The 288358-nt window shown below is 37.5% G+C and overlaps 2 protein-coding genes and 2 long non-coding RNA genes across 9 annotated transcripts; 2 read left to right on the top strand and 2 right to left on the bottom strand.

The window, feature by feature from the left end:
- Positions 1–17994: 17994 nt before the first annotated feature.
- Positions 17995–27422, bottom strand: GJA1 (gap junction protein alpha 1). Its single transcript, XM_040552058.1, has 2 exons — positions 27177–27422; positions 17995–21071 (listed from the first exon to the last, which is right to left on the bottom strand). Exon 2 carries the CDS (start codon positions 21053–21055, stop codon positions 19910–19912), a length of 1146 nt encoding a protein of 381 aa, XP_040407992.1. The 5' UTR covers positions 21056–21071; positions 27177–27422; the 3' UTR covers positions 17995–19909.
- Positions 22420–31643, top strand: LOC121067497. 2 transcript variants are annotated; one of them, XR_005818318.1, is made up of 5 exons: positions 22420–24931; positions 26343–26402; positions 28475–28555; positions 28648–28840; positions 29023–31643. It is a non-coding gene; the product is annotated as an uncharacterized LOC121067497 (long non-coding RNA). The 2 variants fall into 2 exon arrangements; XR_005818317.1 differs by having other exon boundaries at positions 22420–26402.
- A 44962-nt stretch (positions 31644–76605) lies between these two features.
- On the top strand, positions 76606–163365 carry TBC1D32 (TBC1 domain family member 32). The gene is given in 39 exon segments (XM_040552477.1): positions 76606–76684; positions 78619–78773; positions 81446–81607; positions 83619–83796; positions 84433–84504; positions 85714–85839; positions 86735–86813; positions 86953–86964; positions 86967–87052; positions 87139–87200; positions 87650–87794; positions 88526–88556; positions 88559–88584; positions 90313–90412; positions 90685–90822; positions 92390–92482; positions 92738–92799; positions 92801–92880; positions 97814–97913; positions 97915–97940; positions 99164–99267; positions 99270–99364; positions 103122–103204; positions 104737–104875; positions 105515–105602; positions 107122–107240; positions 108000–108116; positions 110586–110674; positions 122212–122334; positions 124106–124214; positions 124999–125092; positions 135488–135613; positions 143954–144037; positions 153852–153921; positions 154779–154894; positions 155812–155966; positions 157639–157779; positions 159627–159815; positions 162685–163365. Coding segments are annotated over 38 exon segments (3894 nt in total). The 5' UTR covers positions 76606–76684; the 3' UTR covers positions 162805–163365.
- LOC121067674 lies at positions 157787–270401 on the bottom strand. Of its 5 annotated transcripts, XR_005818378.1 has the most exons (5): positions 270134–270401; positions 267171–267461; positions 235592–235644; positions 235077–235132; positions 219967–221380 (listed from the first exon to the last, which is right to left on the bottom strand). It is a non-coding gene; the product is annotated as an uncharacterized LOC121067674 (long non-coding RNA). The 5 variants fall into 5 exon arrangements; XR_005818377.1 differs by lacking the exons at positions 235077–235132; positions 235592–235644 and adding an exon at positions 157787–157895 and having other exon boundaries at positions 221275–221380; positions 270134–270397; XR_005818379.1 differs by lacking the exon at positions 235077–235132 and having other exon boundaries at positions 270134–270397.
- Between the last annotated feature and the right edge of the window lie 17957 nt (positions 270402–288358).

Raw genomic sequence — 288358 nt, 5'->3', positions numbered from 1 at the left:
ATTCTGTCCAGGCTCTGGTTCCTCATCTCTAAATGGAAATAAATCCAATTTATTTCACAGCAGTTTGACAAATATAAATATTAGTGTCTAAAGCTACCATAAGCACTGCAGCAAAGCCTGTGAGGAAATTAATATTCCTAATTTCAGAAGGCAATGCAGTAAATAAGGTACCCAGCCACATGTTGAACAAGGAGAATACAGCTGAACATTGCTTAGTATATTACATGAGCATAGCCCATCAAACTCACTAAATCAGGCATGGATCCTCTTAAAAAGATGATATGTAATAATGTAATCAAGAATAAAATAATAATGTATATATACAATAAATGCATTAACTCAGCCCTATTTCCTGGCATGAGTGTTTCATTTGGCAGCCTTAGTAATCTACCTCCTTTAACATAGGTTTCATTTTTAAACACTGATGCTACTGAGTGAAAAAGGAGAAGGCTGAATCTGGCTCAGGGAGCACCCATTCATCTATCACTCAGTGAGTAATGAAAACCTCCTGATACTCCTTCCCACCTGTTTGGGGGGAGAATGGTATTCACTTTATCAGGACAGGTTTCACATAGCGTATATTGGGTGGCTTTAATTCCTATGTGGTGGGGGTGAAAAAGGTAAGGGATAATCATTTGTAGTTATTTATCACACACAACCAATAGAAGCTGAAGAAGGTTTCAAACTCCTTGCCCCATGTCTCAGCTTCCCCTCCTTGCACCACTCTGACTCCCCACAGATGGGAATCTCCCAGTTACACTGTGTCTTACTCTTGCCATGCTCAATCAGAGGTAGCCTTTGGTCTTCTTAATTTAGTACTGAAGAACTTGATATAAATTGTGAACGTGACTTACTAGACTCCTTCCTGTGCGATAAGAAGGCTCAGGGGAGACCTTATTGCACTTTACAATTACTTTAAAGGAGGCTAGAGAGAGGCTCTTCTCCCAAGCACCAAGTGACAAGACAAGGGGAAATGGCCTCAAGTTTCAACAGGGGAGGTTTAGGTTGGATATTAGGAGAAATTTCTTCACTGAAAGGGTTGTGCAGCATTGGAAAAGGCTGCCCAGGGAAGTGGTTGAGTCACCATCCCTGGAGGTCTTCAAGAAATGTGCAGATGTAGAACTTCGTAGTATGGTTTAAAGGTCGGACTAGATGAACTTAGAGGTCTTTCCCAACCTGAATGAATCTATGATTCCATGATTTTTCATTTTGAAATAAAACATTTTACCATCAATTCAATGCTACTTTATTTGTATCCAGTTGAAAGTTGCCTCATATCTTGTAAATCCAAGGCAAGCCAAGAGAAAGCAGATGGAGCAGGCTTAGAACGATGAACACAGGATAGAGAACTGGACTTTGGTTTAGAAGAATAGGGTTGACAGGCTGATAGGTATTGGAAAAATGTTCACCAGCCTTAAAAAAAAAAAAAAAAGTCCATCTGAACATACATTTAATTTTTGTTCTGGATCTAATACTATTTTGCTGTTCTCTAACTGCTGCCCCAGCTGAACACCACCTTTGTAATCTCCACATGGGATTCCGTTTCAGTGTGAGAGTTTCTAGATCACAAAATTTATAAATAAACAGATTATTTTTAAAGAATCTGAATGGCCATGTGCTCCATTCCAAGGACCATTTCAACAAATACCTTTTGTACTTAACTTTAAACTCATTAATACTCTTATCATCCCAACTCCAACCTGAGATTAAAACACTTACTATAAATGAAAAGTTCTTTCTGTGACAGACATGAAACTAAAATGAAAAATAGAAATATAGAGATGACATACTAAGATAAAATGTCCATTCCATTTTCAGGGAAGGATTACCCCTCATTTTTTTAACAATGATTTTAATGGTTTTCTTACCTGCTTTAAAGTATGCCCAATGTTGATTAAAAAGAAAGATTATGTTTCTGGAAAAAAAAAAAAAAAAAAAAAAGACTAACATCCTTACTGAAGAATTAGACCTTGGTAGTGTAGACTTTTCCACATTTTTTCTGTGAAAATTAAAGTTCTACAAAAGAAGGAAAACTGTATCTGCTCCAGCACATTGCTGAATGTAGGAATTTTGTCTGCATAAGGAGTAGAATGGTTGACAAGGAAGAATTAAATCAGCTAAGATAATCATTCTGCTTGCTTCCTACCTCAACCATGACCATATCAGATAGTTTCTATAGGACAGTTCAACATTCTCTAGAGAGTGCAAAGCTCCACAAACATCATCCTTAACATTCATAAGAACCACACACTGTCACATGTGCTCCTGTTCCAGTGGTGCCTGCCATTACAGTGCTTCTAAGTTCCTTCCCATCTCTAAATCATTCAGTGTCAGCTACGTGTAGATTGTCTCAGAACCTCTCAGTAGGTTTCCTTTCTGGATTCTGCAAGTCTCCATTGCTCTGGCCATGGTTGCTGGCCTTGTCATTCCAGTGACAGGGAGTAGTTAAGGGATGGTTTAATAAAGTCAGTAGGTAAGTTATCATTTTCTGTCTCTTTCCTTCTTTACCTCATAGACCCTGTAGTCTCCTCCATCCCTCTGGCCCTAGAATGGTGTAGAGGGTGAAAGAGTCTCTGGTCTCCTCCCAGAGACTTATACCCCTCCCCTTGGGACAGATAATGGTATTTCTACTGAATTGCTGCTGATACCTTACTATCCCCTTCCCTCTATCTATTGTCATCAAGCATCCTGGCCCTCCTATTCAGGTCTGCTGGGGTGTGACTTGCTTTATCACAGAGAAGACTGTATAAGATCTTACTTATTAACACCAATAAAAACATTATTTGCTTATTTCAAAAACTTCTGAATTGTATTTGAAGCTTTTCATATACTTCAGTTGGTGTGTTTGGTGAGGATTGAAAACAGTGACCAATGAAAGTACAATATTGAAAAAAAAAAAAAGCAAAATCCAAACTGAAAATTTTCACAGACTTTTTTCACATCAACTTTGGATGTTGGTATTCATTCTCTTGAATATTGCATGTCCTCTGGAAAATATATTTTATTCCCATACCACTATAGGTGAAATATAGAGATAAAGAAGAAAGAAAAATATTTTAAATGGCTTCTTTTCTCGACATTAAATATAGACAGCAAACTTGAAGTACAGAAGAATAATTAGTCAATAAGATCATGAAAACTGCACCAAAAATCCTCAATACCTGCCTGTCCCCAGAGGAGCATGGTGCTATCAAGTTTTCTGTCCTGTATAAGACAGAGGTTTTATTGTTTCTGATCTTCTGCTGTCTGCAGGGAACAATGTGGTTAAGATATTACCCTTAACGGGCAGCTTTCCTAGTCACACTCCTCACCCTGGAAAAGTGCTCTGTGATACAAGGAGAGACAGTGAAGGGGTAAACCATTGTGTATTTCTGTTATTGTTCTTTCTTTTATTTTTATTTTTTATTTTTTATTTTTTATTTTTGATAATATATTTTAATTAGTTAGTTGGCTGATTGGGCTGAGTATCTGCCAAAGGAGATGCATGTCATCTATTATACAACACAGGGACTACCATCCTTCGCTATTAAACACATTGAAAAACATCATGTGCAATATAAATATCAACAGGCTAAATTAATAGGTTAAACTTATCTATTTTTTAACAGCTTCAGTACATAACATGTCATTGCACTAGAGCTTGGGAAGCCAAAATTCAATTCTATTGATTCCCCTGGGAATGGGGGGGTGGGAAAAAGACAATATTTTTTCCCAATCTAGGTTACCAGAAGGCTGCAGTACATGCTGTACTCTAGAGCTTGAGCACACACTAAATACCTTTCTTCCTATTCCATCACCTGGTTCCCTAACAACAGAAGAAGAAACAGGATTTTGAAAATAGAAAAGAAAGAAAACCAAACACACATCCAGTGCACACACACATATATAAAAAATATCGTGCACATGTATACTTACAGCCAATATAAATTAATGTATTTGCATACTCATAAACATTTATGATACAAAGAAAGGTCAGATGAAGTTTCAAACAGTCAAACACATAATTCATTAACTTTATAAAATAGCCAAATATATAATTAATCAATTTACCTCACTAATATTAAAATGATGTATTTTCCATACAGTCTTCCACAAGCTCCCTTAAATGATATGCTGTTGATGCAACATCTGCCCTTATCACCTACTGTTTTTCCTACCATTTAGAGTTATATTTGGGGGCATTGCTGATAAGGATTTGTACAAAGAATGCACAGTAATAATCTGTGGTGATTGCCGCTTGACTTAAAACAAAGAGGAGCAGCCTTTTAAGGTCAACATCAGTCCCATGTTTGGATTGTTCCTACTATTTGGAAGGGGTTGACATGTTTTAAATTACTAAGTAATGTGAAAATACATTACTAGCACAAGACTGTTGTCTATGTAAATATTTTATGGGTAGAGTCACTCTCCATTGGTTAATAAGGTAACATAGATTCAAAGCTATTTATGTTGACTCATATTTTTAAGATGAGGAATTTAAAAACAAGAAAATGTGACAGAGTTGATCAGGACATAAGACAGTGGCTCACAGACAGACTGTTTATGTCTTGCATGTCATGAAAAGCTCTTTCAAACTACTTCTTGAACAGAAATGTAACATTGTCCATGTGAAATATATTAAATGCATAACACAATGAGTCACCTAATGATCTTAACTTAAATAGCTAAGATGAGCAAAATGAGCAATTTTTGCAGAGATAAAAGAAAACGATCCTGATAGACTTAGCTTCTCCTGGGTCATGTTTTCTCATTAAAATGGAAACTACCATCTCCAATGTGTGCATGACAACAAATACAGTAGCAAACATACATCAATTGGTGCATAAACATACATGAATGCCATCTTCCTGAGGTTAACTGTATGATTAGGGAGTGAGTGCAGCTCTCAGGCTCAACCTAGAACAGCCACCCCCTTGCTGCTCCCTGATCGCCTTCATTCACAGGGTCCATCAGGGTCTCCATGCTGACTTGCTCTGTTTGGACTTATTTGCTGCCTAGGCTCGTGCAGGTGGTCTTTCTTTCTGCTCTTGCCTGACCTTCATTGTGCAAGATCAAACAGAAGTGCAGCTACGGGAGCTGCTTGCACTGTTCCACTTCCACTACAGGAGGGTCCTACAGTCCATGAAACCGGAAGACAGGGGATGCAACGATGTCAGGCAGGGTCTGCAACACAAGATCTTGCCTTGTGCAGAGCTCATCAGAGACATCCAGTGGCTGGCAGGCTTTGGGAAACCTTCTTCCTCCATATGCCTGCTTCAACAGAGAGAAATCCTGTACCACCCTTTCTTCTGGGCAACGCCTCACAAGCCTGCCTTGGTCTTTTGCAAGGGAATTGGGGGTAACAAAACATGTACAGGCATTGCAGCTGATTTTACGGAGCTGCCCAACAATGAACTCCTGTGTGTCATTACTATGCAGGACAGCCTTTCAAGTTTCCTGTTTTCCTGATTTCAATCAGCCGATCATGAATTTCATCAGGTCATGAAGGCTTTGTTCTAACGTCTGTCCCAAACACTCTGTACAAACATATATACCTTTGTTTAAATACTGGACCATATGGTCCAATTAATATGCATTTGAGTTGTCTATAACTTAGCTAGTTCCAGAGAGGTCCTCAGCTAGCATTTTAATTTCATTTTACAAGTCAGTCTCCTACAGTTTTACTGTGTTCCATTACTTTTTGGACCAAAAAAAAAGTCTTATGTTCAACATCCATTGTGTGTACTAGGGAAGGATGACAGCTATTCAAGAAGAAGCTGCCTGGTAGTATTGGTTGATTCACAGTGGTAAGTATACAGGGGCAGAAAATATTCTTTTCTAGAAGTTTGAATAACCTGGTAACCTTATACACTAGGATTTAAGCCACAGGATATCAAGACACTGTCCAGACCTAGAGCTGGACTAGAAATTCCTGTTCTTCTACCACTGGGAGCTCATCTCTGAATGTCCTCACTTTGGTATAGTTTATACCAAGGTGATTTGCTAGTACCTGAAGGGGGCTCAAGTAGTTCATTCAGTCCTGGCTTACAGCCAGGAAAACATCTTTAGTATGTGCTGATGTTTCCAAAACCCTTACCACTCAAATTCAGCTGTCAGAACTCTGTCTTTAGATGACCCTTCTAGCAGGCTCCATTGTTCATCCACACTTACAGAGCCAAATTGTTACCCTGTTATTCTTAGAAGAACAGGAAGGTGTGAAGGACACTCTTCTTTTTGAAAGAAAATGGCTATAAAGCCACAATTCCACTCTGGAGAATACAACTAAGTAGGAGCTGTGGAGAGTTAAAAGTTTGGTAGCTATACAAGAGCAATTATAATGAAAGGGCTTCTAAACCTGTGCAGAGGGAGACTACATGTGTTTTCCTGAGAGGTCAGGGTAGGCCCTGGTAATGTCCTCACTGACCTGTTCCTAGGAAGAGAAATCAGACAGCAGGGAGAAGACATCTAGCTGTGCTGGGTGACACCATGTCAGGTCAGAGCTGCATAAACAATGAAATTATTTTCATTAAAGTTTAGGCAGATGGTTTAGCATTTATGATAGGCATCCTCACACCCTTATACATGACTATCATACATGCACAAATTTCAAAGGCACAGACACACCCACCTACCCTGAATCATTTGAAGATGAAAACAAAATACCCCCCCCCCAAAAAAAAAAAAAACAAAACACCTTATGTTCACAGTTTGTTGCTGTGAAACCTCACATGGGAACAATCTGTTTCTGGCCTGCTAAAATAAAATCCCTGAGAAATGAAGTTTATGATGTGTGAAATAATGTACATGGACAACACCTCCTTCTCATCCCCCCCTCCCTCCTGATCCTCAAAATAACCCTATACACCCCATGCACAGCCAATCGATCTTTGCTTCTGAGGCCACAGCCCGGTGGAGCCTCATGTCTTCTACCCCTCATTCCCCCTTTGGTTTATTCAATAGATTATATGCAATGCGTGATATTTGGAAGCCACATCCTGCTGTAGGCAGGGCTGGCTGTACTCCTTAACACAACACTTGGGGATGACTCTGCTTCCAGCAAGTAGAGTCAATGTGCTGGACGTGGTTTAATTGGTGCCAGCTTTGTCCTGTTAACAAGTGTCGGCTTTCTTCACTTGATGCATCAAACAGTGATGTTCTGCAGGTTATAGCGCCCTTATGCATTAAAGCCCTTTGTATACATTGCTGCCTGATTAGACAGGAAATAGTGCATGGCACCAGGGGATAATTCACATGAGTAAAGTTACTTGCATGCATATGTATGTGCAAAACTGGGGCTCCAGATGCAAAATACATCTTTTTCTAATCCCTGAGCTATTCACTCTGAGTATGTCTATATACACATTGCATGCTTATTCCTTTTTATTACTTTTAAAACTTAAAAATAAAATTGGCATGAATTTAGTAGGAGGACTGGCAACAATCCAGGGCAATTCTTGTTTTAACTAAAGCAGTTTGCCCACTGCTAATTTTGACACAAGCAATTTATTTTATTAACATGGATGCAAATGGTAAGCGCTCTCTCCCTTCCTACCAGGCTGTAGCACAAGGCCCTGGAAACAATGGCAACACAGATCAGGGGAGATGCTCTCTTTGTCTGGAAAAAAAAAAAAAAAAAGGGGGGGGGGGGTTTAAAACGCCTTATTTTCATACCTGTTTTTGCTATCTGAGCAGGAAGGTAGGAGCTAAAAGCCTCACACTCCAGACGGCCCCAAGGAAATAACTGAGTGAGACACCGGGTGTAATTATCCCAAGCTTTTCATTCCCTTTAACTTCAGTGTAGATGTAAAAGCCCTGGCTCCATTATGGTAGATGATGAGACTGCAAGCACTACAACTTCAACTAGGAGAGGGGGAAAGCCATGGGTAATTGCTATGTATAGACACTGCAACTAGTGAGAGACCTTTCACCTGTTTATCTTTTCTTAATAAAGTTTTTGCAATCTATGAAAGAATGACTCTGTTATTCCTCACCAAGCTTCACCACATGACCCAGCTTTTTCTACCATTCAAGGAATGCAATTTAAAATAGATTTAGACTCCTCTGCGTAGCCGAGCGTGATGCCTACTGGAATGTTCAGCTTATGCCGAACTGTTTGCTTCAGTTTAAATAAATAAATAGCATTAAAATCTAATAATGGAAAGTGTAGCTCTTAAAAATAGATTGAGGTAGCGCTCACCCAAAGCTTCAAAGAAAGGTATGTGCAGGAGGGAATCTGAAAACCAATTCATCAAGCACAGGAGCAACCAGACAACCAAAGCTGGCGAAGTTTCAGACACGTAAGCATCACCACGGAGTCTCCCCACCCCATTGCAGGAGTTCCCAGCAGGAGTTAGACCTGTTTCCCTTTTTTGGCACTTCAGCCACCTGCTTTCCCTTCAATCAGATTCTTCAGGGGACACAAGAACCTCATCAAGCTATCTGTGGTGAGCCTGGCATCCAGGATGAAAATTACGACATGTTATATTTCTCCACCTGTGAGGCAGCTGTTTAAAAATGCAGCAATAATAGAAAGAATTTTAGGCTTTTTGTTTGTTTGTTTATAACTTTTGATGCTGAGTTTTGTTTGTTTGTCACCATTAAACATCAGTATGCAAAAGATCTAGTGAATCCAGATGGCAAAGACAGTTTCTGTCTGAAACTGTTTCACCTCATGCCTCTTTCTGCTTTCTTTCAGTCGTTATCCTTGAACATAAAACTATAATTTTTAATCAGGACATATAAGTTAATTATGACTCTTAATGAAAAACAAAACAAAACAAAACAACAAAAAAAACCACAACCAAACAACCTTACAGATGTTTTACATATCAAGTTACTTGACCAAGTTGAGTTTTAAATAATTGTGAATATTCATAAATAGAAAAGAATATTCCCTCCAGTGCAACATTTTTGGATTTTCCAAAATGCACCATGGGACACATAATGGCTGACCATGATGCTTCATGGAACTTTTAAAATAGCTTGGAACCCATCCAGGAGAGCCTAGTCCAAACAACAGCTGCTACGAAGACCTGAGGTAACTTTTCCAAATGAGCATGCTGGAATTCCACCGAATTCCACTTGCCTTTTTGCTCCTGTAAAATTAAATGCATGTGGGAAACAGAAAATTTCTGATCAACTGTACTCAATTGCACTTTTTTTTTTTTTTTTTAGTTGAATTTCCATTTATATGCTTTTGGCAGACAAATGATGGTGCTGCCTGTTGGCATGGCAGACAAGGTGCCCCACCACCTGTTCCACCTGCTCTGCAGAGAGGACAGACCTATTCATGCATCTGCTCCTTTTAGACTTTAGAAAATGTATGTCAAATTTAAGATTTTCAGGAGTGAATAAAGGAATTAAAATACCTATAGGAATGGGAAGTAAAAGATGTACATTCATGATGAACATATCCCACAGAAAGCAACATAAAAATTCCATCTCTTTCTCTTGTAAATTTATTAAAGTGCCCAGGAGCATGCAGGTGACATAAGAATGATTTCTCAGATACCCTGGTTCTAAAAACCTACACAATGAATCTTCCTCCTTTGCCCAAAACATCTAACAGCAGATCAGTTACTTAATTTGCATGCTTCTACAAATGGCCTATTTACATTTGATAGGGACTTCCTGAAAAGCTTACAGTTTGAAAAGCTTGTCTGAGTATGGCCCAGAGCAATGGAAAACAGAACAAAGAAAAGAGCTAGTGGTATTTAGAGGTGGGATGACACAGAGTGCAGGTGGGATACAAAAACCTAAGAGAAGGAGCAGCATGAAGGAAGATGCAGGACAGCCTGGTGCAGTTCTCCGAGATCTGCCCGTCTCTGAGCCAGCAGCAGCCTGGGCCAGTGTCTCCTGGTGACTCACTGCAGCAGGGTGTGACAAACCCAGAAGCAGTGCAAGCCACACTGTTGTGGCTCTCAACCCCAGCTACTAATAGCACCTTCTCTTGGTTGGGCTCAATGAGTCAGTCACAGCGCTGATAGGATGTGGAAATATCATTTCCAGTCCTAGGGCTGGCTGTGCCTCTGGATAGTTTTATCATCTCTGTACCATATCTGACCACTGAGTGAAGTGAAAAAATGCAAGCAAAGACAGATAAATAGCAAACAAATCTGGGCCAAACAGGGATCCAACAGGGAGCAGCAATGCGAAAATACAGCTGTTCAAATGGTTTTGAAAAATAGAAATCTGAATCTGGGGGAGGGGTGGGGAGTAGCAAAAAAAGTTTCCTCCTCATACCTTTGTACTGGACAGTGTGCCTCAAGCATGGCTGTATACTGCTCAGCAGTACTGTGAAGTAAACCGTATTTATCTGCTGAGATATGTATTCATCATTTGTTTCAAAAGAGTGCACTGTTGGGCCCAAACAAAATCCATGACTTTTTGGAGACTCTTAAGACCTGAGTTTCTCACCTCCAATGCTTTCAACACCCTCATCTCAGATTTGAAGTTCCATTTTTGTTATATATGTGAAGATCACAGAACACTTACTACAGAGCCACTCTTTCTTTTCAAACATCCGTTTCCCGGTTGTCAACTTTTTTCCTACACCACCTTTCATATAGCTGTGACTAGTCACTCCCTTTCCTTCCTCCTGCTCTGAGACCTGCAGCTCTACCACTGTAAAAATAGCTGGCATGGAATGCTAACTTCTCTTGCTGGACAACTGAGACAGCCGTGGTTGCTCAAAATGTGGAAGGACTGCCCAAATGATTCATCTTGCTGTTCTTCCCCAGCTCTATTCTTGCTTTGCTGCTTTTTCAGAACATTATTTCTTATTTGCAGATGACTGTTTGTTGTGGCCCTACTGATGAAACTGCCCTGATGCACCATGAGAAAATGAAAAGGAATCTTTAGGATGTACCTCTGATATGCTTGAGGTCATCTGTAGACTCTTCCTTAAATATTACAGGAGTAGCTAAAAATATGCTGAATATTACGTTTAGAGAGAATATATCTCACCTAAAGCAAATGGAATGAGCAGTAAAAATAAAAGCAAAGAAACTGAGTCCAAACCATCACTTGTCGCTAAAAACCTCATTCAGACATATGGTTATGTTTATGATTTTGTGTGATATTTAAATATAAGAGGGAAGAGCATCATTTTAAAAATAAAACACACACATATCTTAAAATGGAGCAAAAATCACAGCATGTGGACGCATGTGTTCATTGACTGCATGGGAAGCAAATTATTTCCGCATGATCACACCTTTTGAAATTTAGGCTCAAGATTATTCTTCAGATGACTGTTCGTATATATTATGGTTTTAAAAGGGCATCCACTTGCCCTATTAAATCTCTATCAGAAAAGTTTATTTGAAAAAACAAACAAACAAACAAACAAACAAAACCACCACCAACAAATAAAGCACATTAGCCCTTCTGCTGAGAAAATAGAGGATAATTACTGTATAAGTCTGGGGAAGATGGAAATGATAAAAGTTCAGAAGTGTTCCATATTTACTTTATCCAAAATATTCTGTTCCTCTGTGGTGTTATATTCCCCAGACTGAATGGGCTACTATTGCTCTTTTTTCTTCTCCTTCGTTAACGGTGCAGTTTTGAGAAGACTGTTTGCAAACGCATGTTGGGATGATAAACTCCAGCAAATACTCAGCTTGCTTTAAGAGTGAGTGAACTTCTCAATATTCACAAGCAGCTGTTGTAGACATGCTGAAAATGCTTGGAAAATTCTACAATTAGATTATGCTCAGTTGGATTGTCAATTTCCGATGGTATACTATGGAAAAGTTGTTCCCCGGGAGTCTCACTAAAGTCTGTAGAAACATATATAATTTTCTATTTATGATGTCTGCACCCCTTTTGACTTCTTCATATTAAAGCTTTTTTAATAAAAGAAGGATAGATATATTCAAGTCACATGAAGATGAAGACTCCCTGTAATGAGATAATCTACCTGTGATCTGTTGCCAGCTTGACTGAGACAAAGTTCAAGGTAAAATGTGTTTAGAGATCTGAAGTAGTAGATTACCAGCAAAGAAAACTTTCCTGTTTCCTTATCTTAGGGAGACTGGCTTCCTCCTAGTTGTGGATACTCCTCCTTCATGGAGTACTGAAATATCCTTGTTCAGCATTTTCTATTTAATCTTTTAGTGATAATGGAGGTTATATATAATTTCTGTGGCTGTTCAGATTCCTTTTTTGGCTCCCACAGTGGGTAGAACTGGAGTTTGTGCAGTATCATACAAGATGACTCTGTAGCATGCTAATTACACAAGGTTTTCAAAGTTCTTTGAAGATGAAAAGTGCTGTATCAGTGCAATTCCAGGTATTATTATTATTATTTATACAGTGTTCACAATCATTACAGTAAGCCTAGCTTTAAGTTCCTTTGGGACTGAGGTTGGAGGAAGATTTGGAGAAACTCCATGTCCTTGCACTTTCACTGCATCTGTGCAGCTGGGTAAGGTAAGTAAGTAGCGCCCTCAGCTCCTCTACTGTCTTCCTTAATTATAAAATAATATCAAAAAGAAAGTGATTGAAGCAAGTGTGGACTGCTATAAGGGAAGATATAAAATGACTTTTTAAGCTGTCAGCCAAAACTTAGTTATAGTTGTTAACACCTGTGAGATTCATTCTGAACAAAATGTTGTGAAATAAGAGAAACACAAATTTGTAAATTAATTAATATTTAATTAAGCAGGGTGTTCTAAGACATTGGAGTGCTCATTACCACATGATGCAAGAGGAAAATAATCACTACAGAGAGCATTTTCAGTACAAAACACTAAATACCTGTTGCATAAGTGATATGCAAATAGGATGTGGGTGGTGGGAGAAGATGGCTGCATGGGAGGAGTGTAGAAGACAAAGGAAATTAACAGGATATTACAGTTCCCAGCTGAAGCCACAGCTAAAATGGAAGACGGATGAATTTCTATAGTTTTCACTAGCATTCATGTAGAAATCCCTTCACACTTTTACAGCTATTCATGGCAAGGAACAGTGGTTGACTATTTTGCTTTGATTCTTTCAAATCCTACAGGAAATAATCCAGACTCACACTGCCAACATGCACACACTTTGATAGCACTGATTGAATATCCAACCTCAAACTCAAGGATGGAGCTCTATAGCCAGGTCAAAAGCCACAGGATTGGTGGGTACCAACAACCAAAATGGAAGCTGCAGAAATTCCTGAGATCGTTTTAGACCTCAGCAATTTGCACAACGCCCATGGATTCATGTTTGGATCTTCTGTCTGCTCCTGAAATAAAACTACAAGGACTTCAATAAAAGAAGAAGGTACAAAGTAAAGCTCAGAGCAGGGTTTTCACCTCATGTCACTCAACAGAACCTCCTTGGCCTCAACAGAAGTATGCCAGGTTGGACCAGGTAGGATTCTCGCCTGAGTGATACCTCTTTGCCTACACACACAAAAGCCAGGTGACAATCTCACAGGTGGCTAAATACTCAGGTTTCAAACAACCACGATGTGTCTCCCAAATATATGGCAGAGTACTTGCAGCAAAACACTTTGAAGTAATGATGCACAGATAAAAACTGGGAAAATTCAAAGTGTAAGCAGAGCCTGTGTTTTGAAGAGGCCTCCCTGTGGAGGGTATCCTATTATATGTAAATGCCACTGAGAATAGCATGCAAATATGGTCATTAGCAAAGGTTTGAACTTTTCCAGAACAACTTCAGTTTTGAGCCAAGATACTTCAGTCTTCAAAGGCAGTGAACTTTATGACTCAGCAAAAGCTGAGACTGAAAATGGCTGGCTCAACAAGGACTGGTGGTTTTAAGATGCCAAAGTATCCAAAGGCTTTTCTAATCCCCTAAGAAATTTTCTGTTCTGTTTTCCTACTCAGTTAGTTGTAGATGTGTAAAAGAGAATCAAATATTCCATGTCTGCACTGTTTTGGTATTGGTTATCATTATATTTCTTTACATATTTGGGGTTGCTCATGCTTTCCCCTACACAGCTGGATGGAAAAAGAAGGAAAAAGAGGAGGATACAAAGACTCCCATCCAAGCAAAGCTCACAGAAGAGCTAGTGAGAACAGAGGCACACTCAGCAGCATGGAAAAACTGCTCAGGTGTCTGGAATATGAAAACCTTTCCAAAAAGGATGAGAGGCAAAGTGAAGATTTCATTCCTCAGCCCAAATGAGTTAGACACGTTATACAATACTCTACACTCCCTTATGAATTTCATTACATTTACAGAATTTGTCTGCTTGTTAAAAAAAGGAAACCCTTAGATTATTTTTTCATAAACTTGCCTCTACACTGAGTTACAGTAAAAAGAAAGTTGTGAGGAAATAGTATGATTGCACACATTCAAGTGGTCATTCATTCAAGACATAATAGCTTATACCTATATGCTTTCCCTTAACAGCTATATTAATGAAAATTAGAAGTCATAATTACATCTTTATGGATCCAATCTGTTTATTTCTGAAATTGAAATGAACTTTTACATTGATTTAAATGAGCGAAACACAGTAACTCGTGAATATTTTCTTAGGTTTCATGTCAATTCTAATGGGAAGTATGCAACTGTGGTCTAGGCTTGCTTCAAGGAGCAATTTAAATGTCTGAACATTTTCCCTTTTACATGAGTCTAAGCTCACGTCTCATTTTATTATTCACATCTTTTCAACATAGTAGCAGAGACTTAGTCTTTTGAAATGACAGGAGAGTCCACAGTCACGAGAAAGCCTTTACTTGTGATTGATTGACTCCACTTACTGTCTATTACTAACCCAGTACAGCCTGTCCCGGAATCTCTGCCTCTAGCTTCTAGCATTATGCTTCTTCAGCACTTAAAAGGAACCCTGTGAAAACATGTCTGTCTTTGCCCAGGGTGTCTTTGCATTGCAAATTCCAGCATGCCAGTAAACTGGATGCAGCATTTTGGCTACCATGAGAAAAGAGTGAGGGCAGCCATTTTGGAGGCTGTTAATCTTACCAGATCACTGAGCAGCTGCGTCTATTTAAATAACTTCTAGACATAGTACGCATAGATAATGCTTAGGGTGCATACATGCAGAGTGTTTGTATGGCTTCACAGAGTCTCCTCATAGTGCTATATGTTAGGAAGCATTTAGGACAAGTTTAAAACAAGCATTCTTTTTTTGTGTGTCTACCAAAATACCTTTGAAATAAGTAGATGGACCAATGAGTTCTTCCTGTTTTAATCTAGTGATGCACTAGCATCATGTAATTTTCATCTGACACACTTTCCAGGATGGACAGAGTCTGGGTGTGAATATGTCCTTGGGCATAGTCAAAAGCATGTGGTTTAAGTCAGAGAAAGGCGGTCATGCCTTCGTAGAGCTAATCCTGTAGTCCTCTCTTTCTGGAGCTATTATGTGCAAAACTAGTCTTGCTCATAAATTACAATAAAATAGAGGACCCTCAAATAGTTCAAGGGACTGGGACAGAGAATACGTCTAGGTAGTGGTTTCTCAGGTGTGGCTTACGCTTCCGATCTTATTGCCTATGTTGGCAGTAGAAATGAAAGTAATAAAGGAGTAGCTTCAACAACTCTGTGCTGTCTGAGCATTTTGTTTTGTTTGTTTGTTTGCTTGTTTGGCAGAGAAATCCTCAAGGGCCATTCATCCCACCTCGGTCATCTGAATCCTTTGGTAGATTCAGTTGCAAATATCTGGAGTTAATAGCATGAGAAGGAAAGGAAGACATCTTCAAGGAGATTATGGTCAATATGACTAATAGTATAATACACCGCATTTTAAAAATACTGTATATTAGAGGGGTTCATGAGCTCAGTAGAAAGCCAGGTACTGCCAGGTCTTGATTAGCAGTAAACAGAGAAAATAAAATTATACAGAAGACAGGTAAATCCTATTCCCTGCTTTATTTTGTTTGAATTCTGGAAAATGGAGCAGTAGTAATCACTGAGGAATTACAAGAAGAGTTAAAAGAAGCCCTGACCTAGTGAGTTAGAAACAGCCATAATCAATACTGGAAGAGGTTTTGACCTGACATACTCAGAACTCCACACGAACCAGTCAGGGTAAGTTCAGATATGGATCAACTGCCAGATCCGAGTTCCAAGAGTCAAATATTTACATCACGATTACTATTATTATTATTATTCTATTGGATCAATACCAAGTTACAGAGAAAGTTGGAGGGAAATGCCAGCATGATGGCAATACGCAAGGGAGCTGGTCATCCTGTGTAACATAGCAGCATTGCTAACAGCCTTATGTCTGAAACAGTAAGATGACTACATCATTTAAAAATGACTGGTTTCAGAGGGTGTGACAGGTACACTCAGAAAGTTTGTCCTGGTTCTCAAACTACTACTGCAGGCCATAATAGTTTCCACTTTAAATATGGAAATTTCATTTCTAAAATAGGAAAGAACCTCCAGTGTGTGCTCACTGTATTTAAAACATCTTGAAATTACATGATCTGCATATAGATTTCAGGCTGTCTTTAACTTTTATCCTTCTAACTTTACTCTTTACAGACTTTTCAAATTACTGGGGCAGGGTGGAGGCCTTAGGGTTAATTTGCCTTTTTTTTCAAAATACTTCTACACAAAACATCAACCCAAGCTTTTAGTACTTAACAGGTTTTGAATTTTGTTTTTCTTGCTGTTTATTTGTTCATAATCCTTTTTTTTTTATATATTTTCTGAAATGTGTATTTTTACAACACCTTTTCCAGTCTGAATTCAGTATCTAACATATCCTTCTAGAGAGGTTTGGCAATATGCGCTAGAATCATATCACACAATATTTTACGTCATTTGCAGAGAGAATGCAACTGCTGCTACACAGATGCACTGGGAGAAAGTTTATAAAGAATTGGACCAGTGGCACACAACATTATATCTCTGTGATGACTTTTAAGTGTACAAGAAATATACTCCACAAAAATAAACCTAGGTGAGAGAATTGGCCCTAAGCACACTTACCACCAAAAATGACTCAGAGAGCCTTGGCACTGCAGTGGTAATTTATATCAGCTGTCCAAGATGCCTGAAGGAACTGAGTCCATAGTTTGGGATGTACCTGACAATCAGCCTGTCTAAGAGACACTAGATTTTGTCTCAGGGTGAGCCCTTCTCTGGATGTTTCTGAACCCACCTTCCCAAGGGGATGATCCTCACAAAATGCTTGGAATGTTCTTCCCTTTGTACAGATGAACTAGGACAAGCCAGCTTAAAATGACTCATTGTTACTATTTAAGAAACACTTCAAGGAGTCATTCCTTGTGCTTGTGCTTGTATAGTATCTCTCCTAGCTGTGAATCCACTAGCATTGTCCTGCTTATTTTCCCCCTCTTTACTAGTAGGAAATTTGGACTTAAAACACCAAACAAATTTTAAAGTTGAAAACTGTGTGATAACTGCATGACCATTATATTTTGATTTTTCACATAAAAAATGAGTTGAACCATCTTTCTTTCAGAGTCCAATGCAGGAAAGCAAAGCACTGGGCATCTTCATTAGTGACAGGGACCAAAAAGGTGAAGCAGTAACCATTACACAAAATCCCGGCCTTATCAAAATCAGTACCTTGCTCCCACTGAGTCTGAAAGGCTGAGGATTTTATTCCAGAAATTCAAACTGACTGTCAGTCAAACAGTCTGATTGCATGCAGAAATGTAAATCTGGGGCAATGATTTCATAATCTACAATCTAGGCTGCATAAGAAAAATGCTTTAAAAATTGTGTGACAGTGTCTTACTGTTATATTTTTTATAATAGTTTGGAAATAATTATATATATTCTGAAGCTCATGGCAAGACTTGCATTACAGTAGTTCATGCTGAGCCTGACTTTTTTCCAGGAGTGTCACAAACAATGCTTATTTTTCCAGTGTTGTGAGGGTATCTGAATTTGTTCCTGTGAAATTTCAATGCAAAGTAAATCCAGATGGATTAAATCAAGACTACTGCTGAAAGGCAGGGGGAAAATGAAGAGGGAAGGAAGGAGTTTGGATTATAATACTGAAACGAAAGATATATGGACATATAAAACAGTAAAAGACAATTAGAAGATATATTTATACTAAATTAAAACTTTATTGACTAATGTTCTCCAGACAACATGATCTGATGGACTAAGGTTGCAAACATGCAATGAAGTTGAACACAACAGTAGTTTAACATGGAATGTCAAACAAATTAATATATTGTAGTAAATGAAACCACTTATCTGTGTTGCTGCAAAATGAAACCAAGCTATGTATTTCCTTGGTCAATCTGTGTTCAGCTAAGAGGCAATGCATTTGAAGAAACTGGTAGATTTCTTTAGCATATATTTCAAATAAATTAGCTAGAATTGTACTCTTTTAAAATCAACTTCTCTTGCATTTCAAACAAAACCTAAGTGTAAACACTAAAGTTGCTAGAGCCATCTAGAAAGACCTAACTGTCAAACTTAGAGTGGACATTACAGTTCAGTAAATGTGAATATTTAGTACAAGAAAAATACCAGTTACTGCAAAAGTCATGTAGGCATATTTTATTATTAATCCAGCACAAAGCATTTCTTCTAAGTTTCTCACATAAGACTAAAGCTTGCTTACAGTACTACAACTTCTATCATTCAAGCATCATTATTACCTATCAGGGAGATTGGCTAGATGACCTAATGAGTCTTTTCCATCCCTAACTTCTACAAAAGAAAATCATTCATGCCAGCAAGAACATGTTTCGCTACATCTTGGGCTTGATCCTGTAGACTTTGTTCAGGCAAAACTCCCACTGACTTAAAAGAGAGATTTTCCAGAGCAAGACATCCAGGATTAGGCCCTTTTTTATTTTTTATTTTTTAAAAAGCATCCATTTAGGATACATGGAAAATATTATATAGAATTAAAAAAATATATGACGTGCTTCACTTGCATTGAAGGAATCAGAGAATGTAAACACCATAGTGGCCCATATCTTCACAATATCCACGAGAAAGTGTCAACTGCAAGTAAAGTGTGTGCGTATGCTTCTCAACATATGCTTCTGAGCGTGTTTTGTGTATACCTTTACCTCCATGTCCACACACATATGTACACCCTTAAAATACATAAAGCTGTGACAAAATTCACTAAAGTCAGTTACTTGCCTGTTTTAATGCTTAAATCTGCAAGTGGCAGCAAACTGGGTTTTATATGATGCTAATTAGACTGTGCGTGAGCAGCAGGACATGAATATTACTGTGGACAAGAGTGTGTGGTTGCTGGTTCTATGAGCGTGGAGCCAACCCACTTACGCACATCACAAAATCTACCTGCATGAAGGGCTGGAAAAGCAGGTGACTAAAGTACTTCCTGGCGGGCCATGTCTGAAATTTGAGTTGTAGACTGTCCTCACAGAAGCCTTTCAACAACCTGGAGGACCATGCAGGAAAGTTTACCTTCAAAGTGCACTTTTAAAGAATGGAATGTTCTTGACAGGGAAATGATCAGAGGCAATCCTGGATTTTTTGCTTGTTGAATAGGAAAAACGTTTTCATCTTCAGACAGCACTTCACCCTGACAAATGTGAGTTCAGTTATTATTGGGTTTTAGAAGATTCTTTAGAAACAAACACAATAGTACGCACATACACATACACTCAGATATTTACAGCCTTTCTAGAAAAACAACCCCCTACCTTAGTAATGACTACTTATCTTTTTCCTTTTTTTTTCTTTTTTAGTATTTAAATTCTTTAAACCAGCTACATTAAATACCAATGTGTATTGTACCACCCCACACCAACCCCACATTCCCCCCAAAAAAACAGCAAGAATTTTAAAAGTTTGTTTGCTTGTTTGTTTTTGTTGTTGTTTTTTTTTTTTCCTTTCTTTTTTTAAACATGATTGTTAAAATCTCCTGCTTGAGACTGTTAAGTACCACCTCCACTGGAACAAGATCAGCACTGACTGCATCTTCCAATGCATGTCGTTTCATAGTCGAGCAAGTACTGCAGCAAGAAGCTTAGATCTCCAGGTCATCAGGTCGGGGCCTGCTGCTGGCTCGGCTGCTGGCTCTGCTGGGAGGCCTCTGGTCCACAATGGTGAGGGGTTGCAGCTCGTGTCCTGATGCCAGTTTTTTAGTGTTCTGGTGCTCATCGGGGAAGTCAAAGGGCTGGGCATGCGAGTTGGAGATGGTGCTGCCAGCCTGCCCCATCCTGTTCTGCTCCGCACTGTAGTTGGCCCAGTTTTGCTCACTAGCTTGCTTATTGTAGTTACGACAGGAGGAATTGTTCCTGTCTCCGGTAACCAGCTTGTACCCTGGGGGAGACATGGGAGACAAGGGGGCGGTCGGTGAGGAACATCCATTGTAATAAGCATATTTGGGGGAGCCACAGTCCTTGGAAGGGCTCATGGTGCCGCTATGGGAGTAGGGGTCAGTTTTCCCTTTCACACGATCCTTGACACCCTTGAAGAACACGTAGAAAAGCTCGATGATGTTCAACGCAAGAGACACCAAAGACACTACCAGCATGAAGACGATGAAGATGGTTTTCTCAGTTGGACGGGAGAGGAAACAGTCCACTCTATGTGGGCATGGATCTCGCTCACAGGTGTAGATGGCGCTCAGGCTGAACCCATAAATGTACCACTGTATCAGCAAGAAAGCCACCTCGAAGACAGATTTAAAAAGGATGCTGATAATGTATGTACGGAGCAGTCCCCCACGCATCTTCACCTTGCCATGCTCTTCAATGCCATACTTGAATTTCTTAATTTCTATTTGTTTGAGGTGCATATCCACATTGACACCATCATTCTGGACCACCTTGAGCTCTTCTTCTCTTTTGTTCAGCTTCTCTTCTTTCCTCATCACGTAGAACACATGTGCCAGGTACAAGAGTGTTGGTACAGACACAAATATGATCTGCAGAACCCAGAAGCGCACATGGGAGATAGGAAAGGACTTGTCATAGCAGACGTTCTCGCAACCAGGCTGTTGAGTGTTGCACCGAAAAGCAGACTGTTCATCTCCCCAAGCAGACTCGACTGCTGTCCCCAGTAGCAGGATTCGGAAAATAAAGAGGACAGACAGCCATACTTTCCCTCCTGCAGTAGAATAAGCTTGAACCTTATCAAGAAGTTTTCCCAAGGCACTCCAATCACCCATCTTCACGGGATGCTGGCTAAAGAACGAAACAAAGAAAAAAAGTAGTGATGGTTGAGACAGCTCTTTAATACTTTTGATGCACTGAATCACACAGATCAATGCTAACAGTGCAGTGGTGCAGTTTTGTTTTAATTCATGTGTTTTAGTTAAGTTGCTGGCAGAGTGGGAACTAAGGGAAACTTCAAAGATAAATATTATATTATGTCTCAGAACACAGTGAAAAAAGGTTTCTAATTTCACTTCAATTTTCAAGAAGTCCATGAAAACCCTTGGCTGCCACTGTGGTTTGCTCAAACCAGCCTTCTTGGTGGCAGCCTCAGTTCAATGACCAGTACCTGCCTCAGGCAGAAAACAGCTGTGACACACTACTGAAGCAGGATGTGGAAATACTTAATGGCACTGCCTGAATATGTTAAGAATAAATGAAAGATTTCTCTTGCTCATGTGTAGCTCATTCATGGTGATTTTTATATTCACTCTTCAAGTGAATAGAAAAGCAAAACATAGTATAACCTAAATACAAAATGTACTAAGTCTATACTATGGTCAGATACCAAAAATTTAATCATTGCAAATGTGTGCTAAATTTCCTATGGCAACATTAAACTCAGCTATTGCACAAGTTACTGTGTGTGATACATTTACGAGTATAGTTCTTAATGATGCAAAGTTTTTACTATACTTAACTTCAGAAAAAAAGCTATCTAAAGCTATCTAAACTAAATGTATGCATTAGTATTTGCAGCACAAAGATCAACATCAGTATTCTTTACCCATATTTTTATGAAGGAACCAAAAATATTAAATACATCAGGTGCAGATAAGCTCATGTCACTACATTGGAAGAACTGGTTTCCTAGCTATCTGTGTCTTGCCTAATTTATTGTCGTTTCAGCTTTGTATTTGCATCATTTTACATTTAAATTCCTTCACTTTGCTTTGAAAGGAAAAAAGATCTAGCCAGAAAAAAAAAAAAAAAAAAAAAGGTAAACGAGCACTTTCTGTTTTTAAGGCAACTCCTGGCGTGCAGTTTGCATTCCAAATGTTGAACACTGCAAGTTTAAATTGTCTCTCTCAACTTGAGTTTAAAGTGTGCATTCTGGGACACGCAGCTTCTTGGGCATATCTGGAAATACACAGGGTGACATAAAAAAAGTGAAGTATTCTAACTTGACGTTCTAGATTCCTAGGAAAAACAAAGTTCACTGCAGGGATTTTATGAACTTGAAAATGGTAATCTTTTCTGGACAAAAGCTTACATTATAGCTTGCCCCACATGAATAAGCATGTGAAATTGGGCACCTAAAAGGAAAAAAATAAGCAAAAAGCTTCCCTTTTAAAGTAAATGTTGCTCGGCAGAGGTATTTGTTCAGTGCATGCTGAGTAATCTCTTCCCAGTATTAATAGTTTTGACAATGTTCAAATGATTTCCTTCCCATCACATCATGCATATATTCCCTAGTGAAGGTCATTTATAGAAGAAGAGAAAAAAAAAAAAAAAAAAGACAATAAAACCTTTTCTGGATAATTCATAAAATAGGAAATTTTAGCATCAAGGAGATTTTCTTTCAAGAAGTGGTGAGTCACTGGAAACACAAGATTATAAATTTGGCAAACTCAATCATAATAATCTATGCCAAATAAAAATAAATAAATAAATAAACATACACCGTCTTTTTTGCCATCGGAAAGAGTCTGAGAGAATAATGGGAGACAAGTGTTTAAAGTACTTGCTCTGAGAGCTCAGAGATGACAATTATCTTTGAACTCCTGCAAAATATCCCAGGGCCATTTCTCCATTTAGTCAGCTTGCTCTGAAGTGTAGAGGAAGTTTACCTACTGGGGTGTTCAGACCCTTCCTCACATAATTAGTTCTTCACATGACTGAAGTCTCATCAACAGATGAGGTCTTCTTCAGACTTTTAAATCTGGAAGCCTCACTGGGAGAGATATACAATGTGTTTCTCTCTGACATATTCTTTTAGTCTTTCCAAGGTTTAGTCATTCCCCGGAAAGATTAGTTTGTCTTTATTGGTTCAGGCTGGTAGGAAAGGAGTCAGCACATGAGCATGGAGGTCTCTGAAAAGGCTGGAATGCAATGTTACCACGTTCCTCCTCAAGCTGAGATTGTTAAAACAGAGAACAGTCTGTAACTATACAACATGTGAAGTTTGTTTTAAAGGCAAACTATTTTCTCCATGTCCTAAAAGTGGGAAGTGGACAGAAGGAGCCTTTTTCAAGTAACAGCTTCTTGATTTAATTAGTCAGCTTTCTGATGATTTGAAACTACTGCACTGACAGACTTTCCTCAGACTCTATGTATTTTTTTACTGCCTAAATGTTATTTCAGATTGAAAGTTTGATTAAGAAAACAGAGGACGTGTTATTTCTAGGCAGCTATATGTTGTTTGTTTTTTAATTATACTCTACTCTGGTCCATTAAAGTAACATGATTTACTTCAGTTTTGACCTACTTAATCCCACACCTGCGATATTTTGAGAATTTACTACCTATTTTTTAATTTGCTTCAGCATGCAAAATTGCTAAGCTTCATTTATATCCTCTGGCAATATAAACTCCAGGAGGAAACATACCATGCTTGAATTACTCACACATAGTTTTGAAAAAAAAAACACACTTTTTTTTTTTTTTTAAGAGATCAGTTACACACTAGCCTTGCCAGTGATAACCCACATCAATTCAAAACATTGTGCTGTTAGTCAGATAACCTTGTGGTGGCACAAATATATTATTCCTCTGCTTAAATGGATTCTGTTGCTTTATGAAACACAGTACTTTATTTTGCTTTAGAGAAAACTCATTCATCGGATCTAACTTGTTCAATTTCAGAACACTGAAATAACATTTTTATTAACTGATTACAAAATATTTTTACTAGGTATAAAAAGATGTTCTTCATCAAACAAATATTTAAGTATTTTAGTTTTGTAAATAGTTTGAAATTGATGGAAGATTACCTTTAAAACTATTTATTCGGCCTTCAGGTCTCTTTTTAACAATTAAACTTCTTTTAACAGTTCCACTAAATAACACAGATTGACCCGATCTACTGGTACAATTTCGGCACTTCAGGAATTTAAGGATATGGGTGATGATGCGTATGTGCATTCCATGAGTTCTTACTGATTATTACTTACAGGATTATTTATTTATTTATTTATTTGAGTTGGACTAATGCAGGCCTATTAACCTTTTTAAAAGTGGATTTCTGCCAGCTTCTACTGTGTGTGGGTAAAGACAGGGAAAGAAAGGGAAAAAAACAAAACAAAAAAAAAAACAGAGCAGCAGGAGATATGACAGCATTCATCTGTAAAGGGTTTTGGATGACCACATATATAAGAAATTTGATTTGTAAGCCACAATTAAGAAATTCTAGAACTATTTTTTGTGGACAACATTCATCATGCCATCTGGTTCATATTTTTCAGGAAGAATAATATAAACTCAGTGCTGTGGTAACACGTCCAGGTCTGACTACAGTGTTAGAAGGTCACATGCTAGTGGACAGAAGAGCAGTAAGGGTTTAGAGTGGGATCTAAAACAGGATTGTGCAGCTGAAGCAGTCAGAAACAGAACAAAGTTTGTTTTCCTACAAAAATTCAAGCACACTTAAAAATTAAGTAGTCAGCAAAAGAGAAGCTTCTGGACCTTGAACATCAACCAACTTGAGCATTTCCCAAAAGTAACCAGCACTGGAGAGAAAGCAGCTGAGATGTACAACTGAAGGTGTTTAGATGGATTGGAATAGGGGAAGACAGTTTCCTGAAACCTCACAAAAATTAGCAAATGTCTTTTAAAGGAAAGGTGCTGTTCATTTAATCTTCTGGACAAAGATTACGCTCTAAATGGCTGCAGTAAGTAGAATTTCAAGTGTCTCAGCTGTCTGCTTTTTTCATTGTCTGTTGGTATTGTTGGTGGTCAGACACCAGTGGATCTTCCCCATAGACTTTGCCTCTCCCATGTAGTATTCTCTACAGCCAATTCACTTCTAAAACATAGTTGCAAAAGGACCCAAAGCAGCCAGAAGCAGTTTCTTGAAAACTCTCTAATGGTACAGCTCATGTCTACCCTCTACGTTATTGCCCAAATTCATCCCTCTTCTGACTCATGCTGGAACTAAAAGAAATGCCGAATTCCTTGAGGGGGCCTCGGGCCCTCTGACGTTCATACTTGCAGATTTTGAAATTTGGAACTCTAACAAGTACGTGTATAGAATAAGCAACAGACCAGATGCCTCCACAAGAGATATATTCTGTGGGTAACATCTGGGGGGGATGGGGGGGGGGGGGGGGTGTACCAGAGACTGGGGAAGGAGAGAAATGTATCTGATGAAACAGATATTGCTCAACGTCATCTAACCTTCCCCATGCCCACAAGAATCCTTGGTCTAAACTGGCGTTCATTTCAGAGACAAATAAAACTAATCTTGTAGGCTTGCATTATGTGGAAGCTGAGATAACTTTACAATGTTGAATCTGTTTGCGCTCCTGAGCGTATAAGCATTCAGATTTATGTCACAAATCAAATCACTTGTGTCCCTCTCTTCCTCCTCCTGAACTCAGCCTGCCGCTCACCCTTCTCCCATTTGTATGCTTGTTAGGTATCATGGGTCAGCGCCAATGTTTGGCTTTGAAGTTTTTGAAGGAAACACTTCAGTAAACATCTCAAAGACTAGAGGCTTAAATTCTCCAGTGTAGTGTGCTGTCCAGATGTTAAAATGGCAGGATGAAAGCTTCACACCAGTCCTCCAACTTGCTCCCTATATACTAACGCACATGCAAGCACACACAGAAGTCAGGCACAAGGTGTTCGTAGGACATTTTTATCCCCATTACCATACGCTTTCAGGAATTTCATGTACAAAAGTTTAAAGGAGTTCCTCAGACAAAATATGCCCCTACACATGGCTTGCTGGTTATCATGAGGCAAAACGTAAGGACGGACATAAGCACACAATATTCTTGTTTAAAGAGTAGAGCGTGCTACTTGATAAGATAGATCCCGCGCTTTGTATTTCAGCTGAAGGTCCTTTCTCCTGCTGTTTCCTTTTTCATGTTGTTCTTTCACTGCTAGCAAGCAGCAAGCAACAACTGCAATATGAAATCACTCCAAGTCTTGCAATTTAAAAAGCTTGTGAGTTCTCCAAGAGATGCTGCTCAAGCATTCCTCTTCCCCACGTTTTGAAAGTATTTAAGCCTTCAAGGTAATATAAAAGGAATGTGTCATATTGGGATTATGACACATATTGTGTATATTCTTTCACAGCTCTTCCTAGACAACTTTCATTTATATCCACCCAAGACTTTCACAGACATTGCCAACGTGGTAAGGCATATCATGATATCTCACATTCCTTCTCTAAAATCCCTTTACTGAGGTTGCTAAAACAGAGTAACTATATACAAACTAGGTTAAAACTCCGTAACCCACGTCTGGCTTTTATCACATCTGTTTTCAAAGAAAAGGGGAAAAGTCATCAGAAAGACCACGTGAAAGTCACCACGTTTGGTAGCTGCAGCATTTAACAAAGCACCTAATTAAGAACCTTGCTCTGCACAAGCAAGTCGGCATCAGTCGGGGCTGCCATAGGGAAGCCAAATGTGTTGGGCGTAAGTGGGGCGCACTGGGGACAAGGTCTCACTGCTACAAACTTCTGGTGGGATTTCAGTGCAACAGAAGAGAGTGAAGAGCACCTAAGGTTTTTTTTTTTTCTTTTTTTTTTTTTCCTTCCCCTTTAAAGGAGCTCATTTAGGCAGAGACAAGTACACAGCAGCGATTTCACTGAAACATGAGCAACAAGTCTGCGTCCCAGCTGTGCAGGCATAACTTCACCGCAGTTCCTCTCTCAATGGAGCATGGTTAGAAGTTGCAGTCGGGTCGTATTTTCAGAAGTGTATAAAAATATGACAAAAGGAAGCAAAGAATAATCCCTGTAAGTTTAAACCTTTAGGAGAACGCACGCTTTGTTTTGTTTTGTTCTGTATTCCCCAACAAGTTCAACCATCAGCGAAATAACACGAAGTTCTTAGAGTGGAAAGAAAGTTTTTAGAAAAAAAAAGGTATATATAAAAAGATGAGAAAGGAAAACTTTCAACTTACCCTTGCTGATCAGCAGTGAAGCTGGATCAGGATACTTCTCTGGAGGGTTAAAGTAAAATGGAAGAGCACGTTCAGGCACTCAGACCTGTCTATTTAAACTTTAAAAGTCTACTGCTGTTTTGTATTTTTCATCCTTCCTTCCCCACTAGTGAAAGAAAAGTGCTGATACCTCGTAAAAGTTTTTTCTAACTTGGAACACTGGGAGAGCTTTTAACAAGTTTTCAAGCCTCTGACTGTGAAAGAGGAGGGGAAAAGGAGGGGTAGCAGCCCAGGAGGAGGGGCACTCTGCAAATGGAGAGGAGGAAGGTGGGGGGAGGAGGGAGAGAACTGACGGCACAGCAAAAACGAGGACGGCCAGAAGGAGAGCGTGAGCTCCTTCAGGTCGGCTCCTGCTGATGCAACAAAACCGCGGCCAGGGCAGGCCCCCGGCCCCCAGCCCCCAGCCTCCGGTCCCCGGCCCGCCCTGGCCCAAACCTGGCCCTGAGAGGGAAGATGCTGCGGGTGGGGGACCGGCGTCAACCTCCCGGGTGCTAGGGCTGGGCTGCCCGGCTGCTGTCGCTGTCTCCTGATCACTGTGTAGAGAGAAAGCCCTCTCAAGTCCCCTTACGTTTTGTTGTTAGTATCGCTTTGTTTACGCGGGTCCATTTCCTTTACGTGCACACATGAAAGTACATGCAAGGACCGGTGTGTTTGTTTCAACAGGATATATCCATCACACATTTTTTAACTGTTGCTTGTGTGTCTGTGTGTGCATGCATCCCATGGGAGAAATGAAGAAATGATCTCACATTCCAGGAAACTCTTTCCAGGAAATTTCAGAAAATAAAGCACAGTTCAGAAATTCAGAGTTAAACAGTGAGAAGAAATGCTCCTGATAATTTTTCAACTCATTTTTACAGAATAAAAGCATTCTCCAAAGCTGGGCTATTCAGTCAGAATGAAGCTGGTTTGGCTTTGCTCCTGACCAGTCCATGATTAAATGCTCCCTGCAAAACGCCTCTTCTGCAGAAGAGAGATTAATTTATTTTGGTGTGTGTGCTAAGTTCCTCGCACATGGAGTCCAAACTACGTTAGGAATTGGTCCTGTACTTTGTGTGTCATGGGGCATTAGCTCCTCTGCAGGGTTGCTTAAGAGCTTCTCTAGACGCAGTCAGTGGTTTGATAGTTCTTAATGAAGTTTTGCATTTCGGATCATACCAGCCTTGTCTGAGTTTCAGTTCCTCTTATTCTAATGGGATATTTCTGGGATCATCCATGTTAACTAGTATGGAAGAGTGTTTTTTGTTTTCTTTTTAAAGGTTATAAGAAAGATGAGAAGTCCAGTAGTGGCCATTGAGAGGTTCCCAAGTAAAGCTCCTCATTTACAATTTATTCTTGAGGTAAAGAACACTACACTCTGTAACACAACATAGATATTCCTGCTCATTTTTTGCAGCTTGTGCCTAATCTTTTTCCACCCTGAACTCACTAGATGAGAGAACTAAGACAAGACCTTTGTAGAAAGGCACTCAGCAGGGAGCTTTGAAGCTGCGAAAGACGCACACAATCATTATTCTTGCTCTGGAGTCATTTGCAGCAGACCACACTGCCTCCTGTTTGAGAAGAAGAGCCAGTACACCAGAAGTGTCCACCCTCCGTTCTCCTTCCTCCAGCTACAGACAAAGGTGGTTGTTTCCCCAGCTTGCCCCCTTTTACTTTGATTCTGGCTGTTAGTTTCGACAGCTTTTTTTTCCTTTTTACACAAAAAAAAGTGTAAAAGTTTATGGCTTGGCCAAGCCATATGGCAGAAAAACTTTTTCTTCATCTTCTCTGAGTGTTGCTTTAAGGTTGCTTTTTCTCTTTACAGCTTGAGGAAAAGGAAAGCGGAAAGGAAGAAATTGAGCTCTGTTCTTAAAAGGTGGTGGGACCTTCTTCAGAATTAAAACGTTGTAATATACAAACCATAGTGCCACACTGTCTTCATGACTGTGGAATAGGTAGTGAGTGGAGTACACATAATGCTCCTGCTACTGCTCCCTAAAACTCTGGTTATTCTAGTGCAAAGTATAAAGTGCCAACGACATGGAAACATGCATGCTGATGCAGAGACGAGATTTGAGGTGTCCAATGTGTTTGTGCTGAAAAAGCCGCCCCTTAGGAAAGCAGTGCTTTTTCGGGGGGTGGGGGGTGGGAACCACACACTAAAAACAGAAAAACCAGCAGAACAAAACACTCCCTTCCCCCCAAACCCCTTAAATTATAGCATGCAACCACACAATGCTATCATTCCCTCTCAAAGATCACAGGGTCCAGCTTGCCTGATCTTGCATTTTTCCCTGCACGTTCCTGTATTGGCTTTGCAATTATTCAAGCATTCTGTTTTTAAAAGAAACACCTAGAAGTATTTCTCCACTTAAATAAACAAACAGTATTAGCAAGAAGCCCAACACTCACAAAGTCCACTTTAAAAAAGTAAAACACGTATGTTAGGGATGAATAATTTTGCAGCAATAATAAACATAATACTTGGCTCTGATACAGCATTATCCACATGAAAAGAGAAAGTATTTCAAGCCTCCACTGTGATACAGTGAAGAATTAGGAAGAATTATGAGTCCTGACAAAAATGCCTTGAAGATGTCTTTAAGAGTTTGGAAGTATGTCTCCATGATCACGTTTCACAGCCTTTTATCAGAACATATTCAGCTTCAGAAACAGCAGTGATCCACAATTTCACAAGTTGACCAAAAAGTCTTGCACTCATTTGCATCGCAAATGGAAAGAAGCTTTTCAGACTGAAGAAATGGTTTCTCACACAAACCCCTCTTCAGCTGAAACTGTGTTCAAGAGAAAAGCATGGAGGTGTCAGACCTGAGATATTTGCAAGTCTGTTTTTAATTAAGAGACGGGTAAAATAATTGCACTTTGATTTGAAGCCTTATATTTCAGAATACAGACTCTTTAGACACCACAGAACTGAAGATTTGGGAGCCCAGAGCTCTCTGGGGCCAGTAATGCCCTCCATTGACATTCTGCCTTTTGGAGCAAATGGCACTGTCTTGTGAAGCAATCTTTTAGCGTGGCAATCCTAGGACTGCAGAACCTGTTTGTGTTTGGTTTGGCAGGCTACGGCAATGTCAGTAAGGGCATGTTCGCACTGCGACCCAGAGGCTGCACCAGAGCCCAGGTTCCTTCCCGTGCCCCCCGTGACTAAACCTTCGAGGGGACTTTCACAGGATTTCTGTCCACTCCATCACAAATCCCCAGCTCAATCAATGAAACAGTTCAGAGCCCGTAGTACTGCTGCTGCTTTTCTACACAGACTTATCAGAAGGGACTATAAATTCCAGTGGATTATTTAGTATTTACAGCCTTTGACACAGATTCATGGTTAATTCACAACTCGGTCCATTGTTTTCTATCTATTACCTGAACATAAATACAGAATTCTATACAGAAACATTTTTCCTTGTCTTTCCTCCAAATATTTGCTCAGAAATATTTCAGTAACCTGGATAACCCAGAAAGCCCTAGTGAATGTTTCATTTGGAAGACTCTCCAGTCCTTTGACCATTACAAAATTTCCCACCAATACCACTGGGTTCAAAATCTACTCCCAGTTAATGATGTCTGTGACTTACGGAGCTCTTAATACATACAGCACGTCTTCACTTGTTTGCAATTTGTTTGCAAAATTTACTTCCCAGCACTCCCATGCACGTCACTGTCCTCATCATGTGCAATTTCAGAGATGAGTCCATGAACTGTACGGTAAACTGAAATGAACATACACATGCAATACAGATTTTCTTGTGTGCCTTTCAAGGCAGCTGTGCAGTCACCCACGTCCCTGGATGGCACATAAGCTTCAGCACGTTTTCACCGATATCCCTTCTCACACATTTGGCTTTCAAGACAGGCTTGTGAATAATGCGTGGCCCTGTTTCATGTCTTATTGAGGTAAAGCTTCTCGGAATGTCCAAGGAACAATAATGTGGTATTTCTTGATTACATAAGCATATAAATGTGCAGACTAATGATGTTTTTTAAAGCAGACAGTGGTTTTCGCTTGTTTAAGAAACTTACATCACATAGAAATATAATATAGCTTGGAAGTTGCTGGCCACAGCACTTGCATCTCCTGTCAGCTCGAGAGGCTGGGCTGGAGCCCGCTGGAAGCTGCTATGCCCGGCGCTGCTGACTCTGCAAAACAGTTTCAAAGGGTCATCGGTTCTTCAAAGCAAAGGCAACTGTCACCCATGAAGGCAGTAGCTACTTCCACGTTGTGGCACAGCCCATGATATATAAGATGATGTTTTCTGACAATAGTAAGGATATTAGTAATAAAAAGTAGGATAATCACAGGATTTTCTCTCGGTGAGCACGCTTGCCATTCCTTGTTGAAACCGGTCTCTCAGATTCAGTGGCTATGGGGCTATTTCCCCAGGGAAAAAGGAGGCTTAGTCAGCACAAGACAGATCCTGCTCTTACCAGTCTGCTTGCAAAAGAAAGAAAGAAAGAAAGAAAGAAAGAAAGAAAGAAAGAAAGAAAGAAAGAAAGAAAGAAAAGGAAGGAAGGAAGGAAGAAGGAAGAAAGAGAAAGAAAGAGAAAGAAAGAAAGAGAAAGAAAGAAAGAAGGAAAGAGAGAAAGAAAGAAAGAAAGAAAAAGAAAGAAAGAAAGAGGAAGGAAGGAAGGAAGGAAGGAAGGAAGGAAGGAAGGAAGGAAGGAAGGAAGGAAGGAAGGAAGGAAAGAAAAGAGAAAAAGGAAGGAAGGAAGGAAGAAAGAAAGAGAGAGAAAGAGAGAGAGAGAAAGAAAGAGAAAGAGAGAGAGAAAGAAAAAAAGAAAGAAAGAAAGAGAAAAAGGAAGGAAGGAAGGAAGGAAGGAAGGAAGGAAGGAAGGAAGGAAGGAAGGAAGGAAGGAAGGAAGGAAGGAAGGAAGGAAGGAAGGAAGGAAGGAAGGAAGGAAGGAAAGAGAGAAAAAAGAGAAAGAAAGAAAGAAAGAAAGAAAGAAAGAAAAAGAAAGAAAGAAAGAAAGAAAGAAAAAAGAAAGAAAGAAAGAAAGAAAGTAGGAAAGAAAGAAAAGAAAGAAAGAAAGAAAGAAGGAAAGAAGGAAAGAAAGAAAGAAAAGAAAGAAAGAAAGAAAGAAAGAAAGAAAGAAAGAAAGAAAGAAAGAGAAAGAAAGAAAGAAAGAAAGAAAGAAAGAAAGAAAGAAAGAAAGAGAACGAAAAAAGAAAGAAAGAAAGAAAGAAAGAAAGAAAGAAAGAAAGTGCTATTTTAAGAGACCATGCTGGAAACACATCAAGACTGAAGCACCTCAGATGAAATTGTGGAGAAGTAACAGATGCCATCAGACCTGAGTCCAGTACACAGCATTAAGCCTAGCAAATAGTCACTAGTCTTTCAAAATATTTTGCCCTGCTATGCAGTCATCTGTCTAGAATCTGAGTGCTTTATAAACGTTAACACAGAACAAGTTAAGTTATATTAACCTCTTTTACAGATACGGAAGTTTGTCATGGAGAATATCAGCAGCTCTTCTGAGTCATAGACAGCTTATGACACAAACAGGAGTAGGAGTCAAGTTTCTTAATACCTGGTTCTGTCCTTTAAGCACAAAATTATTCTGCCTGCCCTTCTTTATTATTATTATTATTTTAAATATAAACTAGCAGTGAAAAAAGCAAAATGAATGTTTCTTTTTAAAAATTATGAGAATCACAGAGAAGGGAGATTCAGTGTCTGAAGTTTGGGGTAACTCTCTCCTTTCTGTCCTTTGTGCTACTGTCTGCCACTTCATACCAGTAAGATGTCACCACCACTTCTTCACGGTACTCACTCGCTTTCTCTTACTACCTTTAGAAATATCAATTCACTCCTGATTCACTGTTGGCTGATGGACAGAAAGGGAGAAAGGTAATAATAATTGGAGGCTTGGAAGCTCTTCACCTGTGCCACGGAACTTCTAAAGCTCCTTACAGGCAGCTTAGACACCAGAAAGGTTGGTCTTAAAGGATTTATTCCAACATTGTAACTGATTCCAATCAATATCTCCTCAGAGCAAGCTGCTCCTCTAAAAAGACAGTAGAAAACCGTACAAACAAAGAATGAAGTATGAGCTCACAGATCTTTATGAATTTGGCTCCACCTTCTGTACACAGTGAAAATAAACGTGTTATATTGTATCTTGAATGTCAGTTAAGCTTTTTGTTTATTTCATTTTGCATTTCTTAAATCCTGCACAGAGATGGTGTTGTGGTATTTTGTGATCTATTATTTCTGTCTATTGATGTTGTGGTTTTCCCGTCATTTGGTTCCAAAGGATGGGAGTATTTTTTAAAAAAAACGAATATGGATGGTTCAGGTTTCCAAAGCATAGAGTAACGTGATGTGGAAGTAATGGAGTCTTTCAAAAAATAGTCTTTAAATTTCTTCAGGGGGTCTTGACATAATCAAATACGTTAGCAGTGAAATTAAACAAAAGTTCAGAATATGTATTGACACCATCTGCTACTTACTCTGATGAGTAATCTCACTGGATTCAATAAATCTGCCTAACCCAGCAATGTGAATAAAGGCTATACAGCCAAATGTAAACGTTGAAGCCTATATGAATAAAAGAAAACCAGAGTAGGTAAATCCCCCAAATTCCTACCCAGCTGAAAACACTTTTGCACCTTCACTATTGAAAAATAATTTCTTTATTACTAAACAGAAAATCAGCCATACAATAATTATTGTGCTTTTGACGTTTAGAAAAAAATGAGTGATTTTGGTGTAAAATGTAATACTTTTTATTTAGATTTTATAAACAGCAACTGACTAGCTGTGATAGTCTTTGAAATCTTGGAGAGATTGATGAATTTTCCACATGTGGCTGAACTGTGGGACAGAAAGTTTGTCTGTCTATTTTGGCCATATTGGAAGAGCAACAGTGAAATAGGGGAGTTCCTTCTCCTCAAGAAAACTCACTTTTTCCATCCTGTATTCAGAAAATCCTCAGTTTTTTTTTTTTTTTTTTCTTTTGATCTTCTCATTTAAATCATCCCAGAGTTTCACTTAACACTTAAATTAATTTGATAATGGGAGTCACTGTGTTTTAGTCATACAGCCGTATTTTTATGTTTATTTGGGCTACTTTGTTGGCTACAGTGAAATAAATTGAGCTGCTTTAATACTTAAATAAACACTGAAGTCTAACCAAAAGTAGTTTTTATCCAGGAGATCAAAATCAGCATTTTATTTATGGTGGTCTACAAATCATTTAATGTATGGAAATAAGTCCTTTTTTTCTACCTCTTTCTACATAAAACAAAACAACAATAAAACCAAAACACACATACACACACAAAAAGAATACAAAACCAAAGCTATAATCAATTATTTATAGGCTCTAGTTTGTTATTTCATACATTTGAATTTACTTTTATTTTTCTATTCATTACCAGATTAATAAATGCTTGTGGGCAGCCTTTTTCTGTAGATACAATAATTTTCAGATTAATCCGTTCATACACATTTAGCTGAGTGAACATGTTCACTCACCTGCAGACAGTTTATGCTGGATATTTGAACATCCTCTCCCCACGCAACTGCCACAGAAACAAAAAGGATTAGTTATTCTCTCAATTTAAGCTTTTTGGGCAGCAGATGAGAAATTTAATATCACCTAATAGAATGGGCCTGAAATACACTATTTTGACAGATTTCTGAAAGACAGAGGCAGGGTGCCTGAGATGTTCCTGCCTGAAAGGCAGAGGCTCACCTGGTCAGTTTCTTGATAGCATCACAGGGATGTCTGAGGGTATCAACATTTCAAGGCTTCCCTTTCGTTTTCCTTATACCACTCAGTCTCCATTTTTTGTACAGATGCTTATATACTTGCCAGAATCAATCAAGGCACATAATTGCTCCTTTCATTTGGCAAGTCTGCAGGATTAACAGTGTTGTAGACATGAAAGAGTCTGCAAAGAACTGAACATCAAGAAACTTTACATAAAATTGAATAAAAGTCATTAATAGAGTTGACAGCTTGTACAATCACAAATTGCTTAAAAAATACTACTAATTAATGGGTTCCCAGAAGAACAGCTTGGGGAAAACAACTGGAAAATTCATGTACTGAAATTAGCAGTTTCTGTTATTTATAAGATTTTCCCAGAAAAGAATCTCCCAGTATAATCCATGGGTCCTTTTCCCAGGCAGCAAAGAACATCAACGTGTAGTATGATGTATGTACTTTCATTTGTTTAAATTCTCAGAAATTTTAAAATGAAATGAACTTCAATAATAACAACAATAATAACACTAACAATAATAATAATGTAGTCATTACACAGTGTATCTACAGTTTAATGACATGTACAAACTAGACATAAAGAATGTAAAAATCCCTGACTCGACAATTTGGGCTAGGAAATTCTTGTTAGTTATTGCTAACACTGTTCAACAAGTATGAACGATGCATAAGGGAAAACATCACATAAGAGAGAACAATATCGTTCCATTATTAAACTTTAATACTAACTACATTATATCAAGATCATTCTAAAAGCATACAAATAAAAATCAGTTCAATAAACTGAGAAAAAGTGGTTATAATGTACTGAGAAGTTAATGTACCTTAACTAAGGGTTAACTTTTACATATAGACCTTGAATAATAAAACACAGCAGCTTTACAACTGTCTGAGCCTGCCTTCGAAAACAAACAAACAAAAACACCAACTAACTTTCATTTACCTGTCCTCAACACTAATACTGGTATATTATCCATAAGAGTAGTTCTTATAAACTTGATTACAATGAAAACCAAAATGGGTACCAATAATCTCAAGCTGTTCCATATTTACAAAATATTTTCAAAGGACAGGAACGTAAGAATTAATTTGGGGTTCTCATAGACAATCAAGGTTATATCTTGCAAATTAATCTAAAACCTAAGCAGAAATTCATAGGCAAAGCCAGTCAGATATTAAAACCTATGTGAAACACAGAAGTGTCCTTATGTGAGTGAGTGTTTCTTAAGGGTGATTAGTGTATGCATTAAGGATGAGACTGACTGACTGCAGGGTGTAGATCCTACTGCACACATGTGGAGATGAGGCACACAGCTCCTAGTTTCTAGCCCACAGCCTTCCCCCCATTATTACCGAGATCTGGAAAAGCTCCGAACCCCTGCAAGGTTCAGGCAGCACCCACAGTGTGGGGCTCAATGTGCCAAGATCCACACCTTGATGTGCTTCCCAGAGCCCACCTCCCATGCTTTCTTTGGCCAAAACTGGAGGCTCACCCACCTCCCTTCCTACAGAGGCCTCATTTTGCCATATTTTTAGAACAAGTCCATGCTATGAGCTTCTTCCCAGCTGAGGCCAATTGTGATTCAGCTTCTGCCACTGCTGAGAATTTTGCTAATTATTCAGTGAGCAGTACACTTGCCCCTAGAGTGATCAACTTGTTTGCAATTCCTGCTGAGGTTGTAAGTGTCAAAACTGTATCTTCAGATTTCCAAGCCACTGCTTTATTTATCAAGACAGAGGACAGCTGAAGGAAAACGGATGGATCTTTTAATCCTGTAGAGAAAGTTGTGTTATTTTGGAAAAAGAATTGAAAAGTTAATCAATCTGAGAAATAATTAATATATATATATATATATATATATATATATATTTTTTTACAGAGTACTAACAGACTTCTGTCTGAACCAGAATTTAAGCCCTATACTGTGTTTAACAACCTCCTAATTTTGTTCTGGTTTTCTTTGACTATGCCCAGAAACCCCAGGAGCAGAATGACATCTCTCCCAGGGGAACTCTCCTTCACGCAGAGAAAGACAAGCCAAAGAAACTCTGTCTAATGACTGAGAGGTGGTATTGTATTAGTGCTGCTGGTAGTTTCACACCACACACAGAAGCAATCCCCATGGGAAGAACCAAGACTCTGACTTCTCTTCACCCAGCTAAGCACTGAAACCACTAAGGCAGAAAGTAAGCATTTTAACCTTGCAAGTATCTGTTTTCCCACTGTTTTCATTAGGCCTCAATTTCACTGCAGAAGGTCACATTTTCAGGAAGTAAAGATGATGTATAAATAACCTTTGATATATACAAATATATCTTTGATTAAACGTATTTTTGAAGCTCTGTAACAGGAATTTATGTTGTGGCCAATACAAAGCTCACATCATAATAATTTGCCAATGTAGTTTTATGATCTTGGGAAAGTATTGATCTTTTTCAGTTTTGCATTTTTTTGGAACATATTTAAAAAAAAAAAAAAGAGAGAGAGAGAGAGAGGTGTGACACACCAAGGTTCTTCTCTTGCCTATTTCACAAAAGAAAGGAAGATAAAAACTGGTTGTCCATCTCTCTTCATGCGCGTACTCTAAGCAGTGAACATGAACTTGTATGCAAGAACAGTATTCCTTCATGTAAAATATTGTTAGAAGTTCTTTGTTGCCACTCAATGAAAAAGTAATTCAATAATGAAATTCAAGGAAATCTGGGTAATCAGTATAATATATTTAACCCTTTTTAAAATTTTCACTAGCTGAAAAAATACAAGGCAGAAATCCAAAGATTTTCACAACTCACTGTGTAATAAAGCTACTTTTATGTTTTTTGAAAATTTAGAATCCAGAACACTGATAACTTGCTTTTTTGACATCTTTTCCAAAAACACTCTTAAAAATGGGGTAAGTATTCATAGCATGGTGTTGAAGAAAACATACTTCTGACAATTTCCAATGGGCAAAGCACAAGCTGATACAATCTATGTGAGCCCAAGAACTCTTTTTGCTGCCCATTGTACATTGTTCCATGGAAATTGTGAGAGATTTCTCCATTTCAGAACAATTTTTAGTTCCTCTTTATACTTCTCTGAGTAAATTCCTTTTTTTTTTTTTTTTTGAAACCTGAAAAGTAGTCACAGGTAGGAAGCCAGTTAAGCTGATACATGTAGAAGAAACTGTCAGAAATGTTTACTGATCAAGGAAGATCATCATTAGATGAATAAACTAGCAAATGAGGGGTAATCCTAGGTACAGAAAAGGGAAACACAATAAAAACTGCAAGTTTGCAAATGCTAAAACTGGAGTAAGATCTCTGGATTACTTCATGAAACTGTTACAGAAAGCACAGATAATTTTATGATTTCATGCAGAGTCAAGTGATACCAATGCACCTTGCATGACTTTTTGTTTCTATGACACATAAATAGATCTTCATTACTTATTCAACTTTTGTTCCCTGCCCTCAATACCATTTGATTTCAGTAGGAATTTTACATCAAGAACAAATAGAGTCTCTACTAGCCTTTGAAATGGAAATGTAGAAGTCTTAGTGAGAAACTGTAAAAGTCCTTGACATGCAATCTTCTTGACCCACAGACTACATTTGAAAACTGCTGGCACGTGTGTTAGAAGCTCTGGTGTTATATACCACCATAAAAAAGCTCACTTCTACCACTGATCTCTGCTGTAACAACTCACCATGAGTTTTTTTTTTTTTTTTTTTTTAAAAAAAAAGAGTTTTGCCCTGATGGTGGATATGTGTACATCTAAAAAAGGACAGGTGATTGAGAATTAAGTATATATTGCATATAATTACTCTGAATATTCATGAAATCTAGGGAAGTGCATTTAAGACAATACTATGCACTTAAAAATGTGTGGAATGTCTTTTGGCTCCCCTGCAAAGTAGGTAAAAACATTTCATTTCTTTTATTCTGGAAGTTGTCCTGAGGAAGTTTTATTCCCATATACCTAATATTGGTTGCCAGTGTTTTCAGCTTAGGGGTGAAAGCAAAAACAATGAAAGAATGAACAAATATAGCCTTATTCTTGAAGATACTAAGAATATGAAGGAAAGCAGGATAGCAATGAGCTTTGCAGATCAGATCCATAAAAGGATCCTAGCACTGCACTGCTAATCAGTGAAATCATACTGATGATTGCCACAAAACAAATAAACAAAAAACCTATTCTAATTCCTATTCTAGCTTAGAAGGATGCTTTCCTCACACAGACTCCACAGGCAGAGGCATCAAGCAGCTTCATGCTCTCAAGACTGGCATGCTTGTATGAATTCACAGCAGGAAGCAATTAAGGAACTTCTCAGAAAATTAGGTGCCTCCAGATACAGCAACTGCTGACTTGGAGCTTCCAGACTATTACAACAGTTCAAAAAGACCTAAAACATAATTCAGCACCAGAAATCTTCCAGCCAAATTTTTATCTTAGTTCTATATGTTATGCAGAAATTTAATCTTTCTTTACATCACTGTTAATTACTGGTTTTACTACATGCTTGTATTTCTGTGCAGCTCTGCAAATGAAGTTTTCGAACAGATATTAGACACATTTTTCAGTTTGTGCCAAGAAGAATAACTGGTACTGGGCAAAATGCCTGACAGATTGTTTAACATCCCAGTCCTAAGCTGGGTTTTCAGTTTTGGTGGCTAGAAATAGTGTCATCTGCAGTCACAGCAAATTAACCTGGAAGACACTGAAGGACAGCACATAGGGGCCTCCATGTCATCCTTACTCAGCTTTGGACCACATCTAAAGACGCTCTGTACTCGGAAAACATATGAAAGCATACCTTAAGCATACCTTACTAATAAAATGTTCAAAAATTAGATCTTTTTCATTTTAAAAATGTTTTCTTCGTGGCCATATTATTGAAGAATGACAGACAATGCATGATTTTACTCAACAATAAGGCTTAGCAAGAAAATATTTGTTTAAAGACATGAGGATTATAAAAGGAGGGATTTGGATGCTCACTCTTCCCACCAGGTCCCGCTAGGGGGAGGTGTGAGATAAAGGAGCATCCCTGGATGCCAGGAGGACAGGCGCTGGCGCTGCTGCCAGTGCCACTGCTGTGAATAGGCTTTGCTACAAAAGGCTAGAGGCAGTTGCAGCTGGCATTCAGGGATCGGATTTAGTCGGGGTGAAGGCGAAGTGTGAGTCGAAGAAGGGGGCAGACCTGTAGTAGTAGTGCCTGTGGTGGTGCATCCATTGTGGCTGCAACGGTGAATCGCCTGTATATTAACCCACATCAAACTGAAAGGAACCTCCACAGCCTTTCTGTTTCATTGATTCCTTACACCTCCATCAGCATATGCCCCCACACAACCACAAATAAGCACTTTTTATATTACATGTTAAAACCAAGATGCATATTTTGTGGATCTACCAGCAACAAAGAGGTTCATGGAAGCAAGAATTAACTGTAAAAGTAAAAAATGTCACTTGGACATCAGAAGTTTTTGGTTCATTCTGGTTATTCTTCTTTTCTTTCAGGAGTGAATACCCAAGAATTTGAAACTAGTGAGTTTGAAAGGCTTCCACCTGAAACAGTAATGAATCTTGAAATACATTTCAAGGTTTTTTATATCATGGTCTATAATATATACTTGCCATAACATTTTCAGACTTTGACAAACTGATTAACTACTTGTGTTTGGTTTTATTTTTCTAGTGAAAGACAAGATATGTCACAGAAATGTTCACTTAGCTATCTATCAGCTTGGAACATCTGCACAATCAATCATCTTTCACCAAGAGCAAGCATATCTCAGAAGGTCAGTCCTTACTTTTTCCTCTTTTACCAGGATTTCTGTATCATATATGAAGTACCAAATGTACATAGTGTAGTAATTTGGTTAGCACCCCAGAGGTCTATTAGTACAAGTAATTAATTGTCATTAACTGTCTTCCAGATTCTTTATTATCATTCTTATTACTCTATCCAAATGTCCTGGCTCTTTTGGGAGCAATATATTGCATTCTTTTGTCAATAAACGTACAACATAGACATTTTTCATAAAAGGTGTCAATCAGCTCTATCTGAAGTGAGCACTTATTTATAACTGAATTGGTCAATTCCTTCTAGGTAACATTATAGAACAACTATTGTAACAACAATTTCAACTTCAGAACATGTATTTCAAGCCATAATGTTTTTGTTTGGGGATTGTGTTCACCTGCAGTAAAACTAGGTACTTAGATCACCCGAGATCTAATTGTATTTAAAAGCATTGTAATTCCCTTAAAGTAAATAGAAAAGGTATAGATTAATAATGATACTTAAGGACATGCTGTCACACGCTGTCACTTCCAGAAAAGGGACTGTATGTGTTTGGGACAGAGAAATACTGCTGAGGCCAGTCATGAGTGGCATTCCCCAGGGCTCAGTACTGTTGCGGGTTTTGTTTAACATTTTTATCAGTGAGGGGATGAGGGGATTGAGTCCACCCTCAGTAAGTTTGCAGATGATAACAAGTTAGGTGGGACTATAGGTCTGCTTGAGGGTAGGAAGGCTTTGCGGAGGGATCCGGATAGGCTGGATCAATGGGCCACGTCCAGTCGCATGACATTCAACAAGGTTAAGCACCAGGTCCTGCGCTTGGGTCGTAACAACTCCAGGCAGTGGTATAGGCCTGGCAAAGAAAGCAGAAAAGGACCTGGGGATTGCTGGTTTACAGCCGACTGAAGAAGAGCCAGCAGTGTGCCTAGGTGGGCAATAAGGCCAATGGCAACCTGGCCTGCATCAGAAACAGTGTGGCCAGCAGGACTAGAGAGATTGTCCCCTTGTACATGGCATTGTTGAGACTACACCTCAAATACTGTGTTCACTCTTGTAATTGTTTGGACTGTTGTATTCCCGCCTCAGGAAAGCTCCTGATATTCATCATTCCAACTCTAAATTCCCACGAGTTATTAGTAGGCTATGGTTTGTGCTGCTAGTGTTTTTTACTGCTTCATTGATTTCATCTTAAACCCACAATGGACTTTCTAGAAGATCATGTGATGTACCCTAGTTCATCCCTAATAAAAATGTATTTTAAAAAGCACATTCATTTGATTCTAGTATATGTCTTTCAGCAAAAAATGCCTGTAAATAAAGTTTATCCTGCTTCACTCTATTTAAAAAAAACAACATAGAATACAGTGGATGTGTTTTAGCTCAGTTAAAAAAAAAAAAAAAAAAAGGATACAAACAAAACAAAACAAAACAAACAAAAGGAGCATAACAGGTACAGTGCTTAAGAAGCCAAGATAATCCTATCTCCTCTGTCGGCCATAAACTACATGACTCCACTGATGCTCATGAAGGAGATATGGGTTTTAATTAAAAAACACTCTCTTACAGAATTTTTCCTTTTTTAAATCTATGTTTTTCATATCTATGATATATCTTCTAATGCTGGCTGCATCTGAATTACATAAAGGCAAATCAAGACAGTAGGCAAAACAGTATAATTTACAATCCAAACTAGTAATACACAAATGGGAAATGAATTGCGTAATGGCAAAGTTCAGGATTTTCCTATTTGTCTAATTATTTGATTTTCTCTAGAGAAGAAGAGGAAAAAAAAAAAAAGGATTTGAAAAAGAATTGAAAATAGAAGGCAGACTACTAAAGATGCTCTCAAATGAAGGAAAACCTTTAGCAATAATCAGAGAGTAGAAACTAAAAGTTCATGTCTTTTGTTCTCTGCCTCCTCAGTCTTTGTATGGCCTGAGTTGTTTATAACTCACTTGGACAAAAGTCCTTGAAAGACAGCAATTCTGAAATGGCAAAATCGTAGATGATCTAATGAAAGCTACTTCCACCTCTTAATATTCTAGTTTTGACAGTTGAGGTCTACTCTTTTATTGTAGCGGGGAAAGCTGAAATATAGTCAGAGGAAAATCAGAGATGTCTGTTTCTTTTGTCCTCTTTGAAGGCTGTGGAGATTAATCTCCATGAACTGAACAGTATAAAGAGATATTGTCAAAGTCATTGGTGATTTTTATACATCAAATCAAAGAAGATGAAGCAATCTGAAAAAGAAATATATTACATAAAGATTAAAACCTCTTATTGAAACCCATGCACTGTAGGATGAATGTGCATGAACTTGTTCAAAGCACACTTTTCCATGGCAATTCTTAGCTAACTATTGTCACAGAAAAGATAGCATGATATTTGAGAATTTCCAGTAGTTGGAGAGATCTGTCAAACAGGCAGGTCTTACAAGATTGTAAGAGATTTTCGTGGAAGAAAAATACATATAGGTCTGTATGAAATATTAACGATACAAAATAGACAGGGGTATGATTAATGTAGTCTGACTTTGTGCTCACAGCAACCAGATTAAGGCATTTGCTTCATTGTGATTACCATGCTACCCACATACAAAGTTGTACCTTTGTACCAATGAATGTGTTAATACGATTTGACAAATGATCAACAGGTCTGTATCTTAGTATCAGTAGTTTAAAATTAAAAGCTTTTTACTGTGTAAGAGCAATTTTAGGTAAAACAGTTTCACAACAACACAATTTCATGGTGACAGGGATTTTCCTAAGAGTTTATCTCAGTTTCTGAGGAGCTGGTTGCCTTACTCACATTTTTTTCCCTGGTTGTAAACAAAGAGAAATTCCTCTCAGATGGTTTTATAACTTGGTTAAAGTAACTTGGCTATCAGATTAACCTTCAATTTCTGTTCTTTAGTGTTCTAGCCTCCAAAGAATGATTTGCCAAAAAGTAAGACTTGAATTTTCTTTCTACTTTGAATTTGGGCATAAGAAAACGGCTACCCTCAGTAAGTTTGCAGATGACACCAAGCTAAGTGCGTGTGTCGATCTGCTCGAGGGCAGGAAGGCTCTGCAGGAGGATCTGGATAGGCTGGAGCGATGGGCTGAGGTCAACTGTATGAAGTTCAACGAGGCCAAGTGCCGGGTCCTGCACCTGGGGCGCAACAACCCCAAGCAGAGCTACAGGCTGGGAGATGAGTGGCTGGAAAGCTGCCTGGCCGAGAAGGACCTGGGAGTATTGGTTGATAGTCGGCTGAATATGACCAGCAGTGTGCTCAGGTGGCCAAGAAGGCCAACAGCATCCTGGCCTGTATAAGAAGCAGTGTGGCCAGCAGGTCTAGGGAAGTGATTGTGCCCCTGTACTCGGCTCTGGTGAGGCCGCACCTTGAGTACTGTGTTCAGTTTTGGGCCCCTCGCTACAGGAAGGACATGGACGTGCTCGAGCGAGTCCAGAGAAGGGTGACCAAGCTGGTGAGGGGTCTGGAGAACAAGTCTTACGAGGAGCGGCTGAGGGAGCTGGGCTTGTTCAGCCTGGAGAAGAGGAGGCTCAGGGGCGACCTTATCGCTCTCTACAGTTACCTTAAAGGAGGCTGTAGAGAGGTGGGGGTTGGTCTGTTCTCCCACGTGCCTGGTGACAGGACGAGGGGGAATGGGCGAAAGTTGTGACAGGGGAGTTTTAGGTTGGATGTTAGGAAGTACTTCTTTACCGAAAGGGTTATTAAGCATTGGAACGGGCTGCCCAGGGAGGTGGTGGAGTCACCATCCCTGGAGGTCTTTAAAAGACGTTTAGATGTAGAGCTTAGCGATATGGTTTAGTGGAGTACTTAGTGTTAGGTCGGAGGTTGGACTCGATGATCTTGAGGTCTCTTCCAACCTAGAAATCTGTGTCTGTGTCTGTGTCTGTGTCTGGCTTACACAGTGAGCTTCATTTTGGAGTTTTGTTACCAATTTCTCAAGATTCCTGTGTATTTGAATGTTTCTGAATTATTAAATAATGCAGTTGTTTACGTTCTGTTCATTTGAAACAATTTTCAATGCTTTCAAAGCAATTTTATCAATGCTTCTAATGGAAATTCATATTGAGACCAAGTAGCCAGCTAGTAATCTGAACAATTTCTGTCAAAATAAGCCAAGAATATCAATAGCTATGTATGTGTAGAACAAAATAATATGAATCTTAATAAAAGGCACTGCTTCCCCTTCAGCAGGATTTTAGTTGACGTTTGTTTCCATTATTCATTTGAATCATTTAATAATCTGTTGCAGTCCCATTAAAAAGTGAGATTCTTCTGAATCAGGGCATATCACTTTCATTTGCTGTCAAAATTCTGTTTAATTAGCACTGAAATTTGCAGCACCTACCTTTCCACCTAAATTACTCTAGCCAGCTAAAATGCAATGTCTCCATACCTGTAAAATCTTCAAGTTAATCTGGAGAAAGCAAGTTGTTCCTTAGCTCAGAGTTTTCACATTCTCCTACATATCCAGCTGAATACACTCACAAAAAAAATCTTTACCACTAGCAAAGAAGCAGATCATAGACCTGGCAACACATTCTGATCTACTCCAAGGAAATGAAGCTATTCAATAATTCTGGTGAGTTGAATCCATTACTGTCCTGGTCTGAAAGCAAATCTGTTATTTTAATGTTCAGTGTGCTCAGTAGAGCCAGGCTGGTGTGTGTGTTTGTATAGAAGGAAGAGCAAAAGGAAGAATCACTAACCACAGAAACATTAAAGCCCATATGTTCCCAACAGCTGCACAAGCTGGAAAATTGTCAGAAGCCAGGCAATATTGGTCTAACAGTGTCATCTGCCTGGGTGTGCAGGGTGCATGGTTTTAATGTCACAGCCAAATTGCTGCGTATGGTTCTGTCTCAATAATAGTTGTGGAGCTTTACCCTACTCCACAAGTACCCTTCATCTTTTAAACGGTTTTAGTGAAATAAATAGGATCTTTCTGCATAGGAACTCCTACTGAGTTTCAGTGAGATGACTTCCAGGATAAGAGACTGCTCTACTGAGAAGGCATTTTGGTGTGGTGAGGAGCAGTCTTGCTCTACAGTTAATAATTTCTTTTTCTTTTCAATAACTTGCCTTCATCAGTAGTTGGAATTTCTATCTGGGCACCAGGAATTTTAGTAAGGGCAGAGCTGCATTGAAGCAGTTTGCTGCACAAGCATTATGGTCTATATTGGAGGTTCTTGTCTCATATTTTTCGCCACCACTAACTTTTACTTTTTGTGTGGATGAAAGCTGCAGCTGCAGAGCATGGGTTTATTCTTACTGAATAAACAGCTCAGGAACCTCAGTGGAAGGAGTATGATGCCTAATTTTCAAGTACCAGTCACTTCCAGATTCTTAAGAATAACATGAAACAAAAATAATTCCTATTTTGTTGCTAGAATATTATCTTTTTTATTGTTATTATTATTTTTTTTCTCCTCCACTGACACATCCTAAAGCTGTTGCCAAGGTTTGTCCTTGAGAATATCGAACTAAATTCTGTGTTTCCACTATGAAACTCCCACCATTTTGATCTGCGTTGAACCAGAGCTCTTTCTAGGACTAGGTAAGGAGTTCTTCAAGGTGAATTGAACTGTGCAGCTTTGAAATATGTTTTTGTATTAGGAAGCTGACAAGTATCAGATTTCTACCTTGTGCATTCATTTTTTGAAATATAACTACAGTCAGCTTCTAATATGCCAAACACCTAAGCCTCTTTTTCCTGTCATCTGTGAAGGAGTATTTTCTTGATATAGAAAACTAGATGTCTTTTGTGTGTGTGTGTGTGTGTGTGTGTGTGTCACTGGAAAACAAAAACTATGAGTTCTAATTTAAGTGACAACATCACTTCAAAATGATGGATTGTCACTCTACTTTGAAAAATTCCAAATTGCTAAGAATAACATACTACAATAGAGATGTAACTTTGATGAAAATCTTCTATGACAGCACGGTTGCGGTTTTTGTGTGTGCTAAAAAGTGCATTAAACAAGACAGTGCTAAGACTACATTGATCTTCAGGTAAGAAATCTTAAGATCATATATTTTATTTCAAACATAAAGAAAAGGAGTTGATTGTCTTCAATTTTCATTCATCTAATAACTTCTGTGTTCATGGCTTTGATCCCACATGCATTTCCACATGTGCCTTAATGTTAGGGGGGAAGATTGTATTACTGAAAAGCAAATAGACTGGACTACCATGTTATACTTAAATGACAAGGCACTGTTTCATACACAGGATGTAGGAGCCTAAAAGCCTAAACAGGAGCTAAGGAGACATTAAATATGAAATTTAGTTGTATGAATTGCAGGTAGTGAAACTGTGTATATTTAAAATGTGGCTAGTGCCGTTTGATAGGTACACTTAGGATATCCAAGACATCTACATGGGGCTGGGAGAAAATCACAGAGATACGGGAGATTCTCAGCTCTCTAGCAAGAGGTGCCTGTAAGTTCACCTTAAGTTCATTGAAACCCACCTTCAATTTAAGCTCACATGAAAGAAACACACATGGCTTGACTCAGTGGACTCAAACAGGCATCTAGTGCCATTTGAGATGCTCTAGGGCATTTAAGATGACTGTATGTGTCTGTTAGATGTGACACAGGACAAACAGGATGCCTACACACTTCTGGAGCAGCTGGATACCAAACACTGTGCCTAGAACATCTCAAATGGCACTAGATACCTGTTTTAGACAACTGATTTTGCTGCTTATTGACTGGTCAGCCTCTTTACTCTCTAGGCACCACTGGTTGTGTTGTCTTGTTCACTATGGACAAATATGTGAATCTAAGAAAATTGAGATGCATCTAAACACCAACATGTAGACTTCTAAATTTATATTTCTCAAGTTGCCACATACCCTTAAAGCATGAATCAATTGCACATTATGTTTGGGTATCCACCTCACCTCCAGGTGCTGTCCCAGGAGTGCATGGATCTTACACAGATCCATGTGACATCTTTACTCATACCATGTGCATGTCTCAAGCTTCCTAGCACATTTCAAATGCACTAGACATCTATGTTTGTGCAGTTAAGTTAAATTTAGAGCTTAAAAAATGCCCATGTAGCAGACTCTTAAACTCAGCAAACTCATTTCTGAGTTTGCTCTAGATTTCCTAGGCATCCACATTTTGGCTACTGTGAATTTTTCTCTACTTATTCAAGTAATTTTTAATGGTACATGTCCTCATGGTTTAGGATAATAGTATTTGGGAAAGGTGTGTGTGTGGGGCAGGAAGAGAATCAGCTGAACTGCTAGAAAGAGGCTACAGGATATATAGAAATTCCCTGCCCCCTATGAAATTTTCAAAGCCTATAGCCACAATAGTATATTGCAGTATAACAAAAGAAACCTATACTTAACCAAGGCATTTAAATGTAAATTAATTCTGAATAAGAACTGATTTTATTAACAGACAGATTATTTTTCCATTGTTATCTTAATATTGTTCCAAAGCATTCTCAGTACATCTTCAGGGTACTTTACAGTTCTCACTGCCAATGACAACTTGCAAATACCATGCAATGTGGCTTTGCATTGCTCAGTCCTGCACAGCAGCATGTCTCACATAGCCAACAGATTAGCACTTGCCCGTACTCCATCACTAATAATGTAGGTAGGGATGGAAATGATTTTATGAGACTCTTTTGAGTTCACTAAACAGAATGGTTTCATTAATTGTTAATTGTACTTTAATTCTCTGCATTGATGATGGGAAAATTAATGACCCAGATGTAGACAGAGTGGAAATAAAGGCTAGTGATTGCTGCAAGAGCCTCTGAGCTCTTGTGCTTTTCTGTTGCAGAGTCTGTCAGGGGAAAAGGCTAAGCAGTTACATACCAAAAGAGGTCTATCAGAAAAACTATTTAACTTGAAGTTTATGAATCCATAACTTGACATGGACCACACCTGAATTAATTCAGTTTGTGTTTTCTTTTGGCTCATGGTTATGTGATTCATACTTACGGAGATTTTGAAAATTAATTTTAGCCAGTTATTTTAGCCAGAACTCCCATCAGTTCCAATATTGTAAATGAAGGATGATTTCCAATGGACTAATTTACTAATGTAAAGTAAACAAAACCAAGAAAAACAATAAAATATTTTTAGATTGCCGACATGTCTTGTATCCATTTACCAGTGTGCCACTAATCCCTTCTGAATCTGTTTTGTTTATTCTTCTAGTTAGCAGCTACTCCATTAAATAAAGTATTTTTTGTCTTGTTTGTTGTTCTTAGACCCCTAGAATCATCTCGAGGAACTGGCTTCAGTATTTTATAAACTAGCTGGTTTATAAAATACTTCCATTTAGCTGTTTTAATTAATGTAAATACTTTAAACAAATTAAGGTTTCTGCCTTTATCAGGTTTGAGATTTACAGTTCTAAATGCCTTAAGTTTTACCTAGCAGGATACTTAAAGTTCTTGTTGATATGGTAAGAAAGAATAGATGTAGTGGAGGGATGCAAATCAGTGAGTTTACAGAGCTAAAACAGGTAAATTAAAAAACCTTGAGCATTGAGAAAGTCATGGTAAAATATTAAACTGGAAAAGCTCAATACTGTCAGTGTGACACTTTTGAAGAGATGTGCTAAGTGTATGCAAACATTTAGAGGGTAAAATATCTGCTATAGAGACAGCTGTTCTATAGCAGTGCCAAGCTGAAAAGCATAGGGCAAAGTCTGAGAGTGTGGGGACAAAGCATTCCTTGTAGGAATCCAGCTATGGAAAAGAAAACAATCAGAAGAGATTATTATCTGACTTCCTTTAGGAAACACAGTAAAACCTTAAACTTTCTGCTCCTTCTAAGAACCACCCTGCTTTGTGCTGAGAAAGAGCAATTCTCCCCAATTTCTTCTTATCCCACCTAAATCCTCCTGGCCCAAATTGCAAAATGGAAAAATATAATTCTTAAAATAAACAATTTGAATCACAACAGCTAAAAATCACACACCTTAGCATGAGCAAAGGTCTATAATAAAAAAAATAATAATAATAAAAAAAAGAAATATGACAGACTCTTTGAATTCCTTTAGGGACTTCATTGTTGTAGTTGTTTGGCTTGAAAGATGATCAGATACTATGATAATGAATTGCAGTATAAAACTACATTGGGAGTTATTTTTGAGATAGGAGCAGTGAGACTGGATAAACAAAATGTAAATATGATTATCTGGCCTCCCTCGAACAACGGTTGTTGTTTCTGCCACAGGAAAAACAAAAACCAAACCAAACTAAACCACAAAAAAAAAAAAAAGGAAAAAAAAAAGGAAAAAAAAAGAAAACCCACCAAACAACAAACAAAATTGGACAAGCATGCACTAGAAAAAAATCTGAAATAACCTCTAGGGGAAAAATCCTTGACAGACATGAGGACAGAGGGTATGACCTTAAGGGCCAACTTTCAAAGGGCTTTCAGCTTTGGCTGTAAATTGAGTACACTGCCTGCAGGCACAAACAGGATCTATGCTTGCAGATAAGATTTTGCAATGCTCTCAGATCACTGCTGGGTCAGTCACTTACTTGCCTGCAGTGGATCTGCATAGAGTTTAATGGTCTCTTGTAAAGTTGGTATGACAGGTCATTTCCTTCTCTAATTCAAGTGTTTCTGTGACAGCAAATGTTAATCTATGAACAGTTTATAGCATTAATGTATTCAGGAACGTTCCATGCTCTACATCCAGCAAGACACAGTTCCCATCAGCAAATGCAGATCGCACCAAGCAATGAGTTTACTCCATCAGTAGGCTCACAGCTTTGCATTTCTGGGAAAAATGATGATATTATTTATTTTTAAGGGTAACTTAAATTTCTTTGTGGCTCTTTCTTCAATTTACTTCTTTCACTATAGTTCCTCCAAACTTTTTCCTCTTTTTCTCCTGGTTTTTTCTCCCGGTTTTTCTTTCTCCCCTCCTACTCCAACCAACAGCATCTGTTCTGAGTCTGCAAGAGGCTGCAGGTTTTACTGGGCTTTCTGACATCCCTAAAGCTGTGGCTTAATTTTCAAAATTAGTTAAACTGGAAGCATGGAAGCTGTTAATCCAGCTTCCTTAAAAAGAAAATTCAACATTCAATTTGCTGTTTTTATGGACAAGCACCACAGGATATACTGGTGCACTCACAGAACAAATGCCATTAATTGGAGATGTTGGGTATGAAAAAAAGGAAGTTGGAGAGTTTTATTCATAAGGCATGTTTTTTCTTGCAATGCCACAATGGCTTTTTTAATTAGTTACTTTGGCGAGGCTTCTCTCATCTCCCAGAGTTGATGCCAGTATCAGTGAGAAACAGAAGAGCAAATATATAGCCCTGAGATTTTCAGAAGTGGTTGGCAATGATGTGTGCAAAAGAGACATGCAGGGAGCTAGCTGCAGGGCATGGATACACAGTGCTTCGGTGTGCTCAGAGGGAGCTCTGAACGACTGTCCCCTGTCTCATGCTAGTGGAACCTTGTTCCAAACACGGCCTCTTTGGAGTTATTTGTAATATGATCAAAGTGGGCAGAAGAACCACTCTGTGGCTTGCTACATTAAAGGAGCCACCTCTCTCACTTTAAATAACTGATACCAGGTGGTGCTTTATTTCATGCCACTGCAACCACTGCAAAATCCACATGACAGAAATGATCTCACCAGCTGAGCACAAGTTCTGCCTCTCTGCCTCTCTGTCCTCGATGAATTCACCACTGTCATGTTATTCAGGTCATAGACTGTGCTTTCTTCATATCTAGTCTTGTCATTAAAATGTATTGAGACATCACTGTGTATCCACAATTCATTTCTGGTTCTTCTTGCCCTCCAAAGACATGGCCAGGGCGCAGTGAGGGCTGGCTGTTCCCTGGGGGTTAGAATTGCAGTGAACAATACAGAAAGCTCAGAATTAAGAGAAAATCTTAGCTAGAAGCAACATGTATAAGTGAAGTAAATGTAGCAAAGACCATCAAGCAGCTGTGTTGGAGGAGGCCAAACAGTAACTGCACTGTCTGTATAGCATTTTTTGAATGGGCAAAGAAAATGTATTTTCTCACATTGCATTTTATTATACATAACCTATCTGTAATACACTGGTGATTTTTAAAAGCAAATACACGGCCGCATCAGTGCTTTGCATTTGTTTACATCATTACAATGGAAGCTGTACAGTGGGAAAGAAAAGCAGTCTCAGTGGGCAGATGCAAGGATACCGTGACTTTTCACTAAATCCACTACCCAGGCATAGCAAGCTTGTATCAGCACGATACCTTTCAGCCAGTGCTCAGCTCACACAGCTGCTGAATCAGCTGAGTCAATATGCAGCATTGGCCAAGCACTGCCCTCTTGGTGGGAGAAGTGCAGGCTTCACAGTTGGCTCATGCTCTCAGTCTCTTTCTCTCATCTGACAGAGGGTCTTATAGCTCACCGCAACCTAGCTGCCTGGTTGTTTTCTTTGATGGACCATGGCTTCCTGTTCTTCATAGCAATCAGGCATGGGCTGAATGTTTCACAGCAGGAAGGGTTATACATTAATTTCTGGTGTAAGTGTTATTTCTAATACACATCATGAGAAATTTAAATGTTTGTAGTATATTTGCATAGTGTCAGTAGGAATGTGGGGCAGTGCAGTGGTGTGCTGAAAGAAAAGCCTAAAGTGATGGAAACACCTACTTTTCCCTAAGTATTTTTACCACCACCACAGCTTCACACCATGGAGCAGCTGCTGTTGCCTTCATGGTAATTTCCTAGCCAGTACACTCATACTCACAGTGGGCCGAATGGCTGGTGCTTGTGCCCAGATCAATGGCTACAGGCATTGGCATCAATGTAGAAGCATGAGATTTGTTGTACTGTCCACACAACAGGGCAGAGCTTATCATTACCAATGGAGAAGCCCTCTAGCCCTGGCAAAATCCTGCCCCTCGTTCCTGGGAGCAGATTTCCATTCAATGCCATTTTTTAAAAAGTACACCCATCCATTGTTCTTTAAATGACTGTAAAGAATTAATAAATTAATAAACTTTATTATTATTATTTTTTTTCCAGTGCAGTTTTCACCTTTTAAGAAAGACTTGCAGTCAGTGAGGCACCTTGCCACTACAGCACAGCCCCATTGCTGCTCGGTGCCTGCAGACACATCTGTCTTGCTAATTTTCATGTTTTTCTGTTCTCCCTCACTTCAGCAGACCACCAGACCACAACCACAGGCACAGTGGGGAAATGCTCCTGTGATGCGGTTTCTGAAATTTGGCTCAGTTTTTCTTTCCTTGGCAAGGGTTTATTCATTTTCATGCTCTGAGCCAATCCTGTCCCAAATCAATGATAGCTGTGTGAATGCATTTGAGTGCTGCACTTGACTTTTTGTGTTCAGCTGGTTTCACAATGAATTTTTCTAACTCAATGTTCATTCAGGCAAATAAATTCAATTTTTAGTAAGTAGAATTGCTACGTAGCAAGTGTTCTTTTTAAATTAATAAATAGGTGAATTTCTAATTCACTTTGATTTTATCTTCTTTTTTTCTTAAATAAGAAAAAAAATGGACCTTATTTTTAAGAACTGTTCAGAGTACACAGTAGATTAAATTTTCAGATGTAAGTAACATATTGTTCAGCATTAATAGATTTTAGCGACATCTGGTGTCTCATGTAAGTAGTTTAAAAGTTGCTTACATAATAAGAAAAGCCTTTCAATAGCAAAAACCTAGCATCATTTCTAAACGTGTCTTTTTCAGAATGCAGCAAGTGACAGTTGTACAAAAGATAACCATCAAAATGCTTCAAAAATCACCAATTTTTGGGGGGGATACCATACCCTGGCCAAGGAAAAAAAAAAAAATAAAAAAATTAAGATCTGTGGTCTCTAACATCTTTTATGCAGTTTAGGACTAACCCCATTTTATCAAAAATCTCAAGAAAAGCTACAGAAGCACAGAGTCACAAACAGCAGAGGTTGGACAGACACTCGAGATGTCCCTGGCCTAGGCCCAGCACTGAGACCAGGCTGGGCTACTCGGGGCTGTGTGGGGCCAGGGCTGGAAACCCCGAGGATGGAGCTGGCACAGCTTTTCTGGACAGCTAACCCCTCAGGGAGGAAGTTTCTCCCCATATACATTCTGAAACTCTCTTGGTTGGTTTAGCAGATGACCCTTGTTGCTCATCCTCACGCCTTTCACCACTGTGAAAAGCCTCACTCACTCTTAACCAACTCCCTGTAGGTACTGGGGGGTGCTGCAAACTTGATGGGAGTGTTGTCCATCATCTCCTCCAGGCTGTTAGCAGTGATGATCAACAGAATGGGTCCCCAGGTAGATCCTGGCAGTAATCCACTGTTACCAGCCTGCAGATAAGTATGATCCATTAACTACTGTCCGAGACCAGCCACCCAACCAGCTTTTTACCCATCTAGTTGTCCACTCATTTGCACTGTAACGCCTCAGCTTAGATACAACATTATTGTAGGAGATAGTACTGGAAGCCTTGCTAAATCATGGTAAATGGCATCCTTTGCTCTCACCTGTTCCACAAAATTAGCCATTTTAAGATAGAAGGCAATCAGGTTGGTCAGACAAAATTTTATAAAAAAAAAAAAAAGAAAAAAAAATGAAAAAAAAAAAGGTAAATCCATCCTAGTTGTTGCCAGTCACTTCCTGCTCCTTCATGTGCCCAGAAATGTGTTCCAGGGGGACTCACTCCATGATTTTTCCAGGGATCAGTGTCCTGGAGACTATTATGTTCACAGATCATTTCATCTTCTCCATAAAATATATTGTCTTACATTTCCTCTTACTTTACTAGATGAATTGGAAAACTTATGAGTGGATACAGCATTTAGTTAATCATTCAACTGCATTTTAATTTGATGTCTTCGGGAATCCAATTCATTAAATTCCACTGCTTTCGTGATCTCTTTCTCCCATTGCCTGACAATGGAATTTAAGGCTTGGGCTATAATATCTCACCAAAGCTGCTGAAATCTGTACATGGATCTGAGGGATCTGGGGGAAGCCTTTTTTTTTTTTTTTTCCCACCAACAAAAGACAACGATGAGCATAGTTCATTAAAATTAATTCATTATCAAAAGAATGCTTTTAGTTTCATTCATTATTAGAATTGTACATATACATTTGTTTGCATATTTTTAACCATGATAAGCAAATCTGATTTATGGCTTGAAATATTAAATATGAAAAAGAAATTTTACCTTTAACATGTCTTTGTATATTAAGCCTGTGTTTAAGGTATATGCCCAATCCTAGTATACATAAATGTCTACTGAGATGTCTGAAAGGCAGTTTTACAGGAAATGCTTATGTGATATTTCCAAATTTCAGACTCAGGTCTATATATTTTTTTTAATGTATATGGCTTCTTGTTTGCTCCTGTTATTTGTATGCTGTGATTGTAAACCAGGCCAAGGCCTGTCTTTCTGTTTTGTGTTTAGACAGCACCTGGGGCAATGCAGTTCGGGTGAATGACCGAGTTTCCTACCAACAGCAAAATGGAGGGATATACAACAGATGGGTAGCTGCTAAGTTCTGAGACACTTCTAAGTTATGTTTCACTGCCCAAACTGATTTTGCCACGCCTTTGTTCCCTTCTTCATCCCCATATATCTTCATGTGATGAAGATAGGGATGCTAGTTATCTGGTCTACCCATCCGAGGGCCTGGGAGATAATTAAGAACATGGATTTTTTTTCTCTCCTCCTCTCTATCTGCATCATACATGGATCTTGGTGGGTCCTGCAGCAGATTTGGAGTAGATCTCATTCTACTGTCTTAACAGAGTATTTTAGCATCATACACAGGTTGCATTGGAAAGAGAAACTGTTTTCTGTTTTGGCTTCTGAATCAGCTGAGCATATAGCTTCGTGGTTCATGAATATTTCAGCTTGCTGCCATAATTTTTTCATGTGGTGCATGGATGAAATAAAGGAAATGGCAATATCAAGCATTTATATCTCAGTAGAAGCCAGCCAGAATTTAACAGGACAAAGAAGGAATATTTCTTTAAGCATGATTTTCCTGTCAAAATCCTCCTGCAAATAATATGAAAAGAAAATGTGTCAGAAAGACCTGCATGAATGTTATTAATGGAAAGTGTTAAAAAGCTAAGATCATCCCCACTTCACTTTCTGTCCTTTTAGGGATAAAGGTGGGCAGATCCTAATACTCTGGAGATGGAAAGATTTCAGTTTAAATATAGGAAAAGGAGAGTAACTAATTATTACTCTAAAATATGTTTCCAAAGGTTATTTTTTAACTGTGCCATTAGCCAACACAAATGAGAATGTGCTTCAGCACCATATTCACGACTGCGTTCACTAAGCCAAATGAAGACTGTTTTTAAAGTCCACCAGGATTTTCATAAGACAACATGAGACAACAGGTTAATTTCCATGCCTGGAATAACATAATTGAGCCAAATTCAATGATGTGGTCTCCAAAGATACTTTTGCTCAACAACCTTTGAAACAAAATGGACACAGTTGCAAAAGATGCTGTTTTACAGCATTTTATTTAAAATCAATATGACCTCCCCCCCCTCAAAAAAAAAGTAAAAAAAAAAAAAAAAATCAGGAGCACCAAGTGACTACAATCACAACAGACACTTCCAGAGAACATACTTTTTTTAACCCCACAAAATAACTTCTTATTTTCCATTCCATTCAAATCCCCATTGCTCCACAATTTTTTTTTTTTCCATGTAATGTTAATCATTTTTCAAGAAGAGAGTTTTAACAAAAATAAATAAAGAGAGAGAGAGAGGGGCAAAAATCCTGCATTCCTTTACCTTCTGCCTGTGGGTAAACCACCTGTGCTGATCATTCAGCATGCTTTGTGTTTGAACACCTTCTGGCTTTCATGGCCTTGAAATGATTTTTATCATCTCCCTTGTACGCTTCAGTGCTGTCTTCTTTTCACCTATAAAACACTGCTGCAGACCACCACACACACACATTGTCAGAATATTTGGACTTCAAGGAAGATGGTAATTTAGCTTCCCAGTTTTTAAAGCCTTGGATTTAGTAGGGACCCTTTCTTCAAATATTGGTTCTCAGAGTGATTTCCAAACCCAAGGCTACTGCTGAAAAGATATCCAACAGGGATATCGATAAGCAGATTAAAAACAAAAATGAACAAACAAACAAAAACAAACAAACAAAAAACACAAAGCAAGCAACCGACCAAAAAAAACCAAACAAACAAAACAGTAAAATAATGAGAGGCTGCTAATTAGGCTCATTACTCTCAAAGGAATTTCAGAATGAATTTGCCCTAAATTAAGAAAGGCAGATTGCTGAAGGGGAAGGAAAAAAAAAAAAAAAGGAACTTTCCTCTACTTTCATAAGGCAATATCTAGCTCTGCATTTTGTACACACTATTCTTGTCAAGCTATCACAGAAAGCTTGGGGATACTGCAAAAAGATACATCAAAGAAAAATCAGAATTCAGAATTAAAATTGCTAAAAAAATGAAAGCAGTAACAGGCCGTCAGGGTGACGGAAAGACTAAGGAATCAGTTCTTAGACTGGCAATCTGATCCAAGCTATACTAAGGTTCTCACCAACATTTGGATGTGCATCTTTGATTAAGAAAACATCCACTCAATCTTGTTATTAACAGACAGCATTCTCCAGAGAGCATCACATCAGCAGATTCTCCTCGTGAGAACAAGAGAGAAGGCTCAATGCACACACAGAGAAACCTAGATAGAAATGAAGGACCAAGTGTTCTAGTGTTTTCCTTTCCATGAGGCTTCATAGTGTTACTTCCTTATTTGGTGTATGGCAACAACAGCAAAGGCTGTCCTGTGTCTTTTCTCAGCTTCAAGTGATAGATGTCTGAGTGTGTCTTAAAAGAAGACCTGCAGGAATCCCCTCCAAGCCTGATATTAAGAAGCAGAGGGACAATTCACCATTTACTTACCTGAATGAGAAAACATCAGAGATCTCTCCACAACGTTTAATCATTTTCTTTGTCTTATCCTATTTTAAATTCTCTTGGACTATAAACTAGATGTGATAAATTGTTTGAGAGTTTGGTTTTGACACGAGTGATATTGTCTTCTCTCCTGGCTCCAATTCACAGTCATCACTGAACAAACAGCTTATCTGGTGCACAGTATGATTTTTTGACAGTGTGACTTCTGGCTGTTTAAAGTAGCAAAACTATCATTGTTACAGTCACCCCTTTTCTCCTTGATGAGGGATATTTTTTTCCTAATCTAAATTGCTTTGAACATATAAGTTGGCAGATATACAATAGAAAAAAAATCAGGTTGAGAAATCTTAATAAAATGAGAGGAAAGGGCTGTAAATATCAACAATGAAAACATCATCTGTGGACCTGCTTACCTAAAGTTTGTACTGTATTAACTGAACATAACTTTAAAGCACAAATCCAGCACGTGACACACACAAGGATTTAAAAACATACGCAATTCTAATTATTAGGAAGAAATAAAAGACCCCAGAGACTATTCTGATTTAGTCTGAAAGCCTTGTAAAATTTTAAAATTGCATTGCAGAGTCAAAAGTAACTGGCAAGATAGGTTTACAGAGGAAAAAAATCTTCTTATAATAGTGATAGTTAAGCTAAGAACTCATGAATACCCAGGTGCACACAGTTACATGTGGCAAGAAGAAACTCCAAGCTTTGCACAGTAATTTCTTGAATGGTTCATTAAAAACATAAATGTCAGATGCTCATCTTGCTGCATCAATTTATCTGTCAAATGATGAAGTTTGAATGGGGTAACTCGGCTAAGAGATTGAAAGTTTTTAAATTCACTTCAATAAGCAGAAAAACATCACTGAATGAAGAAGAGATTCAGAGAGGAGCAACAAAAATGGTCAGAAGCCTAGGACTAATCATAAACTAGAATTAAAAGTCCTAAATACATCAAGCTTAGGAAAAGTTTGACTAAGGGGTAATGTAACCATAGCCACAGATATTAAAAAAAAAAAAAAAAAAAAAAAAAAGGATAAAGTAATGCTGGAAAAAAATGGCTAAACATCAGTAAAAATTGAGAACGAATGTTTTCTGTTTTTTCTGATGAAAATTAAAGGAAGTTGCATAGCCTGGAAATACTTGGTATGTAAGGCAGCACTGTAAATTTATAGATGGACTATATGAATTGGTTGGCTGCTGCACTAAATATATAAACTTCATGAAAAAAGAGCGAAAGTTCTTGATATTACCATCACTGAGAAGGCAATTAGTTTTCATAAAGCTCAAGGCACAAGTCAAGAAAGAGCTCCTCGCTGTAACTCTAGCTGACACTACCTATAACAGCACACAAATGTACAGGGAAATTAGGGTGAGCATTCCTCTGACTTGCTGGATGAGGTTACTACCGTGCACAGAAACAAATCCTATGCAGTGGCACCAGTCCTATGGTATGATGGCCTTTATCCAAACCTCCCAAATCATCAGGACTCTTTCCACTGACTTAAATACACTCTGACGTCCTCTCGTAATGAAGTGAACTTAAGGCTAGCACCCAAAGTTCAGGAAAGTTCAGAGGACAAGGGGCTGACTTTCTACGCCTAACATTGGGAAAATGCTTGGAAGAAAGAAAATGTAAGGGAGAAGACTAGGCAAGCCTTATAATAGCAGCTTTGGGGCTTTCTTCTCTGAGACATGTATAATGTAATGATACATGCTGGGGCTCTTTTCCAAACTGATAGGAAATCACAGAATGGTTGGAGGTCATCTGGTCCAACCACCTGCTCAAGCATAGCCACCCAGAGCAGGTTGCCTAGGAACACATCCAGGTGGCTTTTGAAGATTTCCAAGAAGGGAGACTTCACAACCTCACTGGGTAAACTGTGCTAGTGCTCACTCACCCTCACAGTAAAGAGGTACTTCTTGATATTCAGTTGGCACTTCCTGCATTCCAGTTTACGCCCATCGCCCCTTGCCTGTCAGTGGGCAACACTGAAAAGAGCCTGGCTCTGTCTTCTTTGCACTCTCATTTCACATATTGATATTCGTCTATGAGATGCCCCCTGAGCCTTCTCTTCTCCAGGCTAAACAGCCCCAGCTCTCTCAGCTTCTCCTCATAGGAGAGGTGCTCCAGACCCTTGACCTACATTAGAAGGGAAGAGGGACTGTAAGAGGCTGGGTCAAGGAAAAGGAAAGAAGATCCTGGCAGAACTTCCATGAAGCTCAGGTAGCTGCAGGGATTTAAAATAATCCAGGTACTTTAGGAATCTACCCTGCTCTCCTATTCCTACGACAAAAATCAAGTGAAACTGTACAGCAGAAGAGACAAAGAGAAAGAGATTTGCTTTGGTGGCGAACAGAAAGAAATAGGCTGATACTGAGGGAAAAAAAATTACAGACATAAATTGCAATGTCTTGTGTTTTACTACTATAGTAGTATATACTGAAATATTGTGAACTTCAGGGTTGTTAAGAACCCAAAGCTTCTGTGAACTACATGCAGATTGGAAAGATCAGGAAATGTATATGACAAAATAAATGGAGATGAAAGTTACACTCTCAGGTTTGATCTTTTTCAGCAGATAATGACATTTGGTTCTTTCTTTTATTCAAGCATTGAAAGCACTAACTGCTAGGTGTCAAAATGAGATATATGTCTGGCTTTTGCCCTAGCAATCTGTTTGAAAGCAGCTCTGGATGTTAACCAGGGAAGGTACTTTAATACTTTCTTTAAGGTTCCCTGCCTTAGAGAAGACTGTTCTGAACACACAAAGAATTGCATTTGTATCAGCTGAGCAGAGTTCATGGCTTCACTTTTCCTAAGAAAAGGTGTAAGGACTAAATAAGCACACAAAGAAAAGAAAACACACTGCAGGAAAGGCAGCATCTTTTCAGTAGTGATTCAAAAGGACACAGGAGAGCAGAGATTCCCTGAGTTACTCCTGCCTTCAATTCATTAGAAGATGAAGAACAAAGTGCAGCTTAATCCCAAAGATTCTCGATGCTCTGATCAGTAAAAGAAATGAGTGAATGGCAAGTGGTGTGTGCCCAGTGTAGATTTATCATAAGCAGTGAAACAGAGGACAAGCAAACACTTGAGAAGGTCCCATCTAAAAGCAGCAGCTTTGTGTGCCTCGACATGCCCCACCGACTTCAAGTGGTGGAAATGAAAATCTGAAGCATGTCACACATCCATGTCATCCTGTTGTTTTAGAGATTTTAATATTGTTCCCTGGCATGGAGCTTGTGCCTTATATAAGCAGAGACAGAAGTCTGAAACTGAATCTGCCACTGAAAAAAATCACATACCACATGTCACAGGCCCTTGGACACACTGGACAACTGAAGGCACAGAGCAACCATGGACTACAAGCATTTCCAGTAAGTTCAGTAAAAATTATTTTTCGTATTCACTGGGATAGAGAGGTTTATTTATTTATTTTTCCCAGATGCATGTATCTACTGGCCTACTGGTAGATGAGAGACAAAGCTTAAAAAAGGAAAAATTTCCTTCCCTTCAGCAAGCAAATATATTCACCAGAAGGTGAAAAACAAAAGGGACCTGAGTTATTAATGAAAGCCAGCTTTTTTGTTAGTTACACAGAATCACAGGATGGCTGAGGTTGGAAGGGACCTCTAGAGATCATCTGGTCCAACCCCCTGCCAAGCAGGCCCACCTAGAGCACGCTGCACAGGATGGCATCCAGGTGGGGTCTGAATGTCTCCACACAAGGAGACTCCACAGCCTCTCTGGGCAACCTGTTCCAGTGCTCTGTTACCCCCACAGTAAAGAAGTGCCCTCTCATATTCAGCTGGGCCTTCCTCTGTTTCAGGTTGTGCCTGTTGCCTCTTGTCCTGTTGCTCGGCACCACTGAAAAGAGTCTGGCCCAATCCTCTTGACACCCTCCCTTCAGATATTTATACACATTGATAAGATCCCCTCTCAGCCTTCTCTTCTCCAAGCTACACAAGCCTAGATCTCCCAACTCCTCTTTGTATGAGGAAGTTTGATGAAATCAGGAAATATTATTATAATTAAAAGCTATTCTTCCTACAGCCATAGGTATACCTGAGTATGTTTACAAGTTTACACAGAAGAGAAGGTTTTTGCTCAGAAAAAGACCTTGTGGTTACAGCAAAAGACTCATAATCAGAAAAGATGATTAAAAATGGGCATGGAATAAATAGGCCTGTATTACTCAAGAGATTCCACCAGCATGGATGAAGTAGAATGGATGACCTTCAAAAGGAATTATGAGAAGAAATGGGAAGAAACACAACATCCGCATTAGAAATCTGTTGACATCAACAATAATCTAGCAGCGTAAGTGAAACAACAGAATAAGCAGTTAGACTGACTCTGTAGCTTCTTCAGCTCGTGGAACAAAAGTGACTCTAGACTACACATCCAAACTAACGGATATCCAAGGGAAGTAGTGTATCTAAAAATAATCTATTGTACCTCAGCTTTCTCTTCCTACTCATGTTCTCTACAGTTTATTTGATAAATTAATATTAGAAAATAGCTTAACCTACCCATTTTACAAGGCTAGCAAAAAGTCTGAGGCTAATTACCTACAGCTGAGACAAACTTAGAAAGTTTCCTTCAGCAGAACATATACCTCTCTGAAACTGTCCATACTTACCAAGTTTAGAAATCCTTAAGAAAAAGTCAAGACTACCCTGTAGTTATAGTGTCCTTAACAGTAAGAATGACTATTCCACTCACTAAAAACACCCCCAAAACTAAAAAAAAAAACAATAAAAGACTCAACAACCCAAAACCTTTCATCTGCTCTGCTGAAGGTGTTGCCTGCAGCAATGTATTCATTGGCATATTTCTGAGATGGAGCTTGTGTTAATAATGTTTTAACCTAAGAGTATATCAAGATCTTCCTTATAATGCACAAGAGATAGCTTTAAAATATGTCTTACTGGCATGTGGCAAGTCACAAACCAACTCTGTAACTCCTGGTGAGGGTACAGTCCTTCATTAGGGCAGGAGTCATCTTCCATGTGGCAGGTGACGTACAGGGTTTTCACCAGCAGCAACTGGAGTGGAAGGGTTTTTCCTGCCTTCCCCTGCCAGCCAGTGCAGCACAAACATTTAGTCAAGTAGGAAAACAGCAGAAAAAAATAAAATAAAAGGAAAAAATAGAAAATCAGTTTGTTAGGACAATGGAAACATTGCCAGACATTTAAAAGTATAATAAAGCCACTTAAGTCAGCCATAATGTTTAGATTTTATTTAATCCTAACATATTATTGTAACTTATTTTTGATGAATCAGACTTTTAAAAATCTTCACGTAAACTGTTCTTTGGATTTATATGCAAATACTACCCTTTGTAAACCTAAAGTGCTGGAATAGTTTATTAACATAGTTTACAAGTAGCCTAAGTATTTACCTTGCAGATTATTCCTAGGTCTTTTGATGGTAAATAGCACCTAAAATAAGTAAAGTGTTACCTTTTGGTACATCACTAAAACAAACAAGCTTGGGAATCATGAGAGTCCCTCTGCTAACAAGCTGACAATAAGGCTAATCTGAACAAGACTGGTTAGCTCGATTTCACTCATATTATTTGCTTAGTATACACAGTAAGAACAGTTCAGGCAGTTATCTGCATTATAAATGAGCTACTTCAAAGACCGCTAGAGTGTGTCAAAAGTCATTTTATCTTCTGATGTTCCTAGCTTGCCAAAATGGTACTCATGAGCCTGAAACTGAAGTGAAATCTCTGCTTATGAAAGAAGGATTTCCTATTCTCTTCTGTTCTATGAAAGGGGAAAAAGCTCTTTAAACTCCAGCCATACTAGAAACATATTTCTACTCATTCTTATGGAAGTTTCCACACTTACATAAATTTCCCTTGTGCTACAAGTATCATCATCCCTCTCCAGTAGCCTGGAGAGATCCAAAAGATCAATAAAGCTAAAGTCGCAGTCTGAGTTAACAGGGTGAGCAGTGACATAAAAATTGAGTATACACAGCTCTAGCCATACACATAGTAAAGGGACCAGAGACAGCCAGTTAGATCAAGAAGTCCCTACCCTCAGCTTTTAAGAGGAACAGGATGCAAACTTCAGTTTACGTCACTTCAGATTTCCAAGAGATTTTTCTACACCCTATATTGCAGGTGAGAGTCAGAGCTATTATTTCACTAAAATGCCCGTAATATTCATATTGCATTTTGATGCAGTCTATAACTGGGTGCTCATATGGAGGGTGCCAGGTCTGCTTAGCTTCATTCATGTATTTTGCATAAGAAAGATTTGCAAAACACTCTGTATAAAACCTGTTTAGCATACAGAAACATATAAAACCCCTCCAACAACACATTGCTACATTATGCATACCTCTGCAGGCCTAACATCAACTTGCACCATTTTCTGATAGTAATCCTATATAAGCACCTTCAAACAATATATTTAAAATGCAAATAAACAGGATAAGATATAATGAAATAATACACCATATCTCTCTATAATGTAATTTAATATCACTTAGAGACAAAATATCACTTTCTCCTTCTTATCAACAAATTAAGCCTCATTTAAATAGGTACTAAAATATTTAAGATTTAAAAAATCAGACATTTTAAAGAGTTAAGACAAAGCTCTAAACAATAGTAAAAAAGCTAACAAATGTAACAAGGTTTACCTGGGGAGAGTTTTAGCTCATTCCCACATATGTTGTTTAAATCTACTTTGTCCCTTGGTGGTGCAGAAGCAAATTAGCAGTATGTGAAAAGTACTAGGGAAAACAGAAGGTGTACATTAATTTCACACCTAATTATTAATTAATTTGCTCAGGCTCTGCTGCAGTAATCAGCACTTGGAACAGCTTCACTTGTTCCCAGTAAGCCACTGCAGTGTCCCTGTTTAAAATTCCAGAGGGGGCACAGCTGCAGCAGGCTGAATAGTAATGACTGTAGAGAACCTGGTCTTAGTCCTCCTTCTATGGGACCTGCACTACATGCTTTTTGCACTACCAAGTACGACTAGATCACTAATGCAGATAGATATGATTTACTCCTGGTGGTTGAGTTATACATGTGTAAAACTGAAGTAAAAGGGGATTCAGGTGATGTAGCTCCATTCTTCTTGCGTTCCTGTTAAATCATAAGAGGGTTAAGACAAAGGCAGGGTTATTGACATTGGAAAAATTATCCAGAACAAGTGAATTTCCATAATGTATTATCAACAAAGGCTTTAGTGCTTTGATATAAGCAATACACAATGTTAAGAGATGACAGGTTCTATTAACATGTAAGTAACACACAAATCATCTTTGACAAACAGATGATGTGTGAAGCTAGATGGAATTTTCTTACATGCTGCTCCTCTTTCAGATTAAAACTTCTAGAATACAGCACAGATAAGAAGTTCATTGTGCATTTGATCCAATTTGCATTTTATTCCCTTTTGTATACCATATAGGTTGTAAATTGCTATAACATCTGTCATATAAAAAGCCTTTCATTTATACAAAATAAGCGACAAATTGAAAAAGATCACTTTACTTACATGAAGATATAATACATTCTTTACATCTTATCCTTATTATGTTATATTCTTGGTATCAGAAATTGGTATAAGAACTGTAATTGACCTAGAGAGAATTGAGCAGAGAAGCAGGTGCATGTGATACGTGGAAAACCAGATTCAACACGAAGTCTGGTATAAATGGGATTAAGTAAACTTTATAAGCCAAAATGAAAATTAGGATGCACCCTCCTCTCTGGTTATGAAGATCCCAAATGCCCCCCTACCTCTTTCTGTTTGTCTCAAAGTGCCCCCTGACACTGTCCCCCATGATATCTTTGTCTCTGATTTGGAGAGACATGGATTTGATGGATGGACCACTTGGTGGGTGTACTGGGTCCGTCTGGGATGGAGTTAACTTTCCCGGCAGCGACCCATATAGTGTTGTGCTCTGCACTTGCAACTACAACAGCCCTGATATCACACCAGTTTTGTCTATTGTTGAGCACTGCTGGCACAGTATCAAGTCTCTCTCCAACCTCCCCCTGGCCCCCAAGCCAGTAGGCTGGGGTAGGCAAGATGTGGGGAGGGGACATTGCCGGGGACCTAAACTGACCAAAGGGATATTCCATGCCATATGGTGTCACACTCAGCAATAAAAGGTGGGAAAGGGGAAGGAGAGGGAGTGGCTCTCATTATGAAGATATCTGTCCTCCAACTGGTATGAGTATTATCCAACTGGTATGCATATTGAGGTCTGGCTTTGCAGGATGTGGCTGAACATTGCTCATTGATGGGAAGTAGAGAATAATATATTTTTTTCTTCCAACTGTGCTTCTGTGCAGGCTTTTTTTTTTTTTTTTTTTTCCTTTCCAGCATACATTCTTCTCTTCATCTCTTCTTTTGAGCAGGGGGAGTGAGAGATTGGTTGTGGTGGAGTTTGGCTGCCCAGCAGGGTAAAACCACCACAAGGAATTGGCTGCATGGTCACACTCAAAGAGTTGTGGTCAACAGCTCAATATCCAAGTGGAGATCAGTAATGAGTGGTGTTCCTCAGAGGTCAGTATTGGGACCGGCACTGTTTAACATCTTCGTCCGTGACGTGGACAGTGAAATTGAGTGCACCCTCAGCAAGACTGCCGATGACACCAAGCTGTGTGTTATGGTTAACACACTGGAGGGAAGAGATGCCATCCAGAGGGGTCTGGACAGGCTCAAGAGGTGGGCCTGTGCGAACCTGTTCAACAAGGCCAAGTGCAAGTTCCTGCATATGGGCTAGGGCAATCCCCAGCACAAATACAGTCTGGGTGGAGAATGGATTGAGAACAGCCCTGAGGAGAAGGACCTGGGGGTGTTGGATGATGAAAAGCTCAACATGAGCCGGCAATGTGTGCTTGTAGCCCAGAAAGCCAGCCATATCCTGGGCTGCATCAGAAGAAGCGTGGCCAGCAGGCCAAGGGAGGTTATTCTCCCTCTCTGCTCTGCTCTCGTGAGACCCCACCTGGAGCACTATGTTCAGCTCTGGGGCCCCCAGCACAAAAAGGACATGGAAGTATTAGAATGAGTCCAGACGAGGGCCATAAAGATGATCAAGGGGCTGGAGCACCTCTCCTATAAGGACAGGCTGAGGGATTTGGGGTTGTTCAGCCTGGAAAAGAGAGGGCTCCAGGGAGACCTTATAGAGGCCTTACAGTGAAAGAGGCCTACATAAGAGGCCTACAGGAAGGCTGGGGAGGGACTCTTTGTCGGGGAGTGTAGTGATAAAACAAGGGGGAATGGTTTTAAAGTAAAAAACGGGAGATTTAGATTAGATATAAGGAAGAAGTTATTTTCTATGAGAGTGAGGCCCTGGCCCAGGTTGCCCAGAGAAGCTGTGGATGCCCCATCCCTGGAGGTGTTGAAGGCCAGGCTGGATGGGGCTTTGGGCAACCTGGTCTGGTGGGAGGTGTCCCTGCCCATGGCAGGGGGTTGGAAGTGGATGAGCTTTAAGGTCCCTTCCAACCCAAACCATTTCATGATTCTGTGATTCTGTGTTTATCCACCAGTCTTAGAAACTAGGAATTCAACACAATCACACTCCTAGAAGAATGTTACAGTCGATGAAGAGAAGGCTGGGCTGAGCAGGACTTTCCCTTTCCCCTGTTGAGGATTTGCAAAGGAGTTCAGGATCCACCAGAGAGGGATGGAAAGCCCATATAGGGGAGCTTGGCCCTGCATAATCACTAGGCTTCGTGGGTAGGAATGAAACGATGGGACAGACTGTGCATTTTATATTAAACAGTCATTGGATTTAAGAGCAGCAACAGGAAAAGTACTGATGCTCCCACATCAGTACTTAACCATAACAGAGTCAAGCTCCATCCTGCTACAGGAATTTAGCAATTGCTTTAGGCTACTTCCTTCCCCTCCCTGTGGTGCTCACATTAAGACAGCTGACAGGGGCTTTGCTGACAGGAAGGTTTGGGTTCTCTCACATTGGAGGATGCTTCATATGTATCTACCACTGCAAATATCTCCTCAGACAGAGCTAGGCCATACCAGGAGTTTTGCCTCATTTATTCAAGCCCATCTTCATGGGCACTTACCCTGAGGAGAGAATGTGGACTCTTGATGCCAATAGCAGAGAGAGATGCATACCTGCAGCCCTGAACAAGGCACCTAAGCTCCACAGTAGGGTTTGATGGACAGTGCCTCACTTTATATTTTCTACCTGCATCTTGCTTATTCGGTATGTTGGGGGAAGGCAAAAGAACAAGCTGAGGACTGTGGGTCTCTGGACCTTCCCATGCACTGCCTAACAAAATGCTATTTCATTGTCCCTTCTGCATATCAGGTCCTACTCTGGAATCAAGTCCACAACGTTAGAGACATGCAGGGTATTTCTCTAAGTGATTACACCACCTGCAGTGGAAAACTCATCTCGGTAAGCTTAGCTAAGAATTTGAACCGCTGATGGATAGGCATTGGAGTGTTCTATTTAAATTGGAAAAAAATCTACACATGGATATAAAAGAAAGAATAAATGTTTCAATTCTGAAAAGTGAGATTCTTGGCATTCATTACCTTCAGAAAAAAATGAGAATGTGCAATAAGCCTCAGGACTGTTCTTCAAGTAACCTCTGAGGAAAAGCATTACAAACATAAGCTAATTTTAAAAAGCAAGTGTAAAAACCATAAAATTCTTGCAGAGCTTATTTAGTACTTTATACCAAGATCTATGTTTGTATAAAATTTCATGAAAATTGCACCTAATTTACCATGGGTTATTTCTTGAATAAAAAGTAGGAAGAAAGGGAATAATAATTTGCCTATATTTTTATATTATTTTCGTCACAGTAGGCAACCTACCTGTAATAAAAAAAATGCAGCAACTCTGTTTTGTAATGCGATGTTTATTGTATTGAGTTATATGCAATATAACACACATCAATACCATATGGTGCATAAACAGTAAAATAAAGAGTATGAAACACAATGGCATTACAATTATTTAGTGCTATAAACACTATAAAGCATCAAAGAAGCTAGTGAAATTATGCTGAAAACTAAGCAGATATGTATTTTTAAAGTTTTGGAATAATTTTGCCAAGAACGGCTCAGCAGTAAGTACATCCTACTTAAAACTGGGGGTGAATCCTCCACTGGCAAAAATAATCATAGATCCACCAGCACAAATCAAGTCAACCAACATACAGCAGCTTAGAGACTGTATCCACACAGATTCTTCCTGTGAGCTGCTGCATTGCTCTCCAGTGCAATCCCAGGAACCACTGTTAAGCAGAAAGCACACACCAAATGGGAAACAAACTTTAAAATAGTAATTAACACATTATTAACATACTTTGCATTGCTACTGGAGCTCTCCAAGAATTCCAAACAGATTAATCAGTCTTCAATCAAGTCATCACAAGTTCACCAAACCAATGCTACAGATGAGATATTAATTATGTGAAAGGACTGAAGGTTTGACAGCCTTATCGGAACAGTACGTGCTTGTATTTTTTTTGTCTTTAAAGCCAGGTGGTGATGGGGGTTCCTGATTCCCGTCAGTAGCTGACTTCTTGCATCCCACAATCAGATCTCTTTTCCCCCTCAGTAGTACACTGCAAGTCTGGTAAGGTAACCAAGACGACTCAACACTGGAAAATAAGCTGCCTCCTAAATCAAGGGACCTGAATCCCACCATGTGGATTTAAATAAACTTCTGACCCAGGAAAACAGGGAGCTGGTGTGTTTTTTTCAGGTAGTTGTCCTAAATGGGTACGCATAAGTGCAATTGCCTAGATGGATGAGCCTCCCTTGAAGGAATTGAAGAGATGAATCTTCTGACTTGAAGAAGAGGCAGAGAAGAAATACACTCTGCATTTTTTTTCCAATTTTCTTCTGAGTTTACAAACAGATATTAAAAACTCAAGAAATTTCATGTCTGACAAGCTGAATATTCAAAGTTGTGGTTGGCGGGAGACTAGATCTGTCCACCTGACTGTACATTTGCACTTTTCCTAAATCACTAGCAGAGAGCCCTAATAATCTCTGTCATACCTAGTCTGTAGATAAATTTCCTCATTTTGCTCTAAGCCATACGGCTTCCATTAAATTGCATTTTTTTCTCAAAATACTAAAATAAAGTAAAACATAACTAGTATTTTATTTCCTTGCCAACATCTTTTGGGGACAATGATTTAGTCTGGGATAAAATATGCATTACAAAATCTGTCATAGTTACTGCAGAGGTATATAGAAATATAGAGGTATGTGTCTTATTCCTTGCTGAAATGAGTTTGACCAATAAACCATGTCTCTATTGGAATTTTAATCATGTCATGAGAGCACTAAAATAAATGTTAATGAAAATATTAACTATTCTGTTTGTTACTTAGATATTATTATTTATGTCAGAGAAATAGATTTGTAGGTTTACTGTTTAAATTTTTCCTTAACACTAACATTCACGGGAATTATACCAGAGAAAAGTGTGGCCTATTGACTGGAACAATACAGAACTATAACACATATTTTTTTTTATTTCTCAAAAAAAAAAAAAAAAAAAAAGAGAGAGATTCATTATCTTAAGGGATGTCTGTGCTTTGCCAGCTAGATTCCATTCATTGCACAACAGATTCTGTTACACAACAATTGTAAAGTAGGATTTCTTTAAAAGCAAAACAAAACATTTTTTTTGTGTGTGAAAGCATTCAGAACTGATGTTTTTCTTCATCAGTCTTTCTTTACTACAGATACTGTATTTGTTCAGAGAAGCTCCAAAAGCTTTTCTCAGATGTAAAACTCTGTTAGAATCCCAGATGTTATAATATAACTGAAATAAAAGTAAAAAAAGCGTTTTCCAGAATTTAAATAAACAGTGTCGTTACTAAGCAATGCTTGCACTTTTTCTATAGAACATCATTTTGATGACTGATGAGGTCACAATTTGCTAGGACACAAAATATTTGAAAAACAAAGCACATATTGCTGAAAGTTCACAGAGGAATACAGCAAGGCAAAGCAAACGCCAAATTCTGTCTTCCTAGGCAAGACTTATAAAAGGGTATACCTACAAATAGGCAGTGAAGAGCACAACTGACTTATTTTTCAAGCATTTATCAGCATTCCAAAAATGAAGAGAACAAACTTTTCTGTGTGTCATATTCTGCTAGATTAATCTGTGCTTCTGGAAGAAGAAACCCTGAAAAACATGACTGTAAGTTGTATTAACTACATAATATAAAGCAAATGTTTACATAGTAAATGTCTCAAGTATTTTGCTCCCTGCAAATATTAGGATTACAGAAAGCACTTGATGTGATGGTGCAGAGAGGAAATTCTATTTTGGTTGACAGCGTTATTCAGAGCTGTAGAAGGATAAACCATTGGACAAGGTAAACTGTAGAGTTAATCTGGAGGGATGCAATTTTTAGAAGGATGGGAAACAGAGGATAGAGGAGGTGTAGTGGCTCATTACAGTTTTCTATAGTACAGTTAGAATAACAAAGGAAATGACAGCGATGCTACATTTTAAGTAAACCTAAGAAAGGTAGAAATCCAAAAAGGAATAAAAGTAGGTGTCTGCAACAGAATCACCACATCAGCAACTAAGAAGAGCTGATGAATAAATTCTAAAATGTCACTGTGGTGGGTGCAAGAATTAATGCTAAGCTTTTGAGAAAATCTGAAGGAAGCTACTATTGATCAGTGATACTGTAAAAAAGATGAGCATGAAGTCAGGCAATTATAAAAATATCCAACTTCAGGATATTAAAGTACCATTTTGCAAGGCAGCAAATACAACTGAGAAGGAGAAGAAGAAAGGCTATAGGAATCCTCATGTACAGCAACAGAAAAGGCCACCACGTTTGCTGAGCTGACTCCTTAGGAAACACAGTGCAAAAAACGCTGTTAATATTATTTAAAATAGCAGCTTTTATGTTGCATAAACCTCGATGTGGGAAGATTACATTTAGAACCAATGGAGTTTTTTCTTTAATTTTCCTTCAGGATGAGACATTCAGCTCTGAAAGTATAAGAGGATTTGGGAAATCCACTTGAACCAGTGAAGAACCACTGGGAAGCCTCTGCCTCTGTTTTGCAACAGCCCGGGCAGCACAGCCATTGGCAGCTATGCCGTTCCCTTCCTCGAGTGGACTTTCTGGGACAGCAGCACCTGAGCTTGGGCCGCTGTGTTGGACACATTGTGAGAGCAGATCTGGAGCTGACAGAAGACTTGCAGGCATGCGAGTCACCTAGTATCCTGCAGTCCTGGGGTGACAAGGGAAGGGAGGAGAGCCCTGCTGCAGGGGCATCATTGCTGGCTTCGTGATTCCCCACTGAAGCTGCATCTCGAATATGCAAGCTCCACACCAGGCAACTGCTCACAAATTGGAAGGAGAACAGTTTTCTAATTGGTTTCCTATTTCTAAAGTCGATGTTATTGCCTTGCCTCAGTAGCAAACATATTTCATGATTATGCGAACTGTATTGAGTCTACGGCAAAAGGTGAAGTGGGGTAGCTAGTATTAAAGACTATTTCTGAATTAAAATCATGTGTTGCTGCTATGAGATACAGTTGGCCTGAGTGACTCTAACAGTGATTACAAATAATTCAGATCAAACAGAGGAATGGCACTGAAAGAAACCCTATAGACAGGCTATCTTCCAGTGATCACAGATAACATTCGTAGTGTTTTGAAGTGCTAATGCAGTGCCCACAAACTAGCTAACAGTTCACTTCATAAAATGTACACGAACCAAACTTCACAGAAGTCCATGGAATGGATAACTTTAACTGCAAGCAAAGTAAAATGATAATTGAAAATATTTAATACTTAAACACATTCCTTTAGCTTCTTAATTTTTACCAGACAAAAGAAGAAGCAACCCATCAGCCCCACCCCAAGTAAACATATTTTCTTTAGTCTGTGATGATACTGCACATAGTAACTACAATATCTATTCCAGTGAAATTTGACTATAGTATATCATAAATAAAAATAAATACAAATACATGTACATTGAAAGAAACACCATATAGGTCAATAGGTTAAAAAGTCAGACATGCGTGCAACTCTTGAGTATTGCTGCCACCTTCAGGAAGCATGATAAAAAAAAAAAGCTGGAAATATTAATTAGAAAAGAGATGGTAAATAAATCAGAGATTTAAAATGATGCCTGTTAATTATTTTGTACTTCTGTGACATTAATTTTCACAATGGTATATAACACTCATTTTATTATTCTCAAATTCCAATGAAGTAAGTCCAGTGCTAAGAGATTTGCCCAAGGCCATTCAGAGTCAGTGACACATATACCCTTAGCTTCTTGAAGTTTCACCATGAAAGATTTGTGGATCAGAAAATAATTTTATTGGCATTTGGATCTCAGTTCCAGTAGTTACTTTAACAATCACATGCAGAGTATCTGTTGCAAACCGCTTCATAAAATCGGGATGGAAAAATCAGACTCTATATATTCACTAAGTTAATTTTTTAATCAATAACATTCCTTGTTATTATTGGATAGGATGTTTCTGAGTTGTTGCTTTACAATGTTATGTGAGAGTCGTATTGATTTTCTGCCAGTTTTCTACTTCTTTTTCTCAGACAAAAGAAATCAGGAATAGCAATGTAAGATCTTCAGTCTTTAGTCAGTATAAGCATTATTGAAATGCAATTACTGCAAATAAGTAAATAAGTGTAAATAAGTAAACTGTAAACTGACCCAATTTTATTTTTTGATTGTTGTAAGAACTTACATGTGGCGTATATTGGCTTAGCTCTCACTAGGAAGATACAAACTCATCGGATGTAACTTTACACTAAAATCTTGGTAGTTTAGTTCTTTTTTTTTTGTAATTGAACTGATGTAAATTCTGAATAGACATTTTAACAAAAATCTTCCAAGTTGAGTTGGAAATACTAAATGACTATATCTACTATAATCCTGCCCATTTATCCACTGTTTCCTTATTGTTTGTTTTAGAAGGAAACATCTAGCAATGGGTTAGCATTTCCCCAGAGCGCAGGGAGGAAAGGACAGATAGTCTCTGAAATAGAAAATTTCCTTTGGAGATTATTTAAAAAGACTTTCCCATCAGCAGTAATATTTTAAGCCATTTCCTTTTTGATATTTATGATTAGATTATGATCTAATGAATTCTCAAAACACGCTCATTGTTCCTCTAGATTTGGGAAACTTCCATGAATAGCGATGTGAGAGGGCAACAAATGCCACGTTGGTCATAAAAGGGTTGATGAAGTGTCATCGTTTTTGTGGGGCTCAAGAACTGCTTAAAGGATGTCAAAGTATTTAGAAAGGTGGGGTAGGCTTCTTGTGTTATCTGCAGAGACAAATTTCACACTTACTTCTCCTTTCCTGACATCTATCTTAGTCTTAGTTTGCAAAATCTAAAGTGGGGATATCCTGGCTCCACATGGTCTTGATTTAGCTCTGGAATGGAGTATAGAAAGTTGCTTTTTTATTTTTTATTTTTTCCCCTCAAGTGTTGTTTTCCCTCCCCTTTAGCTTTTCTTTGGTATATGCTCCTTTGAAAACCTTATCAGGCAAACAAAAGCATGCAGTTGGATTTCAATACATATTGGTTATGATAAGTTATTCTACCAGATACTCAAAAAGCAACTCCTTTAGTTTTCTAAAGTTCGTATCTATTTTGTTGCTGAAATTCTTAATTAAACATTCTTGGAGATGCTAATGGCTGTGTATCAACTACCTAAAACTTAAATCTCTACAGACCTTTGTGTGCTATACACAAAAGAGTTGTCTTTTGGACAGTTACAATGAAAGACAAGAGAAGAGAACAGGGCACAGCAGAGCAGAACAGAAAGAGAGGAAAGAAGATAACATAACTGGTATAATGTCATTAGCACTAAGACCAGCTGTTTCTACCCACTACTATTAGCTGTAAAGAAGATTCCTTTGTTGTCTGTGGTTCCTCCTTTCTGAACAGCTACACTGCAGACACTGCAGGAATATTTTATACTTACAGAAATTTGGAATAAACTGGTTCTGAAAACAGTCATTCAAATTTTGAGGTATGAGGAGAGAATCTTATTAATCAACAGGTATAAGAACTAAACATATCTGTAGCACTTAAATGACTCATATCCCTGTAATATTTCACATTTTGAAACTTTGCTTGCCTTACATGCTACGTATTTGAAGAACTGGTGCATTTGTGTGTTCCTCTAAGTTCCTAAAATCATTGAAGTCAGCACTAAGAACCTGGAAATCCTAAGAAGACTTGTTTGTATTGCTTGTCTTCCTGAGCTAGGAGAGGTCTTCCTGTTTGTACTGCTGGGAGAGAACATCTGGAGTATTTTTTGCCATTGAGAAGGATGCCTCGGCTACAAGAGACAGTGGAATTTCACCAGTGTGAAATCACTGAAATCAATCAGCATGATCAATTTCAGTGACTGCAACCTCTCTCATGTGATTGATACCCATCCATGTAAACATAATGCACTTCAGAATAGTGTTGCTCAGTGTGGAGTATCACCCTCAGAAGGTATCTGCCTGGATGCACACTAATGATCATGCCAAACAGCACTTGAGATCTGCCAACTCTGCTCAGGAAGAAAGACTCCAGGTTCCAGTAGCGGCTAACATGTGGCATAAGCAGCTGGATGAAACACAGAAAGTGGAAGAGAATAGAAAGGAATAGAAAGGTTCCAGAAGCACAGCAAGTAGAATGACAACAACCTCCTATGAAGCCGCTATGGATGCAATTTGTTAAGGTGTTTTGTAAGATAGCAAAGGCATACTAAAATGGAGCGTCTTTCTTTAAGGACCGGGAATCCTCAATATTAACTTTATTGTTTCTTTATTCCATACCAGCCAAGAAATTGAGATGCTGTCACTTGAAAGGGCACTTGTGAAGTGATATGTACAAAGGGAGAAATCAGAAGTGATATACCACAATAAAGTAAGTCCCAGTTGTTATCTGGACAAAAAATAATCCAAAACTCTCTCTTCTCCATGAAAGAGGAGTACAACATAGACCAAGTATAAGTTGCTGTTGATTGTAGCCAAAATTGTGAATTTATGGCATCTGGAGAGTGCATGGCTTAGCTAGAAAGACTCAAGATCCTTGCAAGCAGCAGTCAGCAAAGAATTGTTCTGCTGTCTGTTTTGTGAATAGCACTGTCCACTGCCAACAGGTGAAGAGACTCCATTGCAGCTGACCACAGCCTTGTTTCTGAGGAGCTAACAATAAAGTAGGTGTATGTTTTAATTCCTGAACCATCACTCTTCAACAGAAATACTGCATTTTTCATGTTTGCACCCAACTTGGCGGTAGCTCTACTGTAAGACAGCAGACCCAACACTTCTGTAGAGCTCTATTAACGGGAAGGACTACAGATGCCCTTACAGATATATCTCATCATGGAAGATTAGCAATATTGACATGATCAAAATCATTAGCGAACAGTGAAAGATAAAAACGTAGCATGTCACTTTACATGCAAGAGCTGTCAAAGACTGAGTGCTCACTATAGCTCATTTTGGGCTTGTTATAGCTAAGCTAATGGTAAATGATTTCAGGTCAAAATGATTTTTCTCTTTTTGGTTTTGCATTTATTCGCAGAGCATAAAAAAATATTTCTGACCACTTTGTAGTATTCCCACCATTCCATGCTACCAGTTATAGCGCACTAGAAAATAGAAATGTCGACGTAAATTGGGATAACGTTAGCAAACGTGATTTCGACAGAAAACCTGCAGGGCACAAACGGAGCAGAGCTGCCAGGGACTTGCAGCGGGGGCTTGGCAGCGGGGACTGGCAGCGGTGCCCGGCAGCGGTGCCCGGCAAATGGGGCCCGGCAAATGGTGCCGGCCCCGGCCCCGGCCCCGGCCCGGGACCCACTGCCGCGACTTTCCCGGGGCGGACAGGGAGGAGCCGGCCGCGGCCCGGCCCTCGTCGTCCCGGCGGCCTCTCGCGATGTCGCTGCGGGCCCTGCGAGAGCCGGCAGCGGGCGCTGCCGGTTGCTAAGGGCCGCCGCCGCCGCAAGGTGATCGGTCTCCGGCGGGCCGGGGGCGCCGGGCGGGCCGGGGGGCGCGGGGGCCCGGGCACGGCTCTTTCCCGTAGGGGTGGCGGGTGAGGGAGGGCTCTCGGGTGTTGTCGTGTGCAATCTGCTTCGTGCCGAAAGCTGCGAGCTGCTGAAATGACAGGCGGTGGGAATTGGGAGAGGTGGGAATTTCGGCCCGATTGCTGCTGTCTAGATTCGGTGGTTGGCTGCTAAAATTGTCCAGCACCTTGCCCAGGCAAAGGCTCGTGTGAAATGCCTCCTGGGGTGGGTAAATAGGGCCACTACAGGGCTCTTCCTCGGTCGTCCCGTAGGATTTGGGGCAGGCTTTCAGCTGGGGGCCGATTGCACCGAAATGAATTTTTGAGCTTGAAAAGGCTGCACAAACCAGGCAGCCGTAAGGTTTCCCGGAGAGAAAAATATCACTTAAAAATTTCAGGGAAACTTAGTGAGTGATATGCATGGTGAAATAAACCAAAGCACAAGCCATTACAAATGAATTTTAAGATAAGCAAGTTAGTGATTATTTAAGTCAAATGAGACTTTTCAAAGGGAGCTATAGATGAAACCGATATTTCCATAATATGCCTCTCTGAGTAATTTGAATGGTGTTTTGCATGGCTTGCAAACTTGCTAACCAGTGCAATTTACACTTTAACAATGCCTAGCTGTGTCAAGTTTTTTTTTTTTTTTTTTTTTTTTGGGGGGGTGCACGGGGAGTGAAGGGGGCAACTCTTGAGAGCTGAACTGGTAAGACACTGTCTTCTGTACTTGATAGATATTTCCAGTTTCTCACTGCTGCTGCTCCTAGTTTTTCCTAGTAGCCGTAGTGTTGAAATGGGAGGACTCTGTCAAGTCACTTTGCTGTTGATACTACAGGAAAATAAAAAAAAAATCTGACATTTCCACATGGCCCATGTTGCTTGCAAAAGCTGCCAACACCTTCTACCACAGGCACTGCAATAGCTCTGAACAGAGGGATCCAAAAAATCAGGATGGGGCACCAAAACTATCCGAGAAGAAGGTGAGAGACTCTTAGAGGTTTCTCATCAAGGTAGTTGTTACATCTCTGAAACCTTTTTTTTTTTTTTTGTAGTTATGGTATAGTTTTTGCCTATTCGATGGACTGTTCTTCAAGCAACTACACACAGAACTGTAGGATTTTTTAATACAATATTCTCATTAAGAATATTGCTCTAAGATGACAGGAGGTCCATTAAAACTGATTTAATTATATTGATTCCAGTTTGTCTGAAATAGGCCCTATCGAATACTTCATAACTGTGGTCATGTGTTTTGACACCATAATCTCATGCTGTGTGTAACAGGAAAAAAGTGACCATTTGAAGATTTCATGCTTTTCATGCTTTTGAACCTGTTAGAGCGAGTCCAGAGGAGGGCAACAAAGATGATCAGAGGGCTGGAGCACCTCTCCTATGTAGAAAATCTGGGAGAGCTGGGGCTGTTCAGCCTAGAGAAGAGAAGGATCTGGGGAGACCTCATTGTGGCCTTTCAATACTTAAAGGGGTCTTATAAAAAGGATGGAGAAGGACTTTTTACTTAGGTAGATAATGATAGGACAAGGGGGAATGGTCTTAAAGTAAAAGCGGATAAATTTAGATTAGACATTAGGATGAAATTCTTCACTGTAAGGGTATTGGGGCAATGGCACAGGTTGCCCAGAGAGGTTGTGGATGCTCTATCCCTGGAGGTGTTCAAGACAAGGTTAGATGAGGCCCTGAGCAACCTGATCTACTGGGTGGCGTCCCAGACTATGGCAGGAGGGTTATAACTAGATGATCTTAAAGGTCTCTTTCCAACCCAAGCTATTCAATGATTCTATGATTTTCCTCATCTTAAGGTGAGGAAAGAAAAAAGAAACTGTGAAAGCATGTTATTTTTGTATTTGCTTCATACAGATGTCTCAATTTACAAGTGAAGATGAAGCTCTGTTGCAGTCTATGCTTAGACAGTTGCTGCAAAGCGTGAAGGAAAAAATCACTGGAGCCCCGTCAGTGGAATGTGCAGAAGAGATCCTCTTGCATTTGGAGGAAACTGATGAAAACTTCCACAAGTAAAACTACTTTGCTATTTTTAATATTTTGAAGGAGATGAAATGTGTTGAGCTATGTTATTCATGGGAAATGTTTGCAATTTATATTGATGTGTGAGTGCGTATGTATGTTTTTATATATGGATTCTCGACACTAATGAAATTGCAAAAGATTTCAAAAGAGAATACAATGAATTTTGCCATTTTCGTGATTTTTTCCCCCCACTATTGGCAACACACTATTTTTACTGTAATTGTTTTGTAAGTTTCTCTCTTATAAACAGCTCAACAATTCCTGCTAAACATTGTCAACAGTAATGCACATGTACACGTAATCAGATCTTCAAAAAACATGTAGATGTAGAGCTTAGTGACATGGTTTAATGGTAGACTTGGCAGTGCTAGGTTAAAGGTTGGACAAGATGATCTTAGTGGTCTTTTCCAACCTAAATGTTTCTATGATAATGTACTAAATGCAAACAGAATTTGGAAAAAATCCTGACTGAAGACTGTCAGGGAGTATTTTTGAGACTCCCTGCAAGACACTATCATTTTGTTTGTCAGGTACCCTTTTAAAAATTTACCTTATTCTGGCTTCCATTTTTGATTGTTCTGTCTAGCATATATTGCTGAACTCTTGTATGCCTCATCAGTAAGTTCTTTAATTTATGTTTTGAATAAAGCAGAAATGCATCACATTTTTTTCTTAAATCAGATTTGACAGTGTGGCCTCTCTTACATGCTACCCTAGATTTCTGGAGCCCATACTCCTCTTTTCCTTTCCATGGTACTCCATGACATGCTTGTTTTTTACTACATGGAGGATTTTCAGGATGCATCTGTGACTAGTCAAGAGAATACCAAGCTTAAATGACCTTGAAGACATTTTCATTACCAGAGTTCTGTGACTTGATTTCTCTTGAGAAAGCTGGTTACCTGCCAGGTTTTGAGACCTATCTACTCTATTTTTTGTTCCCACTGTGATGTAGAAAAGAGAGACACAGGGACCTCAGAAAGTAACAAAAAGGAAATTTGAATCTAATTTGAAATTTATATGCAGTAGTAAAAATCAGATTTTTTTTTACACTATATAATTAACACTTTTTTTTAAAATTTAAATCTTAAAGTGTTCTTAACATTTTTTTTTCCTGGAGCATCTTTTGTAAGCCTAACAAGAACAGTCTGATGTGCTTTTGCATGTTAAGAAGTAGTTTTGAAATGTCTGAAACACTCACAAAATGTTTTTAAACTGGAAGAATGATGCAGAAGATAGCTGTAGGACATCAAGCAGACATAGACTTTGTGGCATGAATAATGATGTAATTGTTGTATATTTCAGAGTGAAGCAGTCCCTGCAAAAATGTATACCACAGAAATGATGGAAATGTTACTGTCATAAAAAAAAAGGAAGAAAGTTTTATGAAAGCTTTCATTCAGTGGAGATTCATGCAGTTTCATTAGTGCAGAAGTATAAAGCTAGCCTTGAAGACAAATGAAAATGCAAATAGATGTGTTTGTATCTTTCTTGAAATGTATTTCCATTACTTTCATTGAGAACAAAAGTGATATGGGAAAGGAAATAAGCGGGGGAAAAATATAGGGCTGTTACACCTGATGGAACTTGAGGTAGGCAATTCAGTGAGAAAGTATGTATCACGACAGAAGACAAGATTTCCTGTGACTTTTTTTTTTGTATCTTGGGTATAATTTTTTTTTTAATATAGAAAAGCAAAAGCTGCTAATTTATAACAGTTACTTTTGTTTACTTCTACATTTTTTAGCTTTAGACTCTATATTTACATGGTCAACTGACTTTTTTTTAAATTTTCTTACTACTAATTTATTGTAATTAATGAAAGTAGTTGCAGATCGCATTTGATAAAATGAAAATACAATGATGCACCTAGTGGTGAATATGATTATTTTTTTCATGTGATTCTGTTTGCCTGTCTTTTATGCAAATCAGAAGGTTAACAAAAAAAACACAAAATTTTATATATTCTGAAAATTATTCTTTATCGGTTTCTTTAGTGAAGATGGGTTCTGAGGAGTATGTCCAGTGATTTTTTTTTAATGTTATGTTTGTGTAAGTATCTAATAATAAGAATGCAAAGTGCCAGTTTGTTTACATTTAACACGTCCATATCACAGACAGGAAGTCTATGAGTTTGGGTGAGACTTTTGGCATATCATCATGACACAGTTTTAAAGTCTTATACATGCCTCTATGTTGGATGAATTTATAAGCCGAATTTTCTGTGTTTCTTTTCCTTTTGTGTGTTCACTTTGAAATGAATAATACCAGATGAGGATAACATAAGACAGCGTTATATTCAGGATGCTGAAAGTAATATTTCTTTTAGAATTTTAAATTTGAGATTTCTTGTTATTTTGTTTTTGTCTGTAAAACATTAATCTTCTGTCCGAGTAGACTTTTACATTAGTCTTAGAAGAAGCACAACAGGAAATTAGAAACTATTTGATATTGTTCCTTCCTAGAATATGCTGAGAAGGACTGTATTGAAGAAAATCAAACGTTATTGTGTGTTTTCATAGTTGAAGTTTATTTCTCTGAAAGTCATAAACCCTTACTTTAAAGTCACGAAAGGAGATGGCTAATATTAATGCAACGTTGAAAATGTTTGAGGGTAAATTTAAAGTAATGTTACATTTTAATTCTACGTTTGTTTCAGCTATGAATTTGTGAAATACCTTAGACAATATATAAATAATACTCTGGGCTCTGTGATTGAAGAAGAAACAGAAAAATGTACTGCTGCTCAAACTCAAGGTGAAGTATCTGGCTATGACACTTTTGTCCAACATGTTACTAAGAAGACTCGTGAATCAAAAGAGTAAGTATGTGCATGTAATTCACATTTTTGTTACTTCTTGGTCTTTGTCTTACTTTTTTCTTTCCAGAATGTGTTTTGAAAAACATAAATTCTGAAACATAATGGTAACAAATGTGATTCTTTGCATTCAAAAATCAGTGCTAAGCAATTCAGATATTCCCACTCTTTACATTTCAGTTTGTCATGCTTCAGCTCACTCCAGAATGAAGAGTGTGAACCATTGCATAAAATGATCAGTAGCAAATCTATGAAGCTTTTGAGATATCTGAGATTGGAGTTAGGTAGGAGTAAGATTTGAAAGACAGGAGTCGCTATTTCATGTTAGTTCATTATATGCATATGAAATTCAGTTGTGATATGGAAGATGGCCTAAGTGAAATATTGTATTCTTATCAAGTATTACAGTATGGTAATTTCCTTAGATATAAATGGAGATTCTGCATGGCAAGCATTAGAATACAGGTGTGTTTTGAAGATTGCTTCGTTGAGATCTAGCGAGGTGTCTCTTGAGAGTAGTATGTTTAGATCTGCTGTCACTGGCGAGTTTAGAAATTGATGTTTGAGCTTTCTTCCTTGGATTCAAAGATACCTCTGCAATGCTGTCTGTATGTGGTACAATTGTTACGTATATCAACTGTGTAGAATTATCCAAGATTTTCTGTATGTTTGACTCAGACAGTCAGCCAAGCAGAGATTAGTAGGTTAGTGCGGAAAACTACCTCAGCATATTACAGTGTCTGTGGTCCAGATTCATTGGCTTTGAACACCATATTTAGTAAAGAAACCTTAAATAGACAAACCTCTGTGAGCACCAGTTATTTTCTTATTCATCTCTTCCAACTTCCCCTTGGAATACATGGGCTTGTAGCTCCTTTACTGAAATTTCAGACACCAAATTTGAACAGGGAGGTAGTTTCTGTGGTTCTTTAAAGCATTAGTGAGTAGTACTTATAAAACGGATTTTAGTATATACAGCTGTTTGTGCCAGAAAGAATGTGAAATTTCAAAGTTTAATCTATGTATGACATTATTTTTGGAATTCCTGTACAAAATCTGCCTACATAATAATGCTGAAAGCAGTTCTAAAAGTATGGTTTTCCTAATGAAAAGCAGACAGTATACTTTTGTCATCATGGTGAATCAGATCTGTGCCTTTTATTTATTAGCTGTCATTGAGAAACATGATAAGGACTTCATTCAAGTTAAACTAGTACAATGTGAAAACAGTGAAATTAAAAGCAGAGAGAAAAAAACAATAAAGATAATTTTTGTCCTTTGTATGTTTTAACCACTAAAATGATTTTATGCAGTTCTTCAGTTCTACTTTATAATATCCTTGATGACCTTAAAATTAGTAGTAACAGCCTTAAAGTAAGAAATAACTTGAAATAAAATACCAGTTTTAAAATAGGATGTTTTTCTGAAGCACCAAAGATTTTTATTTTGAATTGCTGTTTATTTTGAATTGCTTCTGCATGGATGTTATTATTCATTTGTTTTGTAATTTAGAAAAATCATGGTTTTGTTGTTTCTAAAAAGTTTTGTGTACATGGCCTGTACTCAAGAGTCAGGATTGACATGTTCTCTTCTGCTGGGTTCTGTTCAAGGCTTACAGCAAAAGAAAAAATGGGGAAACATAAACAGTAACAATGAACTGATCTGTTCTGTCAGGGACACATTCTCCCTTTGGGTGGGTTCACATCGTTCCAACTTAAAAAAACTCTCAGTACAGGGTTATATTAGTGATGATTTCATTGAATGGTTTTAGAAGGGCAAAAGAGAGTTTTATTACAATTTTAAATTGTAGTGTCCTGAAAGATCTAGATACCTGCATGTTCTGTTGCTCGTTTTGGATTTGCATTTGTTTTTTGTTCATTTCTGTTCATTCAATTAGTTTGGATCTAAGTAGCGTTATGCCATATTCAGTTATTCATGACTTAATTAGTGACTTTTTTTTTTTTAATTCATGATTTTTATGCTCTTTAATATTAAAATCCTCTTTACTTTGAAGATACAGAGAAATGATGCATGCCTTGAAGAACATCATGATGGTTGTGGTAGAGTCTTTAATTAATAAGTTTGAAGAAGATCAAATGCGTAATAAGGAGATGGATAGTAAAACAAAGAAAGAATGTCAGAGTGGCTATTATACAGACAACTGTTCTGACAGTGACTCTTCGTTCAATCAAGTAAATGTATTTTCTCTCTACATTATGAAATAAGCATGACACTGCACAACTGTTAAGTTTCTGCTAGCAGAAATTGAGAAGCAGCCCTAGAAAACGATTCATCCTTCCTATCTTTGATATATTCTAAAATGAATGAATTGCCTTTCTTGCAAATTGAACTACTGAGTTTATACTAGCTGTCTAACCTTTAGACAGCACTTACTAGATGAGGTGAGTCCTCTGCATATACTCTAAAGTGCCTATGCAAGTACTGAAAATAATGGAAAGTAAGCAAGAGAAGATAATGGTAAAAGCTACGTCTCATCCAACTTTTTGTGATTTTTAGGAGCCAAATACTGTGTAGTTCATTTCCAGAGTACTGCACTGTACTGTATTACTTAATGAGTTCTTATAAGGCATTTTCTGAAGATTAAGGAAACTTCTAAGTAAAACAAAGAACAATGCATAAGGGAGAATTTTGTTGCTTCGGCCAAACCTCAGACAATATTCAGAATGTTGACTTTAATTTAAATTAGTATAAATGATGAAGTCCAAATTATTAAAAGTAAATTAGATATCAAATGACTGACGATTTTAATCTTCTGCTCTTCAGTTTAATAAAATACACTAATGATCATTTTATAATTTGTATTACAGAGTTATACATTCATGAGTCAAGAACAATTGCAGCTGCTTGTAGAAAGACTTGACCCTATTCAGCCTAAGGAAGTAAGTTTAAAAGAAGAAATTTTAATACAGATGATTGTTTATGGCGTATTGGAGAACAGACTATATGCATGTAATTGTTCTTACGTACATAAGTGGAATCTCGTGTCAGTTCATATATCTTGGCTTCAGTGTGGTAAGTGCACTGCAGTGCAATATTTTATTCTTTATAACCATTTGGCTCAAAACTGTAGTTGCAGCAAGTATCTTATTTTTTTTGGTCGGGAGTTTGTGTTATAGATGGGAATTTTAGTTATGTGAGAAGTAAAGTTATTCAGCCTTGGTTTCGTGCACACATATCCTCTGCCCTTCTTGATACCTTCCCTGTTGTCCTTTGAGTTACTCCTATCAGAAGAGAGGGGTGCCTGCTGTTTCATCAACAAGCTGCTGCCAGGTGGAATATATAATGTCCAAGTTAGGTTTGCCTTTCTGTCAGTGTCAGTACTAATTTGGGTCTCTGACCACCAGTCAGCTTTTAATATTTTTGAAGCTTGGAAAATCAGTATTGTTTTGATCAATCTGTCTTGCTCTCTCTCATTAAGATTTGCTTGTGATTGTCTAGCAATTGAAAAAGTCCTGGTAGATTGGAACTGGTATAAATGTGATCATATACGCCACGTTTTCTTAGAAAACTAGGTAAAAAGTCTGATGCTATTAAATATGCTTAAAATTTCCTACAGTTGGTTTCAGCAATATGAAATAAAGGGCTAGCGATTAGTTGTCTACAAATAGAACAACAACAAAAAAGTTATTTTAAATTACTTAGGTTATGAAGGTGATGAAAGTTCTGCAGTAAAATATAGAGTGTTTTATTTCCAGTTTTCCTTATAGACTTTTTAATGAACTGCTAGGTGCAATTGTAGCATTCAGTGATAAGGTAGTTTTCCTATAATCCTTGATAACAAAATAATTGATTACAAGCAGAAAGTAAACCAGAAATGAATATAGTACTATATAATACTTGCATGCAGTATTGAAACCTAATATTTTGAAATGGTTTTGTTGCTTCTTAAAATGTATTTTTTTCCTCTTCTCACTGATGCATTGTTTTGTCCAAATCACCATGACAATGTAGCAGAAGATAAGTATTTTGGGACTCCTTATCTGATGTACAACCAAGTCATATTTCTTCCTACAAATTATATTGTAAATTATTTATTTGAGAGGTTGCTCTGAACAGATTTATATTGTTTGTCTTTTTGACCACTTCAGGTTCGGCAAGAAGCATTGCAGACACTATGCTTTGCCCCTCCCTCGAATGTACTCAACTCTGCGGGTTGGCCAAATCTGCGTAAGCATCTAACGATGTCTCTATCAGATCCTGATGCAACATTCAGTGTAAGCTGATGTTCTATGTTTAGTTATCAGTTGTGTAGCTGTAGTAAACAGTACTGAGGAGGAGCAAGAAGTCGTATATGTGTTATGATTATTTTAGCAGGATCCAAAGGCACTTCTTGCGTGCATGTGTATCAGATAGTTTTTTTGTTTGTTGTTTTTTGTTTTTTTTTTTCATTTCAAAACTTTGTTTGATTCCAACAGGTCTTGATTTAAAAGATTACATCAGGGCTTCAATAGAATTTTAGAGGCTGCTGTACTCCATTATGATTTAATGGGGAGTGATGAGGTTTGAATGGTTTAAAAAAAACAACAACAAAACACACGTTGCCAAAACTCATGTAAAACATATCATGTTAATATTTCCTATTTAGGTTAGGTGTATACTCCATGATGATAAGAAAATGATACATATTAATATTACACAGGCACTGATGAGGAAAAAATGTGGTAGCTTCTTAAACTACTTTCGGATTATTTATTATGTCAATTAAGCCTTTTCTTCTTTTTTTCTCCCAATTTTAAAGCGATTTTCAGAGAAATGAATGCTGTCTCAGCTGCTGTCATGTATTACTCTTTCAGTTTAGAAAGTCTCCAGTTATTTTTAAAATAATGCTAGTTACAAGTCATTGGCATGTTAATGACATAAAAACATTAACGTTAATGGAAAAGTATAGTAATATTACCTGATCTGCTTCTTTGTATCTCAGTGAGGCTTTACACTGGTGCTGTCAGTTGAAGTATTCAAGAAAAATGTCTTCCATACTGTGTGCTCCTGTGGTCCCAAACTATATATTTATAAAATGAGCTTCACGTATTGGTTATTGTGCAGTACTAATATACAGTTCCATGGTTACATAATACATTTAATACATTGTTTTTTTTTTTTTCTCCTTAGGAGAAAATTCTTAGGTTTTATGCAAGAACATTTTCTTCATCCCCATTTAATATGACAAGAGAAGTCTATACAAGTTTAGGTATGTGCATTAAAGTATATTTAAGACTCCAAGAGTCATGTACTTCCTGAAATTCGACTACCTTTTACTGTGAAACTGTATAATATGGTCTGTTTTGCCACTCTTGTCATCAAGGTGGGTTTTATTTCTTCTTTTTTAGCACAACACTTGGAATTTACTTTCTTTCTGGAGAATATTCACTTCGTATTTCAGCAGGTCTGGATGTATCTAATGCAGACATAAATCGTTTACTTAAAAAGGTATAAATTAACTTCCCATATCTTTTATATTTTTTGTTGTTACTGAAACATCATGTAATCTTTTTTAATTATACTAATATTAACAGGTCCGTCTTTTAAACGAGTACCAAAAGGAAGCTCCTTCTTCCTGGATTCGTCATCCTGAAAAGTATGTCACCTTCAATAGTCACTGTCTCTTAGCTTAGTGTTTTTTTTTTAAATGTATTTTGCTAAAATTACATGTATCTAATTATATTTTCACAGGGTCCACACATGACTGGTCAGTGCTAAGGAAAAGTGGAATAGGGAAGTTATATAGGAGTGGTCATGGACCCTATTAGGCTGCATATTTAGCTTTCAAAGCATTTTACAGTGTCATAAGTGTAACATTTAGTGCTTACGAAATATGTAATCATATAAGAGAATATACATGTATGTTGCTGTTCATTTTATTTATGGTAACAAAAAGAATTAATATCCTTACAAGACCAAATTAAAGATAACGTGGTTGATATTTAAGATATGCATGAACAACAAGGATTTACAATAAATTTTGGGTATGAATATTACTGATGGAAAGTGAATTTTGTTTTAATTTTTTCTTATTTGTATCATAAGGTATATGGAAGAAATAGTGGAGAGTACCTTGTCACTGTTGTCAGTAAAACACGATCCTTATTATCCTGACTTTCAAGACTTTTTGAGTCCAGTCTACTTCTTGGCTCTGCTAGATATCAAAGCTGTATGGTTTAAAAAGTGGACGGTAAGCAAAAAGAAAGCAAAGGGGAAAAAAAGTAAACAAACTTGTTGATGTCAGATGTATTTTCAAAAGCTTGATTTATAACTACTGTTATCAGAGACCTATTGTGACCTTGATAACAACCTATAATAAGAACTATAATTAAGGAAGTGTATTGTTTTAGGCATTTATGTCCTTTGCCCCTTAACACTGCTTCGTCCCTTTCTGTTTGGTTACTAATCTACATAAATTTTGGGGAACTTGCTGCTTTTCAGGTCATTTTTTTTCTGTCCATTTGTTGTAATTGATTGATATCTGCCAAAAGACTCAATATTTCTTTGGAAGAGGTGCTGAGCATGAGGGTACAGTTATGTTATCTTACACAAATTGTCTGCTGTAGTGGATGTTAGAGATTTTTGCAGACTACCATGTATAAATTTATAATTTACAATTTACATGACAGTGTGAAACATGTAGTCTAGCATTTCAACGTTATTACTAATTTTTCTGTTTTAGTGAATGTTCTGCACATTTCAGAATTTTTCTAATGACCTTTTTTTTAATCTTAATCTACCGCAAAAAAAAAGGCCCAGTTGGGTATAATACTGGTTTACATGAGCCGGAGTTTAATACGTTGAATATGTACTGTGCACAGGATTCCTAATGGAACAGAATTGGAGGTAATTTTGACTTTTTGATTCAAAAGTAAAATTTATATGTTTGGAGTTGACAGTAGTTTTTCTTTGTGATTTTAGCATGCGTATTACAGCAGAACAGTGGTACTTAGGCTTTGGAAAAGAAATATAAATCTTTGGTAAGTATTTCCCAAGGAAATTTTACTTGGAACTTGTTTTGGCTTTGTCCTTTTTGTCAGAGCTGTTCCATGTTATTTATCTAGATTAGCCTTTTTTTTTTTTTTTCTTTCCTAATTTTATCTCTGATTAAATTATGAAGAAGGGTATGTGTTCTGTTTTGGGTAAGTAGAAATTTGAATGTTTTATAGCAAGTATTTAATTAGGATTATTAGCTTAATTCCTTATGTTGCATCCATATTTAGAATTATTTCTATCAGTGTATAAAATAGAAAATGAAAAAATGCAAAAACTCAACGCTGAATTTGGATTTTTGATGGAAAGAGACTCAGAAAAAACATTGGATGCGTTCCTTATGTTGCATGCATATTAGGATTATTTCTATCAGTGTATAAAAATAGAAATGTTGCGTGAAAAAATGCAAAAACTCAATGCTGAATTTGGATTTTTGATTGAAAGAGACTCAGAAAACATTGTATTCTTTAAGTTGTGTTATGAAACATTATGAGTTCAAAGTGTCAGCAAAGTAAAATCAAACTCCATGAAACAAAAAGTTTATGATAGGAAGTTCATTAGCAGAGTAGTAGTCTAATATAATGAGTAAGCATGGAGTAAAAGTGTGTTTTTTTTAGTGCATGTCTGTATGCTTTACCTTTTCAGTGTGTAAAAAATTTAGCAGCTCCAAAATGAACAAAGACGTATGTTTAAATTTATTGCATATGCTGTATTGTGATTTGTTTCTAAATACACTCTCCTGGAAAAGAGTCCAGCGGAGGGCCACAAAGATGATACGGGGCCTGGAGCATCTTCCCTATGAAGAAAGGCTGAGAGACCTGGGTCTGTTCAGCCTGGAGAAAAGAAGACTCAGAGGGGATCTCATCAATGTGTATAAATACCTGAGGTGTGGGAGACAGAGGGATTTGGCCAACCTCTTTTCAGTGGTTTGTGGGGACAGGGCAAGGGGTAATGGCCGCAAGATAGAGCACAGGAAGTTCCGCACCAACATGAGAAAGAGCTTCTTCACAGTGAGGGTGACGGAGCACTGGAACAGGCTGCCCAGGGAGGTTGTGAAGTCTCCTTCTCTGGAGATATTCAAGGCCTGTCTGGACGCCTACCTGGGCAGCCTGCTCTAAGGAGCCTGCTTTGGCAGGGGGGTTGGACCAGATGATCTTTCGAGGTCCCTTCCAACCCCTACAATTCTGTGATTCTGTGATACACAATGATACAATTTCAACTTGTATATACAGTGATTACCTTATGTAAATATATGGTGTTATGTTAATGATGCAACAGTTTTGCAAAGGTCAGTAATAACACTGGCAGCACCCAGTAACCAAACTTACAATTTAGTACTTGTAGTGTAGACTGAGGTTTTTTTCCATGTGAATAATGAAAATCTTCCATATTAACCATATGGTAATCACAGATTGTTATTAACTTCTCAGACTACTTGCATGTTCTCTGTACTCTTTTTTGTAGATTGATTGTCTTAATGCTTATATAGCTGAAGTTTGTGTTAATGTGTTTTAGTAGCTGTGTAAAATTTTGTATCCTCTCTGATGGTTACCCCAACCAAGGCACTGAAACATGAGGTAGTTGCAGTGATGTGAAAGTTTACATTCTTGTGTTAATGGGCAATACTAGAATACAAAAGTAAACGCATTTCGTGTAAAATGCCAGACATTTTATATTTATTTTATTTTATTTTATTATTTTTTTTTTCCCCACAGATTAACGCAGCTGTCCAGCAATGTTTTGATTATTTTGAATTTTGCAAGGCAGCAGTTAATACAACTTCTAGAGTCAGTGACTTTTCCCAGCAGTATTCTAGTGAGTATCTTTGCATGTATTGCATTGTTTGCACGTGTATTCACATTCTCTATGTCTTCGAGCATGCTACCTCAAGATAAAGAAATCCTATACAATTTTCTTCTTTCAAAATATTTTGTCTGTCTTTTGAGAAGGTACTAATAACAGTGATTAACTACTTATGCTCTCTGCTTTTATATACAAAATGACTCATATATATTACAGGTAGTAGCCAACTACTGGCAAGTAAATTAATAAAGACAAGTTCTAATTTTTTGGTTTTATTGTTGTAGGTGATAAGCAGAAATTTTCTTACACTGGACCAGAATTGCAGTATGTCTATTTTGTTCATTCGCTGTGCCTTTTAGGCAGATTGTTGATCTATAAGCAAGGCCGAAGTCTCTTTCCAGTACAGCTGAAAAATAAAAAAGGTAAGAGGGAGGGGTGAGGAAAATGGAACCTGTTGAGCAACAGTATGCCTATACCTGATATGTTTCCACTTCAATGTTGTGAACATTGTAGGATGATGTTCTGTTTTAGTGATTCTGTGCCTGCAAAGCTTTGTTAAAAGATGGCATGGGAAATTTTCAGCATCATCACTGTTTTTTAATCTTTAATGGATATGGTTGAATAGACCACTTTTTTCCTTATGTTTAATATATAATTTCAGGTTGAAGGAGATGGGCTCAGTATGTAAGTGCTTCTTCAGTCTTTTTAGGTACGAGTAATATATTTTGTCAAGGCAGTTGATATAATTGGTTGGAGAAGAGGCATGTTCAGGCACCCAGGAGTTTTTCAGATGTGAAACAAAATCAGTACTTCAAGCTAAATGTAAATTGAAAGCAATTGCACTGAGTTTGACTTATTAACTAATTAAGATAAAGCAGTGTGGAAGAAACTATCAGTACCTGTGGAACAGAGGTGTTAATAAGGACAGGGGAGCTGAGATGTAAAAGCCCTTGCAAGTCCAGAGAAATCTGCATGTAGTGATACATTGTGTGGTAACAATTGTAGCTTTCCATTCTATTAATATCTCTATTAATCCAATATAGAATTCATACATTTCTGGATAGTAATTCTTTTGTCTTTTGAAGGTAATTTGTACCTCTGGTTTGAGGGTCAGAACTTCACACCCTGTATAGAACAGTGGTGAGGAAGAAACATCCGCTGATCAAGTCCTTTTGTCATTTATGGATTATCTGTATAACTCCATTTAAGCAGTGATCCGTTGATGATGCTTACTTTTTCTCTCCCCTGCAAAAGTAATGATCTTATCATCTGTCTTCTCTGCTCCTTCTCTGCTCCATGGATACCAATCCTTTCCTCACAAATTGTCTGATTTATTAACATAATTGCATTAAACTTGGAGCAATACTTCCCAACATGCATTTGGCTGTGTTGTTTGTTTTTTGTTTGAGACCTGAGGAAGGGTTGTATCTGACAGCTTGTCTCTTTTCCATCTGTATCACTTAATCTAGTGGCAAGGTAATGCATTTTCCAACAGCCATGTACATTCAGTTTTTTCAAACTCTGGCTGCCATCTGCTTCAATGAAAGACATGGTGAAAATGCAATTGGCTAAACTGGGAGCAAGATTAAGCCTTAAAAGTTGATCATGAATTAGCCCAGTAGATTCCCTGGGAAATGCATGTCCTTTGATGTATCAGTTGTACATGTACCTGTGTTTACTATGAAGGCGTAGTTAGTTGCTCCGAGAAGTTGGTAGATGCCCCATCCCTGGAAGTGTTCAAGGCCAGGTTGGATGAGGCTTTGGGCAACCTGATCAAGTGGAAGATGTTGCTGCCCACATGGCAGGGGTTTGGAATTAGATGATCTTTAAGGTCCCTTCCAACCCAAACCATTCTTATTCTATGCATAATATTGATTTTTCTCAACAAAACAAACTGTTGCATACATATTTACATAATTCATTTTATTTATAAATTAAAGTCACACTTTAATTTCAAGAGTGCGTTCTTCTTTTGATTTTTTTTAATAGATTGTGTATCCCTAACCGATCTGTTGGTGTTATTTACTCAGCTTATTTATTGCTCTCCAAGTTATTCAAAGACAACTTTGGCAGTGCATACAGGTAAATGTTTGTTTTTAATATATGCTAGTATGTATAATAGTAATGAGACCTTTGGTAACTTTTTTTTTTTTCAATTTTTAATTTTGGGTCTGTTACTTGTGAAGATTTTTATCTTTCCTTCCTCTCCTACCTTTTCTTCATCTCTCTGTTAAATCAGTGCTTTAATGAAATTATGATTCAAAAACATTTGCATATGCTATATAGATATGTTTTGTGTAAGTTGAAATATAAATTAATACTTCTTGTGTTTGACAGACAATTATTCTCCAGCAAGTCTTGTTATGGAGATTCTGCAAGTTTTTTGTGATCAACCAGGTTTGTGCTGCTGAATGTTTATATACAGATGCAGTGATAGATGCCCTACTTCATCCCATTCAAAGTTTACTGAGTGGTACAGAGGTTTGTAGTAGTCTTCAAAATAATTTTTAAATCTGTAGAATATTATCATTTTAATATATTTTCTACATTGAAGATTTATGTAATCATGTGGTAACTTCTGTAGTGTTTTCTGCATTAGCTATTACAGTATTCCTTAAGTAGTGCATGCTGTCATTATGATTTGTCTGACAAAAATGGTTTTCTTCAAATCTTGTGAATAGTAGCAAAAATTGAATTGTAGAGAGACTATTCCCTTTGGAAATTTACTTGATTTTTTTCCTATGTTCACATGTATATTTTGTATATTACCTTTCTTATCAGCTCTGTCTGCTGTTTAAAAGGAAACTTCTATTAATTTTGAAATTCAGCCGGCAACTTGAAATAAAATTGTTTCAGCAGTTATTATGGGTAAAATATGTAATTCCTTGTAGAAATTGTAGTTTTCTGAAATGTTAGATGAAAGAGCTTTTTTTTTTTTTTTTAAATCTCTATTAAAATTGTAAAAATCTTGTGTAATGTTATCTACCTTTAAGTACTTGAAAGCCTAGTTGCACTTGCCTGCAAAGTGGTTTAAGTTTCAGACCATCCTATTTTTTTTTGTTTTGATGGAGATGCTTACATTGATCTAGGTGACTGTTAGTCTCGAGACAGAAATCGAGGACCTGAACTGCAAATGGCATGCACTAGCTGCCTGAGCTGTCTTATTTAGAGAGAAGTTAATAACTGAGAAGTTTTTAATTTCCTGAGACCGAAGCTTGTAAAGACAGTTTAGGTTCCTAACTTAAATACCTCATCCAGATTCGTAAATTTTTTTCAACATTCTCCTGATTTTTTTTTCAGTGCAGTTTGTTTATTTTTCAGAAAAGGTTCTTCATATTAATGCCTGTAAATATTTCAATCCATCAAAAATATGCCAGTGCTTTTTGAAAAAATGTAAACAGTATTTCCCAATAAATGTTTTAAAGTATATATTTATTTAATGTTTTAAACCATAGTCTTGGAAAAGCTAAATCATGTCAATACTTCTTTACTTCTTTACTGTGAGGGTGACAGAGCACTGGAACAGGTTGCCCAGAGAGGTTGTGGAGTCTCCTTCTCTGGAGATATTCAAACTCCGCCTGGATGCCATCCTCCAAAATGTGCTCTAGGTGGGCCTGCTCGGCAGGGGTTGGACTAGATGGTCTTCAGAGGTCCCTTCCAACCTTGGCCATTCTGTGATTCTGTGATACTCTTAACTCCTTTGTGAGTATCTGTACTGAGTTTAGTAGTGTTGCTTACGCATTTTATTTAAGGCTATCTATGAATATTTTTGCAGGGTTAACACATCAAGTTGTCTTGATCTTATTGTAGGCTGCAGAAATGTACCACAGATTTTTTAAAAGACAAGAAGTCACTGAGCCTGCATATAGCTTGGACACTGATAATCAAATTTTAGAGATAGTACTGAGGTAATAAGGCATTGACTGGCTGTGATGGAAGCCTGTGTAATACCCCAATCAATATTTATGTTTTGCATTTTATTGTAAAACATAATATACAGTAGAGAGACAGTTGTATACATTAGTAGTTTTTAGTTAGTAAAACAATGAATCCAACCTCTAACAGTTATTCCTTTTTTTTTTCTTTTTCTTTGTTCCATGTCCAGCTGTCACTCATAGGTAGCATAACTTTCACCAATTGTAAGCACTCCTGCAATTTAGTAACTGGTGTTTTGTTTTGTTTGTTTTCTTTCTTTAAAAAAAAAAAAAAAACAACAACAACAACAACAAAAGAAAACAAAAGAGGTCGTATTCAGGAATATTTACTGCACAGTGGCTGTAGTAGGCTGTATATGTGTTGTGAATCTAGAACGTGCCATATTTGTTCCAATGAAAGTACAAATTGTTTTTATATCAGTTCTGGCAAACCAATAGCTGGAAAAGACAGGAAAAGTCAGGGTAACCCCTGTTCCTCCTTTACAAAAAGTGGGATTGGTTTTGTTTCCCAGCCAAAGCACTGGCACTTCTTAGACACCTAAGAATCGCGCATCCCTAGGAAGGATCTATTGTCTGTCTCTCCAGTGCTGGATTGTGGGTATAGGGCTCCTCAGTTGCAGAATAGGCCTAATGAAAAAGTTCTGCTGTTTTTTTTTTTGTTGTTGTTGTTTTTTGTTTTTACGTTTGGGCTGTGAATCCACTCCAGTTAAGTGCTAGCCTACTTTGTCTTTTAAGCAGAGTAGTATCCATATGTGCAGTAGAGAGGGAAGAAGAAACTTGGTGGCTATGAGCAGGAGTAGTCAGAAGGATTGGTTTGTGGGCAGTAGTGTTGACTTTGGGGGCTCTGTAGTCTCTAAGTTGCTGCTGAAGCTAGCTGGTACAGAACATAGTATTCACATTGTAAGTAAACAAAGTACTATGTGTATTTTTGTCTTGCACAGGGAAAACAAAATAATAATACTCTTTTGAAGAGACAATGACAGCACAGTATGTTCCTTTCTTAAAATTCTGAACAATTATACCGGTACTCTAAAATAAATAGTCAGAGAGAGTTTTTTAACCCTCTGTGTAACAGGAAAATTTAACAAAAAAAACCACAAAGCCCGACTAAGAAAAAAATAAATTCTAAAGAGAAAAAAGAAACCTATTCTATGCTTTTCTACACTCTTGCTCCGTGACCTTTTTCACAAGAAGAATCAGGATATTAAATGATTTCCCATTTACCTAATAATATAGTATCTATATGTACTCCTGCAACTAGGTCAAGTTTTGAAATAAAGTTATATTTTTCTCTGATTACCTTGACCACTGGCAATAATAGTAAATTCCTTAAATTGTAAAGTAAATACCATTATTTTTCCTTGGTGCACTATATAAAATATAGAGCTACCTGTGAGGGAAGAAGCAGGAGCTGGATTGCATAGCATTGTAAAATCCCTGCTCCCATGAGTCCAGCTTTCCTTGATGAATAACAGAAGAGTGGAGAGGATTAAGCAGTGGACTTCAACTTCAGGATAGCGGTGCCTTATTCCCTGCTCTGATGTACAAAGTATTTAACAGGCATTACTGGGAACAGTAATCTTCCTTAGCTCATCTTTGCCTAAAAGTCATCTCACTGTTGACTCCATTCTGTTTTTTCTGGGTGTATATAGGGGGAAATTACCAAAGGGTATTTTTTTCTTGCTTTGAAAACTGTCATTCTTTTGTGTAAGTACAACATCTGTTTATAAATTCTGGTAATTCAGAGTGTTTCTCAGTTTCTGGGTGAAAACAGCTCCGGTTATTTCATGACCGTGTATTCATTCTGTATATTCACAGAATCACAGAACGGTTGAGGTTAGAAGGGACCTCTGGAGGTCATCTGGTCCATGCCCTCCCACTCAAGCCACTTGCACAGGACCATGTCCAGACAGCTTCTGAATATTTCCAAGGAGGGAGACTCTGCAAACTTTCTGGGCAATCTATGCCAGTGCTCAGTCACCCTCATAATAATAATAATAATAATTAAAAAAAAATGTTTCCCTCATGTTTCAGATTGAGGCATACTGACAGGAACAGAGTTTTTGTGACCACTTTAGGACCCTGGAATAAGTTCTGCAGAATTATAGCTGCTGTGTACTGGCAGGCCCTGGGCACATCTCCCTCCCTAATTATCCCACCCCTGGGCTTAGTTGCCTGGGCTCAGGGCCAACTTAGGTAGCGGTATGGATGTCAAACCTTGAAGACAGCTGTTTGATAAAGCTCTGTGAGGAAGCCTCATCAGAGATCCCCCACAGAAATGTCTCTTCTAATGTCTCAGCGTGGACTCACTCCATCTCAGGAGTGGGTTTTAAGCTGGGGTTCTCACCCTCATTTTGTGCCTGTACTTTGTAGTAGCAGCATTGAGGCAAGGCATCTCATTGATCTGAACCCCATCCCACAGACAAGACTTGTTTGCTTGTTTTACCTCAGACTTGCCTTGTTACTGTAGAGTTGCATGGTGATCACTGGTCTGTCTGACCCTGATTGCTCACTGATTCAGCTTCCTGACTTAACCTCAGACCTCTCTCATCTCCATGGAAGGGATCTGAATTGTTGAGTGAACCTGGTTACCATCATGGACCTGGTCTGCTCAACTGCTTGGGTACGGTGGGACTAACTGCCCATCAGATGGAGAGCCACTGCCTCTGGCTCCCTTGTTATTACTCTTGGCTCCTGACTTCCCTCTCTTGCAGAGCAACTTGTCCTTTCTGCTCCCTGACAGGTCCTTCATGGAGTACATGTATTTTGCTGTCTACTACTGAAATAATGAGTTTAATACTAACGAGCAATAGCAATTTAGCCTTTATTCAGGTAGGACATTCACTAGTGATAGTACTAGTACTAAACAGTCTGAATCCAATGTTAAGTGTTCAGGTCCTCTGATTACAGCTCCGAGGTTCAGTGCTCTGAAGTGAATAAGGAATTAGCAGATGACTTCTCTCTTGCTCCAGGGGAAGGCTTCCCTATGGTTCCAAGCAAGGGGCTGTTTAGACCTACTGCTGCCAAGAAATGAGGTGGACACACAAGATTTTCCTGTGAAATTGGAATTCCATATCTTGCCAAAGAGTTGCCAGGCATATACAGCAAAGAGGGAGTTAGCATGTATTTACCTTGATTCAGATACTGTTCTTGCATCCCTAAGTGGCTTTATCAAGAGTCCTTCACGTTCATTGTGGGAAAAGAGAAGAGAGTTTAGAAATGTGTGTTCTCTGTGTCTGTGTAGTCATTAGATTTCTGCCGTAATCATTAAAAGTGCAATTACAACCTTCTGTGATGAAGTGTTTTTATATGATGGCATTTGAACGTAGGCTGCCTTACTTTTTGTTTAAACCATTAAGCAGATATCAGAAAGGTGACCTTCATTCAGGTTCTGCATAGATAAGCCAGACTGAATAAACAGCTTTCACAAAAGCATTGAATTAAAAAATAATTTTATTTTTTTTTTGGCTTCCAACACGGTCTATATAAATTGCCTTGAAACCACTTAATGATGTAGCTGATATTTGGCAAGGTTTGCTGCTGTAGAAGAAGGTCTTTCTATTCTTCTTTATGGAGGAAAATAAAAACGCTGCGAAAGAAGATAGGTAAGAGAACATAATGAATAACATTAGTGAGTAATGAATTGCATTAGTCTTATGAAGCAGTAGACCTCATTTTAATTTTTTTTTTGTGTAGCCATGATATGTTTTCTTTATGTTTGGAGTAAAAGTATGGTCATTATCAATTAAATGTAGGAAGTGTTTTGGCGAATGTGTAAGGGAATATTTATGTGTATATACCAGGTAAAATACACTTTTAAAATACTTTTATTAAGGAGATTCCTCCATGATTTACTTGGTTTTCTTATTCATTTGAGAGCTTTCTTTTTCTCTCACATGTAGTTCCCCAGTATATTCATAGTGCTGCCGTTCAGGCCCAAAGTCCTTACATTGTCTATTTGCTTGTTTTCTAGTAATAATATTAAAATACTTCAACCTGTAATTTACTGAAACAATAGATTTAATGTAAATCGGTTCACTTAATAATTCTATGTAGTACAAGCCATTATTTGTATCAGATGGCTACATTTGTAACCAGCATGCCTAATTTAGTTCGTGTAATCCTGTAATCCTGTGTGTAGTACATTCTTAGCTGATGCTAAAGTATGAAATGGGCAGTAAAAATTGAGACTAGCATTTAAAGTATCTAAGCTACAGGTCATGAAAATAACCCTACGTCTGTGACTGTCAAATTATTGGAATGTATGTCTTCTGAGAGGGGAAAGCTCAGAAGTTGTGTACGTTTTTATGGGAGTATGGACCCGTAAAGCTTTTTGGAGGAAAATGGGTGAAACTGATCATCTTTTGGGCAAAGAGTTGTATTTGGCATTTCTAACCTAGAAGACTTCAGAATGTAGTTCTCAGATAGGAAAGAGGAAGAACAAAGATAAATTTTGCCTGATGTGCTTCAAGAATGCTGATAGCCTTTTTTGAATTAATGTAAAAGCTAAAATGATTGTCTGGTACTTTTCCCAACTGGACTCATATAAAAGACACGAGTTGTGTAGTTCGTAGTCATGTGGACTAGATGGAAGGTTGTGACTGCATTTTTGTTTTATGTGAACCCGTAACCAAAGTAAAATCACTTGCTGTGCATTTCTTTTATTCTGACTGCTGTTGCACGTATTAATATAGTTGGTCCCTCCGTAGTGGGTCATAGTTTCTTTCCATTAACCCTAGAACAATTTTTATAAGCTCTGTCAAAGGATTTGTTTCAAGGCTCACTGATGACTACAAACCAACATTTAAAAATGTTATTTTATTTCTAGTCCTACAGCTGTTCATGTAATTGTTCAGTTTACAAAGAAACTTCTTCATGACGACGTTTCTCTTTTATCTGGATCCGAGCTTTTGCCAGTTGTTAAAGGAGCTTTCATTTTGTATGTCGTCAGATGTACAGAACATGTGAAGGCCTGCAGATGCTAATTCCTTATGGCTTGCATGAATCTATTGGAGAGGCCTGGAAAAAGGTAAATCTTGCTTTGGATTGGGGAAGATCAGAAAAATCTTACTGTAAGAGGTTCAGGTTATGTAATAGCTGTTCTTTGCTTAAGATTCCCTATACTTAAATAGTGAGATAAGAGTACTTGGAATTGATCTAAAAATGAAGTTCTACTTTTCAAAATTTCCTTCTACGTGTGAACCTAGCAGACGCTTATTTTAAGATTTACGTGCTTGAAGATTAAACCAGGATCTCTGAGGATGTATGGGTAGACCTGTCATTCATTGATCAGTTTTTTTTTTAACACTGTCCTTGATACTAGAGGTCATCTGATGTTCACAATTTGTCTACTTATCATAGGATTTTAGTAAAAATTTTCCCAAAGTATTCTCCTGGAGAAACTGGCTACTCATGGCTTGGACAGGTGCATAGTTTGCTGGGTGAAGAGCAGCTGGATGGTCAGGCTCAAAGAGTTGTAGTGCATGAAGTTCAATCCAGCTGACTGCTGGTCACCAGCGGTGTTCCCCAGTGATCAGTACTGGTGTAGGTTTTGTTTGACATTTTTATCAGTGATCTGGATGAGGGGATCGAGTGCACTCTCAGTAAGTTTGCAGACAATACTGTTAGTGGACTGTAGGTCGCTTGAGGGTAGTAAGGCTTTGCAGACAGATCTGGATAGGCTGGACTGATGAGCTGAGTTCAAACACTAACATTCAGTAAGGGTAAATGCCAGGTCCTGCACTTGGTTCATAACAACCCCATGCAGTGGTATAGGCTAGAAGAGTGGCTGGTCAGCAGCTGGTTAAACATGAGCCAGCAGTGTGCCCAGGTCGGCAAGAAGGCCGATTGCACCATGGCCTGCATCAGAAAGTGTGGCTGGCAGGACTCTGGAAACAATTGTCTCCTTGTATGCAACATTGTTGAGACTGCACCTCAAATACTGTGTTCAGTTTTGGGCCCCTCACTACAAGAAGGATATTAATAGAGCTGCTCAGGCATATCCAGAGAAGAGTGATGAAGCTGGTGAAGGTACGAGAAAACAAGAGTTATGAAGAATGACTAAAGGCATTGGGGTTGTTTAGTCTGGAGGAGGCTGAGGGAGAGACCTTATCACTCTCTACAACTACCTGAAAGAAGGTTGCAGTGAGGAGGATATCCATCTCCTTTCTCAGGTGACAAGTGATAGGACATGAAGAAATGGTCTCAAGCTGCACCAGGGGAGGTTTAGATTGTGTTAGGAATAATTTCTGGTTAGGTTTGGTGGAAGATACAAAGAAAAAGGAGATTACAAATATTGGACTTAAATGCTTAGATGCCATTGAAATATTCTCAAGAGACCATAATGAGATGTGCAAGCAGGTGTTCTTGTCATACTTGTACATGGATATCTTATGAAGTATAGAGATTGCACTTTAACTTCTGTCTGATGCTAGTCTAGTGTTTTTTCTGTCTGAGAGAAATTGGGTCCAACAGTTCTGCCAATTTTGCTTTCTATTATAAATTTACTGAACAAAATATGTAGATCCTTGCTTTATTGAATAAACTTTACTATTTTCATTGTTCCTGTAGCAGAGTTCCTATGTGCAGTGTGAAAATTCTTATCAATTATTGTTATTGTTAATATGGAAAATGGCAGCAGATGCTGCAAGAGCAGTTTTCAAAAAGTTCACAGTGAAGTAAAATTCAAACAAAGGTTGGAATCATTAAAATTACATTGTCAATATTTAGATAAGGGTAGTGTATAAAACTTCAATTTTGGCTTCCAGCAAAACTGAAACAGTATATTTAAACTAGAGATACTAGAACTCTTTGTGGAAAGACAAGCTGTGCTACACTACTTTATTCTGAAAAATTGAAACTTTTTTTTTTCCCCTCTCCAGTGTTTGTAAAATACTTTCTTAGAGGAGAAGGATCAGACCAAGCTGGAAAAAAAATGTTTAAAATAGTAAAGCTTTTTTTTGAAGTCAAGGAATCAGGAAGAGATTGAATGCAAGGGAAACAAAATGGAACATCTGTTCTACTTGTCAAATGCTGTATGCTTTTATAATGCTTAGAAACATAGTCACAATGTAAACTAAGGCAGAAAATATCAGAAAGATAAAGCATGAGAGAAGACTTGAATCGTTACCCTGTGGATATTTTTCACTGCTTTCGTATACAAGTATTATCACAAAAGCACAAATCTTGATTGAAAGTAAAACGTTACAACCGTAATTATATCACAGTAAACTCTATTTCCCATCAGAAAATGTTGGTTTTGAAATGTTCTTCCTTGCATTGAGAACTCTGGAGTTTAGTTCAATTTAATCATGCTGTAATTCACATAACTCAAAAATCTGTCAATCTTTTTGTGCTTTCCTGGTATGTAAATAGTCAGTCTTACTTGAACTAACTTGTTGCTCTTTATAACATTTATCAGTCAGACTGTCATATGCTTTTGATGGGTATTTCCATTTATTTGCTCTAGAGTACCATAGCATCTACACATACACAAAAAAAAACTTTGCACATCAAAAGATTTTATTATGATATACATCATTTAGACAAATTGTTTTGACACATAAAGGATAAATAGCATGATGTGTGGAATTGAATCATGAAACATTTAACTGACAAAATTCTATTTCTTCATATTGCTTTGGAGGTCAAGGGGAATCAGGGCTTCAGGAATCAACAGTTTAGGACAGCGAAGTGATGTTTTCAACTCTGCCATCTTGATTTTTTTTTAAAGTATTTTTCTGTTGTTCAATTTCAAACATCTGCAGTTTAAAATTCTACCATTTATTGTTTATCAGAAATGGCGGACCATGAATAAAATAAAAATAAAATTATATCCGAGCATTAGTTACAAAGATTTACTTCCACCTGTCTTACATGGCAGATCTTGCTGGAATTCTGAGGGCGAAGCTGGCATTTTTGTACAGATGATGATAAAAGGGAAACTTAACGGGGCCAAGTTAACTAATTAGTTTAATTCAGGAATCTTTTGTGGATGTCTTAGATCACATTTATAAGAGGGTAACTTTACTATGTTCACTGAAATTAACAACTGCTCACTTACATTATAGTATAATATGGTCCTTTTAAGTTATTTTAAAATATGGTCCTTTTAAGTTATTTAAAACATCTTTTTAATTAAAACGCCATCAAATATGTTTTTATGTGTGCATGCACACACACATATATAAAATCTTTATCTCTCTGTAGCTTTATGTATATTCATACCTATACATAAATCATATAAAATAATATTATAAATAAAATATTATAAATAATGTATGTAAATACATAAACTATATAAATATTATAAATAAAGGAATATTATAAATAAAATAAAAATTGGCAGAATTGCTTAATAATTTGGCATTGAGTCATTGGTTCCAGGGGTTGTTTTCCATTACCTGTGGCAAAAGTAGAATTAAAACGTTGTTCTTGTTTTTTTGTTTTTGCATGAAAATTTTGGCTAAAAAAATCTGATTAAAATACAAATACATATTTTAAAAATTTCAAAAATTAAAGAATAAAAACTTAAAAAAAAAAGTAATAGCTTTAAAATGTTTATGCCTGAGTTAAATGTGGAAAATGAGCTTTCCTGGAATAAAAAATGTAGTAGAATGATATATTCCATACCAAAGGCTGGACTCAGAATCTGATCACTGTTTTTTTTTTTTTTTTTTTTTTTTTTTAAGTAAAACAAGAGCAAGATCTGGAGCTTAAAAATGGTGTAAATAAACAAACAGTAAGAAGGGTTATTTATTACTATTATTATTATTTTAATTTCACAGATGAGCTTGCTTTCAGAAAGAGTACCCACTCCTGTAACCGGTGCAGACTCTACTTCATCAATAAGTCTAGAGTCAAAAAATGTGTAAGTGTTGATGCTTAATTTATGCATGTGCGCAAGCATGAATGGACATTGCTATTTTATTCACAATTCAACATTTTATAACCCTGCATTTTTTGGGGCTTTTGCCAGGAGCACGGTCATCCTAGCACGAGTCTCATTTGAGTGGCTCTGATGGGTTATTAATTTAAAACTCTTCTGCTGAATGGTATCTACACCCTCATAATACTGCATAGCAAGATTGCCTACATTCTGGCTGAAAGTCAGAATGTAGGCCATCTTACATGTTAAGACAAAGACATCCTGTCTTTTATATTGAAATTTAACGTCCCTTATATTCAGGTATATATGTATACCTGTATATTTCTTATCTGGAAGCATGCAGACCTGTGAGCCTTAAAATCGAGATTTATGTTCGTGTTAGTACAGACCCAGTTATTTAAGCAGATTTTTGATTATACTTTAACATAGATTTCATGTATAATTTGCAAACATACCACAACAGTTTTGACTCAAGCCTGTAGTGGTGGCATGTGAACTGGATAGCAATTCCAAACTAGTGGTAAAAAGAAATTCAGAGATGCAGAGCTCTTACTGAGGAGGCTATCACTAATCAGTACCATTGGCATAAGCTACAATTTCCTTCTATCATCTAGATTTTCTATTTCATTACAGAACGAGAGAAACTGATATATTTCTGGGTGAAATTTTTGCTTCAGAACACAACATGGCAAGGATTCTGCAGAAGTGATTAAAGTTTGGGGTAATGGTTGACTGCTATGAGAAAAGCTGCCAGCTGCACAAGGATAGGATTCTTAGTGATAGGAATCAAAAGGGAAATGAGAACTAGAAGCGAGAATCCACTAAGCAAGTGCTTTTAGGGAAGCAGAATCGTATGAGTCTAGTGATGCCTGAAGTGGTCGGTAGTACCTTGTCAAAGGTCATGGAATTAATTCACTTTTATTTTGGGGGACAGAATATTTTATAGGGCAGAAGGCATCATCATACTTGCTTCTTGTAATTGCTGTTCTCCCTGCCATGTTGGTAGAAAGTATTACTGCTCTTAAACAAAAAAAAAGAAACTGTTGTATATATGCACCTTATTTTCATAATTCTGTACTAATTTTCTAGCAGGAGTCTTTCTCTCTTCAAACATGGGTTTTTATTAGTTCCTCAAAGTGTTTTTACATCAGTGAGAAATTCTCTGCCAGCTTTGCCACTTTGCAACTGCCACATTAATGCCTTAAAAGTCTTGTCCAGAGTTAAACGGTAGATCATAGGTACATGTATGGATGACACAGGTCTTCTCAGTTCCCTGTTGCATCATCTGTCTGTTCTGTGCTCCTTCCTTACCATGTAACCTAATCCTTCTGCCAGGATGAGTTTGGATGTTTGCACATTATTATTATTATTTTTTTTTTTAAAGATAACATAGCCTACATGTAGTCAGGTGAATGAAACCTTTTGCTTTTTAAAGTTAATTTATCGTTTTTTTTTTTTTTTTTTTCACGATTTATTTTTATATATATGTAATGATTATTTTGCTATTCTTACAGTTTATTATGGGAAGAAACTTTGCTAGATGCCTTGTTAAATTTTTCTGCCACACCGAAAGGACTTTTTCTGCTTCATAGTACAGGGGCCATGAATGACTGTGTGAGCTTTATGTTCAACAGTTTATCAAAAAAACTCCAGGTAAGCGTTACAGAGCAGTTACAGTATTTCTTTCCTTTAATGGTTACAATAAATAAAGAAGAAATAATAAGAAAATAAATCCAGAAGCACTTTTGTCATTTATACTGCACAGAAAATTAATTTTAAATGTAGATAATGATCTTTGATGTTAGTGTCCCATAGATTTAATTTTGTTGGATGTTAACCATCTTTAGAATGCCATATATATAATGAGTTTTTATGACTTTTTACTGGGAAGTTCAAAGTGAAATCTTGTTGGTAGGCATTGTTGAAATCTAGATAAAATGTTAGCATGTAACCAAAAATCAGCTTATATGCATTTTAGGAGAAAAAATGTTATGGACATCCTACTGAAAGTGTGCAAAGAACATTGTAATACCAATGTTTTTAATTTGCTGATGTTGCATCTCCCAAACATAGTATTTAGCATTTAAATTTTGGTAAGATACTTTACTTGATGTTTTGTTTGGAATCTGACCCTGGCAAGTCTGTACAAGATCTGTTAACTGTTCAAGTCTAATATTACAGTGGATTAAATTCTATAAACATGTGTAAGAAATATCAATATTTAAGAGATCTTTTGAGAGTTTCATGTCCTCTGCCATACTAAATCTGTGCTTTTATATTTGTTACTAACAGACAAACAAATGTGAAGAGTTTGGTAATGGAGTGATTATTGCACAACTGGCAACAACACCAACAGGTGCAGTAGCTGTACAGAGTTCAGGTAATTTTAAGAAGGATGTTACAAGAATAGTTATGTGCTGTTGTCTTGCACAGTAGAAAAAAATGGTGGGAAAGATATTAAAAAGATGAACAGACTGGAATAATTATGCATTATTATCAAAGGCTCTTTAAATGCCTATTGTTTTATTATTATTATTATTATTATTCAGGGAAATTTATTCTTTCAGACTTCAAAGTCATTCACTTATCTTGATGAAGGTTTTTCCCCCCCCCTACGTTACACAAATTTTTATTTCATTGTTTTTGATTTCCAGAAATTTCCTGTTTCTGCATTTATGACTGTTAATATAATAATAATAATAAAAAGCTGTTAATAATTTGCAAGTACTTATTGATTGGCAGATCAGAATTATTAAGTGTTGATTTCTGTAATTTATATGCACTTTTCCATGGCTACTGACAGCTCAGAGTGAGAAGCTTCATAGACCTGAATGTCGTTTATGCTCTGGTGCAACAATGAGACAGAATTGAGATTTTTTTTGAATTCATGTTCAGAGAAATTAACTGTTGTAATACCACACAGGTGTCTAGATAGTCGTTGTGTTAATTAGAATCTTAGCAATAAAGTAAAGCTATCCTTGAGTTGCTAAGGAATTCAGTGAGGTACAGAAGTTGCATATATTCTCTTTGAGTATCTAGAAATGGTTGGTGTGTAATTAAAGTGACTTGGCTGAAAGATTATTACAAAGGCAGGGAAATTCTGCCAGTCAAGGAAACTGATTGTTATTTGTTTATTATTTATGCCTCTGGTATTTTTCAGAGAGCAGGGAGCAGACTTACTTGAGTAAATCCATCTGTCCTATTTAAGGTTCTCTTGCTTCTTATGGCCTTCAGCATCAAAGAAAAATGGTAGATCAAAAATAATCAGCATTGATTTTCAGCCCTTAGAGCAGGTTGTGTAATGTCTGTGAAGTTTATATTAAGTTTGTAATTTACACTTGGAGATTTCAAATGTAGATGGCTATTTTTCCTTTTTTTAAAAATATTATTGTTATTACTAAACTATTTAAATTCAGCTCATAGTGTTTCCCTTAAAAATATTTTTTCAGTCATTATGGTATGTTTTATACCATTTTCGTACTATAACTCATCAATAAATTGTGCGTATATACAAATTTACAATAACTCACCAATAAAACCCAGAGCCAATGTTAGCTAAGTCTTGAGAAGTTAACTTGTTAAGAAACATCAGCAGCTCATTTACATGAAACATGCAATTTATATAAATATCATCCTACTGTAGTACAATATTCTTTGTGAACTGCTACTGTAAAATTGAATATAAGCACACTGCTGTAGAAAGGTGATTTGACCAAAGGATTGAGAATAGAAGGGAGAGAGTAAGACTCAGGCAGTCTGTCTTGTGAAATTTTAGTCCACAATGTAGAAAATTTTGAGAATCTGGGTTAAAATTGTGGTGTAAAATGTTTTTTTTAATATGAAAATTGTTTTTCTGGTGTTCTTACCATTCTCACGATTAAAACAAAAAAATGTTTTAGGGTTTATAAAGGCCCTTGTAACTGAATTATGGACTCTTTTGGAGTGCGGAAAAGATGATGTGAGGATAACTCAACCCAAATCTACTCCAGTTGACCCTATTGACCAAAGCTGTCAGAAGGTGAGAAGTTAATTAATAATCTTCTTTACTGGCATGGAAAAAAACAGTACTGTATTTCAGATATTATGTTACATAACTTTCACTAGTCTTTTATTGCAACTATACCTGCTTTCTCTCATATGAGGCAAAATTGATATAATATGCTAGTCAAATAATGGTTAATTGAAAAAATTCTTCTGTTACATGGCGGATCACAATGCCAAGGTTCCATTAAAGGTGATATAACAGTAAATAGGCATGAGAGAAGTGAAATTCTCAAAATACTAGCTATCAGTTCAAGTCTTAAGTTACTGTAGTAAGATCAGGGAGAAAAATTTTGGGTTGCCAGGAGTTGGACTTGATGATCCTTGTGGGTCCCTTCCAACTCGGGATATTCTATGATTCTATGAAAAATGTGTTTTAGAGCATGCTGTGTCTCTAAAATTTAGAATTGCATGGTAGTACAAGTGTTAGGATTTTCAAAACAATTCTGAAGTTATTTCCAGAATTAAATTTCATTTATTCCATTGGAAAATGTTCAACTTTACTAAGCCACCACTTATAAAATTTGATTGCTTGTACATACTTCACAGAGACTAGTGAACTTTTTGATTGTATATACACCTGCCAGGTTTGCAGTGATTTTGGTAGCTCTATGTCAATTCCAGCCTACAAAGAAGGATAAGAACAAACTTAAAGTAAATAATTTTGAACATACATTTGGTTATACTTAGCTGACTAACAATACCTTTTGTCATCCTTTTTATTTTCTTTCTCTAGTCTTTTCTGTCTCTGATAAACTTGCTCACTTATCCTGCAGTTCTTGAGCTCCTGAGTAAACAGGATATACCAAATAAACCAATGTATTCACTCCGTGAAGTACCTACAGATATTATTGTAAGTAGAGTTTTATAGATTTTAAAGAAAAATAATAGTTACATGAGGATATTTTTATTGAGAATTATTACTGTAATAAAAAGTAAGTTATTTCTTCTCCTTTGAAATTTTCTGCCTTTTGTATTATATACAGCATGAGGGCAGTATATGCACGTATCAATTCATGTTAACCAAAATTTTCATTTTGAAATCCTAAAGATAATAAAAAAATTGGTGCCTAATTTAAAGATCCCATTTACTGGCTTGTATGAGAATGTGTTTTCCACAGAAAAAGTGACATACTTAGTTATCTCTGTGTGTGCATACATGCTAGCAAATGCTGGAAAACACCTATATTTGTATTTATATAATATTGCTTTATTACACTGTGGATTCAAAAATAAAAATAGAAGCACCTCAGGCTTACTTAATAGCACAGATGATTCATGCAAACAAAAAATCACTAACCGGAAAATTACTGATCAAGGCATATTTTAGTCTTAAGAAAAATAGTATTCTGTTAGTATCATTTGGTATTACTTCTTCCAGCCACAATCCATTTCTTTTTTTCTCATCTGTGAAGCACAGGCAAATTTAATCTGTGACCTTGAGTGGCAGTTAAAATTAGATCTTTGCTAATGAGCTAGCACTTTGAATGAATTGCTGTTGCATTAAAGTGTTTGCTTAGTGTAAGCTCTGGATTGGTGATAGTTTAAGTTGTTGTTTAGACTGTGTATGTCATAATAGTGTACATTATGTTTGGAAAGTATTCTCATAGGTTTTTTTTTTTTTGTTAACACTGTTTTGTTGATTTCAGGAGTGAATGGTGTGAAAAGTTTCTTTTTTTTTTCAATCCACTCAGTGTTGGTATGTCCACCGATAGATACTACTGCTCAGTCATAAAGTTACCTGAGGTACTGGAAGCAGGGGAGATGTATGCTGAAGATGATAAATATTTCAGAGTTTTCAGACTGGTGTAGATCTTTTTTTGTAGATCTTTTTTGTAGATTTTTTTTTATGACTTTTGAAAGCGTATGTTACTTTGGCTTTTGTGGAACTTGCAACAGTTTTCTGGAATTCTCTAGGTTTCCAGAAATAGCAATACTGATACGATTGTTTGAAATTCATAGGCTCGTAGAACGACTTGGCTTGGAAGGGACCTTAAAGATCATCTAGTTCCAACAACCCTGCCATGGGCAGGGATGCCATCCACTAGATGAGGTTGCCCAGGGCCTCACCCAACATGGTCTTGAGCACCTTCAGGGATGGGGCATCCACAGTCTCTCTGGGCAACCTGTTCCAGTGCCTCACCACCCTCTGAGTGAAGAATTTCCTCTTAACCTCTAATCTAAATCTTCCCACTTTTAGTTTAAAGTCATTCTCCCTTGTCCTGGCATTGTCTGCCCGATAAAAAAGTTGCACTCCATCTTTTTTTTAACCCCTTCTTTAAGTATTGAAAAGCTGCAATTAGGCCACTCCAGAATCTTCTCCAAGCTGAACATCCTCAGCTCTCTCAGCATTTCTTCATAGGAGAGGTGCTCCAACCCTCTGATGAACTTCGTGGCCCTCCTTTGGACCCATTCTAACAACCCCACATCCTTCTTGTGCTGGGGGCCCCAGACCTGGACACAGGACTCCAAGTGAGGCCTCACCAGGGTAGAGCAGAGGGGGACAATCCCTGCCCTCTCTCTGCTTATTACTCCTGTGTTGATGCAGCCCAGGATGCAGTTGGCCTTCTGGGCTGCAAGTGCACACTGCTGGGTCATGTCAAGCTTTTCATCCACCAGAACCCCCAAGTCCTTCTTCCCTGAATTTCCCTGAAGAGTTACAGATAAATATATTTTGGATGGGGTTTTCTCACCCAAGTAGTGTGCAAAAGTGGGTTGTGCAAGTCCAAGTTAGACACACAAGACTGTGTAGTTAACAGAAGGGAAATAGGCAGTTAAAGGGGGGTGTTCATCTAACATTAACATATAATGGTTGAGTCTGAGTACTCAGAAAACTCTATTACATTAGACGATATCCTCAACATTCAAGCCTAGTCATGGATGGCCTTGGATGCTGGCCTCTGAAAATAAGTGGCTGTGTTCTGAACCAGTGTTAGAGAGGGTGTTATACTAAAGAATTTGCTGTTCTTTTCATTAAATTAGATGTATACACATTTAAAACATTTCAAAAAAAACACAACAAAAAAACAGTTTAGCATTTGTCTCATGGTTTAATACTGAATAAGAACTCAAATACATGCCATGCCAGGATCTTTTTGTATATTCAGTGATTGTTTAAATCTAATTACTAAGTTATTTTCCAAACCTTCTCAATGGTTTCTTCTTGCCATTGACTTTATTTGGTGGAAAGCACCTCGTATTACAGAAATAATTTAAATATTTATTTTTTAATAATAGGTTTCATTTTATAGTAAACATCCTTAAAGAACTGTTATCTGTGTGAAATACAGAGGGTTTTTTTACATTTGTCTTTCTTTGGCAGGATATCATTGACAGGCTTATTATTTTGAATTCAGAAGCTAAAATTCATTCCTTATTCAGTTATGAACAATCACATATCTTTGGTTTGAGGTAAGATGCTCTTTTTTTATTCTCTGGTCACATTAACAAAATAGGATATAACATGCTTGGATGTGTTGCTTCTGATAAGATAATATTTGTTTTTTATTATTCATGAAGGTGAAATTCTACCACCCCCCCTTTTTTAACATAAGAAGATTGAATGAAAAATGTTCTACAAAATGAAAATAGCAATGAATCTAATCTTATTACCTGTAAATGGATATGTTGTAATATGATAAGCAATAATAGAAATTGCATGGTGTTATTTTGTCTAGCTGATTGAAAAGAACGTGTTACATCCATTGTAGTGCATGTAGTGCATAAAACAAAAATCATACTGAAGTACTAAAATAAGCTTTTTAAACTATATTTTAAACTATATGAGGTTTTATTATATCTAGTCTCCCTCTACTTAGAATTATTTTTTTAGTACATTGGTTTAATTATCACCAATTTCACCCATACTTATTTTGAAAATAGTACTATTAGATCACAATTATTTCTAGAACCTGAAGGAACATTAATGTTAGAAAACATGAACATGACAGTGTCAGCATATTTTAAGTGTTTTACAATATTTTAACATACTAATTAGATTTTCTGCATTTTTTGTGCTTTTTTCCCCCGTTTTCCAAAGATGTATATATAAATCCTTTAACTGACATATTTATTAGTAACATGTTTTGTGCAATTAAAATAAAAACTGTCTTGGATTGTACTTCATAGTATGGAAAATTTTGATAATCTTGCTTGGGCAGGGTATAGCCCAGTTGGTTAAGGACAACAACATTAGCTTTCTGCAACTGTATCTTTACTTTAATATCAAAGTAAAATTATTTTATACTATGTATGACTAACAATAAGATGTAGTGTAATTTGCTGATAAGTATGAACATGGAAGATACGAACAGTGGCAGAATTTATAGGTGGGAGATAAGATGATTTTGTCTTCTAAATCGGGAGTTATAAATGTTGTTTGGGGGAAATCAGTGGTTGGATAGGAATGAGAAATCCTAAGATATTATTTGAAAATTAACGTGTTATGAGGCATTTAGGTTTATCCTGACTCCATAAAAAGCTTGACAGAATCCCCATTGACATAAATAAAGGTGAGGGAAAGTGAGCTGTTTTAAAGTTTAAAATAATAATTTGCTTTTAGATTGTGTTCTAGACTTATAAGGTAAAAGAACGCACTTCTTGTACCGTGATATTGGAATGCTTTTCTTTGTAGGCAAAAATGATTTACTGAATCTGAGCACATAAGCAGTTGACTCCCATGCTGTAAGGCAAAGGCTGTTATACAAATCCATGAATCGTGGTGAAGTTGTGTTTAATGCTTACAACATTTTTAACACAGCCTCTACTCTGTGAGGTAACAGAACTACCCGTAACTACACATACGAGCAATGTAAAAAACTCATCCATAATCAGTCAAAAGAAGCCATATGGTTGAGCAGATAAGATGGGCTTTAGAGTTCACTGTGGAAATGGCATTTTCTGCTGAAAACAAAGTCAAAAAACAAGCAGAAATCCAGAAGATGTCTGATATTCCTCTTTTCACTTCATATGCAGAGCCAAATTGCCAGATTCTTTTTTTTTTAAATTTTTATTTTTGTTGTTGTTCAAAAGTCCTGTTACCTTCTTACCCCTTCATTGCCTTTCCTATAAAAGAAGGGATGATTCAAGTCTAGGGATTATAATACAGGCCTGTGTACACCAAAAAAAAAAAAAAAGAAAGAAAAAAAAAGTAATGAACTATTTTGTTATTGATTAAATAGCCTTTTATGAGCATGTGGGGCTTGCTGTTATTTTTTTTTTCCAAATAATTGAGAATTGGCACATACAAGCCTTTTATTATCGCAAATTCAAATGCCTGCACAAAACAAATATATACTATTATGTAGTTACTCAAAATTTTCTATTGCAATAATACTGGAATTCTGAATGAATCTGGTATTTGCCGTGCTTATGGTATTGTTTACAGTATTATGCCTTGCAAGAAACCCTAGTCTATATTATTTTAATATGAGAGGTATACAGTTACTGTTAAATACATTTTGAAAGTGAGTTCCATGAGCTTTTCTGTGAACCCTGCTGACTACAGACATCTGTGTTCTGAAAAGTAAACCTTGTCTTGTGTACTTGGTATGCTCCTTGACCAAATCCCATCAAGAATATCAAGCTTAGCAGCAGTTAGATCAAATACAGTATCAGATGTTGAACAGATCTGAAAATGTAGACAGTTCATTAAAAGGAGCAAAAGAGCTGTATTTCTCTGCTGCTATGTAGAAATAAAACACTTAAATTTTTGTGATAACTGCGATATTGAAAAACTGAACTGTTTTGTGACAGTAGGATTTTGGTGAAATGTTTACCTAGATTATGTTTTCCCACTGAATTTAATACCAGTAAACAGCCCAAACCACTTTCTCTAATTTTTAACAGCATCTGCACAGCCATGTACTTTGATATTTGGTCAGGTACCATTGTACTGTGGCTTGCCTAGAGCCGAGTGCTGAAGTTTGATCTGTTTACTTATGCTCTGAGGTCCTGTAAAACCTTTCTATTGCTCAAAAGTATTACCAAATTGTTTATTTAAATGTTAAGCAACTTCTGCCATTTACAACTATATTTTCTTCATGTGTGTACTGTGCTTCAGTGATTTAAAATTGTTTAGTTTATTAACTGTTTAACTATATGCAATTTAAAATATATAGGTGTTTCCATGGTTTATTTAATCAAAAAAAGTATAGGTGTATCCATTTATCTCTTCAGTGTTATTATTATATTTTCTGGTGGCTGATTGTTTTAATTTTGAGTAAGTATGAATTCTGAACTATTACACTGATGGACAGCTCTGCAGAGACTCTACTGACAACTTTCCTTTTCACGCTTTCCTCCTCTGAGAAGTAGTGTTCATGCAGAAGAAATCAAAGGGAAATTGTAGGGAAGCTTGATATGGTTTTGCATAGCCAGTATCTTTTAGCCTATAAAGAATGTTCCTGAGAGTGCATTTGTACAGACAAGTAAATATCAGTTCCACAGCAAGTCATCCTAGTGGGAGGCTCCTTTTTGTAACTCTCAGCTCGGAAGTGGTTTGGCCTAAGAACTTTCTTCAGTAGGCACGGATGGTTCATTGTTCCTGGACTTTTGGCAGATCATTTCTGATTTGATCCAGAGAGATCCAAAGGCTCTTGGATCTTGATTTTTTGAAGCCCCTTGAGTCTTAACGTTTCAGGTGCTCTCAAGTGTAGTTTTCTGAGGACATTTCTAGGTGTCCGCTTTCTAGTCAGCGATTAAACAGGTAATTTCTTGACCCACAAAGGTGAATGACATAAATCCCATACATTATTTGGTGATGGAGCACTGGAATATGTTGCCCAGAAAGGCAGTGGAGTCTCCTTCCTTCGACATCTTCAAAAACCACTTGAACATGGTACTCGGCAACCTGCTTTCTAGGTATCTGACCTCCAGATGTCCCTTCCAAACTTAATCATTTTGTGATTTTCCAATTAAATCCGTTTTTTTTTTTTTTGTTTGTTTTTTTCTGATCTGGTTTTCTTTTATTGCAGCTATTGCATACTTCCAGGATAAGATCTATTCACCTGAAGGCACTTTTCGTATTTTTTTATATTATTATTATTCAAAGAGGGAAACTTTAGACAAGAAATTGGAGATAAGAATAGAAAAATGAAAGTACATAGTTCCTAATGTATATATAGAATGATTTTCAAACTGTCAGTTCAACTTCAAGGCAGATTTGGACTTATTTAGAAGCAGGAGGAAGTTTTTCAAGCAGCCAATATTGGCTGATAAAAGAACATTGAAGACTGTTTCAGCCACTGTTTTGTACAGCCTGAAAACCTGGGTGCATAGGAACCCATACAAAAATTCTTCGCAGACTTTCTATTTTAGAAGATTCTTAACTTAAATTGCCATCAGAGCACAAATCCTAGGAAAAGGGAATTCACAGCAGTAATCAAAGTAATAAATTTTAATGTTATATTTATGGAGAGAATTTTGTTAATTTAATGATCAACTTAATTTCTTTGATATAAACACATACATTGATTGTATCTTAAAAGTTACTGGATGTGAGAGAGAACAATTTTCATAAAGGTGTGACAGTAGATATCTTAACCACCTCCCTTTTAAGGCTGATCTCTTTGAATCACTGTAATTTTATTAACAAAGGAGTTGAGTAAACAGTGGTAACATACTTTTTCTTTCAGACCAATGAATATCCGGCATCAAGGCAACTTATATAGTATTTCAGTAGAGTGAATACATCTGTGAGTTGAGTTTTTTCTCATGCTGAAAAAATATATGCATTATATATGTATTTTCAAAGCCTCTGCCTAAAGCATTATTCAGGCATTAACATATAGCAGTGCTCTCTATTCAGAAATCCAGTTTTCTGTGAATTTTGGAGTTATACTGTATTGTTAACTGGATTAAAGCATGGCAAAGTACCAATTTTTTACCTTAGATAACCAACCCCCAGTCTCTAAAAATATCAAGACTCCAAAACAAGTTCAAAGGTATCCAGTCAGTTCTGACTTGCATAAAACAGAAGAGGAACAGCGTTACTGAGAGTAGACATAAACATGGTTTCCTGTTTCTTTTTTTTCTTATCAATCTTACATTCTTACATACATATACCACTACCCCACCCCCTTTTTTTTCCCATAGGGGATTTTTTTGGTTATAAGTCGGTAAAGCTCCTAAATGTTATGAAGTCAAAAGATCTTTTGTATGTACTTTCAGAATGAGAAGAATATTTGTTGTTAGCCCTGCACTTTTCATTGAAACACCTCGTGCTAGTAGGCATTAAGCAAAAATAACAGTACTCTGTTCAAGAGTTTGAATTCCTGCAGGAAAGTACCTGGAGAACTCAGAGAATCAAATCCTCTTCCTTCAGATAGGCAAACTGGAGCTGTTTAATTTTAAAGACGAAATGTGCTTGCTTAGCATTACAGACTTCTGAAGACAGTCTGTTTTGTAGAATCATAATTTGAACTGCAATGAAAAGTAGATTAATTTCAGGCATGTGTAAGGTAAGGCTGAAAAAAGAGTGTTTGTTACAGTGCTCTGTATGGTTCTTTTAAATTTATATATGTTTATGCAAAATTAGAAAAAACTGGAAATATTAGTCTAAGTCACATGTTCGTTGGTATCAGCTTCAAGTTGTAGAGCTATAGAGCTTGCCACAGTAGAAAGTGGGTATTGGATTATTATTGGATTAGTGTAATAAATATTCTGACATAGTTAAGTTGCATTTTTTTTGTTGTTTCATAGTATATCACAGTGAATACATTTTTTTCTTCTAATGCTCTTTTTTTATTTGCTGAATGGGTGCAGAAGATTATAAAAATGCATTGTATCTATTTCTATTGTTCTACAAAATTAGTAAGTGAAAGATTAGGAAAGAAAATTTTAATGGCTTATACTATATTGACATCAAAATCAATCAGCTTCTTGAAATTTGCCTCAAAACAGAATGTATTAGTCAAAATTTCCTCTAGTGCACTCGAGTGAAATCCAAGTGAATGAATTAAATCCTACAGGAGCTGGGAGACGAACAAATATATGATTGTTAGGCAAGAGATAACTTTGCATGTTTAGGAAAAATAGATAATAAACACTCCTGCATTCTTTTACTATTTTCATCAGCATTGTAAACATGCCACCATAAATATAATTGCATTTTAATAATGAGGTAGCTGCTGCATATGAAATAATTTGTTTCTTTTGTACTTATGTGTATTGTTAATTAAGAGCATTTGACTGTAATGCTTGTAACACAACAGAACGGGTATTGATTATCATGTTTTATAAAGGTAAAATGTATGAATCGTTATAATTCTTTTTCCTTAGGTCAACATGCTATTTAGATTGACCTCTTTTTATTAAAAAGCCTTATGATTAGCAGAAGGTTTTCTTATAATTCTTCAAGATCTCATGCATTTCAAATTGAAGGAAGACTTTTTATTTAAAACTGTTTTCTTTATATGTCTTATATCTTCTATTTAAACAAATTAAACTTCCCATTTAGAAAACGCAGTATTCTTTTACCAGTTTCATTTTTTTTCCCACCTTCCTTGTTGTAACTCTTGTCTTCCACATATCTGTCTTCTGAATATACTTCCCATGAGCCCATGAACACTGTTGTCTAATGTGTCTGATAAATCTTTTGATCACTAGCATTTGAATGACAGGGCTAGGACATCAAGTCCTGCAACAAAATTTGTGATGCTATTGGCTGGATGTACTGATGAAATTCTTCGCATGACACATCCTATGTCATTCAACATCATTATGTATTTGGGAATGAAAGCAAGACATGTTCCTTGAGTTCCTTCTCTCAAGGGGAGAAAAGGGTATGGTGAGAGGGGGGGGAATTGTGTCCAACATTATTTCTTTTTTCCTCTGATTCTACCAGATTCAAATTCAAATCTTATGTTGGAAACACGAAGGACTGTGTAATCCTCCATTTATTTTATACCAAGCCTTTTAAAGTTGAATAAGGAGAAGTGTTTAATAATTAGCGAGCCATTTTTACTATTTTAATTGAGTTTTCAGTTTAGCAAGTGATATGCAATTCTTTGGAAACCAGCCTCTTCCCACTGGAAGTGCATGCTGTGTGTGTGTGTATGGGGAAGACTTGATCAGTAATGGTCACTGGAGAGTGCACATACGTCCTGTAAATCTGACCCCTGTTTAATAATCTAAAAGTACAAGAGGACAGAGTCTACATTACTAGTGATGGGGAGCTACAACAAGATTATGTTCATCTGCTTCCACATTACATAGTTAGTTTGTATGCTAATATATTTGTTAAGTGTATTAATGTAGAACAACTTATACTGAATGGAATGGGAACAGCAGATTCTGTGATTGGATTCTATCACTTTTTTTTTTTTTCCTTCATACATGCTGGGGGAAATTAAAACACTTCACTTCCTGAAGTTTACAATCAGCTTCACTTTGAGTCCTCTAGGCTGGCAAGTGAGGCTCATGAAAAGCATTTCTGTTTGTCTAGGGAGACTCTTACCATTAGCAATCACATTACATGTGATTTGTAAATACATTGGGTTGCTGAAGTGCTCTTTTGAAAATCTTTTCATGAGGAAAACATTATAAGAAATACATAAGTCCCTGAGCTCCCTTACTGGGAAAAACGTGACTACCCGAAGGTAGTAGCTTCCAATGGCCCAGGCATCAGAGGCGTAACTCAGGGTATTGATAAATACTCTGTACCCACATCATCTCGTATTTTTTCAATACCCCTATCAGCTTTGCTTTCAGTGGGACAATTAAAAGCCTTGATTCTTTGAAAAGACGATGTGTGGAGGCATGCTCTCTCTGCTCATTATTACTGACTTCTGTTCAGTCTGTAAAGGCAGCTTGTGAAGCTTCCAAGTGCCCATTGTGCTCTAAAGCCAACTAGGTGGATTTTGGTTTCTTTTTGCTAGCCTTTTGTACTGGTCTGGCACACATGATAGTAACTGCAACTCACTTTTTAGATCAGTGTTCTCACTGGAGCTCAGGCAGTTACTCAAGAGTAATAAAAAATAAATCAAATTGGTAATGTAAGCTTCGATGTTAAACATTTTAATGTTAATCACCTATGATGATGACATTGGAATTATTTAATGAAAATTTTGCTTTGGGTTTCTATGTTGGTATCCATATTCATTAGCAAGAAGGAAATTCTGCTACTGCAAAGAGGTCCCAATCCTCATTTTCCCCTCATGTTTTTAATATTGATTTCTGGGAGAGAAACAAAGACCCATACTCTCTATAAAAGTTATGCTGTATATTTACACTGAGCTGAATCTTCCATGCCTGTGTTTAGAGCAGGCAGTAACTGCAAGCCAAAATAAAACCTTTTTCTGAAGACCAATTTTAGCTCACCATTTTGGGGTCACATCACTGGAATGACTTACAGAAATGTACATGTCAATGTACATGTTTCAGGTTTGGCTAACCATTGTTCCCTGCCTGAACAGACACGTTATTGATATAGCAGTATAGATTACTTCGGATGTGCCAGATTCTTTTTTCCCTATGGTGCATGGACTGCTTCTGTTTATGCCATATTTTTTTTTATATTATTTTGCTTGGACAATGTACTGTGTCTGGCTGCAATGGAGGTAATTTTCTTCACAGACACCTATGTGGTGCTGTGTTTTGGATTTGTGCCTAAAATGGTGTCGATAACACCCCAGTGTTTTGGCTGACTCTGTGTGAGTACTGCTCAGGAGCAGGGCTTTCTCTTTATCCCACTTCCCAGCAAGTAGGCTGGTACGCAGGAAGATAGGAATGAACACAGCCAGAACAGCTGACCCAGACTGGCCAAAGGGGATATACTGTATAATGTCATACTCAGCAATAAAAACTGAGGTGAGGTGGGATGGGAAGTTGGTCTTGAAGACAGCTGTTGCTGCGAGACTGGCTGGGAGTTAGTCTGCTTTTGGGAAGTGGTGTGTGATTGCCTTTGCATCACCGTTTTTTTCTTCTCTGCCCCCCCCCCCCCCCCCCCCCCCCCACCCCCCCCCCACCCCCCCCCCCCCCCCCCCAATCTTTCCTTTGCTTTTTAAATTGCCTGTATTTACCCATGAGTTTTCTCACTTCAACTCTTCTGTTTTTCTCTCCAGTCCATTGGGGAGTGAGCAAGAACTGTGTCGGTGCGTAGTTGCTGGTGAGGTTCAACCCACCACAGACAGTACAACTACCGTATCCTACTTTATCCAACAGTATATCTTACATGTTTTGCTGCCAAGGGAGTACTTGCAGATATCCCCGAAGTGAGAACAGAGTATCAGATTGGGATTGGAAAGAACGTGTTAGGAAAGTAAGGACGAATAGTCTACGGGGTGTAGTGAGAGCTGGAGAAAACCAGAATTGGGTTTATCCATAATAAAATACTGTGTGAGAAAAGTATCACTTGAAGTTGGGAAAAAATAGACAACTGAGAAAATGGGAGTACAAAGAATATATATACATATATTTTTTAAAGGAAACTCGCAGGAGAAAAGTGAGAAGAATAAGATATCTTCAAAATGTGTGCTTTTTAGTAAATCAGAAATTTATGTGTGGTTTTATTATTTTGTTATTTTTAGGTGAAAAAATAGGTAACTTATTTTTTTTATTATTTTTTTTTTATTTTTTTTTAGCAGCTAGATTTCTATTTCCCATGAAGGACTGACTGTTCTGCTATAATTCTAGAAATCATTATGATTCCATCTACCAAAACCAAGGGGATAGCCAGTTTACATAGTTACACAAGTACCAGTTAGCATGCTTTCTTTCAGACTAGAAATTGCTACTCTGAAGTAGCAGTTGTGATTGTAAGTTGAAGGGGAAGAATTCAGGAAGCACCCTCCAAGAAAGACAGCAATGACATGGGACAGGAAATGCAGAATTCAGAAACCAAATTATTTATCATTGCCATATTTTCACAACTATGATACATATTTTGCCTTTCTCTGAATTTCTTTAAAAATCACTGTTCTATAAAAGACTGCCCTCAGATGATGTTTTGTTTTATCTGTACTGCGTTTTCTTCCTGGGAGTATGGTATATCTTACTAATCATTTTCACATAATTATACAATCATTTGGGATTGGAAGGGACATTGGAGATTGTCTAGTCCAACTGCTCTGCTCAAAGTATGTTCAACTAGAGACATTGCTCAGGGCTGTGAACAGGCTGATGTACAGTATCTCCAAAGCTGGAAATTCTGCAACATCTCTAGGTAACCTATTACAGTGTTTCACCACCATCACAGTATGTTAAAATGGAATTTCCTATATTTTGCTTCATGCCCATGGCCTCTCTCCCTTTCAGTGGGTACCACTGAGAAGGGTCTGGCTCCATCTTCTTCATACTCTCTAATCAGCTTTTTATGTACATTGTTAAGAACCCTGCAAAGCCTTCTCTTTTCCAGACTGAACAATCACAGCTTTCTCAGCCACTCTCTGTGTTAGATGGCCTAAACCTCTAAAACCTCATTTGAATGCTCAAGCAGAGGCAGTTCATGTTAGTCTCTTACATTTTGTCATTTATCCTACCACTATCCCTTCTGTTTGGCTATGGTTTGTTTTGTTTTTCTGCTCTGCCTTGTGTACCAAAGATATTCTAAGCATTCTTAGCCATCAGTATTCTCCTGGCTGTTTTTGACTGCTGGAAACCTCAAACAGGTTCTTTACCATTTAAAGTCATCATACTTAATGGGAGAAATGGTCCATCTTCATAATGGTTCCAATGCTCTTTTTGTGGATTTTTCTCCTATATAGCAATAAAAAAATATAGTTGAACTATCATTTCTTCTTTTGTGATTTAGAGAAGTACTGAGAATGAATCAATGGCAGGAAGTAGTTCATGTAAAATAAGTAGAACATGAAGAAATTTGAAATTGAATGGTTTAAAGTAATGCTAAAAAAGCAGCAACAACAAAAAAGACATACTGTCATCATGTCTATTTACTCCTTGGTCACAATTGTTTGAATTTGCAGGTGTTAAATTATTTATGGATGGCCCAAGAATTTTTGCTATTGTCAGTAGAAGCATATTGGGAACTACATGGAAGAAATGAGCATTGACTAACAGATGAAAAATTTCAAACAATATGTATTCTCTAGTTCATACAAAGTCTTAATGTGAATGCAAAATATAATGCTGATCAGACAATTTATGATGAGTTTTATGATTGTGATAAAACAATATAAGAGTAACAACAAGAATAACATAGTTGTATCATTTTCCATGAACAGGAAGCCTTCAATCCAATTACTTTGTTTCTGTGTTATAGTGAACAGGTTAGTTAAAAATAAATAAAAAAAATTTGGAATTGACCTGGCTCAGATTTATATGAAATATGTTGGATTAGTTTCACTGTTAATTTACTTTGAAGTTACAAAACAAAATTGTATGTAATGTGCTGTCATGCTATTGTGATTATTGACTTAATTTACCATTTTTTTTGCTTTTCTGAAATAAAAAAGTAGATTTGTTGGTTCTGTTGCATGTTAAATCTTTTATTGCTTTTGAGCTGTGTTAAATTTGATAGTACAGAAGTGTTTAAGAACCTATTTTCTAAAGGAAAGATGTATTTTTATCTTGTCTCTCCCTGATGCCTGCACTGCCCATGGTAACCCAATTTTGAGTTACCTTACCTATTATATAATTTCTTCACATGTCCTATGGAATGTCTTATTAAGTCTGTGTCACTTCTGTGTTCTGTGATAGAAATTCAAAACCAGACTGAGGTGACCAGTGATTATTTCTATGGTTGTTCAGTGCACATGTAATATCTATTGAGAACCCGTTCCCTGTTTGTTCAAGGCTGTGACACTTGAGTGGCTAAAGAGGATACAGAGTTGTTCCTGACCCAGTTCTGTCTGGGTATTTTTCAGATACTCAAAGTCCTCCCCCCCACCTCCCTCACCCCATTTTGAGATCTCATAAACATGTTCACCTTTGTCTTATCCTGCATTACTGGAATTCTGACTGATGCGCTATCACTTCGATGTGTCCTGCAGGTTGTTAAATGTGCTTTGCTGTGAGCTTAATACCCTTTTGTTCTTGGAGACTCGCTATAAAGTGTCACAAGTTTTACTAACTGCTCAGGAAGAAAATGTCACAGAAACTTCAGAAGGACCAGGGTAAGAACTGACCAATGTAAATGTTATTTTAATTGTCAGACTTTTCTCCTGAGTATGTATGAATACCTCAGTGACTTTAAACATACAGATGCTCTCACTGTAGTTGACATCTAATGTATAAAAGTTTACTTACATGCATGTTTATCATCAGTCTTAAATTATCAGAAGATATTTTGTTCTTTTTCCTACTTCCAACTCAACTGTGTAAAAGTGAAAGGCATGTATTTTCCTCTTTTTAATTTGCATTAATCTTAAGTTATTTTTTTGATTTTAAAAAGGGAGTGCAAAATTTATGGGTGTAATTATGCCTTTTAAAATTACTTGATATATAAAATTACTTGATATGTAATTATGCCTTTTAAAATTACTTGATATACATACTTTTATGTATATAATATAAAGTAAATAAAATAAATAAAGTAAATATAAAGGCATATTAAAGGCATCATCAGTACTTTGATTTTTTTTTTTTTTATTTGTACCTTTGTCAGCTCTCCAACTTCTGTGAGATTCTATTGCTCACTTTTAAGTAAAATTGCACAATTTATCTTTTAAAAAGTGAAAGTGTATTTTGGGGACTGAAGTGGATGGTCATTTAGTCCCAAACACTTTGTCCTTTCTCTCAGCATATTTAATGTTAAGAACTTAACTCTTTCTGTTTGCTGTATGGGACCAGTACAGAGCTTGAATCAAACAGTATGGGCTAAATCTCAGCAGATAAACATTATTGTTATATACTATTTGAACAGGAGACCTATTGTTTCCTTAAACAATAGATACTGTATTCTAAGAAACTTGGTGTATAAAAATTGATTTTAAGTCCTTTAAAAAAAATTTGCACCCTGAGCTACACATTGATTTAAGATGGCAAGTTAGGTGTGCATAAGTTCTGAATAACTGCTTATTTGGGAAAGCAGAAATTGCTGATAGGCCAAAAAAGGAACAGATTTTGATGCTGTCAACTGTTTCTGCCCTAGTTACTGAGCATGTGGGCATAACAAAGCTTGAAGTTTTAGAATCATAGAATATCACAAGTTAAAAGGGACCAACGAGGATCATTGAGTCCAACTCCTGGGTCCCCAAAGGACCACCCAAAAAATCAGACCATGCGTTTGAGAGCAATGTACAAATGCTTCTTGAACTCCGGCAGGCTTGGTGCCATGACCATTTCCCTGGGGAGCTTGTTCCAGTACCCAACCATCCTCTCGGTGAAGAACCTTTTCCTGATATCCAGCCCGAACTGCCCCTGTCCCAGCTCCATGCCATTCCCTCAGGTCCTGTCGCTGTCCCCAGAGAGCAGAGCTCAGCGCCTGCCCCTCCGCTCCCCTCGTGAGGGAGCTGCAGGCCGCCATGAGGCCTCCCCTCAGCCTGCTCTGCTGTGGCTGAACATACCAAGGGACCTCAGCCACTCCTCACGTGTCTTGCCCTCCAGACCCTGTACCATCTTCATAGCCCTCCTTTGGACAGTAGACCCTTCATCATCTTCGGAATCCTCCTTTCTACTCTTGTTTCCCCTAATTGCTTAGATGTTTCCAGTCAGTATTAGGTAGAGGAGTACAAAATTAGAGTAATACTTGCAGACCACTCAAAACACTTCATGTTTCTGTTTATTTCTTTATGCCTATTTATTGCCCAAGTCATGTTTTAACTCTGCGCTGTGCATCTCTGAGATTATTCTTGTTCATCACAGTTTTCTGAATTAAACAGTCATTGGTAAATCAAAGTGATAGTGATTTTTTAAATTTTTTTTGTGTGTTGTTTTGTTTTCCAGAGATATTATAATTGATGGCCTATCAGTTGAGAGAAACCATGTTCTTGTTAGGGTATATCTTATTGGAGGACCACAGGAAAGGATTTTGCCTCAGAGAGTACTAGATAAGGTTAGAATTTAAAGTTTATTAATTTGTTTCTTTAACTCTTACCCTCATTAACTGAAAATTTTGTTGATAATTTAGCACATGGAAAATTATTTAACATTATAAAATAGCAGTCCACCGTTAGCTTTATAAAGGGCTAACACTGACACTGAAAAAAATACATTGTTTTTACTGTATGCACTGTTGGCATGTGCCTAGGACACTCCACAATCAGATGAAGTTTTTGTATTGTTGCATTTTAATAATACTTTTCTCACTATAAAAATGAATGCAATTTGTCTATTTTTTTACTTTTGTATTTCTGTTTTTTTCTTTATTACCTTTCCATTTGTTATATCATGTTTTTTCCATGGTTGGGTTTTCATTTGTGGTACTTAATACCTGGAGCTTTCATCAATATTCTAACAATACAGTGTTTGTTAAACAGTTCCTTTAAATGTTCTGTTTCTTATAAAGTAACTCTTATAAAGATGAAACACAAATTACTGTCAGCACAGGAAAGACAGCTAGATCAATGCATAAAATTGGAAGTACAAGGTTCTTTTGTTTGTTTTTTTGAAAACTTCAATTTCCCTTTTGGTTGAAAAAAGAATTGTAACATCAGAACTGTCAGTGGTACATACTGGAACAAGTTTTGGCTTAAAGGCTTTGTGGATTTTGTGTCCTTTAACTTTTATTTTAGTTATGAAGTATATCATCTTGAATTATATATCAAGCCTATTTTCTTATATAAGCAATAGTTCTGGGAACTTGACCTAATTTAATTTCTTTTTGGTCCTGTTTCTAGGGCAGTGATCCATATCCTTGGCCAATGTTTTCATCGTTCCCTTTGCCAAAGTGCTATCTTGCAGAAATTCCTAGGAAAGCTGAATTCAGACAAGGTATGTACAAAGGATTCAAATAGTGTAGATGGCGAACAAACATCTGTCGTTTTATTTTTTATTTTTTTCCTTAGATTATGATCTCATAAATACCTAAGGATTTTTCATTGTTGGCTGCATTTGTTGCTAAGTAAGTTGGTTTTGTTTTCCTTGTCTGGCTTTGTGCAACTGTCAATCTGCAAAGCTCTGTTTACTAATCTAATTCCTATGCAAACTTAAAGATTAACCTTTTGGCTTGTCTCAGGTGGGTGAGTCATGAGATATATCATCTCTCCAGTAACTGAAGCAAGACATTATGGTTAAGCTACATTTTTTTTTGTACATTATTTTCTTGATTCAGATCCCCATGTTTACAAAACTTGTTGGTGTGTGAAATAGACAGCGTTTAGGATAGTTGGTTTCCACATTGAACATCAATTTGGAATGTGGGTAGACTAAAGAATCCTTTGAAGAACTATCTAAGGAAAGCAGTTTAATTCATACAGAGAAAACATTTTAAGATTTTAATTTTCATAGACGATGCAAAAGAACCTGGTGAATGAGTTATAATAAGTAAATCATCCTTTGTATTTGTTCATCTTCACTATATCCTTGAGATGTTCTTATTAAACTTACTTGTGAATTTCTTCAGCCAATGTAGATTTTCAAAAGTGATAGAAGTTCTACATCAAATGAAGTTTAGAAACTATTCTGTTTATAAATATCTAGAAAAAAAAAAAAGCAGTTGACAAAATTTGTAAAGAATAGATTACTCTGATTCCTTTCTCTGATAAGAGAAAAGGCAGTGTAGTTATAAAAGAAGGGAATTTTCTTTACTTTAGTAATACTGTTCAGGTTTCCCATGGTAATTTTCATAAGACACTAAATTTTTAGATCAAATCAGTGTAAAGTGGGTGCCCAGCTCTTTTAAAAATGTCTTCAGGAAGGCAGGTGGTCTTACTCTTCGATATTTGCTGTATCTCTCAGAACTTCTCTCTTCTCTTGTTCAGAGCAATTCTGTTGCTTGTCATTAACAAGTGGCCTAATGGAATGGGGTTGGTGTTTGTCACTTTGGGGGATGACAACCAGTTAGGAACTTTTGGTTGGAACTTTTTGACTAACAGTAAATTTACTAGAATTAAGTTTCAAAGATACGCAAGTATGTTAGATAGAGGTATGGAAATATATTTTATTTCAAATGGCATTTTTATATTATAAAATACTATATAACTCAAAAATGAACAGTGCATTTGGTTTCGTAGTCAAACAAAACATTTCATGCTTTTTATTTGGGAAAAAAAGACACTGCTGAAAGTGTTCTGTTTCAAATCTAATTTTTTAAAATGAATTATTCTTCATCAGACTGTGAATCTCTGATGTGTTGGGCTGAAGCTTTCAGGATGTGTAAGTTCTTGTGAAAGAAAGCGTGAGAATGAATAGATCAAATATGAAAAGAATTATATTCATAAATTACGGATTCCTGTAATTGGAAAAAAGAAATCAAGAGCAAGATTAGAAGATGGGGTATATCTGGACTCAATTTTTCAACACTATAATATGACAGTGATATGAGGATAGGAAAAAGTTATGATTAATATCTGTGAGTAATATTTGTACAGGACAGAAGATAATTGTTTGACAGTTGAAGCTGGTGAGTCGTTAGGTGGAGTGCCTCTAGCATGGGTACGGCAGTCTAAGGAAAACAGGTATATTAGAGGGATTCTAGAGCAGAGCTACAAATCGCGCCTTTGAGATGTTATGTATAAATATAGACTGAAATCACAGAATCACATAATATCTTGAGCTGGAAAGAACCACAAGTATCCTTGAGTTCAACTCCTCTCTCCACACAGGACTACCTAAAAGTTAAACCATTGTCAAACACTTCTTGAACTCCAGTAGGCTTGGTGCCATTATCACTGCACTGGGGAGACTGTTGCAGTGCGTGACCACCCTCTCAATGATGAACCTTTTCCTAACATCCAGGATGAACCTCCCTTTACACAGCCTCATGCTGTTCCATTAGCGCCTAGTAATAAGGAATAATTGCAACTGGCTGATGCTGAAAAGGCAAAGGCAAGTCTCTCAGTATATAAAAAGCAATTTTAAGGAGGACAGTTAGATTTTCCATGTCCCTGTGCAGAAAAAGTAGTTGGTTTATTTGGCAATGAAGATTTGTTACAAATTAACTTAAAACAATTTAGTAGGATACATCTGGAAGTCATGAAATCATTATTGGAGGTTTTAAGAGCAACCTCTTTGGAGTTGCGTTTGTTCAGCATTCATGTTGTATAGTTGTTACACAGCTTGCTAGGAAGTTTTAAGACATTTTTGTTAGACATTACTTCTTTTCAGTGCAAGTAGCTGGACAGGGCTCACACAGACTTCATCTGTATGGCAAGAGTTCCGCAGCCATTTAAAAAATTGTACATTGTATGAGTGGGGATGTGTAAATGCTTGTTATATCTATCACTAAAGAGCGAAGGCTAGTGCAGTTCTTCTGTGATTCCCTGAAGTTGTTGATGTTCAGATTTCATGCTGTGATGTTATGTTATGTAACTTGTATGGTATCATTTCTGTCCTCTTCTTGGGGTGCTTATATTACATGAATAATTAAAACTACTAGATTCTTAGCACTGTTAAAGAATGTACAATTTCTTTGGCTGAAGTGGAAAAGGTTATAACTGTAGGTTTTATTCTGACTATCCTGACCTCTTTTTAACCTCCCCTCTTCTTATTCAGGTGACATGGACACCTGAAGAGAAGTTTACCTTTCTTTTTTCCTTTCAAAATTGGTTCTTGTCTTATAATTGTGGTGTCAGTTGTAAAAAAAAAAAAAAAAAAAAAAAAAAAAGAGTTGAATAATTTTTTTTCTACATCTATAGAACAGATATTGAAGATAACTGTGAAGGGTTTAAAAACAAACAAACAAAAAACAGGTTACAAACTCAGATACGATATTGCTGTCTCTGGACATGTTTTTCTTCTAACTCTCCCTTCAGATGCTGTTAAAGGAAAGGTACAATAACAGAACCTTTATTGGAGAGAGCCTAGGTGTCTCTCTCTGCAGATGGAAGTTGCCTTTTTGAGTGCAAGCTGAAATTAGAGTGAATATTTCAGAACTAGTATGGCTGTTGCTTTCTGTAAAGATTATGTACTACTGAAGTCAGGGAACCGTAGAGCTTCATTTTCACAGTCCCAGACCTGAAGTAGCTTATGAAAGTAGCAAATGCAATGGAAGTCATAGATAAAAATTGAAGTAGAATATTGATGGGTGGTCATTGAAAAGAACGTACACTGTGTTTATGATGAAGAAAATCCAAGAAATAGTTTTTTCTTCCATCTCTCAATTCTTTTGAAGTATACGTGCAGCAGTGGTACCTTTCTGGTTGTACATTTTGGGTGTGGGGAGGTGAGGACTGGCACCTGGATATTTTGCCTCACTGGATCAAAAATGAAGCTATCATAATTTATGCTGGTAAAATTACATTCCTCCATTTCATGATGATATTTTCAATGACTCAACATCTGGGATGTTTGTGAAGGGTGTGGACTGTGTGTGTGTTTGAGGAAAATCTGTAGTGCTTCATTCTGTACAAATATCTGCCCTGGTTTAGCAGGTGTTAGTTAGGCACTTGCTTGAATGATGTACATAGCTGTAGGAAAGGATATATGGAAAAATCAACTTGATGAGTTGTGTTTTAATGTGCATTAATTGTTTCAGCCGGTATTTAAAGTTGCAAAACTGTTGGATAGCAGTGTATTAATGGCTCACTTCTGTCAAATACAATTTATAATGAAGCTTCAAATTATTTATACAGATCATTATTTAAGTGTGGAAATTAATTATGCCATTTCCACCTGTTTACACTGCAGCAAGATATCCTGTTGCTTTTCTTCTGTCATAATTGTTCAGTCACAATTTCAGTAATGTAATTCAGTAAAAGAATTGTCAAGAGCTTTTCAGAGTGATATAATTCTTTGTTATTCAGGTTACAACTATTAAAAATAATGTTTTTTTTTTTTTTTTTTTACTTGTAATATTAACTACACTGTGGGTTATTAAAAGTTAAACTTTTAAAATGATATTCCACTGTAATATCCATTCTTCTGTTAGCACAGATCTGTTGTCCTTTTCTTCTCCTAGCTCTGCAGTTGTGACAGTTGGTGATGAGTGTGACTGAAGAATTGTGTCCATAATTTTCCTGCAATTACAGTCACTGCTTAGAATTTTCTATGTACATATGCACTCCATCATACATTTTGTCTCTTCGTGACTGTTAGAATTCAGAATCGCTACCAAAAATCTTCTGTAATCATGTTCTTAAAGCCTTTTAATGTTTTATGTTATCCATTGTTCTGCCTTTACCTTATACTCTAATGTGAATGGAAACGTGCTGCCATGTTTCTGTGTCTTTAATCAGATTTGTTTTCAGGCTTTTTTTTTTTTTAAATATATATATATATCTGCTTCAACCTAGTGCAGTCCCTCTACCCCCTGCACCCCCAACTTCTGGTCCTCTGTCAGAGAACCAGCTGTGATAGCTTTCCTGTTACTTTCATCACCTGCACTTCTGCGCTTTGTGACTTGTCCTCCATTTTATTTTTGGCACGGTCTTCATGTATGAGCTGCTTTTTTCCACTTGAAGAAATTCTACTCCATTAATGAAAGGTGAAAGAGTAAGCATACAGGCAAATCTGAAATGAACACAGACTTTCCTAAAATAAGGAATTCCTAATAACCCTTGCAAGGATTTGTTTTCATGTAATAGTGCAATATGATATGGTCAGGTTATTCATTATCTCTTACTTCAGATTTTGAATAAGATACACATGGCTTTACAGATCTGAATTTCTTAGCAACAGAAAACCACTTTTGTTGTGAACATAATCAAATGAGAATGGGCTTGTGGCATTTCTGATGTTTTGTAAAGCATTTATGAATTTTCCTCTGCCTTGTCTGCTTTAGACACAAGAATAATTTAAAGAATTATAAAGCAGCATGTTTCAGGGAATTAAATCAGTTTAAACTTGCAGGAAGTTATGGTGTGGTGGTTCAAATCTCACACATGCAGCTGTAGATTTGTTGTAGTTAAAACCCAGCAGGCAGCTAAGCACCACACAGCTGTTCACTCACTGCTGCCACCAGTGGGATGGGGCAGAGAATCGGAAAAAAAGGTAAATCTCGTGGGTTCAGGTAAAGACAGTTTAATAGCTCTCCTAGAGACAGAATGACAGAAAAGGAAGGAAAAATATTAGTAATGGTAAAAAAATAATACAAAGCAAGTGATGCACAATGCAATTGCTCACCACCCACTGGCTGATATCCAGCCGGTCCCCAAGCAGCAGCTGCCTTCCCTGGCCAACCCCTCCAATTTTATTGTTCAGCACGGCACCACCTGGTGTGGGACAGCCCTTTGGGCAGCCTGGGCCAGCTGTCCTGGCCGTGTCCCCTCCCAGCTCCTGGGGCACCCCCAGCCTCCTCGCTGGCCGGGCAGCACCAGGAGCAGGAAAGGCCTTGGCTCTGTGTGAGCAGTGCTCTGCAGCAACTGAAACATCCCTCTGGTATCAGCATTGTTCTCATCCTAAATCCAAAGCACTGCACCATACCAACAGCTAGGAAGAACATTAACTATCCCAGCAAAAACCTCATGAACATGTGGTTATTCTTTTAATAAGGCTACATAAAACAACCAGTGCTAGCACAAAGGTAGGGAAGGGGTGGGAAAACAACCACATACAAGGAAAAAGGCAGGACTGCAGCATATGAATTAAATTGAGATAAGCTTCGCTTCTACTACCCTGTTAAGGTATGATTTCTTGTTATTGTTGGGCCTATTTAATAGGTCACTATCATTGGGAAAGGAAGGACTCACTTATTTCCTTCCTCACCTTTTCTTTCCTTTTTCTTGTTTATTTTCTTCCTCTGCCTCCCTTACTTTCTGTCTTTCCCATCTTTTAGCAGTTCTGGAATTTCTTACAGAATAAACCTATTCGTGTCATTTATCTAGGATAACTAGTGAACCCATTTAGTAACATACCAGAAGAGAGGTAAAAGAAGATCAGGACTTGGCATCAGTATGTTTTAGAACGCTTCTAGCAATAATGTGAAACTGCACCCTTAGTAACGTGCAGTAGGCATTGCTGAGGACTGTGGTGATTGGACTTCCAGCTACTCACTGCTGGGCAAGTTACAGTTACCTACTAACTCATGAAATTGGGTTGGCGTTTATTTGGTATAAGTTTGTTGGAAGAAATTTGCATTCAAAAATAAAATCAAGATGCTCTTAGACACAGTTTTTTGCACAACAATGACCTGTTGGAGGAGGTGATAGTCCATGTTTAATGACAAATGGAGAAGCAAATGCTTTGGCTGGAAGAAAATACAGTGCTGAGAGTTGCCACAATGTAATACCCGTTACAATCTGTAATGGGTATATTAAATACATGGTTATGTTAGTATCCTGGTTGAATGGATCTTAAGCTAGTTTCTCTGTCAGAAATGAAAAATAAGTGTTGACTTGGCAGGGGTGAGTGGGTATTGAATACTTTACTGAGAGTATTTATTCTTGGATTTTGTTACTTCTGCAGACCTTTAGTAGATACATACATACATATCTATGTTTCTTATATTTGGTACATATTTGAAGTTGCATAAGTTCCTTTTTGTTGTTGTTTTTAATTAGCAAGTATTACCTTCCAAAAGAAACCTTAAGGCAAATACAGTGGTCCATGGTCTCTAGCAAAGTTTCAGAAAAGACTGTAGTACAGTAATTTTTATTTCCTTATTCTGTTGTTGGAGCATAAATTGGCATTGCAAAAGAGCAATTTAAAGAGCATTTAAACAGTATAGTTTTAGACACATTGATGCTGCTAGCTATTAGCTTGAGGGCTTTTCAGCAATCACAAAATAAAATAAAGATTTAATTTTGTATAACTTGCAGGAGAGGAAGAATATGATAGAGACTAACTGCAAAGAAAAATAGGGGTCAAATCAAGAAGCCAAGAAGAAGCAGCAAAGATGGATGGGCCATGGTCTTGAAATACTACTTTATTGAAATTATTGGGTTTTTTTTTAGTAGTTTTATTTCCTTCAGTGGAATCAAAATTTCACCCTGGTCTGTTTGGTGAGTTGACTGCTTAAATCTCAGCTTGTTTTTTCTGATCCTCAGCTGCCAAACTGAATTACTACAGTCCTTTAGGAAGTGAAAACCTGTTTAACTTGTAGAGGTGTGTTGCTTTGCAGTTCTGTGATTTTCTTCAACCTTCACCTGTTACAGAAATGGCAGAGGAGGAGAGAAAATAATCCTATTGATAATACTGTAAGAGTAAATCCTTCTTTGCATTAAATTTTTATACTCACATAAGCTGTTCTAAGCATCAGTGCCATGTTATTTGGAAAGATACTGAGGATTTAGTTATTTGAGGATAACAAAGGAATTTCATGTTAATTAGTTTGGAAGAATTATTAATGATAATTAAGTTACTGTAATCAGCTTTTAAAAAATACTATGTATTGTTTTAATAAATTCCAGTGACAGGGTGACAATTTGCTGATTATACATCATTAAGGTCTTTAAACCAGCTTAAAATAAATTATATGCAATATAGTAATTCTGTTGAAAATCCTTTAATCAGCTTAAAAGAATAAGATCATTTGAAAAAATGTATTTTGATTGTAGAAACAATTAAGTTGTAGTGGAAAACTGAATACTGAAACACTACGAAAGTGTGAAATCATAGAATCATAGAATCACTAAGGTTGGTATAAGACCTCCAAGATCATTTGGTCCAACCGTACCCCCCCACCTATGTCACCCACTAAACCATATCCGTAAGCACCTGGTCCAGCCTTTCCTTAATTACCCCCAGGGATAGTGACTCCACCACCTCCTTGGGCAACCCGTTCCAATGCCCAATCACTGTTGTTACTCTTTGAAAGTAACAGCAAGATTTGTAAATAACCATAGACTGGCTCAAATGCTTTTTCAATCTTTAATCAGAACTCCCCTTTCATGACAGAATTCGTTTCTGTAGTGGTTGGTTTTTTTTTTTTTTGGTGTGTGTTTTGTTTTGTTTTGTTTTACCCCAAACATAAAAACAGAGCAAAGGAAAGTTTGAAACATATGAAGAAACTTCATCATCATAGTGGATGCTTAGTGGTAGTGCAGGCTATGATCTTTCATAACAATAGGAACTGCATGATCCTATCATGCAAAGGGAACAGCAAAGGGATTGCGCACGGTTGGAGTGAATTCATGTGCATTTACCCTGCTGCAGGATACCAACATTTTTCTTCCCTCTAGTTGACTGCAAAATATTTCATAGCACTCTCAAGTGCTCTGGGAACCAAGTAGCTTGAGGAGAGATGGTCTTACTGATTGTTTCCATTTTGTAGGGCCAGTATTTTATGCTAGAAAACTGGGTTTGATCAGTCTTATCTTACATATAATTACTTTATAAAATTAGTTTGCATTTTAACTTAAAATTTGTTCTGCCTTCAGGGGAAAAAAAAAGAGTAGAAGAGTAAGTCTTTCACATTAATATTAGCATTTTTCTTTTTTAACAAATCTTGGATATGGGAAGAAAATATTTCCTCTTTGATTAACCAAAGCATATGTGTGCATTCTTTTAATCACTACTTTGTATGCATTATTCAGTGTGCAGTCTCATGTGTCAAGAGATGGCTTGCCAGTATTCATTGTTCAGTCTGAATTCCAAGATAGAAATTTTGGTTGCTGAAGATGTTTCATTTAAAGAAAAATATATTCAGACTTTAAGTACAGATATCGTATTGTTGAAAGTCAACATTTTCATGTATGATTATACAAGCTGGTTTTGCATTTGTCACTGTGGTTCTTCTGTTTTCAAACCTCTGTTAGACTCAGCCAGTTGTGAAACTTACTGGCTCAGTCTGAGATATTTTGTTCTAGAAAAATGATAGAGTATGTGTAATTTCCTCCAACTTACTAGAAAATAGAGAAAAAAACAAAACAAAACAAAAACAAAACACAAACTTTTTAACCAAAAGGAAAAAAGTACATACTTACTGTTCTTTTGTCATTTGCATCAATGGCAATATTAATATTGAAGATGTGTTCCTATGGTAAAGAAAGAGAGAATATGGCTTTAATAACAAGGTGAGAATAACAGTACGGAGCAATCTCTGAAGTTCTATCTTTGCATTAAAAAGGATTCTTTCATAAAAATCTTTTTGTAAACTATTCCACGAGTTTGTTTTATAAGCAGGCTGAACTTATAATGAAAAATGTTATCTGATATTTTTGAGCCTCATATATAACAGAATTATATACTGTGTTTAATGGTGCTCAGGTAAAATTCAAGCATTCAGAAGTCAGAAAATTCCTGGGTTATATTCTTGTATCCTGACAGCACCAATGAAGAGCCTATGGCCCTTGGCTGTGGAGCATGCTGGGTGCACCTAGATTCTTCAGAGAACTGAGTGTGGCATTCTAAATTTCTCTAAATATTAACATAAATTTGCAAGGTGGCTATTAGGGCATGTTTCAGTGACAGCAAACGTATACATTCAGAGTAGTCTTTTGCAGAGTTTTTGCTCTTTGTGCTAAAGTTGGGAGACACTGAAGATAGGAATTCTCATACCATTGGCAGTACAGTATATTTTCACAAAATTTACTTGATAGGTATGCCTATCAGTCTGAAGGCATACACATATATGCCTTTATATCCACCCATAGCAGAAGCATCTGAAGGAAACCTGCTCGCTGAAAGAAGCAGAAATTTTCTGAGAAGCAGTGTTACTTTGCTGTCTATCTAGCATGCTCCATTTTGTGTTCAACAAAATAGTGCTGCCACCTCACATTATTAATCCACGTATGTATAGTAAAGGTTCTTTGCCCATTTTTTCTCTTGTAGTTTCTGTGATGAAATTTTAAGTTTCAGTGGTGAAATAACATAGAAATACCCAACTTCTATCTTTAAAATAAGTTTCCAATTCTTATCATTTTGGGACAAAGGAGTAATAAATATAGTGGAGTTATAAAATGTGCTTCAAGAACATCTTAAATGTTCAAAACCCTTCAGTAATTAAAATGAATATTTCTGTTCTGTGTAAAGCAGAACATCATCAGCTTTAAGACTAGCTGTTTCTCCAGTTTAATTGTCACAGATAGGGGATATTTAGTTAGTCTTTTCTTTCTTATGTGTGAGGTCTGCCAAAAATACCAGGCAATGATAAAGCTCTTATCTGTGTCTGACTTCCCTGTTACTTGATATAGTTTCGTGCTTCCGAATGCATCTACTTTGTCTCTGTGGTACTTTGTATCTAGTAGCTGCTTATTACTTACCAAAGTTAAATTTTAAACAAGAAAGAAAAATGAACAAAAAGAACCCAAGGTTGTCATTAAAAAATAACTCTGATTTCATTTCTTCTAGATAAAGACCTTGACAAGCTGTTATCACTCTTAAAAAATCCAGATAAACAAAGTGGGTGGGCAGATATTTGTAGAAGACAGTTCTGCAAAGTCATGAAAGCCAGACCGGATATGATCAGTGGAACAAGTAAGTATGACTTACAGAGTTGAAAAAAGCAAGTAAACAGAAAGCCATTGGTCAGCAACGGTTCTTTAAAGTTTTATTGAGGATTATGTTATCTATAGTTGATTTTGTGTCAATTGGGAAAACTATTTAAATATGATTTTCCTGAGAAAACAGGAATGACCAATTTCATTAAAAGTCCCCAGACTTCAGCCTTCCTAAACAGGGAATCCACTCATTCAGGTTTTTCTTCATTTTAGTGCATATTTTCTAATGAAGAATAAGCTCATACTGGTGTGTTGATATGGAAAGTTAAAACAGCAAACTAGCCAAACGAAAAAGAGGAATTACCCATATAGAATAAATCATCAGAAATAAGACTTAATAACTCACTTGTATTATAATGCATACTTGTATAGCAATAAAGAAGCTAGGTGTTTTCAGAAATTGCTGATCTCTAATTCTTTAAGAATTCTGATTATGTTCAGAATAGTTTAATCTTTTGTTTACAGATGTCAAAAGAATTCCCTTTAAATTCTTTATGAAAGCAACTAATACAACTGACAGTGAATGTAGAAGACATTTTTTGTATGGGATCAAAGTAACCCAGCAAATGTGTTTTACATAAAAGACATGAGTTTATCATAATTTACATAGCTATATGAAAGTTACAGAGCAGTTTCAGAATTCTTAAGGAAGTCATTAATACCGGAACCTATTGAGATTTAAAATATTATGAAACTTGTCATTTGTAGTAAAATTTACATTTAAAGTAAAGATAAAAAATGAATGTTTCTAAATTCGCAGAGGCTTCCATTCTTATTACTTGTTTGAAACAAGTTTGAGTCTGTAGTCTGTAGGTGATTATAATTTAGTCAAAGCTTTTACCTTCCATTTGGAAGAATGTGTATGTAGACAATACATATGTATTGTATTATGTATACATTTGTATATACAGTTGTTTCAGCTGAAAACAGTTAACCAGAAGTAACCCTAATCTTCTGAATTATAAGCATATATGCATGTTATATTGTGTTATGTATATATAATACAAATATATGCTTATATTGTACATGTCCACAAATACATGCATTCAGAAGGCTTTGTGAAACAGGTAAACAGAGATTCATAACCATTCAGAAAGAACTGCACATCTTTTACGTACTTCTGCTAGTATAGTAAAAATAAATGGAAGAATAACAATTAAAGCCCAGATTTTTCTGACAAAAAAAAAAAAGGTATGTATTCCTTTCTTGCATCTTTCTCAGATCTAGTAGATCAGTGTATTTTTAATGTTATATATTGTGGAGCACAAATTATTTAGTCATTGTAAAATCAATGTTATTTGAATACAGCGTATTTTCTAGACTGATCTCTTCTCGGATTTTATGAAATTTATGTTGAAAATTGTTAGTCTGTCTTCCTGCATCTAAAAGTAATTATTTGTTGAGAAACATAATTTTATAAAAAAAAAACAACAACAACACATAGACATACATTTAAAGTAGCTTATTTACAAAGAAAAAAAAAGAGAATTCTAGCCTTTTGTGCTTTGTATTAGTCTATATATAACTTCAAAACCTGTGTAGGTTGTTTTCTGTAACTTTGTCGGAGGTACTGGAAGCTAGAATTAGGAATTAGAGAGTCATTCTAACAAAGCAGGATTCATTACCAGAAGATTAGGGTTACTTCTGAGTAACTGTTTCCAGCTGAGATAGAACTGGGAGTAAAAGTCAGCAAGAAGTATCCACGGACTTGTTAAGCCTCACAGGGACTTCTGCAAGTGTTTTCACATACAGCACGAAAAAATAAAGTATGAAAATAGAAACAGAAACTCTTAAAAAAACACACACACAAAAAATTACCAATTTTTAACAAAGACCAATAACAAGACCAATGTTAATATTATTAACTAAGTGTAAATGCTGTTCATCTAAGGTGAATTCAAAGCTGTTGTTTAAATTTTGCAGATCTTCTTGGAGATAGTTTGGAAGCAGCAAAATTTCTGCTAGCTGTATGGTTTGAGACACCATCATGCTCATTGAGACTACTTTATGAGAGAGAGCTGTGCTGCTAGGCATGTGTTTTTGCAGAATGTGATGCTCTTCCAAATTTCAGAGGACTGAGAGGCTTCAACCCAGATCTCAAGAAATCAAAGCTTTCTCTTTAGTCACAGATGGAGCAAATTTTGATTGTAGAACAAAGATGCATAGTTATGGTTCCTCTACTGGTCCCCTCCTATAGCAAGAGGGATTTAACAATAAAAGAAATTGAATGAAAACGTAACCAGCAAACACAACATTGGATTCAATGAGTGTATAGTGTTGACTTTAAAATATTTTGGGATCTGATGTTAGGATTATCAGATGCTGAATCTGTAGAACCTGCTTGAATTCTGTCAGAACATCCTTGACAAACTGTACAGTAGCAATACCTGTAATTCAGTCTCCTGGTATTGATTACCATTGCATTGACCAAGTCAATGCATTTGTGCTAAATGCTCTGGTATTGCATTACTTTGGGGAATGGCCATCTTTATCCCTATACAGGCATTTTCTCTGTTAAAGCATTATCTCTGGCTGTAGCTTTTAAGTCATTTCCATGGTCAAACATCACGATCCACTTTTGAATGGCTTTCTTGAATTGCTAAAAGGAGATACGAACCTTCCTCAGACTCGTATGTCTTCTGGTGCAGCAGGACTGAAAGTGCAGAATTTCTCTTGATCTTCTAAAAGAAAATCATATTGTAGAGAAGCAGCTTCAACATTCTACAGCTCTAAGCACACTAAGCTCAGACAGAAGCATTCTAGTCATTACTTCTGTAAATGCGCCACAGATTTGTGCATGCTCGGGAAATGGCTGCTTATTGTGCAGTTTTGCATGTCTCTGGGTTGCTCAGATCAGCTAGAGGACCACTGATACAGTCCTTAGTCAAGCTAAGTCTTGGCCTCTTTTGGAATAGTCTTTGCAGCCTCCCTGAAGCATCTTTAGCACATCTAGACAAGGGCTTTCTCTGTATTTGAACCTAGCTTTGGCAGGAAGAGAAACGGGCAAATCAACTCCTTCACGAAAAAGGTTAATTTAAGTGGAAATTGCAGGCTGTGTCAATCTGAGGCTTAGTATATTCAATGTCAAATCATTTGTGTGATAGGAAACTATTTTTTGGGCCTGTTTCAAAAAACCCTTCTCATCCCTTATCCATCAGGATTTGCAAAAGTTTGTTGTTGTTGTTGCTGACGTTGTTGTTGTTTTTCAGCCCAAGAAATCTCTCTTATCTTTTCCCAGTTAGTGTTGTATCAGCAGCTGACTTCTCATCTGTCTGGGGGCAATCCAATATCCTTAGTCCACTCTTATCTTAGGAAACTTTAAACCCTACATAAGAAATTGAGGGTGTTGCAAGGATCATGTAATTATATATTAACATTCTTTCATTTATAATGAGAGGTAATCCATCCCCAAATCCTACTCATTTTCCTCAAGCTTTATATCTGTATGTGGATATGGATAGGGATAACAAGCTCAGCTACAATGACTTCATCGTTGGGGGGCATTCAGTTACCATGGCATGATTTCCTCAGGAATCTGGACTTAGATCAGGAGTATTCTTTAGGACCTATCCATCTACCTCCAAAATGTTCTCTCTTAAAAAGTGAACAAACAAACAAAAATACATGTGGGAACGCTATTTCTTTTTTGGAGCAATTTTCATCTTCAGGCAGTTACTCTTTTAGTCTGAGCAACGATTGATTGGCTTCAAAGATACAAAAAACATAATCAGAAGCTCTTGAAATCACATCTGAAATCTTACTGGAAAACACAGGATTTTTTTTATCTTTTACAATGAGTTGAATGTTTAATGACAATAGAATCGTTACAATCAACACTGTTTTGGAATCCATGAAAAGTCATTGTTTGTGGTGTTTGTGTGCTACAGCCTTTAGCAGTCACTGCAAAAAGTTGAAAGTAACATCAGATCTTACTCCATGGGATGGACAATGAAAAAGATGAATATTTTCAGTAGGTATGACTATTTTTTTCTCTTCAGGATCAGAAGACAATAGACTTGGTTATTTTCAAATAACCCAGTCAAGGGTTTGAAATGTGCTTATACCAAGACACACTTGACAGCTATCTGAATCTCAGCAAAAGAGAGTATTTCAGTTGTCAGCACTCTGCTGTAGAAGGTGAAGATAATAGTTACAGACTTTCGTTTTTGATGAAAGGGTCTTGTGGATTCAAAGACATGAAATACTACGTTTCTTACCATTATTAGAAACATGTTGCTACTTTTGGGGGTTGAAAATTGTTTAAATTTCAGCCTTCAGTTGGTCCTACTAAAGAAGACTTAACTATAGTCTGCAGAGTAATATTCCATAGATTCTCTCTTTAAGTGTGTGAGAGAAAATTTTCTAGGCTATGATTTCAAAAAGACAAATCAGAGTAAGTGCATTAGATTTCCCTCTGAATTGATCTCCAGAGGAGCCTATTGTTATAAGAAGAACCTAGATTCTCTAAGCTGAGCTTAGTCTTTTAAAATGGACCAAATCTACTGCCTCAAAGATCATGCAGTCAGATCTTGATTCTGTCTGTGGTCTGGCTCTCATTTTCTGTATGACCAATTTCAAAATACTGGATTTGCAGCAGAGGGGTTTGGAATAATACAAAAAAATATTTTTATCTTTTTATGTCTTTACTTGATTTTTCAAGGGGGCTTGCTTCAGAATTAGAGTGAAACAGTAGGTATTCCATGTCACACAGGAAGAACAATAGTGGATCTAAACTTCTGCCCCCAAAACAGTTTGAAAACATCCAAAGGAATATACAGTAAGTGGTGTAAATGCATGTGAACATTCATGCTTGTGTGAAAGATGACACCGTTGATGAAGTGTAGGATTTGATAGTCTTGTTTTTCTGTGATAAAGAAGATACAAGTATATTGATAAAAGATATGCAACCATCATCTCTAATGGAGACACTGTCAGAATTTTTATTGCCTCGTTTTGTTCTATTCAAACAAAATGCAAGTTGTGATTTTGCCATTTCAGTGTACAATAACTGAAGTCTCTCCATTGTCCTGGGAATTCAGAAAAGTCCTCCTTGTTGCCTTTAGGAATGGAGTTGCTGACTGTGTTTTCATAGATTTATTGGACTGATCTATGGTTGATGGAGCTGAAAATTTCTGATGCTACTTATAAAGAAGTAAACTGTCCAAGGTTTTCATTCTTGAATGTTAACCTTTAACACAAGTCAAGAAGGACTACTGTTGATTCTTAAGAGAGTTATTTTTCTTCTAAATTCCTTTGAAGTATCTGTGAATTGGTATAGAATATGATCCGCTAATACTAGTTACATTAGAGGATCAAAAATTTTCTAATATGTGCTATGGTTTTTGACCTTTTTGGCTTAAACCCCTCAGAGAAGTAATTAAATAACCTCTTCTGGTTGTCACCTAACAAAACAGTTGGAATCATAATTTTTTAAATCAGTGTTCTTATTCAGTTTAGAAACAATTTGAATTACCTTTCTTTTGTACATTAATTCTTCAAGAAAAAATAACAATAAATAAATAAATAAATAAATAAAACGTCCTGCAGGAATACAACCGTTCTATGGCATACTGAAATAGTTCAGTAGATTTTAAAGTTCTTCCATTTATTTTATATATGATTACACACTCCCAAGCTACAATTCTCTGTATTTTGGATGTGTGGATTCAATTTACATGAGGTAATTGTCAGTCTCTTAAAAACTTTAATATTTATACTGCCAAGCTACCATAATTTAAGAAAATTAACATTGTCAACAAATTGGTAGGCCTTGACACTAATTTTTGTATATGGACATAATCTCTGCATGAGATGTGGGCTATTGCAACAATACTGACTGTGTTGTACAATGAACTTTTCTAAATTTCAGTTGGCTCCTTTTCCAATTAAATGAAAAATCATTGAGCCAGTCTCCATCTTTGTAAAGGTTCCATGATTATGTCTACGTGGCAGCTAAATGACTTAGTATTAAAAGATAAAAATTAAAATAACTACTTGTCATTTCACTTGAACATTCTTGTGGAAGAGAAAATGTCCTGTGAAAACCCTCTATTTCCATATTAGCCAAATTTGTTTTGATAAACTCTTATGCATCTTTTCTTCTCTCAAACTTGATTAAAAGCTTTTCAAAGATCCTGATAGGCACTTAGATAAATACTTTCAAATGGTGGAAATCAATTTTGTGCTTGAGTTTCAAAAAATTGCTTAGTAGTTGTTGAGCTGTCACTTCTATTAACTCAAGCGCTGAACTGAAATATTTGACTGTTAGGTCAAGCGTGTGGATGGCTTCCAACAAAAAAGGGAAGAAAAACACAGTGTTCTGACTTGACTTACATTGAATTATGCAATACTTTATTCTTTTAACATAGGTCCTCTTTGCTATTTTTTTTTCTTGCTTTACTTACGCAAATGTTTGTTACATTGTTTGTGGACCAAATTTCACTAAGCCTATTAGTGAAGATGTGAGATTATTTACTCTCACAAAATAAATAAACCATTGCTCTTCTACAAATATTTTTTTTGCTAGCCCTATGTGGTTTCTTAAAGGTGTGATTCAAATAGTTCTTTTCATAAAAATGCATAACAATATAAATTATACGTGTAATATTTTTTCATTTTGATTTGCTAATCCTTTGCAATGCAAAATTTTTTTTTTTTTACTGTTGGACCTGGTTACTCTAACTGTAAATCTGTGTTTAGCTGTTGTAGTGAAGCTTCTTTTTCCCATATAGGGGAATACCCAAACTCAGCCTTTAAAAAAACTTTTTCTGGATTACTTCTAGATAAATTTCCTTAAATGTTTTATACAGTTAATCACAAAAAACAAACAAACAAACAAAAAACACACACGATTTAATGTCAGTAAATTAGCTTAAAATATGGTTGTTAGCTTCCAAATGGTTGGAATAAGAGTTAATTATTGTCTTTGAGATTCTTTTCTTCATTATTTTTCTGGCATAACAAGCATCAGACTGTGCATGGAGGTTCTGTTTTTCTCCTCTCTTCATGCACTGCAAGCTTGCACTCCTTCTCTGTCAGTTTTCCTACCAGCAAGGCTAGTTCAAGAGTTTTCTGCTTTTCTCCATTGCCATCTCCACCACAGACTGTTATGCTTCGCTTGTGTTGCTATGACTGTTCATACAGCTACATGCTAAAATGTTTTATCGGAATTATTCAGCTTAAAAATGACAAGGCCTGTGCATGCATGGAGTTTTATGGGGCTAGAGGCTGAAGCTTCAATGATGTTGAGTTGCATTTGAGGTGATGTCAAGGAAATTGTAATGTGCAGACTTAAAACGGGAAATCCCAACTCTTTTTACTCTGTAAGAACACTCCCTTTGCTTTTGCAAAAAGTTATATCACTATTCTTTAAAACCAGCTTATCATAACAGTAGCATTTACTTATCAAAAATGTTCATCATTGCTATATCAAGTTCTTAATATGGCTAATCTCAATAGGGGTATCCTCCATGCAGTATGTATAAAGACTTCCTTGTATCCTTTAGTTTAACTCTGTAGGGTTAACTCTGTAGGCTAGTGTGTTCAATTGCAGGAGTCTCAAACTTGCAGAATTGAAGAATCTGAAACTTTTTTTTTTTTTTTAATGTCATTGAAAGTTGTCACTAACTTCCTGGCTAACATTCTGTTAAGGTGGGAGATGTAATTTCTTATGTGGTGAGCAGATTTCAGCATTGGGCTTGTCTGTGCAGTATGTGCGGACTCAAAATTCCACAGAAAGAACTGAATAACAACATTCCAGCCATCATCTTATATTACAGATCTTCCAAATGGAAATACTCTAGTCACTTAACTTTCAGTGTATAGCTTTTATAATTAAGTGTATAGTTTTTATCTTGTGGTGTCATAGGTCATGTTGGAAACAGCCCTTAAAACTTTATTCACTTTTGTTGGCATCGTTTTGGGGTATTTTTTTGCTTTCTTTCATGTTTTTTTGGTCTACATAAACAGAAAAAAAGATAAAATATTGTAGTTTAATTATAGTTAATTTTCATTTTATATTGAAATAATGTAGCAAATTCTGAAGTAATCCTTGGAGGATACAAAGATAATAGGGAATTCTCTTTCAGCTTACACTGAATATATTTTCAATAAAGCTATTTAAAATCTAATTTAAGCTAGGAATGGTGGTAGGAATGCAAAAGCACTAAGTATGCCTTGAATTGTTCCCCCATAAAAACATGAATAAACATGCAGAAATTCAAATAGCTTTAGTTATGTATTGTCATCTTGTTAGGCAATATAGTTCCCCACTTTGTTCATTGCCTTTAACATTTAAATATTTTTATTCTTTTTGCAGTTTTGGCAGAATTAATTGAAAAGTTCGTGTCACATCTTTCTGAAAGCCGATCAGATTGTTATTTCAGCATGGAAAGCTATAAAGGTCAGTTTCCTAATAATTTATTGCTGTGAAGCCTCTTCATATTCAAATTACTTTTCTTTTAAATATTTCTGTAGTGGTTTGGGGATTGTTGAAAATTTTCCTTAACAACTCAGAAATTCATTACTTAACTGATGGGAAGTCCTCAGTTTGGAGCAAAAGATGATGTACTTGAGGAAGCAGTACAGACAATTATTAGTCATATTTTCACATTTCTAGTGTGCAGTGGAAAGGAGATGCGGAACAGGCGAGGGTGTCATTCAAAGTATTTGTTGAAACCTATTTCAGGATGATTTGCAGACCTGGTGGCATAAATATTTAAGCAAGCTTAAGCAATCTGGTTTACCTTTTGAAAGCCCTTTATTATGTAATCAACCCCTAAGTATGCCATTTATATTGCATTAGTAGAATTGTTATTGTTGGCAGAGCAATCTGAGTGTTAGGTTTCATACAGATGTCATGCTTACAGCCAGGAACAAAGGAGGAATGATAAAGTTAATTTATTCTGAATGTAAAGTAATATGTTTTAATATTTTGAAATACTTATAAAATCAGAAGATACAAAAGCATTGTTAATATCTGCTGGAAAATGCAGTTTCATTCTTTAATATCTGTAAAGACTTCTTTCCTAGGTTGCAGTTTACTCATTTGGAGTACTAGAGAACCAAACCTTCTTTGGGGAGGACCTATTATTTATACTTCTGTTTTGTTCTCACATCCATAGGATGAAAATATAATGTCTATGGAGACTTCAGACTTGCCTTTGAAATTTCAAAGCATAAAACCCCTTTAGTAATTTAGATCTCTTTCTTTTATGTAGTGGCTTTGCCATTTAGCCATCTATCTTCTAATACTTTAACAGAATACTCTATTTTATTTGAGAATCTTTCTCTTTGCTTAAGGAAGAGAGGTGCTAAGTGCCAGTTCTGTCATTTTTTTATTCCTCCTTAAAAGATCAGTTCTCAAAAACTTTCACTGAAAGATTCTTCTGAACCCTATTGTCCTGAATCAGTTTGTTACTTACTTTTTGACTTCTCAAGAGGCATAATGAGCAACAAAAATCTTTTCATTAACTCGTAAAACATGCTATTTGCATATATCTGTCTCAATTCAAATCATGATTTCAGCTACTCTGTTAAAAGCATAACATCTTCACGACTTAAAAGATTTGACACCTAGACTTCCCAACTTGCTCCTCTCTGTACATTTTTCTTTTTAGGTCAAAGTTTAAGGTATTGTACAATCTCCAATGATATTGAAGGCTCAGGTGCAGTTTCTTTTCCTGCCTTGGGGGCTGCCTATCTCTTGGTTCTTTAGAGGATAGTACAGCCTACAGACTATAACAGTTTTTCCTGTTAGAGGGTGTCTGTTTGATTTGAATAAGGCAAAAACTTAACTGAAGGAGGAACAGAGGAGGAACTGTGCAACTTCCAAGTGGGTATCTTGCCCAGCAATGTAGAGCATTCCTGCTGTTTCTTAATCATAACGGTTAAGTGTTCCCATCTAATGTGGAAAAACTCTAATGAGAGGACACAGTAGTCTGTACCCTCTGCACTTAGAAGTGGAGTACCTTATTTTCAATCCACTCTTGTCCACCTGTTGTTCAAAGTGAGTATTTAAAACAAGTTCAGGAAGGTTGAACCTGGATCTTCTACTTCATTAACCTATGATTTCAACATGAATCATTGATCAGATGGAGCTGTCAACAATAACATATTGTTCATCTAAAATTTAATGCCAACTTGAAAGAAACCAAGATTGAAAATCCTATGACAATCACATACGTAAAATTATACCTTGTGATTATCTGTTCTTAAAAGATAGATACAAAGACAAAACAAATATAACAAATTAAAAGCTCTTAAAAATCTTGGGCTGGACAGATTTTCAACAAACCAACCCATTTTTAAAAATTCTTTTTTTTTTTTTATTTTTCAGAAAACCAGTCCAGTCTGTATAACATTCCTTTCTGTATTGTATGAATCACTTTTTCGTGCATAATTATACTGGCAGTATTGGACATGAATTCTGGAAAGAAGTTTATGTATACAGGTCTCAAAGTGAAGTTCCATGATGCATTATGACCTCACTGCTTTAGCTGCAAAGAGAAAAAAAGTGAATCTAAGAATTCAGCAATATGCAAAGTCCTCCTTCTTTTCTACAGGAAGATTTGTTGTATCTCACAAATAATTTAAAATGACTGGTGTTATCAGATATCTCATTCTCTCTAAAATATACTCATTTGCTCTGATTATGAGGAACTTATTCCTTCAGAACTGCTAAATGCTAAATTAAATCCTAACATGACCCAAAATAAAATAACAGGAGTTTGAAGCTAGAGTAAATACATTTAAGATCAGAAATTAAAGATGGCACTTTCTCCTTCACAATAAAAAAAAAAAAAAATCAGGTTGGCTGATGAACAATTTTCTTTCACAAATGTTTTCATATTCCCAATCTTAATAACTACAAGGTTAGAAATGGGATAGCGAGACACCTTCTGAAGGATTGTCAGTAGTCTGGAGATAAGACACTGATGTGAACTGTAGGCAAAGGGCAGGTATTCTCTTAATGTTTTCCTCCCGGTCAGCAATGCCATTATCACACACTCTTTTTGTGAAGAGTTCTCCAGTCCAGGAAAGTGTGTTGCTCAGTCAAACAGTGTGATTCATCAAAGGTTTATTTTATGTTTTACAGGAAGTCAGTTAATAAAATTTCATAACACATTTTTCAGACAGGTGTAGCAATGAGTATCGTCCAGTAAAACCAGCTAAGACCAGTAAACTCATGCTGATTGGCAAGAAGGTGAAACAAAAATTTGGTTCCAAAATTGAATCTAGGATTATACAGCACTCTGCTACAGTAAAAAGGCTTGACTGTATGAATCAGTTGTGTAGCTAAATTTACACTCATTTCACTCTTTCTTGCCCAATAAAATATACGGTGTGGCATTCCTATGAAGACAAGGAATGTGCTGAGAGACCCCTATTCTGTATTACGCTTCCAGTATTTCCACAGAAGGGAGAAATGGAACACCGTAAAATCTTTATAACACTTTATTTACTTAAAAGTACTTTTTTTATTCTCTCACTGACTGAATAATGATCAATCAGTTTTATATATATTTCCTAGGATTTTGTGCTAAAGTATATGAAGGGTTGGAATTTCTCAAAGGAGAACAATACATTCTTGAATGCCATGTTATTTTGCAGTATCTTTATACATATGCCTAAGTGTTATCTGAGCTAAAACCTAAAACTGTTGTTACAGTAGAGATATCATTTTGAATTACATAGAGCTAATGAGTTGTTATTAAACTGTATTCCAGATGCATCTTCCTAGCTCAGTATCTAAGTAAGCATTTTTGGCACTTTGCAATTGCATGTGTCCCCCATTCACTCTCTTCAATAAATCGGGATTTGGGGAAACAGTTTCTAACCAATGTTTAGTTTTAATGAAGAGAAGCCACAATTTTCATGAAACTGGATCCAGTATAGTCCATAGATATTCAATGTTTATCATGTTCCTTGAAATGAGAAAAGGATTATCTTAAAAAAATGACAGCTTTCTAAACCTGTAGGTAGTTGTAATTAGAATAACACAGTTATCCATCTGCTGTGGAATCCCTCAGGATTTCAGTCCATTATAAAATCTGCAAATATGGAAAAATCAAATCAGTTTGGGTTGTTATCATTTTGAAGATAAGGGATAAGAAAAAATAACTGATAAACCACTATGCATTTGCAGTGCTTAATTATAAACAGTAATACAAATCTTACTTGAAGTGTACTTTTTGCTAACAACGATACTGCTGTGATGTGGATTCAGATGAGGAAAATAATATACAGTACATATGTTAAATGTTAATGAACTCTGTCCATCCCCTTTCCCAAGATTAATACTTTACAGTTTGCTTTTATTTGATCATTGAAAGCCAATCCTCGATGCCTAGCTGTCAGAGGCAATAGGATGGCAATAGGATGCAGGAGGCAAGGAATTGAAATTTGCTATAGCAGAAAAACTGGCGCTATGCATTGAAGTTACTAAAATAGCTACTTCATCTTCCTGTTACCAGCAAATTCCGATTCATTGAAACAGAAACGTTTTGTGTAAATGTATTAGTTTTCTCAAGGTTCCAGCAAGCCTATTTCTCAAAGAACTCCACTTGCAGAGTTATCTTTTTCTTTACTGTGAGGGTAACAGAGCACTGGTGCAGGTTGCCCAGAGAGGCTGTGGAGTCTCCTTCTCTGGAGATATTGAAAACCTGCCTGGATGCCATCCTGCACAATGTGCTCTAGGTGATCCTGCGCAGCAGGGGGGCTTGAACTAGATATCTTCAGAGGTCCCTACCAACCTTGGCGATTCCTGTCATGGTCTCCACCACGTGTTGCAAACTTCCCAAACTCAGGAATACTGTGACCTTTCATGGTTAACTGTTCTTTTGGGTAGCTCTGTTGGTGCAGATGACCTTGCAGTTGAGTTTTCTATTTCCACTGACCTCTATCTCTGAAACAGCTGAAGCAACTGAATCTCGGGTATTCAGGCCTTAGCCATAAAATTGAAATATCCTGCTCTGGTCCTTCTCTAGTTGAGGCTAGAGTTCTCCAGATGAACAAAATCTCATAGGAACTTTCTACCATTTAATAAGCTTAGTCTTGTAAGGGTCAGGTGGATTGGATGATGAACAGAAATTTTTAAAATGCCAATGGGAAGCTTCTTAGAGGGAGTAATGAATCAGAAATACAGGCCTACATCACAAATTGGGCTGAGAGGGAAGGGCGGAAGTAGGGGCATTCTTCCCTTCCTCCTGCATCATTTGTTGAATGCACATCTTTAAAGATAGGTGCTATCAGCAAAAAGCATTTTGCCCTTTGCTAGTTGTTATGTAACTGGACTGAAAATGTAGTTTATTCTTAATGATGTTACTGCCAAAAACAGCCTGAGTATTTGTGATGACCAATACTCAGAAGTTCTAGATAGGAATATTTTGATCTTCTACTGTTATGGAATCTTTCAGGAATCTTTCTGATGACCTAGCAGATACTTTCAGTAATTAAAGTGGAATTGCACTTGAGATTACATACCTTAGTTTAGGAGCCATTGTCTGTCTTCATTTGCAGTTTAAAAACAACAATAATAATATATTTCTTTGAAATGGGATTTTTTAGAGACAATTCAAACAATGAATACAAGATTCAGACTGTCAGAAGTGTTATAGATGAATGATTTTGTGGAAGAGATGATGTTTTGATGTTCATTAAAGAACAGTAGCAAAATGGCAGAAGAGAATATGGTGAGAAAAGTATGACTTCCACTCTTCCCCAACTCCAAAAAAAATGTTTTAAAATAGATAATTTTCATAAGGATATCACACAGTGTTTTATACCGACTCCTTGGGTACCTTGACAGTGCCAATGTTTAGACACATATTAAAGAAGAAAAATAAAAAGAAAAGCTGATTTTTATTTAAATAAAAGATTTGGTCAGTTTCACAATTGTAGTTTGCATGGACAAAGCCAAAGACTAGAGATCTGATAGGAAAAATAACTACGTATTGTAAAGTCCTTGAAGCTCCTACAAGAATTATGCAGGTGCCTCTGACCATCATGGGATATTCAGTAACTGTTTGCAGTTTTATTACTTACCTTTGATTAAAGGAACCATGTAATTTCTATCTATACAAAGAAAACTAATATTTCTTACCTGAAAATAGACTGAGTTAAAATTTAGCATTTTGTGAAGATTATTTGTGTTGCCATAAAAAGATTTGGCCTTAACACCAAGAAGTAAAAAAAGGTAAGTCAACACTGTAAGTACAGCTTTAGTAATTTTTCCTACTTACCACAAAAGGAAAGCCAATAGTTTCTGTGGGGTAACAGCAGTGAAATGGGAATAAATTATTACCCAAAGACCATACAAGTTGTATGAAATAAACTGTAAAGCTGTTTCAGCTTGGCATCCAGTCATTTCATTGTGAATGCAATGTAGCCCATCTTCTGACTTAACCACATAAAAGTTTCTTTGTGGTAAGAGGAAAAATGAATAAGAAAACCTTTCAGATGAGTCGTAAAGTTGATGCATTGAAGTTTAGCCTGATCAGAAAGAATACTATTGGATTGTGTGTGCCACTTAACTCACTTTGAAATATCTGCAGCTACAGATTGACTTTAATAGTACTATTTACTTGCCTTTGCAAGTCATGCTTTTCAGAATGTCTGTTTTTATGCTGCTGAATGTTACAAAACTTTTGCAAAGTGCTGTCCATTGAAGCACTTGAAATGGGCATTACCGTAGGTAGTTCAACTGATCAATCATAACCTCAAAGCAAGAAAACAATGAGATTGCATAAAGAATTTCTCCTTGTCTTCCCTTTTTCCTGTTCTTCCTGCTCCCCCTAATCTTTTGGAAAGTAATGAAAACCAAGGAAAGGAATTTGCAATGAAACAAGAAGACAAGGAAGGGTTGGAAACAAGGGAAGATCACAAAATGATAAAAATAAATACTTCTTTATTGTAGAAAAACTTAGTATTTTACATTTTTTCATATGTAGTGTTCATATTTTCATGTTTAAAGTTATCACTGGCAATTAAGAGTTTGCAGTCATTGGTGTTTCAAAGGAATCCTTTTCTCTTTTGAATTAATAAGATTGTACTACATAATGGATTTCTAAAACAGTTTTGAGAGCAGCCATACTGATATTTTTTTTTATGATTATCTTCTTAGGAGAGCGCATGGTAGGTTGCTAATGTTAAGAGCAGTTGCAGGGCTAAACAAAATGTATTGTTTACATCCTAAAGTGGTCCATACCTACTGCTGTGGAGTCTTACGCATTTTAGAATGAGAGATGAAGTCAACTTCCCATTGTTACTATTTTAATTGTAAATCTTTACAGCTCCTAAAGGAACATGTGGAATATCTTTCAAGTTATCCTTCAAGTTTCGATTCAGGTTAATTTCCATTTTACCATATTTTTGATTTTTAAAATAAGAAGTATAAAATACCTATTTGGCATAGATTTTTCTTTTATTAGATAAATAAAAAGGAAGTTCCTAAAGCATGTTGTTCATTCCATTTAATAATAGTCACAGTGCAGTATCACGTTCTTATCTAATTCACAGTTCAGAGAGGTATTCTGTCATTTGGCTGAGGGTAAATGGCGTTCTTGTTTAGAAAATTGTTCCATCAATGCCTTCTGTTTTTCAAGAGAGTTAGTTTTCAGATATATTGATAAATAATTGTCAAATGAGTTTTGTAGAATATTAAATTGTGTATTAAATCCACAGAGTCATAAGCATCATTATAATAGTACAGTCACAGCATACGACTGCAAGCTTGCTAGTAAGCTTTTTATCCATGGATTGCAATATGCAATATCTTCATACCCAACTTATTCTTAATAATAATTCTCTAGCTTAATGGAACATTAAAGGTTTCTAGGTCCAGTTTTTAATCACTAGGAAGTGGTCCTTTGTGTATTCTAAATGGCTTTATAGTTTTCTAAAGCCTAGTGTTCCCAGTTTGTTAATTGGAAAAGCAAAATGGAAATCAAAAATATTGATAAAGAACCACAATTTCTGTGTTTGTAGTGTGAGTTGTGGATTGGTAGTAACTCAACTGCGTAGTGTACAGAGCTATGATTATATCAAATACACTGGTGTAAAAAAGCATGAGTTTTTGCCTTGATGAGATACTATATAATAGAATTATTCAGTCCAAACTCTATGTTAATTTTATCTTCTTTCATAATACAGGGGAAAATATCAAAGGGAAAACTGATAAGGAGAAAATCCTTTTCAGCAACTAAGAATTATTGTACCAGAAAAGAAAAGGCAATGAGGATGAATGAAATCAGTTGTACTCTTGTAATGTTGGTAGGAAGTAAGCATTCAGTTCTTGCTTTAAGCTGTTACAGAGTGGAAACTGGCTCAGATGGTGTGCTGTCATATGGCTGTTTCTCACGGCACCCTTGTTGGACTCTGAGACCAGCTCCAGATTTCCACCCACAGGAGGCTCACCTTGAAAAGGAAGCAGAGCTTCCTTGGTGTAGAGATTGTTAGGCTGTTTCCTTCTCTCCTGCTATTCAATACAGTCATGCCATTTTTGACTGAATTAACCATTAGTCATAGTCAACTCATTCAAATTCTCCCTGGCTTGTCTTCCAACATGGCTTCTATGATATAGTATAGCTCTGGCCTGCACAATTGCAAATAAGAACCTGGAAATGAATGCACTGTTTGGATGGTATTTGCAGCTTGAGAAAACAGGTAGCTTGGAATAGTAGCTGTAAAAAGTTAGCAACTGTTTCACGCATCTCCATGGCTTTGTAACTGAAATGCCCTGTGATTTTATATGTATTCTTTCAAATACTGAGCAGGACACTTTTTTCTTTCTTTCTTTCTTTCTTTCTTTCTTTCCTTCTTTCTTTCTTTCTTTCCTTCCTCCTTTTCTTTCCTTCCTTCTTTATTTACTTTCCCTCTTTCTTTCCCTTTCTCTTTCCCTCCTTCCCTCCTTCCCTCCTTCCTTCCTTTCTTTCTTTCTTTCCTTTTCTCTTTCCTTTTCCTTCTTTCTTTCTCTCTTTCTCTCTTTCTCTCTTTCTCTCTCTCTCTTTCTCTTTCTCTCTCTCTTTCTCTCTTTCTTTCTCTCTCTGTCTTTCTCTCTCTCTTTCTCTCTCTTTCTCTCTTTCTCTTTCTTTCCCTCCCTCCCTCCCTTCCTTCCTTCCTTCCTTCCTTCCTTCCTTCCTTCCTTCCTTCCTTCCTTTCTTTCCTTTCTTTTCTTTCTCTCCCTCCCCTTGAACTTCATAACCAGAGGCATTTCCTCTCTTAACCTTAGTCACTGTTCACTTACCAGGAACATAGTGTTTACCTAAATGGAGAGCCAGGGAATCCTTCCATTTAATTTCTCTATCTGACTGAAAAGATACAGAAAAAATTCATATCATCTGCAATCTGCTTAATAATAATCAGACTTTTACATTTATGACTTACATGAATATATTTTTTTACTTCTGCTGCCATATATATTTACATTTTTAACAGACAATTTTTTTATTTAAGTTCAATTTTTTTTTATTAGCACTTTGTCTCAAAGAAGCATATTAAAGGCTTAAGCCCTCAGCTTTTAGCTCATAGTATTACTGGAGTGATTTTTTTTGAGGTGTCATTATCTCAGATGAGATGAGAACACGAAATAGACAGAACTTCATCTTTTGCATTTAAAATTTAACATTTTGAGAATATATTACCAACGGGGTTGTTTTAATTCATGATTTATTAATTTGTTTATCTAACTTGGATTTTTCATTGAAATAAATGCAAAAGAATGGTGGTATATATTACTGTGTGAAAGAAAGAATCATGGAAATACAGGATATTTAAAAATCAATCAATTATAAAATGTTCAATGAGATTAATATCAAAATAGAATTTTTGTTAGCAAGGTTGGCTTTACAGCTTGGAGACTTTAAGGCCACTGGAATGGAAGAAAGTAAACAAGAAAATGCGGCTTTGATTTCTTGGCAAGAAGGGATGAAGCTCTGCCAAGAAATGGGTCTGAAGATGATGTTTGTTCTCATGCTTTAAAACTAACGATAACCGTATTAAAAGTGAACATTTTCCTGTAAAGAAAGTGATTTTAATTAAAAAAAAATAAAAGTGTACGAGGAATACAGGTTCTTGATGTTTCTTTGCAAATACTGCTAAACTCACTTAAATGTGAAACAGATCTCCAAAATTAGTATCTGCACATAGAAGCTTTACATTAGTATTCAGTTTAAATCATATTTTTCATAATACTTTATTATATTTTTCTTTTGTTTTAGCCATGGATGCAGATGTGAAGAAGGAAAGCCTTTCATCTGTGCAGCAGCTTGGTGTTGAAATGACAGTCAGGTACATGGTATTAAAATATTTCCCTAGTGTATTTCTAGAATTTGTTTTATTTCACAGAATGACTTTAATGATATTTAATCCATTAACTCAGTGTTTTATGCCATCTAAATCTAAAGATAATCTTTTGAGAAAATGAATTCTAACTTTCAAAATGAAAAAGGTATACTAATACCTAGTACGTAATTAAATTATCTTTACAAATTATATAGGTTATTGTCCTTGATTGTTGCAAAGGCTAATTGTAACTTGTTAGTAAGATTTACCGCTTAAATTACATTATCCTGAGTTATGTTTCTTTTCCTTCTCACATTACTTCTCTAAATGGTTCTGTTTAGCTAAGCTTAGTTATATGCCATTAACACATTTTATTTTGCTCATAATTTGCAGAGCTATGATGAAAGAAAAGTTAATGTGGCTGTACTTCCACAGATTGTTTTCTTTAGCGTTAATATTTGGATTCTGATGCCAATAGTTACAAATAAAATACATATAAAATATACTTTAATTATATATAAAAAAAATATACTTAGATGGAATTCTAAACAATGTACATGAAGAAAATGAGTCACGTATCATTAGGAGTTCTTGCTCCTTCCCATCACAGTTGCTAAAACTTTGAATTACAAGGAATTTCGGTAAGAAATTGTAACACTGAGTAGAATAGTCTGTCATTCCCAAATGAAGAACCATAGCTTTTATTAAACCATTTTTTATATATCTACAACATTGTGGTTTTGGTTATCAATGCTATGACTGCTTAACTTTTATAGGCCTATTAAGTATGAGTTCTTGCTTTTTAGTTTTTTTTTTTTTTTTAACGTACTTAAGCAATTTCAGTTTTTAACTTCCTGTGTTAGATATGGAAAATACCTGAACTTGCTAAAAGAACATGCTGAAAATGATCTGTTCTTCATCTTAATGAATTGTGAGCAATTTCTGAAACAACAGCAGACAACTGTGGCATCCTCACTTCGTATCCTTCTTGACTGCAAGTTGTACGGCCTAAGAATGCCAGCGGAATTTGAGCTCCTAATTTGGGTTTTTGATGGTGGTGTTATATGTGTGATATATACTGAAAGAAGAAGAAAAAAGCACTTTCTTTGAAATTTTGTTAAGTTAAAATGCACACCCAATACACTCCATAAAATATTTGTCATTCTGTTCCATATTTTGTTAAAATTGTGTCTCATTCATTTTTGTCATAAAATTTTTTGGTGTAGGGTCAATATCTCTGTATATGCTAAAGAGTCTGAAGCAATGTACCTTTGAGCATTAATAAATATTTGTGGTATTCCGACAGTACCAATGTTCTGACTTCTGACTCTTTTAGACATACTATGGAACATTATTTTTTTTTTAATATAACAACGATTAACTTTTCCAACAAGCTTTTTTCTTCAAGCATTAGACTTAATGTATCTCTATTAAAATATACTTCAGGTATATTAGTCAGAATATACTTTAACTCTTTTTTTGAAAGCTTTTATTTTACTTTTTTTTTTCCTTAATCTTCACAACTCTTGTTTTCCTCCTCTTCCCCTACCATTCTCTGTTCCTGTACTGTAGACACACTTGTTTTGGTGTGAGGGTTTTGTATTTACATATTTCTCTAGGGTTTTGATGGTTTTTTCCTGTTTTGGATCATTTACTTATGGGCTGGAAAAGAGTAGACTACAGGGAAAACAGCTTAAATCGTTTTTCTTAATTCAGTTGTAGAGACAGGTGTGTCTCTAGAAAGCTGCTTTCTGTGCAGCTATATCCCTTTGTCCCATCTGTAACAAACAAGCTCTTAACTCTGTATGTTTGGACCTGGGGAGTGAGGAAGGCTGCAATTCCTGCATGGCAGTACAAAGAAGTTTTTTGCCCAAGTTCCTTAACTTTTTTATGCAGACTGCTTGCAGGGACGCTATGCTGGCTATGACTGGTTTGCATCTTCTGTGTTCCTCATAATGTCCGGGGACAGGGAGAAGACTCTAACGTTTCTTCAGCAATTTTCTCGTCTTCTTGTTTCTGCATTTCTCTGGCTACCAAGACTGCATGTGTCTGTAAGAATTTAAAATCTGATTCTTTCTGAAAGACAACTTTGAAAGTTAAAATACATGTTATCAATTTCCCCCTTTTTTAAATTGCATTAAGTTTTCATTAAAGCCCTCTAACTGAATGCATAACCCTGATTTTTTTTCTTTTTTTTTTTTTTTTTCAGAAAAATACAGATTTGCTCAAATGGTTGTTTAAAAGTAGTGAAATAACAGGTGGACTGATGGTAAAGACAATGTTACCAAGTTTTAAAATTGACAGTAAAATAAACCTTGTTAGTGGCATCAAATTCTGCATAAAGGTTGCAATACTGTTGCAAGACCTTTTATTATTAGTAGTATTATTACAATGTGAAGTTTATCCTTCTGATTTTCAGTAAAACTCAGTTTTATGGTTAAAAACACTAAAATGGATATATTAAATTTGAAGAATTACGAAGAATTATTACTGAATTCTGAATGCCCAAATTCTGAATGCTTTGCCATTTGAAATTATTAGTATTTTGATCAAGTTTGTAGTATAGGCAGCATGATTTCCATCTTTGATTGCATATGGAATCATCTATGTAAAACAAAAATCTTTCATCTTTCAGTTTGACTTCATACATTTTCACATTGTCTTGAATGTTTTGACCACAAATTATCAAACAACTTTTTTCTTTACTACAGAATTCTGGGGCATAGGATGCACCATTTAGATTTTGTGCCTCTTCTGTATGCAAGCCTCTGTTAAGTTGGTCTGTCTTTTCACCTGCAATGACTGTATTGCTCCACTCACAACGCCAAGGCCAGCCCTGAGGCTGTTCCGACACAATTAAATTTTGTTCCATTATGTGAATATAATTGTGCTGAACATCATCAGTGCTGAGAATTTAAGTGTCTTCTTCCATACAAGAGCTAGACAGCATTGCAAAGTTGCTGCAGTACTAATGTTCATTCTAAATACCTAAATGATTTCTCTTTCACAATATATCTTGAAGAAGCAAAGAAAAAACTGAATAATTAACCTATTTGCATAATTTCCACAATGTAAACTAAAATAAAATGTCAAAACATAAATGAGGAATTATCCAGCCATTAGACTGTAATGCTTACTGCCTCAGGAAGGTGGAAAATTCCAAAGGATGCGCACTAACCTTCTAGCACTAAGTCAAAGATTCATTACCTAGAAACCAAACACCAACACCGAAAGCTTTCCATAATGATAACCTCTGTTCCTTTTGCAGCACAAAACAAAATTTCACTCATACTCACCACACATACTGCAAAGAAACATGCACGTAGAAAACAACTTTAAATACAGCAGAAGTTCCACTTTTTATCCACTAGTAAAAGGGAAAAAAATCCAACAAAAATGAGTTGTTGTTTGTTTAAAATGCAGCAACATTTTCTCCCTCCCCGCTTTGAGAATTAAAGCATACATGCAATAAAGACTTAGATTGTTAATGCAAAGGATTAGTCAAGATATGTTTTATAACAGTTTCTAGCTTTGGATTTTCTTTAGTTTAACTACATGTTTCGCAAGACGTCAATGCAATTTTTTTCCATATTTGCTTATTTTATTTCCTATCTAAAATAATTGTGATGACTTATCTTACAAGTGTATATATTTTTATATATTATTCTCAGAAAAAAGTAACACACTTCTGTAACCATTTTCCCCAATTTTTTTGTTAATCAGGTGCACCTGCCTATTAGCACAGTGGAATCTGGCATCCATCCAGTCTATTTCTGCAGTGCACACTATGTTGAGATGTTGATGAAAGCTGAGTTACCACTTGTCTCCTCTGCCTTCCATATGGCTGGTTTTGCTCCGTCCCAGGTAACTGATGAAATATCAAAGTATCATCAACTTCCTGGTTTAAATCCACAAAATCAAAGATGTTCAGAATTGAAGTTGGAACTACTATGGTTTTTCTATACACATGCATGGTGGTTCTGAAACAGCATAAGAGATTGTTGAATGCATAGTGACTTACTTAGGGCATTTTAACGTAAATATTAACCGTCTTCTGTAGAGTAATGACAGTATACTGCAACTGATGATCTTCCATTACAAGTTCATGCAGAAAATCTGATAAAAGTGAGATGCTAAAAACTCAGATTTATCATTTAAAAAAATTAGAGTATATTATTCCCCAGAATAATTTTCAATGTTTTCCATGGGGAGGAAATGAGAAATTTGGGACAGGTATGTAACAGAAAGCAGTTCAGTTGATATCAGAACAAAAAAATACTTTTTAAGGACTACCATAACTATTACAATCAGGTAAAAAAGATAAAACAAAAACTTTTATAATAATGAAATGTTACTAGAGAAGAATATTCTCTAGTTAGTTTTTATTTAGTTAGTTTTTATTTTACATACTTACTACAGTGCTTTGGAAATACCGAATTCTATATACAGAATGTTGCTTATAAAGACTACAGTCATGATGAATTCAGCATAAACAGCTTCATGCCAATGCATAGGATATCTCACTGCAGTAAGAGAGCTTACTTCTGTTCCAAGGCAAGAAAAATATTTTTCATCTTATGCCTTTAAAATTCCCTTTTGCCAGGATTTGCAGCGTAAGAGGGGGCAGATGACAACTTTAAATAGTCAGTTTAGGATTTGGTCTTTGAGAAGAGTGACAAATAAGGGATTTTATCTCAACATAGGAATAATGAGGTGCCTATAATAAGATTCCTGTTCTGGCATTGGAAAACATGTGGGGATGGTCATTCCTTTCTTTATTCTTTGGGAACTTATTCTGTACTTTTTCATTGTTTGCATTCAATTTGTAATAAACTAGTTATAATTCTAAACTGCCAACAAATTTGTTTTTTTTTTCATTGAACATGTTACTGAAGTGCTATTGGTGGGTGCCACTGTATCTGCTGTCTGTGATTTTGCTGTTTTAGTGGAGGTTAAAAACAAACCCTGAGTGGTGAAAACAACTCTAATGTATTTAAGTGCCAATGTGCATCAATAAATACCTGAAAGTAGATATCGATGTAATGCCTAGAGTATGGCTTTTTTCATCCGATTGGAATCTTGGTACTTTTGCTACTGCATATTTTTAAATACTTCAAGGAGTGATTAACAGATTTGTGGTCTAGAACTAAATGATATGTGCTGTACACGTTGTAATACATTCTGATTTAGAACTGGAAAAAGGAGTTTCTAAATGTGTTCCATCCCCACTTCATTAAATGAAAAGGTATCTTAAGGAAGGGCCTAACATGCATTTATAAGGCAAAAACCACTTCAATTTAAAGGAAAATCTATATTGCACACACCTTCATCACCCTCATTACTCTCTTGACCACATTTAAAAAAAAAAAAAAAAAGAAAAGAAAAATCACCTTGTATTTCACTGGACTTGAAGTTTTATGCCTCAATCTCAACAGTTGCCATATATTCAGGTACAGTGATATGAACAGATATGATATAAACAGAAGCAGGGTGTGAGGTGTAGCAGAACTCAGTGAAACTATTTCGAAGCTGTGTTTTTTGGGGGAAGAAAAAGTGATTCTTGGCCTCTTTTGTACTTTCATCCCTTTTATTTTTGTAAGTAGGGTAGTGTTATAGGAAAAGGGCATTAGTACAGAAAAATTAGAAGATAATACTGATAAATTATGACTAAATATCTACAGCAATTTAATTATAATTTTATTCTCACCTAGATTTGTCTGCAATGGATAACTCAGTGTTTCTGGAATTATATGGACTGGAGTGAGATCTGTCATTACATTGCTACATGTATTTTCCTTGGTCCTGATTATCAGGTATATATGTGTATTTCTGTGTTCAGACACCTACAGCAAGACATCCTGAAGCATACTGAAGCCCAAGATCTTCAGGTTTTTCTTAAAGTAAGGGTTTATTTTTGAATTTTTTTTTTCAATTGCTGAAGGGAACCAAAACTCTCTATACTGAAAATTAATATACTACTTAATCTTAAGCACTTACTGAATTTCACCTATTGATTTTAACTGAGTGAAATAACACTTTAATTTTATTTTCTTCCTGGCAGGAAATTGTGGTTTAGTATTTTCCAGAGAATGGTTTTCCTGCATATTGTCCTGATCACCTCTCCTTGTAAGCAACTTAAATAGCCGCATTAAGTCACTAGGGCATTTGATTCAATTCCGTATATGTGGCCCTGATCTCATTAAAGTAGATATTCTTCAGAAGGGTGGGTTTACGCAGTGGTCTCCTTCTGAAGCCTGAAGAGATGTGGCACAAAGCTCAGTGATCTTTGTTATTCTGAACACATGCCAATTACTATACAATCAGCCTTTCTTAGATAATAGACAACTGCATCCTGCCAGTATACTAAAGCAAAAGCACAGCAATCAGGGGAAAAAATGGTGAACTCAACTTGGAATTTAAGATTTGTTGTTTGTCTTTCTTTCTATTGTGCTGAGTATATATAAGTAAGTCGGGATGAGACCAATACATATTCCTTTGGCAAGATCTTGACATAATATATTTGATACCACCTAAGCTTTACATTAAAATGAAGTCATCAGTTAACAGCAAGTCATTGCAAAATCAGTGACTTTGATCTCTGGTTTAATTATGGTTATTTTGGATATAACTACATCCATTTGACAATGGTAGACTTTTAATTCAATTAATTTATTAAATTTGTGGCAGCTCCGGATTTTGAAAGTTGTTTGTGCAATTCTTCTGATACAATAATATTCATCCTTCGGGTTATTTCAACTTCCAGAGTGAGTATGTGTGCGGTTTTGTTTATTTTTCTTTTGTGATCCTATATGGGATTTCTGGTCAATGGCAAGTTGAGTATGAGTCAACAGTGTGCTGTCACAGCCAACAGGGCCATCCATATCCTGGGTGCATTAGGCACAGCATGTCTAGCCAGTCGAGGGAAGGGATTGTCTTGTTCTGATCTGCGTTGGTGCGGCCTCACCTCGAGCACCGTGTGCAGTTTTGGGCACCACAGGATAAAAAGGACATAAAAGTATTAGTGTGTCCATAGGAGGGTTACGAAGATGATGAAGGGTCAGGAGGGCAAGACATGCGAGGAGCAGCTGAGGCCCCTTGGTTTGTTCAGCCCAGAGCAGAGCAGGCTGAGGGGAGGCCTCGTAGCGGCCTGCAGCTCCCTCACGAGGGGAGCGGAGGGGCAGGTGCTGAGCTCTGCTCTTTGGGGACAGTGACAGGACCTGAGGTAACGGCATGGAGCTGGGACAGGGGAGGGTCAGGCTGGGAGTTAGGGAAAGGTTCTGCACCCAGAGGGTGGTCGGGCACTGGGACAGGCTCCCCAGGGAAGTGGTTGATGCCCTATGCCTGTCAGTGTTCAAGAGGCATAAGGACAATGCCCTTAGTATTGTGCTAACTATTGGTTATCCCTGAAGTGTTCAGGTGGTTGGAGCTGGTGATCTGCATAGGTCCCTTCCAACTGAACTATTTTAAATATGAACAATATGTTAGCTTAGTCATTGTTCTTAAAAATGTTTGGTATACAGTCTAATGAGTACATCAGCTTGTTTGACCTAGTTTTGGTCAATATAACTTAAAAACTACTTACTTTTGATGGCATCAATCACGACAGTTGATGTAAATTATATAAGAGAATTGTATGTTGTCACCTGTACTATAAACAGACTAGAGATTTGTCATGGTACTGTTGTATTAGTGAGAAATACTCCATAATTAATGCATTATGGGAGTATTTACAATTCATTGAGAGCATTGCAGAAAAAGAAGAGTTAATGACATACTTTCACTGTAATCTTGCTTTTGATAGCTCTTAATTTAGCTAAAGAAAAAAAAAATCACTCTGTCATTTTATTCAATTTCATCTGTAGTATAGGCTTCATGTAGGGTTACCTGGGTTTAACACTTGCAAAGGTATTTGGTCAGTTACCCTTTTGTTGAAATACAAAAATTTAGGTTTGAGTTTTAGCCTGTAATTTCTTAGCACAGCATTCACAAATGTTAATTGTTGTAATGGAGCAATTCGCTCAAAAATAGAAGCCTAAACTATTCTAAGAACATAATCCAAGTTTAAAAAAACAAGAAAAAATAATAATAAAAAAAACTTTGAGTATTCATTTTATATTTTCTTAAGTAATGTCACATCTTCAACTTCATACTAGCAGTGGTCACTTGCTATATGAAGAAGTCCTGCTGCCTGTTTTCCTTCAAAGAACTGATAGTAATTTGTTTTCAAGCTTCTAATCTGCATTATATTTCATGAAAAAATGATGATCTGATAGCAATACACGTTTGTTGCTATTATCTAATGAGTAGTTATATCTAACTAGTAAAATTAAAAACAAATATTGTTTTTCTTAGTATATAAATGTACTTTCATTTGCACATAAAGAAAGAAGTTGGAGACAACTTTGCTGTGAATTAAGATGATGTTATGCCTTTTTCTTTAAAAGAATATTTTAGTACCTGATGTTGCCTTTTTAAAGCTCACTTTATTTTCATTAAAAATCTTCATATGTCATACTTTCCAAAAATGAGATGAACAACTTGTGTGAAAAAACTATTTGTTACCAAGAGTTAAGGAATTACTGGAAGTACCGTCTGGAACCGATATGCTGATTATTTATTTCTAAATATATTAACATATGTGTACTTTAAGTACTCAAGCCATGGCAAGCAGAACAAAACTAACTCTGTTCGGCAGCCTGGAATTCATTACATTTGAGTCATGCATCTTTTTTCTTATCTAATAAATGTTCTCTGTGTGTATTTTTGCAGGAAGAAGCACTCCATGGATTTCGAGTGAGTGATTATCTAGAATACATGGAAAGCCTGGAGCTGATCTACAGACCAGCGCTGCTGAAAGACATGAAGAACATCAGAGTACAGAATACATAGATCAAGCAAGATAGATTTTTCCCAGTTTTGGTTACATTATTTAAAAGAATACTGATTATTTGATACATCAATCTGCACTAATACAAGTCAGGCTGTGTAAATGTATATACTGTAAAATAAATAAGGAGGTTTTTCAGAATATAGTTTTTGCAAAAGGACTTCATTTAAATTGGATGACTTAGAGTAATCACATTTTCCCAGACAGGCTATATGCATAGCCTCATTTTTATTTGAGAGAAAGCCGCTTCAGAAATCACCTGTAGATTGTTGGAAGTGTCTTCCTTAAAATGCGTAGAACTTGCTTCCAAATCAATTCATTATTGTCATATCCTTGTAGCACAGTCCTAAAAACTTCATGTATTGTAAAGGTCTAACAAAGTGATTTTTCTTAGAAGCAACTGTTAGTATGTATTCATATGCATGAGAACTGAACAAATGAAAAATAAATTCTCTGTACACAGCCGTTCTGACTCTGTGGATAAGGTTGAGAAAAGAGTGATCAAATGCATGCAATGAAACAAGACTGATATTCCCTTTTTTTTTAATAAATCATTTTATGTCTTAAAACGTCTATTTGTAACATATAATTTTGGTATGCATAAATGAATGAGAAGTCCCTAAGCAGCCTGCTTTTCATCTCTCTGAAAATAATCATCTTTAAAGATTTTGATTTCATTTAAACAGGGAAACACTGATATAAAGTTTCATCTACACTTCCCTTTCATCATCAGTGAAATGCAAGAATTAAGGCTGCTAGAATTAAAGCTGTGTTTTCTAACACTGGTGCAATATAGGTAAAAGTTTAAAGTTGTTGAAGTTGATTGAAATTCAGTTTCAGAGGAAACATGTTTTCTTGAAGAGCACTGTATCCCATTTGCTCTAGGATAGATTTTAGATGTCCGTGGGCAGCTGAGTGAACATTCTAACACCTTTCTTTTCTATATTACGTTATATAACTGTTAAATAGATATCTAATCCAGGGAAGAAAAAAAAAATATGCAAGACAGAGCAAGCTTCTTTGCAAATACTTAGTACTAACCGTAGTGGTCACTGTAGATATTATGTCTCATTTCTCTTCTTACTCCCTCTACCAGTGAAAAAGTGAATAAAGCACATCCTAGCAATCACCTGCCAAGCCGAAGCTTCCTCTCCTGTCTTGCCTCACACCCTCCACAGTATTTGGAGATTGCTTTTTCTTTTCACTTTGCAAGAATTTTACTTGCTCAGTTCTGTATTTGGTGGGCTCCTCTGTTAAGGGTTTTTCATCTGTGCTTTGTTCAGTAATAGTACTGATGTTGCTACATAAAAAGGCCAAAAGGCCTTTGGATAGGTTCTAAAACTGGTGCATAACTACTCTGAAGAAATTTACTAAGAAATCTTATTCCTGTGTGATGAGTTGGCTCCCAAGCAGTTGATTAGGCAATGACTATCATTTTATCTTCCTGGTTAGAGGTGGGAAGCAGTCTGCTTTCAAAAGTGTCACAGTCAGTAGGCAAGTCTTAGATGAAAGTTGACTTAATGGAATAAACCAACTAATGGCTTTAGTGGATTCATCTGTATACACCCTCCTATCCCAAAATACTGAATGTATCTTTTTCTTACCAGGTAAGAAATTTCTTCAGATTTCAGTCTAGTTTCAGCCAAAATAATCGTTGCACTACTTCAATCCAGGGTGAAATAACCTGTTCTTACAGCTACCTTTAAAGAGATTTTTGTTTTTTGTAATTACTTCACCTAGAAAGTTCTGTATCTTACAATATCAGATGTTCAGTACCTTGATATTTTCAATGACATTTCTTCTTTATCAAATGAAACAAGATTCAGCTTCTCTAGCAAAAAGTTACTTATCAACTCTATTCTTATAGGAGTAAGACTGTTGGGTGAAGTATAGACAGCCAGCATGATTGGTCAACTGTCTGCTGATGCTACTTTAATAATTAAAGCAGTATAAACTCCCCAAATGCATGCTAGTTATGTTTACCAGGTGATGTTGCATAGAGTTAAGCATTAAGAAGTTCTTTATTCAGTTAAAGAACAAAGGAAATTTTGATATTTTATCGACACTTGCAATAACATTCTCTTTACAGAATGTTTGGATTTTCAAAAATATTTTGATTAGAATTCAGATACAATAAAACATTTTTAAAACACCAACAGAAATGACAAGTGTTGAATTTAGACTTACCAATTTCATTCGACACTTTACTGTGAGTTAAGCTAAACGTTACTGTGAAATTCTTGAAAAATAACTTCACTGGATAAAATGAATGTGTGAGCACATACACATTCAAATTATAAAAGTACATTAGAACCTGCAGTGAATTTCTGTAATTACATGTAACCTGAGCGTGAGCACTACTGACAAAGGTTTTGCCACTAATTTCTATTTTCCTGACTGTGCATTTCATAAGTTCATGGGTTTAACTTTTTTCCTATCTACAAAAAAAAAAAAAAGTTTTAAATATTTTTGGACTTCTGTGAACTGTGTTGGCTTACCTACATTGATAAAAGAGGCTGGCAAGTATGAGAAAAGAATTATGACAACAAGTTTTTGCCTGACACCAGGGTCAAAGGATGTTAAGACTCACATCAAATCTGTCCTTTTAACCTTAAAAACAGTCTCTTTTAAAAAAAAATATCTTTTTAAAAAATAAGACAACTGTGTTGGCTTACTTCCCTAAGCAACCAAATGACAAACAACCAGACTGTGAATAGGCACTAGGAAACATACATATGTGTGGTTTTAGGAATTCTACACATTTTAAGGAGATTTTTGATAGTTATTAAGGTACCAATTATAAAGCTATCAATTCCTTTATCAGCAGCAGATATTTGTCCAGAAAATTAGCTCCTGTACTATGCATTTGGGTAACCCAGGGACTCTTAACAGCTAAATAGCTGCCGCTTTATATTACTTATCCCCTAAGAAAGAGAGAGGTACTGCAGAGCTGACCCTTAATACCAATGAGTTTCATCAATATTGCATCACATCAATGCAAAGAAGTACAGCACACAATAATCAGAAAGATGAGTCGAATGCTAATATAAAGCCAACACCCTGAGCACCCAATTGCTCAGACAAAAGCACTTTTTACATTGCCTCCAGCAATTAAATCAGCTGCAGTTTCCCCATCTGCAAAACGGCTTACAATAGCATACAGCCCATGTAGGAGCTGGGATGGTACATTACAGTATTTGTAAAACATTTAATGCATGAAAATGTAAATACTAAATATTAGTACCTGATAATAACATAAAATTCCATTGTGCCCTTATAACAGAAGCAGAACATCAGCACACAGTACTAGGAGACTGAAACGGAGTTTGAAGTGATGGTAGTCAGGGAAACCACTAGCATCTTCTTTGGATCAAGGGCAGTCTAAAAACAAATGACCATTTAAGCAAGAGATATCTGAAGACATGCTGACATGCCATATTACCTCTGGTTTGAAGGCTCCCTCACCCAGCCTTGCTGGCTTACATATAAATTTCTTCCTTCACTCAACTCCCCATTTCTTTCAGGGAAATAATTAAGCATAGGAAAACAATAAAATAAACAGCTAGTAAGTCTACTAAGATGTAGGCATTTTCTGTCTGCCTCTAAATCTATATATTTCCAGTTTCCTTTTTTCTGCTTTCCATCTCAATCATACTTATTTCTCTCAGTCTTTTTCTCTCTCTTATTTTCAGCTTTCATTTTACCCAGTCCCCAACATGCCCCCAGTCTAAGAACTGAAGGATAAGCGCTTTTCCTTGCTTACATCTAACAAGTGCAATTAAACATGGTTTAAAGGAAACATAAGGGGGGGAGGGGAAATGGGGGGACACAGAGGAATACGACACAAACATTACCAACAACAAAAAACACACAAACAACCAAAGAAGCACAGGAAACACTAAATAAAACCCCAACTTGAATAAGTTGAGAAAGCAATTGTAAGTAGACACATCCCCCAAGCTATGCAGTCCTGACCCACTGTCCTACTGCAAGGAGCTACCAAACCACTGCTACGTCCACCCGTCTCTCTCATCACCCCAAGCATCAGCGGGGAAGCCAAGCTGATTAGAAACATCTGTATTATCCCTAAGACAAGGTGTTTCCAGACCACCTCCTTTAGCAGCCTCTGTAGCACGACTCAGCCGTTTGGGATGAAATCAGTAATATACAGAAATAATTTTCACCTGGTCATGCCTGCCATGTTGCCTTTTGCCAAGTTATTTTACTTCTGAAAACTTTGCGTATCTATCATCTACAAAAATGCAAGTAATGTTTACTTGTTTTCGTTCAAATGACAGATCTGCAGGTGGAAGCAGTTAGCTTCCTCATTACCATATATTGTGTTCATGCAACAAGAGGAATACCAGAGCTGAAAGCAAATAGAAAAAAAAAAAATAAAAATCCTTTACATTTAGTAGGAAAAAAACACTAGATCAAAGTTAAGACAGTTATACTCTAAATTGTTTTTCATTATTTTAAGATGTCCAACTCAAACAGCCACTAGGTCAACAGAGAAACAGTCTCAGCTCCTCTAAACCATTTTGTGTTGTCTCAAAGTACTGTCCAGCTAATCCACAGCGATATTCCATTGATTTCAAAAGAAGCTGACTTTGGTTAACATCCAACTCAGATTACAGCAGGTCCTTCACTCACTAGTGAGTTAGAGCAGCAGCTCCTGGGAAAGACTGTCAGGGCATCTTCCAACAAGACGTGTTATTGGACATCATTACTAAAAAACAACCACTGAGAGCAGTTATATCAAGCGACAGCTCCTAAGGAAACAGGCTTATCCCTATCCACCTGCCCAGAGCAAGGACACGTAGCAGGACTCACACCACTGGCAGGAAATGCAACATACCCAGTGATTTGGGAGAAATGTTAACACCTGCTTTCAGAACACTTCCAGATGACCCAAAAACTGATGGAGTGGTAAATAAAGACTGAGACAAGTAAGTCATAGAGATTTATCTGGGTCAGTTGGTGAAGCAGGCTAATTAGGACACATGATTTTTAATATAGCCAACTGCCAGACCATATATCTCAACCAGGGTTAGCACCGTGTTTAAACATGAAGGACTTTGTTGTGAAAGGCAGGGACAGGGACAAGTTTGCTATCCACAAAGAATCCCAACTCTGTTGCAAGAGAGAAATTTGTGAGTCTTGGCTAAGAAAGGAATCCTAATTTGTGAATAAAGAGACTATCTTCTCTATTAATAACATTAGGAACTATTAAAGAAATATTCCTGTTCCATTCCCTAAACTTCCAGGAAGCATGTGTAAAACTCAGAAGATTGAGAAAAGAGCTACAAGATGCACTTAAGTAAATGCCATAAACTTAGGGTCCTATCAGGATGAAAAGTAAGGGTCCTATGAGGATGAAAAGTAAAGAAGGGGGAACTACAAGCAAAATGCTGAGACGAAGACCTGACAAAGCACAAATGGGGACAAGGATAAGGAACAAACCTCCTGGTCACACTAGCTGAGGAGCTATCAAGCAGCAGGTGTCACTTCCAGGAAAAGCAACGTGGACTTCACAGCTGGTACGCTTGTGAGCCAGGGGGCCAGACTGGGAGGGTGCAGAAACTGCAGAGCTCTGCACACCAATGGGGACATGTAGGGAAAACAGGAGCAGAAGGAAAAGAGGCAGGAGGATAGGTAGGAAAGAGCTGGCTATGTGTATGTTTGTCTGGCCAAGCCCTGCGCCTGGTCACCACAGTCTGTCCTATCTTCTAGTTCTCTCTTATTAAATCTTTTCCTGACTATCTGTGTATTTGCACCCTCCTTAGTGCCAACTCCTGGCGAGACCTGGATGTGGGTGAGCAAACCTCAGCGCCAGCTGCCGGAGTTGGGCTGGGGAAAGGCACCCTGGCCCACAGTGCTGGCTGCTGCAGCGAGTGGGGTTGGCTGCCACCAGCCACCAGGCAGTGGCCGTGCAGTGTGTCGGGGGGAGTTGTGGATGGAGGGACAAGGGGAGAGTGTGCGAGTGCTGCATGGGAGCAGTGAGCTCCAGGCTGGACCAGCCGGAGCCCCATGACATGGGTATGAGGGCCTGGCACCTGTGTAGGGATAGTTATTTGTACAAGGAAGTTAACTGTCCACTAGAACAGGTTTGCTTTTAAGGTAGTAAATCATCAGATCGATATTAACAGTCAAGATCTGGTATTTTGAGATATGTGCTGCTCTAGAACACAGGCCATACTAAAATATGTAATTTGTTCCAAGTTCCACAGCCTGCTTTTCATAGTTTTATTTCTAGAATATGTATTTTTTAAATTGCATTCATTTATTATTAAATGGGATATGATATTTTCGAGTTATCTTTGATGTATTTTAGGTAAATAACAACAACTAAAAGAGTCTGAATTGGACATATATCTGGGGTAGAACAGCAATAAATAAATAAATAAGAATTTAACAGTAGGTGGTAATGATGGAACAAAGTTCCCATGTCAAATTACAATATATACCACATTGGAGTAGAACTGTAGATACAATTTTAAGTAGCCTGAGCAGATGGAAAATCAAAACTTGTTTAAAATATAACATCATTACATTAGTGTCAGAAGAAGCAACTAGCATTTATTCCCTGTAAGGAAGTCATTTGGAGAGCTGCAAAATTTGTACCATTTCTGCAAATCAGTGAAATATATTCATGACACTTCTTCTGGCATTTTATTTATTAACTGGATACACCTAAATAGAAAAGGTATAATTCTTGTTTCAAAGCTAGCTTATTGCACCTAGTACCCAATCATTTAAAATGTTATTTCTGGACACATAGACCATGTGCTTTCGGATTCCACTTTTGATCAAATTCTAAGCTAACACAGAGCAAATCTTTTATTTTCAGATCATGAGTGAGGTACCAGCTTTAGTGCTTCAGCTAACAAGAACTGCTCAAAAAGTTTCATATACTGAGCAGACTGACAGGAAAAAAAAACAAAACACCTCTATTCCTCCAATACCAAGCAACCAGTAAATTGAAAAAGCATGATGCTGTTTGATTCTGTTTCAGCAGGAAAAAAAGGAAAAAAGTTTTAAAGCTTAACATACAAATGCACTGGTGCATAGGGAGGTATCAGCATGACTTGAAAAATTAGTTTAGATGGGGTTAAATTGGGCACTGACATTTGACTAATATTTCATCAGGTCGGTTTCCTGCTCAGAAATAGAACAAGACAGGGAGAACACATGAAACTACCTCAGAATGATGAATGGGGAAAGCAGGCATTTTTGTGGTAGATTTCTAAAGAAATGAACAGAGCAAAAATAAAAACTCCAAGGTAAATTAACCATTTGAAAGAAATCAATGTTTATTCTCTCAAAAGCTTTTATCTGTTCTCGGTATTTCCCATTTCTAAGTCAGAGTCCATCATGGTATCACATTCATCCATGAAGTGGGAACTAGCTTCTTTTAAAATGCACTCTGCTTTATAAATGTTGCTTTATATTAATGCAGACATTCATAAGCCAATACAACAACTCGTATACGCAGCAGCATCCCTCTGCATCACAGCTGCAGGTAAGGTCACTGCTGTAAGAAAGCAATATTCCTAATAAAACCTGGAGGCTGAGGGTCTCACCATGCTGGTAAAATGAACGTTAATTGAAAGGGGAAGGAGTGCCTAATAACAAAATCCATTTGTCAGCTGTTCTCTAGAGCTGAAGATGAAAGGTTCAACCAAAGCACGAAAATGCGATGGAAAAAATTCCCAGAGAATGTAATCATTTAACTAATTGTGCCCATTTTGTCATATCTGCATTCATCTAATTGAATTGCCCTCTCCTCCAAATTCTTGATTGTTTAGATAAAGTACATTTTATGGAATTATCAAGACTACCTCCTGCAGCACAATTTTGACTCAGAAGGCGTATTACAAGTATTTCTCAGATTAACCTCTTCTTGGTTTGTGAAACCCCATGTTATGAACAGCCCAATATACTCTCCCACTTTGTGCCTGTAAGCTTTCAGGTCCAAAAGAACTTATTCCCCACTTTGATTTGCAGTGATGTTTAGTTATGATGTTATTTTTCTCCAGCTATATGTCAACAAAGAAAAGCTTCCTGTTAGAAAATAGGAAACCAAGGTTTGGAACAAACACAACTTTGGCAAGGAATTCTTTCTGAGGGAAATTATATACCCATGAAGCTAGTTAGACCATTTGCTTAAATCACTTCAGAGGCATTCAGATACTCTTAGGAAGTTCATTTTCCTAAGATCATGGAGAGGAGGGGAAAACGTGACCTCTAGATACCTCAACTTTTTTAGACTCCCAGGAAAATTAAATGTAATGACTTTTCAGCCAAAACACTTGGAGCCAAATTGCTTTCTCCCTTAGAGAAATTAATTATATAGCCTGAATGATTGCCTTCAACATGCAGCAAGCAGACTTGAAGCTTCCAAAACATCCTGCAGTGCAGGAGTGGTGGAATCTCAGCACAGCACGACAGCCACTGCTCTGGATTTATTCTGCAGTGCTGCTGCAGGCTGCCACTGTGGTTCTTCATAGTGCCAGCTGCTTTTCATCTACGAGGTCAGAGCTGGAAGCAGCTACTGACAACATCGTACAGGACTAACACGCTATGCTGAGGAGAAGAGCATCATCTTTCATCTGCAAGCTGCTGTCTCATTCACATTTGTGAATAATAATGGAACTGGTCACTGCAACAACATTTTGATGAAATTTTCCTCAAATATTTTCCAGATTCTTTTCAGAGGAGGAAAACCTCTTAAATGTTTCACATGCCCCACCTCCCCCGTCAAGCACCACTACCCCCCAAAATAACAAGGATTTACTTAAAATATAACACTCCTTGGAGGAAAAGAGTAGTAAAAAACTCCGAGGACATGCTCTTACACACATCTAGAACAACCTGGGAAGCTGCTGCCTCCCACAATCCCCCTGCTCCTATATTATATACTACCAGTGCTTGCGCCACCCTGACTTTTTCCAGACCCTTCCACTAGCTGTATTTTATCATCAAAACAACAGAAGGACATCTGCTTATTTTGTGGGAGTTGCTTTTGAGGTGCTAGGAGCAACATCAGGCTTGCAAGCTGAACCTGTATGATGAGTAATAGTGCACACATGGAAAAATCGCCTCACATCCACTTGTGTCATGTGCAGTTAAACTGTCTTTTGTTAGAGCAAAGAAAATGAAACCATCAAGACGCCAGTATAGAATGGTTTGTTTTCCCCCTACATAAAGATATTCCTTCTATAAATTTCAGCTATTAAAGAAGAAGTTTGAAAGATCTGAAGAAATACATTAATGTATTTTGTGGTATGGATTGTAAGCAGCAAGTTTGACATGACTTTGAAGAGCAGCAGAGGTAAGTGATCAGAATTGTGTCTTCCAAATGAATCCCTCAGAAGGTATGAATAGGCAATAAACTGGCAAAAGCCAAATGTTCTCTCCTCTTCTAACCAAGAAAGCTAGATCAGCACCTGCAACACAGCCCCCTTTGGGAAAATCCTGGCTGAGATCCACAGTAGATTTTCTTTTCCATGTAGTTTGACTTCAGCTTGCTGATTGAACTGTCCTTTTCCTCCACTACTGCCACAGTTGCCAGCACGTATCCCTAGGGTCCTTCTATACCCAACACACTTTAAAAAACAAACCAAACCAAACCAAAACAACAACAACAAAATAATAGCAAGTTATGCAATGACTGCAACCTTATAAGATCAGGAATTCATTTTACAGAATCTGTGAGCTTGAAGCAGAAGGATGTTCTTGAACTAATAGCTGTAAAGTACCCAAACCATTAGTTGCAAATTCCAGGTTAATGACAATACAGTCAGCTTGTGGTGATGAGGGGTCAGACAATGTGTGCTGTGGATCAGTCACGTTTAGCCTTTCCCCAGCTTCCCTGACTGCAGTCACTAACTCCTTGCACAAGGTTTTACATGTTTTTGCTCAGCCTGTTACTGCTTAAAAGTTGTGAGAGCTCCTACAGAAATCTGTCTGGAGGTTTTTCCAAAGTGAATGGTCTAAATACAGTAACTGAGAAGTAGTTACTTTTTTAAAAAAATAAGGTATGAGCAATATCGGAAAGTCTACATATATGTCTTCAAAGGCCTGTTGCCAGCAGAGACTCGAGACAGAGTTGTGTTTAATTCCTGGTTCTGCTTCTCTCTTCATGGGTATTGGCACAAGCTCTCTGTGCCAAAGATCCACAACTGTACAACATGGAAAATCATACTGCTCCCTCTCCACCTTAGCTCCTGCAAGACCTTCAGGAAAGAGCCTCCTCCTTAGTATTTGTTCTAGCAGTTTCTAGAGCAATTTCGGAACATTTCAGGAAGGTATGAAGAATTCCTTAAACTCCACTAACAGTCTCAGTGGCTTATGTTTATGAAAAAGTCAAAGTCACAAAAAGAATGTGCTGCTCATCAAGCCCAAGGGACTTTGCTGCACTTAAACACTTCAGAAAAAGATGGCGCTCTGCCATGTAGTAGAGGTCAATGTTGACATATCTTTTCCTTATTTAATCCAAATTATAATTTTACTGAGATTAGATTGGTGATTTTGGTGGCTTTTTCTTCTTCTTCTTTTTTTTTTTTTTTCCTAAATTTGACTTCAACAGTGTCATCAGTGAATACAGAAAACCATGCTAAAACCTGATAAATCATCTCTGCAAAAAGGCAGGTTGATGATTTTAGGCTAGATGTGATGGTTAAGTCAATATGTAACTTTAGAGCCATTCAATCTAGCTGAAGAAATTAAAGCTTTAGGTGTTCTGCTTGCAAAGAAAATACTAAAATTATGAGTTTGGTGAACATCAGGGCAGAGCAGATAATTTAAAACAGCACCTTGGAAAAGTACATAGATCTCTGTCGGTCTCAGACTAACATTGTATTAAGATACATCATTACCTTTAACATTTTTTTTGAGAAATCTCTTGCTTTTATTGGTTTAAGAACAACTGGCCTGTTAAGATCCAAGGTTTTCTTCTGACAGAGTTAAATGTTAGGTAAAGTTTCTAGTCAGACATCAATATGGAGAGTGAGAGCTCATAAAATTCAGCAGAAGTTCCAGCAAACATACTGTGATCACTTCTGAGGTGACTGTGCAGTTTGATAGATTGCAATTATTACCAGCTAAATGTTCAATTCTTTCCACAAAGTAATCAGCCAACAAAGATTAGCTCATTATGCAAATGTAGACAGTGAACACTGTGTGCACAGTGGTGTAGCAAAGATGCTGCAATGGCAGCAAGCTACTTAAGGTACAGAGAGAAACCAGAATTTAAAACAGTAAATGTAATAATAAAAAACAATTAGAGGGAGTGTAAACATTAGGTCTGAGACTAAGAAATTAGAAAAGAAATAACTATCAAATTAGTATGCCAGCATGGAGTTGGAAAGCAAGGCCCCTCATAAAATAATCAGAGCACAACTGAGACAATCAGAATTTAAATTTGCAGTTCCAATGGATATGAAAGTATCATCCGCTTGCAACAAAAATCAACCTCAAGGGGTATATGAAATCTACAGAGCTCTCACCCTACTGTAGAACAGTGCCTTCTGTGCAATGTTGTCTTGTGTTTATGCAGCTGACAGTTTCTTGACAGAACCATTTTGATAAAACTGACAGTGTGTTGAGCTTCAGGCATCTCTTTTGAAACATCTTAGAATGAAGAGTTTTGCATAAACCCAAGGCAAGTATTAAAAACCCTGCTTGGCCTACCTGAGATCAAGCTCTTCCTATTCTCCCATCCTGTCTGCTCTGGGAGTGCTGGCAAACCCCAGCAGGAGCAAAGAACGTACTCATCTTGCAACATCAGACAGACTTGCAGCCCAGGCTGTAAGCCAACAAGGTCCAGCCCGGACAAAAAGACAAAAATGGAGACAGATAGGAAACATTTTCTCATTCTCTTTTTTTAAGAGTTTCTGTTCCACACCTCAGTCTGATGCCAATAGGAGAAATGTATTTGTATTTTACAATTGTGATATTACAATAAAGGCAATTTACCACAATACCAAAGGAATTAGGACCAAGCTATGTAAGAACCTTTTTGTTAATTTGCCTTTGATATTGTCAAAATCACTGCTAATCTCTGATCTAACTCAGTAGAGGCTTCAGGCTCTGAAATTTCAGCTAGGGAGATTTCCATACTGAATCCAACCCCATTTTAAGCCCTTGCTCTAATCAAAAGATGCAAGCTGCAGCCAAAACCTTACTAAAATTCTAAAATTTACACTTGAATCTTCCATAATTCCTAAATCTGTACAGTATTATACCTAAATTTTATGTGTAATCTCAGTCTATCTGCCCATGGACAAAAGAGGTCAGTAAAACAAATTTAAACTAGCTACTACCACTACCTGTATTATGTTTCTACTCTAAGGGCTCATTTTTCACAACCAGTCTAAGGCCACTGGTAGCACCCTTCCTGTGTTTCCTATAGGTAATTTTTCAACTTCACCTCTCTTTTCATACTGCTTGTGCACCTGACACCAGTCCTCATTTGCGTTGCTTCAGTTCCCCTCAAGCTGTTTGCCCACAACAGCAGGGCTGAAGTAGGCTCATCAACTGTAGTTTAAGGAATAGAAGTTCACTCATTGCAAGCCAGAGTTCTCTGGTGTAAGCTTTATATCTAATGACTGACCCAAAATTATATTAGCACTTTAGATACATACTTAAGTAGCATTTCTACTCATTCTTTTTCTGCTTAGTCTCCAGGAGCCAGGCAGGAGCGTGCAGAGCTGTAGGCTGTGTGAGGCCATAATTTGGTAGGGGCTCCATCATGGCATATGCTGTTTCCAACATGGGTTCAACCCTGCTGAGTTTCCAGTAGATCATTTGAAAGATAAAAGGCCTTAGTTTTTCTTTAAAATGCCTTTTTGAACCTTTGCGAAATATGAACTAGGCATTTTGCATTTGAAGCTACAATTTCAAACTTCAAAAGCAGCAAGGAAGGCACCCCCACAACCTCCTATGGAAACCACACCAAGAACAAAGCAGTAAGAATACTTTGGTGATCACTCCCAGACATCTGTATAAATAAATACTGCAGCTTCATTTTGTCTGCTCTCTCCCCCTCCCTCCACCCTTCTTCTTCAGCAAATGCTAGAAGTTGTTTTCAGTTTTGTTCCTTCCAATATCCCTTTCAAGTGTTCACGTTAGAATTTTCTTTAATGATAAGATGATACTTGCATGTATATTAGTGCAGTACAAGATATCAGACTGATCAGTTCTGCTTATTCACTTCTGAAGTATGGTGCCAGCGAGCCCAGCAATTTGTCTTGCAGACTTGCAAACACAATCTAAAGACACCTCCACCTATACAATAAGTTATAGTCAATATTCACAGGCTGATACACAATTCTGTTTCTGATTAAGTTATCTGAATGCTCCATATAAAATCTTGGCAAAAGATCTAACAAAATTTCTGTTTTGCTTTACCATCTTCCACAATATATAATTTCTTCCAGCAGGAGACTCCTGATTTCCTCAACACTCTCCAGGATACACCTCAGCATCTCTAATGCCTGTAATCAGCACAGATAAACCAAACAATGTGAGTGTTTTTTTTTGTCATGCTCCAAAACCAGGTTGCATTCAGACTGATCAATAAATAGCCAGCTGTGTTTATAGTCTGAGGTCCTGTTGTGTTGTCCTGTGCCTGTACTTTCAAGGCTTTTGTTATCACCCTGGGACTGTCATCTGACATCCTTAAAAACCCTAAATGATGTTTCCTCAGAGGTAGTTTCTGACAATGTCTGCACACCTTAATGATGACTGGTACACATGCATGCTACAGGGCAACTGAAAATTCATTCTGTACAGCAGAAGTTCATTAAAAGAATTTATATACACAATATTTCCTCAGCTACTCATTTAAAATCTCTATGTTAACTTCATTAGTATATGTTTGATTTTTCTTTTTCAGTTTATAACATTCCTCTTCTCTTGAAATGTTTCTCCATATACACATACTATATTGTTTGGACAAGTAAGACAACTAGCTTTAGGACTTTTTGGTTAGCAATGTTTGTTGTTATATCAGAACACACATAAGTGTCCTGCTGCCTCCAGCCCAAGCACCCTTCTTCTCACCATGCATAGCTTCACTCTGGAATTTACAGCACCTCTTCACACATTGCAGACGTTGCTTTCCCATATCCATTTTTAAAAATAGATTAATAGTTCAATACATCATCTATCAGTACTAAGTATTTCCATTTTATAGAAACGTTAAAAAACTGTTTTACTCCATGGCATGTACTTCCTATGATTAATATTGTCATGGACGAATGTAAATTCACAAAGCTAAAAACTTCCTCGGCCCATGAGCAGTTAATGGTATTCAGCAACTTATGATTTTACTGAGCACAGAATACCTGGAAAGCAGAAGTGCCACTGGCATTTCTGTTTCACAAAACATACAACCACCAACAAAATTTAATCTTAACCTAACTGGTGTTTCAGAGGCGGGTGCACCCTGTCACGAGGTTGTTCGGCAGTAATGTCTGGTTTGGAAAAAAAAGAAGTATCTTATAAGTAGTATCTTATTGGATACTTTTTTTTCTTTTTTTTTTTTTTTTTTCCTGTTTTAGAGCATATTACTGATACAAACTCTTCTGTATCAAGCAAACCAATACTGGGTATACCACAGCAGACCTTAATGCCGTTTACAAAGACAGCCCCAGGGGAGTCATTACTACCATCCATTGACATAGCCCAGTGTTTACGGTTCAGGAGGATTCTTTCCCCGCTAGTGGATTATGTCAGGTATTGAAATAACACGCAGTAACAAACTGCACCATATCCCAGCATCAGGGGGGCTTTAATGAGAGCAGAATCTCCTTTGCATTACCAATATCCTTAGCATTTTCTTCTCTTTTCCTATGGACATCTGACTTCATAAGGAGCCAAGTAAGCATTTTAGATCTTCTTCGGGCAAGTGGACAGGCATTAATGAGATGTGCTGAGGTGTGCATCAGCCAGCCAGGCGTACTTTCAGTACCTACCGCCAGACATGACCTTTCAGCCATTAAGCATTCACGCTGAGTTCACAGTGGCCTCTGATAAAGTCAAGGTAGTTTTCCCAGCAATTTCAATAACTTGGTAATTCACCTTTTGTTTTTCCACCTTTGTTTTTATGTAGAAGGTAAGATTTAGTGGCACATCATTCACACACGCAAAAACAAAGTGGAAATGATAAAGATACATTTTGTTTCCCTTTGTCAACTCAGTCTTTTTTTTTTTTTCTTATTGTTTTAATAATAGTGGCAGTACTTGCTGTAGGGAGAGCACTGAGAATTTTACTTTATTTTTAAAGAAGGAGTAATCATCTTACTGTTATAACTATCTTATTTTAGCATCTTGCTAAGAGTTACACATGTAAAATGATTACAGAAAACACTTCAAATGTTACATTTTGCTTCAAACTATCCAAGCAACCTTCACTAATTACATTGATTGTTACAAAAATGCAGATCCCAAATTACCAATTGGATCATTATCAATATTTCTCACCTTTCCAAGAAAAGCAAAGCACTTGTTCCAATAAAATTAATTAAAGGTGCACTAAATCTGAATCATCAGAATTACTTAGGTTATTACCAGTCCAGTTTCATTTTATTGCTACTGGCTTTAGCAATAAGTCAGTAACAAAAACAATTTTTCATTACACACACACACAGACAAACACAAAAAAAAAAAAAAAAAAAAAAAGGAGCCACACATTAAATCCTTCCTGATTTAGCACAAATTTACTTTGCTTTATTTGATTGTCATTTTTTGTTCTCCCTACCTTACAATGTTGCCTGTAATGATTAGCTTTAATTCAATGCTAAGCATCTAGCACAGCACACCTGCACCACACCAAGGTCAGCTCTGCCAAGGGTTGGATTTTTGAAGGTCCCAGATGGTTAGATCATCCCAGGCTTTTTAATGTCATCCTACCTTGAGTTGACTACACACCATGGTGCGGTCTACTCTTCTGGCTGTGAGGATGCCTGGTAATCTTATAGCATCAGTGAGAAAGAACAGAAGGACTTCATGAGCAATAAATCAATGCTGGATACGCAGTGTGTCAGGGAAATTGACATTTGCTTCCTGTTGATTACAAGAATTGATCATTTTTCAACTGATGGAGAAGACTTGGTGCCTTAGCCTCTTGAGGTACTTAGGATGATTCTCCATGCTCTCAGAAATATGTGAAACATAATTCCTTTTAAGAGAAATGAAAGTCATCATCAGAAGCTCAGCCTTCTAGATAGGAGTGAAATATAATTTGTTCATTTTGCCTGACACTGTGGTCTTGAACAATGGGTTTTTTAGCGCGTGACTGACAGGAAATGAGACTCTTCTTACCGGGTGTCACTGCCAATGAATTGATTTGGTATAGCAAAACTAACACAGACAGCTAAAAAGGCAGATGAGGAAAATAAGTAACTGTTCATATTGCTTTCCCAGCCCATGTAAGAAGTGATGCAACTCTTCAGGGAGCCTTCCTATACAAGCTGTCAGTTATTTGCTGTGAACATAGCTGACTCTCATTAGGTTATCCTTCCTTACCCTCACTCAGAATGAAACTTGTCTTTACCAAATATATAGAAAGATTACATTTCCTTAAATAAAAGTTGTGATTCTGAACATCATCAGTGCATGCAGAAACCCTTATAGTGCATGGCTAAAAGTCTCAAAAGTTGAAGAATTCTTATATGCTAACAGACGTGAAAACTGAAACTTTCTATACATTGTTGGTATCTTAGGAAGAATAAGAAATACCACTTTTTTCCATTATTGTGAAGTTCTGATTTATTCTTTTAATAATAATGGAGCTAATTTATGGCTCCATGTTTATCTCATTAAACGAAGTGATCCTATGCAAAACTAAAAGGACACTCAGATATTTAAAAAACTTTATGACCCACCATTTCATGATGCAAATTTCATAGCTCAGACCTTTCCCTACTTTTTTTCTGTGGGCAATGCTCACCTTAGTCCACATCACCTATGCAAAAGTAAATTCTACAGTAGCACAGAATTATAAGTTAACTCTGGGTATCAAATGCTAAACTGGTGTACTCTTAAAAGCAAGCCAGATGGGAAAAAAAAAAAAAAAAAAAAAAAGACCTAATGAAGTAGGGTGCCAGCCTGTGCTTCTCCTTCCAAGAAGGTGTGCAGATTTCTACATGCCTCTAATAAATCTGTAGCTTTTATGATTCTCAACTAAGCTACAGAAAACTGTTTCATATTTTGTTATTTATTTGTGCACACATAACAGCTGACGATGTTGATCTCCTCATGATTCATTCAGCAGAGCCTCAAGAGTAAGACATTTACAGGGTCAACTTGGAAAGACCTTTGCTGAAAAACTATTTCTTTTCGTTCTTTCTTTAACTTCGGTAAAATCAAGAGGAACCCTCAAAACATAGCCTATCAGGTATCCTAGAGTCCTAAAAGCATTCCCTTAGGCTAAGTTGTTGCTTCCTGCTTTAGGCATTACAATATACTGACACACTCAACAACTCCTGTTGGCAAATATCCCTATACTAAAACTTCTCCCGCTTCCTCAGATGAAAAGGGAAAGGGGAAGGGGAAGGGGAAGGGGAAGGGGATGGGAAAGGGAAAGGGAAAGGGAAAGGGAAAGGGAAAGGGAAAGGGAAAGGGAAAGGGAAAAAGTTTTGGTTCACCAACCCCCAAGCATCACAACTTTTTATAAAGCACAAAACACTGGTTTGAAGATCTATTTCAACACAGCCTTTTGGGACAGTGTAATTTCTATTCTACAGCAGCGAAGGAATGATTCGCCCATGCTGTCTCCTGGCAGTGGTGGTTATACATCTTTCAAAGCTGTTATCAGCTCATAGGGAATACTGATGCCTTTCTGTTCAGACTAGCACAATTTGATGCGGAAATCACGCTTGCCTGAATTTAATTCAGCCCATTGGCATTTTCTAGGGCATTGAGCTCCCACCACCCTCACAAGACCAAACCCACGGGCAGAATACAAGCGGGGTGGCTTAGTGCAATTCCACCCCAGTTCCCTCACCCACTGCAGTACATGCAGGCTATACACCTTACAAACACATATAGATGTTCCCTTTGTGTGAGAAAGGTCTTTCCTGAAAGAAGGAATGCATGGTGCTGCACTGCAACGAATGCCTATTTCATCTGCCTATTATGGCCACATATCTCAACTCTTATAAACCATTACACCTTCATCCCCTCATTCCACCCATCCCACCAAAATCAATTCTAAAATGATTTGCAGTTACTGAGAATATTGTCTCCTTCCTAAAACTCCATTTTTCTTTCAAGAAGAGATGAGAAAACTCCTGGCAAGATGGATGAAACGTTAAATCTGAGCAGAGCCAATGTTGTGTTGATATTAAGTGGTCATGGTTTTGTCTAAATTCATGGCATCTACAAAAATTAACCCATCTCAGGAACTGTTACTTCAACTGCAGTGAGGATCGCAATGAGGATTAAGCCTGAACAATGACGCTAGCAATAAGCAATGTGTACGTACATAAGCAAGTAAATGCATGGGTATTGTAATACAAGATGTGATGCCTGAGGTAAAAAACAAAGCAAAACAAAACTTCTCTCTGCCTTTCTCTGCAACACACATATGTAATACAGACAGTCTGTGGTTATCACAATGAGAGTTAGTGTGGCGTATAGGTAGAAGTGCTATACAAAAGCTGAAATAAGCTACAATTTGAAAAACACTCAGAATAGGATTTTTAAAAGCCCATTAAGAAGAATGGGCTATTCAAGAAATCCTAAAGTGCTGTTCTGCACCTTTGCAAAAGTTCAGACTTCACATTTCAGTCACGGAAATGAGTAGCAAAAAGAGCAAAAAGGGCTTATCTTTTCTGTTCTCAGACTCACTCCAAGCTTTATTAGTAAAAGCCTAGTCTCCATTCTAGAATCACAAATTGAATTCAGCTGAAAAGATGAAGTGCATTTGGCCTCTAGTTCCCTTACACTCAATAAATACAGGAGGTTTCAACCACTGTGAAAATTGTTTCAGGCCACATCTGGAAAGCACAGCCCATGTGGAAAGTGATAATTCAGTATAAAAGCCAGTGATTTCCTCCTGGTTTTAGGGGATGAGATGTCATAACTTTGACTTATGTGACTTATTCTGGTTTAGCTAATGAGGGCACTATAAACCCAAATGATGCTAGCATTATAAAGAAGTGAGACTGACTTACTCATTGCTTCTGGCTTCCCTCAGAACGTATACCCAGCCTCTGGATGTGTAATACACAGACCTGAAAGAAATTAATCTTACTTGACTGAGTGAAGACAGCACAGACTGTTTTGTTTTTACCACTTCAGTAATGATTCTTCCCTGCTGGGTTTTCTGTCAGAAACAAAGTGAGTAGCTTTCTTCTATTTGAAGTACAGTTAAAAGATTTTCACCTTGGAATGAAAGGAAAACTGCCTGAATCTCATCAATCTGGAGCTAAATTAAATGATGATGGAGACCATATCTTTTAGCTGTCACTTCATCTGTGAATAGCCAGACCCCCACTATCTCCACTGATGGCCAGATGCATGGGGACTGCATATAGAAAAGTGGCCAAGTCCTTGCTAAGATGAAACACTGTATGGTATGACACAAACCCACTTCAATAGGAATCTTTCTGTCTGCAGTCACTGGCTCTCTATTTTTATTGTTGGGGTTGAATAATAATTACATCAATCAAAGACTATAGTCTTCTTCTGTTTAGGCACCAATTTACCTGCATGGACAGCAGGTTGAGTAAGAGGACAACATCTCCTCTGTGGTGGCATCTCTTGGCAGTCCAAATGCTCTGCATGGTGATTACATAGTCCCACCACCCACAATGTTCCCATCCTATCCCATGGTAACAGAAAAGAACTGGACTGTGATACTTCTGCATCTGTCCAGCAAAAGTTAATATGCATAGTAAGAAAGGATCTGCTTTCTGCTACCCAAGATCAAAGTAGGAGTTGTGACATTGAACACCCTGAATGCAAATGTGTTGTCAGGGAAAGTACACTGGTTCTGAATATTCAGGCTACTGTTTACTTGCCTCTTTATTGTTCACTGGGGGCCTTTCCTTATCTCTGCCCCAAAACCAAACTGTTACTTAGTCCGAGAGCCAGGCACCTTGATCCCAAATCCATCTAATGATACACAGAATACATTCCTACCTTCACAAGAACCAAGGAAAAGCAATAGACATGTCTCAAGTTACCACCATCTGTTTTCTATCATGCTCAAGTCTCCTCATCACAGAATGAGCCTGGGTATACACAGCATCTAGGCTGTATGGACAATTTTGAGGGAATGAGGATGTAAAAGTTCAATCAGGACCTCTCCAAAAAGGACACCATAAATACTCTGAACAAACCCAGCTGTAGATAAACTGAAGATTAAAGGGAAAAGCTCTTTTCCTTGGAAATATGGATTAAAGAACTAATAAGAAAAATGCTTTTACAGAAAATTCACAAATCTTCAGGCCAAATAAATCATTTATGATTGTGTACTGCCTCCGTACTTAACACAGGCCACACACCTTACCCATCTGACAACTTCTGTTTGATCTCTACCTCAAAGTCTTGATTTAAGGCTAAGGTATTAAAGGATAGTCATGCTGCTTGATGGCCATATTTAATTGCTATCCTTAAGATAAGTGAAAAGTAGCAGTATAATTGTTATTATGCAGACATATCTGGTTGAACTCTGCCCTTCTTTAATCTTTTGCTTTTTTCTGCTCTTTTAATAAGCTACTTGCTTTCAAAAATCACAGTATCTCCGTACTGTAGTCAATTCACCTTTTGTCACTTTAAAATAAAGCAAACACTAAGTTGACTGGGCTTCTTAAATCTCTCACTAAAGTGGAGTCTACTGTTGTGAGTTTTTTTATTTTTTATTTTTTTCCTCCAGCACTAAAATCACCTGATTTCTTTGTTAAACCCTTTCCAAGTTTTAGATGTGCTCTTTAAATTGTGGACATCTTCATTGGTATAATTCTGCTCCTGCATCCAAGGACCATGCCTGTTCTAGTGCAGATGGTAACTCATTTTTATCCCTGGATGCATCTTTCAAGTGTGGCCTGTTTTTATTTATTTATAGATATATGGCTTTGCTAGAGAAGAGCTCAAACATGCAACTGTTAAAAGTAATAGCATAAGCTGGAAATCATTGCCCAAACTGTAGTCCTTTTTTTAACCAAACACTGACAAAAATTCTCCTTGGGAAGAACATTCATTTTATAAATATCCTATTCTAATTCCTACTTGTGTATCAGAAAGTTGAACTACATTCCTAAGTTTGTTGTTTCATTCTTCCATTCTTCTATTTCTTTCATTAAAAGAATGTCTTAAGTGAATGATTAGTGGTTTTAATTAGTTATGGGATTCCTGCTATACTAAATGTTTTGTTTGGTTGCTCTAAAGCAAAAATATCATCTTTCTCCTTTCATCTTTCACAATGAAGCAAAAGCCCCCATTTAATATGTATTATTCAATATTTCATCTACCACTAATTAGAAGACAAAGCATCCCACCAATATCTCTATCTACATTCTCCCGGAAGGCAATATGGTCTGTGTGTGAGTACATGTAAAATAGATATGGAGAAAAGAACACACTCAGTAATTTTGCATCATAGTGACTCTGCAGTGACTCCATGTATGACCTGATAGAAGTTATTTGAATCACATTGTATGTCACTTTTTCTATCCATAACAGAAGGCTAATACTTTTCTGTCTTGTAAGAGAGTTATGAGACTAAATTAATGTAAAGTCCTTGGAGATAAGTGCAAAGGTACTATTTCAAAAAACAAACAAACAAACAAACAAACAAACCAAAAAAAAAAACCCACGCTATTCTCGTTATCTGACATTGCAGATGACAGCATCAAGAAAAATGGCCAGGTAGAGAACCTGGTTTTAAAAGTATGCCATGTAGATGCTCATGTACCTGAGTCGGGCCACTGAAGAACATCACAACAACCAGCACGTGGATCAGGCTGCTAAGACTGAAGTGGCTCAGGTGGACCTGGACTGGCAACAAAACGGTGAATTATTTAGAGCTCGATGGGCCCATGACACCTTAGGCCATCAAGGAAGAGATGCAACATTAAGATGGGCTTGTTATCGAGGGTTGGACCTGAGCATGGACACTATTACACAAGTTATCCATGAATGTGAAACATGCACTGCCTCTCTGGTATGGAGGACAATGGCTGAAATACAGATACAGGGAGGCCTGGCAGACTGATTATATCACAATCCTACAAACCCACCACAGCAAGTGTCATGTACTTACAATGGTGGAAGCAATGAACAGATGGCTGGAAACATATCCCATTCCCCATGACACCACCCGGAACACTATCCTGGGCCTTGAAAAGCAAGTCTTATGGTGATATCACACCCTGGAAAGAATTGAATCAGACAATGAGACTCATTTTTGAAACAACTTCATAGACACTTGGGCCAAAGAGCATGGCATTGAGTGGGTATATCACATCCCCTGTCATGCACCAGCCTCCGGGAAAATCAAATGCTACAATGGACTGTTAAAGACTACATGGAGAGCAATGGGTGCTGGGACGTTCAAACATTGGGATACATATTCAGCAAAAGTCACCTGGTTAGTCAACACTAGAAGATCTGCCAATTGAGCTGGCCATGCTCAATCAAAACACTTATGTACTGCATGAAGGGATACAATCCCTGTAGTTCACATAAAAAATATGCTTGGGAAGACAGTCTGGGTTATTCCTGCCTTGGGCAAAGGAAAACCCATCTGTGGGATTGCTTTTGCTCAAGGACCTGGGTGAACTTGGTGGGTAATGTGGAAGGATGAAGAATTCCAATGTGCACTTCAAGGGGATTGATTTTGGGTGAGAATAGCCAATGATTTGAATGGCATTATGTTAATTGCTATATGATGCTGTACATCATCACTACTTGCTCTATGCCATATCAATGGTATTACAGTAGGAGTTACATAGATTAGAGTACTGCACCCAGGTCTGGGGCCCCCAGCACAAGAAGGATGTGGATCTGTTAGAATGGGTCCAGAGGAGGGCCATGAAGCTGATCAGAGGGCTGGAGCGCACCTCTCCTAGGAAGAAAGGCTGAGAGAGCTGTAGATGTTCAGACTGAAGAAGAGAAGGCTCAGGGGAGACCTTATTTCAGCTTTTCAGTACTTAAAGGAGGCTTATAAGAAAGATGGAGAGCAACTTTTTGCTTGGTCAGATAATGACAGGACAAGGGGGAATGGCTTTAAAATAAAAGAGGGGAGATTTAGAATGGATGTTAGGAGGAAATTCTTCACTCAGAGGGTGGTGAGGCACTGGCACAGGTTGCCCAGAGAAGCTGTGGATGCCCCATCCCTTGAGGTATTCAAGGCCAGGCTGGATGGGGCCCTGGGCAACCTGATCTAGTGGGAGGTGTCCCTGCCCATGGCAGGCAGGTTGGAACTGGATGGTCTATAAGGCCCCTTCCAACCCAAACCATTCTGTGATTCTGTGATTAATGAAGAATAAATTTTGATGGAACCAAGCAAAGTGTGTCGGTGATAGAACTGGACAAGCACAGTGGTGATAGAACCAGAACTGGCTTCAGCAGTTCATACAACAATCCAACACCACACACCCTCTCCTCTCCTGACTGTTATGACAGATGGAGCCCGAAGTCATGGACCAAATAAACTCAACAGACATTTTAGAGGGATGTCCCATAGACTATTGGAATGATATCCATGTGTATATATCAAAATGCAGGAAAGGTGGTGATTAGTTAGGTTGTAATAGAAAGTGTTGGACCTGAGTATGATGTAAATGGTGTGGAATAAGGGGTAGATATTGTCCTGGTTTTGTCTGAGATAGAGTTAATTTCTTCCTAGAGACTACTACAATAATGAGGTAGGGAATAGAGATACGCTATTGTCACTGTGCCTATTGTCTACCCAGCCTTTTAATAAGCAATTTATCAAGAGGGTTTTATGTGTCCCAGGGTAAGGGCCAAGCACTGTAAATGTCAGAATCTACTGACAAGGTAGATAATGCAATATCTTTTACTGGGCCAACAAATAAATTATTATACAGTAGGTTTCATGCCAAAAAAGTTCAGTCTTTTGGATGTTGTCAGAATTTCCAGAGTATGGCATTTAAGTGAGGCAGCTGATTTAAAGCATTTCAGCTGTCCAACCTAAATCATATCTTGGGGATAAATCAAAATAGAAGCCTTCTGGGAGAAAAAGACAGGCAAGATGTCCATAAGCCTAATTTCCTCTGTCTTAGAGGACCTTTCTTGATATGTCTGTAATGTGATTTTCTTCAAAGCTATTTTTTGCTTACTCCAGTAGAACCAATGAAGACACCAAAAAATAGGTTCATAAAAAAATGACAATATAAGAAGAAGGAGTTGAGATTGCCTAATTTCCAAGTGGCTCATGAATCCTAAAAAAAAAAAAAAAAAAAAAAAAAAAAAAAAAAAAAAAAAAAGCAGAAGTTTGATGAAACTACTCAAAAGATGATGAACACTCATACTCAACAGAAACAAAGCAGAGACAAAAAAAAAAAAAAAAAGCGCATTAGAGCTCTGTTTAATTAGAAAGTAAGCCATTCCAGACAAAACAAACACACACACACAAAATAATAAACCAACAAAAAACCTCCAAATGAAAAAAAATCCTGCAGTTCACCTACTCTGATCGAAGGAAAGAAGCCCTCAGTTATTCTAGTAACTTGTCAACTTCTTGCATGCTTGACTGGCTTTTTTTTGGTGAAGGCAAGTGGAAGACCAAATCACATTGTCAGTAAAGGTTCAAGAATGGGAAATGCAAGAGTAAAATTTTAAAATTTCCCAGATGTTTCTAAAGGCATCTCACTTGCTGCCTTTAATTTAAACTTTGAAAACTATAGTCATCACAAGCCTAGATGAAGATTTTACTTGTTTTATTCGGAAGAGCAATATAACATAAAATTAAACTGCCTCTGGAAATGGTGCCTCAGAACTGCAGAACCTCTGATAGAGACCTTCTCAGTTCTAAGCCGCTGGCAAGGAGCAGAGTAGGGGAAAGAAGTCTAGACAAAAAGCTGACAAGAGCCCCTCTATAACCTCTCTACAAATGAACTGTAGCTGGCATGGGAACCTAGTGTGAGGGCACACACTGCTCTGTCAGAAATCACTCAGCTTGTGAAGAAACAGATTTCTCTAGAAGAGGGTGGCTCTTAGAATTTCAGCTAGCGAGATGGCTCAGGACTCTTTATCCAGCTATTTTCTTTCACTTAATGCCTATTTGGGGAGTTAAGGCACCATTTCACTATCAGTAACTCCTGATGCTACATGTGAAAATAACAGATTGTTCCTGGTCTCCTTTATAGTGCCCAGCAGATTTTGTATATAGCTGCTGCTGTTGATTGTTTTATGACTCATTTAATGCTTTTACACCTCTTCCAGAAGTGCCCTCAAATCCCTCTCTCTTCTCACAAGAATTAATTTCACTGCAGACCTCAAAATGATGAAGAATCACTGTACTTTTTAATCTTTTTACAATGGCAAATTAGTACTTTCTGTGCTAAAAGACAGCGTAAGCACTCTTTAAACAAGCTTCCTTAATCTTTAATTCCCACTATAATGGAAGAACTACAGTTAGCAATAAACAGTCACTTTAAAACAATCGTGTAAAGACACTAACTCATCAGCACTTTCACTTATATGATTTATGGAACTCTCAAAACCATGAAATCTATACAAAGGGCAATTTTATAGCCTGAATGCATGAGAAGAACATTTTGTTTAGTAAAAGTGGGAGATGCAATTGTCTAACATTTCAAACTCAGAAAGCCTGTCACTAAGTTAGGACAATTTCAAAAATGTAGTGCATCTGAGCAATACACAGTATGTTATCTTTAGTAATGTATAGATTTTTCTTCTATTATTTGCAATAACTTAACTCCATCCCAACTAGTGATTTATCAGCTGTTTTTGTCTTTTTACTTCCTCTAAGGAGGCCTTGTAGCAGTCCCTTTGGTATTACCTAAATTTATTACTGGTGTTGTGGATGTGTTTATAATAATTAACAATGTAGCATACGAACAAACACAGCTGTCTCTCTAGACTGGGAATCGAATGCCATCTGTGGATTCATACAGAATTTTACATTTTCAGAACTCTGTGAACACTCCAGATAATTATTTCTCCAAGCAACACTATTAAGAAAGCAAGTATGTCATATATTACTCTCATTCTTAAGCACGGATGCAGTGACAGAGAGGTAAGATGATTAGCCTAAGGTCACACATAACAAAGTGGGCAGAGGCACTGTTACTAAGGGATGCCTTCTGCCCAGTTCACTAGCTACTTTGCTTTGCAGCTGCACCTGCTAGGCATTATATGGCTTTGCTTGTCAGTCAGGGTTTAGCTACTTATTTGCAAACATTGTACTCTATCACAGGAGCCTAGAACTGCAGCTAGGTATGGAATAGCTTCCTTTTTGAGTCTCATATTTCAAAGGTCCAAGTCTAAATCCCTTTCCTCATCTGTATACACTGCATAGGTGGCAAACATCTGTTGTTCATTTTTAAGAGGTACTATTAAAAACACAAGAAGAAATTTTGAGAAACCTTGGTGTTTGCCACAATGACATCTGAGCTGAACACTACAGAACAGCTGCCCTATCTCCATTACCCATTAAGAGCTCAGCAATACTTCTTGAATATAAATTTTCTCATTTTTTTGGCATAAGATGAAGTCTGGATAGCAGTGTGCTTCATGTATTGATCCAGACACACCATCACAAGACTCACTCCAGTCTTGCTTCAAAGACCACTCCACTCATCTTGGTGGAAATTGGTACCTGGATTGTCAGATTGGTGAGGCACATTTCATTTTTCCCACTGGCTTCAGAAAAATAAATGCCATATACCAATGCCATATACCATATACCAATGCTAACATACCAGTGTTAGCCTGCTGGATTAATTCTCCCATGCCTGCCTAGTCCCTTTGGAAAATCTTAAGCACTGTGGTGGCAATACAGTTGTATGACACCACAAGTACTTCCACAATACACAGTTCAGCTGGAATGAACAGTGTCAGAACTGCAGACTTTATTTATCGACACTACCTCAAATACAAGGTCCACAGGCAGGTTAGGATACTTACCAAGCTGTGAAAGAAACTAATTGTTTCAAACAGGAGAGGGGATGACTAAAAGTGAAGAATTCAAGATTGTACCTACTTCTCTGAAAAGACAGTGAAGACAATGAAAGGCTCCCATTTGAGAAGCAAAACATGCTAATAATTCAAGAAATAAGGATTTCTTTCTTCAACTATGGTGTTACAAACACCCTAGACAAGTTTTAACCCATCCACGTTTGAGCATTCCAGCTCATGTACTAAACATGAAGGTTAACCATGTGAGAGTCCTTTTCAAGTCAATGAACTAATACAAGAAGCTCCAGAGACCTTTTTTGGACTTACCTGCTTTCTCTAGGCATTTGCCTTCTGAATATTATGTGTCTGGTCACTGGGAACTCCCAACTCAATACCTCATCTAAGTATCCAGAACTGGGTGGGATGAAACTGGTCAATGACTTGTAGCATGTACTTCCACCAAAAGCTTAACCTTGTTGTCCCATTAATGCATGAAAGAGATACGCAATACAGGGCTAAACACGTGCAGCAAAGGGAAATTATACAGCTAATTATCCATAGTTCTTTTTTTTTCTTCATGAAAAAAAAATCTGTTAAGGAAAGAATGTGAGCAAAATGAGAGTCTGTTAGGAATAACTTCCACCCCCTAAATATCAAAAGGTAATCAGTTCTCCGGATCCATTTCTCAGCTCCACACTGAAATGCTCAGGAAAAGTAATAATGGCATCTTAAATTTCTAAACTGAAAATTAAGTAAGCCAAAAGACACTTCGCTCCTCTTTTCCTACTCACCACCATTACACAGATTACAAACACAGATTGTTTCGAAGCCTGGCAAACTCATGCAGGCCAATCCAGTGTAGTCCCAAGAAACTTTTAATGCAAACTTTCAAACATGCATAGATGAAACAAATGAGCAAGATACACTACTGTCATGCTTTTGGCTGGGACAGAGTTAATTTTCTTCATAGAGGTTCACACAATGCCGTTTTTTGGATTTGTGATGAAAATAGCAGTGATACCAGAGGGATGTTTCAGTTGGTGCAGACCAGCGCTCGCAGAGCCAAGGCCTTTCCTGCTCGTGGTGCTGCCCGGCCAGTGAGGAGACTGGGGGTCCCCCAGGAGCTGGGAGGGGACACGGCCAGGACCGCTGGCCCAGGCTGCCCAAAGGGATGTCCCACACCATGTGGCACTGTGCTCAGCAACAGCAGCTGAGGGAAAGGTGGAGGAAGGGGGGATGTTGAGGTGATGGTGTTTGTCTTCCCAAGGAACCCTTACACGTGATGATCCCTGCTCTCCTGGAGGCGGCCAGCGGATGGGAAGTAGTGAATGAATTCCTTGTTCCATTTTGCTTGCATGCACAGCTTTTGCTTAACTTAGTAAACTGTCTTTATCCCAACCCATGAGTTTTGGCACTTTTGCCTTTCCAATTCTCTCCTCCATCCTCCCTGGTGAGAGTGAGCAAGTGTCTGTGTGGAGTGGCCTTGTTTGCCGGGGCTAAACCACAACTACCAACCACAAAGATAAAGGATATTTGACAGATGACCACTTAAAACAAAGCTGTAGCATTATTATTATTAGTAGTGTTGTTATGTTGGGTATTATATATTTTAATAATTTGGAACTGCAAGAAAAAAAAAAACACATTGGAATAAAAGATTCTAATGCTAGAATATTTCAAAGTTATTTCTCAGTCAGTATACACAATGCAATCTCCCCAGGACGATTCTGGGTCTGAACAAAGCGTTAAGTAGGTTAGAGCTCCCAGTGGAAGAATAGAGAAGTCTAAAAATCAGCACTCTGCTAGTAGCTGCAGAAATGGTTTTATTGTAGAGCTGGACTGGTTTTACCTTAGAGACAAGAGTCTCTAAGTATTAAAATCAACAAAATATATTGTCTATGCATGCAAATGTGTGCTTCAAAGCAGTCAGACGTGATCTGCCTGATCTAGCAAAAGGAGAGATTTGTGCAGCTTGAAAAATTACAACAAGGCATCTGGCCAGCTTACAGAGCATGGCCAACATCAGTGCCTGACACTGATGATGAACATTTCAGTACCAAGTCCATTTCAGATCAAGAGGGAAAATGGTATTCTTCGTGATCATCAGCCAGTTCTGAGCTAGCTAGCCAGAGCTGTTTAGCAATTCCAATGAACTTCAGAGGAAGGATCACCATCTGTACCTTTGAGAAGCCTGCTAAAGGCATTTGAGAATGCAGAATAAGTTTTAACATCTAATGTCACAACATAAGCATGCATATCTTGTAGTTAGTAATATCTTTCTCCACAGGGTGCCCAATTGAAACCAGCTAAAGGGAGAAGAGGGGATTATGTATACCATAGTAGAACCAGGCCTATAAAAATACTATTAGTAACTTATTCTAAATTAAAGTACTGCGTATAAAGCAAATGGAGATAGATAGACGCATATATACACTCACAGGCATACACAACAAAATGTGAATACCAAATAATAAACTTTCAGTTTTAACAGAGAAGAAAACATCATTTCCTTACTACTATTTTTTTTTCCTTTACTGTATGAAATATAATGACAATTTATACATCTTCCATTAATTTTTCTGGATTGTAGTTATCTAGGTAAGAAGACAACCTCTACATGAAGATCATTTGCAGATACTTCCAAACAGCTGAATGTTCAGACTCTTAAAAGTAGGCATAGGATCTCTTTGAAAGGTTGCCTGGTTCACTGCATTAAAAGATTCCTTTAGGACCATGCAAAAAATAATCCCAGACACACATATATTCAACTTGGTATGAGTGAAATAAAAGTTATAACCATGAAAAAATGATTCTGCATTAATCATTTGGCTTGTTATTTCGCAATAAAATTTCAGTGTGCTGTTTGCGAGCTTAAGCAATAAACCAATACAACACAGGGCCGTTCCAATGCTACTGTAAATAAAAATTATTTTGAAATTTTAACTCCTCATATTTTCCTACAGCTACATTACAGATTATTAATTAAAACTCTTTGAAGTATTAGCTCATAGTCGATCATAATACATATTTTTTTTATAAATGTGACACAACATTAGGACAAAAATGTGACCATAAAATCACACAGGTCTAAATGAAGTTTGTTTCAAGACTATATATTTAACATACACAAACATGTCCGTGTTTGTTTGCAGTAGGGAGAAAATCTAGAATAATGAGAACTATATACCATAGAAAATAAGCAATGGTCTGTTTTTCTAGATCATTATATTATGTATGTATATAGTATGTATACATATTAGTTTTATAAATAAAAATACCTTGTAATACATAATATTTGAATGTCAAGAGAAGCAGTAGGTTTTAAATTTCTTGTGAAGAATGTTCTCACATCTCTAGTGGATTAGAAATAAAGGATCATTTGTCAAATCTCTAAAACATTCAGTACTAGTATGAATTTTCTGACAATAGCAGAGCACATGCTAAGTACATGCTGGAAAAAATAACTATACCAGTTGCCCATTTTCAAATGTCAATTCACTGTAGTAATGCTCATTTCCTCTGCTGATTCATGTTACAACATAGTCCCCACCTGCCTAACTTCCAGAGCATCAATAAAAGAAAAAGAAAAAGAAAGGAAAAGGAAAAGGAAAAGGAAAAGGAAAAGGAAAAGGAAAAGGAAAAGAAAAAGAAAAAGAAAAAGAAAAAGAAAGAAAAAGAAAAAGAAAAAGAAAAAGAAAAAAAAGGAAAAGGAAAAGGAAAAGGAAAAGGAAAAGGAAAAGGAAAAGGAAAAGGAAAAGGAAAAGGAAAAGGAAAAGGAAAAGGAAAAGGAAAAGGAAAAGGAAAAAAAAGAATAAAAAGGAAAAAGAAAAAAAGAAAAGAAAAAACCTTTTGTGTTCAGAACCTTCAATGAAGCCTGGCTCCAAAACACTTTATATCTTTAAAAAATGTTTTAGCATTTATGACTCCCTTTCAAATAGCACCATTTCATACAGATATGTTCAACTAAATTACATCATTTCTTCCCTTTCACACAAAGTATTTCCACAGGAGAAGTAAAGGACATTAAGTCACTCTAGAAAATCAATCTGAACAAAGGTCTTTCATGTAAACATTTTTTTTCCGGAGGTTCTGCATCACTTGTGAGACAAGACAGACAGAAATCACCATCTGATAAAAATGGTATTCTCAGTAAAAAATAAAGAGTACAAATAATAAGGACAACCCATCAGGCTAGACTCTCAGACAAACATGCAAATGTAAGTCAGCTCTCTGGGAGATGAGATGGTTCCAATGTTTTCAGTAAGATTGCCTTTGATCTAACTGAGAATCTGTCCCACTTTTTAACACTGGTTAAAACTTAAGGACATGCAATATTCTGTTAGAACCAGAGGCAAAATATTTCTTAGCCCATGTAAAAATAGTGTATCTACATTAAAAAGGACTTCTAACCTGGTATCCTCCAAACACTGCACAAGAATGTTCCAAATTCCTTCAGAAAACAACATGAAAACTTCCACACAGTTTCAGTATCAGAACCTAGGATCATCTTTGATGCACAGTTCTGCTGCAAAGACATGATACACATGTGCAGACACAGCTCTCAAAAATTCTCATTTCTATCCAAATATTCTCTTCTCTCTCTACTTGTGATGACTTCAAGAAAGATCATCTTTTAGTTCCCCATTGCTCCAAGCATTTGAAGTTATCATACCCTGAAAGAACATACTAATTATTCTAATTAAAAACTAACCATATTTTAAATCAGAATATATGTAGCTCTTGAGACAAACTAACCAAAGAAAAGGTAGATTTTTATTCTTAATCAAGAATTGATCTTCACATCAATAATTTATGCCTTCTTAGTCAGACACACCTATCAAATACGGGTTACTGAGTTCAGTAAATGTCTCAGTCAGTGACCTGTCATACATGAAATGAACAAACCAGACCCTATATTCCAATGTTGCATACCATGAAACTCATTATCACTTATGTTTGAAGTCCTAATTTTAGATGTATATAAAAAAATAGGTTTAAGTCTTACCTTCCTGCCTGCATAAAAATATCAACCGTATTCAGCTACCTTTTCTGAAAAGTCTAACATAACTTTCACTGTTACAAGTGAAGCATTGAAAGATAGAAAAAAAGTAAAGACTTAAAGCCAGTGTGAAAATCTTCTAGGAACAGTAAGATTTTGCACCAGACATACTTGCTTAAGTTCAAGTACATAATAATTTGGAGAGTAAAGTTTTTAATATTCATTGTTAGATTTGTATTATACCAGGCTGTAAAGTTTAATAGATTTTACTATTTCCTCATAAATTATTTTAAAAACAATGTTTAATTCAATCTCCTTCAAATATTAAGATAAATTGGGAAAAGAGTTTGCATTTCTTAAAACAAATTTTACAAAGATAGTTTTGCTGAAAGCTTTATCTATCATAATGGCAAAACTGAATTTACTATGAGGCGTTTGGTAATTAAAATTACTGATAGTCTCCCAGGGCAGACAGACATTTTTATTTTTGTATGTCTGTTCGTTCCTTAATTTAGAAAGGAAAACAAAATAATGTTCTAATCTGCCAAGGCATCATATTTGGCTGAGGACCTGATCTTAGATCTACTAGCAATTTCTTGTTGTATACAGAACTCCCCTAGTTATTAATGAAGTTATATGTTTCCAGACATAGATTCAAAAGGTTTGTAAAATTACTTTTGCCCATGCTGTTCTCCAGATCCTTTATGCTTTACATCTGTCCCATGCGCCTGTCACTCACGCTTGTGAACTTCACTTAACTTTAGCACCTGTTGAAGATTACAATCTATTTGATGAAGGTAGAGACCCAACTCTTAATCTTCACAAAAATGTGGCAGCAGTTTCTGGACAAATGGAACTTGGCTCATTTAACAGTTATTAGAGTTGCAGTACTTCCTTTCCAAAGTGATTTAATTTGCACATATTCAAAGAGCAAACATTTACTTTCAGTGTGAAAAAATTGTTTACATTAAGAGAAGTGTTTAACAAGACTGAAGATTCCAGTAACTTCATCCAAATCCTCTTGTAACAAGTTGGGGGAATGCTGAAAAACAGAGGCAGAGAGAGAAACTCTATGCCCTGCAATATCAGTTTTTTCTTGAGACAAGAAAGTCTCTTCAATGTTTTAGAGAGAGAGATGTATAAAGAGCTGTCCTTATATAAGTAACTGAACATCCTACCCAAGAGAAGTCTGGAGATAACTAATTCAAATTACATTCACAAAAACAACCTGGGGATTCTTTTTGTTTATTGCTAAATGCACTCAGAAGCAATGGAAGCAATGCGTTGGTTTTTTTTTTTTTTCTACTGTGACATATAAAAAAGGAATCTTGAGTACTCTGTTCTACTCGTAATGGATGAAAAATGCAATAATGGTAAAATTTAACTGACATATTCTACTATTTGGCTACCTAGTTAGCAGGTCAACATGTTAAATGTGTTTTGGAAAATTTCGCAGTACTATATATAGTATATATATATATACTACATATACTATAAATACCTAGAATTACATATTCTGTCTGTTGCATGCTTACATAAAAGAATGTACTACCATATATCTTTTGCGACTATTTCTGTAATTTGAATGCATTTGCTTTGTTACCTTTGACTGAAGAGAATAATTTCTAAAATTTGTGCTTTACTAACAGGATGGCACCTCAAATAAATGCAAAAGCAAAACTATCTGCTCTACTTACTGCAGGTGTAAGAAGGCCAAAAAGTTAAAGGAGTTAGTCACTGAGAATCTCTCAGTGACAAAGTTCTGATTTAAGAAAGGTTCCAACCACTTACACATACATACAGAAATTGCATCTAAACTGAATTTACACATTAAATGGATCCTTCCTCCTACAGACAATATGAAAATATTAAACTGATAGTGTTTTTTTATAGGTTGACTGGAAAGAGCATAAAACTTAATCCTACTCACACAAAGGCAAAAATAATAATAATAAAAAAAAATAATCTTGAACATCTCCAAGATACTCCAGCAAAAGTCTCCAGCAAAACTGTTAACATATGTACACAAATTTTACCTTTTGGCACAATATTCAGTAAGAACATTTAAAAAGTAATAAATTGTTTTATTAGTTCTGGTAAGGATGGTAACCCAGGTTTTTCTTTAGAATAAATACATCTTAATCTAACCTTTAATCCAAACTTGCATTTTGCTTGGTTATGTACAAACCTGTTCAAATATAGGAAAATTCTTCTCTGCTGCTAGCTCCAACATTTGGATTTCTTAACCGTGTTAGAGTAAGAAAAGAAGATTAATTTAGCGATAATTGTATGTTTATTGCTACCATTTAAACAGCTTAATCTTTCCACATGCCTTTTTCTAGATGTTTCCACTTGTCACACTTAACTTGGCTGGTGTGGCACACAAACAACTACATCCCTATAATTAATCAACCTGTTATGCAGCACAGTATTTATCTATCTGTACTCACACACACACACAAAAAGCTGCATTCCATGCCCAGTGGAAGGATCTTGGACACCTGGTCTCAGTATCTCTGACCTCACTTCTGCTCCTCCTGCAGCCAACCCTTGGTCTGCAGAAGCCCAAGGGAGCAGAAGACTGAGGAGGAACTCACTACAAACTGAGGCATAAACTTGTGGGTGCAAGGACAATTACAGACATCCTAGCCTTCTTCTTGGTCTGTGCATGAGACTCCTCATCATGTTTCATCATGAGAACATTGAGTATAATAAGGCCACAAGGAAAGCCCATCTTCCACCAGAGCTCAGGCTGCTTTTCAGAAGTCTTTGCCATGGATGTAGTGCAGTGTAGAGCAGCAAGTTAACCAAAACTCCAGGTGTGATGGGGAAGAGAGCTCATGAACAGCCCTCATCCTTGGTAATAAGAACTTGCCAGGTGTGCAAGTTGTGGTTGTCAAGTGAATGTCTCTGAATGGGAACTCTTGATATATTAGGACCAGTTCAATCATGTGTACCCAGCCTCTAGTGATGCTGGTGAACAGCCTTCTTATCATATGGTACAGTAGCTTTTCAACAAGTGATTAGGTACAACAATCATTAAATATATCAGTAAACTACAGGTCTATAAGATCATACTAAATAAGACCGCAAGAGAATTTGAAAAGTTCATTCTTCAGACATAGTCTGAAATGCTTCTATTAATATCTATTGAGATAAAAAAAGATTTACATGCATTTATTATTCTGTTAAAAGCTTCTGAAACAGATAAAAGTTGGCTACAGGTATCAAATTTCTTCAAAGATGCAACTTTTAACCAGTTTGAACACAGGCCAAGAATACACAGAGACTTGTGAATCACAGCTCGAAAGAATTATACATTTGGAGGTGATATTTTGCAGTTTTGTACAGAAATAAATTTATAGAAAGCTTATATATCTACTTCAAGTGCATAATGGAACTTTTTTAACAATATCAGATGGACAAATAAAATATCTTTGTATCTGTTATATTAGACAGCACAAGAGAAGGTTTGGCAAGTAAATAAAGGAAGCATATCCTTAATTATAACATGCAGAAGTTTAAAATTGTTTAGATTATCTGTCTTGTTTTCACAAAACTTACAGTGCCATATTCATGTAGAGCACAAGCACTTTTGAAATGTTTTTAAAACAAACAAATGATATTAGTTTAAACCTGACAAGCCAACAGTACAGCTTCCACCTAGGGCACTTTGAACTAAGAAGCTCAAAAGCACAGATCTGTTCTAGTCAACGAAAAAGCCACCTCAGAGCATTCCTCCCTGCCATTTTCAAAGGGAGAAACACTATTTAAATTTTTTGTGGCTGACTAAATTTTTCATGTTGATTATGTAGCATGATGAAATATTGCAGTGCTTAAGATGCAAGCATCCCTTACATGCAAAGTACTTTGCACATATGAACTGGTTGCAAAACGTGACAAAATAATCATTTAATTATTTTAAATTGAGACAAACACAATAGAATTTGAACTCACAGCCTTATAAACATATGGCAATGCTACATTAGCCGGTAGGGTACATTTTCATCAGCTTCATAGTTATGGGAGCTCACAGACATTAAATCGCCTCAGGGGAGAGAGATTCTTGTTCCATGACATCAGTAGAAATGGATTAAGAATTGCAGAGAAATACTAATAAAGATGCTGAATATCAATGCTTATACAGTTTAAAGCCAATACATTCACCAATTCATTTCATAAACTAAAATTTTAATTTCACAAAGATTTCTTATGAGATACCTTATATACCTCAAAAATAAGAAGAGAAAATGAGGATTAAAGAATAGATTTATAACCATATTTTTTTTTCACACTTATATATACTAGGCCTATGTAAAATGAAAAGATAAAAAGGTCCTGCCTCATGTTAGTATTGTCTGGATAGTACTGCAGCTTTCTTCACACATAACCTGAAAACAACTATCTCAAAAGTAAACATCAAAATTCACATTGAATTCAAGGAAAAGCAACATAATAATAACTCATTTGGAAATTTGGCTTAGAGTTACCATTGAAACATTGGATATATGCATGAAAACATAAGAAAGATAAAAAGCAAGCCTGTATAAGGTAGCAGCAGCTAATTCAAGGCAAAAATATTCCAGGAATTAAGAAACAATCAAGAAAGTTAAAACTGTTTCTTTATGTGAAAATGTGGTATTTTCCCAGTTAAGGCAGTACTTTTAACTCCCTTTTCAAGAGAGCAGTGTTTTAAATACTAGTTAAACCACAATTTCTTAAAGGTCTACAACTAAGGAGAAAACCAGATGAGTCTTAGATCCTTCCCCAGATTAAAAGGAATTAGGTACCTTTCCCAATCTGTGACCAGGAATTCATGAGTTCTGAAAATACAGTCTAACAAAATGCAAACATTGGTAGCAGTTACAGCAGTACTAAACTGATAGAACACTTGAAATACAACAGTTTATTTTGGTTTTATTGCATTGGTATTTGTTTCTAACACTGAAAAAGTTATTTAAAAGACCCAAACAGGGGACTAGGGGACTTTGTATTACAAAGTAAACTTTTTATGTCAGCCACTGGAGTGGTATGATAATCACCACGTCACAGGCCCTTCCTTCCCTCATAAGCCTTCCAACATGTAAAACAACAACCTATCAAAACTCACTACCACACCAAAAAACCATCATCACACCAGAACAAAAAAGCATTCCATTACCTAATTTCAAAACTTTTGCCTTCTAGCAAGTGATATACTTTAATTGCATACAGTCCTTCACAAAGTACATATAAGTATATTTTGTCCGAGAGCTATCTAAGGCAAAATCACTTTCCATCTCAATCTCCTTACTGTGTCTGGAATCTCTTCTCGTCAAGTATTTTATTACTTCCAACATCGAGGTTTCCAGTCTCAATTGTATCCCTTGAGATTGACAGGAGTTTGTCAGAAGCACAGGACTTCATCTTCCAGCTGCCTTGCAGTTCCAAAATCTCGACTTGCCATCTGAGGACTCTCATCAGAGATTGCATCAGCAAATGGGGGTTATCAAAACTTTATCATTGTTTTAAATTACTCCGTTTTTCAACACTAACAAGATCCCATTTTAAATCTGTGGGTTGGATTGCTTTTCTTCCCCCAGCTTTGGGATACATATTAAAAAGAGGATTTGTTTCATATACTTGTGCGACCAATTGTGCCTGAATGTAAATTAAGGCCTTTGGTTTGTAACTGCTTTTATCTTTCAAATCAGAGATGTTGGCTGCACAGCAACAGAACACATTGATTCCTTTTCAAAGAACCATTTTTGACAGAATGGCTCATACACCTTTCTGAGTAATAGAGGAATTTTTTTTCCTTAAACAAAAAACAAAACAAAACCCCAGCAATACCAGTGTTAATTGCTGTATTGTTTCAAGAAACAGAAACTTACAGAAAAAATAGCAACTGCCTACATAACACTGCCTATGTAGAAATTGTTGGAAGCTAATTGCAACAAGCCTGAGACAGTCATCCCAGGACTCATATTCCACACTGGCTTCAGGAAAAAGTAATTCTTTCTGGCTTCTGAATCTTTGGTTTTCTTATCAGTTTAACTTCTATGTACCAACTGCTGCTTTTAAGCAGCTGCTGCACCACAAACTGTTATCTGAACTAGAAAAGTTACTTGCAGAAGAGTTACTGCTTCAGGGAGAAACACGTTTCCTGGGGAGACCAAAGGTGCTACAGCACCTAAACCACTGCGACTTGGTGCTGGGCATGCTGTCAGGTACCAGATGTGGTAGCTGCCGTCCCATCCTCTGGTTCAGACCACTTCTCCGGGGTTTTCACAAGCAACTGGGATAAACTTCTGTTTTGACTAAAGCCAAGTGGAGGGAAAAAACACTCCTCCCAAACAAACAAACAAAACAACAATAACAACAAAAATTTACTACCCCTTAGGCTACTATTTTGGGAGACCACACTGATTAGCAGAAAGGCAGAGTGTTAGCATCCCTTTTATTTGCAAATAATGTAATCACTGCAAATTAGCAATTATATCCCTAAAAAAGTAATCCCCACTGTAATTTGGTTACTGGTTTAATTTAAAATCCTGTATTATCAAATCAAGAAACTGGAACTGTGAATTAAAAAAAAAAAAAAAAAAAGAATCATAGAATGATTTGGATTGGAAGGATCTTAAAAATCATCTAATTCCAACCCCCCTGCCTTGGGCAGGGACACTTCCCACCAGATCAGGTTGCCCAAAGCCCCATCCCACCTGGCCTTGAAAACTTCCAGGGATGGGGCATTCACAGCTTCTCTAGGCAACCTGTGTCAGGGCCTCACCACCCTCTGAGTAAAGAATTTCTTCCTAACATCTAATCTAAATCTACCTTCTTTTATTTTAAAGCCATTCCCCCTTGTCCTATCACTACACTCCCTGACAAAGAGTCCCTCCCCAGCTTTCCTGCAGGCCCCCTTTAGGCAGTGTAAGGCCTCTATAAGGTCTCCCTGGAGCCTTCTCTTCTCCAGGCTGAACAACCCCAACTCCCTCAGCCTGTCCTTATAGGAGAGGTGCTCCAGCCCCTCGATCATCTTTGTGGACCTTCTCTGGACTCATTCTACTACATCCATGTCCTTCTTGTGCTGGGAGCCCCAGAGCTGAACATAGTGCTCCAGGTGGGGTCTCACGTGAGCAGAGCAGTGGGGGAGAATCACATCCCTCGGCCTGCTGGCCACGCCTCTGTTGATGCAGCCCAGGATACAGTTGGATTCCTGAGCTGCTGGGGCTCATTGCTGGCTCATGTTTTACTTCTCATCATCCAACACCCCCAGGTCCTTCTCCTCAGGGCTGCTCTCAATCCATTCACCACCCAGCCTGTATTTGTGCTTGGGATTGCCCTGACCCAGATGGAGGACCTTGCACTTGGCTTGTTGAACCTCATGATGTACTTCAAGAAATAACTCCTTCAGGTCAAAGACATGTCTAGTTTGCCTCAAATGTCATGGAACACAAGTTTATATACTTGTAACAAGTTCTATCATATAATTTGGTTAATAAACGTACATATGTAAGTAGTCAATTGGAAATTTAAGAATGACACATTATTTTGGTAGTTCAGGGTGGGCTCTCTAAACAGCAGGAAAAAGGGAACAACGGAGACTGTAAATTATCATCCCACCTTTCAGTGATTTGAAATCACAGTAAAGAAAACTTAATTAGCCAATTAGAGAAGCAGCATGATTACACCGTATGCAATACGAAGCAGCATGATTACACCATATGCAAAACAATCTGTAAGTTTCCACATAAAAATACATTGTCACACTAATCACCAGTCTAGCCCCACCAGCCTGAACTAGAGGGCACTGCCAAGCACTGCGCTACCCATTCCACATGAATTCCTCCCTGTAAAGATATCTATAGTAAAAATCCCCTCAGCTTAAACAGTAACAAAACTTCATTCACAGATCCATTCTCAAACAACATGCCAAATATATCTCCTAAATTCAGAACCCAGCTTTGGCTTTAACCACAACAGATTTGGTATACAAAACTTCCTGCATCAAGCCTAAAGAGAAGAGCTTAGGAGGGAAATAATATCAAAAACAAAATAAATCAAACAAAACCAACAACAACTAAAAACAAGACAACAGATGATACATAGCTGTGGATGGATTTGTTTGACCAATCTGGTCAAACAGAGCCTGGAGCAGAGAAGGCTCTGGGGAGACCTTATAGTGGCCTTTTTATTGCACTATTTTATGCACTAAATTGGCTAGGTAAATTCAGAGCAGTCTGAATAAAGAGCAGTCTTTTAGCAATAGGGAGAAATAACGCTGGCAAATGCTATGAGGAATGCTCTTCAGCATCTGTAATCTTGGCTTCGCAACAGGAGCATGACTGAGATGTGGAAATCTTCCCAGACCCAAGTTACCTTGTACTCCAAAGTAGAAGGAATGGGTGTTGCTCCACTCCCCTTCTCCCTGTTGGCTTAAAGTCTGTAAACTACACTTTCAAGAAAGTCTGATTAGACGCTCCTATATGAAATAAAAGCACATAATTTTGACCCCACTGATAGCTAACAGACAACTTACAGCAAGCTCCCTACAGCGAGGATTTTACCTTAGGAACTCTTAGCCTGTATTTGAAGTGATCTTTAACCTTAAAGCTATATTTCAAAACTGTGCGCCTCCTCAATTTGATTAGTTTATTAGACATATCACATTTTAGTAAGCTTTCCTAAAATATGAAACCTAAATAGTTATACTGTTTGTCACTCTCTCCTCAATAGGTAGCTTTCATTCACATTTTAAAGTGGACAAGATCTTAGGGGTATAAGAATCATAGAAACACAGAACATCCTGAGTTGAAGGCACCCACAAGGATCACTGAGTGCAACTCCTGGCTCAGCACAGGACGACACAAAAATCAGACCATGTGTCTGAAAGCATTATCCAAACACTTCTTGAACTCTAGCAGGCCTGGGGCCATGACCACTTCCCTGGGAAGGCTGTTCCATTGCCTGACCACCCTCTGCATGAAGGACCTTTTCCTAATACCTAGCCTGACCCTCCCCTGTCCCAGCTCCATGCTGTTCCGTCAGGTCCTGTCGCTGTCCCCAGAGAGCAGAGCTCAGCGCCTGCCCCTCTGCTCCCCTCGTGAGGAAGCTGCAGGCCGCCATGAGGCCTCCCCCCAGCCTGCTCTGCTCTGGGCTGAACAAACCAAGGGACCTCAGCCGCTCCTCACAGGTCTTGCCCTCCAGACCCTTCATCATCTTTGTAGCCCTCCTTTGGGCGCTCTCTAGTAGTTTCATGTCCTCTTCACATGGTGGTGCCCGAAATTGCACATAATGATGGAGGTGAGGCCACAGCAACATAGAGTGGGAGTTAAGTTTGTTTATTTGTCAAGTTTTGTTGTTTTTGTTTATTTTGTTTCATTTTTCAGTGGAAATTTACTTCTAGTGTGAAGAAAAAGATAATACTTATTCCATCAATAAAGGAAAATCAGAAACACGTCAGTTTGAATCTGTTCCAGAAAGAATCAGCCAACGTGCAAAATAAAATAAATAATAAAATATAAAATAAAAAAAAATAAAAAAAAATAAAAAAAAATAAACCATTTGTCTGTTAGGAAGGTCTACAGCTCCAGACAAGGCACGCTGCCTGCTGTGATGGTTGTATGACAAAATTTACAAATGTGGGCTAGTGTGCAAGGACTGATGTCACTAGGAAAAGAAGTTTCATTAGTTCTGCTACTAATGGAACAGTTTATTTTAGCTTATATATGTTCTAGAAAAATTTAATGGCCATTAGAAACTTTGAAGATAATATTCGATCATTAAAGTGTGAAATAGAAAAATTTATGTCTGTTTTAATTAAAAAGCTTAATGCAACCTTTACAGCAGAGTTACCTCCTGATATATCTGCAAATGTCTGCAGAAAATTTTCACAGTGTATATTTTACATATGCCAGGAGTTGCTAAATATGAGAATTAAATAGGGAGGACAGAGACAAATTAATGGAGATTCAATTAAGATGTTCATAATTAAAATCTGTACACTGAAGATCGATCAGTTTGTACTTTCTACCTTTTCTCATTGTATGAAACAAGGACAAAAGTTGGTGCAATCCTAAAGCAGTCACTTTACCACCTCTGAGGGCAATACCTCTCCACACAACGTACACTCAGACTGCAGAGTTGATGGTGAGGAGGTCAGCACCTCAACTCCCCCCAGGCAGCACTCCAAAGAGTTGAACTGCTTAATTACAGCTCATCAAGTTTGTACTTATGTGAGATAAAACTAAGATAAAGAAACTGCAATGATGGCCAGCAAGGGTGAGTAGGACAATCTTCCTGCTCTCCGATGCATCTGATGGCAACGAACCTCATCTCATTACGGAATGCATGTTTGCACCACCCATTGGATACTTGGTAGTCACATTACTGCAGTCTGTGAGACCTTGCTCCATTTAGAGCACTTTGAATACCCTTACACAACAGATGTGGTGCTTTCAAGTACACAGAGCCATTCTAGCTCAAGTTACCAGTTGAAATCAAAGCAAAGGAAGCAGCAAAACAAGACAAAACAAAACCCATCACCCATATTTCAGGGTCTGATAGATTTTCCATAGCTTCTGTAAAACAAATTGAGGGAGGTGATTACTGAATGGGACCTTAGACAGATGACTTGAAAGACAGACAAATAATTGTCGGTTGGCATACTCACAATTTAATTTTAACTGGCAATTTGAGATAAGGAAATACAATTTGCATCTCTACTGTACAGCATTGAAAAAATGTCATGAAAGCCAGCATAAAATAAGATGCAAGCAGAAAAGCAGAAAATGCTTTCCTTCAGCAAATGCTGAAGACAGATCTTCAATATCTAATAAACATAAGGATGCTGTATGTGAGAGAAAGACCTCATCCTATGGAAGCTAATAGAAAATAATATTCCTATAATTTTTCTGCAAAGAAATTTTAGAGTATGTCTCTAAAACATTTCTATATGATGTTTCATTTCAAAAATGCTAGATTCCACTGGTGAACATTGATTTATGTGGGAGCAGGACAATTAGACTAAGTTGTCTATCGTATTTAAGGGCTTGACTATGACACCTTATAGGAAGTTTTTAAGTCAGCTCTATGAAATTGAATGAACAGCAGAACAAGCTAGCAGTTCTGTGACTTCCACATTATACATATAACACAATGAGGCACCAAACAGTGGGTGCGGAAGCTTGTGCACTAGAATGAAGAGAGCAGAGAGCGGGCAGATGAGAAGGGATGTCAAAATGAAGGCTTAGAAGAAAAACTGCCCAGGAAAATGAACAAAAAGGTGTCTAGGAGGCAGAATTTGAAGGAAAACACAAACAAGAATCTCAAATGTGTTGTCCTGAGGGATATGTCTCAGAGAAAAAACTGTTGTGAATGAAAAGAAGACAGAGAATTAAAAATCAGAACATTGGAAGCCATATGCTTCTGCAATATTAAAATGAAATTGCATTATGTACACAATACACATCTATGTGAATATACAAGGGATGCTCTTCCCCAAATGCATGATTTTTTGGTATATAAGCATGCAAAACACCTGAATTTCAGAAGGCTGCATTACATACCAAGGTCAATGTTGGGGCTGAGTTATTCAGGTGTCCACAAAGGTTACCAAAGGATTGTACCAAACCAAAGTGTTATGCATTTCTATAAGCTACAAAGGTGCTGATTTAGTAGCATTTTAGATCTGCAGGAAGAACTTTCAGCAAGATCATTTCTTAAAGCCACCTCTTTTAACATGTAAAATTCACTACTTTGAATCACGGAGAAAGAAGTTAGCAGGAAAAAAACAAAACAAAACAAACAAAAAAAAAACACCCTGAAATTAATGAAACGTGGTATACCCCAAAAATAACTCAACATTAAGAATGACATTACTATAAATTATGACCTCTTTCAACCTCATAATTTTAGTAGCCAATATGAGTCCTACTGGGAAGCTAGTTTCTTTTTCTGCTTATTTTACATAGTTCCTTCATATTCTTTTTGGTATTTTATGTATTAGGAAATACACGTGTAAACTTTGTGAAGGACTGAAGGACACACTAATCTTTGTATAGAAAGATACATGCAAATTATAAATGAACCATGTGAGGCTCCTGAGGTCCCTATAGACAGAAGACACTGACCTTACCTCTGGAACCAATTATTTTCACTTCTAGATTCTGGGTCAGAACAAGATCATCAGAATTCATACACTTGAAAAGAAAAACAAGTCTCCTAAAGCATCCTCAAAGTTTGAAAAGTCTCACCTCTAACTAATCTTGGGTACATCATTGTATTTTTACATTTTTATTCCATATTTACAGAATCACAGAATCGTCTAGGTTGGAAGAGACCTCCAAGATCACCTAGTCCAACCCCTGACCTAACACTAACAAGTCCTCCACTAAACCATATCACTAAATTCAACATCTGAACGTCTCTTAAAGACCTCCAGGGATGGTGACTCAATCACTTCCCTGGGCAGCCTATTCCAATGCCTAACAACCTTTTCAGTAAAGAAGTTCTTCCTAAGATCCAACCTAAACCTCCCCTGATGCAACTAGCCCATTCCCCCTCATCCTGTCACCAGGCACGTGGGAGAATAGACCAACCCCTACCTCGCTACAGCCTCCTTTAAGGTACCTAGACCTGCTGGCCACACTGCTTTTTATACAAGCCAGGATGCTGTTGGCCTTCTTGGCCACCTGAGCACACTGCTGGCTCATATTCAGCTGCCTATCAACCAGTACTCCCAGGTCCTTCTCTGCCAGGCAGCTTTCCAACCACTCATCTCCCAGCCTGTAGCAATGCCTGGGGTTGTTGCGCCCCAGGTGCAGGACCCGGCACTTGGCCTTGTTGAACTTCATACAGTTGGCCTCAGCCCATCAGTCCAGCCTATCCAGATCCTCCTGCAGAGCCTTCCTACCCTCGAGCAGATCGACACATGCACCTAACTTGGTGTCATCTGCAAACTTACTGAGGGTGCACTCGATCCCCTCATCCAGATCATCGATAAAGATATTAAAGAGGACTGGCCCCAGTACTGAGCCCTGGGGGACTCCACTAGTGACCGGCCTCCAACTGGATTTGACTCCATTCACCACAACTCTTTGGGCCTGGCTATCCAGCCAGTTTTTAACCCAGCGAAGCGTACGCCAGTCCAAGCCATCAGCAGCCAGTTTCTTGAGGAGAATGCTGTGGGAAACGGTATCAAAAGCCTTACTGAAATCAAGGTCGACCACATCCACAGCCTTTCCCTCATCCACTAAGTGCGTCACTTTGTCATAGAAGGAGATCAGGTTCGTCAAGCAGGACCTGCCTTTCATAAACCCATGCTGACTGGGCCTGGTCGCCTGGTTGCCCTGTAAGTGCCGCATGATGACACTCAAGATAATCTTCTCCATGAGCTTCCCTGGCACTGAGGTCAAACTAACAGGCCTATAGTTCCCCGGGTCTACCCTCCAGCCCTTCTTGTAGATGAGCGTCACATTTGCTAGCCACCAGTTGACTGGGACCTCCCCTGATAGCCAGGACTGCCGATAAATGATGGAAAGTGGCTTGGCCAGCTCCTCCGCCAGTTCTCTCAGTACCCTCGGGTGGATCCCATCCAGCCCCATCGACTTGCATACATCCAAGTGCTGTAGCAGGTCACCAACCATTTCCTCGTGGATAATGAGGGCCACATTCTGCTCCCCATCCCCTTCCACCAGCTCAGGGTACTGGGTATCCAGAGAACAACTGGTTTTGCCGCTAAAGACTGAGGCAAAAAAATAAAATAAAATTTACTTCTCTTCCACTTCTGTTCACTTTTTATTTCACTGTCTTTGGTGTAAGAAATAATCCTAAAACAAATCCTCTCCTACACCTGCTAAAATAAGATGTTAAACACTTAAAAATCTGTATTATTTCACAGTCACTTCTTGTCTTCCTATCTGAAGGCATGGTGACCAGCACTGCAGTGATTCTGGTGACACAGGATCACCGTTTGGTCTTCATCAGTTTGTACTTTGGTTTCCTGGGTTACACGTCTTCCACAACCTTTCCTTACATCATTGTATTTCTTCCTACCTCAGTCATTTGGATATTCCCTTGCACATATTTCAAAACCTAAAATTTTTATACTTAGTTATTTTATTCATACACTAGACAGAACAATGCAATAGTAATGTCTTGGTTCAAGATTATTATTAGAACTGGGAAATGCTTGCAATTGTTATTACGAAAAATTAAATTTATGAAATTTATCTTGCAGCCAAATTTGATATGAAACAATTTACCATTTTATAATTACAGTAAGAAACCTAAAATGAAAATAGTCATTGTAAATTAAAAGCAGAAACTTTGTATCATAACATTTTCAGAATATCGTGATCTTACACCAAAAATAGCCTTTTGATTCTGAGAATAGAAATATGCATCCCAATAAGATTCCATAAAGCATCTTCACTGGCTTTAATAACATTTTGTGTCTTATAAGAGATATAGTAACCCCTCCCAAGGTCTGGTCTTGTGCTAGGTAAAATTCAAACAACCTGGAAGAGGCCATTCCTCAAAGACTCTGTAATACAGGAAAATCTAATTCTAGTTGGTTGGACTTAAATCCTCTTTCAGTAGTGTTGAATTGATACCTGAACAGTTTATGCCTCCAAGGTTTCTGTCAGAGTATCACGTAAAAAGATAAATTCAGGGTCAAAATTTATAAAACTGGCAGATTTAATAGAACTTAGAGATTTAAGCAAATGATTTCAGGATCCTTCATGACAGCAAGAGATAGGATCTAGACAGTGATGCAGATCATATATGGGTTTAATCACAAATCACATCTTGGGATGGCTTTAATCACATCTTGGGATGGCTCTCTTTTCTGTCTTGAAAGGAGCGGCCTGATCATAATTAATGATCTTGACTTAGGAATCTTAGTTAAATGTCTAAAATGTTTGGTGTCACCCTGCAGTTCAGTACTACATACCCTCAACTCAGCCAAGAGCATAGTGCTCAGGGGCTGGTAAATATGAGTCTAAACACTTCTGATCTTTTGTATCAACCAAGTACCTACAAGCCCGCATATAACCAGGCAAAAGTTTCTCTTTGAATCTGGGCTATATTTTATAGGACATCAGATAATTGTATGCATCATTTTTCTTCTTCCAAATCCAAATGGTATACATCACAGAAAAGTAAGTTTGATTATTTTAAATGAGTGTGTAGGTGGTGGTTTATAGGTATGTGTGTCTGAATTCAGGATCAAGCCATTATTTATAAACATATTGTGAGTTAAACAAGTACCAATACTTATAAGACAACAAAATAATGTATTCTTCCACATGAAATTATGCCTTTGCATGCTGATTTTCCTGATGTTATTCTTTCCTTTCTGACAAAAGGCTACATTTGAGTCATTAAGAAGAAGAATTTTTCCTTTCAAATCAATGAAGGTTGCAATTCTGATTTGTGTGTTTTGGGAACGTTGACAGTTTCTACATTACAGGTTCCTGTACGCTTTTCTGACTCAGATTTATAAGCAAGGTCAGACACAGCAGCGCAAGAATGGCATTGTAATTAGAAAGGTGCTATTTCTGTCAGCTAGGTGTAAAATGCCCCAGCAGTGCACAGTGAAGCCTTTACTTTATATGTAAATTAATTGTAATAACTATCAAACTACAGCTGGTAAGCCAGACAGCCAAATATGAAGAGGAAGTCCAGACTGCCAGAGCGTTCCTGCTGGAAAAACAGCATCCCTGCAAACATGAACTTCAGATGTCCAAAGAGAGAAGCAGGGAAGAGAAAATGCCAACTTAAGCACCTGACTTGAAAGTGAACAGCTGATAGATAGAGGCAAAAGACAAACACAGAAAGGCAGGCCTTCAAGAGCTGTTACATGATGCGGCACACGACTGAAGACTGAACATTTGAGGTCCCATATTTTTGCAAACTGCACCTGAAAGACTACAAAAACAACTGTTGGTTTCTATGGCTTCCATACCTAATTATCCCTTTATCCACTTCCATCTGCTCTTCCATATGAAGCTGAACATCAGCCAACAGAAAACAATTGTATAGGAAGGCTGCAGTACCATGGCAAAGCATCTCTAGCAGGAGTAGCAGGAATTCTTAGTTCTTTCCCCTACATCCATTACAAGTACAGGGATGCCTTTCACTTTAATGAGAAATGTTTGTGAGGCCATCCTTTGAACTGAATCATTGAATTAACATGAGTGAAAATAGATACTGAGGAAAAATATTCTTAAAGTCCAATGCTGAGGTGGTATGTCTGAAGAAATGGCTTGCTCTGGTTCCTTCTATTCAAGAGAAAAGCATTTCCTCTGGTACTTGTAAGTATTGAGAGTGAGTGATGACAGAGAAAGACAACTGTTTGAATTGACACAAGATTTGATCAGGAAAGTGCTACAGGAGGGCAAGAAATCCTAAAATACCACAAAGCAGTTGCAAATAAATATATTGAATAATCTCTTTCACTGCCTGTTGTAAGTGTACACAACTACTGCTCCATACTTGCAGTGACTGTTTCTGCTATTAGAGAACAGGTTTGAGTGTAGAGTTGACAGAGAAGCATGGAGGGAAGAATGATGCTCTGCTGCTCAGCAGATGACTTAGGAAAATCTCAAACATCCTGACCACAGTAAAAATAGCTAAATTTGAATGTGACTTCTATTATACAGGAATATATATCTCCCTCTTTCTTCACTTATGCCAAAGTTAAAAAGTGTACTAAAAAAAAAATCATACCATTCTGCAAAGACTGATTTGATCGTATGAATGCTCACTTGCTATGTATATCTTGTCTGAAAATGTGCTACTCTCTCCTTTATTTTTTTTTAATGAACATGACCTCAGAATAAGATGGGAATTTAAATTAATGTGTGACCTGTACTCTAAAAGACAACTTAAAAAGCAGTTAACTGAAAAGACATTTCAGAGTTCAAACATGTCAGAGTGGTCCAGAATACAAAACTTTACAATCAACAATTAAATGAAATGAGTAGCACTGCTGTGTCAGGAGCAACCCACTTCAGTGTGTGACAAGCTGCAGTGTCTTGGGGTGTCTCTGCACCGGTGTGGGCCACCCACGGCCACAGTCCCTCAGGGTGTCCCTGTCCTGGTGTGGGCTGCCCATGGCTGCCGCCCCTCAAGGGTGTACCTTTCCCAGCGTGGTGTGTTTCCTTCCAGGAGTGTGTCTCCAGCCGTATCTCCTCCAGTCTGTGTCACCCTGTTTCACTTACCCCAGCCACTGCTACCACCTCTCCCTGGGTGTGTCTGAGTGGAGGCGCCATGTTGTGGCACAGTGGCCTGCTGCCCTGCAGCCTGCCCCAAACCCCGCCAACTCCGTTCAGTACAGGCACCTGCTGCTGAGACTGGTGCCTTAAAAACACTGGATGTGGTGGATTATAAGGTATAAAAAAGAAACAAGGCGATGAACCAGAGATGAAAGGAAATATCAGAAATGACCGAGGAGGAAACTTAACCGCAGCACAGCTTTTGACAGTTACTGCCTGAAGCTGAAAAAGAGATAATATGTTTTGCCCAGGCAAGCTGAAAATGGCTGCACAATAAGCCAACGACACCTTGAGCAAGTTTGATTTTCATCTATGAAAATAATAGTAGTTTCATCTCAAAAAGCCTATAGTTCTGCTACAGTCTCAAAAACACTTTAAAAACATATGGTCTTTTAGAGTTTCAAAATTCAGTGTTTTCACTACATCGTCAGTATTCAGAAAGAAAAAAGCCAATTAGGAAAGTAATGAGTAACGATTTAAAAAAAAAAAAAAAAAGTTGTCTTCTGCTTCAGAAGCAAACCCCTTATTTTCAGAGTCATAAGTTTTTATTTACTTCTATACAGTAATACACACAACAGACCTGCTTCTTTTTTGTGCTCTAATAACTTTGTCTTGCCATGAAAGTAGACAGGCAGGGAGCTGTAAATCTCCCAATCTGTGCAAAGGCTGCAGTTTTGGAAATATTCAGAGCTGAAACTGGGGGCTGAAACATGGGGCAGAAACTGCTCAGCCGTTCCTCTGTGTCCTATGAAGGTGTATTATTACACGTGGTGTTGGTTCCTGCTTAAATGCACACAGAGCAGAACATCTCCTGTGTTGGACACTTGCACTTTGCCTGTTTTTCTTTTAAAACTTGCAAGTTCATTCATACATGTTCTGATAGTAGAGTAAGCTCATTTGGGAAAGCATTTTCTAGGCTACTCTGATCATCCAAAACCATGAATAATAAATTGAGAACATCCTTTCCTGGAATAAAATTTCCATCAATCAAAATGAGGATAAAACACATCTGCTCACTCACAAACAAAGAGCGTATCATCTGTGCTGGCTTCTTGCACCTGTTCGCTTTTCCTTTTGTCATTGAATAGGGAGGAATATGGTCAAGATCAGGAGTTAAAAGTATAGATCTCATGCTGTTAAACATCCTCAATGGGCTTGTCCACCTCCAAAAAATCGCACTAAGAACATAATGTTCAATTTGTCTGACACAAGCTTGTCCATTCCAGCTACCCACATGTTAAGTCCATCAGTCACTAATTTGAGTGTCCGAAATCATACCCAAACATGCTGACAAGACTAGCTGAAATAACACAAATGAAGAAAGTACCAACAGTCTTTGAAATTTCTCCTAAAGCAATATTTTCAAGGGATAAGCCCTACCCTCTGAGAACAATTGTGCCCTTTAAAAATACCAGTTCTTGAATATAAGCAAGAAGATGATTCCTTTCAAGTAAGTCAAACAAACAAACAACACTGGAGAGCAAAACAACAAAACAGCAACAGGAGAGCCTGCTGAAGGAGAAAGAGCAAGACACAAATAGATCAGAGGCCTGTGACCTGCCTGAGGAAAAAAAAAAAAGAAAAAAAAAAAGCCTATGAGTTATAACTGCTGATAATTCACAAACTTGGCTTGCTAATGCTTTCTGTCTTGTGTTATTTTAGACAGATGACCAGAAGTCATTTCATATGCTTGAAATACAGAAGCTTCTAAAATGCCTGTCCTTTTTTTTTTTTTTTTTTCTTTTTTTAAACACCCCAGTTGCATTTTGACCTTTGGGAGAGGGTATTTAATAGTACGCTGAATTAGTCACCTTTTCAAATTTTAGCTGATCAGAAAATGTATATAGATTTTTTTTTTTAAAGAAAGATGAATTTAAAAATGTAACCTAATCAAAATAAAAATGTTGATGCTGAATGGATGCAGTGATTCATATGCTCCCGTTGTCCCCTCTAAGCTCAAACAGATCTCTCAAGATGCATTGTTCAGTAGGAAGATGTAGAAGACAATTTTCGTTAATTTAGCATTCCATTAAAAATTCTGGAGATTTCCGTGGACAGGAGACAATAGGCACAAAACCATTCATTTAGTCAAAATCCCAGTTTTCCCTTACAATCAGTTTTGGCAGAAGATGACTGATGGGCCCAAATTAAAAAGCAGAAGAGCAAAACCATACTTATGTGTGCATTGAAGCATCACAAAACAACCCCTAGGCATTCCCTCCTAGAATATATATCTTTTAATTAAACACATAAAAAATGTTCAAATGTGCTCAAAACAGTGTCACTATTGCCACTATCCTCTGTCTCCCCTACCACATTTATATGCTCCCTTTCTTTATCTCACCTCAGGTATTTCATAAAGCATTCATCTGAAACAATTTTTTTTTTTTTAAACATTCCTAGCTATTAAAAAAACCTTTTTGTGTTCTTATTTTCCATATCTCAGTAGTCTTAGTAGTCTTCAAAGAGCTTACTAGCTAGTCATCTGATAAAACCAGTTCTTGATATAAATTTATAAATAACCTAAACATTACAATCACCGGAAGCTGCCAAAAAAAAAAAACAAACTTGAAAATTGGCATCTTCTCCAAACTTAGAGGACCTATGCAACACTAGAGTGATATAGGCCTCCTTATTAATTATATTAATCACATTAATTTGACAATTTGCTAATTACCTAGAATTTTTACTTACAGGAAAGCATTTCGACATGGAATCACACAGTAAAAGTTAAATTATTCTCTTCATAAACATATATGCGCATCTATATGTATATATATATTTTTTTAATATGTGTGTATATGTGTAAGTTGTGCATATACATATAAAAATAGATACATAAACATTTCATAATTATTTTAATTCCAGTATTCTAGAGCTTGAACTTGAATGTACTCTGACTCATTTTGTTGCTTCAGGCTTTAGAAGAAGGCAGCAGCAATTTGTAAGTAATACACAGCATATGCAACATACAGCACTGAAAGCGTAATTCTGACTATTTTCAGTGGGTCACAATTGAGGCCAAAAACCTCAAAGAATCACCAGAAAAGAGATAATATTCCTCCTATGAGCAAAATAGTATTGTTTCTACAATCCTAAAAAAATGTATCTGATTTAAAGTAGTTTGTATGTTTTTGTGGACAAACTTGTTGATTGAATTAATCTTTAGGTAGAGACAAAATCCTTGAAGAATTTCAGCTGAAAGATGAAAGTATCAAGAAGTTACAACAAAAAACTCAGAACAGGAACAGAAATAACCAATGTAACCTCAGAATAAACCTCTCCATATTATTACTCTTTATGCAGGAAAGTAACTGTGGTAAAAAGAAGACCTGCAGAAGACAGAGATTTCTGTATGTTATTTTAAGACACGATGAAGAAATCTGTAGGCAATGGGTGTTATCTTTTAGAACAAAGTGTGTGCTTTTTTAGCACAGACATTTAGAGACTTTTGAATGACCAAATATATTTGAATCACTATTAGAAAAACAAAATTCAACTTGTTTCACAGTGTTTCTGAGAGATCAAAGCATCTTTGTGAGGTTATATTACCCAGGAAGCAGTACTACAAGTAAAAAAAAAAAAAAAAAAAAATGTAATTTTCCTTTATGAAAACACCGGCAACAAAGTAAAAACAAAACAAAACACAAACCAAATTATTTCAACAACTAAGAAGCAGTTGCCACCAAAAAGGAGGTTTTAGACAGTGTGATTTTTTTTTTTTTGTGATGTTTCCATTTTATTTTTAAGATAAGAAAATGTGTCTGTCTTCTCTATTGAAAGAAGTTTACAAGTGAGGTTTTTAGCAAACACACCTTTTCCATTCTGGCTAAACAGCACCAAAAAGAAAAAAAAAAAAAAAAAAACAAAAAACATTTTTCTTCTCTCCCAGAGAGTAAAAACAAATGAACAGCAAAATGTGAAGAAAATAAGAGAGACTTTAAGGAAAAAAGCAAGATGTTATGACACCCCCACAGAACTTTGCCTTTATCATGTAACCTGAAGTCAGTTGTTGCAAAAGGTGTTTGGATATTGTTCAAATTAACAGCTGTAGGTCTGAGTTCCACCCTTCTGTGAATCAAGCCACATCACTTTATTTGCATTTTATAAATTAGCACAGCAACAAGCTGCTTATAAAAATTAACATTGATTCTACTGTAATCAAGAACACTCTTGGAAGAGGCTGTTCATTACCACTTAGGTCAAACTAACCAAATGACAAAACTGTTTTGAACCTTGCCTATACCTCTATTGAAGAAGTCACAGAACATATAAACAAAAATTTAAAAATTGATTAACAGTAAACACAAAAAAGCTAACAGTCTACCACTAGGAAGACAATAATCAAGAAAGCTGTTCTACTTAACCAGAACAAGCTTTGAGTTTGAACAAGTATAGAGATGCAACTTTACATAACTGCTGGTATTTAATTCTGTGGTTAACTAGTATCCTAAAAATGCCTTAATCTCACAGAGAACAGAACAGTCATTCATTGTTGAGTCTGCAGTCCAAACACATGCAGTCTGGGTTGTTAACTACATTAACAAACAACTTATTAAGTTGCCTTAAACACAATCAACTGTTTCTCCACATAGGATTTATTACTCTGTTTTATGGCAGAAAACAAAATCATTTGCACTTACAAAGTATTGCCCAGGGTGCTCTTCTACAATGAACTGTAGTGTTCTGAAGTTAAGAAGTCTTGGAAAACAATTACAAGAAATCATCAATTAATGAGGAACATGTTATGAAATGAAACCACTTCAAGATCCCTTACATGAAGGGCTAATGCAAAGTCAAAGGAACCATACTGCCAACTATTTTATCCAACGCTGCAAAGGAATACACACTCATGTTGGAGCAGAAACAGGCCTAAACTCAGCTCTTAAGTGGCCCCAATCCCTCCCCTCTTCTCAAAGGAGTGCTTGAGGAAGGTTTGAACAAATGTTTGTTCCATGGACAAGAGTCCCTATAAGGTCTGTCTACCTTGTTATACACTCTGTGTTTCAGCCTTCTTATAGAGTGACTTGGAAGAACTGTAAGATAACAGGCAGATAACAATGAAACCTGTAAAACAATAGTTATGGTATGTCTCTAGTTCAATACTGCTTGACAATCTAGTTTCTTGTTTCAAGTTGGCTCAGGATTAAGATCGATTAAATCAACCTTGCTCATTCCAAATGAAGTAGGTGTGACATTTATTGTCATGGAAAGGAGTAGAATGGTGTCTCTGACATCTTTTGGTAGGACACAATTATTGGTAAGATAGTGGCATTAGAGGCCTTTGGGGTTTGAAAAAAGGGATTTGATTTCTCAAAGAGCATCACAGACCTGATTCACTTTTTTCTCGTGGCTGATCAGAGAGGAAAAAAATAACCAGCTTTCTATGTTACGTTAGATCAGATCACTTGAGGTAGCTGTCTTACCACATAGTGGAGTAAGCTGATCTAATAAGAATGATCACACTTATTCCATCTGGAAGCAAAGTTATTCATGGAGACTTTTGGTAGGCATTTGGGTGCAAGCCCACTGAACAAGACTTTGCTACAGGCAAAATTTTGCCTTACTATGTGCTATATACCAACGAGAGATCTCTAGGAAACAATCACTTTCATATTTAAACATTTAATATTGCATATTTTCATTTCATGTTTTCAGTTTCAGTAAGTCATTAAGGAACTGAAAATGCATGGAGCAGTTTTCAGAAATTTAGTTTTACTTTAGGAAACAAAGTTTGAAACTTCAGACTGGATATTCCTCTTTTCTACAGCTTCTGGATATTGAGATAAAATATGACCTCTAAAGAAAACAAGTCAAAAAAGTTAATGGCACTTACACTTAAACAGTATTCCTTTCCTCATTCAGTAGCAGCTCGACATTTTCTATGTCGAGCAGAGTCATGCAGAGTTTTACTTAAAGAACCTGTGTGGCAACAACCTCATGCAGAGCTCTGAAAAAACCTAAGAGCTAATGTTTAAAGTTATGCAATGCAAACTATTATTCAGTATTTACTTGATCAATTTTCTTCCACAGATACTATGTTTCTCTTCAAGTCTCATTCACAAAGCACTTTGAAATGCCTGCATCATAAAAATCTCAAGAAAAAAAGTTTTAAAGAAACTGACAAGAACCAGAATAAAATCTGAATGGAAGAAGCATCTTTTGTCTTTTGCCCCTTGGGAAAGAGTCAGAACCACAGGGGGAGTTCTGGTAGGAAGAACATAAAATGCAGAGCCAACACGATAAAAATCAATCCTATGAAAGGGAGATGATCCTCTTAAGATTTTATTTAATAATACGATGACCAACTCCTCTACACCATATCCCGCCTACCCTCAGTAAATATTTAAAGGCATATCTTCTATGAAAGCATTTTATTCTACCATGTCTAGTCAGAAAACTGACTGATTAAATGTGTACTTGTCCCCAAACACCTTAAATGATCATAAAGCAAATCCTCTGTGTATTATCATCCAGCATCCCTGAGGCAAGAAAAATGAGAAGAACGAATATTCATTACTCATACTATATATTGGAAAATGGGTCGACACATTAAGGTTTTTTTTTTTTTTTTTTTTTTTCCAGTACAGGCAAGAGTTTTCAAGACAAACTATGAAAGATTTCATTTCTGCTGCTTTTCATCAATAACATCAAATACATTTTTATTTGTAATGATTTCTGAAAGATAGTTTTTGATTTAGACCAATAAAAAAGAAAAAAAAATCAGGCTGTAACAAAACAAAAATGCAATCCCTCTCCCTCCCCACAAAAGCTCTAAGGAATGTAAATTTCAGATTAAGGACATGAAGCTTAATGAGGAGCTCTAGAGACACACTCCTTTTTAAAAGCTACCCTGGGGAAAACGTGACAGAGTACTGAAGAGGGACCAATTGCAGTGTGTAGGAAGCAGGCAAATATCTAAGCTTCCTCTTTTCTTTGTGATAAAGCTCAAGCATTCCTGTATTAACAACCAAGCAAAAATATCCAGTCTTTTCTGCTTATCCTGACCTCATTAGTGTCCTGTTGATTGTTTAAGAGAAGACTCTCTTTCATTGTAAATTCTCTTTTAAACAGCGCTCCCCCCCGACTTCCCCCCACAGGCCTTTAATTGTGCAGGCTACAGACATTTGACAAGTATGACAACTACTTTGAATTAATGCTGTAAGATTATTTATGTGCTGCCTTAATTTTAAAGAGCAAACCTGATTAAAACCAAAACCATGTGTTCCAGGATTCTGTAAAAGAGCTGCAGAATCAGCAGCACATGATGGGCATTTCCAGCAAAAGACCATTTTACTAAGACATTTCAAAGAAAAATGGCAATAAATCATTGCCTGTATCAATTACAAATACACACACACACTCTCCAGTCATAAAGTAAGGTCTTCTCAAAGTCTGGAGTCCTGAAATGCACATGTTCAATAGAGAAAGGAAATCATTTTAGGTAAAGAAACCTTCTCTTTGCTCTACACCTGTGCCTAATTTACGCTGCGCTGATTATGGAGTTAACACAATTAAATTTCAAATGAAAATCACAGTCTTTTGGGCTTTGAGTGCAATTATATGCTTATCAGAACACAATCCAGGAAAAAAATAAAAAATAAAAAAAAAAAAATCCCGGAGTCATTTAAGAGAGGTTTTCATATTGCAGCAATGAGTGTCAAAAAAGCAACAAACAAACAAAACAAACAAACAAACAACAACAACAACACAAAACCCAAAAAACTGAAGGCAAGGAATCAGAGAATGAAGAACATTTCCTTCAGTGTTAATGACATCAATCTTGTTTTATTTCCATAGTGCTGTTCTTAAAGCTGACAAGCACTTGACCTGCCTGTGGACACAAAATCCCTCATCTTCCGTACTGAATTTGAACACAAGATAATATTTCATTTTTTTCTGAAGTTTAATAGTCAGCTTTGAAAAATCTGATGAAGAAACAGAGTAGAGGAGAGTTACACAGCACTTTTACAGTTCCAAAACATTTTATAAGCATATGCAAATTATTACACTTCCACAGACATGCAGCCACCTCTTGGAGGAAGCATAGCAATTAGTTAATAGCACACTACACCTCAGCACATTTGCTTAAGTCATGAAAAAAAGTTAAATCAAAATAATAAAATGGGAAATTATGAAGAGACAGAATATAATTTTTAACTGAAAACTACTCAGGAACCTTGTTGGCATTGTTATTCCTGTAGGCAGTGAATTAGCACTTGAACTACTACACTTTGGGATGTGTGATAAGAAGCTGCTCTCCTCAGGCAAGAAGGAGCAGAAGGGTGTGGTGCCAGGCAGGGGCACCCCAATAACCTGGTGAGGGACATGAGGACCCCTAGGACCGTGGTACCCCAGGGCATTAGCCCCACAGGTCTGGGGTGACAGCCACCACCATGAGTCTGCAGGAGACTGGGATCTGTGGTGTCCTGAGATCACCACAGACTGAAGGGTTGCTTCCAGGTGTGTGGGGTCATTATAGGGGAAGAGCATTTGGGAATCGCACAAAAGTTATCCTGGTCAGACAGAGAGGGGAAAAAGATGAGGCCATCAGTGCTGTTTGCATTAGCCCTAGTGCTGAGTGTGCCTCTGTTGACTGGTGTGGCTGAACATGAGTACATATATATAGGTGCTGTAGGAATGTGTGTGTGTCTGGGAATACATGCTCAGCCTCGCTACTGACTGGACCTGGGACATGGAACTGTGGCAGCCTTGCCTCTGCTGGACTGCTGGGTGCAGCAAACCCCACAAGGGTAAATCCCAAGCCAACACTGAAGGATATTCAACACATATCCTAAGCTTTATTCAGACAAATCTCCAAATTATTTTTTGCCAGACAGAAAGTGAACCGTATTCTTTTGAGTGTGGTTAACACATAACCAGCTTCCTTTTCTTAATTCTTAACGCTAATGTCCTAAAAATAGAAATGAAGCCTCCCTCCAAGACAGTCTGCAGCAGGGCACAAATGTTTTTTTGTTTGTTTGCTTTGTTTTTGTTTTTGAAATATAAATGTGTATACGTATGGATATGTATACACATGCACACATATGTCTATAAAAGAAACGTAAATAGGAAAGAAGAGGCAATACCACTAAGTTGGTAACCGACTTCATGTCTTCAGTGAGGACAGACTTTAAAAGTGAGTTTTCAGGTTTCAGATCAATGGCAGACCATCATTGCAAGGAAGCAAGCCCACTACAGAGAACAAAATAAAGAAAACTAACATAAACTATATTCTATTTTGAGTTGCTTAGTACAGTTTTATTTTTTCAGTCTGAAATAACTCCACTCTGTCAGGCTAAATTACCTCCCAGCATCATGTGACCTTCCTTTAGGGTGGTCACTCAAGTGAAGTCAGAAAGTTTCTTCATTTTAACTGTAGTAGTTTGAGGCTGTTTTAGACCCACACTAACAACTTTCTCCAGTTTGGGTTGCATAACAATTTCCCATCATGTTGTTCTCTTGAGCTCACTGTAAGTCAAAGTTGCATACGTAAGATGTAAGGGCAATCAAATACACACCTCTGTGGATCACAACAAATCAGTGAAATAGAAACAAGCTAAAGTAAACAGCTAGTTTGTGAACTCCCAGGTATTATTTCAATGGAGTAAAGTCCTCGTTTTGCTTTCCTTCACCACATATACAGTTTGTTCTCCTTTGTTTATCTATTCAAATTTCAGCTGCATGGGAATGGTTAAGCAGCACCAGCACTCCATAAGGTCTGAATCAGTTATGGGATTTAAGGGTGCCTCTTGCTTGGGTTGCCAGTAGAAATGTAAGAGAGATCCTTATCTCTTTACAGTCAGGAGGAAATCCCTGAAAATCACGGGTACCCACTATATCTCATGGATCATGTAGCAGAGATAATTTGTACGTGGGCAGGTACATCCAGCTGCATGCCTACTCACCCACACTATAAGCCAGTTCAGTTCTAACTACTCAACTGCATCATATGTGATAGCCACCCCCAATCACAGCACCCCAGCCACAGGCACCAGCCAGCACTTGGCTGGCTTGGAGTGTTGGTAGGGTGGGAATATACCTGTCCAAGCAATGTGCCTCAAAAATATCAACTCATGTCTTGGAAAAAGGCGGAGCATAAAGCCGTCATAAAAGCATAAAACTGGCACAAACTGTAATGTAAGCATCAGATAATTAAGCAAATGTGTCTGCATATTTAAACCCGATTCAGCTTTGATTCCACGGATTAAATTTTAGAAATTGCCTCATATCCTGAGGCAAAGGGAGGGCAAATGATTTCACTAAAGGTGCCAGGGACAGCAAGACAATTTAGAAATCTATGACCATTCTCAAGTCACTGGATGTTTTATCACTGACTTCAGTGAGGACGGACTTTTACATCTTGCACGCTGACCACTGTTGGGAATGAAAAGGACAACTGGAAATAAATTCATGCTTTACTAAAGGAAGAATACATTCCCCTTTACAGACTGAGGGAGTCAGAAGAGATTTCTTCTTTGATGCTTCACTGTCAGTGAGATACTTCTACACAAAAAATCCTTTCCACATATACATTTGTTCAGTTACAAGTGGAATTTATCTCAGATGTTCGATGTCTGTAATTTGTGAGAGGGACTTCACAAAAACTGAACAAAATACATATATTACTTTCTGCATCTGAAGAGGAAAGGTTTTCTTCCGGCAATCTAACCAGGAGGACAAACACTGGGATTTGAAACAAACAGTAATTATATAGCTAATGCCTTTGAACAGAATAGCACCCAATGTTCCAACAGCTTTTTAAGGCAGCCTTGTTTTCCTTAACCAGAAGGAATTCAAATAAACTGAGCACTATTTAAAAACAAACAAAGGAGTCATGTCTAAACTAGAGCACAGGGAAGAAATGAGGCATGTCATTTCCATTAAGCTATGTTCAGCATACAGAAACAAGGAGAGAACTCACCACATTTTTAAAAGACCTGCTCCCAGAAGTCTCTACTTGTATATGCTGTACACACACCTTGTGGTGGTTTTACTCGAGTGGGTGGCCAAACTCCACCACAACCACTCTCTCACTCCCCCTCCTCAAAGAGGAACGGGGAGAAAATACGATGAAAAGGGCTCAAGGGTTGAGATAAGGACAGGGAGATCGTGCAGTAATTATCATGACTGGCAAAACAGACTCAGCATAGGGAGATAGTAAGATTTATTACATATTACTAACAAGCTAGAGAAGTGAGAAACAAATGAAAGAAACCAAAAGCACCTTCCCCCCCATCCACCCTCTTCCACCTCCTCCCCCGAGTGGCACAGGGGAACAGGGGACTGGGGGTTATGGTCAGTCTATAGCGCTTCTTCGCCGCCGCTCCGTCTGGGTCACTCTCGTCCCCTGTGCTGTGGGGTCCCTCCCACGGGATGCAGTCCTTGCTGAACTGATCCGGCGTGGGCTGCCCACAGGCAGCAGCTCTTCAAGAACTGCTCCAGGTATGGGTCCGTACCATGGGGTCCATCCCTCAGGAGCAAACTGCTCCAACCTGAGTCCCCCATGGGTGGCTGCTCCTGCCAGGTCACCTGCTCCTGCGTGGTCTCCTCTCCACAGGCTACAGGTCTGGCCCGGAATCTGCTCCGGTAGGGGTCTTCCACAGGCCGCAGCCTCCGTCGGTGCAGGTCCACCTGCTCCACCGTGGTCTCCTCCACGGGGTGCAGCGTGGAACCCTGCTCCACCGTGGTACTCCATGGGCTGCAGGGGGACAGCCTGCTTCACCATGGTCCTCACCACAGGCCGCAGGGGACTTCTGCTCCGGCGCCTGGAGCACCTCTCCCCCTCCTTCTTCGCTGACCTTGGCACCTGCAAGGCTGTTCCTCACTCCTCTCACTCTCCCAGCTGCTGTGTGTGGCGCAGCGTTTTTTTTTTCCCTGTCTTAAATACGCTCTCATAGAGGCGCAAAACAACATCACTTATTGGCTTGGCTCTGGTCAGCAGCGGGGCCCTAAGCAAACATGGGACAGCTTCTAGATCCTTCTCACGGAAGCCACCCCTATGGCCCCCCGCTACCAAAACCTTGCCACGTAAACCCACTACACACCTATATTTGCACTTTCTCTTTTGTCCTTATAAAAGAACAAATATAAACAATAGGAGTCTGCAATTGCCCATACTCATTTCAGTATCATGCACATCAGCCAGGAAATGCAATCTGACCCTCCTCTTCCTGGTCAATCTTTGCTTTCCTGCAAGCTTAGCCCATCCTCAGGTTATGGAGGCATTCCTGTTATACCTCGCGCTCATCTCCATGCAGGTACAGGTCTGAATGTCCTTGCCAGGAGACATAAATGCTCCTCTTACAAATCCTGCAGGAAAAACATGAAATAGGCAGATACAGAAAACATAATCCAACAATTTTTATTTCTGTTTCTTCTATTCTTTTCCCCTTAAATTCCACTGAAAATTTCAGGGACTAACAAATCTGAGGCATACTGAAACCTTTCCTGGCACAGCTGTATGACAGCTCCATTACTGGTATGCATATGCACGTTGAAGGACAACCAGTATCGAAGAGCTGGAATGTGTCCCATCGTGGGCAGACATAACCACCCCTGCCTTATCATGTATGATCATTATTAGTAAAAAAGAGTAATTTAATATTCATATAAAATATAATAATCCCCTAATAGGTAAAAATCCCTTCTGCATCACAACTGACATTTTATCAGATGCCAATTGTGCTTATCTGAAAGGTCTGTTAATGTGTCATTTTAAAATCTCTTCATTTCCCTACTATTTTCCTTCCTACAATACCACTAAATGTATTACAGTATATTCTTTATGGATAGCTACTGACATTATCAAGAGCACAAACAATGTCAGCAATTGTTTACCAGTAGAAAACAAGAAATTTTGCCTTCAACTGGAGTCTCCAATTAAAGTTAGCACTTAAGTAGGACAATTCAGTATGTCTGATCACTCCACTTTTCAATGCTAATGCGTTTCTTTAAAATGTCTGTGAAAATTTTCTGACCTTTAAGATGAGATTCTCTGAGTAATTTCTTTAAGAGAGAGAAAATTGAATCTGATTTCTGTAAAAAACACAAATCTATTCTGCATGAATATTCAACAAGTTTTTCTTCCAGCGTTCTCTCAAGCCAAAACTGATTTTTTTCTTTCATAAACTGTCCCTATTGTTCTTAGATAAGCACTGGCTAAAATAACATCAGACAACAAGATGATAAGACTCCCTAAAAGACATCAGGACCTCAACTCTCAATTCACAGCCACGGAATTTACCAATTCGGTTGGGCAATCCTAGCTTTTACAATTCAATTTTTCCATCAGTAAGGAAAGGATAATTGATTTCATAAAGCACCCTGAGAACTATGGTGAAAGGTGCTATTACTGTTGAAGTAACATTGAAAAACGGATCTGCAACTACCAGTTCTTTTTCTTCACTGAACAAGTTAAATTCCCTCTTTCACAGAAAGTCTCCTGAATGGTCTTCAGAGCTTCACAGTGACAGTGCAAGAAGTGAAGTCCACTTCATTGTGGCATTACCACAGTTCACAGTATTTAGTAATCATCATGAAAGAAAGCAAACCAGCACTGATGATGGGTCTCCATGATGACAGAAAAAGATTGTCCTCCTCCCCCTAAGAACCAGGTAATATTTTTGTTCTTAAGGATAATGCTTAAGGACAGCTTCCCCATTCCCTGACTGCTCAGTCACAAAAATTTCTCATCTCAGAATACTCTGTGCAGACAAATTTTTCCTTTTACAGCCTGACTCCAGCTAGAGTACTAGGTTTTGTCTTTCTCTTTCTCTCAACCCTCTCTCTGCAACTTTTCCAAACATCAGTAAATGTTATAATATTTTATGAAGCAACCTCTAAGTTTTGGAATCAGTACCCAGTGGGGTAAATTAAGTGGAAGATGCATCCTGAACTACTATGCATTTGAACAGATGACATTTTTTTTTTAATACGTGTATATCAAACATATATGTTTGTATGTTAAGGAGTCTTATAACTCCTTAACACTTGATATATCAGAAATAAGAAAACTTCAGCTGTTTGGACAAATCTTCCAGATGAACAGTGGCTGTTTCCATTCTGTGCAGCACAGAAGGAATAGTTAGGCACAGTACACAACTTGTTCCCATGGTTTCTAGTTCAGACATTATGGGGGAGAGGGGCTACACAGGACATCTTCTATGCACAGGTATACCTTTGTCTATTTACTTTTCCTTTCCGATTTGGCGAAGCAGGCAAAGCTACAGGAATAAATGGTGAAATTAATAGATTATGTTCAGGTATGTTTATCACTAAGTAATTTCCACCAGCAAATGTTTTCTGTTGATGACACATGAATCAAAAAACCTGGACAGCTTTTCCAATTCTAGGTTGAATAGATGGGACTGGCAGTTAGAAGATATATATAAAGATGAAAATGCAAAGTCACTGTATTTCATACAGTTGTGGATCTGCTTTGACAATTCTTCAGATGCAGTAAATAAGGAAACTCATAGCACCATTTTACTGCAACTTTTTCAAAGCTAGTATCACACCTAAAAGATGTGACAGATGAAAAAACTATGCTGAATCTCTCTTCTGAGTGACTGGATATTGCCTAGAAATGGCATTTCTCTTTATTTCAGACCAACTCGTAGGGCACTCTTGATCACCATCTTTTCAAACCACCACCGAAAATAAGGCCAATAAGATGAGAAAGGAAGGGAAGACTCTGGTGTACGATCACAGCAAAAGCAAATTCCCTACAACTATCACAAGAATAGAGAGGGGTCTTATGACATGGTGTGATTGAATGGCCCACATGGGATGTGATTCTACTGCTCTCAACACCACCACTGTCATTTTTCATATTCACTACTTTGACTCAACATATTGTCCTATCTCACTACAGGGAATCATAGTCTGCAATGCAAGGAACCACTTGTTATCTTCAAGAGGCATTGACAAAAGCTTGATGGTGCTGGTTACATCACTCATACGTTTGTTCAATTACACAATGCTGATCAGACAGAACTAGATAAAAGATAAAGCAGCCCTCAGTTAACCTGTGTTTGTTCAGTGTCTTATGAATAGCAGAAGTATTTCCGTTAAGGATTTCTTGAAGCAGGGCCTAGTGGAAAACAAGGAAAAAATGGATGGTTCATGATCAAGCACTGATCTAATTCAACTATGAATTTCTGTCTATTCACAGACTTCTTGTATATAGTTTGCTAGAGTTTGGAATAATATCAGGGACCAGACTCCTATAGGGAAGAAAGAAAAAAAATAGAAGTCCCAAAACAGGTGCAAGGGTGTTATATTTCTATGCCTTTCCTCAATTTACCATTGGAAGCTCTTCAGTATCACAAAGCTACCTACCTTATTATTGATACTTTCTTCTTCTTCTTCTTCTTCTTCTTCTTCTTTTTTTTTCATTCCCTCCCCCCCCCCCCCCCCCCAAGTTTTTAACTGATAAAGGTGAATTTATCCATTTTGTGTATTCTCATTGCTTAAATTTGGGTCCTTCCTTTTCCCAGTAAAACCACCTTACCAGCTGTCATTGAGTATTCACCACTTGGCTCCCAATGTATCACAAAGTGCCTGTTTGGAGAGGAACTGTGCTTTTATTCCACAATTTAGGATGATGTCTACTGTTTTCTGGTGAGGAAGAAGAATTATTTCAGCTCAAAAAGAGTTCTTCCTGGTTTTATGTGCCCCTCCCACTGGAGATGGGTTACTACCCAGGCTTTCAGCTATAATTCACAGAACGACTTGGTGACTGGCTCAGAATCATTTCATTATTTACAAATACTCAGAAGAAGCTGGCAGGAAAAGATCTTAAAAATATATCTGTGAGGTAAAGCTAGTGTGTTCGTCTTTAGATTTGGAACCAAGACATCCAGTATCCAGTGACAGGATAAGCAGGAGGACTTACTGCTATTTGCTACTTGTTTAAAGTATGTCAATGAGCAAATAGACATAATTATAATGTCTGCACAGTCCAAACATCTTCTGCTCTAAAAGGAGCAGTACAACTGTATTTTCTTTCCTTCACAAGAGAAAACGAAGCATGGCCCAGGGCAAAGGACACTGACTGGCACTGAAAAGAGTCTCTTCCAATTTCCACTATTAATTTACCCTCAATGAACTGACAGCTCAATTAGTCACTCTTCTCCTACTGCTATCTTTTATCTTGTTTATACAGAGCCTAATGTGAGCACTGTCTTTGCATCCAGCACTACTCAAGTTCAGATGAAAAACAAAAGCATAGTATTAAATACCACCACAAGCAAAAAACCTGGCACACCTGCATCCTTGTCTTTGATTTGCAATGATGTGTCAGTGACATCCCGTGCACTTCTTTCTACTGAGAAAAGGTCAGATCTAGAGGCTTGCTATTCTCAGTGCTATGGTCAATATCACTTGTAAAGTGTTATTTTTAGAAGTGATTTCTGGCTGTGTGCTTGAAAACACAAGGATAAAGGTTTAAGAGTTTTACTGCCGTTTTCACAGATTTAGTTGCTTTATCTTGGGCAAGTCATTTCACCATTCTGTACCTCAGCATCTGTACACAGGAGTAAGCGCTGTAGCCTCAAAATTACGAGAATTTTTGCCTCAGTCTTCATTTGTTGAACTTGTCCTTAAATCACATGGCTTATTTCTCCCCAAGGCACAGCCTAAAGACCCTATGAGTACATGGTAGCCACAGTACTTATAAATTACAAAAACAGAGATAACTAGCGTGACCCCACGGGGTAGGGGGAAGCAAGCTACTGAAGCATAGATACTGCAGGGTTTGCTGCTACTCTCCTTTGTAACTGCACCGGCAGCCAGAGCCCTGTTGTGTACAGGGCATCGTGTTTCCTCCCTCCTCCTAGGGCAAGAGTCAGATTTTTCTCAGTGTGATGTCAGGTTTCCAGAAGAAGTGTTACCCAAGCTGCCAGCCTCAAGGACAAGAAGTTAAACAAGAGCATAAATGTCACTCTGCAGGGAGCCTGTATGCTTTCCAAGCTAGAATTTAAACTGAAAGGCTGTAGGAAGCAGACCCCCATCAAGGCCAAAGATTAAAATATAATCACTTCCATACGTGCTCTGTGTACATTATTGCAGTAGTAGCCTGGCATGAAGTTACTGCTCAAATGAGATTTCTCAATTAACGAAATAGCTTTTCCTGGCAAGCTAAGCACTACTATGTTCTTTCAGAAGCGTCTTTCTTAGCATGAGCAAAATGATACATTACCAAAGTAAATTCCTCATTCATTAATTACAAACTGAAAATTCCTCAGTAATGCAGCTTTTCACAGAGGACTGTATAACAGAAACCATGCAGTGGAAGTGCACTGTTTCAGAACTGCGTAGCAGAAGCAGCTTATACACAAAACAGTTTTCACCAAAAGTCTTCAGAAACACCAAGGCTCATTGGGCAATCAGCAACAGCGTGAAGTTCAACAAAGGAAAATGCTGTTTCCTGCACCTGGATCAGAGCAGTGCCGGACACAGGCACAGGCTGGGAGAGGAGTGCCTGGGGAGCAGCTCAGCAGAAAGGAACCGGGGGTGCTGGTGACAGCAGGCTCAGCATGAGCCAGCAGCATGCCCTGGCAGCCAAAGGGCAAACGGCACTGAGGGGTGCATTAAGCACAGCACAGCCAGCTGGTCAAAAGAGGTGATGCTCCTGCTATACTTAGAGTTGGTGCGGTCTCACCTTGCACATTGTGTACGGTTCTGGGCTCCACAGTATAAAAAGGATGTTATGGTCCTTGAAAGCATCCAGAGGAGGGCAACAAGGCTGGTAACAGGGTGTGAAGGCATGTCCTGTGAAGAGAGGCTGAAGACACTTGGGTTGTCTGCTCTGGAGAAGAGGAGGTCGAGGCAACCTTGTTGCTCTCTGCAAGTCCCAGAGCAGGGGGAGCGGGGAGGGAGGTGCCGGCCTCTGCTGCCTGGTCACCAATGGCAGGACATGAGAGAACAGCACAAAGCTGCACCAGGGGAGGGTCAGACTGGGCGTTAGGGAAAATTTCTGTGCCACGAGGGTGGTCAGACACTGCAACAAGCTTCCTGGAAAGGTGGTTGATGCCCCATGCCTGTCAGTGTTCACGAGGGGTTTGGACAATGCCCCTCAATAGCATGCTGTAACTTTTGGTTAGCCCTGAAGCAGTCAGGCAGTTGGACTCAATGATCTTTGTAGGTCCCTTCTAATTGAACTATTATCTTATCTCCAGCAATAATCAGGAAATCATTGCTGTGGGATATGCTAATTTCTATTCGTCATTAATAAGATTTTCCCATCTTGAATGTAGGTTTCTCCTTGACCTCCCTCACCTTTACCCCTAGTCTCCAAGAACTAGCTGACATTAGTTTCAACAGTTGCTATAAAGGGCAACCTTAAAGACTAACTCCCATTAGCTGGTAAGGATTCATATCACCTTTTCATGAAAAGTCTCTCTTTGCCTACCCTTCATTTCCATTTTCTTACCCACTTCCTCCTAATGAAGTCTCCTCTGTGTTGGGTACCAGCCCATGCATATTCTCTGAATTCCTCTCACACATCTCTTTCTGCTCCTTTAATTCTTCCCAGCTTATTCTTTTTGGAGACTTCTCCTCTTCATGAATATTTCAGCAGCATTTTTTTTTTTTTGTCTGAGTTGGTGTGTGATGCATTAGTCAAACTATTCAATTTTTGTTAATTGTTTGCAACACCCTTCTTTTCCCATAATTTCTAATGAAATCTTTGTGTTTTTTTCCTCCTCTCCTTGCACATCACACTCATTACACAATGAGACAAGGAGTGAGTGAAGGCCAAAGAGACGGTCACATTAATTTCTTTTCATAATGTTTTTCATTTTACCAGGAAAATCCCCACCATACCAGCAACACAAGAAAACAATCTGATTTTATCCATGTATTATTTAAAATTGGAAGCAATACATCACAATATAATGCAGGATGAAAGTGTATAGGTGGGTCCTCATGGACTCTTAGGGCAAAGCTGACTAAGCTTCAGCAAATGAAATAGAAAACACTAAAGCTGTTTTGCTGCTGGCCCCTGTGGATAACAGCAGGCCCCCTGTGCAAATCTGCTGGCTTGATATAGGAGTTACTCTGTATAGCACAAGCTGCTTGTGCAGGTGTTATAGTTTATAGATGGGGCCTCTCCTTCCTTGTTTCCTTGGCCATTTGCTCATCCTGTTCAGCATCTGTCATTGTGCCTTCTCGCTTGACACAACTGTAATGCTGCCACTTAATTCAGAAAATATAGCAGCTGCAATTCAGACACCAGGCTCACCTTAAGGAAGCCTCTGAACTAAGTAGAACTGTGAGCAGGTGTTCATTTCAATCTTATTATCACCCTCAATGCTCGCATCTTCTCATTTTCTTTCTCTAGCTAAGAGGAGGTAGTGATGGAAGGCAAAAAACATTTCTACAGCATTACTTTTTTTTTTTTTTTTACTTTTTTTTTTTTTACTTTTTTTTTTTTTTTTATTGCTGTTGTTGTTACTGTGATACATCTTCCAGAAGATTAAGAATTCTATTGATGGATTTGGAAGTAGCTGCTCTTGATCTGCTTTTGCAGAAAGGACATGTCTTTCAAGTACAAATAAAAATGCAGTGGTGGAAAGAGAGAAAGGAATGGTTCTGCACCTCCGAATTTTAAAGTTAATAACACATGATTATATAACCTCAAAGCTGTATTTGACCCAATTCTACTCTGAAATCCCCTCAGCCAAAATGCCCATGGTTTCTTAATTGGCATTCACATATGGCTGCAATGTCACCACACAGACTGCCAGGACAAAAGGTCAGGGATATTTCTACACAGAGTTACAGGAGTGTCAGTAACCTACCTGGGCCTGAACACCAGAGTGCCCTGTTGCGTGCATGTTGGAGGGAGCTGTGGAGTGTAGGTAAGAGTGGGCAGGAAAAAGCATAGTGATGCTTCCAGTCCTCCAAGGTGCAAACAGACCCATAAGGAAAAATCACTCTGCCAACAGCAATCAAGCCACAGAAATCTCACAATGAGCTACCCCACTAAAAGGGAAAGGATCTTCTTCACCATGAATTTCTAAGTCTGTTACATTATGCAGGTTGTCCAGATGGCTTGTCAGCAGCACTTTGCCTTATCTCCTTTGCAATTAGAAATCCTGAGAGCTGGCAAGTCTGACAGACCACAGGTATTTCAAATGAATCAGTACAATTAATTTCAGGAAGCTCAGAGCTTATTTTTGTGTTTAGAGACTTCTCAGGTGAAATCTGTTTTTGAAGGATTTGTAATAAACAGTTACAAGATTTAATACTTAAATTTGCATCGCTGACAGAGGCGAAGCAACTTCCTCAGTTACATATTGCATAAAGAGAAAGCACCTAAATAACAGGACTTGCATCCTAAACAGGGATGTTCAGATTCGCTAATTCTCTATGCCCATTCAATTATTGTTGTTTTGTCTGTTCAAGCACCAGCTCCGCTCCACTTTTTCCCAGAGCTCAGAAATTGAAGCACTCACCAAGAACACAGGTGATCCAGTGACAAGAGGATCTTGTCAGGTCCTACTTCTCTCTACTGAGTGTACTGAAGTCAAGGCAGAAGATTTTCTGGAGTAGGATGAACCCAAGGAGAGGAACGAGAATGAGCACACAGCCTACAGATCTAAACCTGTTTTTACCAAGAGCAGCTACATCAGCTGGTCCTGTTCCTGATCCAATGAAAAAAGGACATAAACATGCAAGGTTGTGAATCCCAGATACTGCACTCCACATCTGGGTATCTAAGACCTTGAAAGGCCAAGTTTTAAGCCAGGCTCATCTTTAGTGTTTCTTGTTGGATAGTTTAGGTGATATCCATACATCCATACAGCTCCACATATTTGGGGGGCTTTGCTATCTTATTTTTAGCTGTCCAACTTTGTAGGAATTGAGTGTGAATCCCAGCTATAGATTCTGCTAGATGACAATAGGAATAGGGGAGAAGAATGACAGCATTCAACAGTAGACTCTCTGTTTGTGATCTTTGATCCTTTTGGAAAACATAAAAGCCAAAGAATGGCTTCTTTTTTATTTTATTAAAAATAATAATAAAAATGCCTTTGGAGGAGATTTGGATGTGAATGTTATGATGTTGTCAATTTTAGGTTTCTCTACCAGCCTGATTTTGTCATAGTGCATTAATAAAAAGGAAGAAAAATAGTAACATGATTCAGAATACAAAAAAAAAAAAAGAAAAAGAAAAAAAGAAAAAAAAGCTTGGCCTCAGGCAAGTAGCTTCATTTTCCATCTTAAAAACATGGCTAATACTGCCTTTCTGCTCCATTTTCTCCATTTAGATTGAGTTTTGCAGGAAAGGAACTATTTCTCACCCTTAGTACAGACCATACCTAGATCAATGAAGTCTTTTGCTAGTTTGGGATTTCATTATTTGTATTTTAAGATGAAGAATGATATTGTGTTAATAAAAACCTCAGGACAAAAGAAAGTTATTTCAAAACATATGTAGTAATTTTGCTTGCACAGTGTTGGAAAAAAAGCCTACTTTTAGTGGAATTGCTTAACCTCAGTGACAGACTATGTACACCTCAAAAGGGTAGTGCATCAAATTATTTTTATTATGCCTTCATCTAAAAGTGAACTGGGCTTTAAAGAGCTGATGAGATTTTAAAGGAACTGCACTACAAATTTTGAACTATAAGGAAAACTTTTAATATATTTTCCCTGCAAACTAGACTGAGATGTCTTCCTCCTACCCATAAGGATGTCACATATAATCCACATTCAACTCTTAAAACTGAAACACTGGAATTAAAAAGATCAGAATCGCAAAGGTTGGAAAAGACCTTCCAGATCACCACGTCCAACTGTCCCCCTACCACCAATGTCACCCACTAAGCACCATGCCCAATCTTTCCTTAAACACCCCCAGGGACAGTGACGCCACCACCTCCCTGGGCAACCCATTCCAATGCCTGACTACTCTTTCTGAGAAGAAATGTCTCCTAATTTCCAACCTAAACCTCCCCTGGTGCAACTTGAGGCCATTCCCTCTAGTCCCATTGCTGGTTATCTTCAAGAAAAGGCCAAGCCCAGCTCCCAACAACTTTCTTACAGGTAGTTGTAGGGAGCAATAAGGTCTCCCCTGAGCCTCCTCTTCTCCAGACTAAACCACCCCAGTTCCCTCAGCCGCTCCTCATAGGACTTGTGTTCCAGGCCCCTCACCAGCTTCGTAGCCCTTCTCTGGACACGCTCCAGGGCCTCGATGTCCTTCTAGTGAGGGGCCCAAAACTACTCACAGTACTCATGGTGCGGACTCGCCAGAGCACAGTACAGGTGAATGATCACCTCCCTGGTCCTGCTGGCTACACTATTCCTGTTACAAGCCTGGATGCTATTGGCCTTCTTGGCCACCTGGGCACACTGCTGGCTCATGTTAAGGTGAGTGTCAACCAACACCCCTAAATCCTTTTCCTCTGCACAGTTTTCCATCCACTCTGCCCCAAACCTGTAGTGTTGTGTGGGGTTGTTGTGGCCAAAGTGCTGGACTCGGCACTTAGCCATGTTGAACATCATCCCATTGGCCTCTGCCCATCAACCCATCCTGTCCAAGTCCCTCTGCAGGGCCTTCCTACCCTCTGGCAGAGTGACATTTCCCCCCAACTTGGTGTCATCTGCAAATATCAAGCTTTCTTTAGTTAAATAATCCATTTATCAGCAATTCCAACTCAGAACCTTTTCTGTATACAGGGGATATGCCAAGCCTATACAGCATAAGCGATCTCCCTTCTCTGGTATTTCTGCTTATTTTGCTCAGAAGTCCCTCCATTTCTATGCAGCTTTGGATATGCATCACAGTGCTCCGAGGATAAATTACCTTCCTCTGTCACACAGAGCTCCCACTTGCTTCCTCAGTAGCTAAGCAATAGAAAAGAGAAGATTTGGGACTCACAAGAACTTCTGCTTTTGTGGAGTTTGAAGGTGGTTCTCAGATGGCCTCTATTTAAACTACAAAAAAAAAAAAATTATTGTCAAGTCTCTCCCCTCCAACACTGCTACAAACTACTTCAGGCTCTCACCATAGTGCTGTGCAACAGGGTAAGTATTTTCTTCATCTTTCTCTCATTATTTTAGCAATTATAGCTTACCTTCAAGTTCAAGACACTATGCTTTCAAGTAAATGGTTAGCTTGAGGGTTTGCTGTGTTATGTCAGGAAACAGGCTTATGCAGAAGGCCCTAGAAAGGACCGTCATCCTTAGATTACAGCAGTTTATTTTATATTAGGTCCTAATTGCAATACCCTTGTATTTGTGTACTTTCCAACAGTGCACTAAGCAAGGTGACTAACATCAGTCACGTGTGATCCACTGGTCCCTTACAGAACCTCTACTAACAAATGCAAGTTCAATTAACTGTGTATGCAGCCCTGTTGACAGTGAAAGACAATGCTCTTTCTGTAATCCCACCAGCAGAGAATGGAAGAGGGAGCCTCATTCATTTCTCAGAAGACAAGGATGTGCTGAAAAAAAAAAAAAAAGTATTATAATGTTTAAATAGAAGTTTTTTTATGCTTTCCAGAGAGTAAGATCAGTCTTAGTAACAGTTTCAGATTATGTTAGTGTTGAAGTTCCAAGCCCTTAATCATCCTTGTGGTCACTTGTATGTCCATATCTCTGTTCTACGGGGGAGACCAGCACTGGACCCCACACTCTCTCTGTCTCATTACAGGGAAAGGATCATCTCACTGGACCTGCTGGTGATGCTTTTCCTAATGCAGCCCAGGAGAATTTTGTCCATCTTTACTTCTGACTCATGGTGAACACCAGAACTCCCAGGTTCTTTTCTGCCAAACTGCTTTCCAGTCTACCTGAAATATTATAGATCTCCACAGCACTATTCATCTTCCTTGCATGTCCTCCTCTTGTCCTCTCTTTTGTGGAATGGCTATTTTTGTTTTCTCTTTTTTGAAATATCCAGTCTGAAATAACAAGCTGACTGGCTTCCTCCCACCAGTATTTGTGTAGTCACATGTCATTCCTAGTCAGTTCCTAATCAATGCTATAATGTGTAACACAATTCATTGTTTAGGTATCCATCATCTCAAAGTATTAAACATTTAATTATTGTTTTGATATATTTTTGAGAAGACTGATGACTCATTGTCAAATCCCCATCTTACGAACAAGGCAGTTCAAACACCACTGTGCACAGTAGGTTTGTATTATGTGATATATAGTGTTCATTTCATAGAATCACAGAACGGTTCTGGTTGGAAGGGATCTTGAAGACCTTAGTTCCACAAGACGTCTAGTTCCAATACCCCTGCCGTGGGCAGGGACACCTCCCACTAGACCACGTTGACCCAACCCCCACCCAGCATGGCCTTGAACACTTCGAGGGAAGGGGCATCCACATCGTTTCAGGGTGAACTAGTCTAGTGCCTCATGCCTATTTTGTCTTCTTTCCCTTCATCCAACCATGAAAACTCCAGTACCTATTTTTGTACAGGTGCTTTCCCACAAGTAATTATAGAAACTCCATCTCCAAAAGGATGGTACAGAACAGAAAGAGAAACTCTAAAAATATGAAAAATAATTCCATTCTCAGCTGAAAAAAAAAATAAATCTGTCTTGTGTATTCTTTCAGCTGGTCTGGAAGCAATCAACTATTCCCTCTTACAAGTACCTTTGGGATAAATTCCATCACCATCAATCCTGCGTTGACCTGACATCTTTTGCCTCAAGTTTTGGTTTTGTGATACTACCCCACAACTTGAGAGGGAGGGGAGCGGAGGGGATCACCACACTTTTTATTAAATTTAAAAGCTATGAAAACATTTTGCTTCTGTAGAAATTTGATGTGTAGAGGGTTGAGTGCTGCACTAACATCAGCCTGGAATTTGATTAATAATACAATAAAGGCGGCTTTCTTCACCACACAGCAGTGTATCGCATAAATGAAACAAGGCTGCATTATCATATTCATTATAGCCTGAAAAAATACTGTATTGAGACACTAGTACCAGAGATGAAAAACAAGACATCAGAAATTCCATTCTAGAGCAGGTGGCAGAACTATTTCCTGCCACTGAGCTAGGTTCCTTACATTTATACTGAGGGGATACACTTTTCTGGCTTTGACACTGAAAAGAAAATTATGCCAAAGGAAATATATTCTTTTAAATAGATAAAGAGTTTGGGGACATGTAGACTCTTTGTCCACTGCACAAATGCAGTGCAGATAGGGGATGCTGAGACAATAATTTCATAAACTTATCTCCTCCATCTTTATCTAAATTAACTCATCCATTATTTCTTTTAAAATTTTGAATAGTTTGACAAAAAATTAATACACAAACCCTTTTCTTTGAAGTAAACCTAATTTCCATTTAAGCCCTACACATACTCATTTCTTTTTCTCAACACCTGCAGTTTGTCTCTGCACTCAGTGGAGCTATACAGTTCTATCACGAAAGAATAAATCTCCTTTCCCTCGGCTTATTACCATTAATAAGTTCCCTACATTTTATGTGGGACAGTTGATATAAAAGACTCTGTGGTGAGTTTGTACTGCAGGAAGAAGAGGGTAGGGAATTAATGTACCTTCCAATTAATTTAAATGGATTCCTACACTTGTGTGGATACAAAACAAAAACAACCCTTCAAAAAAAACACACTGCCACCCAACAACAACAAAACAAAACCAAAAACAACCAATGCAAACAAAAGTGCTCTGCAAACAGTGTTTAAGCAAGGAAATCACAATTTACTATGAAATGCAAAAGGTATATCCTAACTATGAGTTTAGTGAGGAGCAACACTTGAAATCAGCCCTTCAGAATTGAAATCATAAGCCTAAAGAACATGAGGCAACTTTTCACACAGTTAGTCTATAAGTCTTTCTTCCAGCAAGAAATGAGTGCCTTCCAGATGATAGTCAGGTGCTTCTATATTCGTGATAAAGATGTTTAATTTATGTTGCCTGTACCATGTATGAAGGTTGAAGATCAGACAGATGGAAAAACCTTTCAGGGTGCCCTTGACATGGTAATTGCTTTTGTGAAACCATCTGTGTACAGTTACCAGATCCATGAAAATGAAAAAGAAATGACTCGCTTTCAATAATTGTGTAAGTCTATGGAATGAGCACTGGGCACTGCGACAAGTTACTTTGGCTGAAAAAGGTGGGGAAGATACCACAGCAGCAATATCAGCCCTAGCTGATCCTTCCATCCTCGCTTGAAATTTAAGATACATCCTACTCTACCCTTATGCTTCAAAGCTTGTGGAAAACCAGCTAACCCAAAGCTAGAAACTGCATTTTGCCAAATCATTTTCTTGTTCTCCTAACATAATCTGCACGTGACTCCCTGGGGCATCTGAAACTGCAAACTGTAGTCTAGAGATCTGTTGAGTAATAAGGGCACAGTGGAAAAAAGTAATAAAATTGAATTTTTGGAAGAAAAACAAACAAACAAACCATGAATTAAAAAGAAGGCTAAGAAGTGAGCTGTAGAAAAGTATAAGACTGATAGATGAGGAATTAGTAGGAGATTAGTGGCAAAGGTGGTATAAAGGCTTCTTTATTGACATCTGAAGTAAAAAGGGCAAGTGAGAAGAATGGCAAATTATAACTAATTAGTTTAGATTACTGGACTTCTTCAGGCACACACGGGTAATTTTTAAATTCACTGCAGTATCAGATTGCTGTGTTGGTAGGGAGGGGATAGAGTTTGCATGGTCTTGCCCAGTTCACGCTCTAAACAGAATTACAGCTTAGACTAAATAAAGTAAACCTGCCTTCAGAGATTACATTTTGTGTCATTGAAATATTCTAAATGGCCCAAAATATTTTAATTTCTTAAATTAAAGAAGAAACTTTAAAATACTGGAGCATTTTTTTTTTAAATAAAACATTTTGAAGTTTGAGATATTTCAGAATCATTAATGAAATTAACACACATATGCTTTAAATTTCTAAGAAAAATCCTTCTGGTCAGCAACTACCCTCAAACTGTAAATGATTTTCATCCTCAGGTTTTATTAATAAAAAGACTATTATACAGCTTTACATCTATGAGCATATGAAAAATGTTCATATCTCAGACATTTGGGTCCTCAGAAAAGCAAATCTCCATGGGGAATCACCAATTAGAGGGATGTACCCACAAGAGTTGCTAATAAGCCCATTAACATTTCATATTTTAATGAGTGATCTGTAGAGAAGGATAAAACCACTAACAAAATCTGTGAAGCACAGAGTGGTGGAACAGTAAATAATTATAATGAAGGGTCAGTCACAATACATCATCCAAATCTCCTGGGGAGTGTTACATGACTCTGCGGGTCAGGTGGGAGCCCCAGCCCATACACTCTGCCTCTCATTAGGCTTCCATAATTCCTGTTTGGCACACGCTAGTGCAACTAAAGTTACACAGCAGGCTTTCAACCAGAACCAGTAGTAGGTTGCAAATGGCTGGATGTGTACACAGTTCCAGTTCGTTAAAAGGTGTTTTTAACACTAACAAACTGCAAGCAATCCTTTAATAAACCACAGTCCTACAGTCAAAGGACTGCTGTGGAGCACAGGGAGTCCCACAAAGCTCTGGACCAGCACAACAGAAGTCCCAGCCCAGTGCCATGGCCACAGGAATGAGGAATTTGGGGGTGCATAAACAGAAACACCAGATCACACAGGAGTAGGGAGGCAGCTTAACCTCAGTCTGCAGCACTGGTAAAGTGAAATCTGAAAAGTCCCGGGAAGTTTTCTTCTTGAATGTTAAAGGAAAAGAAACCTGAAGATGGTAAACAATATAGCCACATGCAGGGCTGTAAGTAGTGAAGAAGAGAAAGATTTTTTTTTTTTTTGCTAAACTAAAGTTGTCAGGTCCACAGTGAGAAAGTTTAAAGGCTTGTGATACATATATCATGTTTGGATGATACAATAGCTCCTTCTGATCTTGAATTACATTTTACAAAAAGGTGAAACACGGAAGGTTAGTATAAAGCAGGACGGAAGAACTTAGAGACTTACTGCATCTCTTAGAAAGAGTTTCTGTGAAACATTCCTCATTGGCAAGAATGAGATAACTTACAGCAGCTTTATCAAACCCAGTCTTCTCTCAGAGCATGTTTCTGGCCTCAGAGGAATAGCATGGGCTCACAAGGGTGCCAGTGAAAGCGCCTGGGTTTATCGCTGTCGCTCCTACCACAGCAGCACCAAAGGATCCTCCATAAGGACTCATGCACAGCTTCCCTAACCATAGTGCATGCAAAGGTGCTGTACTGTAATATACGAAGTGCATGACACCAAGCACATACAGTAATTCTTTTTCCTGTTTTTCTCTTGTCTCCTAGATTATAAATAAATCCACAATTCTTGACATTGAGGGAGACTTTCTATAGATAATTTGCTGATGTATTGAGAACCAAAAGAATACTACTGCATTTACAAGAATTGATGCAGTCCTCTTGCCTGCTGTTTCATCCATTGAACAGTTTTCCTAAGTTAAATGCAAATATGACATGCAGAAATTTACAAAAGAAATTACTGCTAAAGTTAGCGTAAGTCTCTGAAAATAGTATGTATTAAAATTTCAACATACTGAGATTACATATTCTTTCAGGAGCGCACAGTAGAAATACATCTATATGAGTGCTATAAATGACATTAATGTTTCTTCTGTCTCATGGAGTTTATAAATGAGGGAGAATACAGTACAGAAAAGACTCACTGAGCAAAAATTATTTGAATTTCACCGAGTAGAAAGGAACCAGGAATTGTATGAGTTAAGCACAATATAATTCTATAGGCTGAAAAAATTACTCCTAATATGTATTTACAGGTTAAATACCTTTTTAAGAGTTACTGTGATGAAGACTTAAGTAAGTATCAATAGTGGTATCTGTTTGTTTCAGCCTGACCCACAAAAAAAACAAACAAACAAATAAACAACCTTAGTGAGATTTCAAAGCCTAGCGCAGCCTTGACACCCTGCTCTTTTCATAATACTGGAACCTCAGTTCCTAAACAGTGAGTTCCCACCTGAAGCCCAGAAGACTCTATTGCTCATGAAAATTGTAAAAGTCAAAATAATTCTGATAATGTTTTGCCAGTTGCTAATTAAACAATTTAAACTCACAAATAACTCAGATGTTTTGGGGCTTGATATTATTTGTTGCTGCTTCCCCACACTTCTGTATTTTGAAGAGGCATAAGATAACTGATTTATTTTACTTTTAATTCTACAGTATTATAGCCACATTTTTTCTCATTCTTAGGAAAAATATACTCAAACTAATTTTGCCCTTGGTAATTCAATTCTGCTTCTTAAGGAATCAAAGAGAATTCTGCCACTCAGTGAGATCTTGGTTCTTTCTGGGAGAAAACAAAAACAAAACAACAACAAAAAACACAACAACAACAAAAAACACTATTTTTCATATATAATTCAATGATGCCAAGTCACTTCTTTACTGAAAACAGTTAGCGTTACAGTAACCCAGATTCTCTGTTGCATAATAAAATAACCTTCGTTACAAGGCTTTTGCAAACTTCTCACCAGCTTTCCATCCTGTGATCTTAGAATTGATTCAGTGCCCAAGGCCACAGACAAAGAACAGCTAACATGGACTGGGGTCACCCCAGGTTGGGGTTTTACAAGGATATAATACAAACAGGAGTTTGAGCCGTCAGGACTGTATAGCCATATCTAATTAAGCACCATTCCTAAAGCTGAAAAGAATTATTTCCCTACTATTAAATAAATATGAGAAGGAATTCATTACAGAGAAGAGAGATGCAAGAAGAGATTGTACCTTCTGGTTTCCAATGCCAGCTATTGCTAAAAACATCAGAGAGGAGAAGAAATGAAATATTGCGTTAGCTTTGGCACAGCAGTGCTAGACAGACATGCAGAAGAGCAGAACATCTGGGAAATTTGAGGAAAAGCAGAGGCAGGTCTCCAATGAAACTAACTGTTACCTTCTGAGCATGCCCTTCTTCATTTTTAACTGAACACAAGAAAAAAACACAAGACTTGTTAGCTGAAATTGACACTTGCCTTCAAGCCTTAGAAGGTGTACAACAACATTGCATTTGTAGAGGTGCTCATGTGTATTCTTAAGCATATCAGACTTCTTCCCCCTCCCCGGGAATCCAAACTCATTGAGAAGCTGTGCTTACTATTAATTTACTGTCACATATGCAGCTCTCGCTGGCCACATCTTGTCCTTTACAGTTGGTTCTGGTAAATACTTGCATTGTTGCAAGACTTTTCTTCTTTAAGAGATATGAGAAGGGAATAGTACTTTGATGTTCTCAAAATTCCCAAATGCTCTTACATCTGAAAATGTACAAGAACATATTGTGGGTGTATGAATTATGATCTTTGGGAGACATCATGATTATCTCACCTAAAAACATTAATTTGAAGACTTCTGTTCAACAGCAATGCAGAAATAATTCTTTAGGAAGCAGCACAGAAAGACTTTTTTTCAGAAACTACCAACAGCAGATAGAAATTAGGAGTAGAAGAGGCCAGGATAAGTGCCAGTCAGTAGACATTTATCTACTTAGCCTTCGCTCCCACAGTTGTAAAAGAGACTGAACACACGTGATATGGTAACAAAGCTAAAAGAGCACTTAAAAATAAATTAATAACTGACAACAGTCATGGTTCATCTTATGTGAAGAGAGTGGGACTTTCCCACTAATTGGCGCCCACTCACAGGAGGAATGTAACAGACAAGAACAGAGGATTTATATGGTACTGCCTATCAGTTTGACTATTCATACAAGTTTGCAGGAAACAGAAGCAAACAAACAAAAAACACCTCAGGCCCAACCTTTAAATTTTTTCTCCACAGAAACATACTCTTTCACAGACATTACTGCGCTCCTCTTCCTCGTTCTGCAACTGGATTTTCAGTTCAGGCTCTGCAGCTACAGATGTGTAAGTATTGCATGCTAAGGGCATCCACAGGGGCAGGGTTGTCCCAAAATTTAGGATTTAGATCAATACCATGGTTTCTGAAGGACCCCACAGTGAATCCAATCTGAATCAAGCATTTGGTTGCAAACACTGTCTTGAGGAGAAACATAAAAGTCCAAAAAAATACCCAGAGCTAAAAAGCTCAACAGGCGGAAAAGCTATTACCAGTAAAATAAGCTACAAATTGAAGTAATTGTTATTCATATAAAAGAAAATATTTGCATGAGTCACGTGATTGAAGATCATTTGTAAACTGACAAATATACCTATGCTTACAAATGCTGCAATCCACCCTGAAGGCAAATGCCAGAAGTTCTCTCCTTAAAAGCCAATTTCAGATTTGTTGCAAGCTTTGTTTTCTAAAAGAAAGTTCACAGATGTACTTTGTTAATAACTTCATTAAAGCACACCTGAGCAGAATAATTAACAGACTCTCTGGTCTCCCTCAGCTAGATTAGTAATCATCAGTGATAAAAGATCAGCTCACATCAAAGGGATAACAGACTTTTCCCTCAAGAGAATACCATTAACGCCCAGCAACTGATGATGAGGTACACATTGTGCAGAATTATGTCCTTGAAATGTGTAAATGCACATCTGCTGTGGAAAATTTTTTGCTATTGTTAAATAATACTAAATATTCAGTAAAATGTAAACAAGATATTGTTGTACTTTGCCTATTTTCTTCAAATAGACAAGAGAAAAATTTCAAGCAAAAAATAACTTGTGTCCACTACAAACTAGTTCCATCATCCCAGTTGCCTCCATAGCTTGATTTCTATCCACATAGAAAAACAGAAAATAAATAAATAATGACCTAGTTAGTCATAATTTACATGCCTACAGAAAAGATAAAATAGAAAACTTAAAAAAAAAAATGAAGTGAATTTGACAGCTCTCTATAGTCTACAAGCTGGTTCTCAACAAACTTTAGTAAAAAAGAAAATGATATAGTACTGCAAAGTAGTATGATAATAAAGTAATCTGGCACTAAACAAGTCACATTATATTTGGAGTTTAAATGTTTTCCTCTGAAGAAGCCTGAGTCTACCTCATTATGGGAAATATATTTTACCCTTTGCTGTGGTTTAACTCAGCAGGCAGCTCAGCACCACACAGCTCACTGACCCCCTCAGTGAGATGGGGGAAGAGAATCAAAAAAAATGCAAAATTTGTGGGCTGAGATAAAGACAATTTACTAGGATAGAAAAGAAAGGAAAAATAATAATAATGATAAAAGAAATTACAAAGCAACTGCTCACCAGCTGCTGACTGATGCCCAGCCAGTCCCTGAGCAGCAGCACCCCTCAGCCAACTCCCCAGCTATGACTGCTGATCATGGCACCACCTGGTGTGGGACAGCCCTTTCGGTAGCCTGGGCCAGCTGTCCTGGCCGTGTCCCCTCCCAGCTCCTGGGGCACCCCCAGCCTCTTCGCTGGCCAGGCAGCACCAGGAGCAGGAAAGGCCTCGGCTCTGTGCGAGCAGTGCTCTGCACCAACTGAAACATCCCTCTGGTATCAGCATTGTTCTCATCGTCAATCCAAAACACAGCACCATACCAACTACTAGGAAGAACATTAACTCTATCCCAGCTGAAGCCAGCTTGAACATCCCTACTGTTAGGAATCCCTTGAAAGGAGAAGCCAGTGGTTGGTTGTTGGAGAACTACTACAAACAGATGACCTTAAAGCAATAAGAGATTTATCTTCTCCAAATAATAAGAAAAATCTAAACTTTGGGAAGGTAACCTTGAGAACACAGAGTAATTCAGTCATGTTTGCACAACAGCAGCTGCACTCTGTTTTTGCATTGGCATTCAAAGACCTATTTGCATTTATTTCAAATGAATCAGGTAAATGACATCCTTGCATGCATCACTGTTTATTTTTCAAACCTGTTCGTGTAACTTTAGCTTTTTATCATTACCCTTTTCTGAGCAGGGCAGAAGTACTAATGAACAGTGATGTCCACACAACACATACACTCCTTGCTATTGCAGCTGTGGCAAAAGCTGTATGGGGAGCTCATCCCATATATTTGCACAAAGCCCCAGAAGACCTTGGGCAGGGGAAACAACCTCATCAGCCTCTGTGCTGCCCCTACTGCTGCCACCCCCAGCCCCTAGAAAACCTCTGCCAGGCTCCTCTGCCTCCTCTTAAGGGACCAAACTAGTGGATGGGTAGTGCCTGGCCCCACAGGCAGGTTGTGCTGCTGAGAGCCCGGTACCATCCTGCCAACTACTTCTTCAGTGAGGACCAAATTCTGCTCAGTACTGAGGTTTTTAGAGAAGGAGAAAGATGCTGAGCCTTCTGAAATGACTGTGGAATTACAGAGCTAATAGATCTAGGTTGAGGATATATTTTAAATTGGTGAATAAAAATGAGAGAATGGAGTAATTTGAGAAGGAAGATAATTTCCCTTTTCAACTTTATTCAAGGAACTGCAGCATGAATCAGTGATGGTGCTAAAGAACCAAGAAAGCTAGCGTTTTATCCTGTTATTGCTATAGCAATACAAAGGACATGCCACTGTCACAAGATATGATGGCACCACTAAAATAGCACAGTAAGTGCTGTTATAAAAACCTCAAGCAAATGCAAAGCCACATTACTCCCTCAGAGAATGACTCCTTCATGTAGATTCCCATGCTTCAGGAGAGTTTTAAATGTTTCAGACAAATCTACTTTCAACTCATTCTCTGTAAGTATTCCTGACATGCTCTTGTATTAGCAGTGATGGGCTCGCATTTGAAAACTTCCAGCCCACCTTCTTTACTTACTGAATGTTGTTCTGAAATCACAATGATCCTAAATACTTTATTTCATATCTGCTTCTATTGGAACAGACTAATGTTGCAGGAGGGATGACCCAACAGCAGAACTGAGCAGAAAGAGAAGGTGGACAAAAAAATGGGAATTGCCTTTAGTTGCACAGCAGTTGAATAAAAACAGAGCAATTAAAGAAGTGGCAGCTAGTGTATTGTGTACTCAGATGGTTTTCCCCCTTCCTTGCCAGTCCACCACCACTTTACAATGCAGTCAAGAAGAAACATGAGCCAAGAAATCATGACTCTATTAATAAGGCTGGGTACTTTGGTACAGTTCCAGCTTCCAAGTCAGAAGGAAGATGGTTTTTTTCCACTGAGGATATGGGGCCACCACCTCATGTTCTAAAAGCAAGTCATCTCTTGTTAAACCCAAACATTAAGCAGAATAAACCCATATTGCAGATGGACCAAATGTGTGGTTGTCTGGTTTAAGTATGCCTAGCTTTCAACCCCCCCCCCCCCCCCCCCAAAAAAAAAAAAAATTTAAAAAATCCACCTTATGCAGAAGTCTAACAATTAGCTATTGTATGCACTGTCTTTAATAGGACACTTGTTCTTGTTTCTGCCTATCTGTTAATTAAACTTTTTGTATCTCTCCTTCTGAAGCATCTGAGAATGTCAAATAAGCCATTATTAATTATCACACGCTTCTAGTCATCTTTTGAGTTTAGCATTTTACCATCCTACTGAAGGATTCAGCACTGCTGTTGAGCATACTTCTTAAACCAGCTTTGCTATGATGTCTGTCCTTTTGGACTTCACCTGTGCCTGCTAAAGGAGATTATCAGATTAATTAAAGCTACAATATGCTTTAACTCTGAAAACAAGAAACCCTCCAGTAAATGTGCGTTCATCTGAAAATAAACATACATGAAAGTGGACATTTTTAGGACATTCCTCCCCCCTTTTAAATTAAGGGGATAAAAGGCTATTAAAATATCATGTCTGACCCCGTTTTTTGGCAAACCAATAAAGAGAGCCAATACACTGTATATACAGCAACTTCTTCCTTTTCTTGTGTTTTCATCTCAACTATTCTCTTCTGATCCCCACTGTAGCATGCTAAAGCAACACAAATTTCTATTTTTAGATAGCAAGTAATAGGGAAAAAAATCATTATTCTTGGAGGACACAAATTTATGGGGTGGAGAAAGGGAAGCAAGTTGTCACTAGGCATCATTATTTTGATAAATATGTCCATTAATTTAGAATTGAGTGGATTCTTAAATGATCAAAGAAATAGCAAAGTCTAAGTCATCGTCCTCTTTTAAATTATTTTACAATGTAAAATGAAATTTTTAAAGACAAACACAGGGTGTTTCTAAGACAAGAATCTAGACTTTTTAGTATACAGGTCCTTAAAAAAATCTTAGCTTTAATCATGAAAATGTTTATAACAGTGAATATACAACTGGATAATGTGATCACCAAATATACAATGATACATACAGTAAATTATGTAGAAATAATCTGAATTACTAATGAGGTGCATGGATACAAAATCTTAAGCTTTACAAAAAATACATACTTGTGCAAAGCAACAGATCTTTAACATCATACATCAAATCAGACAACAATGTGACTGGATATAAAAATTAGCAATACACTAAAAATGGAGCAATTCAGGAGGGAATGTAGCAGCATACATCTTAGCTTCAAAATTAAATTATTCAATCCCTTGCAATTATTGCTATTCCCCATGTCCCTGCTACATACTCACATAGCAATTTTTTTTTCCCCTCCAGTCTTTGTTTCCCATTGTAACTCTTCTAAGATGTTAAAAAAAATCAGTGCAGATTTCTGTTTCTTTCTCATTGCTGAATGATCATAGAGTACCCAGACATAATTTTTATTGTACTTTGAATTAAACAATCTCAGCAGTGATGTGTGTCTAAAATTAAACTCTTGTCCAGTGTATGTAGAGATGATAGGACAGGTTGATGATAATGAAAAAAATTATAATCTTGCCACACTTCCTGAAAGGCTAGGGTGAGGAGAGAAGGATGAGGTTCTTTTTTCTACTATCACTGTGGGCAATGCTGATGAAGGGAAAATAAATATAAGCATGTATGTATATATGTATATACATATACACAAAAAAAAAAAATCCACCTGACATTTTGTTCAAGACTGCACTTGAAAAGCAGATGTACTGTTTCCACTGCATGCCTAGTTACATACTTCAACCAATAGCAAATATCATTAAGTACAGAAAGGGTAAAACATGATAGTCTGATTAAGGGTGAAATTTACTTGGCCACACCACGGAACCCAGGCAGCAAAAGTCACTTTTCAGAGTGCTATGCAGTTGAAAATTCAAGGAGACAATAGTCAAGAGATAAATGCTCCTGGCATCCATTATAATATTTTGTAGCAGCTCTGTTTAATTAAAATATAAGTTATCTCACTTGGAATACCTAAAGTAGTTAGTAAGGCTCTCAACAAAATAAATAAAAAAAAACCCATAAAATAGAAACCAATTACAAGAAGCTGGGAAGCAGACATTGCTCTAAATAGAGGATTAAAATTGTTTGATTTAGATGTGCACAAATTAAGTTCTGTGAGGAAAGAAGGCAAATGAGAAAGTTGACTCTTGAAAAACAAGCTCGCTCTCTTTTGCTTGTTCATTCCCCACCAACTACCTGAGAAGCAAAAATCACAGATCCTTTTTGGATCTGGCAGTAATTTTTGTTTTGTTGTTGCATGGAAATAGCATTGCTCCCTTCAGAAAAACAGAATTTAACAGGAGACTAGTGTCCAAGTAACAGAGGGTGAAGTTGGAGGAACGTCAGGCTTCTTTCTGTGAAGGGATTCTGAAGTTTCAAAACAACATACAAGTATTCACAGTTACACCAAAAGCTCCCTCTATATGCACACAGGAGGCTGGAAAGCCATTTATCATGAATTTCCAGCAACAATGTTTTCCCAAGTACTTCTGAACTGATGATCTCCAACAGCCAGCTAGACTTTTGTTTCCACCCCATCCTTCAATAATGTTGTTCCCAACACCTAGTCTTCTCAGGACCATCTCTATATTTAAATCCTTAGTGTCTTGCACATGTGAGGCTAGAAACTTTAATAACAGCCATGACAAGAGTGATGCTCAATAATATCATATATAAAAAGGAAATATTCCACTTTTTCAAACTTTTTAATATACCAGACAGCTTAAAATCAATAGGTTTCATTGCTTTCCATGTCAGCTAATTCGCTAAGCCTAAGAGCAATGGAATACAATTACTTGCTGACACAAGAACCAGAATTTTCCTTAAAGTTTAACAGTAGAACATTTTGGAATTCACTAAAAGGATTACCACTACCCTGTGCTCCCTGCCCCCCAATCCCAACACTGTATTTCTGCCTTCTTCATACCTCTCAGATCACCAAAATACAGACAGTGCACTTACTTTCATAGGCTCTGAAGATCAGTGGAAGTCTCAGGAGAGAACATTTTCTTGTGAGAATTTTGAGTCAGATTTCTTGATCAAAGAGATTGGGATATGAAAGTTCAAATGAACCCCAATCTTTTTAAGAAAGGCACATGTGCGCATGCACGCTCCTTTCTCACCAGCATATTGAAACTCAGTGTTGTCCACTGGTTCAAGTCTGGATTGTCACCTCTAACAACATTCCTTGTCAGAAAGTCTGAAGAATACAAGCCATAATGCCATCTGCAGGATTTAATCCAATCGAACAAGCCTTATATATATATATATAAAAAAGAACTAATATAAGAAGGATCGAAACTTAGGTTCTCACAAAGAGACAGTGTAATAGCTCTTGTACACACTATTTATAACAGAATGGCTCATTTTAGCTTATAGCAATAGTACAATAAAAAAACATGTATCCTCAATAAATAAATCTATTCCACTGTTCAAGCATGATGTTGCCCGATGTGGTACATGACTATAAAACTGCATGCCAAAGCAATATGTACATGAACCGGGAAAAATGTAAAATACCTTAAGGAGGAGTATTTTTCAATCAGTTATGCATAAATAGTTCTTGTTATGATGAGGTAACCTGAATGCTATTCTCTGAAGTGCATCCTTTGAATTACACAATTCTGTTTAACACAAAAGGTGACCTTTTCAGCATTCTTTTTGGTGTTTCCCTGGATATTCAGACCCTTTCCCCAAAGGTTAGTCTGGTTATAATCAGGAAGGAAAAAAGATGACAAGCTATTCAACAAAAGCTAAAACGTCCAGATCTATTCAGTATCTTTATTTTTAATTTCAGCCCTATGCTCCTTTCCAAGAAATGGAAACTGCTCTGATTTTTAGAAAAATCTCTGCCTACGTGGATTCAAATGTCAGAACAATATGCACTTAATTACGCACATTTGAGCACAAGAAATGTGGTACTCTACTGGCAGCAGTCTGCCAAAAGCTTCAGAAGAAGTTATACAAGTTCTTCTGTAAATAGCAGAGCTAAAAATTTATACTTCCAACAGAGTTGTCTCAGGGTATGAGGCCTACTTATTCTGTAAGACACAAGTTTTCAGTTCCTATGGAGCAACTGGGGAATTCTCTGATGTCTAAGGGCTAAGCATATATTTCTTTGCAATAATAGGTTAAAAGTTGAGGGGAGAAGGAATGATTGTATCAAGTCTTCTTCACTTTGGAAATAAGGGCTAAACAACATATTTAGATACCATGTTTGCAGTCAGTCAGATAAAACTAAAATGCTACATTTAATATTGAAATGCCCATTAATGCAAGAACTGAAATTTCAGTCTCTCAAAAGAGAGACAAAAAAAAGGAAATCACAACAACTATAACAAAAATGTCAACAATCCTGTCTGGTGTTTATCCACACCAAAAACTGGGTTTGATTTTTGGTTTCTTAGCAAAGCTGACTCTTACAGTTATTTTGATTTTCTGCCTGGTCCAGTTTCTTTCCTCAGGATTTATATTTTTTCATCCCATTGACAGTTATCTTTCAGCTTTATATATGTATTTTAAATTACACATTTATTTTTACTAAACCCTTCAGATCACCACACCTTACAAAGCATGATCAAGCCATGTTTTAGTCTGGAGGAAAACCAATAAAGTACTAAAAACCATTAAATTCTGGGAATTTTATATATTTCCCATCTATCTTTCCTCCCTTTCCAAAGGGATTGCATAGTATTCTCACAAGTGTTTGTTGGCAACCAGAATATATCTATCAGTCTAACACTGGAGAAAAATTCATATCTACCTTTCCCAGCAATTCCCAGCCGACAGCCATGAGTCTTTTCCGAAGGATTTAACTGAATTTCTTGGTTAAGAAAAACAAACAAACAAACAAACAAACAAAAAAAAACCACAACCCCGTGAGGCCATATCATCAGAACATTTTCCAAAGGCTATCTTTGTTTTCCTTCAGTTTTTCTTTTTTTTTTTTTATTTTCATATTTTTGTTTCCAGCTGAGACCAGCAGACAGTACTGTAAAGTTGTCAAAAACATTACTTCATCTGCCATAAGCTAGCCCCATAGACAAATCAATTTTTTCTCAGACTTCAGTTGCCACCTCTCCTGCGGAGCACTCCTCAATCATCTAATAACAGGTAACCATAATTAACCATAATTTCCTTGACCATTTATTTCTCACAGTACAAAGTACTCAAAATTACATTTTTTAGCACAAAAGTTACGGAACATTTAGTTGGCCTAAACTGTTTATCTTTCCTGATTCCTTTTGCAGTTTCCTTTGTAAAGTAGTTTCTGGGTATAGTACGTATGACACAAAACTAAGTTCACTTTCAGCTCAAAACATGAATCAATAAAAATTGTTCCTTCCTTCCCAGAAATACAAGAAGTGTTGCTCATTCATAACTAGCTGCAAGAAACTAGCAAGGTTGTTTTTAATTTCAAAGTCAAATACCATTCAAAAAATCAAATCACACTTCAGAAATAAAAACATCTAGATATGAGAAAGAAACTGTAATTGTGGTTAGGAATTTTACAGTATTTCTTGGGTTTCCCACTCACATAATATGCATACGTAATACCAGTTGCCATTACCAAATTACCTACAGAGATCAGTATGTAATATAAAAAGCATCCATACCTTCCCACCAATTAGAAGCAGAAACTTTAGTTTTTAATTACTTGACTCAAACACAAGAAAAGAAAATAGGTACCAGACTTTATTTTCCAGCTATGTATTAAATAGTATTAAATTCAACTGGGTATGCTTATATTCAGTTCACAAGAGGACATTCAGGCCTCCACACTTTCATACATTTTTTCCCCCCCATCCCAACTCCCAGACTAAAAATAAGCAAAAAAATGTGGCTTCACTGGCTATCTGAGAGACTAAACAATGAATTTCATAATGGGGCTGCTCATTTAAAAACCCTGGAACAGAGCTGTACCATGAAGTAATCTCATAAAAGAAGACAAGCAACTGCTTTTAACACATACTCCAATAATGTACTTTGCTGCAGTCCACATCTGTACTCCCTCTCCCCAACACCATCTCTCTAGGGAGAGCTCTCAGCTGCTTACTCATGTTTTACCTCCATTCCCAGAGCCCCCATCCCGAAGATCATGTGAGAACTACAGCTGCTACGCTAGTGCCCTGAAGGCAATGAATATTTATTAGGCACACCCAACAAGTCCCACCCAGTGGGTGCTGTTAGTATTTTAGATACTCTGTGTAAGGCAGTCAAAGAGATGGCCATTAAATGCATTTCCCTATCTAAGACTAAATGCCTTTTCAGCTTGACACTGAGGCAACTAGTAGGAAGAACACAGATAAAGAGTAATGCAAGGTGCAGAGTCCTACCTGCTTTACCTATAATGACATTAGAAGAGTAGATTCTGACGTGGTTATAATGATTTACTCTTAAGTTCAATTCTTTATTTAGCAAGTCACAAGCATTAATTAAACTCATTGTGATAAAGTAGTCTTCTGCAAGGTGAATTTAGGTAGCCAGTAGGCCACTGGACAGTCACCATTTTGTGGATGCAGAAACAAGTCAATCTATTTAGCTGCAAATGGAAAGGCGTTATTAAATATAACCTGAAATAGTACACTGGTCAGAAAGGCAAGCTGAGATTGCTATAACTTTTTGATGAGCTATGTTGTACACTGGCATCATCAAATCTTGGAAAACTAAATAGATGGTAATTCTACAGTCACCATTTTTAACTTTCTGGTGAGAAGCACAACTGGAGGCAGATTGGACAGTTAAGATATTTATGATAAAGAAAATATTAAATGGGATTAAGATGCAATTGAAATGTTAGATTAAAATAATAATAATAATAATAAAAATCCACCCAAGACTGTTAAACATGACGTTGCCTTCATTTCAAGTCTTCTACTGGGAGGAAGTACTAAAAAAGTCTCTCTCGATATTCACAGCTAATAGCTACTGTTCAGCAGTATACCAAGTTCAGTGCCCTTCTGGTGCTACTTAGCATGCCTGTTCTCCTGGCCTGATTCTTAATAACAAGCCAATGAGAAAATGAATCTGTTTTCTCCATACTGGTGGTTAACAAAACTTACATCATTGCAGCAAAAGACCCACTCAAGAGAAATAGAGTTGAGAAACTTGCTTATCATCCCAAGAATGCTCAATATCTCAAAGACCAGAAGCAACAACACAAAGTTAGACAGGAGCTAAATCAGAAAACAAAAGCACATGCACACTAGAACCATTTATTTCATCTGTTTGAAATCCTGAGGATATTAGAAGACAGCAAGAAGTAACAAATGACAGACAATTAATTCTCTCTCTAACTTCAGGAAAGGGCTGTCACTTACATTCAGCAATTAAACCTGGTTCTGTATCACCTATTCTAGCAGGAATGTGTAAGAAAATTAATAGCTGTATTTGCGTCATAATGTATTGTGCTACCAGAATGGCAGAATTCCAAACAGACATTTAATAAAACATTTTATTAGCTGGGATTTGGAAATAAATAATACAGTAAAACTGTACAGCCTGCATGGTAATAAACTACCATTTAAAACCAGTCCAATGTAGACCTAATCTCTCCAATTTAGCCTGGAGGAGAATTAGAACTGAATGCCAGCAGATCTTTTGAACATATGTAGGTACTTATGAAAATTTAACAGAAGGGTTTCTCAGTGAAAGTTCATCTCTGTTTTTCCTGTTTATTTATTTATTTATTTATTATTTTTTGATGATGATGAAATGAGGAAAACTTGCAAAATGCAAAGTTTAGAGCGTGGAAAATGAGAGGAAAAAAACTCTCATCATTCCAGATAGAGAGTATGCTCTACATATTGGTGTTCACAAGCTTCAGAATACAAATTCCCTGGTGGGACTTCAGTTTATTAAGTTCTAAAGGTAGAAAAAGGGCAAGAAATAAGATTAACTGAAGCATGACAACATCACTACCACTAGCAATCATTCACCACTTGCTTGCTACCTTGTGGGCAGGAAGAGGTAACCAAGAGAAGAGGGATGCTATACTACAGAGGCAATATTTAATTACTTGTTTATTTATAATAGTCACACTTTATTTACACATTTTGCTGAATCATTCAAATTGTTGACTACTATGGCATTTTTATGTGATTTTCACAATACGTTCCTTCAAAGCATGAGGTGATTTGGGGAGAATTTCTTTTCTTTTTGAGGCTGGTAAACAACCATTTTATAGACTAAGGAATATCTTTCTCATTACAAGGTAGCATATTATACAAATATACCCACAAACTATTGTAGAATTTTACATAGACGTTTTCTAATTAGGAAGAAAAAAATATCTAAAAAGCAACAAACTTTTTGGATTAGATTACTTTTATGGTCTTAAAAGCAAATATATATATGAGTATATATATAGATAGATATACCTTATATCCTGTAATCTGAAATTAATCCAGTTTACATCTAGATTCCCACACTCCACACAGGTGAAGATTTCACAAGGCCAGCTCCCAGCTGAGGACCACAAAGTGCTTAGAATAAGAAACGTTGAAAGACCATAAGCTGCTGGCATGGGACAGAGAAGAGAAAGATGCTGTGGGGAGTATGCTGGAAGCAGCACAACAGTGTTAACTCTGCAGATGAGCAGTGCCATTTGTCAGCTTATTTCCACATCAAATTTCATTGCATCAAAGAAAAAGGTTTTATAGCCAGCTGAGTAGCAAATAAGAACTAGGATACAAAACATTCTGTACTTTTAAGTTGCAGTTCTACTTTGAGCAGAGGAGAATAAGGATTTTCCTCCCTCTCAACCAAAAAATTTAACACACTGAAATTCATTATCAAATCATTTTGACCTTTACCATTGGCATCTAATCTGAAATAAATAGCTCTAAGGACAGATGGTGGAAACATGCTGAAGTTCATGAACTTCAGTACATATCCACCAAATTTCCCTCCTAGCTAGCTTTTTAATCGAAGACATAATACTAAGTTTCTAAGGTAGGTGTCCTCAGATCAAGAATTATACCACATGGATGGGTTGCTCTTCCCTCCTCCTCCAGACATTAATCCCATGTCTGTTGATTTTATTTTTCAATGAACGTGAGAGTACCCCCCAGATTCCATTTTTTCTTTAAAATCCAATCTCTTAAACTGCACTTCTTGTTCTAACATTTGCATGTGATATATGCATATGGTATATGCATATGATATATGCATATGCATATGATGTGCTCTATTCAGCCTCTGGAACAGTGAGTCCTGCCTAGCAAAAGCACAGTACAGCCATTCAAAGGAGAGAGGGTTTTCTGATGACAAAAGTGCTGGATTCTGTTTGAAATGGTGTCTGAAAGCAGACATAGCAGGTGTTTGGCAGATGAAGGCAAGAAGAAACTTCCTCCAGTATGAAGTGGAACATGATTAAGAAGAAAAAGTTAAGTAGAGTAAGAAACAACAGGGGGAAAAATTCTGAATGGTAGGCTGGTTGGCATAGTTACACACATGAAATACAAAGCCAAACCTCTCAACTTGCAGGAAAAATACTAAATTTGACTAACTGATATGGCAGTCCTTACATGCTGGACCACATAAAAAAAAGAGGCCCATGAAGGGAATACCAACTGGTGCTGTACATCACAACCCTTGTAACAGGTTCCTTAAGATGTGGAACTCCTTCAGTACACAGGCTGCTGCAAGGAGAAGCCTAACTCCACAGACCTCCAGGTGTCTGATAAATTCAGTCAGATCACTTCAAAGTGGTTGCATCTGGTTCCTGGTGAGCTGGAGCTTCTCAGGACATCAACCTTAAAAGACCCACAGGTAGTATTATAGATGTTCTCTACTACTTGTTTATTTATTTCCTTTCCCAAGTATCTAGGCATGCAACAAGAGAAAACTGCTTTAGGTTGTGCAATATTACTGTTTGTGTATCAGGGGAAGCCACACTGCTTGCAGAGCACCAGAAACAAATTTCTGTCTTTCAAGAAAGCAAACGAGGTGGAGAAGTCCTCTCATCCCTGCTTGGCTCCACTGTGGGTACAAGACCATTATGAGTAAACTCCTCAGTATTCATTCTTCACTTTGCAAAGACAGCACAAGAGAAACAGAAACAAGTGCAAGAATATGAAGTGGATGTGGGTGAACAGAGTAGAAATAACAAATGGAGCAATACCTGCTCAAATAGAGCTAGAGGGCCTATTAATATTAATGTACTGCATATACTCTTTAGTTTGCAATTGGAAAGACTCCCTAGGTAAGTGGGAACTTAAACAAGCTAAGCTTCCAAACTGTAGTTAATGCAGCTTTATCATCTTTTTTAAGAAAGTGGGAGTCCCCAGATAAATGAGAATATCTGATTGTTCTTTGGAAGCTTTTTTTAAACACCTACACAAGTTACATTAACATATTTCTTTGGTAAATCTCCAGGGCAAACCTAACCACCTACAGAAATTTAATAAGGATTGTACTTTACTGATAAAAGTGTGGAATAGCATAGACTCCACATACCTCCCCAACAAGCTTCACTGTGCTGTCATGTAACATCAAGGAGGTAAGAGCACAGAGGTTTCAAGAAAGAACTAGTACAACTGTTGACCCACATGTAAAGTCCTCAATACCACACATAGCATGTCATAAGAGATTTAAACTGCTTCAGACCATCAGATATCTCACTGTACTTTGATGAAAGAGCATTAACTCAGTTAATGTACTGGCTAAACTCCAGCTCTTATAATTATATTCTGAATACTTAAATCTCTATTGTCATTTTTACTGTCTGTAGTATGTTATGTTCATCTATTTAATTATCATCACACTATCTGAGCACCTTCGAATGCCCTTAAATTTGTCCTATGAAGACACAGGTCCTCCTAGGAGGCATGGGTTATTGTCTCGCACACTGAATTGGGATTTGGAAGAGCTATGCCAAGATAAGCCGCTGTCAGACTTACTGTCTGCATTTAAATGTGTGTGAAAGCTCTGAAGATTATTCTCTGCTATGAGACACTGTAATTACTAGATTAGATTGGTTTGGGACATACATGATCCTAAGTCTCTAAATCAGTTTGTGAATAAAGCTTTGTTCTTCATGAAGAGACAAAGATGAAAACATGAAAAGTTCTTTATCTAGTGTCAGCTTCAGTCATATAGCTGAATAGCTACAGTCACTAGATAGTAGACAGCTCATTGCCCCCTGCACATCGTTTTTATTTCTAAGGGCATATAAGTGATCTCAAATTTGTTCACCATATGTTAACCCTAAGGGAATGAAGGTCAGAAGCAGCATCCCTGTGATCACAGGGTGCCACACTGGAGTTCATACAGAAATATTTTTTTTTGCTTCCACATCACATTTGCTCTTTCTCTGCATCCTTCCTTTCACTGTGTACTCCAGACCAACTGGCACAGGTCATCACTAATTCAGAGATCAGGATTTGTTTTCTTTAGCTAGTCTGCTGCACGCAACAGAAAAGTGCTTGCTTCTAGTTCCTGCCTTAGGTTTCAATTAGCTTTGATTTTGTTTTGTTTCTGCCCAAAGAAACAGACAATAAAATAGCATATAATAAATGACATTCAATCATTATAGTACGGCTTTCTCATTTGATGCAGTTTTGAGGTCCTCAGTGTAAGATACCAAGTTCATAGTGATCCCTAGTCCTATCAGGTATCCAGAACTGTTTAAAACACCACAGATAAACACACCTTTAGACATTTCTTGCATTGCAAGAATTAAGTGGGGCCATCAGAGTTAATGATGAAGCGTTAATGGAGTTTTAATTAAAAAATGGACTGGAACTACCATATCTGAAAAGCAGAAAATGCAGAAACCCAGGAATAAAGTCATCCAACATAACTAGCAGAGGAGGAGAGCTAAGTCCCATTTGTTAAGAGTTGTACCCCGAAGCACAAAGATTTATCTCTTTCTTGAAGATACTCTTTCAAATATAGTTTATATAGATAACAATATTCACAGTTGCGTAAAACTGTATCTGTGAAGATATTACTACAATGAGTTTTACAGTTTAATTATAGACTGGGTTAAAGTAGTTCCTTTTAAATGTAATGCCTGTCAGTTTTCGTGAATGTTCCCATATTCTTGTGTTATGCAAAGATGCCAAGAGAAAATTTTTTGACCCTTTTCACCACAAATCTTTACCTGTGGAAGAAAAAGAGCCCATCCTGGAAGGAGCAACCCCAGGTACCAGTACATGCTGAGGGCCACTGAGTTTGGAAAGCAGTTATGTAGAAAAGGTCCTGGGGGTCCTGGTAGACCCAAGTTTAACATGAGTCAGCAATGTGCCCTCACTGCTAACAGTATGCTAATAGTATCCTGGACTGTGTTAGACAAAGTGTTGCCAGCAGGTCAAGGGGGGTGATCCTTCCCATGTTCAACACTGGTGTGGCCACATGTGGAGTGCCAGACCCAGTTCTGTGCTCCCCAGTACAAGAAGAGTGGACTTACTGGAGAGAGTCCAGCAAAGGGCCACAAAGATGACAAAAGGACTGGAGCACCTCTCCTTTGGGGAGATGCTGAGAGAGCTGGGACATTCAGGCTGGAGAAGAGAAGGCTTCAGGGGGACCTCGTCAATGTCTGTAAATAACTGAAGGAAGGCTGTAAAGAGGATGGAGCCAGGCTCTTTTAAGTGGAGCCCAGTGACAGGACAAGAGCAATTTCTAGATAGATTCAGTTTTTTAAAAAAAAACATATCTATAACTAGAAACAGTGATTGCTGTGCAGCAGACTGGCTAAGAACAATTTCATTTCTATCATCATCTCTACTTCTAATGACAGTTAAAGATTTTAGGGGGCAGAAGAAGGAAAAAGTGGGGGGGGGGGGGGGGGGGGGGGGGGAAGAAAGTGATATTTTTCCCTGATTTGTTCCTAGCTCACTGCACAGTAATGCAGTCTGAGAACTCTAAAAGCAGAATCATGACAAAAGAATCTTATGATAATACCACACAGGAAAAGCTCTTGAGTTCAGCCCAAGCACAAAGTCTAATTGTCCAGCTTTGAAGTAAAATACCCCTTTTATTCACTTCTCAGACTCTCTTTCCCTTCTGAAAAGGACACAAAGGGTTCAGAAGCTCTAAGGAGTTAATGTTCAAAGGCACCTCAGGAACTTTCTATCACATGCAAGTAATTCAGCACTTTTTTCTTGTTTCCTAGTCTATTCTTAATTATGCAAGGAATATGCCTTGGGATTAATACTCTGTAATACCACCTTATCTAAAACATATGCAGTCATTCACCAGTTACTTAACTAAAACTTCAAAGTGCTATATAAATTGACTCTGACAAAGAAAGTGTCATAGAGGCTCCAAGGACTGAAAAGCAGTCAACTAATACTGTGTATGTTTCAGGGAGAAAAACAGACCAGGAAATATGGGACAATAGCCTGAGCTTCTCTTCAACCTCAGATCATGTCAATGCAGAATAAGATTGGTTTGGAGTCTAAAATCAGTCTCAAATCTCTCTTTAGGCAATCCTGACCAAGGAGCTTTCCATCTAGAAGTGTAATATTGATTTAACATGGTGTTGTGTCAGTACTAAGGCTTTCTTTCTTTCTTTTCTTTCTTTCTTTCTTTCTTTCTTTCTTTCTTTCTTTCTTTCTTTCTTTCACAACTATTGCAGTCGTACAAGATGGGGACAACAGACAAATATAGAATAGGACTTGCTTCTAGTAAACTCAAGTTTCCTTTAGCTATCATCTACAGACAGACTCAGGTTGAGACATCCAAAATACCCACTGTACAACAAGAGGATCTATATTGGGTATCCATCCACTGTATGACAAATATACTGATTTGTAATGTAGTATGGAAGTAATACAAAAACAAAAATAAATAAATAAATAAAACTGATCATGAAGGTAATTATTCCCTTTTCTACTGAGATAACTTCAAGAGAATAATAATTAATAATCTGCAATTAATTGTTTGCAGAGGAAAAACAAAGTGAATAATGTAAAAAGCATTCTTATTTTTTTAATCAGTAAAACTGACCTTATGAGAGTGACAGCTTTTTAAAATTCTCATGTTTTACATGTCTTTTGAGCCATCCGGCTGGCAGTCAGAGCAACTGAACTGTCATTCCCTTTGTCTCCACAAGAGAGGAATATAGCCTGATTATCCTACAGTAATGTGGACAGATGAAAGAAGACATAAAACTTTTTACCTGGAACAGAGCCTGGGAAGACCCCAGGGACAGCTTTTATGTCATTTCAGCTCAGTTTCTGAACAAGAGCAATTGGCCAATGCACAGCAGTGGACAGCTCTTCGCTGCTTGTCAGAGAACCTGACACGCTAGGGCAGATGAGAAGGTTCAGCTACAACGCTTTTATTGAACCTAAGCCAAGATTTCTGAACTACATGATGGTTTATCCAGTCAGAACAGTAGCTGACATCTCTAGCAGGTCAGCTCAAGAGTTATAGCTATACAGTGTTACAGAACAAAATCCATGTTCATCCACTTGCTCCTCCTGCATCAGCGTCATGGTCCCACACAGGTACCTGGGAAAGGTTACCCACTCCCTTAGAAACCCTTGAAGTAGGTTACAGTTCCTCACGTTCATTCCTTAAGACTGCATTTTTATGTGTTCTGTGAAGAAACGTTCCCTTGGGAAACAGCAAACTGTTATTAAAGAAATAGAACACAAAACGTTTTCTAGACAGAAGGGCTGCCTCAGCTTTTCTTTGTTGCACTGGTTCTTCAGCAAATAGAAGTGAACTTTTGGGTTAATTTGCTTCCTTCCCTCTTTTTTCTCTTCCAATGAATGTGGTTTATAGTTTGCAGATGCTGCGTAGTGAAGTTCCAGAGTGGTGGTGAGCATCATTGTCTTTTCTCAACACCCCCACCCCAGATCATAATTCCAGAGAGATCTCTAAAAAAGATGAATTCTCATCACCTTCAGCTACAGAGCCTTTGCAATGCCATTTACAGAAATAATGAATCTCTGTCTAAACCCTTTATTTCTGTTCTGTAGGTGCTAGTGTAAAGGTCACCATAGAAATGCAGGTGTCGAGGTACTTCTCTTTGCAGTTTGAGTGAAAATCTTTACCGTGACAGAGCTTAGCTTTCAACTCTGTCATCATCACACCTGGAAGGTATTTTCTTATGAATAGAGGAGGAGATCCTGTTTCTTAGAACAAGCGTGTCTCTGCTGGCATGGATACAAAAGTTCTGTGTTGTTGAACCATCTGCACTGAGCCTCTCAAGTGATTTAAATGCAGCAAGACTCTATAGTCCTACAGTGAGAGGGTGCTACAACACCTGAACAGCTTGAACACACATCCCCCTTGCACCGCTGTACTAAGTAGCTGTTCAGGGTATCACCCTGTTCAGTCCTGTCCTCAAGTCCACCACAAGTCAGCAGCCAAAACTTTTTTTTTTTTTTCTTTTTTTTCCATAAGACATGTGGATCACAGGTCTCTGCACAGAGCAGCTTCCACCACTCACCTCCTTTTGTGGCTGTCTCACAGGAGAGTGCCTTAATATTTTTTCCTGCTCAAATCTTTTTGTCCTTACAGAAGAGTTCTCCAGCTTCAGACACAGGAAGACACAGCTTTCTGCAAGAACCTCACCACTAGTGGCAGTGTCTAATTTTGAGTATTAAGAAATGTAAAGAAAACTCTATAGTAAATACCTTGTAACACTAAACAGCATATATTTTCATGTTCATCCCCTAAACCAGTATGTCTTTGCCCATAACATTACAGGTTCTTACAGCAAGGGTATTCTCTAGTCATTAATCCTACTTTCCCTACTGGAAGATTCTCATAAACAAAGTATATCCAGATTTCCTTTTATGGTGGAACAAGAGGGTGGAAATTATAACCTCCTTTACATCAAATTCTGCCATCTTACTGGCTACAGATAGCCTGGTTTGAAAGGCAGCATTGGGAACAATTACTGGTGCTTGTTGGTGTGAAATCCAGTATTTTGGACTGATGATTCAAGCACAGAGAATACCAACATCACATGAGCAGTGAATCATGACTCGGTGTACTCAGAATTCAGTTGTCTCAATGTACAGTGTATTGTGCATTTTCACCTCAATATCAAGGATTTCCACAAATTTTAGGATAGCTCTAGCTCAAAATGCCTTACCCAGAATATTCACAGACACTAAAGATGCAGTCTGTACAAGAATGGAATTTTCTCTCATTCATTTTTTTTCCTTTTTGCCTATTTTATCTCCTCTGCCAGCTCACATCCTTTTTTCCATGTTCTTCTGTCCATTTCAGTCTCATCTGCATCTTTGATCCCCTGGTGCAATTCATTTTGAGCATGGTATTTAGTTTCCACATCAGTGGCTAAACAACACTGATTTTAGTAGTATATGATGCATAGTTCATTTACATCTCAGTTTTCTAATCAATCAACAAATGACAAGAGAACAGTCAAAGGCAAAAACTAAATTACTTTAATCTAGATGCAATCTAGGTTCTCGAGTAGACAGATTCATAGGCTAACTAGTTATAAGTTACTTGTGCTAACAAAATATCAAAGTCTCATAAGGCATACTCAAAATTCAAAGCAAAAGGTACCAAGAAAACCCAAAGTATATGTAAATAAATGAAGAGGACAACACTATAGTGTTGTCATATTATATATATATATATTAATTAGATTCTCTGCCTAATTAGTAAGTCAAAAGTGTTATTTTTGTCAGAAGAAAAAAAAAAGAAACAGTTTGCAAAAAGTAAGATGTCTCTATATTGCATGCTAATACAGATAAATTTGAATTAGGTGATATTACAAGAAGAGCCTTTCAGCACTGATTTAATTTTTGAACACACACATTTTATTTGCATATTTACTGTCACTGTAAGCTTTCCTTGAATATTGGAAATGCAAATCTGTAATACGGAGGTAGCAGAATAAAAGACATAGACACATTTCTAACTTTTATTGGCATAGGCAAGGCCATCATAAAACCCCAAATCTTGTCACAGAAAAACTGCTATTGGACGTTAAGTGATTGGAGCACAACAGTTAGCACCTCTGTGTCAGGAATCAGCTTTTGTCATTGTCCGTAGAAACTCCTTCATCACAGACAGTTTCCTCCAGCAGAGAAACTCCACTCCTTTAGCATCCTGATTAGGAATAATGACAATTGCCTCCCAGTAAGATGCAGCAGTAATCTCTGCCTAAGACAGATCTTGCTATCTGAACACCTGCCTGTTTAGGGTCCTCGATGCCCAGGAAATTTTCAGACTAACACCCTGTTGTAGGTGCCCTGTATGTGAAAGCCAAGAATGTCGTTTCTCTCACCAAGATTACAAGAAGTGCAACTGTTTCCACAGCTTGTGTTTCCCACAAACTTAAATGAAGTAGTTTACAGGATATTTTCTTAAGGATGTATTTGAGTCAGGATGATTCATTTATATTAATGATGCTGACTATGATAATTTCAAGTGTTCTAAAAAATTGATTAACTATTTCCTGACAGAATATCTACTAAGTTTTGTAGGTAATTTCCAAAGAAAGTCTATATTTCTCTAAAATAGGAACATGCAATGCTGCTGTAAACAGAAAAGAAATATACATGCACACTATCTGGAAATTAGAAATAAGAACTCGTGCACAGGTCCCATATTGCTTTACAGACTTCACCACACCTTTTAACCTTCTTTTGCAGGTAGGATTAACAGCTTCACTTTTAACAAGCAAAGAGTCTAGCTTAACAGGCAGCTCTAAGATACTGGAATATCACATTAGCTACTACAAAGAGAAAGACTGAGGAATCTTTTAAAACCTTGGGAACAAAGTTCATATCATCAAAACTAGGACTGTATTAAATGGGTAAATTTACAGAGACAATCTTAATCACTGAAGGCAAAGAGTGTTCCTAGGAAGACTTAAAAATACTTTAATTGGATCCTTCCCAGTAATATCTGCTGAGGGGAAAATCAGAGCTGGTGCGACATGCCCACTGAGGAGAAGGTCTGAATCATTACAGCTATAAAAAGAAGAAAACACGTAAGAAAAAAAAAAAGTAAAAAAAAAAAAAGTATGAGGAACAAAGGTAAAGAGCAATGAACATAACTGCAGCTAGATGTGGTAGATGTGGCAGGAGAAAGCCAGTTCAGGAAAAATTCTCTGAAATTTCAAACTCTGCACTGAAGGCAAGCAGAGCTACTGACAGCAGAGTCACAGCCCTGAAGCCTGCAGCTTGGAGGCAGCTCACCTGCTGGCTGGTTGGAAGAGGACTCTGGAATTAGGGCCCTAAGCAAGGACCGGAAGGAGCAGAAGACACTTTCCTGCCAGGGAGGCAGATGTGCTGCAAGAAACCTGTCTGGGACTCACTGAACTGCTGAAACTGGGATTAAATTGTTTTATGGAAATGATTCAAACAACTACTATCCATGCTTTTTGCCACTATCTCTAGCCATGCTTCATCTACTGAACTAAGAAAGGAAAAATAATATTAATTAGACTTATAAGTTTCCAACAGGAAAACTAATGAATCTGAGGACTACAATATCCCAGTCACACATGGGTAATAAAGAGGGACATATCCACAATTCTTAGGTTTGCTACTGTTCCACCATAGCCCATACAGAAACCTACATCTATAGCTCATGTAAGAGAAATTACTCAGCAAGGTTACAGAGATCTCTTCCGTGGGAGCAATCATGGATGTCTCTGGCTTTCTGCCTGCCTCCATTTGTCTCCTCATTCTCCTAATCCCTCTCACTTGCTGTGTGCTGAAACCTGAGAGATGGATTCACTGTGGTGGTGAGCTGCAAAGGATGATGAAGCATTGTCAGGTGTTACAGAGCAGTCAGCAAGGACAGATCTTTTTCTTCAGCATAAGTCTCATAGCATTTAATTGTCTTCCTAGCTCTTCCTCTATAAGCAACGGAAAAATACACAATGCAGGAGCCATTATCTACTTTAGAGTTAATAGATTTTAAAAACATAGAGAAAGTAGAAAAAGTAAGAAAGTAGAAAACACTCATATAATAGGTTAATACTGAGCAAGCCAAGGTAGTACACAACAGATAGTGTATTATAAAAGTGAGGAATAGATAGAATAAAACAGAAGTTTACATACTGAGGCTCATGCATTGTTTACAGTTCTGGTTTTGTTCTGCAACCTAGGAAAGGAACAACATCAGATTTCCACATGCAAATTCCATAGGCTGAAGCCACGTGCATTTTTTATGAGGATAAATGAAATATTTATTTCAGTTTCTAGTTTTCTGAAGATGCACATTAACTTTGTGGGATTTTACAGTTTACATTATCTTGAAAAATATTCTCTTAAGAACTTCTTCATGCTTCTCAGTTTCCTAAATAGACCATTCCTGAAGCCTCAACCCTCTGGTTTATGCTTACTCTTTGAGGGAAAGGGATAGTTGAGTCAGAAACATATCTTGTAGTCAGATACCCAGATCAAATACATACTATATTCACAGTCAGCAGAGGACTATAAGACTATTTTTAGAGAAAAAGTTTCCAGCCAGGTATAATATTCAAGGTTCAGTACACAACACTGTGAGATTTTATCCATTAGCTGGACAAGTAAACTGCCCCTTTCTGTCCACAGTTGGCAATTAACTACTATTTTCCCCTCATCATATATCAGAACCACAGTGGTAGTTAGGAACTGAGGAAGACAGACAGCAGACGGCTCAGTAGGGACAGCCAAACTCCAAAACACAAGCGATTTCCATGCACAAGAGCAGCAATTGAGGGCATTGCTACAGTTTCCATGGCAGCTGCGATAACCACTGGACCAGAGCAGCCAAGAAAGCTGGGGAGAAAAGAGATGCAGCTCCAGAAGAACAAGTGTATGCCACGAGGCTGCTTCTCAAGGGGAGCCTGGAGAGGGGAATGACATTTGGCAATGCTTGGCTTCAGCTCAAACAGGAGCACCCAGGGGTGCACCAAAGAGGCATCAGCCCTGATCCATCATTATGTAGTCACCCTCCTTTCTTAACGCAGAGGAGACTTTGTTCAAGACCCATTTCTTTTCTTCCACCACCAGTTTCAGACACTCCAGTTCCCACCTGCCAGCCTCATAGTTGTGAGCCAGGTGGTCAAGTGCTTTGCGGGGTCTGTGGCTTGGCCCCTGGCTGTGAGCAGCCCCATGCCCTGGGCTCACCTGGCATGACCAGTGCATCTGTTGGTCCAGAAACCCTGGCACAAAGATTAGCAACCTGCCACTTTAGCCTTCTGTAGGAGTCTCTTAGCTTATTGTTTGGCTGCTTGTGGAAAGCAGAGAGACAGCGTGCAGGCACAAGGTGTTCTTTTCCCGTTTGGTAAATGAAATAGTGTTTGAAAACAACAAGGAGTTTGTGCTTTGGTAACAGTATCAGATACCCACTTCTTTGCCTGTGGTAGGTATCACAACTTGCTGGTGTTACTCTCAGAATAAGGAAGGTAGTCCCCGAACTCAGTGAATACAAACAGTTCATTCTATAAAATATTTTAAGTTGAATTATAAGAGTTATGAGATGACTAAGAACAAAATGTCACCTTAATTTTATTTAAAATTGTCTTGAGTTAAAAAAATAGTCTATGTCATCACCAAGAAAATAATTTTGTGCCTTATTTGAAACAAGAATGCACTGAAGCAGGAGCTGAGATGACAAAAACAAATGAACATACAGACAAATGGAAAGGCACAAAGACATACCTTAAGAAAGACAAGAGATGAGATTCAGGTCATCATCCTTTATGCTTAAAATAAAATTTGGATGAAATTATGATGCGTAAGTGAAAACAAACAAACAAACAAAAAAAAACACAACACACCACTCTACCCAGATCATTTGAAGTCACCTTATCCCTGACCCATTAGAGTTCATGAGGCACTTACCTGCCAGCCTGAGATTTGTTTGGGCAGCCTAACTTCAGTGTCTGAGCACGTGCAAGTGCATCTAGTTGCAAGGAATTAGCTGATGCATGCCTGATAAGCAAGGGCAGTCTTGCACAAAGTACTGGCAGTCACTCATTCATGAAATGGTTCTCCTGCTTTCATTAACGTAGTCATACACAGGATGGGAGTGTTCTGTTCAAGTCCTGTCTTTCCTTCAGGAGTTCTAAACTCTCTATTATATCCAGTCATTGTCTGTTCTCTCTTCGTTTTGCCTCCAGAATCTCAGCTGCTCTGCAGAGAAGAAGCAAAATGGCACTGCACAAGACAAAGAGGAGGAAAGAGGGGATCTGCCTTTCTACCAAGCAATATTTATGAGAAAGACAGACACACATTCAGTTCCTAGGTGACAGAATTTGAAATGTTTCAGTGACAAGTATCTAATGTTTAGGAGTACAGTGCAAAGCTGCTCTTCAATGCTTCTCTTGATCACCTGAAGTACCAAGCTGGAGAAAATACACAAAGGAGCATATGCTTTCTCCTGGATGCTATCTATCCATAAAACATGAAATGTCACCAGCTTTGAACAGTTCCCCAGTCAGACTGATACTGCAACCAAAATCTAGGAAAATACGTAGCAACCCAGCAGATTGAAATAAAGTTCTAATTTGACTATCCTGTTTATCTGTGTTTCAACAATGAAGGAATGGAAGGTAAACTTCTCAGTAAAGTTTTCAAAAATTCGGCAGTCTGAATTTGCCTACATAACTTCTTGACAGATGATAGTTATGGAATTTTTCCTGAGTACGATCAGAGGATGATGGACTAAAAGTTTGAGAGTACATATTTACTTATCTACACTCAAACATTCTTGTTACTCTACATGAATATTTATGCTTGAGTTACATTTGAAATGAATTCTTGCCTGAAGCTCCTTGTCACAAAGCTGTAATGGGGTACCAGCTTGTCTCCTTCAAATTCTTGCATGTATATATATACTTAGTGACACTGTTTTAAGTGATTCTTTTCTCCATAGCATACTATGTATGTATGTACTGTACACACAATTTACATCTATATGTATATGCCTATGGAATTGTGTAGCTTTCTCTGAAAAGACACAAACTGCTATGAACTTGCATCTTGTGCAGCAAATACAGCACTAGAACTGTGATTTCTCAGTTGTAAATAGGCCTATGAATAGGCCTATTGATTATTGCTGTGTTTGATTTTTTCTTTTTTGTTTTTGATTATTTAATCGCGTGCGTTTACTTTATCGCTTAATAAAAAATCTTTACATGGTGCAGTGTAGAGGTTTTGGCTTTTTTTAGTATTCCATAAAGAAAATTAGCAAATTAGGTTTTCACATATAGCAGGCAGTTTTATGACCTTTTATTCACTCTTAATATAATCACATATATACATAAAAACATACAAACAAAACTTGCAGCAGTTTCAATTGTAGTTGAAAAGTTAAACACTTAGAAGGCAAGATGAAGTAGGATTAGGGCTGTTTATACAAACCCAGTTTTAACTTGAATTGCAACCTTTAGTAACATGCCCAGACATTATTACTTTTTCTTACAGCATTCTTGACATACTTAGGGCTGATGATTTATAGAGTTCACTTGATGAACACATATTTCACAGCCAATTTTTCCTTGTTCAGTATTTCTAGCTTCTGTGGAATGGAGATGACAAAGCTGGGAAAAGTATGGCGTTTGGAGACAGACTCCGCAGTAGAGTATTTGGCAACAATATAAAGCTAGACTGATAGATAGACTTTTGATAGACATGTCCATCAAAATTTAGAAAATAAAACAAACAAAAAAAATCACACCAGAAAACACATTTTTCTGAAAAAACATTGGCCAATGATTGCTACAGTATTACTAGGGATGCCAAAATAAAATGCATAATGCCATAATGCCATGCATAGCATATGTGACTAGATCGACTAATCAGCATAAGGGAATTTCTCTGTTCTGGGAGGAAATTTGTTTAAAAGCACCAAGTAATTTCAGGATGCTTTTTACAGAAGATTGTAATGAAAAAGAAACTGGTGGATCATTTAGAGAATAAGAAATCCGTAAAAAGACATGTTTTTTATTGGCTGCAGTGATATGGACTCTCTTCAAATTTTTCTGAAATGGAAATAAATGGCAGAAAGGAAAAAATGAGCTTTGCAACATTCTTTTTCTTCTTTCTATATGCTTTTATCTCCTTGCTAATTACATTAACAATTCACTTCAGTCATGAATCTGACGCTGACCACATTTCAAGAATATTACATTCACACCAAATGAATGCTGTCCTTCAGACAGTAACTCAGACAATAACTTTTAAATTCACTTTATGAAGTTCAGTAGCCTATAGTAGGATTTCAATTCCTAAGATTAACACTGTTAGCATGGTGGTAGTGTTTATTTTAAGTATAACTAATATTATAATTTGAGACATATTAGCACATATAAAAGATAAATATTCTTGGCATTATATTTATAATTATTAGAAATATATGACTTTTGCATTGACATGGAAAAAGTCCCATTAAAAACAATTTTTAAAAGTTGCATAAAATACTCAATAGTCAATGTTATAAATTTTGAAAGCAGATCAGAATGAAAGTAATCTTTAGGAATAAATCTCTACAAATGTTAACATAACGGAGAAATTTATAAAACAGATTTTGTCTTGTGAAGAACAAGTTCTCTCAAGTTCACAGAGATTTCAGGGTTCTGACTGAGAGAATTATGAAGATACAGTACATATTTTTCCTCATTTGTGACTGTGGTGAAGACCTTCTAGGTGATAAATTCAGGAGAGATTCCTTTAAGAAAAGTATAGGAAACTAACCAGAAGAATCATAAGAGAACAATCAAACTGTGCAAGGGCCTTTGGAAAAAAAAAAAAAAAAAGTCTGAAGGCTGGTGAAGAAAAGTGATAATTTAAATCAAATAACATACCGACAGGGTTGAGAAGGCTTCTCTGAAGAATTTAGTTGAGAAAAAGAATGGAAAGATGAAAAATGCAAAATATGAGGTTATAGGTAGACTTCTCAGTTCTCACAATCAGTAGACAAAATTATACCATAGACAGAACATCACATTCACTCCTTCCTCCCCTCATCTACAGGAAAAAAAAAAAAAAAAAAAAAAAAAAAAAGTTAAGACTTCTTTTCCTTTTTCAAAATAATATACATACATATGTACATATTCATAGGACTACTGAGATCTAACACTAAGTATTTCCTGGTTGGTCTATGCAGTTCTAGTCACCAGAAGCACAGCATGCTGGGGTGGGAGTGTAGAAAGACTTTGGCACGCTCTGTACATTCCTGCACCTCTCATTATCATTTCTAAACAACTCAACACAGCCTGGAATAGCTGAGTGGTGTAATACTGAGACATGCTGCCTTTTGATCACTGTTTGGACTCTTGCTGTGTTTGTTGTCTGAGTGTGACTCGCTTTGCAAGAAGTGATTTATCTCTGCTGCCCTCTTGCACAACGAGAAGTGCAGCAGTCACTGTAGTTGGGCTTAAGCTATGCAGAGATATACTTTGAATCTGAAGAGACTTAAGAAATGGACCTAAATTCTCTGATGTTGGTATACACACAGGTTTTGTTCTTTTTTGAATTAACCCAGATTTGGAAAAAGTTGGAGAAAGAAAATATCTGATCTAGCTGTGTCTCATTTCCATTGGGACTTTTAATGTTGCATAGTACACACCAACCAGTATCTTTCAAGCTGTGCTCTTATACTGATCCGAAAAAATTTAAGTGGGTATAAATCCAGGGTCAAAAGTAAAAAGAAAATCCAGATCAGTCTCTCATTTTAATTATGGTTGAAGTGTCATTTAAAAATATTTTCTCAAGAAATGTACCTGATATGGAATTTATTATTCTATTGTAAAATTGTATTGTGTTCATGCATGCTGAAACTATAGTTTAATTTTAATGACCATTAGATAAGAAATTTATGCTGAAACATCCTCACCATAAATAAAACAACTAAGAACACCAAAGCAAAATTTGCTGAAAACCTTAACATTCATTCAATATCAGATCAAACTATAAGGGAACCTAGGCATTCAGTGACAGTTCTGAAAAAATCTCAGACCAATCTTTTTTTGTACGGGGAATAGCTGAAGCACTAACACCTTCAGGTACAGGTGAGCATACCTATGTATGGAAAATTCACCCATCCAAACGGGTTTTACATGTTAAATACAGAAATATATTCCATGGCTGAAAAATCTTGCCCAAAATATATGTGTATTTTTAGAAAATTCTGACCTAAATATTTTACCAGTATGACAGATGCAAAATGCTGTTAGAGAGAGATGTCTCATTTCTATTTAGGAAATGTTTTGCTTTTCCTTGAGGAAGTAAAGTGAAGTCTGGTTTCCTGAGAGTAGCACTCTCAAAGCACTGATCACAACAGTTTGGATCCATCCTGCTGGAGCGTCTCACAGGACAGTTTGTTCACCAGCATGGTCTCCCATCACAGCAGGCTTTTGGCATTCCTAGCAACAGTAGCCCAGTGAAAGTGTCTGAAAAGAAGCTGCTAGAGAAGTTTGAAAGGAATGGCATTTGAAGGTTAAGGTAATTATGAGTACAGGAACACACTGCGATCTAATGACATTGGTCCTGGATAGTGTCATGTACAGAATAGTGTGTCATGTCATGTCCTGGATAGTACCAGGACCCCTCAGGATGGGAGGTGTGACTTGCACCATTTGTGAATGGAGTACCCTCTGTCTTGTTTTGGTGATTCTCCAAAGACAGAGAAATGTTCTATGCCTTTTGTTGAACCTGTCCTGCTGTTCACAGCAGTGTAGAAATATTTTTCATCTTCTGGTCTTCCACCAGCATTGTGGGGTGATGCCATTCCTAAGTATACCTAGAAAAGGAACTGATAAAAGGGAAAGGGAAAAAAGCACAAGGGAGTTCAAGATGGGAAAAAAAAAATTGGACATAGGGAGCAGGGGGTGGGAATCTAATATTGATCAAAGAGGAAATGCAGGCATCAGGAAAGGATAGTATAGGTGAGATATTTGAAAGGACACAAAGAAATGGAAAGGTGTTACCAAAATGAAGATGTACAATTCAAGGACAGAATTTTCAAGAAACTTCAAGGTGAGACACAAAATTTGGCCAATGACTGGAATGAAGGGTGGGAGCCAGAGACTGCAGGGCAAACTGGCTGTGCAAGGAAGTAGCAGTTTAAATTGCTTTTGTGCATTATAGATTAGACAACAAGTAATGTGAAAAAATGGTTGGATATTTAATAATACCAATACAATTATTAATGTTGTTTTTATTATTGTTAATTCTCCCCTTTATGTATAGCATATACATTGCTAGACCTCTCACATATTTTTATTGGGTAAATTCCTAACAGAGTAGTTGTGTTTCATAAATCATTTAAATTACAGTATCACTAAAAAAAGCTACTGTTTTGGATTTCAGCATTCAAACAAATTTTCATCTGCCTTTACATATGTTACAGAAGTATTTTTAGGCTGCTCTGCCCAGGTGCTAATTTAGTTTATTTAGAAATAGAACATGTGTATAGTGAATTGAGTTAATTCAGTTACCTTCTTAACAGAAATCACATTGAGAGTTTCAGTGTAACTTCACATTGGGAACCCAAAGGTGGAATGAATACCATTCATTCATAGATACAGATATACGTACACATATATATACACATGCACATAAACATACTTGTATGTGTATAGGTATGTATAGAAACGTAGGTATTCATCACATTACATCAGATCAAGATCTATTTGCAATTCCCCTCAGTTTACAAGCTTAAGTATTGTCTCACTGAAGAATAGAAGGAAAGTAGATTAGGGTAAGTGTAGGTTGATTGGGATATGATCTCTTCTCTCTCCTCTGCAGGGCTTCCTTAGGAAATATATTGTTATTTCACATCACAAAAGGGAAAAACAAATAAACAAACAAACCAGGTTTATTTTTGTAAGCCTAAAGGACAATTTGTAATCTAGTATTATTAGTATGCCAACTTTCTAAACATATGCATTTTTGTTGTCTGTAAAGTGAGTAATCTGATTTAGTAACAGGATAAATTTGCATAAATATGTAAGCTGAGAATTACATGGGAGGACTGCATTAAGTTGATTTTATTTTTAAACTGTGTATGTTCTGGTAAAGAGACATTAATTTGAAAAATGTAGTCAGATTTTGAATGGAAGCATTCAGACTTGGCACTTGATTTCTGCTATGAAATATTTACACCCAATTGCTAACTAAATATGTTTTATGTTGCACCTTACACACATTTCCAATAATCTGTCTGTTTGATTGTGAGGGCTACACCCATCATCATGGGGTATGAATGCTTAATGAGCTTCTAAACTCCACAAATCAACTGCTCAAATGAAAGAGCTAGCAGAAGATAATCTTTTAACTCAAAATATAGCGATTGTATTAGACAAAATACAGGGAGAGAGAAAATACAGAGCAGTAAACTCACTGCTTCAACATAAGCAAATATAAGGGGACACAGACAAATGACATCTCAAGTACAAATGAATATTTCATATATTGCTTGGAAGATAGCTCTTGAAGACTAAAGCTCCAGAGGGGGCAAATATCCTTTAGTACAACCATTTTGCCTCAGTCTGTATACATCTACAGCTTGCTGCTATTGATGTGTCAGACACCACAGCTGGCAATAAGAAGGCAGTGATGACTAGCACTGCACATAACTTCTGGCACCAGGAACAGAAAATTTTAACTATAGGCATCAAGGATTGATTGATACCTTATCATGAGCTAGCTGGCTTGTTTATCAACACTGTAGGAAGAAGGCTGTTACAGCATCTGATGCTGTTGTGTCTAGAGCCTGAGACTGCAGGAAGACCATTGCAGCATAGACTTTTGTATATAACATGCAATATAATTTGATGACTGGATTGGTCTGAAAGGAGACAACTAAATATATAAACCAGCTCACCAGTGTCTCATCAACTAAGCTTCTTTCTAATTTTTCAGAAATGCAGACCTCTAAGGTCTGACAGACATCATTAACTCTTCAAAATCAGTAAGGTGAGGTGGTCAAACTAGTGAGCAATAAAGTCTGTTTGAAGAGCTGATACACACCAGCAGGCAGGTACCAACAGACAATTAAAAGAGGCCTGTAGGCCATTGATCAGAAATACTCTTTGCTCTTTCGATCAATGGCAAAGTCAGTAAATGCCATCTGACTGCAGTGTGTGCACTCCAGAAACTCAGCTTAAAGAAGTGCAAGGAGAAAAAGTGCTAATATAGTTTGTCTTTATGAGGTTATAAATACAGATCATAATGTTGTTGAGTATCAACCCTGGTGCAAGGAGAGCAGCTCACTGGAACAGGGATCTACAGACAAAGTCGAGAGGCAACATCCAGTTTAAGAAATAGCTTGTAGTTAACTTATATTGCTTTATGTGTTATTTTTTGCTTCTCTTAAATCAGAAGATTTGAACCAGTGAAATCTATGCTGATCCTTCCCTTTCAATTACAGAAGTCAATCGCCTTCCTCTCAATTTAGGAAACAAACACTCCATTTGAACAACTGCAGTTTTTACTTTGCCACAATTAAAAACTATTTTTTTTTTTCTAAAACCAGCATGTGAACACAGAATAACAGAATCACAGAATATCCTGAGTTGGAAGGGACCCACAAGTATCACCGAATCCACAGGACCACACAAAAATCAGACCATGTATCTGAGAGTGTTGTCCAGATGCTTCTTGAACTCTGGTAGGCTTGGGGCCATGACCACTGCCCTGGGGAGCCTGTTCCAGTGCCCAGCCACCCTCTTGGTGAAGAACCTTTTCCTAACATCCAGTCTGAACTGCCCCGATTAAGCTTCATGCTGTTCCTTCTAAGGAACATCCTCCTAAGAGTTGTGGATAACTTGAAATAGGACTGTGGACTCAGATCTAAATTTTACAAAGTGACCTTTTTGTTAAACCAGACAGAATTAAAATCCCGCACTAGCCTGCCAAGTTCCAGTTTTGAGTTTCTGAGACTGCCATCTAAATGTCATGGTTTGAGGCCATGTCTTGTTTTCTTTTCATGATATAATACTAAGTAAATCTGATAACTCTAAATCATAACCCTTAGAGCTAACCTTCAGACTGGAAATGCCTGTTTAAAACTTATTAAAATCAAACTGCCACAGTGACCACACTAGTGATGATAAATGGCATCATAAATATGCCTAGTAGGTCATAAACCGAAATTTGAAAGAAAAGACTCAGTTCCGTTGACAAAAATGAAAGATAAAAAAAAAAAAAGATACGTGTCCTCAGTCATGTACATTATGTAAAGTTATTTCAGAAAGCATTAATCACATTCACATGTGATGCTCAAAAAACTCAGCACTGCCCTTGAAAGAGTTTTATTGCTTTCTGTGGTGTTTAAAACAAAATATTTTCACTGTTACTCAGGCATTGCTTTCAAATCTGTAATATGATTTCTACAGTACTTTGGTTACCAAAACACAGGTATGAGAAAAATCCACATTTTTTCTGTGGAATGAGGCTCCTTTCTTTAGTAAGTCAAATTTTATACAGATCTTGTTAATACAATACCAAAAGCAGTGTATGATTTTCACTGACTTCATATCAGACCTATATTAACCTTTGGATGCAGGGGCCCAAACTCCTGCAATGCTGAGCATGCAGCTGCAGTTTAACAAACACATAATAAATGTTTCTCCCCACCCAACATAAACAGGGTCACTTCAAAATTAAATGTATGAGGTAGCTTTAAACCCTTACATAAACTCATTCTGAAAAAAATATTTGCCTTTCTGTGACAGAAGGATAGCACTGCATTAAAGAAATTAAATTTACTATTTAATTTTTAAAACTTTTAAAACCATATACTCAATGGCATTAAGAGTACAAGGTATTTCATGCTGCCCTTGAAGAGCATACACAGAATACAACTGAATGCCTTGGCCTAATTGGTGCTGCAGTCAATCACTGTGAAGCTCAGAAATGGATATCATCTTAGTCTCATCTTGGTCCCTTGGGGATAGATTTATATCTGTCAATGGTATACAGCTAATCAGGGTACAAAATTCTCATTCTGACTAAAACTACTTGTGGAAAATCTAGTCCCTCACCACTGGAAATGGATGTCAAATGGCAATCCTCAGCAATTTGACAGTCACATTGGAATAAGTGAAGGCAAACACAGGGGAGCAAAGTGAAGTGGGTGAAGACGCACACCACGAGATGAATCCAGGCTGCAGGTAATGGCTGGGCACTATGGCCACCATGCTCTTAGGATGCTCCTGAGCACTGTCACAGTGAGACCACCCCAATCTACCAACTTCATGCCCACAGCACAGGCCACCCAGATACCCTGTATACATGCCTGGACCACAAACAGCCTTCAGCATCTGCACTGACATCACTGCACCAGCACACACAGCCATGCAAGTTAGTGAACTTTGAAGTATGAGTAGGAGGATGAGGTTCTGTGGAGGCCTGAGAATCTCCAGAAAAAAACTCCACTGCCAGCAACAAGACCATCAGATATCACCACAGGCAACTCAGCTCTAAACAGTTGGCTCAGAGATGTATCAAGCTGTCTGCAGTACAAGGAGAACACATTTACATTGGTGGAGGCAAATGAATTTAGTTGTGCTTTCCCAAACCTATTCTGCATGTACATTACCAGTATCATAAACTGCATTGCACTCCTGAGGTGGGCTGATCAGCAACTGGCCATGATTCTGCAGGTGTGAATAGTCCTGGAAACTTGTATTTTCTTAAAAGGCTGCCACTCACATCCAAGCCCTGAACCTTGTCCCAGAGCAAGTAGCTTTTACCTTAGGAGAAATGGCATTGCCAAACTTCTGCCCATCTGAAGAAGGCAAGTTCAGCGTCAGCAAGTATATAAGTAAACACTCACTAATGGGCCCAGTCTCTTGTGACTGCGGCTCAGGACACAACATGCAAATGCAGCACTGTCTACATCTATTCGATGCATATAGCAGCCATGGCTATTCAGTATCCCTCAGCAGAGGTCACAATCCCTACTGTTCTCTGCAGTTGATTTTTTTTTACCAACAGTCTTGGCAGTGCTGCATGAAGGCATCTGCATGTCTAATGCCTTCCATCCAAATCAGCTCCTTGTCCATACTCCTGACCATCAATAGGCTTGCCATCAGTGTCCAGCTGCTGCCTGTGCTGGGCTTCCATGTCACTAAAAGCTATATTCTCGTGCCTTGAAGCCCCACATCAGGTTCAGGATGATCCTTGATTTCTGCTAAGTGACCACCAAGAACACTTTGAGGGTCCTTTGCATGTGTAAAAGAAAATAATTCTTTAGAGTAGAGGCTAGTACACCAATCTATGACTTCAATAAATGCCAAAGAACTTCCAGGAGAAAATCAGACCAAAGGTGTGTTCTCAAGATGCAAAATCTACTTAGCTTCCATGTATAGTAATAGGAATTGCATAGTTGTGTAAAAGAAAAAGATTTTTGTTCTTGTTTTGCTCTGGATGTACCAACCAGGTTATGAAGGCAACTGTGTTACATTTTTTTTCTTTCTCTGATATATAATAGATGGCAGAAGAAGCTAAAATATTTCTCTAAATATTTTTCTGTGTATTCTCATGGGTAATCAAACATTTTCTTCCTATATTTAGAACCTGTTTTATTCTTTTTTTTTTTTTATTCCCTTTAATATAGCAGCTGCAATATCTAAAAGTTCTTAATTGTATTTAAGTATTTTATTTTAGAGGCAAAAAACGTATGAAAGATAACATAAAAGCTAGTGAAAATCAAACAACTTTTACTATGATAGTAGTACCCCAAATCCTGAAACTAAATGTTCATAGCTTTTCTTTCAAAGCTTTACTAAATAGCAATATCAATGGAAAAATTTAATTTACTTTTCTCACGAACTTTTTTCTTCAAAGCCTTATTTACAGAAATGGACCATCTGTTTCCATAAAATGTTTATAAATTTTTAAAGTCAGCTTTGATACTTTGATTAAACTGAAAAGATAACAGTTTCATTTGATTAATTAACTTAACAAGGTCATTTTTGCAGACAGCAAACAACTATAAATCATCGACTACATAAGTTTCATCTTATGCATAAATGCAGTCTTCAACTACACAGTCCTGCATATATGGAAAAGCTTTCTGTGTCCAAATGCTCTAATAAATCATAGTATCACCACGGCACCACTGAATTTTTCCCAACACCAGTGCTGTCACATGGATCTATTTGGCCTATTTATTCTGACAGAAAATAGAATGTAAAGGAGAAGCTAACTATTAAGCAGCTGAAAATGTAAAAACAAATGCCTAGCTGTATTGCTGAACTGATTTATCTTAAAAGTAAGATAATTTTTACATCTTTCTTACAGAAAGATGTTTTGATTTCATTTCTTTCAAATCCTTGCAAATAAAATGATATCTGGCATTTTCTCATCTCCAGTCATCTTTACAAGTTTCCTTTCTCACTTTGGTGACAGCCAGCATTATAGTCACAATAACACTGTATTTTATTGTTATTATTATTTTTGCTTCACAAAATAATTAATATTTTTTTCCAGGAATGTTTTTGTGGAAAATGCAATTTTTAGTTTTCCTTGTAATCCAGGTATTAAGACAAAATTGGGAGAGGTTCCTTAGCTGCAACAGTTATACAGCATAACATCATTGGGATTGGGACCCTTATTTATAGACAGTTAAGAGGCTTTAAAAGGTCAAAGTAACTCTGTCTTCCTTTAGTGATTGATTTCCTAGCTACCATCTCAGAGATATTAAAAGATGCTTCTAAGTAAAATAATTTCTAAGTATCTCTCCAGTGCATGTATATAGATACATACTTGAACTGTACTTCAAAGCTTTTGTGTGCTGGTGCAAATTTGTTTTTCTTACTTGAGAACCATGATTCAAGGAAGCAAGGAACTTTCACTTGAATATTTGACTATTCTGAGTATTCACTAGATAAAGTCTGCCATATGGTTAAGAAGATTTAGGTCCCTGTACTCACAGATTACCAGCTACTACAGTCTTAATACATCCCCAAGACACTTGACAGTTTCTAAATTTACTCTAGTTGGCTCCTCATGGTTGGAATGAGGCTTCAGGAGCTAAGAAAGAAGGCGTGGCAGTAGACTATTCCTAATGTCTTACTTTGTTTAATATTAACCGTGTGGAATAAATACCAAAGTTCCTTAGAAGATACTAAATGCTTGCAAAAACTAAATGAAAATGTGAGATGGCTGAAAAATCATTTCCAAAGACATTCCACTGAAGCCACAGGCAAACCATTTTTGCAGATATGGATGGCCCATGAAGCAGCTTCATGTTTCAGTAAATCAAAAAAGTTCACCTGAATGGAAGTGTCTCTTAAGCACATTAACTGACCTCTGACTTCCAGAACCTATGGGAGCTGCCTTTGTGGTTCACTGTAGATCATGAGTTTGAAAAGAAACCATGAATAAGAAGGCCAGTAGAGGTCCTGGAGAAAACAGACTGGCACCTGCCAGAAACAGAAAATTGAACAGAAATGACACCTGCCATTAAAAAAAAAAAAAAAAAAAAAAAAGGAAACAAACAAACAAACAAAAAACTGGTACATTGTACAAGGATAAAGTGGTTTTATTTCACAGAGATAGGACAAAATGGAAGTAAACATAGAGATGAATTATGAATGAATTATTTGGTAATGTGTGAATCATGGTGTCTCTGAGGGAGTGAAGATGAACCACAATAAGTTACCAGGTTATCTAGCTATGAATAAACTAGTTTTTGAAGGGAAACAGTGGAAGTATATTTCTTCCTCACAAATCTGATGGTTTTCTTGCTATAACTTTTTGGGCCAATAATGCTCTTATTTTGAACATCCACTGTTGAGTGTTCAGTTTCAATTGTATTACTCTCAGAAAAGTGTGGATAATTTGGATCTTCCTCGTGTTTTGATGTGACACAGCTATGCCACCTGAAAGTGTTGAAAAATGGAATTGAGATCCAATTCTGCAATTTTTGGAAGCAGAAGATAATTCCAAATTGGATCAAGTGGAAGAGAATGAATCAAGCCAAAACATGTAAATGCTAATCAGAAACTTTTTAAGACCACTTAAAGAAAACTATAACCCTTCAGAGAAAGACAATCATATTAAGTAAAGTAACCCACTAACATGGTCTAGGAGGAAGGTAAAAGTATGCATATAAAAACAGTACTACAAAAGAAATCTCATAAATGAAAGAACAGAAAAGCCTCTCATAAATCATAAAGATTAGGTGCTTGGAACAGTAAAAAAAAAATGTATAAGGTAAACAAAAGGACAAGGAGAAACAACTTGGCAGCAGATTACAAAATGATAGGGTCTTTTTTTTTTTTTTTGTATGAAGAATTTAAATGATACTAAAAATAAAACTGGCTTGTACAGGATAAGTGGTACAACTAATAAAAATAACCTAGAAAAATTTCCAGTAAGCCTTTTTTTCCAACAAGCATTCCGATTTGGGGAAACAATAAAACATTTTTGTAGTACAAAATAATTTCAAAATAAACTGCTTTCCATTTGAACAGGATGCAGTATAGACAGACAAGCCTAACATAAAACACTGAGCCACCTAACATAAATGTCTTTACATCAGTGGATCTGTATAGTCTATTTCCTAGAATTTTAAAAATGTCGTGAGATTCTTCTATCATTTATGTTGAACGAACAACAGGAATCCTTAAGAACTAGGACAATGTGATAAGTTCTGAGATCTATTTTTTGGGTACTGTTTGCTAGCAGTTCAGATAGGCAATTGGAAAGAGCTAGGTATTCAAAGGGTATTCAAACACTGACCCAACAACAATCATACAATTGTTAGTACAGAACAGTATTAATAATAATACTGCTGCTGTTCATCATACTTCTCTAGGAAATAGATGTTGTCAAACCAGTTTGGTTTCCTTTTATGAGAATACTTGTTTAATGATGGTGTTTTCAATAACAGTAGCTATTTTTTAAGATTTTCCAAAGTTTTATAGGAGGCTTCTGTGAACCTGAAAATCAGTATAAGAATGTAAGGTTAATAGAACTATTCATTGCTGAAGCCATTTCTGGGCTTTTCTGCAGATATGGATTGTTAAAAATGAGGCTCAGCCAACAGCAAATGAGCATTGTAGACATTAACTAGATTAAAACTTGATTGACTGAGGGGTTTCAAAATGCAACTATAAATGGGAATCTTAGAGTGAATATTTTAGAGCTAGGAACTCAGCCTTGCAGAACCCACTATTCTATGCAACATTTTTATCAGTGCTTTGGAAGAAAACAGCAAATCATTATTAATGTTGGTAGATACCATAAGGATTGTAAAAATGGTAAAATCTTGAAAAGGACATAATAGATAATCAGCACAACCTAAGATACTATTTCAAAAGATGCAATGCAATTCTACACTGCATAACTCTAAGAAAATCTATTGGATCAGAAAGACCATATTCCCCTTGGTCTCGGTAGCAATGCAAATGAATTGCCCAGTGATGCAATTTGTTCTGGTGTCCACAGTTCCCAAAAAATGTTGATAAATTGAAGGACACAGACATGTACCAAATAACCTAAGTATTATGAAATAGTCCTAACAGTAATTCTCTCCAGAAGCTCAGAGCTGTTAAACTTGATAAAAAGAAGACCAAGGGATATATTAATTGATAAAAGAGGGCTATTTTATCAGATTGACAAATGCCTGAGATCCAGCCAATAGCGAGCTACAAGTGGAGAAGCAAACAAACAAACAAAACCCAGACATATTCTGTATGAAAATACAACACATATGTCTAACAGGGAGGTAATCAGTCCAAGTGTCACTCAACCAAGGAGGTAGGATGTTCCCCTTCACTAGATATATTTCAGTCCAAACTGGCCATTAAAAAAGATAATAAAAAAATCTTTGTTCTACTTCAAAGAAATTTATTCAGGGGAAGACTACAGCACATGAGTTAGAGGGCACTAATTGATCCCAGAGTCTCTTTGGTAACTTAATAGAAGTCTGAAAAGAAAAGTACAAGTACTATACAAGACGATTTACTGTGCCCTCAGCAGTTATGCATCACTTCAAAATATTGATGCAAATAGATCGTAAAATAGGAACTTCAGAAGTTATTTTCCAGGAAAGGAAAAACCTGATCTGAATTAGCTCTATAGCATCACTAGGCCATTCACTTTTTGGACCAATTCCATGTTGAGTAGGGTTAAGAGAATATCTTGCACTAATTCTTCTACTACTCAGACAGGCCAAGCACAGTTTAGTTGTGATAGCGCACAAAGCTAGCTTTTCTAATACTTGGTTCAGGAAGTTCCCTAGACCTAGAATACGACAAAGTCACTTGATGTTTTCTGCAAATGGTGTTGACATCTTTTCATTGTCTACACAAGCAGCCAAACTGCTTTCGGCATCAGTGGACTGAAATGAAGAATGTGAGAAGAAAATCCTATGCTAAAACCAGACCTCTGCAGTGCTTTTATTTTCATGTCTATAGGGCACATGATCTGTCTGTTTGGGCTCATGTCCTTTACAAGTTCCCCAGTATTCCTAGGCCCTAGGTACTGGTAGGTCATAGGTATTACTGGGGAAATGAAAAAGTCACAATGGAGTTTCAGTAATTTTCTCCAACATGTCAAAACAAAAAGAAGCTTAAATTCTTGTATTCATCGAGCAATAATATCGTTGGAATTGACTTGATACTGTTCAATCATAGACTGTGAAGAAATGAGTACTGGGACCCAGCTTATGGTTCAGTTAACAGAATGACTTCTGTGCAAAGAAATGCCAGCTCTGCTGGAAATGTATTTGCCCTTTGCTCTGGAAAGACAATTTGCTATTTTCTTTCTTACGAAGGCTGCAGATAAAGTTGCCCAAAATATTACTGAATAATTGAAGACGGTCAACTCTGTCCCTTTCCTTAAACTAACTCCATCAAGACAAAGAGAGTGTGCACATACAAATCACTGCACAGATATGCTGTAAGCACAGATGTAGCTAACTGCTGATCTACAGTAGCCTGATCTTCAAATTTAATCTCTTTCCTCTTGATTCCTTTCCATTGGGAAATATTTATTTTTGTTTACCTCCCTCAGAATTTGGTCATGAAAGCTTTCCTAAGTAAGCTTTCAGAACACCAAAATTTTGAGCAGGAAAAACAAATATTAAAGATACAGGGCTATTAAAACTAGCTTAAAAGAAAGGCTTATATTTTTGCTAAAGCTTAAAAAAATGGTACAGTATTCCAGAATCAGTGAAGAAAAGTGTACCAGCTCAAGATTTATGGTCATGGCATTGCTTTTTATTCTTAACATAAAAAATCCTGGGACTTTTCTAAAGTTTGTGCTCGGGAAAAAAAAAGGGAGGATAGATCCATTCTCTGCAACACTACAAACAACTACTTCTGCAGTAATTCAACTTTCTCTTCAACCCCAGGGCATTGATTACCCTCAGTTGATAATGCAGATCAGTGTATGACTAGATTTTGGTTACGCTTCCAGAACTCAATATATAAACATTATTTTATTTTATTTTATTTTATTTTATTTTATTTTGTTTTCAATTTTATTTTTTCATATTTGTTTAATCTATGAGACCAAGAGGATAAATTAAGATTCAAAACACCTTTAGAAAATGTCCAAACATTTAGTTAAAAAAATACTGTTGAGGTTAAGCAACTCAAAATTTCTACTGAAAAAAAGTCAAGCAAATGTGTTCCCTGGGGGGACAAGAAGATTGATCATGCCCTCTGGAACCATTCTTTTGCTTCAAAACCTTGTGTTTTGTATAACTGTGGCTCCAAATTGTCAAAATGGAAGTTTTCCCAACTGGGCGTTCCTAAAAAGTATATTATTGTCAATATGCAATATAACAAATTATTTAAATAAGGGCTTTAATTTGGAGGGATTTTCAGTAACATGTTTTGTGTAACTAAAACATATGTGGATTTATATATATAAATATCAACAATAAATGTGTGTATATCTGTATAAGCAAGTTATAATAACAACTCAAACAGTCCCATTTCAGCAAAACACTTAACTTCAGGCAAAATTGAGGATAATGACACTATCAGGATGCTTAAAGAATTTTTACATGCTCTGATGAGTCAGAACTAAAGACATTTTCAACCTTTTTTTCTGACAATTCATATACTTCTTTCTACTCATTTCAAGCAGTTGCAGTGCATGTTCCATACAACAGAGGGTTTTTTGTTGTTTGTTTGTAAGCCAGACTTCTGACTATTTTACTAGAAAATAACAATATCAATTATAATTTATTTTTCAGAGAGGTTAAGTATAGAGACATTGACTTCATAAGTTGCTGCTGGTTAAAACTGTTGTCCGGAAACATTAGATGTAAAGCATCAAGGGAAGAAAATTACTGTTGCAGCATGTTGTAGGCTGGAACCTGCATGAGTTTTGACAGGGCAATGCTTCAGATCAGTTTCATTGTAGCAGTCTGATCCCTTTTCAGTGTCTGAGGTGGACCCACTGTGGCTAAACTAAAGTTAATTACAAGATGGTGCTGGATCAATTGACACACAGATACAAGCATTTCAATTAGCTAGAATTTTCAGTGGCAATTCGCTAGTGGTGTTGGAAATCAGGCAATATCAAAGACCAATGCAGTCACTCCAAGCAGCATCTGGAGAAATCAGAAAATTCAGCTGCTTTAATAGCATTGCCTTTGTAGGTGTAGTAGGTGTTATTTTTGGTTAATTAAAAACAAGAACAAACCAAACCAAAAACAAACAAAAAACTTTGAAGCAAAACCAAGTAGCACAAGGCAGAGTTTTTTCTGCTCATGAATTGCTACAGATGAATATGCTGTGCATCATTTGAAATGTAGCTTTCACTACAATTGAAACATATTTAATAATACTAAACCAAGCACTGGAGTGTATATTTACTCAGAAATCCACAGAGCAGAATCTCTAGCTCTGCCTGGGAAAACACCAAAGAAGGATGAACTCAAATTATATGATTGGTTAGGAGCAAGTCAAGCTTGAAGAGGATAGTCTTTAAAACCTTTTCAACCTGTTTAAGTTTCTGAAAGGGATTGTATGAGATTTTTTCTGATAGAAAAGAGGACGCAGTGACCCAGAACCCTTACACTCTACCTTGTTCTACCTTGTGACTGTAGTTTCTCACTCTTGTGAGGTTTTATTATTCAGTGTATCACCAGTAAAAAACCCACACACTTCTGATTTATCAATGACAGATATACTAAAGCTGATAAAGGAACTGCATATTCTCACCCTTACCTGTTTCTGTTGGTTTTGCTCTTCTCCTGCACTGACTCTGGCTGGTGCAGGGTAAAAGGTTCTGCTGTGCTACAGGTCGTATGGTAGATACAAGCCTTCTTTTCATCACTATTACTATTACACAGAGTGCTCCAACACTTGATTAGCTCTTTTCCCACATTTAGTATTTTGAAAGCATTAATTGTTTTTGAGAACCTGAACAGACACAGATTTTTGTTGTTGTGTTAATTCTTAAAAAGTCAGGTCTTCAGAATCATCTTTGCATTGATCTTCTACTTAATATCTAAAGCAACTCTACATTCCCCCAAAACCAGAGTCTAAGAGCAAGTCAGTGTTGCTGTATTTATGTTAAATGTAGCTGAAGTGACTTAGTGAAGCAAATAGTTGCACTTTTGTTATATACTGCAACTCTTTGAGTCATGTAATGAATGAATCATTGATGTTTCTTTTAATGACAGCAATGCATTAAAAAAAAAAAAAAAAGGAACACCTTACACTATCTCAGATGTCTCTTCTTCACATTAGTGCAGGCAGTGTACTCAAATCAATCATGAAACCATGGAACCTGTAGGATGGAAAGGACCTCTGGTCATTTAGAGCAACCTCCCTGCTCAAAGCAGCTCCAGATAGACCAGGTTACTCAGGGCTATATCCAGGGGATTTTAAAAATCTCCAAGGAAGGAAATTTCATAATCTCTCTGGGTGACCTGTTACAGAACTTGACCATCACCACAGTGAATTTCTTTTTCCTCCTTATTTCAAGTCAGAATTTCCCACATTGCAGGTTGTGAACATTGCTTCTTGCCCTTCCACTTTGCACCTCTAAGAAAATCTAGCTACTTGCTCTCTGAATCTTCAAATCAAGTAATTGGAGACCACAGTGAGATGTCCCCTTAATTCTCCACCTCTTCAGAAAGAACAAACCCAGTTCATTCACCCTGTCCTTTATTCATGTCTTCCAGCTGCCCAACCAATTTGTTATCCCTTGTCTAGACTCCAGTTTATCCATCTTTTTTTTGTACAGCATACACAAAAGTAGATAGTGTACTCCAGATGCTGTCTCTCAAGCACCATTCCAAGGGGAAGAGTCACTTCAGTCACCCTGCGGGCTACAGTATCGCTAGTAAGTCCCAGAACTTGTGTGGCATTTTTGATTCAAGAACAAACGTACTGCTAATCATGTTTAACTTTTTAGTCAGAAACACCTGGTCTTGCATTGCAACAACATTTTCTAGCCAGTCCATGCTGCTATGTGGGATCCCAGGTGCAGAACTTTGCTAAGTTTTTTTTTGCTAAGTTTTCCTAAGGTTCAAATCAGTCCATATTTTCCAGCTTGGCCAGATCTCTCTAAATAAGAGTCCTGCCCTGAAACCTGGTATTATTCTCAAACTTGCATACCCTTCATCCCATTGCGCATGCCACTAATAAAGACATCGAGCAAGACTGGCCCCAGCATTGACCCCTGAGGAACCAGCCAGCAGCTGGACTTCGTACTGCTTGTCATTGCCCTTCAAGTAGGTGAGCCCACTTGGTTTTCCATCCATCTTATTGCCCACTTACCTGGCCTCCATGTCTCCAGATTGGCTCTGCCTTGAACGACAGATGAGTTTGCATCCCAGCAGATGAAGCCACTGGATGGGCCTCCCTCTCTTCCCCAGCTGATCATCAGGTGTCTGAGCTGCCTGTGACTGCGTGTGACCAGGGGCCCACCATGATTTCTGCACTGCGAAACTTTTCTCACTTTCACCATTCAAACCAAGATCAGACCAGGTTAAATTTTTAAAAAAGTATAATACACAGAACACTCAGCCAGTTAATAACATCTTAAGTAACCAGAGGTACATAAAATTAGGACTTAATTAGAGTTAACTGCATTTCAGACATGGAGAAAGCATGATGCCCTCAGAAGGGGCCAGCAGCTCCCCGGGGCCCAGGTGTTGGGAACATGCAGGGCACCTCAGCCATGGGGACCTTCCCAGGGCAGGGCCCAGCAGCCAGGGCCCATACCGTGCCCCATCCAGGAGAAGGACAGCTGGGGGCACTGGGGCAGTCCAAGCTCCTAGCCCAGGCACAGGTCTAGGGCTGGGCAGAGGCTGGGCTAGGGCTGGGCTGAAGGGAGCTGGATCCTGGCCCCGCTGAACATTCTCTGGATGACATGGCGTCCTGGGTTGGGCAGGTACGGGGAGCCCCAGAGATGGGACAGGACTGAGGGTGCCCTCAGGGACCTGGCAAGGATTGAGTATTGTACCTTTTAAATGTAAATGAAATGTATTTTCCAAGAACACCCCAGTAAGGAAGACTAAAATACGGAACTATCTTCATGTTGAAAGTGGAACAACTGAAATCCCATGTGCCCCATCTTCCTTTAATATTTACACTGCTGTCAAATGTATTTTATCCCTCCTTAATCTCTGGGTCATCCCATCCCCTCCTGCACCCTCACCTTTACCAGGTTCTGCAGCAATATAACTGCCAGGCAAAGGAGAAACACCAAAGAAGTGGAGTGCAATCTGCAACATTAAAATTTAGTTTGTAAAATCTTTAGGAATTAATTATGAATATGAATTGTTTTTATTGATGCTGCTGCTAGGTCTTTTTATTTTCTGCCTAAACTAATGCTTTTCTGAAAGGCAGAATTCATTTGTATTTATTATTTTGTCCTGTTGCAATTACCTGTACTCAGGAGTGCTTTACTTGCATCACTCCCTATTACGATATAAGTTAACTTTGCCTGATCCTCATATAAGTGTTACTTTTTTGTACTTTAGAATAGAGAGAAACTTAGTTTAATGGCAGTTTGACAGCTTTTCCTCCAAGTGACAAACTAAAATTGATCAAATATACATTAGAGCTTTTAACTCTGAATCATGTGGTATCCTGTAGGGA

This window comes from Cygnus olor, chromosome 3 (assembly GCF_009769625.2).
Source record: "Cygnus olor isolate bCygOlo1 chromosome 3, bCygOlo1.pri.v2, whole genome shotgun sequence".
Lineage (NCBI taxonomy): Eukaryota > Metazoa > Chordata > Aves > Anseriformes > Anatidae > Cygnus > Cygnus olor.
The sequence above is the reverse complement of the archived record's forward strand: the minus strand, read 5'-3'. Positions and strand labels throughout refer to the sequence as shown.

Bases quoted from the DNA above. Each gene is read 5' to 3' on its own strand.
- GJA1 (XM_040552058.1), bottom strand. From the start codon at position 21,055: ATGGGTGATTGGAGTGCCTTGGGAAAACTTCTTGATAAGGTTCAAGCT.